The sequence below is a fragment of the Oncorhynchus masou genome, chromosome 3 (assembly GCF_036934945.1).
Source record: "Oncorhynchus masou masou isolate Uvic2021 chromosome 3, UVic_Omas_1.1, whole genome shotgun sequence".
NCBI classification, from domain to species: domain Eukaryota; kingdom Metazoa; phylum Chordata; class Actinopteri; order Salmoniformes; family Salmonidae; genus Oncorhynchus; species Oncorhynchus masou.
Genome location: NC_088214.1, coordinates 18762724 through 19026102, shown reverse-complemented (window position 1 = coordinate 19026102; position 263379 = coordinate 18762724). Strand labels below are relative to the sequence as shown.

The following is a 263379-nucleotide window of genomic DNA, read 5'->3' as shown; positions in this document are numbered from 1 at the left end:
TTTCTGAAAATCCCAAATAAAATGAAAATAATGAGTCTGCTCTCAAGCTTAGCCTTTTCTTAACAACACTGTCATCTCAGATTTTCAAAATATGCTTTTGAACCATAGAAATTGACTAATTTGTGTAAGAGTATGCAAAGCTAGCATAGCATTTTGAGTAGCATTTAGCACGCAACATTTTCAAAAACCAGATAACCAAATAAATAAAATCATTTACCTTTGAAGAGCTTCTGATGTTTTCAATGAGGAGACTCTCAGTTACATACCAAATGCGCAGTTTTTCCTGAAAGCGTCTGTGTGTAGGAGAAATCGTTCCGTTTTCTACATTGCGTCTGGCTACCAAACGAACCGAAAATTCAGTCACCTACAACGTAAAACTTTTTCCGGATTAACTACATAATATCGACCGAAACATGGCAAACGTTGTTTGGAATCAATCCTCAAGGTGTTTTTTCACATATCTCTTCATTGATATGCAGTTCGTGGAAGCTTGCTTTCCTCTCTGTATCGCATGGAAAAATACTGGCAGGTGACTTTTTTGCGCACCAATTTCGGCGCAGGACACCGGGCGGACACCTGGTAAATGTGGTCTCTTATGGTCAATCTTCCAATGATCTGCCCACAAATACGTCACAATGCTGCAGACACCTTGGGGAAACGACAGAAAGGGTTGACTCACTCCTCTCGCATTCACAGCCATATAAAGAGACAATGGAAAACAGAGCCTCAAAAATCCTTGTCATTTCCTGGATGCCATCTCATCTTGGTTTTGCCTGAAGCTCACGTTCTAGGGCACGCACAGAGAATATCTTGGTATTTCTGGACACGTCAGAGTGTTTTCTTTCAAATGGTATCAATTATATGCATAGTCGAGCATCTTTCTGTGACAAAATATCTTGTTTAAAACGGGAACGTTTTTCATCCAAAAATGAAATAGCGCCCCCATAGATGTAAGAGGTTAAGGGAACATTTCGACATTTTCTGTATGGTTAGTGAAAATGTCCATATTGCAAATGTACCGTCCCTTACTAGACGTCCGAAAATATTTTTAAAATTCGGGGACGGCGTTGGGCCGAGCGGCAGGGCCAGACCTACCGGGAAGTCATCAAATGAACTTTGTCGGACATTCGGTTTTCGTTTTTTAAAATAATCAAATTTTGGTCATTTTTCCGCTATCCTGGAAAATCCCACAAGAGGGAATAAGCAATCATACTGCAATTTGACAAAACATCACGAATCACGACGGGCCTTATCTCGAAAACTGAAAATATTTCAAGCCGAAACTTGGTGAGCATAGGTTTGGCATAATGGGCAGTTGGCCCCGAACAAGATGGCATCTAGGCCTCAACGGTTTTTGAGTTATGGCCATTTTTCTGGGATTAAGGGTCCAAAATGAAAATAGAGAAATTATTTTTTCACTTCACGTCAAAGTCAAGGAGCCTCCGGTGTCAACAACAACAAAAAAAATCAGCCATTTATCTATCGTCATTTAAGAGAAATCGTACAATGACAGATTTGTGATGTTCAAATATAGGTGTTTTTTTCAACAGTTACAGATCCAGTTGCAGGGTGTTCATACGAATATACGAAGAGTTCTGTGATTTTCTATGATTTTCTGAAATAACACACACTCACTAAACCCTCCGTAAATAACTCCGTTCTTAACGTAAAGACTTAAAACTCAGGATTCTGTAAAGGCATACCCCAATGAGGATATGAGTTTATTTATAGCTTCCTGTGTCAACAGGAAGGGCCTTAAATGGTGTCATAGTGGCTGTATCCAAGGGTTAAAAAGGTCAGATCTGTTCAAAACTTCATATGTGTGATTAGGCAACCCTCCTGAACTGTAGCATCAGTCATTTCTCCCAACAGATGTCAAAGAAAAGCTCTCTCACACACACACAGCAAGGATGGAGTGACAAAGCGCGGTGTTTAAAGACACAGAGAGCAGGCAATGGCATAAACATAATCCCAAGGCCGTGCCGAGTTCAGCGAGATATCCCGCTTGACCGTAGCTCGCTCGGTCTAAGCGCAGCGACCATGAGAAAACCCCTACAAATCAGCAGGACTAGACAATCTGGACCATCCTCTTCTAAAATTATCCGCCGCAATTGTTGCAACCCCAATTACTAACCTGTTCAAACTCTCTTTCGTATCATCTGAGATCCCTAAAGATTGGAAAGCTGTCGTGGTCATCCCCCTCTTCAAAGGGGGAGACACTCTAGACCCAAAATGTTACAGACCTATATCCATCCTGCCCTGCCATACCTTAAGGGAACATTTCGACAATCACCGTATAGTTAGTGAGAAAGTCCCTATTGGAACTGTACGGTCCCTTACTAGACGTCCGAAAACATTTTAGAAATTCGGGGACGGCGTCGGGCCGAGCGGTAGGGCCAGACCTACCGGGAAGTCATCAAATGAACTTTGTCGGACATTCGGTTTTCGTTTAATAAAATAAACAAATTTTAGCCCATTTTTGCGCAATGCCGAAATATCCCACAAGAGGGCATAAGCAATCATATTGCTATTGGACAAAACATCACGAATCACGACGTGCCATATCTCGGAAACCGAAAATATTTCGAAGCCGAAACTTGGTGAGCGTAGGTTTGGCATTATGGGAAGATGGCCCCGAACAAGATGGCGTCTAGGCCTCAACGGTTTTTGAGTTATGGCCATATTTCTGGGATTAAAGGTCCAAAATGAAAATAGAGAAAAGATTTTTTCACTTCACGTCAAAGTCAAGGAGCCTCCGGTGTCAATAAAAAAAAAAAAAATCGGCCATTTATCTATCGTCATTTACGAGAAATCGTACGTTGACCAGATCGTGATGTTCAGATATAGGTGTTTTTTTTTTCAACGGTTACAGATCCAGTTGCAGGGTGTTCATACGAGTATTTTTAAAATGTGCTGCGGAGCTCTGCGACATTTCTGTGATTTTCTATGATTTTCTGAAATAACACACACTCACTAAACCCTCCGTAAATAACTCAGTTCTTAACGTAAAGACTTAAAACTCAGGATTCTGTAAAGGCATACCCCAATGAGGATATGAGTTTATTTATAGCTTCCTGTGCCAACCGGAAGTGCCATAATTGGTGTCTCAGGGGCTGTTTGGAAGGGTTAAAAAAATCAGATCTGTCCAAAACTTCATATGTGTGATTAGACAACCCCCATTTTTCCCAACAGATGTCAAAGAAAAGCTCTCACACACACACACACAGCAAGGATGGATTGACAAAGCGTGGTGTTTAAAGACACAGAGAGCAGGCAATGGCATAAACATAATCCCAAGGCAGGGCCGAGTCCAACGAGGTGCCCCGCTTGACCGTAGCTCACTCGGTCTGAGCGCAGCGACCATGAGAAAAATAGGCCCACAATGAAGCCTGCACCACAATGTCATTTGATTTTGGGTGACAGCGGCGGAACCGTTAGGTTTAGAAGGACAATTCAAACACAGGACTGTTCCTAAGGTCCTCCCGATCTGTGCAAGCCTAACCTTGACTGTGTGGCATTAACCTTTCACAGTTAAAAGAAGGTGTTTACAAAAAAACAGTGTGCATTGACTTCTCTCCCCATAGGAATACATTGCCTGCTCCCCTAAATACAACCTGGGGTCTTTATGGGTTATGAATGCTGTATGAACCTGTCTTCTATGACATTCCATCAGACCACTATGAGGTCTACCTGTGTCGATTCTAAGCTTCCTGGAGCAACCGGAAGTGGTTAAATTGACCCAAAAGGTATTTGGATGTACATCACCTCGAAAGGTGCCGAGGCCTCTGCATTATTCAACCCTGTGTAGATCAGTCAATTCTCAACTTAAAGACTTAAAACTCAGGATTCCCTAGGTTTCTATGTCAGTCAAGACATGTGTGTATTTATAGCTTCCTGTGCCAACCGGAAGTGCCATAATTGGTGACTCAGGGGCTGTTTGGAAGGGTTAAAAAATCAGATCTGTCCAAAACTTCATATGTGTGATTAGACAACCCCCATGAACTGTAAATCAGTCATTTTTCCCAACAGATGTCAAAGAAAAGCTCTCACACACACACACAGCAAGGATGGAGTGACAAAGCGTGGTGTTTAAAGACACAGAGAGCAGGCAATGGCATAAACATAATCCCAAGGCCGTGCCGAGTCCAACGAGGTGCCCCTCTTGACCGTAGCTCGCTCGGTCTGAGCGCAGCGACCATGAGAAAAATAGGCCCACAATGATGCCTGCACCACAATGTCATTGGATTTTGGGTGACAGCGGCGGAACCGTTAGGTTTAGAAGGACAATTCAAACACAGGACTGTTCCTAAGGTCCTCCCGATCTGTGCAAGCCTAACCTTGACTGTGTGGCATTAACCTTTCACAGTTAAAAGAAGGTGTTTACAAAAAAACAGTGTGCATTGACTTCTCTCCCCATAGGAATACATTGCCTGCTCCCCTAAATACAACCTGGGGTCTTTATGGGTTATGAATGCTGTATGAACCTGTCTTCTATGACATTCCATCAGACCACTATGAGGTCTACCTGTGTCGATTCTAAGCTTCCTGGAGCAACCGGAAGTGGTTAAATTGACCCAAAAGGTATTTGGATGTACATCACCTCGAAAGGTGCCGAGGCCTCTGCATTATTCAACCCTGTGTAGATCAGTCAATTCTCAACTTAAAGACTTAAAACTCAGGATTCCCTAGGTTTCTATGTCAGTCAAGACATGTGTGTATTTATAGCTTCCTGTGCCAACCGGAAGTGCCATAATTGGTGACTCAGGGGCTGTTTGGAAGGGTTAAAAAAATCAGATCTGTCCAAAACTTCATATGTGTGATTAGACAACCCCCATGAACTGTAAATCAGTCATTTTTCCCAACAGATGTCAAAGAAAAGCTCTCACACACACACACAGCAAGGATGGAGTGACAAAGCGTGGTGTTTAAAGACACAGAGAGCAGGCAATGGCATAAACATAATCCCAAGGCCGTGCCGAGTCCAACGAGGTGCCCCTCTTGACCGTAGCTCGCTCGGTCTGAGCGCAGCGACCATGAGAAAAATAGGCCCACAATGATGCCTGCACCACAATGTCATTGGATTTTGGGTGACAGCGGCGGAACCGTTAGGTTTAGAAGGACAATTCAAACACAGGACTGTTCCTAAGGTCCTCCCGATCTGTGCAAGCCTAACCTTGACTGTGTGGCATTAACCTTTCACAGTTAAAAGAAGGTGTTTACAAAAAAACAGTGTGCATTGACTTCTCTCCCCATAGGAATACATTGCCTGCTCCCCTAAATACAACCTGGGGTCTTTATGGGTTATGAATGCTGTATGAACCTGTCTTCTATGACATTCCATCAGACCACTATGAGGTCTACCTGTGTCGATTCTAAGCTTCCTGGAGCAACCGGAAGTGGTTAAATTGACCCAAAGGTATTTGGATGTACATCACCTCGAAAGGTGCCGAGGCCTCTGCATTATTCAACCCTGTGTAGATCAGTCAATTCTCAACTTAAAGACTTAAAACTCAGGATTCCCTAGGTTTCTATGTCAGTCAAGACATGTGTGTATTTATAGCTTCCTGTGCCAACCGGAAGTGCCATAATTGGTGACTCAGGGGCTGTTTGGAAGGGTTAAAAAATCAGATCTGTCCAAAACTTCATATGTGTGATTAGACAACCCCCATGAACTGTAAATCAGTCATTTTTCCCATAAAAATTCAAAGGAAAAATAAATCACACAGATACACAACTTGGATGGAGGGACGTATTGGGGTGTGTAGAGACTGACAGTGCCTCCAATAGTTAGCTTTGTTCGAGCTAAAAAAGAACCGTCAGACCTAGAGTTCCGAAACTTTAGAATCCTGTTCTAGACCTCAGGTAGATAGTGCGTGGTGAGTTACGGCGCTCTAGGAGGTTCTCGGACCGAGAAACAGCTTCGAACATTTGCAATGACTTCAATTCATTTTGACCATTACGAAAATGGCGACATTTAGAAATGTCCCAGAGACACAAGACTAGGTGCATTGTGACCGTCTCGGCCCATAGAGACAGAACCCAACATCTCGGTCCGATAGCTCATTCAAGGACCCCGTAGCAAGGCATTGAAAAAGTGGATTTTCAGCACCAATTAGGCTTTTACTCGGACACCAAATGACCTATCGGGCCGAAACTCGGGATTCGGGGTCGCCTCACATAGGACTACACATAATGTCCGAACTGGCCCCGCAGCTAGAAAGTAACTATGTGTTTTATGGTTTTTTAATGTTTTGTACCGAAGGCCTTGTGAATTTTGGGCCAGCTCTGAAGTATGTTATACTTGGCTCCTAAATGAGTTGGGAAAAGTGGGTTTGGTGTCAGTTTGTATCAGTTTGGTGTCAGAATGATATCAAATTGACTGATGGACGGTGACTTGCAGGTGACTCTTATCCATTAGCAATATGTTTAAGCGGTGAGGTACCATCACCAAAAGCGACATTCTGAAATCAACCCAAACGAGCCATGGAGAGGTACCAGTATCACTGCCCAGCCATCCCGAGGTCATCGAGCCAGTCAATTTGGCATTCCTGCAAGAATTTTTAGTGACTTTGCAAAAGTAAGGGACATTTGCAATATGTTTAAGCGGTGAGGTACCATCACCAAAAGCGACATTCTGAAATCAACCCAAACGAGCGATGGAGAGGTACCAGAATAACTGCCCAGCCATCCCTATGTCATCGGGCCAGTCAATTTGGCATTCCTACATGATTTTTATGGCATGACAAATTGGTGATGGTGACTGCCCAGTTAACCATATGGCAAATGCACAGTGACTTTGAAAGAGTGAGAAAAATCACCAAATGGACATTCTGGAATCAACCCTAACGAGCGATGGAGAGGTACCATAATCACTGCCCAGACATCCCGAGGTCATCGGGCCAGTCAATTTGGCATTCCTGCACAAATTTTCAGTGACTTTGCAAAAGTAAGGAACATTTGCAATATGTTTTAACAGTGAGGTACCATCACCAAAAGCGACATTCTGAAATCAACCCAAACGAGCGATGGAGAGGTACCAGTATCACTGCCCAGCCATCCCGAGGTCATCGGGCCAGTCAATTTGGCATTCCTGCAAAATTTTTTAGTGACTTTGCAAAAGTAAGGAACATTTGCAATATGTTTTAACAGTGAGGTACCATCACCAAAAGCGACATTCTGAAATCAACCCAAACGAGCGATGGAGAGGTACCAGAATAACTGCCCAGCCATCCCTATGTCATCGGGCCAGTCAATTTGGCATTCCTACATGATTTTTATGGCATGACAAATTGGTGATGGTGACTGCCCAGTTAACCATATGGCAAATGCACAGTGACTTTGCAAAAGTGAGAAAACATGACCAAATGGACATTCTGAAATCAACACAAACAATGGCATGACCATAGTGTCCAGACTGTGCCGAGTCCAACGAGGTGCCCCGCTTGACCGTAGCTCGCTAGGTCTGAGCGCAGGCGACCATGAGAAAAATAGGCCCAATATGAAGCCTTCACCAGTACTTCATTTGATTTTGGGTGACAGCGGCGGAACCGTTAGGTTTAGAAAGACAATTCAACCACAGGACTGTTCCTAAGGTCCTCCTGATCTGTCCAAGCCTATCCTTGACCGTGTGACATTAACCCTTCACAGTCAAAAGAAGGTGTTTACATAAAAACAGTGTTCATTGACTTCTCTCCCCATAGGAATATATTGGCTGCTCCACTAAATACAACCTGGAGTCTATATGGGTTATGAATGTTGTATGAACCTGTCTTTGGTACCAGTCCATCAGACCACTATAAGGTCTACCTGTGTCGATTCTAAGCTTCCTGGACCAACCGGAAGTGGTTCAAATCGCCCTAAAAGTGTATACCCATACACTGCCTGCAATTTGATGGACATATTGCATTGAACCCTGTGTAAATCAGTCAGTTTTCATGGTAAAGACTTAAAACTCAGGATTCTCTAATGGAATAGCCCAATGAGGATGTATGTTGAGTTACAGCTTCCTGTGCCAACCGGAAGTGCCATAATTGGTGACTCAGGGGCTGTTTGGAAGGGTTAAAAAAATCAGATCTGTCCAAAACTTCATATGTGTGATTAGACAACCCCCATGAACTGTAAATCAGTCATTTTTCCCAACAGATGTCAAAGAAAAGCTCTCACACACACACACAGCAAGGATGGAGTGACAAAGCGTGGTGTTTAAAGACACAGAGAGCAGGCAATGGCATAAACATAATCCCAAGGCCGTGCCGAGTCCAACGAGTGCCCCTCTTGACCGTAGCTCGCTCGGTCTGAGCGCAGCGACCATGAGAAAAATAGGCCCACAATGATGCCTGCACCACAATGTCATTGGATTTTGGGTGACAGCGGCGGAACCGTTAGGTTTAGAAGGACAATTCAAACACAGGACTGTTCCTAAGGTCCTCCCGATCTGTGCAAGCCTAACCTTGACTGTGTGGCATTAACCTTTCACAGTTAAAAGAAGGTGTTTACAAAAAAACAGTGTGCATTGACTTCTCTCCCCATAGGAATACATTGCCTGCTCCCCTAAATACAACCTGGAGTCTATATGGGTTATGAATGCTGTATGAACCTGTCTTCTATGACATTCCATCAGACCACTATGAGGTCTACCTGTGTCGATTCTAAGCTTCCTGGAGCAACCGGAAGTGGTTAGATTGACCCAAAAGGTATTTGGATGTACATCACCTCGAAAGGTGCCGAGGCCTCTGCATTATTCAACCCTGTGTAGATCAGTCAATTCTCAACTTAAAGACTTAAAACTCAGGATTCCCTAGGTTTCTATGTCAGTCAAGACATGTGTGTATTTATAGCTTCCTGTGCCAACCGGAAGTGCCATAATTGGTGACTCAGGGGCTGTTTGGAAGGGTTAAAAAAATCAGATCTGTCCAAAACTTCATATGTGTGATTAGACAACCCCCATGAACTGTAAATCAGTCATTTATCCCAACAGATGTCAAAGAAAAGCTCTCTCACACACACAGCAAGGATGGAGTGACAAAGCGTGGTGTTTAAAGACACAGAGAGCAGGCAATGGCATAAACATAATCCCAAGGCCGTGCCGAGTCCAACGAGGTGCCCCGCTTGACCGTAGCTCGCTCGGTCTGAGCGCAGCGACCATGAGAAAAATAGGCCCACAATGAAGCCTGCACCACAATGTTATTTGATTTTGGGTGACAGCGGCGGAACCGTTAGGTTTAGAAGGACAATTCAAACACAGGACTGTTCCTAAGGTCCTCCCGATCTGTGCAAGCCTAACCTTGACTGTGTGGCATTAACCTTTCACAGTTAAAAGAAGGTGTTTACAAAAAAACAGTGTGCATTGACTTCTCTCCCCATAGGAATACATTGCCTGCTCCCCTAAATACAACCTGGGGTCTTTATGGGTTATGAATGCTGTATGAACCTGTCTTCTATGACATTCCATCAGACCACTATGAGGTCTACCTGTGTCGATTCTAAGCTTCCTGGAGCAACCGGAAGTGGTTAAATTGACCCAAAAGGTATTTGGATGTACATCACCTCGAAAGGTGCCAAGGCCTCTGCATTATTCAACCCTGTGTAGATCAGTCAATTCTCAACTTAAAGACTTAAAACTCAGGATTCCCTAGGTTTCTATGTCAGTCAAGACATGTGTGTATTTATAGCTTCCTGTGCCAACCGGAAGTGCCATAATTGGTGACTCAGGGGCTGTTTGGAAGGGTTAAAAAAATCAGATCTGTCCAAAACTTCATATGTGTGATTAGACAACCCCCATGAACTGTAAATCAGTCATTTTTCCCATAAAAATTCAAAGGAAAAATAAATCACACAGATACACAACTTGGATGGAGGGACGTATTGGGGTGTGTAGAGACTGACAGTGCCTCCAATAGTTAGCTTTGTTCGAGCTAAAAAAGAACCGTCAGACCTAGAGTTCCGAAACTTTAGAATCCTGTTCTAGACCTCAGGTAGATAGTGCGTGGTGAGTTACGGCGCTCTAGAATGTTCTCGGACCGAGAAACAGCGTCGAACATTTGCAATGACTTCAATTCATTTTGACCATTACGAAAATGGCGACATTTAGAAATGTCCCAGAGACACAAGACTAGGTGCATTGTGACCGTCTCGGCCCATAGAGACAGAACCCAACATCTCGGTCCGATAGCTCATTCAAGGACCCCGTAGCAAGGCATTGAAAAAGTGGATTTTCAGCACCAATTAGGCTTTTACTCGGACACCAAATGACCTATCGGGCCGAAACTCGGGATTCGGGGTCGCCTCACATAGGACTACACATAATGTCCGAACTGGCCCCGCAGCTAGAAAGTAACTATGTGTTTTATGGTTTTTTAATGTTTTGTACCGAAGGCCTTGTGAATTTTGGGCCAGCTCTGAAGTATGTTATACTTGGCTCCTAAATGAGTTGGGAAAAGTGGGTTTGGTGTCAGTTTGTATCAGTTTGGTGTCAGAATGATATCAAATTGACTGATGGACGGTGACTTGCAGGTGACTCTTGTCCATTAGCAATATGTTTAAGCGGTGAGGTACCATCACCAAAAGCGACATTTTGAAATCAACCCAAACGAGCGATGGAGAGGTACCAGTATCACTGCCCAGACATCCCTATGTCATCGGGCCAGTCAATTTGGCATTCCTGCATGATTTTTATGGCATGACAAATTGGTGATGGTGACTGCCCAGTTAACCATATGGCAAATGCACAGTGACTTTGCAAAAGTGAGAAAACATGACCAAATGGACATTCTGAAATCAACCCTAACGAGTGATGGAGAGGTACCAGAATCACTGCCCAGCCATCCCGACTTCATCGGGCCAGTCAATTTGGCATTCCTGCAAAAATTTTCAGTGACTTTGCAAAAGTAAGGAACATTTGCAATATGTTTTAACAGTGAGGTACCATCACCAAAAGCGACATTCTGAAATCAACCCAAACGAGCCATGGAGAGGTACCAGTATCACTGCCCAGCCATCCCGAGGTCATCGGGCCAGTCAATTTGGCATTCCTGCATGATTTTTATGGCATGACAAATTGGTGATGGTGACTGCCCAGTTAACCATATGGCAAATGCACAGTGACTTTGCAAAAGTGAGAAAACATGACCAAATGGACATTCTGAAATCAACCCTAACGAGTGATGGAGAGGTACCAGAATCACTGCCAAGCCATCCCGACTTCATCGGGCCAGTCAATTTGGCATTCCTGCAAAAATTTTCAGTGACTTTGCAAAAGTAAGGAACATTTGCAATATGTTTTAACAGTGAGGTACCATCACCAAAAGCGACATTCTGAAATCAACCCAAACGAGCCATGGAGAGGTACCAGTATCACTGCCCAGCCATCCCGAGGTCATCGGGCCAGTCAATTTGGCATTCCTGCGTGATTTTTATAGCATGACAAATTGGTAATGGTGACTGCCCAGTTAACCATATGGCAAATGCACAGTGACTTTGAAAGAGTGAGAAAAATCACCAAATGGACATTCTGGAATCGACCCTAACGAGTGATGGAGAGGTACCAGAATCACTGCCAAGCCATCCCGAGTTCATCGGGCCAGTCAATTTGGCATTCCTGCAAAAATTTTCAGTGACTTTGCAAAAGTAAGGAACATTTGCAATATGTTTTAACAGTGAGGTACCATCACCAAGCGACATTCTGAAATCAACCCAAACAAGCGATGGAGAGGTACCAAAATCACTGCCCAGCCATCCTGAGGTCATCGGGCCAGTCAATTTGGCATTCCTGCATGATTTTTATGGCATGACAAATTGGTGATGGTGACTGCCCAGTTAACCATATGGCAAATGCACAGTGACTTTGCAAAAGTGAGAAAACATGACCAAATGGACATTCTGAAATCAACCCAAACGAGTGATGGAGAGGTACCAGAATCACTGCCAAGCCATCCCGAGGTCATCGGGCCAGTCAATTTGGCATTCCTGCAAAAATTTTCAGTGACTTTGCAAAAGTAAGGAACATTTGCAATATGTTTTAACAGTGAGGTACCATCACCAAAAGCGACATTCTGAAATCAACCCAAACGAGCCATGGAGAGGTACCAGTATCACTGCCCAGCCATCCCGAGGTCATCGGGCCAGTCAATTTGGCATTCCTGCAAAAATTTTCAGTGACTTTGCAAAAGTAAGGAACATTTGCAATATGTTTTAACAGTGAGGTACCATCACCAAAAGCGACATTCTGAAATCAACCCAAACGAGCGATGGAGAGGTACCAAAATCACTGCCCAGCCATCCTGAGGTCATCGGGCCAGTCAATTTGGCATTCCTGCAAAAATTTTCAGTGACTTTGCAAAAGTAAGGAACATTTGCAATATGTTTTAACAGTGAGGTACCATCACCAAAAGCGACATTCTGAAATCAACCCAAACGAGCCATGGAGAGGTACCAGTATCACTGCCCAGCCATCCCGAGGTCATCGGGCCAGTCAATTTGGCATTCCTGCATGATTTTTATAGCATGACATATTGGTGATGGTGACTGCCCAGTTAACCATATGGCAACTGCACAGTGACTTTGAAAGAGTGAGAAAAATCACCAAATGGACATTCTGGAATCAACCCTAACGAGCGATGGAGAGGTACCAGAATCACTGCCAAGCCATCCCGACTTCATCGGGCCAGTCAATTTGGCATTCCTGCAAAAATTTTCAGTGACTTTGCAAAAGTAAGGAACATTTGCAATATGTTTTAACAGTGAGGTACCATCACCAAAAGCGACATTCTGAAATCAACCCAAACGAGCGATGGAGAGGTACCAGAATCACTGCCCAGCCATCCCGAGTTCATCGGGCCAGTCAATTTGGCATTCCTGCATGATTTTTATGGCATGACAAATTGGTGATGGTGAATGCCCAGTTAACCATATGGCAAATGCACAGTGACTTTGCAAAAGTGAGAAAACATAAACAAATGGACATGATGAAATCAACACCACGAGTGATTGAAAGGAACAACAATCACTGCCCGGCCATCCCGAGTTCATCAGGCCAGTCAATTTTGCATTTCTGAAGGATTTTTGAGCATGTCAAATTTCTTATGACATTTGGCCCCCACAAAACATATGCCTTATGCACAAGCAAAAAAAAAAAAACATTATAATAATAAAATATGACTAAAGTATGTTGATACAGTTCTTATACGTGTGTAACTGACACAAAATTCGAAAAAATTTCGAAAAACGGTCCAGAAAGCACTTTTTTAGGGGTGTGTGAAGTTTTTTATGAAATTTAATAATTTTTGACTTTTGACTTCTGACTTCCTATGAAATCATATTGCAGATGGACAAAACACATGCAATATGCGCAAGTAAAAAAAAAAAAAAAAAATTATGATAATAAAATATGACTAAAGTATGTTGATACAGTTCTTATACGTGTGTAACTGACACAAAATGCGAAAAAATTTCGAAAAACGGTCCAGAAAGCACTTTTTTAGGGGTGTGTGAAGTTTTTTATGAAATTTAAGAATTTTTGACTTTTGACTTCTGACTTCCTATGAAATCATATTGCAAATGGACAAAACATATGCAATATGCGCAAGTAAAAAAATTAAAAAAATTATGTTAATAAAATTGGACAAAAGTATTTTCATACAGTTCTTATACATGTGTAATTGTCAAAAAAAGCGAAAGAATTTCGAAAAACGGTCCAGAAAGCACTTTTTTAAGGGGTGATACGTTTTTTCAAAAAATTCGTTTTTTCAAAATTTGGCTTTTGGATGTTGACTTGGAGTCCAATACCAATATGAAAAACCATGGTGGAGTGCAATCGCCACCTGTTGGATTTTGAAGTGTTACAACTGGCAATACCCATATGGCAATAGCAGTAAACTTTGCATGAATCAACGCCGCTTTGGGTGGTATTGGCCAATGTGTGCATGGTTTGGCCTATGCCAATAACTTGCCATTCATTTTTGTCCACTACGGGGGTGAAATCCCTTACTTTCTAAAGACTTCGAAAGCCAAGTTAACAAACAGATCACCGACCATTTTGAATGCCACCGTACCTTCTCGGCTATGCAATCTGGCTTTGGAGCTGGACATGGGTGCCCCTCAGCCACGCTCAAGGTCCTAAACATTTACATACATTTAAGTCATTTAGCAGACGCTCTTATCCAGAGCGACTTACAAATTGGTGAATTCACCTTCTGACATCAGTGGAACAGCCACTTTACAATAGTGCATCTAAATCATTTAAGGGGGTGAGAAGGATTGCTTTATCCTATCCTAGGTATTCCTTGAAGAGGTGGGGTTTCAGGTGTCTCCGGAAGGTGGTGATTGACTCCGCTGTCCTGGCGTCGTGAGGGAGTTTGTTCCACCATTGGGGGGCCAGAGCAGCGAACAGTTTTGACTGGGCTGAGCGGGAACTGTACTTCCTCAGTGGTAGGGAGCGAGCAGGCCAGAGGTGGATGAACGCAGTGCCCTTGTTTGGGTGTAGGGCCTGATCAGAGCCTGGAGGTACTCGGTGCCGTTCCCCTCACAGCTCCGTAGGCAAGCACCATGGTCTTGTAGCGGATGCGAGCTTCAACTGGAAGCCAGTGGAGAGAGCGGAGGAGCGGGGTGACGTGAGAGAACTTGGGAAGGTTGAACACCAGACGGGCTGCGGCGTTCTGGATGAGTTGTAGGGTTTAATGGCACAGGCAGGGAGCCCAGCCAACAGCGAGTTGCAGTAATCCAGACGGGAGATGACAAGTGCCTGGATTAGGACCTGCGCCGCTTCCTGTGTGAGGCAGGGGCGTACTCTGCGGATGTTGTAGAGCATGAACCTACAGGAACGGGCCACCGCCTTGATGTACTAAACAATATCATAATCGTCATCGATAAGAGACAGTACTGTGCAGCTGTCTTCATCGACCTGGCCAAGTCATTCGACTCTGTCAATCACCATATTCTTATCGGCAGACTCAACAGCCTTGGTTTTTCAAATTACTGCCTCGCCTGGTTCACCAACTACTTCTCAGATAGAGTTCAGTGTGTCAAATCGGAGGGACTGTTGTCCAGACCTCTGGCAGTCTCTATGGGGGTGCCACAGGGTTCAATTCTCAGGCCGACTCTTTTCTCTGTATATATGAATGATGTCGCTCTTGCTGCTGGTGATTCTCTGATCCACCTCTACGCAGACGACACCGTTCTATATAACGTTCTGGCCCTTCTTAGGACACTGTGTTGACAGACCTCCAAACAAGCTTCAATGCCATACCACACTTCTTCCATGGCCTCCAACTGCTCTTAAATGCTAGTAAAACTAAATGCATGCCATTCAACCGATCTCTGCCCGCACCCGCCCGCGTCACTACTCTGGACGGTTCTGACTTAGAATATGTGGACAACTACAGATACCTAGGTGTCTGTTAGACTGTAAACTCTCCTTCCAGACTCACATTAAGCATCTCAAATCCAAAATTAAATCTAAAATCAGCTTCCTATGTCGCAACAAAGCCTCCTTCACTCATGCTGCCAAACATACCCTCGTAAAACTGACTATCCTACCGATCCTTGACTTCGGTGATGTGATTTACAAAATAGCGCCCAACACTCTACTCAGCAAATTGGATGTAGTCTATTACTGTGCCATCCGTTTTGCCTCCAAAGGCCCATATATTACCCACCACTGCGACCTGTATCAAATTCGTCGCCAAACCCACTGGCTCCAGGTCATCTATAAGTATTTGCCAGGTAAAGCTCCGCCCTATCTCAGGTCACTGGTCACCATAGCAACACCCACCAGTAGCACGCATTCCAGCAGGTATATTTCACTGGTCATCCACAAAGCCAACACCTCCTTTTGGCTGCCTTTCCTTCCAGTTCTCTGCTGCCAATGACTGGAACGAATTGCTAAAATTACTGAAGCTGGAGTCTTATCTTCCTCACTAACTTTAAGCATCAGCTGTCAGTGCAGCTTACCGATCATTGCACCTGTACACAGCCCATTATTTGTCAATAGCCCACCCAACTACCTCATCCCATATTGTTATTTTTTTTGCTCTTTGGCACCCCAGTATCTCTCCTTGCACATCATCATCTGCACATCTATCACTCCAGTGTTAATGCTAAATTGTAATTATTTTGCCACTATGGCCTATTTATTGCCTTTACCTCCCTAATCTTACTACATTTGCACACACTGTATATTTCTACTGTATTATTGACTGTACGTTTGTTTATTCCATGTGTAACTCTGTTGTTGTTTTTGTCGCACTACTTTGTTGTAAATGAGAACTTGTTCTCAATTGCCCTACCTGGTTAAATAAAGGTGAAATAAGAAAATGTAATTGTTGAACGCACTAAGCTGTCTGTTTAAAAGACTAGCACACAGCTCAGACACCGATGCATACCCCACAAGACATACCACCAAAGGTCTCTTCACAGTCTCCAAGCCCAGAACAGACTATGGGAAATGTACAGTACTACATAGAGCCATGACTACATATAACTTAATTCCACATCAAGTAACTCATGCAAGCAGTCAAATCAGATAAAAAAAAAACAGATAAAACTACACCTTATGGAACAGTGTGGATTGTGAAGAGGCGCACATACACACACACATATGCTAACACACAAGTACGTATGGATTTTGTATTGTAGATATGTTGTAGTAGTATGTAATGATGTGTTGTGAAGTGTAATGTTTTAACTGTATGTAAATTGTCTTAATATTGCTGGATCCCTGGAGGAGTAGCTGCTGCCTTGGCAGGAACTGATGGGGATCCATAACAAAAACAATACCAAATAAAATACTCCTGACGATGAGATGGCCAATCAGCAGTCTAGAGGATAAGCTGGACAATCAGCAGTTTAGAGGAGGATGAGCTGGGCAATCAGCGGTTTAGAGGAGGATGAGCTGGGCAATCAGCGGTTTAGAGGAGGATGAGCTGGCCAATCAGCGGTCTAGAGGAGGATGAGCTGGCCAATCAGTAGTCTAGAGGAGGATGAGCTGGCCAATCAGCGGTCTAGAGGAGGATGAGCTGGCCAATCAGCGGTCTAGAGGAGGATGAGCTGGCCAATCAGCAGTCTAGAGGATGATGAGCTGGCCAATCAGCAGTCTAGAGGATGATGAGCTGGCCAATCAGCGGTCTAGAGGATGAGCTGGCCAATAGGAGGATGAGCTGGCCAATTAGTGGTCTAGAGGATGATGACCTGGACAATCAGCAGTCTAGAGGAGGATGAGCTGGACAATAGGAGGATGAGCTGGCCAATCAGCGATCTAGAGGAGGATGAGCTGGCCAATCAGTGGTCCAGAGGAGGATGAGCTGGCCAATCAGCTACCTGCGTGAATATTTTTTATGACCAGTATATAGGGGGAGAGGTACTTTGGGTTACGCCCATAGCATTCCAACACATAAAAGCTGCTTACCATTTTTGAAGGAAAACTATTTAACTCATATTGTAAATTATAGGTCGTATTTCATAGAAATCTGGACACTGGACATTTACTTTAAGAGAGGTATTGTTATGGATTTGGGTTGGTATGAGCGTTACAAGAAGATGGCAGTTCTTGTTCCTACCTCTAGGTTTTATTATTCCGACCTTTAGGTTTTGTTGTTCCAGCCTTGGGCCCTTTTCTTTTCAGAACTGTAGGATCACACTAAAATGTAGTATGCAAACACAGCAGACTTGAAGTGCTGAAAGTGTTAACTGAATCCTGTTGCCAGTGGTAGCCTGGTGAAGCCAGACTAAATACTCAAATGGTTCATTCACAAATGCTGAGCGCATCATTCAGTCTGGTTTAACCAGGCTATGGCAACAATACAGTGACATAAGATGGCTCCAGGCACAGTGAACAAACAGCCTAATGCCAATGAATGAAGAGGTAATTAGCAGAGCTGCAGAGATTACAGTGCACCACCTGATATCTCTAAAGCATCTGCTTTCCTCAAGGCGTTCCCATTGTGTTCACACAGCTAAGACAGCTAATATTTGAATGTGCAATGGAGACTTATTTCACAAGATGAGCAATATTTTACTGGTAGATTCCGCTACTGTTAATGGCAATAACACTGTTTTGTGGTGGATAGTTAATGGGATAGAATATGCAGGTACTCTGGCGTGTGCACACTTTTGTGCTGACACGGTGAAACTAGACTTGCACAGTACTGTACATGATCCATTGTATGGTGGTGGTTTTACCCTTTCCCAACGATCTCCCCAGGCCAATGCAGCTCTTGTTAGAGCATGTGGTCTCCATAGCAGCCCATCGGGTTATACAATAAATGTTCAGAGTAAATGAATGAACTTGCTAACTATAATCCAATAGGAATCCCTTTCAAAATGTTACGCTAGTCATGTCCTGTTTCAATCCTTAAAATGAAAATACTGCACAGTACAGAATCATATAGTATTATGAGTAATCAATCGCATTTCATCATGAAAAGGTGTAAAAGATTTGGGGAGATGTTCCATGGAGTGTGTTGGTTTAAAATAGACTCGTATTGGAGTATCGAAACATTCACCTGACCACCATCAGCAAGGTTTAATAAACACTAGGAAGCATCTAAACAGAGTCTGTTTGTCTTTTTCTATGGCTTCATTTACCTTTTAATATATACGGAACCTACGAAGTGTTTGTGTGTAGGCCAGAGAGAGAGACAGCGAGAGAGAAATACAGTTGAAGTCGGAAGTTTACATACACCTTAGCCAAACACATTTAAACTGAGTTTTTCACAATTCCTGACATTTAATCCTAGGAAAAATGTCCTGGCTAGGTCAGTCAGGATCACCACTTTATTTTAAGAATGTGAAATGTCAGAATAATAGTAGAGATAATTATTTATTTCAGCTTTTATTTATTTCATCACATTCCCAGTGGTTCAGAAGTTTACATACACTCAATTAGTATTTGGTAGCATTGCCTTTAAATTGTATAACTTGGGTCAAATGTTTCGGGTAGCCTTCCACAAGCTTCCCACAATAAGTTGGGTGAATTTTGTCCCATTCCTCCTGACAGAGCTGGTGTAACTGAGTCAGGTTTGTAGGCCTCCTTGTTCGCACACGCTTTTTCAGTCCTGCCCACAAATGTTCCATAGGATTGAGGTCAGAGCTTTGTGATGGCCATTCCAATACCTTGACTTTGTTGTCCTTAAGCAATTTTGTCACAACTTTGGAAATATGCTTGGGGTCATTTTCCATTTGGAAGACCCATTTGTGACCAAGCTTTAAACTTCCTGACTGATGTTTTGAGATGTTGCTTCAATATATCCACATAATTTTCCTACCTCATGATGCCATCTATTTTGTGAAGTGCACCAGTCCCTCCTGCAGCAAGGCACCCCCACAACATGATGCTGCCACCCCCGTGCTTCACGGTTGGGATGGTGTTCTTTGGCTTGCAAGCCTCCCCTTTTCCTCCAAACATATTGAGGGTCATTATGGCCAAACAGTTCTATTTTTGTTTCATCAGACCAGAGGATATTTCTTCAAAAAGTACAATCTTTGTCCCCATGTGCAGTTGCAAACCGTAGTGTCTTTTTTATGGCGGTTTTGGAGCAGTAACTTCTTCCTTGCTGAGCGGCCTTTCAGGTTATGTCGATATATGACTCGTTTTACTATGGATATAGATACTTCTGTACCTGTTTCCTCCAGCATCTTCACAATGTCCTTTGCTGTTTTTCTTGGATTGATTTGCACTTTTCGCACCAAAGTATGTTCATCTCTAGGAGACAGAACGCGTCTCCTTCCTGAGCGGTATGACAGCTGCGTGGTCCCATGGTGTTTATACCTGTGTACTATTGTTTGTACAGATGAATGTGGTACCTTCAGGCATTTGGAAATTGTTCCCAAGGATGAACTAGACTTGTGGAGGTCTACAACATTTACATTTAAGTCATTTAGCAGACGCTCTTATCCAGAGCGACTTACAAATTGGTGAATTCACCTTCTGACATCCAGTGGAACAGCCACTTTACAATAGTGCAACTAAATCATTAAGGGGGGGGGGGGGGTGGTGAGAAGGATTACTTATCCTATCCTAGGTATTCCTTGAAGAGGTGGGGTTTCAGGTGTCTCCGGAAGGTGGTGATTGACTCCGCTGTCCTGGCGTCGTGAGGGAGTTTGTTCCACCATTGGGGGGCCAGAGCAGCGAACAGTTTTGACTGGGCTGAGCGGGAACTGTACTTCCTCAATGGTAGGGAGGCGAGCAGGCCAGAGGTGGATGAGGTTGCAATTCTGAGGTTGCAACGATTTTCTTCTTCCTCTGACAAGGAGTATGACATATCGGACCAATGCGCAGCGTGTGTCCATAATGTATTTATTAAACTGAACACAGAATACAAAAAAACAAGAGAAATAAATGAAAACCAAAACAGTTCTGTATGGAAAACACAGACACAGAAAACAACTACCCACAAATCATAGTGGGAAAACAGGCTGCCTAAGTATGGTTCTCAATCAGAGACAACGAACGACAGCTGCCTCTGATTGGGAACCATAACAGGCCAAAACCAGAAATACAAAACCTAGAATACAAAACATAGAATGCCCACCCCAACTCACACCCTGACCAAACTAAAACAGAGACATAAAAAAGGAACTAAGTTCAGAACGTGACAGAGGTCTTGGCTGGTTTCTTTTGATTTTCCCATGATATTAAGCAAAGAGGCACCGAGTTTGAAGGAAGGCCTTGAGATACATCCACAGGTACACCTTCAATTGACTCAAATGATGTCAATTAGCCTTTGAGAAGCTTCTAAAGCCATGACATCATTTTCTGGACTTTTCCAAGCTGTTTAAAGGCACAGTCAACTTAGTGTATGTAAACTTCTGACCCACTGGAATTGTGACATAGTGAATTATAAGTGAAACAATCTGTCTGTAAACAATTGTTGGAAAAATTACTTGTGTCATGCACAAAGTAGATGTCCTAACCGACATGCCAAAACTATAGTTTGTTAACAAGAAATTTGTGGAGTGGTTGAAAAACGAGTTTAAATGACTCCAACCTAAGTATATGTAAACTTACGACTTTAACTGTATGTACTATATAATGGGCATCTTGTACTGTGCAGTATTTTCCTTTTAATGGTTGAAACAGGACATGACTAACGTACCACTTTTGAAAGGGATTCCTATTGGATTAAAGGCCTCTTTAATCGTTAATATCTAATGAGTAGGGTGGGGATATTGTACACCATATCATGATTTAATTAAGATATGTTTGGCTTGTCTCAGTGTATTTGTCTTGACCCCATTTGAGTAGTAGTTGGGAACCTGTTTCTCAATAGAACACTGCCACCTTGTGGTTAAAGTACAGTCTCTGTCTCGTGCAGAATCCTGACCTTGGTACTCAGCTGAGGTTTATTGTCTCCATGTATTAATTCACCAATCACCATGAACCTGCAAATAGAGTATTTCCTAGAGTGGTGTAGTCTTCTTTAGTCAACAGCAGGGTTAGGGTAGGCCTGTAACGAACATTGACTAGCTAGGCCTGTTACGACTTACGATCCCCCCCAAATGGGTTAACCCTTAAGGTCTACGGGCTAGGAGACCCGTGTTTGAGACTTGCAATGGGCGTTATACTGTCGCCGTTCGCAACGATCGCTACGTTGGTGGCAGGTGTGGGATGGTGCCTTGGGGGCCATCGGAGAGGAGTGCACACGCGAGGTACTTGGTATAGTGAATCGTGAAGTACTTGGTATAGTGCAACGTGGGGACACGCTCTCCCAACTGGAGGGGATACTGTAATGAGCCTTGCCTAAGTAGGCATGTTATGACCCACGTCTTTCGCTGGGAGACAAGGGTTCGACACCCGCAAGGGACATTCTTCTCATATAATATCATATGTTTATCTTCATGAATAGGACATATGATTAATAATGTTAATATGCCCGTTATTACATGACATAACCGTTTAATAGTCTTTACTTGAATGATATCGGGGATATTGAAGGATGATTGCTCCATCTGTCTCGGGCTATTTCTATTCTCACAGTACATAAAGAATCTTGTACCAGGGTACATTACATGACGTTGGTCTTTACGCCGTCAAGTGGAGTGTTGCGCTGCTGGAGACATCATAGCGCAGGCGTAGACTCGGGGGGTATGCTTACTGTACATGGCCATTGATGCCGCTGGATAAACTAAATCAGCTATGTAAATAATAGTGACTGGGGCGGTGGAGCTAACATGCCGAATTCTATCACAGCCTAACATGATAAAATAATACATGTCATCTGGGTTTACTTTATCCGGTTGACAAAACCACCGCGGCCGTCCTTTTATGCACGTCTCGGAATTTGGCTTTGACAGCTCGCCCGATGGTTTTCTTCATTTGACGCACGAATAAAAATCAGACGACGGGCGGTTTTTCCTAATAACCCATTTGGGAAAAACGGGTCATTATGACCTTAGTATCCCCCTCTAAAAGAAAACCATTGGATTGCCTTTACGCAACAGCGTTCTGCTTGCATTTCTTGCTGTGGATTTTATGCGCCGCGTCCGGAGAAGAGATTCGTCAATTCAGCGTTGAGGTAAGTAAGATGCATGGCCTGCTATTGCTTCGCGGTGGCTCATAATAAATGACAATGCACTCTCCTGTGCTCGAGTGGCAGAACATTGCGTGTGGACGAGGGTTGCTGTTATTTATCTGGCTACATTATCACATAAACATGACCAGATGACATAGCAACATTGTATTTTATGCATGTTTCCATATGCATGGAACGTCGAAATGATCATCCGTTCAATATTTTTTTACAAGTCAGAACAACATCCTATGCTATTGCTTTGGACAGCGGGTGAGAGGGAGGATGGGCGACCATGAACGAGATGGTCCAGCGCCCATCCTCTCATTCGATCTCACTGCAATATTTGTTATCATAATACAGTGCCTTGCGTGTGCAGACCCCTTGGATTTCTTCACATTTTATACTGGGATTAAAATGCATTCATTTGTCATATTTTGTCAACATTCTACACAAAATACTCTGTAGTGTCAAAGTGGGATATATATATATATATATTTTTTTTACCATAAATAAAACATTCTGAACCAAAATACAGTCGTTATATATTCATCCCCTTTGTTTAGGTAAGCCGACATTATTTCAAGAGTAAAATGTGGTTTAACAAATCACATAAGTTAAGTGGACTAACCCTTCCTCTGTCCCCCATACACACAACAACTGTAAATTTCAAGCACAGATTGAAATTTTCAAGCAAGGTGGTGGCTGCATCATGGTACAAGTATATGGTTAATATCTGCAAATACTGGTGAGTTTAAGGATAAAAAGTAATGGGTTGGAGCTAAACACAGGCAAAATCCAAGAGGAAGACCTGCATCAGTCTGCTTTACACCAGAGACTGGGAAAGGAATTCACCTTTCCGTAGGACAATAGCCTACAACACAAGGCCAAATCTACACTGAAGTTGCTTACCAAGAAGACAGTGAATGTTCCCGAGTGACCAAGTTACAGTTAGATTTTCAAGCAGATTTAAATACAATGACAAGACTTGAAAATTGCTGTGTAGCCATGATCCCCAACCTCTTGACAGAGCTTGAATATTTTTTTAAAGCATAATGGGCAAATATGGTACAATCCATGTGTGCAAACCTCTTATAGACTTACCAGTGTTTTAGTGGTTCTTGGAGAAGTAGGTACACTCTAATTGTGGAAGTGGGCATACTCTAATTTTGACAAACATTTCCTAAACGGCCCCTGTGGCGAGGGAAAGGCGCCCTGTTTTAAAAATTCTATGACAAACAGTGACATAGGCTATGCTCCTAAAATATGAATCCCATATTGGTCTTTCACAGTCAGTCCAACCCAAGCTGTACAAGTAGGCTAATAGTAGGCCAAATATCAGGATAAGGTAAGAACCAGATGAAGACCGTGTCGAAGTAACAATGTTATTTACAGCAACAGAAGCAAAGGTACAGGACGGCAGGCAGGGTCAAGTCAGGCAGAGGTCAGAAATCCAGATAGGGGCAAAGGTACAGGACGGCAGACAGGCTCAGGGGCAGGCAGAGTGGTCAGACGGGCGGGTTCAATATCAAGACAGGCAAGGCTCAAAAACCAGGAGGGCGAGAAAAAGAGAGGCTGGGAAAAGACAGGAGCTGGAGCTGACAGGACAAATAATGGTAAGCTTGACAAACAAGATGAACTGGCAACAAACAGAGAACACAGGTATAAATACACAGGGGCTAATAGGGAAGATGGGCAACACCTGGAGGGGGAGGAGACAATCACAGAGACAGGCGAAACAGATCAGGGCGTGACAGTCTCCCCCCCCCCCCTCTAGGGGTGCCACCTGATGTCCTACCTGGTTGACCGGGGCGCCGGAGGTGGTAGTCGGCGATGAGGGCTGGGTCCAGGATGCCTTTTAGCGGGGACTCAGCACCTCTCCTCTGGGCCATAACCCTCCCAGTCAACCAGGTACTGGAAACCCCTGCCCCATGGTCAAAACCTCAGGAGGTGTCTCACCGTGTATGCCGGATGGCCATCGGTGACACGGGGAGGAGGGGTGGGCCTGGAAATGGAAGACAAGTGACTGAGACACAGGCTTGATACGGGACACATGAAAGGTGGGGTGTATATGAAGGGCAGCAGCTGGGGACCACATGAACAGAACCTTGGGCGAGGTGAGTGCTGACAGGGGGGAAGCCAGGGTGCTGTAACCCCGGATAAAGCGGCGATAGAAATTGGCTAATCCCAGAAAACGTTGCAGCTGCACCCTGGTCGTAGACTGAGGCCAATCCATCACTGCTCTCACCTTCCCGCGATCCATCTGGACACTCCCAGCAGAGATGATGTAACCCAGAAAGGGGGTGGTGGAGCGATGGAACTCGCACTTCTGCCTTCACAAACAGCTGATTCTCCAGAAGATGTTGAAGGTCCTGCCGGACGTGGCGCACGTGTTCTTGAGGAGAGAGGGAGAAGACGAGGATGTCATCAATGTAGACGAAGATGAACTGGTTCAACATGTCGCGGAGTACATCATTCACCAGAGCCTGGTACACAGCAGGAGCATGGTGAGGCCGAAGGGCATGACCAGATACTCGTAGTGGCCACTGGCTGTGTTGAAGGCGGTCTTCCACTCATCCCCCTCTCATATCCGCACCAGGTGGTAGGCGTTCCGTAGATCCAGCTTGGAAAACACAATGGCCCCCGAGAGCGGCTCGAAGGCCGAGGAGATGAGTGGTAGCAGGTAACGGTTCTTAACCGTAATGTCGTTGAGTCCCCGGTAGTCAATGCACAGGCGCAAGGTCTTGTCCTTTTTCTCCACAAAGAAGAAGCCTGCGCTAGAGGGAGAGGAAGAGGGATGGATAAATCCAGCAGCTAGGGAGTCCCCATTGTAGGTATCCATAGCCTTGGTCTCCGGTCCCGACAGAGTACAGACGTCCTCGGGGGAAGCGTGGTGCTTGGGAGAATGTCAATCCCGCAGTCATAGGGTCGATGCGGTGGAAGCGACGTCGCCAGGGCCTTCCTGAACACATCCTGGAGGTCCTGGTACTCTGCGGGACTGGCGGAGAGGTCCGAGGCACGTTCAGAGCCCCCAGGAAGACATACCGGGGTAGGTTGTGCTGACTTCAGGCAATAAGTGTGTCAGAACGGGCTCCAGTCCACGAAGGCACCAGTCGACCAGTTAAGGAGGGGATTGTGTGGTTGGAGCCAGGAGAATTCCCAATACCACGGGAATCAGAGGGGACTTGATGAGCAGGAAACTGGATAACCTCACTGTGGTTCCCTGACACCCGTAGGTGGATGGGAGTGGTGTTGTGGGTGACTCGGCCTATAGAGTGCCCGTCCAGCTCTCTAACATCCATGGGAATGGCAGGGTACTGTCCAAAAAACTCTCGTCGGCCTCAGAGTCAATGAGAGCCCAGAGAGATTTGGATTGGTCTCCCCACAGTAGAATGGCATGAAAAGGGGTGTGAGCAGGGGAAGCAGGAATGTTCTCCATATGGCCCACCAGATTCCTTGCTCCTACCAGTAAGCCTGGCTTCTTTAGAGAACAAGAGGACAAAAAAATGACCAAGAGTCCCGCAATACAGACAACTCTTCGTGTTGATCCTGTATTTCAATTCCGCTGGCGATAGCCCAGCTCTGCCTAGTGACATAGGCTCAGGAAGCAGTGAGTCAGCTGTCTTCGGGCAGCCCCCGGGGCAGGTCGGGAATCTTTGGTCCTCTTGGCAACGAGACCGTCGGGAGCTTCCAAGTTGACTCGGAGGCAAGGTGGGGTCCTTGGGCGTGCGATCAAAATCTAATCTCTCCCTCCATCGTTCCCGTAGTCGTCCATCGATTCGGATGGTCAAAGCGATAAGGGAATTGAGATCCGTAGGTAACTCCCGATCAGCAAGCTCGTCCTTGACCTCCTCCGAGACACGTGCAGGAACATATCAAACATGCTTCCTGGTTCCAAACACTCTCCGCTGCCAACGTGCTGAAATCCAACGTATAGTAAACTACACTGTAGAAGCCTTGCCGAAGCTGGATTAGCCTCTGGGCAGCTTCTCTCCCGGAGAATGGTTAGTCTGAATCCCTCCAGACTAACACATATGGCCGGCTGCTGTTCCCATACAGCAGTAGCCCAGGTGAGAACCCTCCCAGATATCAACGTGATGAGATAGGCTATCTTGGAGCGATCCAAGGGGAAGGAGGAGGGCTAAAGCTCAAAAATGAGGGAATACTGAGCTAGAAATGCCCGACAGGTGCTCGACTCTCCACCGAGAAGGTGGAGTCACCGATGAAACGGCACTGTTAGCAGTGGGGTTACTGAGGGGCTGTGGGGTTACCACCGTGCTAAGCTGCCTCCCAGACAACCCGCGGAATTGCTCTGGGCAACCCGTCCAATGCCCGGTCATGGCGATCAACCAAAGTTTGGACCCCCTCCATAAGGCCACGAAGCAGTTCCTCGTGCCTCCCGATAGTGGCTCCTTGGGAGGAGATGACGTCGCGCAGCTGGCCCGGGTCTGCTGGGTCAGTCATGGCCAGTTCTTGCTATCAGGATACGGTAAGACCCAGATGAAGACCGTGTCGAAGTAACAATATTTATTACAGCAACAGAGGCGAAGGTACAGGATGGCAGGCAGGCTCAGGGTCAAGGGCAGGCAGAGTGGTCAGGCGGGCGGGTTCAAGGTCAAGACAGGCAAGGGTCAAAAACCAGGAGGGTGAGAAAAAGAGAGGCTGGGAAAAGACAGGAGCTGACAGGACAAATACTGGTAAGCTTGACAAACAAAACGAACTGGCAACAGACAAATAGAGAACACAGGTATAACAACACAGGGGATAATAGTGAAGATGGGCAACACCTGGAGGGGGGTGGAGACAATCACAAAGACAGGTGAAACAGATCAGGGCGTGCCAGCCTACTATTGAAATAGATAAATTAGGATGTCAACTGTTTCATAAATTCACAGGTTTCAGATTTTTTTACACTCAAAGTATATTTTTTTTATATAGAACATCCAATTTTGTTGTATTTTTAAGTCCACAACAATGCTTAAACCACATCAGAAGAGCACTTTTTAGGTCTGGGAAAAATAAGATCTAAAGAGTCTCCCTTTAAATTCAACTGTTCAGGCACCAAGCACTGTTGTTTGGTTCTTTCTTTACTCACATGAGATGGAGTTTGAAAAAAAAAATGGCCACTGGATTGATGCAAATAATCACAATATATTTCTGCCAGGTAGGCATAGGCTACTTTGTAGCTAGTTAACATTTAATTGAGAAGGTTTTAGGGAAAGACTTTCCATTTACCAGAAGACGGTTAGGCCGATCATTAGTATCGCTATATTTTTCCTTCATGTCTTACCCTGCTTTAAAGTCGCCTATAGACAAAATTCCACCATAGAAAGGTGGAAGCAATTATTTAGTAAATACTCAAATCAACTTTTCATTGTCTAGCAGCAAAAGCCATTTTCCTAGTCATATTAGCAACCCAGGATCCTTATAGCATCAATAGATGTCCTGTCTTTCTAACGGATATTTCAATCTCTGTCCATGAAACCTCTAGCATGTGTGTTGCGCATTTTAGAAAGTTTCTCCACCCGCAAATAGTATTATGGAACGTTTGCGCACAGGCCTACTGCCGTGTGCAGATTGCTGCACTTAAAATGTGAAGAAATAATAGTTTAACATTTTTAAGCTAAACATTCTGATCTGTTCCATCAGCCTTATTAATTGATGTGTTATATCTCCACCATACTACTTTGATACGCATTGTGGGGATTAATAAGTGAGTAAAGGCAATGCCCACAAAAAAAGTGGGTATATGGCTTATACCTGCTTATACCCTCTGCTACACCACTGGACTTACCCAAGAAGACTCTAAGCTGTAATTGATGCCAAAAGGTGTTTCTAACACATATTGACTCAACTTTTGCAACGACTATATTTTAGTTATTACATTTTTGTAATGCTATTTTGTGTAGATTGTTGAGAACAAAATGACAACTAAATCAATTTGAATCCCACTATGTAACACAATAAAATGTGAAGAAATCCAAGGGGTCTGAATACTTTTGCAAGGGACTACTATGCTATCAACTATTATTCTTTGTTGAGGGAAATTTGGTGGGTTTATGGCTGTGCAGATTAAGATGTGATCCAAGTTGCGTAATGGGATAGGGTTGAATATCTTGTACCATATTAATTGCTGCTGTCATATTCTCTGCATAGGCCTATCCTACCATAGACTATTCTCTCTCATCCCATCCCAAGTCAAATAGCACAATCAAATTCCTTATTCAGTCCTGGGAACCAGAACCTGGGCCTTAGCTATACAGACTTAGCAACAAACAACTAACCAACCAACCATTGGCTACATATGATTAAGGGATGGTGGAAAGATGGACAAACAACAACAAGGCGTTTGGCTCAATGAGGAGCGGAGAGGGAGAGATAGAGATACAGGGATTGAGGGAGGGAGGGAGAGATATATGGAGGATTAGCGGGAGCATCTCATAGGATGGGTAATGATGGTGATAGCGAGGCAACAGCAGCTGGTTGGCGTGTGGACAGCTGTGGTGGAGCGTGGCCGCCTGCCTCGCTGCCTCGTGGCTCTCGAATCCCATCAACGGGGATAGGATCTAACAATGACCCCTGGTCTACACTCAATCTCTACTGAATGAAGGAGTGTCAGTGTCACTCTGTGTGGGCGGCTGCTTTGAGCTGTGTTGGTTATAGGCAAAAACACTGAGTGAATGTTACTGGAAAGGATGTGGGTAACTGGGCATAGCCATATGGGTTACAATGTTCATCCTTGAAAAATATGAACCTGAACTAGGCCTTTTCTCTGTCAGTGTCACTGTGTGTGTGTGGTGGTTATAGAAAACAAGTGTTCCTGTAACTCTGGATACTGTTGGATGTGGCTAACAATGTTCTGGTTGGAACAGAGGTACTTCTATCCAAAGAGTTCTCCATCAATTATGAACCTGAACTGTATGATGCAGAGATTCTCTGTATGATAGGCTACTGAACAACTTCTACCCCCAAGCCATAAGACTGTTGAACAGTTAATCAAATAGACAGCCGGACTATTTGCATTGACCCCAGTTAAAAAAAACTTCTCTTGCACTGGGTCTATGCACACTCACTAGACTCTACCCCCACACACATACCACACTGACACCAGCACACACACAAACTACATACCCTCACACACACAAAACACACACATGCATATTAAACGCCACACACGCACGAGACATAGTTTCACAGACGCTGCAACATGTACATATACTACCTCAATTACCTCCACTGTTTTGCACCCCTGCACATTGACTCGCTACCGCTCTTCCGTTATTAAATATTTTGTGTTACCATTTCCTTATTATGTTTTTAAAAAAACTTTTAACTCTGCATTGTTGGGAAAGGACTCGTAAGTAAGCATTTCACAGTAAAGTCTACACCTGTTGTATTCGGCACATGTGACAAATAAAAATGTATTTGATGCAGAGATCAGTTTGACTCATACTAGAGACTTTATGAACAAGGACAGACCTTTCTCCCTATCATTTCTCTCGGTTACGATTACCAAAATGTAGCTTTGTTATAACTCATGTAATAGTGATGTAATTTCATCATTTGTCAGCTTTCTTTCAGACATGAATAAGGACAGTAATGCATGAATCTCTCCCTCTCTCCTCCCTTCCTTTCTCCTGTAGGGATGGCTACAGAAGTATGGCTACCTTCCCCACACAGACCCCAGAATGGCTGTCCTGCGTTCAGCCCAGACCATGCAACAAGCCATCGCAGCCATGCAGCGCATCTACGGCCTCAATGTTACAGGGACACTGGATGAGAGGACCACAGAGTGAGTAGACACACACACCAAATCAAATTTTACTGGTCACATACACATGGTTAGCAGATGTTAATGTGAGTGTAGTGAAATACTTGTGCTTATAGTTCCGACAGTGCAGTAATATCTAACAAGTAATCTAACAATTCCCCAACAACTACCTAATACACACAAATCTAAAGGGGTGAATGAGAATATGTACATAAGTATATGGATGAGCGATGGCCGAGAGGCATAGGCAAGGTGCAGTAGATGGTATAAAACCCAGTATATACATGTGATATGAGTAATGTAAGATATGTAAACATTATTAAAGTGGCATTGTTTAAAATGACTAATGATCAATTTATTAAAGTGCCCAGGGATTGGGTCTCAATGTAGGTAGCAGCCTCTGAGTTAGTGATTGCTGTTTAACAGTCTGATGGCCTTGAGATGAAAGTTGTTTTTCAGTCTCTCGGTCCCAGCTTTGATGCACCTGTACTGATCTCGCCTTCTGGATGATAGCGGTGTGAACAGGCACAGGCAATGGCTTGGATGGTTATTGTCCTTAATTATATTTTTGGTCTTCCTGTGACAGTGGTGCTGTAGGTGTCATGGAGGGCAGGTAGTTTGCTCCCAGGGATGCGTTGTGCAGACAGCACCACCCTTTGGAGAGCCTTGCGGTTGAGGGCGTTGCAGTTGCCGTACCAGGCTGTGATACTCGACAGAATGCTCTCGATTGTGCATCTGTAAATGTTTGTCAGGGTTTTGGTTTACAAGCCAAATTTCTTCAGCCTCCTGAGGTTGAAGAAGCGCTGTTGCGCCTTCTTCACCACACTGTCTGTGTGAGTGGACCCTTTCAGTTTGTCTGTGATGAGTATGCCCAGGAACGTAAAACCTCCCACCTTCTCCACTGCTGTCCCTTCAATGTGGATCGGAGGGTGCTCTCTCTGCTGTTTCCTGAAGTCCACGATCATCTCCTTTGTTTTGTTGACGTTAAGTGAGAGGTTGGTTTCCTGACATCACACTCCAAGTGCCCTCACCTCCTCCCTATAGGCTGTCTCGTCGTTGTTGGTGATCAGGCCCATCTGAAAACTTGATGATCGAGTTGGAGGCGTGCATGGCCACGCAGTCGTGGGTGAACAGGGAGTACAGGAGAGGACTGAGCACACACTCTTGTGGGGCCCCAGTGTTGAGGGTCAGTGAAGTGGAGATGTTGTTTCCTACCTTCACCACCTGGGGGCGGCCCATCAGAAAGTCCATGACCCAGTTGCACAGGGCGGGGTTGAGACCCAGGGGCTCCAGCTTGATGAGCTTGGAGGGTACTATGGGTTTGAATGCTGAGCTGTAGACAATGAGCAGCATTCTTACATAGGTATTATTTTTGTCCAGATGGGATAGGGCAGTTTGTAGTTTGATGGTGAGTGCATCATCTTTGGACCTGTTGGGGCGGTATGCAAACTGAAGGTGGCGGTGATATGATCCTTGACTAGCCTCTCAAAGCACTTCATGATGGCAGAAGTAAGTGCTACCGGTAGGTAGTCATTTAGTTCAGTTATCTTTGCCTTCTTGGGTACAGGAACAATGGTAACCATCTTGAAGCATGTGGGGACAGACTGGGATAGATTTGATAGGGAGCGATTGAATATGTCCGTAAAACACACCAGCCAGCTGGTCTGCGCATGCTCTGAGGATGCACCTAGGGATGCCATCCGGGCCACCAGCCTTGGGAGGGTTAACAATTTTAAATGTTTTACTCACGTCAGCCATGGTGAAGGAGAGGGGGGACACAGTCTTTGTTAGTGAGTCGCGACGGTGGCACTGTATTAGCCTCAAAGTGGGAAAAGAAGGTGTTTTAGATTGTCTGGAAGCCTGATGTCGAAGTCCGTGACGTGGCTGTGTTTGTTTTTGTAGTCTGATTTCCTGTAGACCATGCCACATACGTCTCGATATTGAGCCTTTGAATTGCGACTCCACCTTGTCCCTGTTCTGGCGTTTCATTGTTTGATTGACTTGTGGAGGGAATAACTACACTGTATAAATGCAGCCATATTTCCAGACCTCTTTCCATGGTTAAATGCGGTGGATCGCGCTTTCAGTTTTGCGCAAATGCCGCCATACATACACGGTTTCTGGTTAAGGAAGGTTTTAATAGTCACAGTGGGTACAACATCTCCTATGGACTACTTAATAAACGCACTTATCGAGTCAGCATATAGGTCAATGTTGTTCTCTGAGGCTGACCAGAACATATTCCAGTCTGCGTGATCAAAACAATCTTAAAGTGTGGCTTCGATTGGTCAGACTAGCGTTGAATGGTTCTCGTCACTGGTACATCCCCTTTGAGTTTCTGCCAATAAGACGGATCGAGCAAGATGGCATCGTGGTCTTTGCCAAAGGGAGGGCGGGGGAGGGCTTTGTATGCATTGCGGAAGTTAGAGTAGCAGTGATCAAGAGTATTATCCCTGCAAGTCGTGCAATCAATATGCTGATAGCATTTAGGTAGCCTTGTTCTAAAATTTGCTTTGTTAAAATCCCTCCAGATATATGGTTTCCAGTTTACATAAGAGTCCAATGAAGTTCCTTGAGGGCTGTCTTGGTGTTCATTCGAGGGGGAATGTACACAGCTGTGACTGTAACTGATGAGAATTCTCTTGGTAGGTTAAATGGCCAGCATTTGATTGTAAGGAATTTGGTCAGGTGAGCAGAAGGACTTGAGTTCCTGTATGTTGTTATGATTACACCATGAGTCATTAAACATAAAGCATACACACCCGCCCTTCCTCTTCATAGAGAGGTGTTTATCTCTGTCGGCGCGATGCATGGAGAAGCCCGGTGGCTGAACCGATTCCGACAACATATCCCGAGACAGCCATGTTTCCGTGAAACAGAGAATGTTGCAATCTCTGATGTCTCTGTGGAAGGCAACCCTTTGCTCGAATTCCGTCTACCTTGTTGTCAAGAGACTGGACATTGGTGAGTAGTATACTCGGGAGTGGTGAGCGATGTGCCCGTCTACGGAGCCTGACCAGAAGGCCGCTCAGTCTGCCCCTTCTGCGGCGCCGTTGTTTTGAGTTGCCTACTGGGATCAGATCCATTGTCCTGGGTGTTGGTCCGAACAGAGGATCCACTTCGGGAAAGTCGTATTCCTGGTCGTAATGTTGGTAAGTTGACATTGCTCTTATATCCAATAGTTCTTCCCGGCTGTATGTAATAAGACTTAAGATTTCGTGGGGTACAATGTAAGAAATAATTAATAAAAAATAAAATACTGCATAATTTCCTAAGAACGCAAAGAGAGGCATCTCTGTCGGCGCCATTGGGTTACTGAGTTACACGGACACATTGACATATTAACACATCTACAGTACACTCACATTGAGGACCATTGAGTCATCTAAATCACAATAAACAATTTTTCATTACTTAAAACAGAATGGGACTGAGTATATCAGTGAAAATAGCAGTGGTGTAAATGACTTCTGTAAAAATACTATACTTTACTATTTATCTTTTTGACAACTTTTACTTCAGCTCAGTCCCCTCCTGTACTCCCTGTTCACCCACGACTGCATGGCCAGGCATGACTCCAACACCATCATTATGTTTGCTGACGACACAACAGTGGTATGCCTGATCACCGACAACGACGAGACAGCCTATAGGTAAGTGGTCAGAGACCTGGCCGGGTGGTGCCAGAATAACAACCTATCCCTCAACGTAACCAAGACTAAGGAGATGATTGTGGACTACAGGAAAAGGAGCACCGAGCACGTCCCCATTCTCATCGACGGGACTGTAGTGGAGCAGGTTGAGAGCTTCAAATTCCTTGGTGTCCACATCAACAACAAACTAGAATGTTCCAAACACACCAAGACAATCGTGAAGAGGGCACAACAAAGCCTATTCCCCCTCAGGAAACTAAAAAGATTTGGCATGGGTCCTGAGATCCTCAAAAGGTTCTACAGCTGCAACATCGAGAGCATCCTGACCGGTTGCGTCACTGCCTGGTACGGCAATTGCTCGGCCTCCAACCACAAGGCACTTCAGAGGGTAGTGCGTACGGCCCAGTAAATCACTGGGGCAACGGTGCCTGCCATCCAGGACCTCTACACCAGGCGGTGTCAGAGGAAGACCCTGAAAATTGTCAAAGACCCCAGCCACCCCAGTCATAGACTGTTCTCTCTACTACCGCATAGCAAGCGGTACTGGAGTGCCAAGTCTAGGACAAAATGGCTTCTCAACAGTTTTTACCCCCAAGCCATAAGACTCCTGAATAGGTAACCAAATGGTTACCCAGACTATTTGAATTGTGTGCCTCCCCCCAACCACTCTTACTGTTGTTTTATTTCTTTACTTACCCACACACCTTTTTCGGCACACGTGACAAATACACTTTGATTTGATTTGATCCTAAAGAAAATATTGTACTTTTTACTCCACACATTTCCCTGACACTCAAAAGTACTCATTACATTTTACATTCACACACTTTCATCAAGAGAACATCCCTGGTCATATCTACTGCCTCTGATCTGGCGGACTCACTAAACACAAATGCTTCGTGTGTAAATGATGTCTGAATGTTGGAGTGTGCCCTGGCTATCCGTAAATAAAATAAAAACATGAAAATTGTGCCATCCGGTTTGCTTAATATAAGGAATTTTAAATGATTTATACTTTTAAAGTATCAAACTTTCTTGTTAAATAAAGGTTAAATAAAAAAGTAAACTTGTTTTACTATATTTACTAATTACATTTACCTTTGTTACTTAAGTATATTTAAAACCCAAATATTTTTCTTAAGAAGTATTTTATTGGGTGACTTCCACTTTTACTTGAGTCATTTTATATTAAGGTATCTTTACTTTTACTCAAGTATAACAATTGGGTACTTTTTACACCACTGGAAAATAGGAAACAAAAAAGTAATTATCACCAATGATAAATATCTGTAGCCTGCACTGATTAACCCGAATTAGCTCCAACACCACTGTCGGAACTAGAAGCACAAGCATTTCACTCCACCTACATTAACATCTGCTAACCATGTGTATGTGACAAATAACATTTGTTTTGATTTGACCTCTAACCAGCAGCCCAGTGCCAAGTGAGATTTGAACTCTTTTCATTCTTCCCCTTCTTGCTTAATTGATGAAGTGATATCACTCTAAGGTGAGGCTCTATATCTGACATATGTGTGAGCACAGTATTCCATGTGTTGCATGGGTTTGAATGGAAATAGATCAGTCATTGAAGCTCTAGCCTGGCCAACACTCAGTCTCACCACTTTTTTCTCAGAATGGAAAGAACCATTTAATTCAGCTAGATGTCACATTTTTATGGTAATACATTCACTTTTGTGGCGTACTATAATATGAAAAGGGTTTATTTTCAAAATGTGATAAATGAAAAAAATGTACATTTGCATTTTTTCATCTGAATTCAATGTTTCATACCAGAGCCATGTGTTTAGAGAGATGGGACATTCAGTAGGATACATTGACATAACACTACAACATTATATGGCAGCTATGTTAGCTCCCTTGAACAGAATTAGCATTATGATGCATTTACATGATACTTCAAAATTATATGGCAGCCATGTTAGAAACCATTAACATTACATGGGGGATATAAAAAAAGGCTTTGTAACTGATCATCTACAAATAGAACAATATTTAAAAAATGCTTCTCTTTATCCGCTGTCCTGGGTTATGTCGCTGGCACAAAAGTCAGTCATTTAGCAAATCATGTCCATTATATTGTATTTGTCTGTTGAGTTACCCTCTTAAGGATTGGACCCTTAAAAAAATGGGGCTAAAATGACATACCCAAATCTAACTGCCTCTAGATCAGGACCTAAAGCAATGATATGCATATTCTGGATACCAATTGAAAGGAACTACTTTGAAGTTTGTGGTAATGTGAAATGAATGTAAGAGAATATAACACATAAGATCTGGTAAAAAAAATATAATACAAAGAAAAAAACATGTCCCCCCCATCATCTTTGAAATGCAATGAGAAAGGCCATAATGTACTATTCCATGTTAGGGGCAATTTAGATCTTGGCCACTAGATGGTAGCATTGTACGTGCAACATTTTATACTGGTTCAATGAACCATTGCATTTCTGTTCAAAATGTTGTCTCAAGACTGCCCAAATGTGCCTAATTGGTTTATTAATACATTTTCAAGTTCAAACCTGTGCACTCTCCTCAAACAATAGCATGGTATTCTTTCACTGTAATAGCTACTGTAAATTGGACAGTGCAGTTAGATTAATAACAATTTAAGCTTTCTGCCTATATCAGATATGTCTGTCCTGGGAAATGTTCTTGTTGCTTACAATCTCATGCTAATCACATTATCCTACGTTAGCTCAACCGTCCCATGGGGGACACACCGATCCCATAGGTTTAGGTTTCCCTAAATATTTTTGCCACACTTAGGAATATAATCAGAAACGTATCTTATTAATTTAGGCTAATCCGTGGCTTAGTCAGCCAGATGCGTAGACCGCTGTCACTCTCAGCTGTTCCCGTTGCTACCTAGTGTTACGTAAGCTTTGAGCTCTTGAGTGTCGTGGACTTTTTTGTTATGGATCCCTTTGACAGTTTGAAGCCTGTGATATCTATTCCCGTTGGCCCATAGAAACTTTCTAAACAAAAGGAGAGAGCCAAGATCCACTAATGGGGAACAATAGGCTACTGTCTGCAAACATACAGAGGCTGCAAACAGCGCGCTGTGTCACTCCGACAATAAGAATCAATCCATCTTTCACCGGCAAATTAATTGCAAGAGACTTTCAATGTCTATATTATTCCTTAAATCCTTCCCTAAAGTGTATATAATCAAACTGAAAAAGGTTCCCTTTATTTATCTTAAACGAAAAGAAAGAAAACTCACATTGTATAGACTGTTCACCCTCTGGATACAATAAACTGGCTATGTGATACTTGCACAGTATAGTTGCAACAAATGTAGTATTTTAATATTTATTTATGTATCGATACTGTCTAAAACACAATCATGATCATTTTTATATTGGAGTTCTGTTGTTTGGGGTGGGTTTATAGCGTTCACCACAAAACATGATTATTTGTCTCTCTAAAATAAAATTACCTTGCATATATTTCAAATAAAATAATGTGTCTTTTCACTAGCCCAGGTTATGGTAAGATGAAACATGATCTCTATCTCAAAATATGTCTGAAAATGCATATATTGCGTTTTGGAATGAAACTCTTCATATGTTTTTGTTTGGCACTAAAAATGTAATATATATACCAGTTCCCCAAATAGCGGCCCACAGGGGATTTTATTTGCCCCCAAAGTTGTGATAGGTACATTTTTTTATTTGTTTTATAACAATATATATAACAATTTATATATATATATATATATATATGTGTGTGTGTTTGTGTTTTAAACTGCATTGTTGTTTAGGGACTCATAAGTAAGCATTTCACTGTAAGGTCTACTACACCTGTTGTATTTGGCACATGTGACTAATAAAATTTGGTTTATATGTGATCTTTGACAAATATTATATCTGTTTTGGCTTCTTGCGGTCATTTTGCAGTCTACTGTATGTTCCGGCCCCCTGACCATCGTCTCCAGACAAAAAAAGAGAGAAAAAAATAAAAAATAAATCAGCCCACGGCTGAATCTTGTTGATGATTCTGAAATATACATTTGAAAAAGGTACATACTGTACAGTATGTAGTTATTAGGGGTAGTAGGAAGCAGCTCTATTTTACAGTGGGAACCACTTGTCCCATTGCCCACTGAACCGCAGTATGTAAGGCAATATGTAGGATATTCTAGTTCAGAGTAGTGCTTGTTGTGGCATCAAATATAACCAGTTAAACATCCTGTAGGTACATCTGTCACCAGATTCTTGTACTTATCTAACCAACTTTTGTCATCCCCATCCATTCTTTTTCCTTCTCTTCAACCTCCACTTCCTCCCTCCTTAGTTGGATGAAAAGGCCGAGGTGTGGGAATCCAGACAAACTAAAAGGCAACTCGAGGTCACGGAAGCGGAGGTATGCACTGACGGGGCAGAAGTGGCAACGAACACATATCACTTACAGGTGAGAGACGTAGGCCGGCACATGCATGTACACACATCACCTAAAGGTGAGCGACGTTAGTCAACTATTATTATAGGGTTCCATGTTTGTCAGTGTAGCTATTCATTTGTGTTCTCACTCACTCTTCCACTCTCTTTCTCCTTGGTCTCATATGCTCTCTGCATTTCCTTGGATACAGCACATATGGGCCCACGCAGAAATTGATTTACACAGAATAACATTTTGTGTGTAAATAGAAGTCAAGTCAGAGAACAGAATAAAGTTATGAAATGTTTTTCAACCTCTTCTTTGCATTCCTTTGCAGTTAACTTTTGTTTGCATTTTAAGAATACCAGCAGACAAACTACTTCATTTTAATAGCAAGGATGATCGAGGACAACTTTTCTCTTGTCCAATTCTCTAAGATTCTCTATGTAAATCATCCAATAATCTGACCAAAATATTCAAATTCCCCATCTTATCACGTGTGATTGCTAACGGGGTCTGAGAGAGCAGGATAACGGGTCCTCCTCAGTGGGAAATTGACAGGTTACAGCCGGCATAGACGATAACTCTGTAAATTTATTCAAATCCTTCCTTCCTTCTTGCATGTGGATTGATGAGGCACCTCTTCTAATGGAATGTCAGTCTGCTTGGCTGTGCTGTCTGGCTGCACTCGCTCTGTAAAAATGAGTTGGGGAGGGAAAACGAGGGGAAGAAGATTTCTCTCGCTCTCACCGTCTGCAAACGACTGATAACGACAGCTATGTTAAAAGTGCAGTGAAAGCTGCTGGGCTTGTTGGAATAGTTTAAAAGTTAAACTTTTAGAGTGCCTCATCATCCATTTTAGAGAATATTCTCCCCAGGCAATAGTGGGAGATGTGGTTTGAATTTGGGCAGATATGTGCTTCTGCCTGTTTTTCTATATTTAAAATGCTGTTTTTGTTGGGGCCTGCTTTGTGCTAAAGCTTCATCTTAATGACGTGAAATGTAGCAAGGTGTTAAATATTCTCTTCCAATTATTGTCAATGTCTTATATTGTCTTACCAGTGTACAATGGCTCTTGTCTAACTGGTGGTACCATCCAACTCTACAACCCCCAGATTCACAAAACCTAGGAAGACACTTCTTTACTGCTATTTTTTTCCTCAAGTTTAGACTTATCAAGTTAAGCAGTTGCTATTTCTCAAAAATGTTATTGGAAATGTTCTTGCGCTATTTCTTATGTTTTCCCTAAAGCGAAAAGTTAAGCAAAAATTTGATTCTTTACATTTTTCTTTTTTTGGGGGGGGGGGGAATTTGTTTGATAAGTATCACTATTACTGCGGATTTATTATGGACATTTTCTGAAATTGCAATCCCAAAAAATCTAACATATATCATATGTTTCTTCTTAGGCAAAATGTGAAGAAGATTATTGTAAATCTTTTTAAGTCAAGAATGGCTAAATCATTTTCTTAAATTCATGGCAGTGAGAGAATAAGCTCATGAAAGCAATTGAACATGTTTAATTCACTCACAAACTCTGAAAGTTTCAGTATTGATTATTTTAAACCCAGATTGTTTTAGAACAGTAATCTCAGTAGGAAATATGCTAACATGATTGCCATTTCTAGCTTCATAGCTAGCTAAATCGGTTGCCTAGCAACAAACATCTTAAGAAGCAGGGGCGCAACTTTTAGAAGTGGTGGGGACATCATTTTTTATCGAGATGGATAAACACTCCAAACAGCCTACCCGACCACTCGGAGGCATCCGCATGGTCCTAAAGCACACCATTTCCTTGTTTTGTATCACAGTCCAATGATAAAACTGTGGGGGAAATGCAATTTCAGAATATGGGGGGACTTGTAAGTCAATATTTGAGAAGTTCATAAGAAAATCATTAAATCTTAAGATATTGTTGAGGAATTGCACTTACAAATTATCCTATGAACTTTTTTTTTTCTTAAGAAGTTTCTTAATTGTTGCATAAAGAAGTGTTTTGTGAATCGGGGCCGAGGCCTTTACTGTAAAAACATGCTGTCAATGTAAATACAAATATGTTCTTAATTGACTCACCCCGTCTTCCTCCCTCAGCATAAAGAACGTCACTCCCAAAGTGGGCGCCAGGGAGACCCACGATGCCATTCGGCGTGCGTTTGATGTGTGGCAAGGGGTGACGCCGCTCCGCTTCGAGGCTGTCCCTTACAGCGCCCTGGAGAGCGGCCGGCGGGATGTGGACATCACCATCATATTCGCCTCAGGTGAGAATTGTATTGAATGGTTCTGGGGAGAGGAAACTGTATCTGAAACACAACACTGTGTGTACAAAACATTAGGAACACGTTCCTAATATTGAGTTGCACCCCCTTTTGCCCTCCGAACAGCCTCAATTCATCGGGATGCGGACTTTACAAGGTGTCGAAAGTGTTCCACAGGGATGTTGGCCCATGTTGATTCCAATTCTTCCTACAATGCTTCCCATTCTTGATACACACAGAAAACTGTTGAGCGTTAAAATTCCAACAGCGTTGCGGTTCTTGACACACTCAAACTGGTGCGCCTGGAACCTACCACCACACCCCGTTCAAATGCACTTAAATCTTTTGTCTTGCCCATTCACCCTCTGAATGGCACACATACACAATGTCTCAAATGTCTCAAGGCTTAAAAATCCTTATTTAACCTGTCTCCTTTCCTTCATCAAGAATGATTGATGTGGATTTAGCAAGTGACATTAATATGGGAACATAGCTTTCACCTGGATTCACCTGATCAGTCTATGTCTTGGAAAGAGCAAGTGTTCCTAATGTTTTGGGTACTCAGTGTGTCTGTTGCCCTAATTCTGTTTTCCTAGTGTAAACTTTGAAGTTAAAATAAATTGATCTCACCTCAGGTTTCCACGGTGACAGCTCACCCTTCGACGGCGAGGGGGGGTTCCTAGCCCACGCCTACTTCCCGGGCCCTGGGATTGGAGGGGACACCCACTTCGACTCAGACGAACCCTGGACCTTAGGGAACCCCAACCATGATGGTGAGAGATGGAGGTGTGGGGGTTAGAGAGAGAAAGAATGAGAGAGAGAGAGAGAGAGAGAGAAGAGAGAAACAGGAACAGAGGAGCAGATAGAAAAAGGAATATGGTTGTGAGAGAATCATCTCAAAGACTAATGCCATAGAAGAAAACAAATATATACAGTCTGCATATTTGATCATGTTTTATTACACAGCACAAGGGCCCAGATTCACAAAACGTTAAGAAATGTCTTCTTAAAAGGTGCTACACATTTTTTGCATTGTAATTTCAGAAAATGTCAATAATATACAGTACCAGCCAAAAGTTTGGACACACCTACTCATTCAAGGGTTTTTCTTTATTTTTTCTATTTTCTATATTGTAGAATAATAGTGAAGCCATCAAGACTATGAAATAACACATATGGAATCATGTAGTAACCAAAAAAAAAGTGTTCAACAAATAAAAATATATTTTAGATAATTCAAAGTACCCACCTTTTGCCTTGATGATAACTTTGCACACTCTTGGTATTCTCAAAACCAGCTTCAACTGGAATGCTTTTACAACAGTTGAAGGAGTTCTCACATATGCGGAGCACTTGTTAGCTGCTTTTCCATCACTCTGCAATCCAACTCATCCCAAACCATCTCAATTGGGTTGAGGTCAGGTGATTGTATAGGCCAAGTCATCTGTTGCAGCACTCCATCACTCTCCATCTCGGTCAAATAACCCTTACACAGCCTGGAAGTGTGTTAGGTCATTTTCCTGCGGAAAATCAAATGTAGTCCCAGTAAGCCCAAACCAGATGGGATGGCGTGTCGCTGCAGAATGCTGTGGTAGCCAAGCTGGTTAAGTGTGCCTTGAAGTCTAAATAAATCATAGACAGTGTCACCAAAGCACCCCCACATCATCACACCTCCTCCATGCTTCACGGTGGGAACCACACAAGCAGAGATCATCCGTTAACCTACTCTGTGTCTCATGAAGACACAGTGGTTGGATCTAAAAATCTCAAATTTGAACTCAGACCATAAGACAGATTTGCACCAGTCTAATGTCCATTGCTCATGTTTCTTGACCCAAGCAAGTCTCTTCTTATTATTGGTGTCCTTTAGTAGTGGTATCTTTGCAGCAATTTGACCATGAAGGGCACAAGGGCACAAGGCGAAACCCAAATGCAGACACAGGAGGCAGATGGTTGAGCTCCGTTATTTATTATAGCAAAAGGGGTAGGCAAAAGGCAGGTTGGGTACAAGCGAGAGTTTCTAAACCAGGTTAGAGTCCAAACGGTACAAGACGATAGGCAAGCTCGAGGTCAGGGCCAGCAGGGGTTCAGTAACCAGGTCAAAGTCCAAAAGGCACAAGACGATAGGCAGGCTCGTGGTCAGGAAGGCGGGCTCAGAGTCAGGACAGGCAAGGGTCAAAACCAGGAGGGCGAGAAAAGAGAGACTGGAAAAAGCAGGCGCTGAGACACAAAAACGCTGGCTGATTTGACAAACAAGACAAACTGGCACAGAGAGAAAGGAAACACAGGGATAAATACACCGGGGATAATAAGCAACACCTGGAGGGGGTGGAGACAAGCACAAGGACAGGTGAAACAGATCAGGGTGTGACAGAAGGCCTGATTTACGCAGTCTCCTCTGAACAGTTAATGTTGAGATGTGTCTGTTACTTGAACTCTGTGAAGCATTTATTTGGGTTGCAATTTCTGAGGCTGGTAACTCTGATGAATTTATCCTCTGCAGCAGAGGTAACTCTGGGTCTTCTTTTCCTGTGGCGGTCATCATGAGAGCCAGTTTCATCATAGTGCTTGATGGTTTATGCTAACGCACTTGAAGAAACATTAATATTCTTGAAATGTTCCGAATTGACTGACCTTCATGTCTTAAAGTAATGATGGACTGTCATTTCTCTTTGCTTTTTTGAGATGTTCTTGCCATAATATGGACTTTTCACAAATAGGGCTATCTTCTGTATACCACCCCTACCTTGTCACAACACAACTGATTGGCTCAAACTCATTAAGAAGGAAAGGAATTCCACAAATGAACTGTTAACAAGACACATCTGTTAATTGAAATGTATTACAGGTGACTACCTCATGAAGCTGGTTGAGAGAATGCCAAGAATGTGCAAAGCTGTTATCAAGGCAAAAGGTGGCTACTTTGAAGAATCTCAAATATAAAATATACACTGCTCAAAAAATAAAGGGAACACTAAAATAACACATCCTAGATCTGAATGAATGAAATATTGTTATTAAATACGTTTTTCTTTACATAGTTGAATGTGCCGACAACAAAATCACACAAAAATTATCAATGGAAATCAAATTTATCAACCCATGGAGGTCTGGATTTGGAGTCACACTCAAAATTAAAGTGGAAAACCACACTACAGGCTGATCCAACTTTGATGTAATGTCCTTAAAACAAGTCAAAATGAGGCTCAGTAGTGTGTGTGGCCTCCACGTGCCTGTATGACCTCCCTACAACGCCTGGGCATGCTCCTGATGAGGTGGCGGATGGTCTCCTAAGGGATATCCTCCCAGACCTGGACTAAAGCATCCGCCAACTCCTGGACAGTCTGTGGTGCAACGTGGCGTTGGTGGATGGAGCGGGCGGGCCAGTCCATAGCATCAATGCCTTCCTCTTGCAGGAACTGCTGACACACTCCAGCCATATGAGGTCTAACATTGTCTTGCATTAGGAGGAAAGGAGGATCCCAGGGCCAACCGCACCAGCATATGGTCTCACAAGGGGTCTGAGGATCTCATCTCGGTACCTAATGGCAGTCAGGCTACCTCTGGCGAGCACATGGAAGGCTGTGCGGCCCCCCAAAGAAATGCCACCCCACACCATGACTGACCCACCGCCAAACCGGTCATGCTGGAGGATGTTGCAGGCAGCAGAACGTTCTCCACGGTGTCTCCAGACTGTCACGTCTGTCACATGTGCTCAGTGTGAACCTGCTTTCATCTGTGAAGAGCACATGCCAATCTTGGTGTTCTCTGGCAAATGAAAAATGTCCTGCACGGTGTTGGGCTGTATGCACAACCCCCACCTGTGGACATGGGCCCTCATACCACCCTCATGGTGTCTGTTTCTGACCGTTTGAGCAGACACATGCACATTTGTGGCCTGCTGGAGGTCATTTTGCAGGGCTCTGGTAGTGCTCCTGCTCCTCCTTGCACAAAGGCGGAGGTAGCGGTCCTGCTGCTGGGTTGTTGCCATCATACGGCCTCCTCCACATCTCCTGATGTACTGGCCTGTCTCCTGGTAGTGCCTCCATGCTCTGGACACTACGCTGACAGACACAGCAAACCTTCTTGCCACAGCTCGCATTGATGTGCCATCCTGGATGAGCTGCACTACCTGAGCCACTTGTGTTGGTTGTAGACTCCGTTTCATGCTACCACCAGAGTGAAAGCACCGCCAGCATTCAAAAGTGACCAAAACATGGAAGCATAGGAACTGAGAAGAGGTCTGTGGTCCCCACCTGCAGAACCACTCCTTTATTGGGGGTGTCTTGCTAATTGCCTATAATTTCCACCTGTTGTCTATTCCATTTGCACAACAGCATGTGAAATGTATTGTCAATCAGTGTTGCTTCCTAAGTGGACAGTTTGATTTCACAGTGTGATTGACTTGGAGTTACATTGTGTTGTTTAAGTGTTCCCTTTTTTGAGCAGTGTATTTTGATTTGTTTAAAAAATAAAAACAAATGTTTACCTTTAGGCAAGTCAGTATACGAAGAAATTCATATATACAATGACAGCCTACACCGGCCAAACCTGGACGACGCTGGGCCAATTGTGTGCCACCCTATGGGACTCCCAATCACGGCCGGTTGTGATACAGCCTGGATTCCAACTAGGTTGTCTGTAGTGACGCATCTAGCAATGAGATGCAGTGCCTAAGACTGCTGCACAACTCGGGAGTTAAACATGTTTTTGGTTACTAGATGGTTCCATATGTGTTATTTCATAGTTTTGATAGAAAATAGTAAAAAGAAGAACCCTTGAGTCGGTGTGTCCAAACCTTTGACTGGTACTGTACCTGTATCTGACGCTAATAGTGGAATGATAGTATTTCACAGTATTACTTAGCAGCCAGTGTTGTGATACGCTGCGATATTCACCTACTGATTTCTCCCGCCATAGTGGCATCTGTTGTCAAAATGGGAAAGCGGATTTGACTTTGTGGCTGAGTTAACTAGTGTAAATCGCTTTGTAATTTCCTGGTTGCTAAAATTCTACGCTCTTTGCTCAATTTCAGTTTAGGATGGACAAAGTTGATTTACTGTTTAACAGAATTTGTTTCTAGAAAAGTGAGTCAAGCAAACCCCCCCCCAAAAAAACAAAATTTGACACCAAGGTTTTTTATAAATAGTGGAGAATTAATAAATGAGTACTTACCACATTGTCCAACACAACTGTGCAAGCGCTAGGTCAAATGTGGGCTTCCAAGAGTTATATTATTCCCAATGAAAACCTATGCTAGGAAATCCTACCTGTGTTATTTTGAAAAAGAATGCAGATGTTACAATGTTCGTTATAATCATGAGAAATTAAACGCAATGGGCCGCATATCTTGTGACAGTTTCTTTATTCGGAACATCTCTGATTAACATCAATAACAGCATTATTAGCATGTGTATAATATTTTACAATATCCTATGTGTTTTTTCTAATAAAAAAGGTTTGACAAAATGTATAATAATTTAATTACTTAAATTCAGCCTTACTAGGCTTTAACAAAAATAAAATACACATTAAAAGGCCTATCATAAACACACTTTATAGGAGAATAGGCTGCTGTTTATAAAGAGGGACAATCTGTAATGTAGATGCAGGGAGTCAGGAAGCAGGTGCAGTTGGAGAGTTTAATATTAATGAACATGTAACAATAAAAAAACAAGGAATGCGTCTGAACTTGTAGCAGACAATAATGCCTGATGGGAAATAACAACTAAGTGCTATATATAGGGGGAGTAATCAGGGAAGTGATAAGGTCCATGTGTGCCTGATGATGAGGCGCAGGTGTACGTAATGAAGAGTTGCCAGGACCGGTGGTTAGTAAACCGGCGACGTCGAACACCAGAGGGGAGGAGCAGGAGTAAACGTGACAGCCGTTGATGAGGAAGGAAAGGCTTTCCTGATGCATATGTCCCACAGTGAGGGTGAGTGGTGCTGTGATGTGTGACATTCCCGTATCCCAGAGGTCGTCCAGCCAACGCTTGAACCAGAAATGAAGAGGAAAGAGGGCATGAGGAGATGTTACAAAGGGAGACCCAGACGCGAGCTGCCCAGTGACGCGAGCCTACCAGACGAGCTAAATGCCTTTTATTTTCGATTCGAGGCAAGCAACACTGAAGCATGCATGAGAGCACCAGCTGTTATGGATGACTGTGTGATAACTCTCTTGGTAGCCGATGTGAACAAAACCTTCAAACAGGTCAACATTCACAAAGCCCCTGGGCCAGACGGATTACCAGGACGTGTACTCAAAGTGTAAAGTGTCTTCACTAACATTTTCAACATCTCTCTGACCGAGGCTGAAATACCTACACATGTTTCAAGCAGACCACCATAGTCCCTGTGCCCAAAGAAGCGAAGGAAATCTGCCTAAATGATTACCGCCACGTGGCACTCATGTCGGTAGCCATGAAGTGTTTTGAAAGACTGGTCATGGCTTACATCAACAGCATCCTCCTGGACACCCTAAACGCACTCCAATTTGCAGATCCACAGATGACACAATCTCAATCGCACTCCACACTGCCCTTTCTCACCTGGACAAAAGGAACACCTATGTGAGAATGCTGTTCATTGACTACAGCTCAGCGTTCAACACCATAGCGCCCACGAAGCTCATCACTAAGCTAAGGACTCTGGGACTAAACACCTCCCTCTGCAACTGGATCCTGGACTTCCTGACGGGCCGCTCCCAGATGGGAAGAGTAGGCAACAACCCGTCTGCCATGCTGATCCTTAATACTGGGGCCCCACAGTTAGTCCCCACTTTTATTCCCTGTTCACCCCCAACTGCTTGGCCAAACATGACTCCAACACCATTATTACGTTTGCTGACGACACAACAGTGTTAGGCCTGATCACCAACAATGATGAGATGGCCTATAGGGAGGAGGTCAGAGAACTGGCAGTGTGGTGCTAGGACAAAAAACTCTCCCTTAATGTGAGCATGACAAAAGAGCTGATCGTGGACTACAGGAAAAGGCGGGCCGAACAGGCCCCCATTACCATCGATGGGGCTATGGGGCCATCGATTGGTCAAGAGTTTCAAGTTCCTTGGTGTCCACATCATCAACAAACAATCATGGTCCAAACATACCAAGACAGTCGTGAAGAGGGCACGATAAAACCTTTTCCCCTCAAGAGACTGAAAAGATTTGGTATGGGTCCCCAGATCCTCAAAAGGTTCTACAGCTGCACCATCGAGAGCATCCTGACCAGTTGCATCTCCGCCTGGTATGGCAACTGCTCGGCATCTGACCATAAGGCGCTACAGAGGGTAGTGCGAACGGCCCAGCACATCACTGGGGCCAAGCTTCCTGCCGTTCAGGACCTATTTAATAGGCGGTGTCAGAGGAAAGCCCATAAAATTGCCAGAGACTCCAGTCAGCCAAGTTTTGGACTATTTTCTCTGCTACCGCACAGCAAGAGGTACCGGAACGCCAAGTCTAGGACCAAAAGGCTCCTCAACAGCTTCTACCCCCAAGCCATTAGACTGCTGAACAATTCATAAAATTCGCCACCGGACAATTTACATTGACCCCTCCCTCCCATCCAACCCCACCCCTCTTGCACATTGCTGCTACTCGCTGTTTGTTTGTTACCTTTGCATAGTCACTTCACCCCCACCTACATGTACAGATCACCTCAACTAGCCTGTACCCCTGCACACTGTCTCGGTACCGGTGCCCCCTGTATATAGCCTCGTTATTGTTATTCTTATTGTGTTACTTTTTATTATTACTTTTTATTTTAGCCAACTTGGTAAATATTTTCTTCTTCTTGAACTGCACTGTTGGTTAAGGACTAGTAAGTAAACATTTCATGGTAAAGTCTACTCTTGATGTATTCGGCGCATGTGGAAAATAAAGTTTGATTTGATTTTTGATTCGATTTGATGTTCAGTGAGGCGGCAAGGGATTCGTCATTGAAATTCCCTGCGGCACAGGAGTCCACGAGAGCAGTGGATACAGCATATGAGGGACAGCCAGCTAGTGATAGACACTAGAAAGGGTTTGGTGGAAAGTGAGGATGGTGGAATAGTTGCGCCAAACCTAGGAGACGGATGATCATGGGACCTCCCGTCCCTCTGCTCTTATGGACACTGGGTTGGGACATATCGGACACTGCTGAAGCTGGTGCCCCTCCTGTCCACAATAGGGACAGAGCCCCAGCTGTCTATGATGGTGGCGCTCAGCCGCAGAGAGGCGCCTGGCCCCTATCTCCATGAGTTCAGGCTCTGACTCAGATTGGTCAACAAAGGAGGGAGAGAGGTGATGGTGGTTCCGACGCTCCCGCAGAAGGTTATCCAGACAGATGGCCATCACGATAAGTGCGTCCAAGGAGAGGGTGTCATCTCGGCACGCCAACTCCGTCTGGATCTCCTCGCGCAATCCTCTTCAGAATAGGGTGCATTCCATCCGTTGGATGCTGCCACTGTCCTGAAGGTGAGGACGTACTCTGCAGCTGTCTAGCCTTCCTGCCGTAGGTGGAGTAAGTGCTCATCTCAATCTCTGCTCATATCAATCTCTAGTGGATGGTCGAAGACCCCCCTGAACAGAGCCAAGAACCCCTCATATGAAACCAGCTCCTCTTCTCCTCTCTCCCAGATGGCCGTAGCCCACTCCAATGCCCATCCAGTCAGCAGGGAAATAACCATGGCAACCTTGCACCTCTCAGTGGTGGGGGCTCCCATCTGATGAGTGAAATTATTATGGTGGAAAATAAGTATTTGGTCAATAACAAAAGTGTATCTCAATACTTTGTTATATACCCTTTGTTGGCAATGACAGAGGTCAAACGTTTTCTGTAAGTCTTCACAAGGTTTTCACACACTGTTGCTGTTATTTCGGCCCATTCCTCCATGCAGATCTCCTCTGGAGCAGTGATGTTTTGGGGCTGTTGCTGGGCAACACGGACTTTCAACTCCCTCCAAAGATTTTCTATGGGTTGAGATCTGGAGACTGGCTAGGCCACTCCAGGACATTGAAATGCTTCTTACGAAGCCACTCCTTCTTTGCCTGGGCGGTGTGTTTGGGATCATTGTCATGCTGAAAGACCCAGCCACGTTTCATCTTCAATGCCCTTGCTGATGGAAGGAGGTTTTCACTCAAAATCTCACGATACATTCTTTCCTTTACACGGATCAGTCGTCCTGGTCCCTTTGTCGAAAAACAGCCCCAAAGCATGATGTTTCCACCCCCATGCTTCACAGTAGGTATGGTGTTCTTTGGATGCAACTCAGCATTCTTTGTCCTCCAAACACGACGAGTTGAGTTTTTACCAAAAAGTTATATTTTGGTTTCATCTGACCATATGACATTCTCCCAATCTTCTTCTGGATCATCCAAATGCTCTCTAGCAAACTTCAGACGGGCCTGGACATGTACTGGCTTAAGCAGGGGGACACGTCTGGCACTGCTGGATTTGAGTCCCTGGCGGCGTAGTGTGTTACTGATGGTAGGCTTTGTTACTTTGGTCCCAGCTCTCTGCAGGTCATTCACTAGGTCCCCCTGTGTGGTTCTGGGATTTTTGCTCACCGTTCTTATGATCATTTTGACCCCACGGGGTGAGATCTTGCGTGGAGCCCCAGATCGAGGGAGATTATCAGTGGTCTTGTATGTCTTCCATTTCCCAATAATTGCTCTCACAGTTGATTTCTTCAAACCAAGCTGCTTACCTATTGCATATTCAGTTTTCCCAGCCTGGTGCAATTTTGTTTCTGGTGTCCTTTGACAGCTCTTTGGTCTTGGCCATAGTGGAGTTTGGAGTGTGACTGTATGAGGTTGTGGACAGGTGTCTTTTATACTGATAACAAGTTCAAACAGGTGCCATTAATACAGGTAACGAGTGGAGGACAGAGGAGCCTCTTAAAGAAGAAGTTACAGGTCTGTGAGAGCCAGAAATCTTGCTTGTTTGTAGGTGACCAAATACTCATTTTCCACCATCATTTGCAAATACATTCATTAAAAATCCTACAACGTGATTTTCTGGATTTTTTTCTCATTTTGTCTGTCATAGTTGAAGTGTACCTAGGATGAAAATTACAGGCCTCTCTCATCTTTTTAAGTGGGAGAACTTGCACAATTGGTGGCTGACTAAATACTTTTTTGCCCCACTGTATATGGTTCAACCCTTTGACTCAGCTTGTGTTTGTACATCAATTACTTTAAAGGGTGTAAAATCATAGCTGGATCTCTTTACTCCTGAATCGCTATGCTCCTGGATCTCTGTGCTCCTGGCTCTCTGTGCCCCTAGATCTCCGTGCTCCTGGATTTCTGTGATCCTGGCTGGATTAGATATCATGTTGTTAAGGGCAGCCACCTCCCGGGGATACCTTCAGTCACATGCTATAGAGAGAAACTGTATGTTGTAGAATTTTCCAAAGCTAACACAAAATGTGTGTGTGTGTGTGTGTGTGTGCATGTGCGTGCGTGCGTGTGTGTTGTATAGCAGGACATGAGTGTTCCAATGCCCTGGGCATGGTGTAAACTGTGGCTCCTAAAGACATCTCCCAGCCTCAATAACCTCTTCCTAACCTTGTGTTTGATGTATTTGATACCATTCCACCTGTTCCACTCCAGTCATTACCACATGCCTGTCCTCCACCAAGTAAGGTCCCACCAGCCTCCTGTGGTGTGTACATGCGTGTGTGTTTCTAATCCATAGTCTCTATCGCCCTTCCCAGGTAATGACCTATTCCTGGTGGCAGTCCATGAGCTGGGTCATGCCCTTGGCCTAGAGCACTCCAACGACCCCACAGCCATCATGGCTCCCTTCTATCAGTACATGGACACAGAGAACTTTAAACTACCTCACGATGACCTTCAGGGCATCCAGAAAATCTATGGTACTGTGTCTATCTATGGTACTGAATTTCCTACATTTTATTTTATTATAAGCATGCCCTCAATATCTGTTCATTACACTAAACCAAGTAGTATGTTAATATTTGTCTAGTCTACATGTTTTTTTAAATGAGTTTCATTGTTTTCATTGAAGGAACAAATGTTAAATGATAATGTTAAATGAAAATGTTCTATGACAAAATAATTACAATGATAATGTTATTTTGTGATGCCCTTAGCTAGTTAGCTGGCTAGGCTAATGTGTCCCATTCATCTCCAGGTCCGCCAGACAGGTCCTCCCAGCCCACCAGAGCCCCACCCACGGCCCCTCCCCCACGCTTCCACCCCCCCTCGGAACCCCGTAAGCACGACCGCCAGGTCCGGCCCCACCGCCCTCCTCAGGGCGCAAAACCCTCCAACCCCAACGCCAATCCCAACATCTGTGACGGAGGCTTCAACACCCTGGCCATCCTCAGACAGGAGCTGTTCGTATTCAAGGTAGGTTGGCATGTACAGATACTGTATGATGTACCCTTGTCTAACCTATATAATCTCATGAACACAGTGTTAAAAAGGTATGTTTGCATGAGGAGGTAGAGATGGGCGCTGAAGGGTTTTAGTGGAATCAATCACTCCTGGTGTTAGACAGCAAAGCAGGTTTCAGAGTTCAGGTAATACTACAGTAGAGAGAAGGGGATGAAAATGATGAAACAGATCATGCATTTTTGTCTACATGTGTGTAGGACCAGTGGTTCTGGAGAGTGAGGGACAACTCGGTGGTCCCTGGCTACCCTATGGAGATCAACTTCTTCTGGAGAGGCCTGCCCGCCAAGATCGATGCTGTCTACGAAAACAGCGAGGGGAAGTTTGTCTTCTTCAAAGGTGAGAGAAGAGAATGAGAGAGGGGGGAGAGAAAGAGAGATGGAGGAGATGAAATGGAGCTTATTTTACTCTTGTATCAACAGAAAGTAGCATTAGGTTTGAAGGTTCGTTAGAGGAGAGAAATTTCGAAAGAAAGACAGAGCAAGTATTTTATTTGTGGTAATCACAGTGTCATAACTGTAAAATAAATAAAAATGGTTTTCTTGTTTACTCAGCTTTTTGGTCAAAGTTTTACCAGAATTTAACATTTTTAGTTCCAACATGAGATAACGTGACAAAATTTAAGTCAACTTAGTTTTTGTGTCATCCAACTAGAAATTATTATTTTGGCAGAAATGCCAGAAAATGCTTTGGAAATAGTTACACACACAGTGCTTTTAACTTAACACACGTTGACAAACATGATTACATTGTGCATGTTAATTTATACAGTAATTCGTATTCAACATGTCATTGTTGAACATGTCATGTCAAGTACTGTGTAAATGAACATCCAAAATGTCATCATGTATGTCAACGTGTGTCAAATATGTCAATTGAAAACATTCTATGTTAAAAGCGCTGTGTAACTAGTTCCACATATTGTTTTTGTAAAAATTTACATTTTTCTAGTTGAATGAACATATGAGACAATTTAAAGTGGACCGAATTTTTATGTATGTTTTCTCATGTTGGGCAACCTAACATTCAGGTTAAACTTTATGTTGGGTAAACAAAAACCAGTTACTTGAAACAACTAGATTTGTGTGCGTTTTTATTCATTTATTTATAGTATATTAATAAGTATACAAGAGAATGCCACTTCAATTAGTAGAAATATTGTTTGTATGTTCTAAATAGCATCCATTTTTGTTCTTTATGATACTGTACTGTATAATAACGGGTGAGAGTTCAGCCCCTCCTCCATCCCTGCAACCCTCCATCAGGCAGATTAACATGACATCTGTCCTCCAACAGATCACAAAGAGTGTCATGCTTTATTTATTCCCTGATGGACGAACTACTTGCTGGACTTGACTTACTCACAATGCTATAGTTGCCCCTTTCCGTATCCACTATAATAAAACTACTGTAGAGTAGCTCTTTAATACACGCATAAGACTATTATTAGCTCTTTAAAATACTTTAAAATACTCCAACACTATCTTAGCTGTAATATGCTCCAACACTATCTTAGCTGTAAAATACTCCAACACTATCTTAGCTGTAATATACTCCAACACTATCTTAGCTGTAATATACTCCAACACTATCTTAGCTGTAATATACTCCAACACTATCTTAGCTGTAGTATACTCTAACACTATCTTAGCTGTAATATACTCCAACACTATCTTAGCTGTAATATACTCCAACACTATCTTAGCTGTAATATACTCCAACACTACCTTAGCTGTAATATACTCCAACACTACCTTAGCTGTAATATACTCCAACACTACCTTAGCTGTAATATACTCCAACACTATCTTAGCTGTAAAATACTCCAACACTATCTTAGCTGTAAAATACTCCAACACTATCTTAGTTGAAAGTGGTGCTGTGGTCTAAGACGCTGCATCTCAGTGTAAGAGGCGTCACTGCAGTACCTGGTTTGAATCCAGGCTGCATCACATCTGGCTGTGATTGGGAGTCCCATAGGGTGGTGCACAATTGGCCCAATGTCTTCCAGGTTTGGCCGGGGTATAGGCCGTCATTCTAAATAAGAATTCATTCTTAACTGGCTTGCCTAGTTAAATAAAGGTTCAATTAAAATACTCACAATGCTATAGTAGCTTTAATATACTCACAACACTATCTTAGCTCTAATATACTCACAACACTATCTTAGCTCTAATATACTCACAACACTATCTTAGCTCTAATATACTCACAACACTATCTTAGCTCTAATACACTCACAACACTATCCTAGCTTTAATATACTCACAACACTATCTTAGCTTTAATATACTCACAACACTATCCTAGCTTTAATATACTCACAACACTATCTTAGCTCTAATATACTAACAATGCTATCTTCGCTCTAATATACTCACAACACTATAGTAGCTTTAATATACTTACAACACTATAGTAGCTCTTTACATCTGTCTGAACGATGCTAATAAGGCCTTATTATTAGACTGAATTAAGCAGCTATACGGCAATAATGCTCATCATGTTACTGCAAAAAGCAAAGGGCTATTTCCTAGCAAAAATGTAAAACATAATGTTTGGACCCAGGCTCTGTTTGTGATTAATGGACAGTTATAACCACTGATCCATTTGTGACTGTGTTTGTTTTAGGAAACCGGTTCTGGGTGTTCAAGGACACTACTTTGCAGCCCACCTACCCTCAGGACATCTCTCTGTTTGGAAGTGGGATGCCCACCCAGAGTATAGAGACTGCTGTATGGTGGGAGGACGTAGCCAAGACATATTTCTTCAAGGGAGACAGGTCTGTTTGACCTTTTCATTTATCCATTACAATACATTGATTTTATCCATAGTGAAGGTAAAGTGTAGCTGATTCTAGAATTTTCCATCTATCTGTAGCATTAAATTGGTTAGATTGTGAATTATAGGTTATACATGATACTGTATTAGTTTTGTCAATGACAATGATCACTGGCGTATGTCTCACCCCCACAGCCCCGGCAATGTGGGGGGCCCACAAGCTCTGGGGTCCCCATGGAGGTTGGGCCCCCTCCCCAGAAAGCATAGGAACACGTCATAAGCATAGCAAAAAAAATTGAATTACAGGAAATTAGCTTTAAAACTGAAAGAAAATATAATCTCAGCCTCATGGCAAAATGTTATCTATGAGATTAGCTATGAATGTCACGCCCTGACCTTAGAGAGACGTTTTATTTCTCTATTTGGTTAGGTCAGGGTGTGATGTGGGGTGGGCATTCTATGTTTTGTTTTCTATGTTTCTTTATTTCTATGTTTTGGCCGGGTATGGTTCTCAATCAGGGACAGCTGTCTATCGTTGTCTCTGATTGGGAATCAGTGTGGGTAGTGGACTTTTGTTCGTGGCACTATAGCCCTGTAAGCTTCACAGTTGTTTGTTGTTTTTTTGGTGACATTTGAAATAAAAGGAAAATGTACGCTCACCACGCTGTACTGTGGTCCACTTCTTTCGACGGCCGTGACAATGAAACTTCAATTTTTCTCTAAACTGTGGTACACCACTGACTGTGAAAAAAGGCTAGCTGATATAAAGCTCACTGTGAGATGCTATAATTAGTACATGATTTACTGTATACTAACGTGACTCAAACATTTGGTGGATCTGTCATGATAGATGAAATCATATGAGGTCCTAACCCTGTTGTGAGAGAAGATAAAATGCTTTATCATCATTCTGTAGCAAACTGTTGCATATCACTGATATGATGTTTATGTAAAACATGACTTCATCCCCCTGGGTTTGACAGAATTCCAGTATCTTGATCCTAAACAGTTGTATGTATGTGTAGTAGATCATGAGATTATAATGTTGGTGCATGTGACTGTGTGTTTGTGTGTGTGTGTTGTCTTTCTGGATATTGACCGCAGTGTTTCTTTCCTATCTGGCATTAGATATTGGAGGTACAATGAAGACATGAGAAACATGGACCCTGGTTACCCCAAACCCATCACAGTGTGGAAGGGCATCCCTGACTCTCCTCAGGGAGCGTTTGTGGACAAGGCCAACGGTAGGCCATCCGTTCCTCCCTCTATACCCCTCAAACTCAACTCCAGACTTCAAAGCCAGTTCCATAGCGTTTTTTTCATTGTTCCTCTCTAATCAGGGTCTAATTTAGACCTGGGAGACCAGGTGGGTGAAATTAATTATCAGGTAGAACAGAAAACCAGCAGACTCTGGACCTCGTAGGGTACAAGCTGAATACCCCTGCTCTATATCATCATCCATTTCTGCATCACATCTCTTCATAATGACTAAAATAGGCCTCTTTTCTCTTTATGTAGTCTACTTATGCCTTGCTTCTCAGTACAGAAAGTAAAGATTGGGTTATAAAACTAGCAAACCAAAGTTAAGGAGAAACTATTAGCCTGTATGAATGTTTAAATGTGGAGTGTTTTTCCTCCTGTGAACAGGATTCACCTACTTCTACAAGGGGAAGGAGTACTGGAAGTTCAACAACCAGCGGTTGCGTGTGGAGCCGGGCTACCCCCGCTCCATCCTGAGGGACTTCATGGGCTGCGACGGCCTACCAGCCGACCCCGACTGGGACTGGAGCCCTCCGGAGGTGGAGGAGCGCCACTACGACAGCAGCAGTGGTGACGTGGACATCATCATCAAGCTGGACAGCACGGGGGGCACGGAGAAGGCCGTGGCTATCGCCATCCCCTGTATCCTGGCACTGTGCATGATGGTCCTGCTCTACACCGTGTTCCAGTTCAGGAGGAAGAGCACGCAGAGACACATACTGTACTGCAAGCGCTCCATGCAGGAGTGGGTCTGATCTAAACCAGAGAGGGGACTGGAACTGTAGAAGTGTATGGAACTCCCACTAGGCACTGTAGGGAAGAGTTATCAAACTCCTATTGTTCTGTAGTTGTTGAACTAAGCCCTTCTGTGGATGGACAGTATATACAGTACAGTAGAGGAGTCCTCCTAACATGGTCAAAACAGTGCTTTGCCCTCTTTGTGACATGCAAGGTGGAGTGAAGCTCGCCCTCTCATTCAACACTATGAGGGACTGTGGCTGCCAATTCCAACTGAGAGGCATTTGCTTTAACTCTAGACTACTCAGTAGTTATTGGAGAAAGAGGAAAGTTGTGTGGGACCTATGTCTATCTCTGTCTCTGCACGCCCCTAACAAGCCCTTACTAACTACAGTACAGTGGACCATTTAGTAATAGGCTACTACTTTTTATTTTCGTGTCCTAGTACAGTTCAATTTGCCCAGACTCTGTGCTTTTTGATTGAATTATCTTTAAAAGATTAGTACTTGTGAGGTGGACTGTCTGATACCCAAACCAAATATGACCTTTGACCTATCTTCCTTTCGCAGAAAGGATTATGACTCTGGATTCTTTGTTGGGATGTTTAATTCTAATCCATGGATCTAACATCATTGTGACATTCCATCACACTCACGTTTTCTTTGACCATGTCTTTTCCATATATGCCTGTGACCATCTGTCTGGTGTGCTCTGGTCTGGTCTGGTGTGCTCTGCTCTGGTGTGCTCTACTCTGGTCTGGTGTGCTCTGCTCTGGTCTGGTGTGCTCTGCTCTGGTCTGGTGTGCTCTGGTCTGGTCTGGTGTGCTCTGCTCTGGTGTGCTCTACTCTGGTCTGGTGTGCTCTGGGCTGGTCTGGTGTGCTCTGCTCTGGTCTGGTGTGCTCTGCTCTGGTCTGGTGTGCTCTGCTCTGGTCTGGTGTGCTCTGGTCTGGTCTGGTGTGCTCTGCTCTGGTGTGCTCTACTCTGGTCTGGTGTGCTCTGGTCTGGTCTGGTGTGCTCTGGTCTGGTCTGGTGTGCTCTGCTCTGGTCTGGTGTGCTCTGCTCTGGTGTGCTCTGCTCTGGTCTGGTGTGCTCTGGTCTGGTCTGGTGTGCTCTGCTCTGGTGTGCTCTGCTCTGGTCTGGTGTGCTCTGGTCTGGTCTGGTGTGCTCTGGTCTGGTCTGGTATGCTCTGCTCTGCTCTCTGTCAAGTTTCACGTTTTATTTGTCACATGCACAAGTACAGTGAAATGCATAAATTGCAAACCCTACCCAACAGTGCAGTATTTAATATCAAAATAGTATAACTAATAAAAAATACAATAAATAAAAACATGTGAGAAATAAGAGAGGAAGCTATATACAGGGTAAGTGCCAGTATCAAATTGACAATGTCTGTGGTCTAAGGGAAGCAGCAGCAGTTAACAATTTAGGGGCGCACAAATACATTTAAGAGCACACAAAGACATTTAGGAGCACACAAAGACATTTAGGAGCACACAAAGACATTTAGGAGCACAATAAAAAATATTTTCGGTAACAAGCCGTTTTCTTTTTAGTAATGGTGCAAGCATGATGGTCATGAATCTGTTCTCAGTGTGTTCTCCATGGCACTCAAGGCCTGTGGTACAGTGAAGTAATCATTGCAACAATCATCATCTGGGTGATTTGTTTCTAGGTGCACTGGTGCTCCTCAATTAAAATTCCAGGTCGCACAGCCAAATATTTAGGCGTATATGCCAGTAAAATGGTCGCACTGTAGAGCTCTGTTATGTCACGTTCCTCTCAACGTGTGTGAAATGACTCAGTATGTGAGATTCCCGGTGAATGTGAAAACATGTATTAGCATCTTTAGGGATTGAGTTTGCCACGTTTGTGGTAAAACAATTTTTTTTAACTTAAAAAGGATATGGTCACTTATGAAATCAGGATGTTGAACTCTATATCAACAGCTATATCAGTAATATATCTTAACCCTTCAAAATCATTATCAAACCATAAGACTAATGTGTAATAACATGTTATAACTATCTTATAACAACCTCAGTTAATTTCTCATTGTTGTTCTCCATGGATTGTTTAAAAGGGTCATAAGGAATTGCTATTCATGAGCTAAAGTACTGATGGTAATTGTAGTTTTGTATTTGATTTACATGGCAGAGACATCATTTTTTTCTAAACCATGTTAAATGTTCTGCTCCCCAGTCCTCTCCTCATTTGCAGGCCATTAAATATTATGTTCACATTGGCAGAGACGTTCTAAAGAGATATCTTTACTTTCTTCAAACATGCAGTTTCTGTTGTTATTGCATTCTCATATGATTTCAGCTGGAAGAAGAAAGCTTGCCTGCCTTCCATGTTGTCCTACATGTCTTAATGGTAAGTGTGCTTGTGGTGAGGGTCTGAAAGACAGGTCTGAAAGCATGGCAGGGTTGGGGTCAAGTCCATGTCAATTCCTGAAGTATGCTGAAATTTAAATTCCAATTTTCATCAATGAGAATTTGGAAGTCAGTGTACTTCCTGAATGGACTGAATTAAATTGAAATAGAACCCAACTCTGAAGCAGAGCCAGGCTAGTTCAGTCAATACTGTATTTATTGGTGTATTTATTCCTCTGTGCTCATCAGCACCTTAATCTCGTTGCATTGTTCTGAGGGCAAGATAAAGTCTGTCAATAAAATGGATTTTAAAAAGCAGTGCCGTGTTTGGTCATCCTCGCTTCTTGTTTTTTTGTTGGTTGTTTTTGGCATTGTACAGTAGAGTCACATCATTATTGTAAATGTTATTTTCATTTTAAGTGATTAAATCGAAGAAAATTATATTTCTAAGTTATCATACAATAAAATACAGTATTAGTAGTATCAACAGAAATTATGATGAAATAAAATACAATGTTTGAAAGCAGAGAGCTCAAAAGAGAACATTTGAAAAGGGCAAAACCAACAGGATTAATACGATGTTTAATAAAATACTTTGCCATTGAAGCCTGCACAGAGCATTCCATTAGTGTGAACAAAGGATCAGCATCAATGCCAAAACAAGCCAAACACTATCATTTATAGTCAAATAACCTGAGATCTTCTTCACGAAGGACAAAAGGAAACATTATAAAAATCAGGAGCATTAAATGTTAAAACTGCCTGGCATGGTTGCCAGCTTTGGCTGTCGGTCTGGAAGTTGATAAGTGGTATCTTCACCAGCCTCTTGAGTGCCTCTCTCTCTTCTGCTTTGACACATGCTGTTAAGCCATTAGGGATCATTTGGAGTGCCATTAATGGAAGTGGGTAGAGGCCATTACACAGCATTCGAAACAAGAAACGTGACTTTTGAGAGTTTTCACTAAATGAGCTAATTGTACAGTTGCATAGAAAACAACACTGGAAAGGTACATCACCCTTGTCTCATGTACCCTTAATATATACAACAATCAATCCCTAATATATAAAAGACAATCACAATATAACACAAAATAGGCACCAAAAGTCAGCGCATATGCTAAACTGTGCATGTTCTTCTCATCCACATACTGTAGTCTTACAGCTCAGTGTTGAGACATGCTACTGTTTAGTCATTCTTTCAGTGAGAACTTGAAACCGACCATGAACTTCTTTGGAAGACTATTCAAAATAATGCCAGCTGAGTACAAAAAGGTTTCTTTGCCTGTACCACTCTTATAAACAATGCCAGCTGAGTACAAAAAGGTTTCTTTCCCTGTACCACTCTTATAAATAATGCCAGCTGAGTACAAAAAGGTTTCTTTCCCTGTACCACTCTTATAAATAATGCCAGCTGAGTACAAAAAGGTTTCTTTCCCTGTACCACTCTTATAAATAATGCCAGCTGAGTACAAACAGGTTTCTTTCCCTGTACCACTCTTATAAATAATGCCAGCTGAGTTCAAAAAGGTTTCTTTCCCTGTACCACTCTTATAAATAATGACAGCTGAGTACAAAAAGGTTTCTTTCCCTGTACCACTCTTATAAACAATGCCAGCTGAGTACAAAAAGGTTTCTTTCCCTGTACCACTCTTATAAACAATGCCAGCTGAGTACAAAAAGGTTTCTTTCCCTGTACCACTCTTATAAACAATGGCAGCTGAGTACAAAAAGGTTGCTTTATAAATAAACAATGCCAGCTGAGTACAAAAAGGTTTCTTTCCCTGTACCACTCTTATAAAAAATGCCAGCTGAGTACAAAAAGGTTTCTTTCCCTGTACCACTCTTATAAAAAATGCCAGCTGAGTACAAAAAGGTTTCTTTACCTGTACCACTCTTATAAAAAATGCCAGCTGAGTGCAAAAAGGTTTCTTTACCTGTACCACTCTTATAAAAAATGCCAGCTGAGTGCAAAAAGGTTTCTTTACCTGTACCACTCTTATAAACAATGCCAGCTGAGTACAAAAAGGTTTCTTTACCTGTACCACTCTTATAAACAATGCCAGCTGAGTACAAAAAGGTTTCTTTCCCTGTACCACTCTTAAAAATAATGGTAGTTGAGTACAAAAAGGTTAGTTTCCCTGTACCACTCTTAAATCTGAAAGGAACAATGTCTGTTTCACTCCTTCTATTGGAATAGTTACAGTTAGTCCTGACCAAGGTGAAGTAGTTACATTTGTAGCCTACTTGGGGACCATGAAATACAAGACACAATATAATCTGAGAGACTCTCCTTTGAGATTTCATAGTGGGGATGGTCAAGTTGAGTAAATAATTATATATTTTTAAAATCATTGATAAGTAGAAATACAGTGGGGAAAAAAGTATTTAGTCTGCCACCAATTGTGCAGGTTCTCCCACTTCAAAAGATGAGAGAGGCCTGTAATTTTCATCATAGGTACACTTCAACTATGACAGACAGAATGAGAAAAGAAAATCCAGAAAATCACATTGTAGGATTTTTAATGAATTTATTTTCAAATTATGGTGGAAAATAAGTATTTGGTCAACAACAAAAGTTTATCTCAATACTTTGTTATATACCCTTTGTTGGGAATGACAGAGGTCAAAACGTTTTCTGTAAGTCTTCACAAGGTTTTCACACACTGTTGCTGGTATTTTGGGCCATTCCTCCATGCAGATCTCCTCTAGAGCAGTGATGTTTTGTTGCTGTTGCTGGGCAACACGGACTTTCAACTCCCTCCAAAGATTTTCTATGGGGTTGAGATCTGGAGACTGGCTAGGCCACTCCGGGACCTTGAAATGCTTCTTACGAAGCCACTCCTTCGTTGCCCGGGCGGTGTGTTTGGGATCATTGTCATGCTGAAAGACCCAGCCACGTTTCATCTTCAATGCCCTTGCTGAAGGAGGTTTTCACTCAAAATCTCACGTCGTCCTGGTCCCTTTGCAGAAAAACAGCCCCAAAGCATGATGTTTCCACCCCCATGCTTCACAGTAGGTATGGCGTTCTTTGGATGCAACTCAGCATTCTTTGTCCTCCAAACACGACGAGTTGAGTTTTTACCAAAAAGTTATATTTTGGTTTCATCTGACCATATGATATTATCCCAATCTTCTTCTGGATCATCCAAATGCTCTCTAGCAAACTTCAGATGGGCCTGGACATGTACTGACTTAAGCAGGGGGACACGTCTGGCACTGCAGGATTTGAGTCCCTGGCGGCGTAGTGTGTTACTGATGACAGGCTTTGTTACTTTTGTCCCAGCTCTCTGCAGGTCATTCACTAGGTTCCCCCGTGTGGTTCTGGGATTTTTGCTCACCGTTCTTGTGATCATTTTGACACCACGGGGTGAGCTCTTGCGTGGAGCCCCAGATCGAGGGAGATTATCAATGGTCTTGTATGTCTTCCATTTCCTAATAATTGCTCCCACAGTTGATTTCTTCAAACCAAGCTGCTAACCTATTGCAGATTCAGTCTTCCCAGCCTGGTACAGGTCTACAATTTTGTTTCTGGTGTCCTTTGACAGCTCTTTGGTCTTGGCCATAGTGGAGTTTGGAGTGTGACTGTTTGAGGTTGTGGACAGGTGTCTTTTATACTGATAACAAGTTCAAACAGGTGCCATTAATACAGGTAACGAGTGAGGGACAGAGGAGCCTCTTAAAGAAGAAGTTACAGGTCTGTGAGAGCCAGAAATCTTGCTTGTTTGTAGGTGACCAAATACTTATTTTCCACCATAATTTGCAAATAAATTCATTAAAAATCCTACAATGTGATTTTCTGGATTTTTGTCCCTCATTTTGTCTGTCATAGTTGAAGTGTATCTATGATGAAAAGTACAGGCCTCTCTCATCTTTTTAAGTGGGAGAACTTGCACAATTGGTGGCTGACTAAATACTTTTTTGCCCCACTGTATACAGTACATTGTATTCACGTGGTTTGTAATATATATATATATGTATTTAGTCTTTCACAGCATGGCTCTGCGATACTATCGTATGAAAATACTGGGCTAGGAAATTTCTGGGATGATGCACCATTTTTTGATACACATTGGAAATGTCTGATTTACCGACAACCGGCAGCCCATCGTCATCTGGATAGAGGACATGGAGGTAAGTTGGAGACGTGGTTGACTGTTATCTTTACTGGGGAGGCTGATGTCAGAAAGACTAGTGTTGATTCAATTACTTGTAATACTACACTGTTTTAAATTGTTTCAATTTAAGTTGTGGAATTGTGAGCGATAATTCTGGATGATATATTAAAGGTCCTGTGCAGTCAAAAACGTGCTTTCCCTGTGAGTGTACTAACTGCTATTTTCATGATATACACTGATCGAGTGAATCCAGGTGAAATCTATGATCCCTTATTGATGTCACCTGTTAAATCCACTTAAATCAGTGTAGATGAAGCCTTGAGACAATTGAGACATGGATTGTGTATGTGTGCCATTCAGAGGGTGGACAAAAGATTGAAGTGCCTTTGAACAGGGTATGGTAGTAGGTGCCAGACGCACCATTTTATGTCAAGAATTGCAATGGTGCTGGATTTTTCTCACTCAACAATTTCCCATGTGTATTAAGAATGGTCCACCACCCAAAGGACATCCAGCCAACTTGACACAACTGTGGGAAGCATTGGAGTCAACATGGGCCATCATCCCTGTGGATCGCTTTCAATGCCTTGTATTCCATGCCCCGATGAATTGAGGCTGTTTTGTGTGCAAAAGGGGGTGCAACTCAATATTAGGAAGGTGTTCCTAAGTTCCTAATGTTTTGTACACTCAGTGTATACTGCAGATAGACATACAATTGCTGCAGTAATGTGACTATATTTATTAGGCATGTTATGTGTTAAATCTACTTACTGTACTGTTAGTTTTTTATTAATTTCCCAAAAGTATCATCATCCTCATGTTAATTAACATCATTCCAAATTACTCAAGATGCGACTATGACAGAGATAGACTAACATACAATGAATGAACTGTTAGTTGAAAGGAATCAGAGATAACAAGTTACATACTTGTGTTGGAACTGCAGCCTGACTCCATCCTTGAGCCTATGTTGTTGCTGTGTAAATGCTGACTCCATCCTTGAGCCTATGTTGCTGCTATGTAAATGCTGACTCCATCCTTGAGCCTATGTTGCTGCTATGTAAATGCTGACTCCATCCTTGAGCCTATGTTGCTGCTATGTAAATGCTGACTCCATCCTTGAGCCTATGTTGCTGCTATGTAAATGCTGACTCCATACTTGAGCCTATGTTGCTGCTATGTAAATGCTGACTCCATCCTTGAGCCTATGTTGCTGCTATGTAAATACTGACTCCATCCTTGAGCCTATGTTGCTGCTATGTAAATGCTGATTCCATCCTTGAGCCTATGTTGCTGCTATGTAAATACTGACTCCATCCTTGAGCCTATGTTGCTGCTATGTAAATGCTGATTCCATCCTTGAGCCTATGTTGATGCTGTGTAAATGCTGACCCCATCCATGAGGCTGTTGCTGCTATGTAAATACTGACTCCATCCTTGAGCCTATGTTGCTGCTGTGTAAATGCTGACTCCATCCTTGAGCCTATGTTGATGCTGTGTAAATGCTGACCCCATTCATGAGGCTATGTTGCTGCTATGTAAATACTGACTCCATCCTTGAGCCTATGTTGCTGCTATGTAAATACTGACCCCATCAATGAGGCTATGTTGTTGCTGTGTAAATGCTGACCCCATCTGTGAGGATATGTTGCTGCTGTGTAAATGCTGACCCCATCCTTGAGCCCATGTTGCTGCTGCTTAAATGCTGACCCCATCTGTGAGGCTAAGTTGCTGCTGTATAAATTCTGCCCCCATCTGTGAACCCATGTTGCTGCTGTGTAAATGCTGACCCCATCTGTGAGGCTATGTTGCTGCTCTGTAAATGCTGACCCCATCCTTGAGCCTATGTTGCTGCTGTGTAAATGCTGACCCCATCTGTGAGGCTTTGTTGCTGCTGTGTAAATGCTCACACCATCTGTGAGCCTATGTTGCTGATGTGTAAATGCTGACCCCATCCTTGAGCCTATGTTGCTGTGTAAATGCTGACCCCATCCATGAGCCCATGTTGCTGCTATGTAAATGCTGACTCCATCCTTGAGCCTATGTTGCTGCTATGTAAATTCTGACTCCATCCTTGAGCCTATGTTGCTGCTGTGTAAATGCTGACCCTATCCATGAGGCTATGTTGCTGCCATGTAAATGCTGACCCCATCCATGAGGCTATGTTGCTGCTGTAAAAATGCTGACTCCATCCTTGAGCCTATGTTGCTGCTGTGTAAATGCTGACCCCATCCATGAGGCTATGTTGCTGCTATTTAAATGCTGACTCCATCCTTGAGCCTATGTTGCTGCTATGTAAATGCTGACTCCATCCTTGAGCCTATGTTGCTGCTATGTAAATGCTGACTCCATCCTTGAGCCTATGTCGCTGCCGTGTAAATGCTGACTCCATCCTTGAGCCTATGTTGCTGCTGTGTAAATGCTGACCCCATCCATGAGCCTATGTTGCTGCTATGTAAATACTGACTCCATCCTTGAGCCTATGTTGCTGCTATGTAAATGCTGACTCCATCCTTGAGCCTATGTTGCTGCTGTGTAAATGCTGACTCCATCCTTGAGCCTATGTTGCTGCTGTGTAAATGCTGACTCCATCCTTGAGCCTGTGTTGCAGCTGTGTAAATGCTGACCCCGTCCATGAGGCTATGTTGCTGCTGTGTAAATGCTGACCCCATCTGTGAGGCTAAGTTGCTGCTGTATAAATTCTGCCCCCATCTGTGAGCCCATGTTGCTGCTCTGTAAATGCTGACCCCATCCTTGAGCCTATGTTGCTGCTGTGTAAATGCTGACCCCATCTGTGAGGCTATGTTGCTGCTGTGTAAATGCTCACACCATCTGTGAGCCTATGTTGCTGCTGTGTAAATGCTGACCCCATCTTTGAGCCTATGTTGCTGTGTAAATTCTGACCCCATCCATGAGCCTATGTAGCTGCTATGTAAATGCTGACTCCATCCTTGAGCCTATGTTGCTGCTATGTAAATGCTGACTCCATCCTTGAGCCTATGTTGCTGCTGTGTAAATGCTGACCCCATCTTTGAGGCTATGTTGCTGCTGTATAAATGCTGACCCCATCCTTGAGCCTATGTTGCTGCTGTGTAAATGCTGACCCCATCTGTGAGCCTATGTTGCAGCTGTGTAAATGCTGACCCCATCCATGAGGCTATGTTGCTGATGTATAAATGCTGACCCCATCCTTGAGCCCATGTTGCTGCTGTGTAAATGCTGACCCCGTCTGTGAGGCTATGTTGCTGCTGTATAAATGCTGACCCCATCCGTGAGGCTATGTTGCTGCTGTGTCAATGTTGACCCCATCCATGAGGCTATGTTGCTGCTGCTTAAATGCTGACCCCATCTGTGAGGCTAAGTTGCTGCTGTATAAATTCTGACCCCATCTGTGAGCCCATGTTGCTGCTGTTTAAATTCTGACCCCATCTGTGAGCCCATGTTGCTGCTCTGTAAAGGCTGACCCCATCTGTGAGCCTATGTTGCTGCTGTGTAAATGCTGACCCCATCTGTGAGGCTATGTTGCTGCTGTGTAAATGCTGACCCCATCCTTGAGCCCATGTTGCTGCTGTGTAAATACTGACCCCATCCGTGTGTTTATGTTGCTGCTGTATAAAGGCTGACCCCATCTGTGAGGCTATGTTGCTGCTGTGTAAATGCTGACCCCATCCATGAGGCTATGTTGCTGCTGTGTAAATGCTGACCCCATCCATGAGGCTATGTTGCTGCTGCTTAAATGCTGAACCCATCTGTGAGGCTATGTTGCTTCTGTATAAATGCTGACTCCATCCGTGAGGCTATGTTGCTGCTGTGTAAATGCTGACCCCATCCATGAGGCTATGTTGCTGCTGCTTAAATGCTGACCCCATCTGTGAGGCTAAGTTGCTGCTGTATAAATTCTGACCCCATCTGTGAGCCCATGTTGCTGCTGTTTAAATGCTGACCCCATCTGTGAGCCCATGTTGCTGCTCTGTAAAGGCTGACCCCATCTGTGAGCCTATGTTGCTGCTGTGTAAATGCTGACCCCATCTGTGAGGCTATGTTGCTGCTGTGTAAATACTGACCCCATCCGTGTGGCTATGTTGCTGCTGTATAAAGGCTGACCCCATCTGTGAGGCTATGTTGCTGCTGTGTAAATGCTGACCCCATCCATGAGGCTCTGTTGCTGCTGTTTAAATGCTGACCCCATCTGTGAGGCTATGTTGCTGCTGTATAAATGCTGACCCCATCTGTGAGGCTATGTTGCTGCTTTATAAATGCTGACCCCATCTGTGAGGCTTTGTTGCTGCTGTATAAATGATGACCCCATCTGTGAGGCTATGTTGCTGCTTTATAAATGCTGACCCCATCTGTGAGGCTTTGTTGCTGCTGTATAAATGCTGACCCCATCTGTGAGGCTTTGTTGCTGCTGTATAAATGCTGACCCCATCTGTGAGGCTATGTTGCTGCTGTATAAATGCTGACCCCATCTGTGAGGCTATGTTGCTGCTGTGTAAACTCCCCTATACTGGATGGAACAAGCGCTATAGTAAGATATAGCTAGTCAGTTGTACAACTAGTTGTTCAACTGAATGCCTTCAACTGAAATGTGTCTACTGCATTTAACCCAATCCCTTTGAATCAGAGAGGTGCTGGGGGCTGCCATAATCGACCAATAAAGTTATCTAGTAGACTATAATAGGTTGGACCTTGTGTGCAATTGACCAGTAAAGTTAACTTAATCTTTGTCAACTGGGTGGGGTTCCTATGGGTCTGGAGGGATCAGCCAATGATCACAGAATTGGCTTCTTCAAATTTAGTTACCTGATTTAAAGGGCTTGAAGCTGTATCATTTCCATCTAGTGGCCACAATAAATGAATGACACACCGGATTTGGTTCAGGACTCCTGGCGGTAAATCACCAATATAAGAAATGTATGCATTTTTCAAAAAAAAAAAAAAAGATATGTGACTACTTTAAAATGGAGACGGCTTTGCCCGTGCTCTCAGACGCCATAATGGTTCAGATACAAAGATGAGTCATCTATGATCGTACCATGAAAAGAGTAACCCTTGAGTAGTGTAATTCTGTCATGAATAACTACTTATGTCACCTAAATGTTATATTCAGTCATACAGAGCATGTGTCCACTTCATAAAAATAATTTTCCTCAAGAGGTTAAATTAAGTAAAGTGCCAATTAAAGTAACAGGGTTGACCATAACAGGGTTGACGATGTCTTAAATCAGCCATACCTCCTTGTGACAGGGGAAATGGAAGCTTGTTGTGTGCAACAGGGAGGGGAAATTGAATGCAAGCTTCACAAAACATTTCAACTTGGTAAAACATTTCTATCCCATCTATCTACATGTATGTAACAGTGTTGACATGTTGTGCTTGACACTCAGTTTTCTACCACATCGGAAAATGGCTAAAAAGCGTAGAGCCACCTCATCTGCTCTCACACTATGACTACATTTAAAAAGGAATAGTTTCACCATGTTAAAATGAGAGTTCAGTTCGCATAAACCGGGTTGACTTTAAAATGAATTAAATGATCATCTTCTGTCATGACTTTGACAAAGCAACAAAATAACTGGGCTATACAATGAAACCTTTGGGAAATGTGAGGGGTAAGTGGGTTATGAATCCTCCTAGAAGTCAGAAACACACCATGTGTGACGTGCCAAAATGTGGATTTTCAGAGAAAACAACTCATTTATTTGAATGAAATCTCACTACTACTACTGGATTTTAAAAAACATGGTTTAGTGTAGTTCGAGCATACCTGTGATGTGATGCAACTGTTAAAGCTACTACTTACTTATAATCTGACATTAGACAAATGTATGGATTTCATGGATCTGCATTTCAAAAAGTAAATTAATATATGCTAAAATCAAGTGGGCCAAAAAAGACAGATTCTTGCAATTAGTGTAATTGGGCCATAGATAATCTCTATTTGAAAGAGTGGTTTAGTCCAGATTCTGGCTCTGGGAAATTGGCCCCAATGTCTATATAGAGTCTGGATTTTGGTTTAATATCAAATCTAAAGCCATGTTTATACCTGGTGCTGACATGCACCTTTGTCCTGATCTTTTTTTCTTCCACATTCTGATTGTACCCACATTTTTAGGTGTATAAAAATGGAGATAGTCAAGCACAGATGGGTGTCTGGATATCAATCGAGTGTAAACAGATCTGGATGGTCAATACATTAAATCATCATTATACTGGCCTCTAAAATCATTGACAGGTAGCATCATAGACTTATGGCATCAGTAGTTATGTTAAAACAAATTAATTCATATTATATTGAAAGAATATGTCAAATAATTTGCATACAGGGAGGCACCAGTCTGATTACAATGTGGACACAGTGGACGGATAAGAGACACTTTTTAAAACAAGCTGTGTACGTGACAAACCTTGATCAGATAGTGATTGGATCATGTTAATCAGATTATGAAAACTCAGATGTTCGTGCACATGTTAAGAATCGCACTATTAGCAGCACACAGTGTCCCAGATCACTCCTCAGTAATATCTATAACTCTATATAATAGACAAAGTCTACCAGATGGGAAATTCAAATGATATACAAATGATAGCCTTTAGTTCTTTGTCGCACCTGGACTACTGTTCAGTTGTGTGGTCAGATGCGACAAAGAGAAAATTGCAATTGGTTCAGAGCAGGGCAGCGTGGCTGGCCCTTAAATGTACATGGAGATCTAACATTAATTATATGCATGTCAATCTCGCATGGCTCAAAGTGGAGGAGAGATTGACTTCATCATTACATGCTTTTGTAAGAGGTGTCGTGTACTACTAGCACACAGCTCAGACACCCATGCATACCCCACAAGACACGCCACCAGAGGTCTCTTCACAGTCCCCAAGTTCAGAACAGACTATGGGAGGCGCACATTACTACATAGAGCCATGACTACATGGAACTCTATTCCACATCAGGTAAAGGATGCAGCAGTAGAATCAGATTTGTTTTTAAACAGATAAAAATACACCTTATAGAACAGCGGGGACTGTGAAGAGACACACACGTACAGACACAAGCGTACGCACACAAACGCTAGCATACGCACTCTACATATGCATATAGTACCTGTAACGGCGTTCTTCGTTTGTCGAAAGAGAGTCGGACCGAAATGCAGCGTGTTGGTTGCTCATGTTATTTAATGAAACAAATGACGATACATGAAATAACTTATAAATACAAAAAACAACAAATGGAACGTGAAAAAACCTATACAGCCTGTCTGGTGAACACTAACACAGAGACAGGAACAATCACCCACGAAATACACAGTGAAACCCAGGCTACCTAAATACGGTTCCCCATCAGAGACAACAAGAATCACCTGACTCTGATTGAGAACCGCCTCAGGATGCCAAACCTAAACTAAACACACCCCTAATCAACCACAATCCCAATGCCTACAAAAACCCAATACGACAACTCAATAACATAAACCCATGTCACACCCTGGCCTGACCAACTAATTAACTAACACAAAATACTAAGACCAAGGTGTGACAGAACCCCCCCCCCCCCCCCTAAGGTGCGGACTCCCGGACGCACCTCAAAACCATAGGGAGGGTCCGGGTGAGCGTCTGTCCATGGTGGCGGTTCCGGCTCGGGACGTGGACCCCACTCCATTAATGTCATAGTTCCTCCCCTACGCGTCCTGGGATAATCCACCCTCGCCGCCGACCATGGCCTAGTAGTCCTCACCCAGAACCCCACTGGACTGAGGGGCAGCTCGAGACAGAGGGGCAGCTCGGGACAGAGGGGCAGCTCGGGACAGAGGGGCAGCTCGGGACAGAGGAAGCCCAGCACTGACAGAGGAAGCCCAGCACTGAAAGCACTGAAAGGAAGCCCAGCACTGAGAGGAAGCCCAACCAGGCAGTTGAATCCGGCAGGTCCTGGCTGGCTGGCAGTTCTGGCAGATCCTGGCTGACTGGCGGATCTGGAAGAGTCTGGTTGACTGGCAGATCTGGAAGGGTCTGGTTGACTGGCAGATCTGGAAGGGTCTGGTTGACTGGCAGATCAGGAAGGGTTTGGTTGACTGGCAGATCAGGAAGAGTCTGGCTGACTGGCAGATCTGGAAGAGTCTGGCTGACTGGCAGATCTGGAAGAGTCTGGCTGACTGGCAGATCTGGAAGAGTCTGGCTGACTGGCAGATCTGGAAGAGTCTGGCTGACTGGCAGATCTGGAAGAGTCTGGCTGACTGGCAGATCTGGCTGACTGGCAGACTGGCAGATCTGGAAGAGCCTGGCTGACCGGCAGATCTGGAAGAGCCTGGCTGACCGGCGGATCTGGAAGAGTCTGGCTGACTGGCGGATCTGGAAGAGTCTGGCCGACTGGCAGATCTGGAAGAGTCTGGCTGACTGGCAGATCTGGAAGAGTCTGGCTGACTGGCGGATCCTGGCAGACCGACGGCTCTGGCTGCTTCATGCTGACTGACGGCTCTGGCTGCTCCATGCTGACTGGTGGCTCCGGCTGCTCCATGCAGATTGACAACTCTGGCGGCTTCTTGCAGACTGGCAGCTCCTTGCAGACTGGCAGTTCCTTGCAGACTGGCAGCTCCTTGCAGACTGGCAGACTGGCAGCTCCTTGCAGACTGGCAGCTCCATGCAGACTGGCAGCTCCATGCAGACTGGCAGCTCAGGCTGCTCCGAACAGGCAGGAGGCTCCGGCAGTGCTGTAGAGGAGGAAGGCTCTAGAAGTGCTGAACAGGCGGGAGACTCCGACAGCGCAGGAGAGGAGAAAGGCTCTGATAGCGCTGAACAGACAGGAGACTCCAGCAGCGCTGTAGAGGAGGAAGGCTCTGACAGTGCAGGAGAGGCGAGGCGCACTGTAGGCCTGATGCGTGGTGCTGGCACTGGTGGTATTGGGCCGAGGACACGCACAGGAAGCCTGGTGCGGGGAGCTGCTACCGGAGGGCTGGGGTGTGGAGGTGGTACTGGATAGACCGGACCGTGCAGCCGCACTGGAGCTCTTGAGCACCGAGCCTGCCCAACCTTACCTGGTTGAATACTCTCGGTTGCCCTGCCAGTGCGGCGAGGTGGAATAGCCCGCACTGGGCTATGTAGGCGAACCGGAGACACCGAGCGCAAGGCTGGTGCCATGTAAGCCGGCCCAAGGAGACGCACTGGGGACCAGATGCGTAGAGCCGGCTTCATGGCATTTGGCTCGACGCTCAATCTAGCCCGGCCGATACGCGGAGCTGAAATATACCGCCGGGCTATGCACCCGCATTGGGGACACCGTGCGCACCACTGCATAACACGGTGCCTGCCCGGTCTCTCTTGCCCCCCGGTAAGCACAGGGAGTTTGCGCAGGTCTCCTACCTGGCGTAGCCATACTCCCTGTAAGCCCCCCCCCCCCAAGAAATTTTTGGGGCTGATTCCCGGGCTTCCCTCTGCGTCGTCGTGATTGCCTCTCCAACTCCATTCTCCTATAGCCCTCTTCGCACTGCTCCAGCGAATCCCAGGCGGGCTCCAGGCACTCTCTGGGTCGACCGCCCACCTGTCTATTTCCTCCCACGTCGTATACTCCATACTTCTGCTGTCCATAACGTCCAGTTCTTCCTCCCATGTCCAATTCTCCAAGTGGTGCAGTCTCTCCCACTGAAGCTGCTTCTGTTGCCTCTCCTGTGGCTCCTGCCTGTTAACACGCTGCTCGGTCCGTGTGTGGTGGGTGATTCTGTAACGGCGTTCTTCGTTTGTCGAAAGAGAGTCGGACCGAAATGCAGAGTGTTGGTTACTCATGTTATTTAATGAAACAAATGACGATACATGAAATAACTTATAAATACAAAAAACAACAAACGGAACGTGAAAAAACCTATACAGCCTGTCTGGTGAACACTAACACAGAGACAGGAACAATCACCCACGAAATACACAGTGAAACCCAGGCTACCTAAATACGGTTCCCCATCAGAGACAACAAGAATCACCTGACTCTGATTGAGAACCGCCTCGGGCAGCCAAACCTAAACTAAACACACCCCTAATCAACCACAATCCCAATGCCTACAAAAACCCCAATACGACAACACAATAACATAAACCCATGTCACACCCTGGCCTGACCAACTAATTAACTAAAACACAAAATACTAAGACCAAGGCGTGACAGTACCAGCCAAAAGTTTGGACAAACCTACTCATTTAAGGGTTTTCATTCATTTTTACTCTTTTTTACATTGTATGAAATAACACATATGGAATCATGTAGTAACCAAAAAGTGATAAACAAATAAAAACGTATTTTATATTTGAGATTCTTCAAAGTAGCCACCCTCTGCCTTGATGACAGCTTTGCACACTCTTGGCATTCTCTCAATCAGCTTCACCTGGAATGCTTTTCCAACAGTCTTGAAGGAGTTCATACATATGCTAAGCACTTGTTAGCTGCTTTTCCTTCACTCTTTTCCTTCACTAGCTGCTTTTACTTCACTTTTCCTTCACTTTTGCTTTGTCCAACTCATCCGAAACCATCTCAATTGGGATGAGTCCTGTGTGGCTCAGTCGGTAGAGCATGGCGCTTGCAACGCATCCGAAACCCATATGTAAAAGTAGTGGCCCCAGCCGACTTGTAAGTCGCTTTGGACAAAAGCGTCTGCTAAATGGGATATATTATTATATTATTATGAGGTCGGGTGATTATGGAGGCCAAGTCATCTGGCATATCGCTGCAGAATGCTGTGGTAGCCATGCTGGTTAAGTGTGCCTTTAAATCTAAATAAATCACTGACAGTGTCACCAGCAAAACATCCCCACACCATCACACCTCCTCCTCCATGCTTCATGCTTTCCACCAGTCTAAGGTTCATTGCTCATGTTTCTTGGCCCAAGCAAGTATCTTCTTATTGGTGTCTTTAGTAGTGGTTTCTTTGCAGCAATTTGACCTTGAAAGCCTGATTCACACAATCTCCTCTGAACTGTTCATGTTGAGATGTTACTGTTACTTGAACTCTGTGAAGCATTCATTTGGGCTGGAATTTCTGAGGTGCGGTTAACTCTAATGAACTTATCCTCTGCAGCAGAGGTAACTCTGGGTCTTCATTTCCTCTGGCGGTCCCCATGAGAGCCAGTTTCCTCATAGCGCTTCCTCATAATAACTTTCAAAGTTATTGAAATTTCCGGATTGACTGACCTTCATGTCTTAAAGTAATGACGGACTGTCATTTCTCTTTGCTTATTTGAGCTGTTCTTGCCATAATATGGACTTGGTATTTTACCAAATAGGGCTATCTTCTGAATACTACCCCTACCTTGTCACAACACAACTGCTTGGCTCAAACACATTAAGAAGGAAAGAAATTCCACAAATGAACTTTTAACAAGGCCTATCTGTTAATTGAAATGCATTCCAGGTGACTTCCTCATGAAGCTGGTTGAGAAAATGCCAAGAGTGTGCAAAACTGTCATCAAGGCAAAGGGTGGCTACTTTGAAGAATCTCAAATATAAAATATTACTGAGTCCATATGTGTATTTCATAGTTTTGATGTCTTCGTTATTATTCTACAATGTAGAAAATAGTACAAATAAAGAAAAACCCTCAAATGAGTAGGTGTCCAAACTTTTGACCGGTACTGTACATTGTAATATTGTGGTATTATACATTTTGAATGGTAGATATGTGGTGGTGTGACAGTGTTATATGATATACTGTTTTATCTTTTGTTTTATGTGTTATATAAGTGTCTTAATGTGGTTAGGACCCCAGGAAGAGTAGCTTATGCCTTGGCAGGAACTAATGGGGATCTTTAACAAATGCATACTTAACAGGATGACCACCTGTTCCAGTGGACCTATAATACATAAATATGTTAAGAGACGTATTTTGTGGTTTGCAGTGATAATGTTTATCCACTGATCAGCAACTGCAGCACTATTCATTGACCAGAGCATGATGGTCCTGGGAAAAATATGCTTAAACCTCTTAGATGGGTCACGGGAATGGTCCCCTATCACATGGGAATGGTCCCCTATCACGTGGGAATGGTCCCCTATCACGTGGGAATGGTCCCCTATCACGTGGGAATGGTAATTAACTAGTTAAATAAAGGTTCAATTAAAATAAACTAACAGCTGATGTACCAATCTGGGAAAAGGATATGGAGAAGAGGGGGGGAACGATGGATGGGGTAATCATAGTGATATTCACATTTAGCCGTTTTTTAAAACTCATTTTGTACATTTTTCTCTCCTGTCTGTGATCATCCTTGCAGTCTATTCATTGACTTTTGGATCATTGAATAGTCAGTTTACATGCAGCTCTCCCTTTCCACCCCCAGAGGGCCCTAGAATCTAATCGTTAACCCAGAGGGCATTCAGCAGGGCATTTTGTTACATACTGTATGTACAACAAACATGCCTCTGACATGTAGAATAAAGAATAACGCCGGCTCTAGTCATTTCTATCTGCTACATTCCAAAATGTTTTCGTACTGAAAATGGCCCAATATCCTCATTTCTAGCATGACGATAGCTTTTTAAACGTAATAAATAATAGTAAGTAGTAAATTTACTCATCTATAAATGCAGGATATCATCTAAATGCTAAGGTTTTGACATCTTTGATACATATTTTTTTACCTCTTTTTGTCTGAAAACCAAGAACTCATGGGTTGCAACACCAGCCTACGCCAACTCGCAATAATTAAAAAATGGCAATGAACAATGACTAGTATCAAAGCACAACAAAACTATGAATCAAATCACCTCCAACCCTCGACTCTCTGTCCCACTGAGATTCATCCTAAATAAATGGGTTGTCTCTACAGAGGTCTCTGTGGATATCAGGCCTTGCTTCAGTCATCTCTCTTTGTCATAATCCCACATGCCTCGGTATGAGTGTGTGTGTGTGTGTGTGTGTGTGTGTGTGTGTGTGTGTGTGTGTGTGTGTGTGTGTGTGTGTGTGTGTGTGTGTGTGTGTGTGTGTGTGTGTGTGTGTGTGTGTGTGTGTGTGTGTGTGTGTGTGTGTGTGTGTGTGTGTGTGTGCAGCAGAGTTAGGGTGACTGATGACAGTGACAGGACAGAGATTCACTAACGAGGGACCCTGGAGCGAGGAGCACGTTGGGTCATGTGTAAAGCCTCTGTAACACTGTGCATAGGGCAGGGGACCTCTAGTTTTAGTTTTCACTAATCTTTAGGGCCTTAAGTTTGTTCTGATCATGCGATCTGAGCTGAAAAATCTCAGAGGCCCAGTTATAGACAATAACCAAGGTAAAACTTTTATTCTTATTGTACATCAGAAGAATGACTCATCATATCCTCTCTCTCTCTCACTGTCCCTTCTGCCACGTGACACTGTTGATAGGTCATGATCTTGCAAAGCCTACAGATGGAGAACAGCCGTAGTCGGTCATTTGGTCAACCATTGGCATTTCTCAAAACCAAACGCTGGAGAACATAATTGTAACAGATATGGCAAAAGCGTGTTCAGAGAGAGCACAGAAGTTGGCCCTAACTCCAATTGTTGCCTATGTCAGACTCTCTGCAATGATCTCACATGCTGTATGAGTGCACATCCACTGGGCTGGTCACTGAGTGACAGTTGGAGAATGATAAACTGTGGTTACCTAATCCATCTGTCTTTCAAGCTGTTCAAGAAATGGGCTATGTAAAAAATAAAAGGGGGGATAGAGAGGATATGTTGGCAGTCTGAGAAAAATAGAGACCAACCAGGAATGTGAAAACAACATGCTCAATTTGCAATCAATCCTTTAGAGATAGATACGGGCGTTTCTTTCTCTAATCCCGTACATACAGCTGTTAAAGGCAAGGAGGTAAATTAGAATCCTGGCACAATTTGCAGTGAGTTAATAACTTATCTATTGCTACTCCTGAGGGTTTAATGAACATAATGGAGAAGAACTCTTGTCACATATGATCAAATCAAAGTGGCCTACTCTCAGGATGGGGTCGAGGTGGACTCTGGAAAGAGAAGCGTGCTAAGCAACTCAATTTATAACTGAGACCAGATCTTTTCTGAGGCTCATATCAAGATTTCACCTTTAAAAAATTTTTTTTTTAAATTTGTTGGTATTAATACTCTGTTCTTTAAACCCATGGTACAATAGGCTATTATTGTCGTGTGCAGTGTTATGTTAATGACTTCATAAGTAATGTCATTATGATGATAAATTGCATCAAATGATATGCTCATAATATATTCTGGTAGTAACCTACTATACTTTGTATCAGTCATATTCTCACTATGGTACAGTGCATTCGGAAAGTATTCATGCCCCTTCACTTTTTCCACATTTTGTTATGTTACAGCCTTATTCTAAAATTGATTATATTGTTTTTTTCCCCTCATCAATCTACACACTACCTCATAATGACAAAGCAAAAACAGTATTTGGGTTTTTCAGCAGCAGGGTCTGGGAGACTAGTCAGGATCGAGGCAAAGATGAACGGAGCAAAATACAGAGAGATCCTTGATGAAAACCTGCTCCAGAGCGCTCAGGACCTCAGACTGGGGCAAAGATTCACCTTCCAACAGGACAATGATCCTATGTAAACAGCCAAGTCAAAGCAGGCGTGGCTTCGGGACAAGTCTCTGAATGAAATATCTGAATGAAATCTTGATAAAACAGTATTTGTTTTTGCTTATTTATAAAAATGTAAAAACTGAAATATCACATTTGCAAAAGTATTCAGACCCTTTACTCAGTACCTTGTTGAAGCACCTTTGGCAGCGATTACTGTGCCAAATCTTATTGGCTATCACGCTACAAGCTTGGCACAGCTGTATTTGGGGTGTTTCTCCCATTCCTTTCTGCAGATCCTCTCAAGCTCTGTCAGATTCGATGAGGAGTGTCGCTGCACAGCTATTTTCAGGTCTCTCCAGAGATGTTCGATCTGGTTCAAGTCCGGGCTCTGGCTAGGCCACTCAAGGAAATTCAGAGACTTGTCCCGAAGCCACGCCTGCTTTGACTTGGCTGTTTACATAGGATCGTTGTCCTGTTGGAAGGTGAATCTTTGCCCCAGTCTGGGGTCCTGAGCGCTCTGGAGCAGATTTTCATCAAGGATCTCTCTGTATTTTGCTCCGTTCATCTTTGCCTCGATCCTGACTAGTCTCCCAGACCCTGCTGCTGAAAAACCCATACAGCAGTTAGTCGAGAAACTTTACCGCAGATAATCTAGAACCTGTACTGCAGGTAGTCTAGAACCCTACAGCAGGTAGTCTAGAACCTGAACAGTAGGTAATCTAAAACCAATATAGCAGGCAGTTTTCAAGAACCCATACAGCAGATAGTCTAGAACCAATACAAAGGGCACTTTTCTAGAACCCATATAGCAGGTAGTCTAGAACCAATACAAAAGGCACTTTTCTAGAACCCATACAGCAGTTGGTCTAGAACCCATAGAGCAGGTAGTCTAGAACCAATACAAAAGGCACTTTTTCAGAACCAATATAGCAGGTAGTCTAGAAACCTTTACAGCAGGTAGTCTAAAAGCCTTACAGCGGGTAGTCTAAAACCTGTTATAGCAGGTAGTCTAAAACCCTTACAGCAGGTAGTCTAAAACCCTTACAGCAGGTAGTCTAAAATCTGTTATAGCAGGTAGTCTAGAATCTTTACAGCAGCTAGACTAGAATCTTTACAGCAGGTAGTCTAGAATATTTACAGCAGGTAGTCTAGAATCTTTACAGCAGGTAGTCTAAAACCCTTACAGCAGGTAGTATAAAACTCTTACAGCAGGTAGTCTAAAACCCTTACAGCAGGTAGTCTAAAACCCTTACAGCAGGTAGTCTAAAACCCTTACAGCAGGTAGTCTAAAACCCTTACAGCAGGTAGTCTAAAACCCTTACAGCAGGTAGTCTAAAACCCTTACAGCAGGATGTCTTAAACCCTTACAGCAGGTAGTCTAAAACCCTTACAGCAGATAGTCTAAAACCCTTACAGCAGGATGTCTAGAACCTGTTAAATCTCTGTGACAATGGACAATAAAGTATTCTTCTTCTTCATCATCTTCTTCTTTAGCCATGAGAACCTGCTTCTGTTGCAGGAGACCAGTGCTGTACGGGAAGTGTTTCGTGAGTACCAAAAGGCAGGAACAGGAACCATCTGAGAAAACACTACCCAGAGTATTGCCAGGGACCTGCTCTTCCTCAAACAGCTGTCCAAGGTACAGGTGTACACATCATAGAAGGGGCAGGGTACTATGTGGATGGCACCCACTCTGAGGACACCAGGAAGATGACGGTTGGGAAGGTTTATGGTGTAGTATATATAGTTCGTGTCTGATGTGTACTGGCCTATTTGTACGGTGTCTCAGTAAGACACTTCCAATTGGCTTTGGTCAGCTGTCTCCTAACTGAAGGAGTTATGGCCAGTTTGTGTCCATTGTCTAACAGTTAGATAAACTGCTGTGAGGATGTCAATCCCCCCAGGAGATAATAGATAGAAGGGGATGCAAAACTTGATGAGGCTAGTAGTGCACAGTGTCGTGCAACTCAGCGTGCACTGCAGAAGACAGAGGAGGACTGTTAGTTGGGTCAGGTTTAAGTAGGGTGGTGATTAAGAAGAGTGAGGACAGGTGTGAAGGCAGATCTGCAATGTGTTGCAACAAATGCTGTTGAGGAGCTGTGTTCATTGCAACTAGTTAAAGTGTAGCAAAAGGCTTGTAAACTGATTGGCAGTTAGTAACATCTGGTGCTTGTTAAGTTAGTAGGGAGCTGCGTTCAAGGAAACTACAGTAGTTCAAATGTTGCATTCAAGTCTGGTCCTCTCTCCTGAATGTGTTAATTCTTATCACCATCAATCACAATAAATCTAAATGGGAGGCTTAACAGCCAATGTGTATTTTTTTAAATATTTTTTTAATAAACCTTTATTTAACCAGGTAGGCAAGTTGATAACAATTTCTCATTTACAACTGCAACCTTGTCACAAGGGACTGGATGTGTGCGGTAAGAATCAGGCGCAGAGAGCAGAAAATTCCACAGGGAAAAGTGCACTTTAATATGGCACCAAAATACAATGCCCAAAACACAGGTGGTGAAAATACTGACCAACCCAAAACACAGGGTACCCGGTCCGGAGCACTAACAACCCCAACACGTAACACAAAATTATAACGAAGAGAAAACAAAACAGTTCAGCCAGGTGAACAGACACTAAACAGAAATTAAACACCCACAACCAAAATGGGGAAAACAGGCTACCTAAGTATGATTCTCAATCAGAGACAATGAACGACACCTGCCTCTGATTGAGAACCATACTAGGCCAAACACATAGAAATATAACAACATAGAAAAAGGACATAGACTACCCACCCCAACTCACGCCCTGACCAACCTAACACAAAGACATAAAAAAGGAACTAAGGTCAGAACGTGACAGACCTGGCCAAGATAAAGCAAAGCAGTTCGATGCATACAACAACACAGTTACACGTGGAGTAAAACAAACATACAGTCAATAGTACAGTAGAAAAATAAATAAGTCTATATACAATGTGAGCAAGTGAGGTGAGATAAGGGAGGCTATGGTGGCAAAGTAAATACAATAGAGCAAGTAAAACATTGGAATGGTAGATTTGCAGTGGAAGAATGTGCAATGTAGAGAGAGAAAATGGGGTGCAAATGAGCTAAATAAATAAATACAATAGGGGAGAGGTAGTTGTTTGGGCTAAATTATAGATGGACTATGTACAGGTGCAGTAATCTGTGAGCTGCTCTGACAGCTGGTGCTTAAAGCTAGTGAGGGAGATAAGTGTTTCCAGTTTCAGAGATTTTTGTAGTTCGTTCCAGTCATTGACAGCAGAGAACTGGAAGGAGAGGCGGCCAAAGGAAGAATTGGTTTTGGGGGTGACCAGAGAGATATACCTGCTGGAGCACGTGCTACAGGTGGGTGCTGCTATGGTGACCAGCGAGATGAGATAAGGGGGGACTTTACCTAGCAGGGTCTTGTAGATGACCTGGAGCCAGTGGATTTGGCGACGAGTATGAAGCGAGGGCCAGCCAACGAGACAGTACAGGTCGCAGTGGTGGGTAGTATATGGGGCTTTGGTGACAAAACGGATGGCACTGTGATAGACTGCATCCAAAATTATTGAGTAGGGTATTGGAGGCTATTTTGTAAATGAATTCGCTGAAGTCGAGGATCGGTAGGATGGTCAGTTTTACAAGGGTATGTTTGGCAGCATGAGTGAAGGATGCTTTGTTGCGAAATAGGAAGCCAATTCTAAATTTTACTTTGGATTGGAGATGTTTGATGTGAGTCTGGAAGGAGAATTTACAGTCTAACCAGACACCTAGGTACTTGTAGTTGTACACATATTCTAAGTCAGAACCATCCAGAGTAGTGATGATGGACGGGCGGGCGGGCAGGTGCAGGCAGCGATCGGTTGAAGAGCATGCATTTAGTTTTACTTGTATTTCAGAGCAATTGGAGGCCACTTAAAGGGGAGTTGTATGGCATTGAAGCTTGTCTGGAGGGTTGTTAACACAGTGTCCAAAGAAGGGCCAGAAGTATACAGAATGGTGTCGTCTGCGTAGAGGTGGATCAGAGACTCACCAGCAGAAAGAGCGACATCATTGATGTATACAGAGAAGAGAGTCGGTCCAAGAATTGAACCCTGTAGCACCCCCATAGACTGCCAGAGGCCCAGAAAACAGGCCCTCTGATTTGACACACTGAACTCTATCAGAGAAGTAGTTGGTGAACCAGGCGAGGCAATCATTTGAGAAACCAAGGCTATCGAGTCTCCTGATGAGGATGTGGTGATTGACAGAGTTGAAAGCCTTGCCCAGGTCAATGAGTACGGCTGCACAGTATTGTTTCTTATCGATGGTGGTTAAGATATCGTTTAGGACCTTGAGTGTGGCTGAGGTGCACCCATGACCAGCTCTGAACCAGATTGCATAGCGGAGAAGTTATGGTGGGATTCGAAATGGTCGGTAATCTGTTTGTTGCCTTGGCTTTCGAAGACCTTAGAAAGGCAGGGTTCAGATAGATATAGGTCTGTAGCAGTTTGGGTCAAGAGTGTCCCCCTTTGAAGAGGGGGATGACCGCAGCTGCTTTCCAATCTTTGGGAATCTCAGATGACACGAAAGCTGTTGAACAGGCTAGTAATAGGGGTTGCAACAATTTCGGCAGATAATTTTAGAAAGAAAGGGTCCAGATTGTCTAGCTTTGCTGATTTGTAGGGGTCCAGATTTTGCAGCTCTTTCAGAACATCAGCTGACTGGATTTGGGAGAAGGAGAAGTGGAGAAGCCTTGGGCGAGTTACTGTGGGGGTGCAGTGCTGTTGACCGGGGTAGGGGTAGCCAGGTGGAAAGCATGGCCAGCCGTAGAAAAATGCTTATTGAAATTCTCAGTTAAAGTGGATTTATCAGTGGTGACATTGTTTCCTATCCTCAGTGCAGTGGGCAGCTGGGAGGAGGTGTTCTTATTCTCCATGGACTTTACAGTGTCCCAAAACTTTTTTGAGTTTGTGTTGCAGGAAGCAAATTTCTGCTTGAAAAAGCTATCCTTGGCTTTTCCAACTTTCTGTGTATATTGGTTTCAAGCTTCCCTGAAAAGTTGCATATCACGGGGGCTTTTCGATGCTAATGCAGAACGCCATAGGATGTTTTTGTGTTGGTTAAGGGCAGTCAGGTCTGGAGAGAACTAAGGGCTATATCTGTTCCTGGTTCTAAATTTCTTGAATGGGGCATGCTTATTTAAGATGGTGAGGAAGGCATTTATTTTTAAATAACCAGGCATCCTCTGCTGACGGGATGAGATCAATATCCTTCCAGGATACCCCGGCCAGGTCGATTAGAAAGGCCTGTTCGCTGAAGTGTTTCAGGGAGCGTTTGACAGTGATGAGGGGAGGTCGTTTGACCGCTGACCCATTACGGATGCAGGCAATGAGGCAGTGATTGCTGAGATCTTGGTTGAAAACAGCAGAGGTGTATTTAGAGGGCAGGTTGGTTAGGATGATATCTATGATGGTGCCCGTGTTTACGGCTTTGGGGTGGTAGCATTACTATTTTAATAGTAAACTTACTATTAACATTACTATCAAAATAGTACTCACTGGGTCATTGTTTACCAGTTGCTAGCTACTGTATCCTATAAAGCCATCACTGAAAACCACATATTTAATCTAACTTCTGTGGTTTGGTCACTTCCTGTTCTTCAACAAACTCTAGCTGGACTGAAGATGACGAAGTTTTGAAAAATTACAACTTTGCACAAGGGGGTGTTACGCATTGAAATGAATTACATCCGGTGCAATGTAATGGAGTGCCTATGGTTAATGTGAATGAGGCATAACACCTGATGTCTCTGTCCAGCTCACAGACATCATCGTCAGCGAGGTGCTCCAAGGGGTGGACGGGACAGAGATTGGCTGCAGCTGACCAATCATGGACAGTGAGAAGAAGTTGATGCAGGCCACTGCACACGCTCATATCGAGCTGGGCTGCCCAGTCATCCTCCACTTGGGCTGGAACCCTGGCACCCCACTGAGATAGTCTGCCTCCTGCAGGAGGCTGGAGAAGACATCAGCAAGACCGTCATGCCACACGTGGCCAGGTGAGGGTTCTCAGGACCCAGACTGGACTGGATATGGAGGGGGTGACAGGACTTATGATATGGCTATGGCTAAGAGTTTTCCCTGGTCTGGAAAAACTATGGGCCCTACATGGGTTTATAATATAGTATAAACTATTCTACTTATAAATCAAGCTTCTATTTACCTGTTATGTTCAGCAAGGTAATAATGCTTATTGTGGAGTATTTTCATCTGCTGAAGACAACGGTACAGTAGCATCTGTGATGCGGGACTGTAAATTATTTATAGTGGGGGTTTTCTAACACAGAAACATATTTGACAATGGAGAGCTGTTGGAGTTTGCTAGAATTAGGAATAACCTGGAGTACAACCTGTTTGGAACAGAGATGCTGAACTATGCCTATAACCTGGAGTACAACCTGTTAAGAACAGAGATGCTGAACTATGCCTATAACCTGGAGTACCACCTGTTTGGAACAGAGATGCTGAACTATGCCTATAACCTGGAGTACAACCTGTTAAGAACAGAGATGCTGAACTATGCCTATAACCTGGAGTACAACCTGTTTGGAACAGAGATGCTGAACTATGCCTATAACCTGGAGTACAACCTGTTAAGAACAGAGATGCTGAACTATGCCTATAACCTGGAGTACAACCTGTTAAGAACAGAGATGCTGAACTATGCCTATAACCTGGAGTACCACCTGTTTGGAACAGAGATGCTGAACTATGCCTATAAGCTGGAGTACCACCTGTTTGGAACAGAGATGCTGAACTATGCCTATAACCTGGAGTACCACCTGTTTGGAACAGAGATGCTGAACTAAGCCTATAACCTGGAGTACCACCTGTTAAGAACCTGAACTATGCCTATAACCTGGAGTACAACCTGTTAAGAACAGAGATGCTGAACTATGCCTATAACCTGGAGTACCACCTGTTTGGAACAGAGATGCTGAACTATGCCTATAACCTGGAGTACCACCTGTTTGGAACAGAGATGCTGAACTAAGCCTATAACCTGGAGTACAACCTGTTTGGAACAGAGATGCTGAACTATCCCTATAACCTGGAGTACCACCTGTTAAGAACAGAGATGCTGAACTATGCCTATAACCTGGAGTACCACCTGTTAAGAACAGAGATGCTGAACTATGCCTATAACCTGGAGTACAACCTGTTAAGAACAGAGATGCTGAACTATGCCTATAACCTGGAGTACCACCTGTTTGGAACAGAGATGCTGAACTAAGCCTATAACCTGGAGTACCACCTGTTTGGAACAGAGATGCTGAACTATGCCTATAACCTGGAGTACCACCTGTTTGGAACAGAGATGCTGAACTATGCCTATAACCTGGAGTACCACCTGTTTGGAACAGAGATGCTGAACTATGCCTATAACCTGGAGTACCACCTGTTAAGAACAGAGATGCTGAACTATGCCTATAACCTGGAGTACCACCTGTTTGGAACAGAGATGCTGAACTATGCCTATAACCTGGAGTACAACCTGTTTGGAACAGAGATGCTGAACTATGCCTATAACCTGGAGTACAACCTGTTTGGAACAGAGATGCTGAACTATGCCTATAACCTGGAGTACCACCTGTTTGGAACAGAGATGCTGAACTATGCCTATAACCTGGAGGTGGACATGCCCAGTGACAGCCAGAGAGTCAAACTGTGAGAACTCTTTATGTTGCTACCAAACTAGCTATAGATTTGGGATCTTAATTTAACCCTGTTTCCCACAGCATGAACATAATCCTGCAGGAACAGAAAATGTGAATTATTGTGTGGATTATAATTTATGGACATTTTTGTAGAGGTTGATTCATGTTTAGTTAGGACAAATCAAGTCTGAAATGTTTAAGTTGAAATTACTAACTTTAGAAGCATTTTAAAATCTCAAATACACTACAGGTTTGTATTTCCTGCAACTAAAGGGTGTTCAAATGAAGACCATACATCCTGCACTAGACAACCAACAGCCTAACAAGGTCTATGTGGTTGTCTCTATCTACTTCACGATACTTTACAAAATGTAAACAGCGAAATAACACCCATGTATCTGTTTCGTTGTGTGTTCATGTGCGGGTGTGGACCTCAATCTCTCCAGTGTGGCGTTCCTGGTCCAGGAAGGTTATGAGGACAACATTGTCATCGCCCATGACATCCACACCAAGAACCGTCTCACCAAGTACGTAGGCCAGGACTACTCACACATCCTGAAGAACATTGTGGCCAAGATGCTGAGCAGGGTGATCAACCAGACCCAGGTGGACAAGGCCCTCATAGAAAACTCTAAGCGCTGGCTCACATTCAAATGAAGGATCAGAATCAGATCACCCAGACAGAGGAAGCCTGCGCCGTAGGCCTTTGTCTTTTGTATCAGCTATTGAACACAGTAAAAAATGCTTTTATACGTTTGTTATTACTTGCAAATCACCAAACAAAATTGACGTCAGAAGTTGACACTTTTTATTCTTGCTACTTCGCTGTGATGTACTGAATTGAAATGTATTATGGAGAAGTAAACATGGGGGAAAAATTTTTATTGTTGAACCTTCTGAAAGCTGAGTGAGGAAATTATTCAATTTATTTCACATAAGAGCTATGACTGAATCAAAGCTTCAAGTAATGTTTGTAATTAATCATTAATACTGTAATCAAAAAAACAAAACCATCTGCTTTGTAGAGTGATCCTTAATACTATAGCCTTAGTCGAACAAAAGGCCTAATTTCCATCCAAATTTCTCAGTTTGAAAACAAATGGAAGACTAAATGTAAATGCGGCAGGAACACAGAAGCCCAATGTAATTTAACAAGACAATTTCTGTCCAATCAAATTCAAGGACATGGTCTGCACATGGTGCTTTACTTGTAAATATTGTGCTGATTAGTTTGATTGAAAGCAGTAACAGCTTTGTCAGTAGTAATGACATTTCACAAACAGTCTTTGATAAGTAGTAGCACTAATAAATATGTATTCCCCATTTGATATTTTTGTATTGCTAATAGAGACTAGGGTACCAAAAGGGCACTGACAGAGCTAACTCTTTCAAAGTTTTCTTAATCAATATACTGGGCATTCAAAGCTTGTTAGATGAGTTGTTGTGATGTCACATGGTGGGGTGGCTATGGGAGGGAGCTGGTTGGATGGTAGGTCATCCTGAAGGACATGGTCTCTCCTTCTGGGAACAGGTGGCATCACAGAGTGACTTCACCACATGATCAATGACATCACAGCAGACAATACATAACCATTATGTCACTTCAGGACAGTGTGTGATAGGATAATAAAAGTTAGGAAGTGCAGGTACAGTAGGAAAGTCTCCTGTGTTCTGATACATCACCAAATGGAACATTCAGAGGAAAAATGTGACCACGGAATATTTTTCTATTTTCAATGCTCTGTTTAAATTATAATTTATATTTTTTTTGGGATTTGTTGCTGTTTGTAGAACAGGAATACTGTGCAGAAATCATTAAAATAGTTAGATTTATTTTCTCTGGTGGCATGTTTTTCTTCCAGATAATGTAGCTGTTTCCATATCAAAAACTGGCTGTAGGCCTAATCAATCTTAGTCGAGCACTTAATTCATTCTTCAGGAAAATGCTGAATTGGACAGAAGGCATATATATACATTATGATCATGATAGCTATTTTACACTCATAGTCTGATAAAACACTAGTAAAGGTCAGAACTACACTGCAGTAAGTAACCCAACTAAAGTAAGGAGATGCAGACAGAAACACACCAATCATTACTTCCTGCAGTACACTTTTAATCACCTTGTCTATGTTTTCCTATTCCATAGACTCTAACATGAACTGAGATGCATTACAAGACCATTTGAAACATTAATTAATTGACCCAATGGCAAAAGCAATGAAGCATTAACACCATTCCTGTTTAACCTGTTGTACATAATATGGGCTTATACACATGCAATTTTGACTCATCTCCTTCCATGTTTCCACGTTTGCAAGTTCATCACTGGGCATTGCATAATTTGGGGTTTTACGCACGAAAGGAAAGGTCTATTTAAGCGTGTTAATGTTCACTTCTGCGTCAAGATCCCCCTGTCTCTCTGTAACCACATGTCTTCTAAACGACAGCGGTGTAGCCAATCCAAAGGAGAGAATAATAGCAGATGAAGGTGCAGTGAACAGCCTAATGTAGAATATATGGTGTTCTGTTAATCGGCGTAGACAATGAATCCGGAAAAGGTGCTGTACTTGTTGTTGTTGCCCCCGTGCGCCTTGCCCCCGTCCAGCTTGATGTAGATCTCATCGCCGGGCTCGAGATGCAGGACAACACTGTTGCTGGCATAATCGTAGTTCTGATCGGCGTCTTGGGCGATAGCGCTCGCTCGCACCTGGAGAGCATTGTTATTAGTCACCAATCTTTCTGATACCATGTTTTTATTTATGTTCCGTTAACACAACAATCAATGCAGTATCATTTGGTCATGTTAGTGAACTGGAGTTTCAGTAATAAAAGGGGCGTTGAGCTGGAACTTCAACACCACTGACAGCGACGCTTTGATGAAAGCGGGTTACGTGCGTAAAACGCAGTTTGTGTGCGTAAAATTGTAGTCTAAGCTGTTTTATGTTTTGAATCCTAATCAACAGTTACATATTATAGATGAGAAGTGTTATGTTTCAGTTCCATTTGATTGAACAAGTCAGTATATGTCTTACCTGGTTGTTCTTACAAAGATCAGCCCACATACTGGTGCCATCCCCGCCTCGCATCAGCACATGGTAAACGAAGAAGTAGATGCCCGGTATCGAGCAGGTGAATTTCCCCGTCGTAGGGTCGTAGTGGTTGCCAAGGTTGGTGACTACGTCGTCAAATTTCAGCACTTCGTAGCCCTCATGCTGTTTTTTCAGCCCGGCGTAGAAAGCTATCTTTGGAAACGTGTTGTATGTGGCTGCGTTTATGGCACCTGTGGCTCCGGGCGTTCCGGGTAGTCCTGGCGGACCGGGCCCTCCTCTCTCCCCAGGCGGGCCGGCAGGTCCGGGTGGTCCTGGCTCGCCAAGAGGACCCCTAGGGCCAATTCTTCCTGTGCGTCCGGGCTCCCCTTTTGGACCTTGGATTAAGGTTGGTAGAGACTGGACCAAGCGGCTGTCTCTGATGGTATTGGCTTTGTCCGTGGCCGTGGCCGTGGACTTGGTCCCGTGGGGATCACACACCATCTGACAGGATCCGAGCATTTCGTAGCGCGCGGATATGCCGGCGGAGTTGACCAGCACCGGAATCAGGATAACCAACACTAGCACCATGACTACTCCACAAACACCTGTGGCGATCATCCGCGTCCTACCGGCCAACCTCCGAAGTGGACGGTCTTCCAGTCTGCTTCTGGACGAAATCTTGCCGGATGAGAGGGATTCTTGTTGCCGGTGCACTTTAACGATCAGAAAATAACGAATAAATGTGTGTGCGTAATCTATACAAGGCAGGCTATTGAAATGTTATCCCGCGTCCTTGTCTTGAAATGATATTGATAAATTCAACTTTTACGCCCCACAAAGTCCATTATTGTTTATCCTTTCCGCACTGGTATGGCTCAATAACATCACATTGGAGCCTTTCATTTGTATTAAACTAACCCTCGCAATAGTTTATGGATGTAGCATCCACTTTCTGCCTACGCTTTTGCGCCAATTGGGATAAAGCATACACATACAAGTTCACCTGCCACCATGCTACGATGTCTTCGAGATGGTCACAGTGATTACCTTTTCGTGAATGTTTGGAGAGGGGAGGAGGCTAGCTCTGATATCAGATGGATGTTAAGGGAAAGGTACTCAGAGGGAGGGGGGGGGGGGGGGGTTGCAGTCTCATATTTGAATGTCCACTAACGGAGTCATGTTGTTTGTAGAATGGCCTTTCTGGTTGGCCACAGAGGACATCGGCTGTACAATTGGTACCTGGTCACACCTCGGCTCCCCCTGTGTCCAATTAATCATTCTGGAGGAAATCAATAAAGTCATAGGGACAGAGGGCATTGGGTGGGGGGTGGGTGTATGACCCCATATACATTGAAAGATGAAATGACGGGATACCACGGAATGATGACGCAATCAACTGAGAGACATTTATTTTTTTGAGGTTCAGATGTCAGATTCAGTCTTAGGGCGAGAGGTTAAACCGATGTCCTATCTCACCGTGGTAATTAAAGATCCCATGGCATGGATGTGAGGTAACTTTAGAACCACAGAAGGTGTGTCGGAGTGTTGTTTGACTGATGAAGAGCTAATTGGTGCAGTCGGGGAGGGATGACGTTAGGATGTTGCCATGGGTTACCATGGGTGGTGTGGCTGCGGAGAGGCAGAGGAAAGACATATTTTGGGAACAACGGTATTGCAACAACAATGCAGTAGGGTAATATTGATAAGGTAAAACTGTACTGATAGAAGTTGTTCGTTTCTTCACTGTAGTTGTTTACATTACTGCAGACTTGGGCAGAAAATAGTTGTATTTTGTAGTTTATTTGAAAATACCAACTTTTCGAATACTCAAGGTAGTCGAATTTATATAGCATTTTAACTAAAATGCAACTATTTTCTTTGATATTCAAATACAGATCTCTTAAAATTGTCACGATTTTGGATACCTCTCAGAAAACCAAATAATCAAAAAATATTTACTTGATGGCTGCCAAATATTTAATGAAGAACCAAAAACGTCAACAGTTAGTTGAATTCGTCTAAATACTGTATATTAGCATAAGCACATGGGTTGGAAGGCTCTTAGATATTAATCTTAACATAGCCTTTAGCCTAGAATTAAATACATGAGGGACATGGAATCACCTCGACATTAGAGTAGACTAACAAAATGACTAATATGTTCATAATGAGTGAGATATCCAGTAACACTTGATATCCAGTTCTTGTACATGTGTAGTAACTTAGTGAATATTACAATAGCAACATTGTGGTTACATAGGACTTTGGAAAATGTTTTATGACTGCATAATAATGGAGTTAATACATAAGTGGAATAAGGAACAGTCACTATTCCTCTGGTGTACAGTAGTTACAGAAACTCACAGCTCATTTCTATGCAATTACCAAACTATTATGTAACAACATGCTAAGAAAATCTTGCTCCAAAAGTAATTACAGTTTGATTACACAGGCACAAGAACAATTTAATGTTAAGTGTTAAGGAGAATGCTAACGGTAACAAAATATGGTTGTTAAGTGTTGGAAGGAAAATAAATATCTCAAAACTGCTTTCTTGAGTCAACTACAGCTAAGGTAGGTTCAAAATCATGTTAGTTTGTATTCTGAGTAAACTATCCCCTCAAAGATGGTGTGTGTTTGAAACAAGAATGCTTACCCTCAGATACCTCCTCCCTCTGCAGTATTTTCAGATATCATACAATTTATTTCAGCTTTCAACCTTTTCAGTGGCATGTTGAAAGACTCTTACGGTAGTTATGTGTCACAACTTATTTATGCTTATCTGTACAAAATATAATTGGTTAATTGGTTTGACTTGATTAAATACACATTCAGGAGAATGGACATTTAGAGATTTTCAGATATAAATGTATTGTGTAGATGAAATATAACTGTCAGAGAGATTGGAATAGTATAGGAGATTGTATCTTATCTGATGTAGTTCCAGATTCAGCCCTGCCATTAGTTAAAAGCTGCCAATCCAATAGTTTCAGGAAAGTAATCACTTCCTGAGATCTGTATTCAAATAGTTTTTTTAAAGTAGTTGATTTCTCATATCTGTATTCAAATAGTTTTGAAAAGTAGTCCGTTTTTTGGGATCTGTATTTGAATAGTTGTGGTCACCTCCAAAGTAACTATTTGTTACCCTGGAAAAATAGTTTCTTTCCAAAAAGAATACTTGAAACTACAGTTATCCCAGGTCTGCATTACAGTACATCACAGTGACATTATAGTGATATGGTAGCCTACTGTGGTCTAATTTAAACTCATGATCTTTTAGTCACACTGAATCACAGAATGCCCATGCCAGCACGGGGGGGAAGAGGCCAGCCTGCAACAAGTGTTCACTGACTCAGCCTCCATATGTGGGTGTGTGGACACGTGCTCACGTGTGTGTGTGTTATGTATGTACATGCACATCTATACATATACAGTATGTCATGTGAATATGCTATGTGTGTCTGAAGATATCCAACCCAGAATGTTGTTCAGTTCATAAGAACCCCTTTGCTGTAGAATATAAAAGATCCAGTGGGTAAGATATTAAAACTAAGGTTAATGTTAAGCTTTGACAGGTTGCTTGGAGACTTCAGATTTTGCAATATGCAGTTCATTTACAATCAGCCTGGGACAGTGATGGGGAAGGGCTCCTTCGAAGAATGAATGAATAAAACATCAAGCCATTTGATCAAAATGAAGACTTTTTCAGTATTCTAACGAGATATGAGGTGCGCTGTCAGTTCACCTAAACTTCTCCTTGTCAGTTAGTGAGAGAGTTCCATGAAATATGAATGACAGGTGGATAACATGACTAGAGTGGCAAAATAATATTAATTGCTGCCTGAGTAAATACAACTCTATATGCCTATAAGAAGTATCATTAACATTGTAGTCTAAAGAATCTTGTCATTACTATTCCACATGTTTGGATAGCAAAATATACAATATATTCATCACGTAAGGGGCCATTAGGAATCTCATGCCAATGACACAAATGCCTGTGTCAAAGTTAAGATATTGATTCAATTAGTCATTTTATCAATTAATAATCTGTCCTGTTTGTTGGATGGCTGCATGTTTCAAATGATGCTTGTCACACATTCTGCTCTTTCTGCAGAATCTCTTTGTAAACCTTTTTCTCTCCATACAACAGTGAATGGCACAGATAGATAACAGTTCAACTCAGCAGGAAGGAGACGCAAGCGTGACCACACCACCACCCCCTCAAAGCGTGTCCTATACCAAAGTGTGTCCTGTAGCTTACCAGGCTAGCTGATCAATGGTGGTTACATCATCTCTAGAACCTATCAAGTTTTATCACTGACTGAAATAGAAGCATCTCAAAAGCAAAATTACTACTATTGGTCATATATTTAGATAATGCATTTTGGGGTCTTAGCTGATTATGCATTCTGGCATTGAATATGAGGTGCTACACAGACTTTAAAGTAGGCCTTCTGAAACAGACAGTAATATGGACCTGGCACACCCTAACTGCAAAGGCATGTGACAGGTAGACACTAGACAAAAACAAATCCCCCAAATGAAAAAGAGAGGATGGATTCTTAGAGGGGCACCGATCCATGCTTCACTTGCTGGTGACATCAGTGGGGCGGGGTGTCACACTCTCTGCCAATGAGATTGAGCGGTGGCGAGGAGCTTAGTGGCAAATGAGATGGAGGATTGTAAACACGCCAGGAGAACACAGAGACACCAATCGATCAGGCCAGTCTGAGATTGATTAATTACTCTGGCTGCGAGAGGTTCTGAGGTGCTGCTGGAGTGACAGAGAAACCTGATCAGAAAAAGATAGATCACCTCCCACCAATCTCCACTAGCTCTCTCACACTTTATATTTATATACCCCTTTTATTAGGTAGAATGATAGGAATTATAGAATGACAGGTAGAATAATACATGTGTTATTCAAAAATGCAGAGTCATTGGGCTATCATGTTAACGTGTGATGGTAGATGTTTATGAATGAGTGTGAAAGGAGAGGAGGAAAACAGCAAGTGGTTACATAAGACAATAAGGTTACTTAAGAAAAAAAAGTGTGGTTGGTCGTGGTGGATGTGTAAAGGTATAAGGCGAACGTCTAGCAACTAATTGGAAACCTTTCAACTACTTTTTAGCTACTTGCATATTAGCTAACCCTTCCGTTAACTCCTAACCTTAACCCTTAACCTTAACATTAGTCACCTAGCTAATGTTAGCATTAGCCACCTAGTGTAACGGTTTTCATGCGGTGAAGGAGAGTCGGACCAAAATGCCGCGTGTAGATTGCGATCCAGGTTTAATGAATAAACGTAAACACGAATCAATACAAATACTACAAAACAAAGAACGTAAAAGAACGCAACGAAAACCGAAACAGCCTATACTAGTGTAAACTAACACAGATACAGGAACAAGGACACTAAGGACAATCACCCACGAAACACACAAAGAATATGGCTGCCTAAATATGGTACCCAATCAGAGACAACGATAATCACCTGACTCTGATTGAGAACCGCCTCAGGCAGCCATAGACTAACGCTAGACATCCCACAAAACCCCAAGACAAAAACACACCACAATAACCCATGTCACACCCTGGCCTGACCGAATAAATGAAGAATAAACATAATATATTTCGACCAGGGCGTGACACCTAGCTAATGTTAGCCACAACAAATTGAAATTCTTATCTAATCATTCGTATAGCAAATTTGCAACATAACGTAGGAATTGCAATTCGTAAAATATCATTCAAATTGTTATTCGTAACATCATGGACGTCCACAAATGAATACATGCCATACCAAACGTAACATATCATACTAATTTGACAGTCCCAGATTTTTGTTTACTATGTTTTGAGAGAGAGAGAGAGAGAGAGAGAGAGAGAGAGAGAGGCAAATAATACATACAGTACACAACAATTACAGGAAAATCACAATCAGAAGTTAATTGCTTTCCCCTCTCATTCACTCTTCAAGTCATTACACTTCAGTTCAGTTCAGTAATCGCTCCACCACACCCTCTCTGATTGCAACATGAGTGGTGTCTGCATTTGGTTTGCTCCCAGCTCTAACAGTAGTCACGCTTAGCAAACTACACTATCATCTGTCGCACATGACCTTGAATAAGCATGTACGAAAACAATGGAGTCCCTGATTGAAGATGAGAGTGTTCGGTCCAACAGTTGATCTGAGTTCCCACAATGCAACAGGAAGCACATATCTTAGCGCCGCTTTAATTGCACTAAAATGACAACATGCAGTGAAAGGAGAGGAAATCATAGATTGGGCCAGGTCTGTAGTAGTAGAGGCAGAGACACCGATACAGTGTCATCATGAGACAATTGCTAGTTAAGCTTGTGTTTTCTTGTGTTCATGAGCCTGCAATATAGAGATTTCTGTAATTTTGTATTGCTGTATAAAATAGTTTGGTAGTGGTTGTGAAAATGTTTTGAAGTTCATCTGTAAATTAACATTATTACATGGTTATTACATGTTAATATTCAAAATTATACATGTAGATAGTATGGCAAAGTAGGTTATGGTCAGATATAAGGGTCAGATAATCCACTGGGAGTCAATCCTTATCTGAATTTGTCATATTTGAACAATAGTACTAGTATGTTGTTGACACCCCATTTCTCCACTTGTGAGTTAATACCATGTAGCTAAATACCATCCAATATCAGGACATCTGCTGGACACTGAGAAAAGGCTTTCTGGACAGATGGTCCCCCTCAGTCTCTCTCTCTCAAATGATTTGTTTCAATCTTGTTGGCTTGATTGTTTCAATCACTTATTCACCCACTTGAATATCATTCATATCTGAATTATTATCCAAAAGAGGAGTTACCACTAACATGACAAAGAGATAACATTTTTGCTGTCTCTCAGGGAACAAAGATGTAGAACGGTGACTGTGTAAAACAAGCGCACCCAATTAAATTAGTGAGAACTGTGAGGGGCTGTCAGGGGAGATGTAAGGGCTGTGAGGGTAGATTGTAAGGGCTGTGAGGGGAGATGTAAGGGCTGTGAGGGGAGATTGTAAGGGCTGTCAGGGGAGATGTAAGGGCTGTGAGGGGAGATTGTAAGGGCTGTGAGGGTAGATTGTAAGGGCTGTGAGGGGAGATTGTAAGGGCTGTCAGGGGAGATGTAAGGGCTGTGAGGGGAGATTGTAAGGGCTGTGAGGGGAGATTGTAAGGGCTGTGAGGGGAGATGTAAGGGCTGTGAGGGGAGATTGTAAGGCTGTGAGGGGAGATGTAAGGGCTGTGAGGGGAGATTGTAAGGGCTGTGAGGGGAGATTGTAAGGGCTGTGAGGGGAGATTGTAAGGCTGTGAGGGGAGATGTAAGGGCTGTGCGGTGGGATGTAAGGGCTGTGAGGGGAGATTGTGAGGGGAGATGTAAGGGCTGTGAGGGGAGATGTAAGGGCTGTGAGGGGAGATTGTAAGGACTGTGAGGGGAGATTGTAGGGGCTGTGAGGGGAGATGTTAGGGCTGTGAGGGGACATTGTAAGGGCTGTGAGGGGAGATGTTAGAGCTGTGAGGGGACATTGTAAGGGCTGTGAGAGGAGATGTAAGGGGAGATTGTAAGGGCTGTGAGGAAAGATTGTAAGGGCTGTGAGGCGAGATTGTACTGGCTGTGAGGGGACATTGTAAGGGCTTTGAGAGGAGATGTAAGGGGAGATTGTAAGGGCTGTGAGGGGAGATGTTAGGGCTGTGAGGGAGATGTTAGGGCTGTGAGAGGAGATGTAAGGGCTGTGAGGTGAGATTGTAAGGGCTGTGAGGGGAGATGTAAGGGGAGATTGTAAGGGCTGTGAGGTGAGATTGTAAGGGCTGTGAGGGGAGATTGTAAGGGCAGATGTAAGGGCTGTGAGGGAAGATTGTAAGGGCTGTGAGGGGAGATTGTAAGGGCTGTGAGAGGAGATGTAAGGGCTGTGAGGTGAGATTGTAAGGGCTGTGAGGGGAGATTATAAGGGCAGATGTGAGGGCTGAGGGAAGATTGTAAGGGCTGTGAGAGGAGATGTAAGGGCTGTGAGGTGAGATTGTAAGGGCTGTGAGGGGAGATTATAAGGGCAGATGTGAGGGCTGAGGGAAGATTGTAAGGGCTGTGAGAGGAGATGTAAGGGCTGTGAGGGGGATTGTAAGGGATATAGAAATACTAAAATGTGGTTAATTAAGAAAGGGGCTGTGCTTTGTCATGGATAATGAAGGCTGGCAGCCCCTGTAGAGAGAAGGAGGGAGAAAAATCTTTACAGACTAAAAGCTTGAGTTTTAATGGACTCAACCCAACTCCCTTTCCCACTCTGTAGGTATGGGGGCTCAGGAGGGCTGTCTGTACGGCTGGAGAGGAGGGATTGGATGTATGGTTGTAAGGTGGTGCTGGTTGGTGTATTGTAGGGTGGTTGTTATGTACTATGTAATGTAGGTAGTTGTGGAACATGATGTGCTTTTATCCTCTAGATCTGACAGACTCTGCAGGGGACAGACAAGTGGACTTACAGCCTCTCCCAAGGGAGTGTGTGTGTGTTTGTTCAGGAACCTCCTCACTCACTTCCATGATAATTGTCATGCGCGGCTGTTGTCTTCATAATTCAGAAAATCCCTGACTGCATTTAAAAAAAAATCTCACTTTAATAACCTTGAATTTCATACTCCTGCTATTCAAAATTCTTCTCCCTGCTGTCTTTTCTTTGTCCAGGTTTTTCCATTAGTTTGCTATATAGAATGTACAATGGTGAAAATGTACACACAAAAAAGGGCCAAACTGAAACTATGATTATAAAAGACTATATGATGGAGATTTTCAATACAATAAAATCATCTTTCAATTTAAAATCATTGTGAAAGCTTCTCTAATATACAATACTTCCCTGTGCCTTTGTCTACAATACTGACAAAAATCATTTCTACAGAGTTTGGAAATAATGTACTAGTGCTTTCAGTTTCTTCATTTCATACAGCACTACTGTACCATCATACTGGCCTTGACTTGTAATCATGAAACACACAAAAGGACACATATCCTCTTTCCCACACACACGCACGCACACACACAAAAACACAACTGAGATGACAATTAATATACATTTTATCAAGTATGCCAGATTGAACTGAATTTGATATGTCCCAAAAAACTACAGCTCTTGTCCTGATTTCTAAAAACTACATCTCCCAATATCCCAGGTGTTCATAATCACTACAGTTTTACATGTACAGTCGGAGTCCACCATTTATTTGAATCTTGTAGGCTAAGGGGCTAAAGTGCATGATCAAGGTGACTGGCGACAGAGTCACTAACACAGTAGGCACTTAGTGACAGAAATTCTGTTAGGTTGGCTGCGCATAGTGTTCAGTGTGCTATTCTCTTCTGATTGGGTGAAAGCTAGGAAGTTAAGGAAGATAGTTAAGAGTACTGCTGAGTGAATTTCTGGTGGAACTCTTTTACTTTAGCCAGTAAGATCTTCAGCTTGTCTGTGGGCGGCAGAATGGTCATCCTGGAACGAGGGAAAGAGGAAGAGAGAGAGAGAAAGGGAACTTTGAACGAAATGCAGGGCATTGGAAACTAAAGGCCATATACACTATTTTTCTGTTGCATACATTTCTACCTTGTTAGGTATATCAAAAAGGGAAATTATACCCATCTAAGGATGTAAAAGGCTGTGATAAAATGTTTGAGTAAACTGGGTTGTCCAGACCTGAAGTGGTAGGTGCCGTCCTTCTGTCCGAAGCCACTTCCTGGGACCAGACAGATGCCAGTCTCCTCCAACAGCTTCATACAGTAGAACATGTCTGGAGCCTGGCCAAGCACCTGGGTGGAGAGAGAGAGAGACAAAGAGGAAAAGAGGTATTACAGTGGGATGACACATACAGTACTGTTCAAAAGTTTGGACACACCTACTCATTCAAGGGTTTTTCTTTATTTTTACTATTTTATACATTGTAGAATAATAGTGAAGACATCAAAACTATGAAAACACACATGGAATCATGTAGTAAACAAAAAAGTGTTAAACAATTCAAAATACAGTATATTTGAGATTTGAGATTCTTCAAAGTAGCCACCATTTGCCTTGAAGACAGCTTTGCACACTCTTAGCATTCTCTCAACCAGCTTCATGAGGTAGTCACCTGGAATGCATTTCAATTAACAGGTGTGCCTTGTTAAAAGTTAATTTGTGGAATTTCTTTCCTTCTTAATGGATATGACCCATCAGTTGTGTTGTGACAAGGTAGGGGTGGTATACAAAAGATAGCCCTATTTGGTAAAATACCAAGTCCATATTATGGCAAGAACAGCTCAAATAAGCAAAGAGAAACAACAGTCTATCATTACTTTAAGACATGAAGGTCAGTCAATCCGGAACATTTCAAGAACTTTGAAAGTTTCTTCAAGTGCAATCGCAAAAGCCATCAAGCGCCATGATGAAACTGGTTCTCATGAGGACTGCCACAGGAAAGAAAGACCCAGAGTTACCTCTGCTGCAGAGGATAAGTTCATTAGAGTTACCAGCCCCAGAAATTGCAGCTCAAATAAATGCTGCCCAGAGTTCAAGTAACAGACACAACATCAACATCAACAGAGGAGACTGCAGGAATCAGGACTTCATAGTCGAATTTCTGCAAAGAACCCTCTACTAAAGGACACCAATAAGAAGAAGAGACTTGCTTGAGCCAAGAAACACCAGCAATGGACATTAGACCGGTGGAAATCTGTCCTTTGGTCTGACGAGTCCAAATTAGAAATGTTTGGTTCCAACCGTTGTCTCTTTGTGAGACGCAAAGTAGGTGAACGGATGATCTCCGCATGTGTGGTTCCCACCGTGAAGCATGGAGTAGTGATGGTGTGGGGGTGATTTGCTGGTTACACTGTCTATGATTTATTTAGAATTCACAGCATTCTGCAGTGATACACCATCCCATCTGGTTTGCGCTTAGTGGGGCTATCATTTGTTTTTCAACAGGACAATGACCCAACACACCTCTAGGTTGTTTAAGGGCTATTTGACCAAGGAGAGTGATGGAGTGCTGCATCAGATGACCTGGCCTCCACAATCACCTGACCTCACCCCAATTAAGATGGCTTGAGATGAGTTTGACTGCAGAGTGAATGAAAAGCAGCCAACAAGTGCTCAGCATATGTGAGAACTCCTTCAAGATGGTTGGAAAAGCATTCCACGTGTAGCTGGTTGAGAGAATGCCAAGAGTGTGCAAAGCTGTCCTCAAGGCAAAGGATGACTACTTTGAAGAATCTAAAATATTACATATATGCTGATTTGTTTAACACTTGTTTGGTTGCTACATGATTCCATATGTGTTATTTCATAGTTTTGATGTCTTCACTATTATTCTACAATGTAGAAAAGAGTAAAAATAAAGAAAAACCCTTGAATGAGTAAGTAGGGGTGTCCAAACTTTTGACTGGTACTGTACATACTGTATACAGGAAACGCATCTCACAATCAAATATATCAACTTAATTGGTGTATTTATTTCAACAGGTGATGGGACCATAAACTCCATAATTATCATTTACTAATTTCCTGGATTAGTATTTCAGTCCTCAACACCAGAGCTGCTGTGTTGTACATCTACTGAATAATGTGTTTGTTTCATATGATTGTGTTTTGCAACCATATGAATAATTGGGTAATTGATGTGTATATAATATATATAGTGTAATTGTTGTTTATTCATGTGTATACAGGGCTAACCCCACAAAGGGGGCCCTGGTAAATTATAGTGGTATTAACTGACCTTAGCTTCCTTGATGGATTTCTCTGGTAGACTGATGTTAGGGAATGAGTACATGGCTCCCTGAACAGGGTTACAGGTGATCCCAGGTACTGTGTTCAGAATCTGCTCTGTCAGTTTAGCCTTCTCAGCCAGGAGACTGAGGGTGGCTGTGCGCTCCTGGACATGGAGAAGAGTATGTGTGTGTGTGTGTGTGTGTGTGTGTGTGTGTGTGTGTGTGTGTGTGTGTGTGTGTGTGTGTGTGTGTGTGTGTGTGTGTGTGTGTGTGTGTGTGTGTGTGTGTGTGTGTGTGTGTGTGTGTGTGTGTGTGTGTGTGTGTGTGTGTGTGTGTGTGTGGTGTGGTGTGGTGTGCGTGCGTGTGTGGCACACATACACAATCCATGTATCAATTGTCTCATGGCTTAAACATCCTTCTTTAACATATCTCCTCCCCTTCATCAACACTGATTGAAGTGGATTTAACAAGTGACATCAATAATCCTAGCTTTCACCTGGATTCACCTGGTCAGTCTATGTCAGGGAAAGAGCCAGTGTTCTCAATGTTTTGTATGCTCAGTATATATTGAATGTGTGTCCCTGTCAATGTTGACAGTCTGGTATGTCATTTAAGTCAATGTCTGCTTAATGACCATATATCATTACCTTCATGAAGGTGATGTGGGAAGGTTCTCCAGGCTGGGGAGAGTTGACCACCAGGTCCATCAGAGCCTGACCAGGGACGGGGGGACACAGTCTGACCGACACCAGCTTAGAGAGCTGGGCCTGCACCTCTGCGTCCATATTAATCACCTCCATGTAACCCCCACGGAAACCACACCTAGCAGGCAGGAGAAGAGAGAGAGAAACCAGAGACTCAGAAGGCAAGACACAACTGCACCATATCTACAGGTCTCCCTATTTCTATATTGGTTGAAGTAGTAAGGTCATATAATGGTTGATATTTCAGGTCATCTTAAAGTAATGAGAATGATCTTACTCGCCCATGTAGCACTTGGAGGTGGAGTGGAAGGACGCCAGTTCTACATTGTCAGAGTACTCTGGTCCCAACTCAAAAAGCACCTTCTTAAAGGAATGGAACTGGCAACCCTCCGCATACACATTATCCTGGTACACCTGGAGGAGAGGGACAGAGAGAGAGGGATGTCAGGGGGTAAGAGATGAATGTAGAGGTGAAATTATGTTTATGAGGAGGATGACAAAAAGGTCTGATTGGTTTACCTCATCAGCCATCAGGAAGAGTCGCTCTTTAGCAGCGAATCGGATTACGTCCTCAATACACTGTCTGCTCTGGACCTGACCTATCACAGAGTTGGAGAGGGAAAGGTTCCGAATCATATTAGTAGAACTGGGTATTTTGGTTTCTGGCCAAGTGAGATCTTTGTCCTCTGGCGCCATCTAGTGTCATGACTGGGAGGAAAACTGATATTTTGCAAGATAATTAGGAATTACGCAAGAACAGACACAAGAACTGTTTAGAAAGTTGCAAGTTATCTAGAAGGGTGAGTGTAACTGTTTTGGCAGAGCAAAAATACATACACTTCTAATGTTTGAACACACAAGAGAGACACCAACATCAAAGCACGTCTTCAAGACTCAAATCTCGTTCTCAGTCACATTTCTTAATGAGGAGAATTGAAACCAAGGCTAAATCAGGAAGTTCAACTCCCCGTTAAGCTTGGCTACTTACCAGTGGGGTTACCAGGGTTGATGATGCAGAGGGCTTTGGGGTTGCAGTGCTTCCTGGCCTCCGCTAGGGAGCTCTCCAGCTCACTAAGGTCCATGCTCCAGCACTTCTCCTCGTTCAGGTAGTAGTTGACCTGTACAGCGCCCAGCTCAGCCAGGGCAGCTGAGTACAGAGGGTACTGAGGGATGGAGATCATCACCCCTGTCCTCGATGCACCCTCACCACACACCAATAGTTTCAGCATGGTCTAGGAAAGACAGGGGAGAGGAGAAGGGAGTGAGTTGGCAAGCAAATGGTAGGTAATTCATGCAATCAATCAATCAATCAAGAATAATAGGTGATAAAGTTGCTGGAGATAGACCGGCTGATGGGTGCACCTCAAGCCTATCATCCTCAAAGCTCTCCTTACGCCTTCCCCTTTATCTGCCATGAGAATGTTACTTTAAAACACATTTATTTGATTTTGTATTGAGTTCTTACTACGATGCCGTCGCTGGCGCCGGTGGTGAGGTAGACGTTGTCTGGGTCACAGGGTACACCCCCGTCCCGACGCTCGATGTAGCGAGCCACATCCTGCCGCACACAGTCTATACCCTGGCTGGCACTGTATGCACCTGAGAGAGAGAGAGAGAGAGAGAGAGAGAGAGAGAGAGAGAGAGAGAGAGAGAGAGAGAGAGAGAGAGAGAGAGAGAGAGAGAGAGAGAGAGAGAGAGAGAGAGAGAGAGAGAGAGAGAGAGAGAGAGAGAGAACTCAATACACTACAGTGCTCCAGGACCGGAGTTGGAGGTCATTTCATTGTTTATGTGGTCACCAAAATGCTAACACAGGCCTATTGGCCAAAACATAATTATATTTTAACTTACATCCTTACAATACACATTCCATCCAGTGCATGAACAACATACCCACACTACCGCCTCCACAAGCCTGCAGAATGCGTCGTGCTCTGTTTTTGGCATCCTCTGGAAACATGTTTTCATTCAATAGTTCCGGGTAGGAGCAGAGTGCCAAGACCTTGAGGAGGAAGGGAGGACAGGGAGTAAGGTGAGGAACAGGCAGAAGTTGATGCTGAATAATGTACACAAATCTGCATGAAACACCACATGAATCTGCATGAAAAGGTCACAATGTGTTTTTGCCTTAGACAGAACGGTTTCAAATGATAAAGGAGAATGAAAGACATCCTGTAATCAAAAAGAGAACTGAGGTATTAAATAAATGGTTTGGAACTTAGGGAATAAAAGCAGACCTGTCGGAAGAAGGTGATTGGCTGCTGGCCCATGGCATGGGCGTCACCGATGTTGGCCTTGATGACCTCAGTGAAAGGCTTCTTCACTCCCTTCAGGACACAGAAACAAGACACAAAACGATGAAAAGACTAGGGCAAGGGAGAAAGAGATGGAGGAAGGATTTGCTGGATCCCAGGGTGTGTGCAGTGCAGAAATGCAGACCAATACGTTACCTTATTCTTTATAAACCTATAAACTCATACTTAACCATTTCTAACTACTTATTCTGAGTGTGTCCCTCTATAACTAAGACATGAGTATGAGGTCACGTCCTCCTAGACTCCAGCCACGGCTCTAATCTCAGATGTCTCCACTACCTCAGGTAAAGCTAACGGTGCCCATCTACTGTAGTCATGGTATCAGGAGAACAAACAAGAGCTCTGGAAAAGGCTTGGCATTGGCGTCAGCTATATTTCTCTTTCTGTCTCCCTCTTTCTCCTTCCCTCACACACTGTCTCGTTCTTTCTCTCCCTCCCTCCCCCCTCTCCTCTCCCAACCTCTCTCTCTCCAACAATGTTAGTCGATAGCAAATGCACTAAAATAGACAACCCTTAGTAACAGCCAAACAGCTCTTTATAGTTTTCTTTACCAAGTGTTTTTACTTATTCAACTCTCAAGCACAAACACAAACATCAGGTATAGTCTTATGCAAACATCAGGTATAGTCTTATGCAAACATGCATTGGTTCAATACATGCTCTCCACTCCCCTTGCCTTTTGTCCTAAAATGTAGGCGCTGTAAAAAACATAAAACGGGAGTAATATAATCCAATGTTAGCGGTCTCTGTGAAGGTGTAATGATTAAAGGGAGGCGGGGTTTGCAAATGATAAGATAAGACAAACCTACCTACAAATACATACCACATAATGTGCGTCTACGTGTGTTTGGAAGCAGAGTGGAGCGAGTCAAAACAAGACTCACCTTGAGTGTACAAAACATTAGGAACACTGTCCTAATATTGATTTGCACCACCTTTTGCCCTCAGAACAGCCTCAATGTGTCGGGGCATGGACTCTACAAGGTGTTGAAAGCGTTCCCCAGGGATGCTGGCCCATGTTGACTCCAATGCTTCCCACAGTTGTGTCAAGTTGGCTGGATGTCCTTTGGGTAGTGGACCATTCATGATACACACAGGAACTGTTGAGCGTGAAAAACCCAGCAGTGTTCACTCAAACTGGAGCACCTGGCACCTACTACCATACCCCGTTTATAGGCACTTAAATCTTTTGTCTTGACTATTCACCCTCTGAATGGTAAACATACATAATCAATGTCTCCGTTGTCTAAAGGCTTGAAAATCCTTCTTTAACCTGTCTCCTTACCTTCATCTACACTGATTTAAGTTAATTTAATTAGTGACATCAATAAGGGTTCATAGCTTTCACCTGGATTCACCTGGTCAGTCTATATCACAGACAGAACAGGTGTTCATAATGTTTTGTACACACAGTGTATATTAAAGCAGAGAAAATGCTATCTGGAAAACAAAAAGAGACACACATTCCCAGGCTGCCTGAAAGCCTTGTCAAGTGTTGCATCAGCTAGACTCCAGCTGTAGAAACATAGAGACGTTATGTAGTAAAGCAGGTAGACAGGAGACATGGATAATGGTAAAAACTGAATTTGGGGAGGTTTTTAGGGAGTGTGGTGACATAATGTCCTTATAAGCCAATAGAAACAGGGGGTAGCTGTCTGTACCATTTTCTCTGTCCTTATAGGTCAATAAAATGCCACTACTTAGCTACTTCTCTCAGAATACAGTAACAGAGAACAATATGTCAAGCAGTTGAATGTATCAAACTGGCCTTGATGGATGATGGAACTGAACTGGCCAAGAACACAGACTCCTCAGTGAGTGTCCAGATGTTTGGTATTTGACACCCTATACAGTGACTTGCGAAAGTATTTGGCCCCCTTGAACTTTGCGACCATTTGCCACCTTTCAGGCTTCAAACATAAAGATATAAAACTGTATTTTTTGTGAAGAATCAACAATAAGTGGGACACAATCATGAAGTGGAACGACATTTATTGGATATTTCAAACTTTTTTAACAAATCAAAAACTGAAAAATTGGACGTGCAAAATTATTCAGCCCCCTTAAGTTAATACGTTGTAGCGCCAACTTTTGCTGCGATTACAGCTGTAAGTCGCTTGAGGTATGTCTCTATCAGTTTTGCACATCGAGAGACTGAAATTTTTCCCCATTCCTCCTTGCAAAACAGCTCGAGCTCAGTGAGGTTGGATGGAGAGCATTTGTGAACAGCAGTTTTCAGTTCTTTCCACAGATTCTCGATAGGATTCAGGTCTGGACTTTGACTTGGCCATTCTAACACCTGGATATGTTTATTTTTGAACCATTCCATTGTAGATTTTGCTTTATGTTTTGGATCATTGTCTTGTTGGAAGACAAATCTCCGTCCCAGTCTCAGGTCTTTTGCAGACTCCATCAGGTTTTCTTCCAGAATGGTCTTGTATTTGGCTCCATCCATCTTCCCATCAATTTTAACCATCTTCCCTGTCCCTGCTGAAGAAAAGCAGGCCCAAACCATGATGCTGCCACCACCATTTTTGACAGTGGGGATGGTGTGTTCAGTGTGATGAGCTGTGTTGCTTTTACGCCAAACATAACGTTTTGCATTGTTGCCAAAAAGTTCAATTTTGGTTTCATCTGACCAGAGCACATTCTTCCACATGTTTGGTGTGTCTCCCAGGTGGCTTGTGGCAAACTTTAAACGACACTTTTTATGGATATCTTTAAGAAATGGCTTTCTTCTTGTCACTCTTCCATAAAGGCCAGATGTGTGCAATATACGACTGATTGTTGTCCTATGGACAGAGTCTCCCACCTCAGCTGTAGATCTCTGCAGTTCATCCAGAGTGATCATGGGCCTCTTGGCTGCATCTCTGATCAGTCTTCTCCTTGTATGAGCTGAAGGTTTAGAGGGACGGCCAGGTCTTGGTAGATTTGCAGTGGTCTGATACTCCTTCCATTTCAATATTATCGCTTGCACAGTGCTCCTTGGGATGTTTAAAGCTTGGGAAATCTTTTTGTATCCAAATCCGGCTTTAAACTTCTTCACAACAGTATCTCGGACCTGCCTGGTGTGTTCCTTGTTCTTCATGATGCTCTCTGCGCTTTTAACGGACCTCTGAGACTATCACAGTGCAGGTGCATTTATACGGAGACTTGGTTACACACAGGTGGATTGTATTTATCATCATTAGTCATTTAGGTCAACATTGGATCATTCAGAGATCCTCACTGAACTTCTGGAGAGAGTTTGCTGCACTGAAAGTAAAGGGGCTGAATAATTTTGCACGCCCAATTTTTCAGTTTTTGATTTGTTAAAAAAGTTTGAAATATCCAATAAATGTCGTTCCACTTCATGATTGTGTCCCACTTGTTGTTGATTCTTCACAAAAAAATACAGTTTTATATATTTATGTTTGAAGCCTGAAATGTGGCAAAAGGTCGCAAAGTTCAAGGGGGCCGAATACTTTCGCAAGGCACTGTATGTGCAAAAAAACTGGGAACTTTCTAAAATGTCCTAAGAAGCTTCCTAAGAGTTCCTAAGAAGGAATTTTATCTCAGCAGGGCTTTTTAAATTGTCACAGATTAAGAACACATAATAGACCCCTTGTTGACACATACACTGATTAAGTCCTATGGCTTGTCAGAGTGCTGTCTATTGCATGTTCTTTGTAAGATGATTGAGACTAGCCTACGGTTGATGTTGTCCTCTCTCTAATGCCTAACTCTGTTCTCTAATGTTTTTTGCTCTTTCTGCACGTGTACGTTTATTTGACTCTCCTTTTCTATCTCTGACAAGTAGCATTGTAATTGGTCTGGCAAAACAAATTTGAAGTCTGGCCAAAGAAAGTGACATTATTATGGATTCTAGTTTACTCTTCAAGGCAGGAGATGTAACATGATGCCTTTCAGTCATTAAAGAAAGTGACAGCGTGCTGTGCTATTGCACAATCTTCCCGCAGTCTCCACGGTTACCCCTGAGGATGTAGAAGGCATCTCCGTGGGCCTCTAGCCTGGTCCTAGATCTGTTGTGACTAGGAGTTGGTAAGACAGCAAAAACAGATCTGTGAACAAACTAGTGGCCCTTCTGTTCACCGTTCATCAGCCAACCGATGAGCAAGGAACAAAAGCTCTGACTGACATGATTTGGGCTGGATTTGTTGATGTGACGTTGTTTTGCTCACACTGTTTTTTCTCTTTCTGTTTGGCTAAGAGGGGAATTAACTAATGATGACTATTTAAGTCGTCTCAGGTATCAGAACATTTTCCTGAACTTTATCTGCACCTGAAACACTGCAGTTCCTCTGAGCCCTCAAAAAAGGTTTGTGTGTTAGTAAGACAACATAGAGGCAGGGTGAAAAGAGGATAGAGAGAGAGCAGAGAAAGACAAAATGTATTTTGTTGAAAGTGTGTGTTCTTTCCTTACCTAGTTTAGATAAAGGCAAGCAAGTGAATGTAAGCTTTGTGCCCTGTTTTCACATACAAGCCTAACACTCACCAGAGCTCAGTTTAAAAAGCAGGTATTCTTAGTTACAAAAGACAAGACTGGTTTGGCCCAGCTATACTTGGAAGAGTCTACAGATAGACTACACCTGATACAGCACATGGTTTGTGTGTTAGTTGGATATTTGGATGTCCCCATACATAACAAAACACACATTGTTTCTATTTCTAAGTGCTCAGTATGACATAACGATGTAATAATTTATTGGGAAACCCCTGAGGTAGGCTCCTGAATGACCAACCTGTCCCAAAGCCAGGTAGACTCCTGAATGACCAACCTGCCCCAAAGCCAGGTAGACTCCTGAATGACCAACCTGCCCCAAAGCCAGGTAGACTCCTGAATGACCAACCTGCCCCAAAGCCAGGTAGGCTCCTGAATGACCAACCTGCCCCAAAGCCAGGTAGACTCCTGAATGACCAACCTGCCCCAAAGCCAGGTAGGCTCCTGAATGACCAACCTGCCCCAACGCCAGGTAAGCTCCTGAATGACCAACCTGCCCCAAAGCCAGGTAGGCTCCTGAATGACCAACCTGCCCCAAAGCCAGGTAGACTCCTGAATGACCAACCTGCCCCAAAGCCAGGTAGACTCCTGAATGACCAACCTGCCCCAAAGCCAGGTAGGCTCCTGAATGACCAACCTGCTCCAAAGCCAGGTAGACTCCTGAATGACCAACCTGCCCCAAAGCCAGGTAGGCTCCTGAATGACAAACCTGCCCCAAAGCCAGGTAGGCTCCTGAATGACCAACCTGCCCCAAAGCCAGGTAGGCTCCTGAATGACCAACCTGCCCCAAAGCCAGGTAGACTCCTGAATGACCAACCTGCCCCAAAGCCAGGTAGGCTCCTGAATGACAAACCGGCCCCAAAGCCAGGTAGGTTCCTGAATGACCAACCTGCCCCAAAGCCAGGTAGACTCCTGAATGACCAACCTGCCCCAAAGCCAGGTAGGGTCCTGAATGACCAACCAAAGCCAGGTAGGCTCCTGGTTGCCTGGGGTGTTTGAGGATGAGTCAGAACAAATAAAAGAGAAAATCCATGAAGATTACGTTTTGCATTTTGGTAAAGCCATAGGGCCGTCTGGCAAAGGTCACCATAGACCATATGGCAGTCCCTCCACCCCCCTACCCAGCTAGAGAGTGTACCTCTCTCTCTCTCAAACACAGAGACACTTCAATCTTTTTCCTAGAAATAGCACTCAGATTGGGCCACTTTGCACACTACACTGGAATCAGTAAACTATCTCTGGGTTTCCATGTCAACCCCTGAAAGCAAGAGGGGATGGGGCAGCTAGTTAGCGGGGTGCGCGCTAATAGCGTTTCAATCGGTGACATCACTCGCTCTGAGATCTTGAAGTAGTTGTTCCCCTTGTTCTGCAAGGGCTGCGGCTTTTGTGGAGCGATGGGTACCGATGCTTCGGAGGGTGGCTGTTGTCGATGTGTGCAGAGGGTCCCTGGTTCGAGGCGAGGAGAGGGACGGAAGCTATACTGTTTCACTTGCTCCATAAAGATCCATAAAGATCCAATAATACCCCATAAGGATGACACTTTCTTTATCTTTATGGAGCAAGTGAAACAGTATAGCTTCCGTCCCTCTCCTCACCCCTACCTGGGCTCGAACCAGGGACCCTCTGCACACATTGACAACAGCCACCCTCCGAAGCATCATTACCCATCGATCCACAAAAGCCACAAAAGCCCCGCGGCTTTTTTTGAGAGACACGGAGAGCAATGGGGACAACTACTTCAAGATCTCAGCGAGTGATGTCACCGATTGAAACGCTATTAGCGCGCACCCCGCTAACTAGCTCGCCATTTCACATCGGTTACAGAAGTAGATTACTTACCGAGGGGCCCCCATTGATTTTGTGTGTCATTCTCAATCAGATATCATATTAAAACCATTTCTCATATTAAAAATACTATAGGAGTGATGAGTTATTGCTTTTAAGAGAGTTAAAGGAGACAGTAGTATTGGTCTGGGGTAAAGTGAGGATTTGACCTCCGACCTCTGATGATAGATGACATACTGTACGACATTGTGAGGTCAGACGTTTAAATAGAGCTGATGTAAAAACAGACCACAGACTGAACTCAATCTCTCAGTTTTCTGTTTGACTTGTGGACTTTGACCTGAATCTTTCTCAGCTCAGCAAACAACTCTGATACTGTATAAGGGTGAGGGAGAGAGAGAGAGACACAGAGACAGAGGGTGAGAGAGACACAGAGACAGAGGGAGAGAGAGACAGAGTTTGAAGGAGAGAGAGAGAGGCAAAGGGTGAGGGAGAGAGAGAGACAGAGACAGAGGTGAGGGTCAATCTGCCTGCCTTCAAAATCAACAGATGACCAACAGAAGGCTCAACAAACCTGAAAAAATGTCAACTAACCTTCAAGGTAGTAGACTTTGGCAGGAGGGTGACACACTGGGTGTATGAGCAAATGCACCCAAAAAGTCTAGATTTTGGTGAACATTTAGGCTGGAGGGCAAAGGGAAGTGCAAGCACATGACAAGAGTTGCTAAAGTCACTGTAAACCAGTTATTGCACAACTAGTACAAGGCTACACACAAATGGGATTCACAAGATCAAAATGTGATTTATCCAAGTAAAATGGAAAAAGAAAGGGAAAGGGGGATACCTAGTCAGTTGTACAACTGAATGCATTCAACTGAAATGTGTTTACTGCACTTAATCTAACCCCTCTGAATCAGAGAGGTGCAGGGTAGTGGTTGACCGATTAATCGGATTAATAAGGCCCGATTTCAAGTTTTCATAACAATCGGAAATCGGTATTTTTGGACAGTGATTTGGCCGATTTTTTAATTTTTAATTTTTTTAATTACACCTTTAGTTAATCTTTATTTAACTAGGCAAGTCAGTTAAGAACACATTCTTATTTTCAATGACGGCCTAGGAAAGGTGGGTTAACTGCCTCAATTCAAGGGCAGACCGATAGACTTTCTTAAAATCAATACACAGAAGTATATATTTTTAAACCTGCATATTTAGCTAAAAGAAATCCAGGTTAGCAGGCAATATTAACCAGGTGATATTGTGTCACTTCTCTTACGTTCATTGCACGCAGTCAGTGTATATGCAACAGTTTGGGGCACCTAATTTGCCAGAATTTTACGTAATTATGACATAACATTGAAGGTTGTGCAATGTAACAGGAATATTTAGACTTATGGATGCCACCCGTTAGATAAAATACGGAACGGTTCCGTTTTTCACTGAAAGAATAAACGTCTTGTTTTCGAGATGATAGTTTCCGGATTCGACCATATTAATGACCTAAAGCTCGTATTTCTGTGTGTTATGTTATAATTAAGTCTATGATTTGATAGAGCAGTCTGACTGAGCGATGGTAGGCAGCAGCAGGCTCATAAGCATTCATTCAAACAGCACTTTGCCAGCAGCTGTTTATGACTTCAAGCCTATCAACTCCCGAGATTAGGCTGGTGTAACCGATGTGAAATGGCTAGCTAGTTAGCGGTGCGCGCTAATAACATTTCAAACGTCACTCGCTCTGTGACTTGGAGTGGTTGTTTTCCTTGCTCTGCATGGGTAAAGCTGCTTCAAGGGTAGCTGTTGTCGTTGTGTTCCTGGTTCGAGCCCAGGTAGGAGCGAGGAGAGGGACGGAAGCTATACTGTTACACTGGCAATGCTAAAGTGCCTATAAGAAAATCCAATGGTCAAAGGTTAATGAAATACAAATGGTATAGAGAGAAATAGTCCTATAATTCCTATAATAACTACAACCTAAAACTTCTTACCTGGGAATATTGAAGACTCATGTTAAAAGGAACCAGCAGCTTTCATATGTTTTCATGTTCTGAGCAAGGAACTTAAACGTTAGCTTCTTACATGGCACATATTGCACTTTTACTTTCTTCTCCAGCACTTTGTTTTTGCATTATTTAAACCAAATTGAACATGTTTCATTATTTATTTGAGGCTAAATTGATTTTATTGATGTATTATATTAAGTTAAAATAAGTGTTCATTCAGTATTGTTGTAATTGTCATTATTACAAATACATTTTTTTTTTAAATCGTCTGATTAATCGGTATCGTTTTTTTTTGGTCCTCCAATAATTGGTATCGGTGTTGAAAAATCATAATCGGTCGACCTCTAGTGCGGGGGGCTGCCATAATCGCCCACCTCTTCGGCACCCAGGGAACAGTGGGTTAACTGCCTTGCTCAGGGCAGAATGACAGATTTTTACCTGTGAGTAATTATTGAGCTTCCGGTCTCAGTGAAAGAAAAGGTACTCAACAGGAATTCTAATCAAATCAAATTTTATTTATCACATGTGCTGAATACAACAGGTGTAAACCTTAGCGTGAAATGTGTACTTACAAACTCTTATTTTCTTAAAACTACATTGTTGGTTCAGAAAATATTTACTAAATAAACTAAAGTTACAAAAATTAACACAATAAAATGACAATAATAAGGCTATATACAGGGGGTACTGGTACCGCGTCAATGTGCCGGGGGCACTGGTTAATCGAGGTAATTGAGGTAACATGTACATGTAGGTAGGGGTAAAAGTGACTAGGCAATCAGGATATATAATAAACAGAGAGGCAGCAGCATATGTGAAGAGTGTGAAAGTGTGTCCACAGTATGTGTGAGTGTGTGTGACTCCAGCCACCCAAGTCATAGACTGTTCTCTCTGTTACCACACGGCAAGCGGTACCGGAGTGCCAAGTCGACAGTTAAATTACATTTCCTGAAATTCTGTACATTTTGACATTGCTTATAACATAAGCAATGTCAAACATAACATGTTCATATGCTATCTGGGGGCCCCCTGACCTCCAGTGGGCACCCAACCAATATATATATATATAGTAACTAACTTTATGTCCTGAATACAAAGCGCAACCTAAAACACAAGGCCAAGTATACACTGGAGTGGCTTACCAAGATGACATTGAATGTTCCTCAGTGACCTAGTTACAGCGTTGACATAAATCGGCTTGGAAATCTATGGCAAGACTTAAAAATGGCTGTCTGGCAATGGCCAATAACCAACTTGACAGAACTTGAAGAATTTTCAAAATAAGAATGTGCAAATATTGTACAATCCAGGTGTGCAAAGCTCTTAGAGACTGTAATCACTGCCAAAGGTGATTCTAACATGTATTGACTCAGGGGGGTTAATACTTATGTAATGAAGATATATTTGTGTTTTATATTTCATAATTTCTTTACAAATGTTAGAATTGTTCTTCCACTTTCAAATTACAGTGTATTTTGTGTAGATCATTGACAAAAAAATAACAATGAAATCCATTTTAATCTCACATTTTAACACAACACAATATGGAAAAACTCTAGGGGTGTGAATACTTTCTGAAGAACTGTATATATTGTGGAAATTTTGCCTATGGATCAAATGTTGTCATAACAGACAGCAGTGATGGCAAACGAGCTTGGTACAGGGATATACAGTATCAGTCAAAAGTTTGGACACACCTGCTCATTCAAGGGTTTTTCTTTATTTGTACTATTTTTTTACATTGTAGAATAATAGTGAGTGAAGACATCAAAACTATGAAATAACAATATCATGTAGTAACCAAAAAAAGTGTAAAACAAATCAAAATATATTTGAGATTTGAGATTCTTCAAATTAGCCACCATTTGCCTTGATGACAGCTTTGCACACTCTTGGCATTCTCTCAACCAGCTATATGAGGAAGGCTTTTCCAACAGTCTTGAAGGAGTTCCCACATATGCTGAGCACTTGTTGGCTGCTTTTTCTTCACTCTGCAGTCCAACTCATCCCAAACCATCTCAATTGGGTTGAGGTCAGGTGATTGTGGAGGCCAGGTCATCTGATGCAGAACCATCACTCTCCTTATTGGTCAAATAGCCCTTACCGTGGCGGAGATCTTTGGGGGCTATACTCGGCCTTGTCTCAGGATGGTAAGTTGGTGGTTGAAGATATCCCTCTAGTGGTGTGGGGGCTGTGCTTTGGCAAAGTGGTGGGGTTATATCCTTCCTGTTTGGCCCTGTCCGGGGGTATCATAGGATGGGGCCACAGTGTCTCCTGACCCCTCCTGTCTCAGCCTCCAGTATTTATGCTGCAGTAGTTTATGTGTCGGGGGCTAGGGTCAGTCTGTTATATCTGGAGTATTTCTCTTGTCTTATCCGGTGTACTGTGTGAATTTAAGTATCTTCTCTCCAACTACTCTCTTTCTCTCTTTCTTTCTTTCTCTCGGAGGAGGACCTGAGCCCTAGGACCATGCCTCAGGACAACCTGGCATGATGACTTCTTGCTGTACCCAGTCCACCTGGCCGTGCTGCTGCTCCAGTTTCAACTGTTCTGCCTGCGGCAAAGCACCCCCACCCTCCAACTCCATGCTTCACGGTGGGAATCATTGGTGGGAATCATACATTTCACGGTGGGAATCATCCGATTACCTACTCTGCGTCTCACAAAGAAACGGTGGTTGGAAACAAAAATCTCTATTTTGGACTCGTTAGACCAAAGGACAGATTTCCACCGGTCTAATGTTCATTGCTCATGTTTCGTGGCCCAAGCAAGTCTCTTCTTATTATTGGTGTCCTTTAGTAGTGGTTTTTTTGCAGCAATTCAACCATGAAAGCCTGATTCACGCAGTCTCCTCTGAAGACTTGATGTTGAGATGTGTCTGTTACTTAAACTTTGTGAAGGATTTATTTGGGCTGCAATTTCCGAGGTGCAGTTAACTCTAATGACTTTATCCTCTACAGCAGAGGTAACTCTGGTCTTCCTTTCCTGTGGCTGTCCTCATGAGAGCCAGTTTCAGTTTCATCATAGCACTTGATGGTTTTCTGACTGCACAGCAGAAATTTTCTAAATTGACTGAGATTCATGTCTTAAAGTAAGAATGGACTGTTGTTTCCCATTGCTTATTTGAGCTGTTCTTTCCATAATATGGACTTGGTCTTTTAACAAATAGGGCTAACTTCTGTATACCACCCCTACCTTGTCACAAAACAAGTGATTGGCTCAAACGCATTAAAAAAGGAAAGAAATTCCACAAATTAACACTTTTTTGGTTACTACATGATTCCATATGTGTATTTTCATAGTTTTGATGTCTTCACTATTATTCTACAGTGTAAACAATCGTATAAATAAAGAAAACCCATGGAATAATTAGGTGTGTCCAAACTTTTGACAGGTACTGTACATAATTTGTACATGCAAATCTGATTGGAATCAGCGTTTGATTATTTAAATAATCAGTCTCAATTTAACTTCAGAGTTGCTTTTTTCTTTCTTATGGCATTTACAGGGACATCTTTAGCCAGTGACAGGCCACCAAAATCGTCTCATCACCTATATTACACAAGTTTAACAAGCGTGTCACTCTGCTACAGTTGCAATTTCAGAAAAGCAGAGCCATTGAGGCCACAGGAGAGTAGTGTCCAGTTAGGTTAAAAGTTAGACTGGTGCAGTGCGTCGAGGTGAAATACTGACAATGCATGGGACAGTGTCAGATTGCTTTCCCACTTTGAAAACTGCAATATATTTCTAACTGAGAGAAACTAATAATTTTCGTGTAGGGTAGTCTAAATCACAATACGATTTAATTAATAACGTTTATTTTAAGCATACCTCTCTCAGCTCTTTCTCGATCTGCATGGCGCGCTGTACAATGGGTCCGCGCACCGCATACTCGACGTTCTTCACCATGGGGTTCATGGTGTCGATGGTCAACACCTTGTCCCGGGAGAACACTCCATTCTCCGTCATTTTCTCTTGGGAAAGTCCACGCCGCCGTTCGCTGACTCCTGAAAGTGCTATACTCTGGGGGGGAAAAGGTGACAGCTGAGAGGGAATCAGCATTGAGCGGACCCCAGAGACGAGGTACCCCGCGGGGTTTTGCGCACCGCCGCCGAAAAACCATACATTTCCTCCGTTCAAAACGCTCACGCTTCTGGATGGTAAAATGTGTCCTATGCGCGAAGCAGACATGTTACAATATTCTATCTCTTTAGCTGTGAAGTGCTGCGACCCCTCTACGCGCAATGAATGCACACACACAGACAACTGTTTGTTATGCAGTTGGCTAAAAAAATGTTTTTTAAAAAGTCAACCAGGGCTTTGAACCTTACAATTACGATAGAATGAGGGGATTTTTTTTTAAATCAGGTGAAGTGATAGTAGATCTGTTTCCCCAACCCGTTATTCACAGATTGGTGCACTCTTTTCTCTTCTGCACACCGCACACATTGTAACATTACTCCCCCATACACCCCTTTTGTGAGTTGAATACAACCTGCATCCCCATTTGCCTACGCACGGATAAATTGTCAGTCAGGGTCGGATCTCCGGTTACCGAGACGACAGACACAATCGATAAGCCAATGCGAGGAGACCGGGCCAGCTTCAAACCTGCTCCCTTTCCATTGAAATGCCCTCTCTTTCGTTTGTTAACACAAACCAGGCAGCGCACTCTCGACTACTGGGAGGAGACTGCTGACCAGGCCATTCTGCAGACATTTTACGCAACTCCTAATTGAACTCAAGCCGTTCTCCCACTGCTTGTAGCAGCAGCATATTTACACGAAATGTGCACTGTGCTCAACTGGTTTGCTCAACTGGTGAAGTTTTAAGGGCCCTCCACAATAGGCTAGTTAAGTTTTAGTGTGAATGACTAAGGTAGATGTTGCTTTATTTATAGCTGACAGTTCTTTAACATAAATGCTAAATTCAAATGATACAACATTCCTAAATAACCTTTCATATAGACTACTTTCAGTAGGCCTTACCCCTAGAGTAATTTTCCGAATTACATCATTGGGTTGATGAGCATGGTGACAGTGGATAGGAGATCTCCATTGTAACAGTGTGGACAGATTTGACTCAAAGAACTGGATCAACTATTGACTTACAAAGTTTCAAGTATCAAAGTGGTCTGATAAGGGACATCATTTAGTCAAAGTGATTTAGTTCTGTATTAAGATAGACCGCTGTGCCACTCAGGAGCCCTAAGTCACTGCATCTCACTGCTAGAGACATCACTATAGATCCTGGTTAGTTTCCAGGCTGTATCACAACTGGCAGTGATTGGGAGTCCCATAGGGCGGCGCACAATTGGCCCAGCGTCATCCGGGTTATGATTTGGCTGGGCTAGGCCATCATTGTAAATAATAATTTGTTTTTAACTGACTTGCCTAGTTAAATAAATACATTTTTAAAAGATTGGGAGCTCAGAAAGGAAGCTAGAGTCCAGTTATTTGAGGCCAGTGGTATTCTGGGAATGTGTAGGAACAAGGTCAGATCTGACAGAGGAATAGGGTCACATATCAGCTGTCAAACAAACCTGTCTATTTGCTGAAGAAACACAGCATCTGTCCTTCTGCAACACGCACCCATACACACACACCTTTATTATTGCACAACGTATTTCACAATTCAAAGACTTTGCTCTCCATACATACTGTAAGTCAATATTTTAGTATACATTTGTTTTGAGTGCTTTCCATTTAGTCGATTTATATCTCTGCCAAATGTGATTCTATTTTATTCTATTGAACTTGAATTTGTATGTAATTGTTTTTTTTTACTTCTATTTTGATTTTTGTCAAATAGTTGAGCGGTGTACCTGCAAGTAAGCATCTCATTGTACTACTGCATTACCATGACACAAATGGAGAGTCCAGCCATTCAACCTTTCATATCTTCAGTGTTTCCTGGAGAAACCTCCACTGATAATTTCTTCCATGGCCAAACAATCATCCATGAAACAGAATTCAACCTAGTACAAAAGGCACACTGAGCACAATGGTTGTAAAAACACAGAGGAGAGCCTAGTAGCAATTGAAAAAGAGGTGTGATTAGATAAGTTGCTTTGCGTGGGCTCTTGAGTGTGTCAACATCATTTTTTCCCATACAATGCCTTTCAATATCACCTCCCTTCCCACCCTGGATATGTATCAGTCAATCAGTTTCAGATACAACCATACAATTTAGTTACCAAGGGCTATGCTCACAATCAATACATGTATCTTCCAATATGCAGCAGTCCCTATCGTAACTAAATCATTCCACTGTTGATTTGCATGCATCTAAATTAGGTCCACCACTATATGTGTTACAAGGACAGTATGAGATGGATCCAAATTGTTTTAGACAGGGGGATTTATTTAAAGACAATTTCCTGCTTTACAGTTGGTCTTTCCCTCAATGGCTTGATCCCTGTCCCCAATGGATGTTATATAACTATGGATAACATGTGATCATTAACTAATGTTATGATAGAGTTGTTAATACCTGCTACCGTCTGCATACAATCTGTTAATGGTTTCTTTTGTCCTAACACCCTGCCCACTATAGTGATAAAGTCCACATTTCTCCACCAAAACATATATTTTTTTTTATCTACGTAGGCCTACCATCTTGGGAAAAAGGAGTTATATTCCTCCCAATCAAAGTCCTCTCAATAATATATTTTCACCTCTACATAACTTTGATCAGGTCAATAAAATCACTCATTTTTCCCCACCAGGTCCTTTACATACTCCAGTTCAAGTCTCTGCACACAAGTCTATTTCATTAGCTTTTTCCTACTAGCACTCGCTTTGGTGATAGCTACATTTTTGAGTAAAAATAACAGAGATTAAGTTGTCTCACCTAGCTATCTTAAGATGAATGCACTATCTAACTGTAAGTCGCTTTGGAGAAATGTAGCATCTGCTAAATGACTCAAATGTAAATATTTAGAGTGTGTGTATGTGTGTGACCACAACTATAGGGTTTCTCTAACAAATGTAACCATGGGTCATATGAAACAAGTAAAGCTTCAGAGATAATGACTCAATATGCTGGTGGCAGATACTGAGCAAACCACTTCCTCAGTTCCTCTGTACAACATACAAAATAAATAACATACCTTCTCAGTTTATGAGAATTTATGACAAACTCATCTGGGTCTTTGACTCTAAGTACATTGAGTGGAAACCAGATAAGGGTTGAGAGCAGTACACAGCAAGACAGATATGAAAGTTCACACCATTGAAGCTTCAGAAAGAAATGGAACGATTTGAGTATATTCACTGTACTCATATGGCATCATGTATTTATCCCCAGCTACTGAAACGTAAAAGCAGTGTGGCTCAAGTGCTTACTCTGATTTGTTACCTTCTTGCGACATGAGATTTTGCCAGCAAGAACCAGAGGTTCAGTCATCATCCCATTCATCCATGCCTGAAGTGAACAGAAAGTGGAATCAGGTAGAGCAGGGGGAAACCATCTTCCTCATGGTTAATCTACTGAACTCTGCGGTCATCATTGTATCAGCGATGCTTGAAAGTGTTGCAGCCAAAGTAAACAGTTATGACATATCATCAACTATTGTGTGAAAGTAGGGCCAGATGTTCCAACTATTTGACCCTGACTTGATTTTGGCACACCTGAGAAACAGATCCAGTTTGATTAAGATTTAGCTGCACATTCATTTTAGATTCCTACACCAGACCGTTTACATGATCGAAAACCTCTTCCACATCGTCTCAGGCTCCCATTGATACTTTCAACATCATCCATAGGAAGTCTAAAAATAGTCAATAACCCAAAATGGCTAAGGTTTTCCATGCAAAAACAGGTACCCATGGTAAAGATGTCTCTTGTGCTGTGTTTTTAGATGTTGATGTTGCAATTCAGGACGCTACAGCATATAAAAGCTATTCAGTTTTTCTTTACTTCCAACATTCAGCAATATTTTCTCTGTGGTCAGGCATCTGGTGACACCACAGTTTAGTCAATATTTCAGTTCCTTTAAAAATGTCCACACAAATCCTGGTCCTGATTTCTCACCATGGTCAACAACAAGTTGTTTTCTTTTACCAGTAGGGGGCAACCTTAGCCATGTTATAAGTATTTATCACTATTACACACAAAGAAATAACACAACAGACAACTCAAAAGTAGATTACATTCATCCACATAGATGTATAAAAACAGTGAAAATAACCCATAATCTCTATCAGCAGTAACTCAATAGAAACAGGAGTTTTTGAAACACAGTATTTTAAACAAACATTGTTTATGTCAAAACTATTTATGATCATAAGAAAATAGACACAGTAACAGCAGTGAAGTTTCAAGCACTTGACATGTTGACATATATATATATATATATATATATATATATATATATATATATGTAAAAAAAAGTATTTAATAAGAATATTTCATTCATTCAGATCTAGGATGTGTTATATATATATATACTGCTCAAAAAAATAAAGGGAACACTAAAATAACACATCCTAGATCTGAATGAATGAAATATTCTTATTAAATACTTTTTTCTTTAGGGAGGTCAAACAGGCATGTGGAGGACACACACACTACTGAGCCTCATTTTGACTTGTTTTAAGGACATTACATTAAAGTTGGATCAGCCTGTAGTGTGGTTTTCCACTTTAATTTTGAGTGTGACTCCAAATCCAGACCTCCATGGGTTGATAAATTTGATTTCCATTGATAATTTTTGTGTGATTTTGTTGTCAGCACATTCAACTATGTAAAGAAAAAGTATTTAATAAGAATATTTCATTCATTCAGATCTAGGATGTGTTATTTTAGTGTTCCCTTTATTTTTTTGAGCAGTGTATATATATATATATACAGTGCCTTGCGAAAGTATTCGGCCCCCTTGAACTTTGCGACCTTTCGCCACATTTCAGGCTTCAAACATAAAGATATAAAACTGTATTTTTTTGTGAAGAATCAACAACAAGTGGGACACAATCATGAAGTGGAACGACATTTATTGGATATTTCAAACTTTTTTAACAAATCAAAAACTGAAAAATTGGGCGTGCAAAATACTTTGTAGCGTCACCTTTTGCTGCGATTACAGCTGTAAGTCGCTTGGGGTATGGTCTTTATCAGTTTTGCACATCGAGAGACTGAAATTTTTTCCCATTCCTCCTTGCAAAACAGCTCGAGCTCAGTGAGGTTGGATGGAGAGCATTTGTGAACAGCAGTTTTCAGTTCTTTCCACAGATTCTCAATTGGATTCAGGTCTGGACTTTGACTTGGCCATTCTAACACCTGGATATGTTTATTTTTGAACCATTCCAATGTAGATTTTGCTTTTCGGATCATTGTCTTGTTGGAAGACAAATCTCCGTCCCAGTCTCAGGTCTTTTGCAGACTCCATCAGGTTTTCTTCCAGAATGGTCCTGTATTTGGCTCCATCCATCTTCCCATCAATTTTAACCATCTTCCCTGTCCTTGCTGAAGAAAATTAAGCCCAAACCATGATGCTGCCACCACCATGTTTGACAGTGGGGATGGTGTGTTCAGCATGATGAGCTGTGTTGCTTTTACGCCAAACATAACGTTTTGCATTGTTGCCAAAAAGTTCAATTTTGGTTTCATCTGACCAGAGCACCTTCTTCCACATGTTTGGTGTGTCTCTCATGTGGCTTGTGGCAAACTTTAAACAACACTTTGTATGGATATCTTTAAGAAATGGCTTTCTTCTTGCCACTCTTCCATAAAGGCCAGATTTGTGCAATATACGACTGATTGTTGTCCTATGGACAGAGTCTCCCACCTCAGCTGTAGATCTCTGCAGTTCATCCAGAGTGATCATGAGCCTCTTGGCTGCATCTCTGATCAGTCTTCTCCTTGTATGAGCTGAAAGTTTAGAGGGACGGCCAGGTCTTGGTAGATTTGCAGTGGTCTGATACTCCTTCCATTTCAATATTATCGCTTGCACAGTGCTCCTTGGGATGTTTAAAGCTTGGGAAATCTTTTTGTATCCAAATCCGGCTTTAAACTTCTTCACAACAGTATCTCGGACCTGCCTGGTGTGTTCCTTGTTCTTCATGATGCTCTCTGCGCTTTTAACGGACCTCTGAGACTATCACAGTGCAGGTGCATTTATACGGTGACTTGATTACACACAGGTAGATTGTATTTATCATCATTATTCATTTAGGTCAACATTGGATCATTCAGAGATCCTCACTGAACTTCTGGAGAGAGTTTGCTGCACTGAAAGTAAAGGGGCTGAATAATTTTGCACGCCCAATTTCTCAGTTTTTGATTTGTTAAAAAAGTTTGAAATATCCAATAAATGTTGTTCCACTTCATGATTGTGTCCCACTTGTTGTTGATTCTTCACAAAAAAATACAGTTTTATATCTTTATGTTTGAAGCCTGAAATGTGGCAAAAGGTCGCAAAGTTCAAGGGGGCCGAATACTTTCGCAAGGCACTGTATATATATATATATATATATATATATATATATACAGTGCCTATATATATATATAGCAATCTCACTAGGATAAAGACCTCCATTCCTGTCATTATTGAAAGAGATCGTGATACCTCACATCTCAAAATAGGGCTACTTAATGTTAGATCCCTTTCTTCAAAGGCAATTGTAGTCAGTGAACTAATCACTGATCATAATCTTGATGTGATTGGCCTGACTGAAACATGGCTTAAGCCTGATGAATTTACTGTGTTAAATGAGGCCTCACCTCCTGGTTACACTAGTGACCATATCCTCCGGGCATCCTGCAAAGGCAACAAAGGTGTTGCTAACATTTATGATATCAAGTTTCAATTCCCCCTCAAAATGATGTTTTCGTCTTTTGAGCTTCTAGTCATGAAATCTGCGCAGCCTACTCAATCACTTTTTATAGCTATTGTTTACGGGCCTCCTGGGCCATATACAGCGTTCCTCATTGAGTTCCCTGAATTCCTATCGGACCTTGTAGTCATAGCAGATAATATTCTAATTTTTGGTGACTTTAATATTCACATGGAAAAGTCCACAGACCCACTCCAAAGGCTTTCGGAGCCATCATCGACTCAGTGGGTGTTGTCCAACATGTCTCTGGACCTACTCACTGTCACAGTCATACTCTGGACCTAGTTTTGTCCCATGGAATAAATGTTGTGGATCTTAATGTTTTTCCTCATAATCCTGGACTATTGGACCACCATTTTATTATGTTTGCAATTGCAACAAATAATCTGCTCAGACCCCAACCAAGGAGCATCAAAAGTCGTGCTATAAATTCACAGACGACACAAAGATTCCTTGATGCCCTTCCAGACTCCCTCTGCCTACCCAAGGACGTCAGAGGACACCTAACTGAGGAACTCAATTTAACCTTGCGCAATACCCTAGATGCAGTTGCACCCCTAAAAACTAAAAACATTTCTCATAAGAAACTAGCTCCCTGGTATACAGAAAATACCCGAGCTCTGAAGCAAGCTTCCAGAAAACTGGAACGGAAATGGCGCCACACCAAACTGGAAGTCTTCCGACAAGCTTGGAAAGACAGTACCTTGCACTATCGAAGAGCCCTTACTGCTGCTCGATCATCCTATTTTTCCAACTTAATTGAGGAAAATAAGAACAATCCGAAATGTATTTTTGATACTGTCGCAAAGCTAACTAAAAAGCAGCATTTGCCAAGTGAGGATGGCTTTCACTTCAGTAGTAATAAATTCTCCCTATTCCAACTAAACTACTGAAAGAGCTGCTTCCTGTGCTTGGCCCTCCTATGTTGAACATAATAAACGGCTCTCTATCCACCGGATGTGTGGCAGTAATAAAGCCTCTCTTGAAAAAGCCAAACCTTGACCCAGAAGATATAAAAAACTATTGGCCTATATCGAGTCTTCCATTCCTCTCAAAACTTTTAGAAAAGGCTGTTGCGCAGCAACTGACTGCCTTCCTGAAGACAAACAATGTATATGAAATGCTTCAGTCTGGTGTTAGACCCATCATAGCACCGAGACGGCACTTGTGAAGGTGGTAAATGACCTTTTAATGGCATCAGACTGAGGCTCTGCATCTGTCCTCATGCTCCTAGACCTTAGTGCTGCTTTTGATACCCTCGATCACCACATTCTTTTGGAGAGATTGGAAACACAAATTGGTCTACACGGACAAGTTCTGGCCTGGCTTAGATCTTATCTGTCGGACAGACAACAAAATCACGCAAAAATTATCAATGGAAATCAAATTTATCAACCCATAGAGGTCTGGATTTGGAGTCACACTCAAAATTAAAGTGGAAAACCACACTACAGGCTGATCCAACTTTGATGTAGCGTCCTTAAAACAAGTCAAAATGAGGCTCAGTAGTGTGTGTGGCCTACACGTGCCTGTATGACCTCCCTACAACGCCTGGGCATGCTCCTGATGAGGTGGTGGATGGTCTCTTGAGGGATCTCCTCCCAGACCTGGACTAAAGCATCCGCCAACTCCATCTGTGGATGGAGCGAGACATGATGTCCCAGATGTGCTCAATTGGATTCAAGTCTGGGGAACGGGCCTGGGAAGTCTGGGAACATTTGTGGCCTGCTGGAGGTAATTTTGCAGGGCTCTGGCAGTGCTCCCCCTGCTCCTCCTTGCACAAAGGCGGAGGTAGCGGTCCTGCTGCTGGGTTGTTGCCCTCCTACGGCCTCCTCCACTTCTCCTGATGTACTGGCCTTTCTCCTGGTAGCGCCTCCATGCTCTGGACACTACGCTGACAGACACAGCAAACCTTCTTGCCACAGCTCGCATTGATGTGCCATCCTGGATGAGCTGCACTACCTGAGGCACTTGTGTGGGTTGTAGACTGTCTCATGCTACCACTAGAGTGAAAGCACCACCAGCATTCAAAAGTGACCAAAAAATCAGCCAGGAAGAATAGGAACTGAGAAGTGGTCTGTGTTCACCACCTGCAGAACCACTCCTTTATTAGAGGTGTCTTGCTAATTGCCTATAATTTCCACCTGTTGTCTATTCCATTTGCACAACAGCATGTGAAATGTATTGTCAATCAGTGTTGCTTCCTAAGTGGACAGTTTGATTTCACAGAAGTGTGATTGACTTGGAGTTATATCATGTTGTTTAAGCGTTCCCTTTATTTTTTGAGCAGTGTATATAGCAATTTTCTTATTTTTTTCTAGAACCTGGGTGTTCAACCAGGGGTCTGCGGATGTAGTGTAGGGGTTCCGCATTTATACTGAAATAAAAATGCAACAATGTATATATATATATATATATATATACACACACACACAGTCAAGTTTGGACACACCTAATCATTCAAGGATTTTTCTTTATTTTTACTATTTTCTACATTGTAGAATAATAGTGAATACATCAAAACTATGAAATAACACAGACTCATGTAGTAACCAAAAAAAGTGTTAAACAGCGGTGGTATACAGAAGATAACCCTATTTGGTAAAATATCTAGTCCATATTACGGCAATAACAGCTCAAATAAGCAAAGAGAAACAACTGTCCATCATTACTTTAAGACATGAAGGTCAGTCAATCCGGAAAATGTCAAGAACTTTGAAAGTTTCTTCAAGTGCAGTCACTAAAACCATCAAGTGTGATATATATATATATATATATAACACAGTATATCATAACACAGTATATCACAAAAGTGAGTACACCCCTCACATTTTTGTAAATATTTGAGTATGAATTTTCATGTGACAACACTGAAGAAATGACACTTTGCTACAATGTACGACCAGTCAGTATGAGGGAGTGTGAGAGCGATGACACCAAATTTAACACACCTGCTCCCCATTCACACCTGAGACCTTGTAACACTAACGAGTCACAAGACACCAGGTAGGGAAAATGGCTAATTGGGCCCAATTTGGACATTTTCACTTAGGGGTGTACTCACTCTTGTTGCCAGTGGTTTAGACATTAATGGCTGTGTGTTGAGTTATTGAGGGGACAACAAATTTACACTGTTATACAAGCAGTACACTCACTACTTTACATTGTAGCAAAGTACCATTTCTTCAGTGTTGTCACATGAAAAGATATACTCAAATATTTACAAAAATGTGAGGGGTGTACTCACTTTTGTGATATACTGTATACACACACGAATATTCTGGAGTATCGAATTGAGGTAAAAGGATCATTCCTTGCTCCATAATGGTTGCCTATGTTGAAAGTGGTACATATAGTGAACAGTGTAATGCTATCCCTTGGTTTCACAGCAATGTGCTCATGCCCATTATAAAAGATGGCCTAAAATCCTGTGGCTAAAGTGATGGCGGAGAGGGTCTGTGTAGCCACGGAGCTTAGGGCGAAGGTAGGCACTGAGAGAGGGGTGAGCAGGTAGAGCTGATGTTGGGCAGTCTGCAGGCCAAAACACTTACACTCCTCAGTCACCAGGTAGCACTGCAGCGGCTGGTGGGAGAAGCCCAGGGCAAAGTCCTCCCGGAGGGAGTCCCCACGTTGGGCCTTCTCCCCTGGGGTCAGGGCCGGGGTCTCCTCCAGAGGAAAGTAGCGAGTGGTGGTGAAAGTGTAGAAGAGCCTGAGCAGCTCCCAGCAGCGTGCCTTGGAGGGCAGAGGATGGTCACTGGGAGGATGGTTGGGGTTAGTAATGATGGCTTTCACACAGGAGACAGAGCGACGGGACTCTCTGTTGATGAGCAGCAGAGCCAGGACATCAGGGCGGAGGGTCACAGAGCCTGGCAGGCAGCGCTCCCCCACGGCCAGGCTGCCTCTCAGGGCCTCCAGTAGAGGAGACCAGAAACAACCCACCAGCTCGCTCTCAGCCCTGTGCAGGGTGGGACTGGGGCCGCACAGCACGCACACATCCACTCCCGGAAGCAGCTGGAAGCGGAGCAGGCGATGTGCCACGGTGGGGCTGCCCTGGGGCAGGAAGACAGGGGTGTCACAGGACGCAGAACCTGAGAGGGAGAGAGAGCGGGTCAGAACGGATAGGAGAACCACTTCCTGCGGCGCCAGACGCCACCATTTTTCCGTGGCAGTGGCTATCCGTCCGTGGACCATCAGGCAGCCAAACTCGCTATCTGCTGCCTGGGTAAAGCCGTCTAGGCCCTCCTGAAGCAGGGTGGCGTTGGGGGGCAGCAGGCAGTCCGCGCAATGCGTCAGGTCCCCCATAATGCCCTCCTGTCCTTGTCCCCCCTCCAGGAGCTGGTCGATGAGGCGGTAGCAGGAGCGCAGGTCCCTCTTCAGCCGCTCCACATTCCTCAAGCTGGCCAGCTCATCCTGCCCCAGCACCAGCACCATGCAGTTCCACACGTTCTCCAGCAGGCGCCGCAGGTGGAGGTCTTCTTCGCCTGCACCACCACCTTCCTGCTGGGCCTGCCCACCACTGCTCACAGCTATGAGCATCACGCTGTCCTGAAATACCCTCCAAACCATCCGGCCTCCGCGATCAGTCTCACAGCCAGCCAGCACCACCCCCTGGCCCGCTCCGAACATGTGCACACCGTTCAGGGAGCCGATGATGGAGAAGGGGAGTTGCTTAGAGGCCCCTCGGGTGAAGAGAGGAACCCCACTGTTGGCAGTGAGGCAGAGAAGCTGCACAGAGCCTGCCTGCTGGAGCATCATGTGGCTGGGGTGGCCAAGCTAGGCGCTGTCCTTCTGAACCATCCACTGACTGGCCCTCTGGTTTAATGATGGCGAAGATTCAGCTCTAGCCCATGGTTATGGGACACTTGCAAGAAAACAGGAGCAGATGCATGCAGCAAGAAGTTATATAATAGATCGTGATTACATAATGCATACAAGCAGATATCACTTGTCATGCAAACATGTCGCAGGTGTGTATTTGCAGACAACTTTTAAGCATTTAGCCAATTACTTTAACTAAGCAAACACGCAAAATACTACCTCTCGTTTTCATTGTTTTCAAGTCAACTAACGCTAGATAGCTAGCTAGCTAACGTAGCGATAACTTTTTCACTGTAAACTGGACAAAATGATCGAAATAAACTTGGTAGCTAGCTATTTCACCAAAAAAGGTTTTGCCGGTAAAATACCTAGCTCACTATCTAATGTTTTTTTCCCCTCACTTTTTCTTTGTTGAATTTCTTCCATCACGAAACGAGTTGACTCTATTCACGTTTCCACAGCAACTGGCCCTGGCCGTTCTCACATGATCCATTCATTCAATCAATCAGATGATGTCTCTAAAGCAGATCTTATATCAGTTTATCATACCACAATCCTAATTTACCACTTGGAGAATAAATCAAATGAACTGACTTTAGATCAGTGTTTACGGTCGCATAATCCCTCTTCCTATTTCCGCCTTTGCTTCTGGTGAACTGGCCAGTCAGGTTCGAGAATGTTGCGGCTGTTCACGAGCGTATTGTCTAGGCGGCGCATGACAACTCGCAGATCCTTTCAACATTAGAACAGAATAATTGAATTAGTTGGAGGAATTTAGGTGGTTTATAGATCGAATAAACTGCGCAGCGCCAGGCATACATTCGTGAATAAACAGGATATTCATTTACGCTGTCAGAAGAACTATCAACGAAGCCAACTAATAAACAATAAAAAGGTAAGTGTCAAATATAGACTGAAGCAGAACACGTTAACGCAGCGTTTCCCGAACTCGGGACCCCAAGGGGTGCACGTTTTGTTTTTTGCCCTAACACTACACAGTTGATTCAAATAATCAAAGCTTGATGATTAGTTGATTATTTTTAATCAGTTGTGCAAAACGTGCACCGAGTTTGGTAAACCCTGCATTAGCAAGACATACTTATTGACAAAACGTATAACATGTTAGATGAGAAATTCATTTAAAAAAAGTCAATAAGAAATGCTCATGGTGTCAATATAATTTAAGGTATTAAGCTATAGTAATAGATAAAGTAGTCTGAATTGCGCTTTCCTTATTCCAAGATCCAAGATTGTAATGAATTTCTCCATATTTCATGCTGCATCTGATTTATGTTACATTGTAATATTGTCCACAATATCATCACGATCCGCGATCTTTCTTTCCACTGATGTGCATAGGTCCTGAATGAAATGCAGTGTCTAAAGTTAGAACTGTGAGAGTGAAGTTTCTGGTGGAAATTGTCCATCCAAAGATAACCTGCTGAAAATCCAAGACTGCCGGTAGCATCTGGTAGATTGGTAGCCAATACTGAACTATATACAATGCTTCACAAATACAGACAAGATTTCCTTTGGGTAAATTCTGGACTATTCGGCTCATGATAAAACCACATGGTCATGTAGAAGATGTTCATTGAATAGGGAAGTTCTAAGAATGCAGATAAGGGGACTTTAAATGTCTCTTCTGTCTTTGAAATGGACCCATCCGAGCACAAGTTCCTTGGCTTTTGATCAGAGCAAAATCCACAACTAATAAACCCACATACCTCTCTTTGTATTCCAGTGTGCCCACTACTGTGATGGGATGATCATATCCTCCACGTTTGTTATGTATACCCTTTATGGCCCATATCCATCATCCAATGAAGACTGTGCTTTTTGGGCATCATTAAATGCACTTTCTGGTCTATGCATTTTTACACTACTATTTCAACAGTATCACATTCTCCACATCGCTTAGCAACTGTGTACTCATGCATGTCAGTATTGCATCATTTTATTTTTTTGTTCCAAATCAACTCTGGCTTCTCTGTTCAACACTCAGTACATCAGATGCTCTGTAGTTGGTTTCAGAAACCCAAATGATCCATTTCCAGATAACCTCAACACATTATATTGAACAAACTTCATGCAAGTAGTGAATGTGTTCAGTTCATGACAGACCTTGGGTTTATTTAGTAAACCTAATCTAGTTTTGGATTAGATTCTTGTTCTCTTTTCTACAAGTCTAACTTTTTTATTTTTTATTTTACTAGCTGGAATGGAGAACAAAACCAATGGATCAGTGGAAGCCAAGCCGTAAGTTTAGAGGGTAGTCTTCCTTCTGAGGCTATAGATGAGGGATAAGATTGATGGCCTTCTGCCTTGTCCCTATACCCATTATGCTGTCCTCTCTGTTCTGTTTTTCTAGTAAGGTGGAGAATGGACAGCTGCCGGATCCTGCTGACTGGGCGGTTACTGATGTTGTTAACTATTTCAAAGCTGCAGGATTTGAAGAGCAGGCTACTGCTTTCCAGGACCAGGTAAATTAACAGAACATAATTTACTAACCTTGCAAGTTGCACATTCTTCTCTCTCTCGCGGGTCAGAGCTTCCCAATCCCTTCTTTTCGTAGGAAATCGATGGAAAGTCTTTGCTTCTGATGACGCGGAACGATGTCCTGACAGGCCTGTCCATCAAACTGGGGCCAGCATTGAAGATCTACGAGTACCATGTGAAGCCACTCCAGACCCAGCATCTGAAGAGTAATGCTAATGCATCATAGCATCACCCCATGCTCTTCCATGTGCAACAGGACAGTCATCTATGGAGGAGGGTTGAGAGGCTGGGCGGACAGACCAGGCTGAAGATGTTTATGGACAGCAGAAGATGGTGCTTAGAAAACTTATTTGCATCCTTATGCAATGTCAATGTACTTTTACTTGAAGTGATGACCGATACCAAATGGTTTACGCCGTGAAATTAATTTACAAAAGACATGGCAGTGATCATACGGTTTTTAGTTAACTGAGTGATATTGGTTTATGAAAGTAAGGACTTGATTCCTTTATTTGAATAAAATTATTTTACAGGTCTTAAAATACACTGTACAGTTTTTTTTTTTTTTAAGTTTGTTTCAAAATATTCTAATCAAGCATGCTACTGAAGCGGATTCAACCGAATTGGTTAATTTAGGAGACAGTCCTTTTCAGATGGACGCAAAGGTGCACTAGATGTCTGACCTGCTGATAAATGTCCTAACCTTGTCTTGATATTTTCATTATATACAAACTTTTGAACACGGTTTTGATTTCAGAAAAAAATGCATGGTAATTAATTGGAGGAAATGTGTTTGAAGCAGTCTTAGAATTACTGTTCCTCCGTCACTGAATTTTTTCCCTGATGAGCCACTATGAATACTAGATGATCAAATCAGTATCTTTAAGCATCATGTACATCAATGATCTATTTAAAGTGATGCTACAAGCCAAAACGGGTCCCCATTTTGTGTACTGTGTTATGAATTTGTGCATAAGATCCCAGCCTGCATATTTAAGCACTTGGGGGTGGGGAATATAGGTTAATAAGTGTTCTTTGATTTCCTTATTTACCATATTCTTTCATCTTAAAATGGTGGATTTTTTTATTGATATGGATGTTTTTATCAAAAGTAGTAGTCTTTCCCTTTTGTATTGTTAAGGTGCTCTGTTTGCATTCTGTTATGAAATAAACTACTTGCATCTTTAATGATTTGAGATACCACTATCAGTTGGACCAAAGAATGATTAGCAAACAATCATGTAGAGAAAGAATAATGTTTTAATTTCTAAATACAAAAAGTCAAGAACAATGATGAATAAAATAGAAAAAGGCACAATAATTTACTTGAAAACCATCCTGTGCCATAAAAAATAAACCTGTAATAATTTCCTCTAAGGTGGTTTGCTGAAAATAGATGGCAAGTCTTCCTTACATGATTTCTGACACGTTATTCTACACTTCATGAGATTCTGTGGCAGTGGAATGCCATGGGAAATGAATAGCAGTGTTGAGGTCAACTTTTTCCCTGTAGCATCAAAACAAAGGCCTGCAAGACAGGAACAGAGTGAGATAAGCACATGCATGTATCTTGAATTTCTCTGCATTGCAACCAAATACTAGTCTGCAATCCACACTGATTCTGTTTGGATTGCAGGCCAATGAAGGACTACATAGACAACCAGAAGAGCACATTTTTGTTTTGACACGAGGGGAGACTCACCAAATAATGCTGTGGTTTGTCTGTCCTATGGGTCTGTCTCACAAGAACGAGCACACCTTCTGTGGTCTGAAGGGGTTGGTGCTGGAGGAGACCCCAGTGAGTAGGGGGTCCTGGAGGGCATTCTGCATGCAGAACTGCTGAAGGTCTGCTGCTGCCTGGGACACCTGGACAGAAACCATAATACAGGAATATAGTTGTGAACAAAATGAACGACCTGTTGCAACGGGTAACATTGCACTCATTGCTAGCTTTAAGACTCCTACAACTATCCCTCTTGAATGGATGTTGCCAATACTAGCTATCAGGTGTGAACACAGATCCTTAAATTAGGCTATGAATGATCCTAGGGCGGTAGGCCACACTCAATAATGACCGACAATTCCATTAGACTATTAAGCAAAATATTGTGTTATCGCAAGATCACCATTTCTGTGCCTAGATTCCACGCCCTTAGCTAGCTATTAGCCACTGTTAGCTAGATACTGATACTAGCTGACTAGTTTCTCTGAACAGGTTTATCAAGTATGTTTGAGTGTGAAATACATTACTTTCACTCTGTTGATGCTCGCTTCAAAACGCAGCTGCTGAACAACTTTCTTCATCGCAACGAGATTTGATGAGCCAGACATCTTTGCTATTTTGTAGAAAAGAAGCGGAGACAAATCGAATAGTTGATCACACATCCGGTTTTGAATCTTCTGCGCAGTCGCAGTGTGGCTCAGTAAGCGACCGGGACTCAACTTTCAAAATATTGTCACGTGCAGAAGTAGTGAAACGCCTTTCTTGCCCGCAGTAATTAATATATTCGTAGTAAAAAATATACTATAAATTACAGTGGAACATAAACACGAGAAAGTATTCACACCAATTGGCTTACTCATTTTATTGTTACAGCCTGCATTCATTAAATATATGTTTTTCTCTCACCCATCTACACACACAATACCCCATAATGAAAATGAAAACATTATTTTAGAAATGTTTGCAAACATATTGAAAATTAAATATAAATATTTAATTTACCAGAATTCACATCATTTGCTATGACACTCCAAATTGAGCTCAGGTGCATCCAATTTCCTTTGATCATCATTGAGATGTCACTACAACTTGATTGGAGTGCACCTATCAGCCAATTCAATTGTTTGGACATGACTTAGAGAGACACGTTCTCGGTTAAACTGTGTAAGGAGGAGTCTAGAAGCAAACGAGACTGATTGTTTGACGACAAGTGAGAGTTGTTTGATTTCGTTGAATCTTGTTACACTATTGCAGAAATGCGTCAAGTTAATGGGAAATGGCGGCGAGTAGCGCGGACGAAATGGAGAAAACGTTTGTGAAGCAACAGGTGTGCTGGCAGTGGTGGAAAAAGTAATACATTGTCATACTTGAGTAAAAGTAAAGATATCTTAATAGAAAATGACTCAAGTAAAAGTGAAATTCAATCAGTAAAATTTTACTTGAGTAAAAGTCTGAAAGTATTTGGTTTGAAATATATTTAAGTATCAAAAGTAAATGTAATTGCTAAAATAATCTTTATCAAAAGTAAAAGTGAATCTTTTCAAACGAGATGGCACAGTTAGTTTTATTGACGGATAGACTGGGGCACACCAACACATAATTTACTGTTTTGTTCAGTAATATGTTGTCGCAGCTCAAGTTGATTATTGAATACTGTTGCCTTAAGAATGTATCAGGCACGGTGCGTGAACGGAGGCGTGACTTTTGTACGAAGTGAAGACGTTCGTTCGTGATGGGCATTCCGGGTCTTTTCAGTGAGCCGGCTCGTTCGGCTCAGCTCACCAAAAAGGACCAGCTCTTCTGGCTCCCAAACGGCTCTTTAAAAAAATATATGTTTTGTATTTTTTCAAGTCAAACAGTTAGTTTGACTATGATTAGTGTTAAAACGATTCTTATTAAATGAAATCATACTCTACCTTAACCACAACGTATTTAAAAAATGCTATTAAACATGTGTATTTAAAGTACAACTTTTTAATGTATATAAACAAAGTGCATATAAATGTAACAATTCAAAACGAATACAATCGGAACAGCATAAGAGAATATTGCACCACATAAAAGAAAAATAAATAACAATGTGCAAAACTGCAGCATCCCACTTAAAACATTAAACTGGTCCCTCTTTTCTCTCTCTTCTTTATTGCCATGTTATAACCAACAGCACACAGCAATGCTGACCATATTTAGCTTTTATGAGAGATTTGCATTCAGAAATGCAAGCTGCCTCCCTTTTGAGGGGCTGATGTGGTTTCTCAGGAATTATTTGTCCCGTCTTCGAGAAGACCCTCTCAAAGGGAACAGACGTGGCCACTATGCAGTCTCTCCCTGTCATGATTTTAGTAAGCCATGGGTAGACAGAGGCCTTGTTCTCCCACCAGCTCAGAAGATCTGCAGATCTTTGGAGGAGGGGCTCCTCTAAATAGGATCGGACCTCCATTATGGCATCTGCTGAGGGATTCCTTCATGCTGCATCCCAGTTGCTCTCTCGTCAAACAGCAGACGTTTGTGGCACTACTGCTGGTGCTTCTGCTCCATCTGCTCTTTCTTCTTCCTGTTGCCCTGGTGCCCGAGACATCTGACTGCTGGGGCTGTCCCTCCCTGCTGCTGAGGTTATTCTTTAAGAGCCTCATCAATCGCTCTGGCATCACTGAAGGCTAACTTTCAAGTGCAGCAGTTTCTGATAGCACGTGATTATATTCCATTCTGTGGAACTTTCTGTCCATTGATGAACCTAGTGTGTCCATCAACTCTGTCACATGTCCTGTAGTTAAACTTGCTTCTCTCTGGCGGCTGGCTGTGATTCGCTGCAGACCCTTACACAGGAGTATCATTTTTGAGGCTGTCACATAGCTGAAAAGACAGTAACTTATTAGTTCAGGTTCATGTTTTGTCTACTGACACTGCATTCTCATCTACTGCTCATATACATATATAATACTGGATTAAATAATGATGTAGTAATAACTACTTACTGTACTTCTCTCCACTGATCTCCACAGTAACCTGCTCAAAGGGTTCCAGGACTCCTCCTCCACCACCTCCCATTCCTCTTGGGTCAGAGCATCAACAGGTGCATTGACAATGGCCAGGGTAGAGATGATGGCATCCTTTGACTCAAGAAACCGCTTCAACATATAAAATGTTGAATTCCACATTGTAGTGCAGTCTTGTTTAGGCCTCAGCTCAGGCATCCCCATCTGGCGTTGTGTAGACTAGGTTTTCAGCACCTAATGTGCTCCTGTGGAAGTATTCCACAGCTGATTTCACTTTGTCCACAGTGGGCTTCATCTCCTTCAGAACATCTCTTACAATCAGGTTGATTGTGTGGGCAAGACATGGATGATGGGTCAATTTAAATATTTTCCTGGCTTTGGTTATGTTAGCTGCATTGTTGCTAACACAACAGACCCCTTTTCCATCTACTTGCCATTCTCTGGCCACTCAACAGTTCCTCTGCCAAGTTATCTGAGGTGTGTCTGTCGCTGAACTCAAAGCAGTCAGCTAGACATCGTACAATCTTCAATGAAGTGACATGTTACTGACATGTAAGAAGCGGTTATTCTTGATGTCCAGCAGTCAGTGGTAAGACAAACTGCCTTAGCTTTTTGGACTCTTTCCCACACCGAAGCCTGTGTGCTCTTGTATAGTTGTGGAATAAGTGATTTTGAAAGGATTTTCCTGCTTGGAATTGTGTACATTGGATTTAGACTATTGCTATAATTTCTAAAACCTCTGTCCTCCACGATCGAAAATGGCTGGAAATCGGTGGCTATCATTTTAGCCTGTGCAATATCAATTTGGCCTTGTTTTGCTACAGACATAGACTTTGGCATAAACTGGCCCATAGAAGACTACGATGCTGTGGGTCACGGAGCAGGCCTGCTTGACGAAGTGGATACATCTCCACATGTGGAGGTGCTGGCTCAACCACTATCACTAGCAGGCCCGCTAGTTCCTCGAAGCTCCACTACAGCTAGCTTCACAGTTGGGTGCACAGTTCACATATGCCGGTGTAGGTTGTGCGTAGAACCGGCTTTATATGAGATTTTGTTTTGACAAATTCTACTGTGCTCTAACATTGTCTACATTATTAAAATGCATCCAAATGCTACTGGGATTCAGACTCATTTTCCAGCTGTTTTCACAGCTGTCCTTCCTCTCGCTCATCGGCTGCTAAGTGTGTGACTGTGTGTTGGCTCGGCCCTCCCTCACGGATCTTTGGTTCATTGGTTGACACTGCGTGTCTGTTTGACAGGAACAACAGGTGAGGCTGTTAGTCTGAGCAGACATAAGATGTGTGTGCGCTTGAGCATTTAGGCCTATATTGTTTAAAGAAAAAAAAAATGTTCTTTGAATAAGTTAATTCTATTCATTCAAATATTTTGATTATTCATATCTAAAAAATACATTTTTATAAATAGATTTGCCTCTCCTGATATGTGAAGTGCCGACTCGTTTGCGAACGACCTATCACTAGTTCAGATTAACTTCACAACAATCGTCCCTGCATTTGTATCATTTGGCGATGAGGATGGGATAGTTTAGCAAATGTTAATCTGAAGTTCAGTTTAATTGCATAACAAGCCTCCGTGCATTTGTGACATTTACAAACAAAGCATTTGTATTGAGTGAGTCCTCCAGATCAGAGGTAGTAGGGATGACCAGGGATGTTCGCTCGATAAGTGTGTGAATTGGACCATTTTCATGTAAAAATGTAACGAGTACTTTTGGGTGTCAGGGAAAAAGTATGGAGTGAACAGTACATTATTTTCTTTAAGAATGTAGTGAAGTAAAAAATGCGAACAATATGGGTGTCAGTTCTGAGGGTATGGAGCGAGAGGATGAGGGACAAGGACTGGAATGGTCGGTAGTGGAAAGACAGGAAGAAGAGACATCATGATACAGAAAGCAGTGGAGTGTCTAGTAAAGAAAGCATAAAGAGGTCCAAGGTAGGAAGCAAGAGTAGTGATGTGTTGGAGTGGAAATAGGAAGCAAAAGTAGTGATGTGTTGGAGTGGAAATAGGAAGCAAGAGTAGTGATGTGTTGGAGTGGAGTGGAAATAGGAAGCAAGAGTAGTGATGTGTTGGAGTGGAAAGTGGTCTTTGATGAGACCACAGGGCCTCGCTTACACCCTATCCGACTAACTAATACCGTAGAGAAAGTAGGTGAAGTGAAATTAGATCAGTTCATTGGAAATGGTAGATTGTTAATATTGTGTGGTAGGAAGGCTCAGCAAGGGAAGATTTTGAAAATGGAAAAACTTAAATGGGATGAAGATGAAAAGCCATGTACCTGGTGCTTATGCTACGTTGAGGGGAGTCGTCACTGGGGTCCCAATATCTATGTAAACAGATAAAGAAAATATGGGAGGAGGCAGAGTGATTGAGGCCAAAAGGCCAGAACAGAGCAGCATGCTTTGCTCTTAGTTGCTGTCAGAGGGCTGATATAAATACTATACATGCCAGTCTCTCTTGGCTTAGAGTTGAAGAGAGACTGACTGCATCAATTATTTTTATAAAGAAACAATGTGTTGAACGTCCAAAATTGTTTGCAAAGTCAACTTACACACCGCTCTGACACACACGTATCCCACCAGGGGTCTCTTCACAGTCCCCAAATCCAGAACAAATTCAAGAAAGCATACAGTATTATATAGAGCCCTTATTGCATGGAACGTCCGTCTCATATTGCTCAAATAAAACAGCAAAACTGTTTTTTTTTTCAAACAGAAAGCAACTCGTCGCGGCACAACGCCTCTTCCCTATTTGACCTAGATAGTTTGAGTGTATGCATTAATATGTAGGCTGTGTGTGCCTTTACATTTTTTTTAAATGTAGTTCTGTCCTTGAGCTGTTCTTGTCTATTGATGTTCTATATTATGTATTCTTTTTCATGTTTGTGCGGACCCCAGGAAGAGTAGCAGCTGTTTTTGCAACAGCTAGTGGGGATCCTAATTAAAAGTTCAATATTGGTTTCATTAGACCAGAGAATCTTGTTTCTCATGGTCAGAGTCCTTTAGGTGCCTTTTGGCAAACTTCAAGCGGGCTGTCATGTGCCTTTAACTGAGGAGTGTCTTCTGTCTGGCCACTCTACCATAAAGGCCTGAGTGACCTCACCTCACTAAAACCCTTCTCCCCTGATTGTTCAGTTTGGCCGGGTGGACAGCTCAAGTAAGAGTCTTGGAGGTTCCAAACTTCTTCCATTTAAGAATGATTGAGGTCACTATGTTCTTGGGACCTTCAATGCTGCAGAAAATGTTGCTACCCTTCCCCAGATCTGTGCGGACACAATCCTGTCTCGGAAATCTACGACCAATTCCTTCGATCTCACAGCTCAGTTTTTGCTCTGACATGCACTGTCAACTATGGGACCTTATATAGACAGGTGTGTGCCTTTCCAAATCATGTCCAATCAATGTAATTTACCACAGGTGGACTCCAATCAAGTTGTAGAAACAGCTGAAGGATGAACAATGGAAACAGAATGCACCAGAGCTCAATTTCAAGTCTCATAGCAAAAGGTTACACACACATTTCACACACACACACTTTTTAAATACATTTGCAAAACGTTTTTTTTTTTAACTGTGTAGACGGATGAAAGAAAATAAATCTCAGCAATTTTAGAATAATGCTGTAACATAACAAAAATGTGGAAAAGTCAAGGGGTCTGAATACGGTCTGAAGGCACTGTAGATCTGTGGAAGTGTATGAAACCGTGTTGAATGTCTCCAAGAGCACCTTGTTCTCATTCATTGGAAAATGGAAAAATATGGAACTACCCCGACTGTCTAAAGCTGGCCGTCCCAAAAAATGAGCAACCGGGCATGAAGGACCTTGGCCAGGAAGGTGACCAGGAACCCAATGACCACTGACATAACTAGAGGTCCGTGGCTGAGATGGGGGAACCTGCCAGAAGGACAACATTGTTTACAACACTTCACCAGTCTGGGCTTTATGGGAAAGGCACGTGGAAGACTCTTGAGATAAGGCAAAAGATTGTGGCATAGAGCAAAAGCAATGTTGGAATAGCATCAGAACAAGAATGTGGAAGCCCTGGAATGTGGAGTGGCCCAGACTTGAATCCCATGGAAAATCTATGGAAAGAGCAGTGGTGAACAGCAGAGCTTGATATTTCAATTTTTGGGTACTTTTAACCTTTCCTCTACAATTGCATGATATCCAATTGGTAGTTAGTCTTGTCCCATCGCTGCAACTCCCCTACGGAATGAGGAAAGGCGAAGGTGGAGAGCCATGCATACTCTGAAACACTACCAAAGACACTGCACGCCTAACCCGTAAGCCAGCCACTCCAATGTCAGAGGAAGTACCATCCAGTTAGCGACCGAAGTCAGCTTGCAGGCGCCCGACCCGCCATATGGAGTCGCCGCTAGATCCGGATGGGACAAGAAAATTCTGGACGGACAAACCCTCCCCTAACTTGAACAACACTGGGAGAATTGTGCGCCGCCTCATGGAAACTTAACAACAAAAAAAATCAAAAAGGAAGAAAATCCCCAAATCCAGATATGCAAAGGTGATAGACATACCCAAGATGACAAGGCTGTCAAAGCTGCTTCTACAAATTAATAACTCAGGGGTGTGAATACTTGTGAATTAGATCTGTATTTAATTTAATGAATTAGCAAAAATGTCAAACATTTTCAAAGGAAATTAGGAGGATTGATTCTGATTTACCAAAGGGGGGCCTTATATGCTTGCGGGTGGAATAACAGTGGTCTAGGACTTTAACGCCATTAGTGACGAAGGAGACGTGTGGATGGAAGTAGGCATCACGTCTTAATGATGCTGTCGATTTTAATTCCGCAGCAACCAGAAAAGCAGCCTCCGCGTGCTTGGTTTCCTGCTTGTTTATAGTCTTGTACAGTTTGTTCAGTGCCAGCTTGTTTTTCTTGTCCTGAGGAATATACAAAACATTAACACCTGCTCTTTCCATGAGAGTGACCAGGTGAAAGCTATGATCCCTTATTGATGTAACTTGTTAAATCCACTTAAAAATCAGTGATGAAGGGTAGGTTAAAAAATGATTTTTAAGCCTCGAGACAGACTAGGAAAGTGTTCCTAATGTTTGGTTAACTCAGTGTATACAGCAGTCACGATAACAGCTAAAAGCTCATGAGGTAGAAAAGTCAGAATTTGACCATCAGGTATTCATTCCACTGCGCTGTAGACAGCAAACCATTTGCTGTTGATGAAGAGGCATACCCCTCTTCGATCTCCCTGAATCCAATGCCCTGTCCGCTCAGTGAATGGCGAATCCATTGAGTTGGATAACCATGCGAGGCATCTGTCCGAAAGCCATGTTTCAGAAAAGCAGAGACTATTGTAGTTACCAGTCCCATTGAAAGCAAATTCGCAAAATTGAGGTCATCCAATTTATTATCAAGATTATCTATTGGCCAAAAGATTGGAGGGAAGAGGTGGCCAGTTTTCCCTTAATCTCGCCAGGGCTCTCTCTCCTGCCTCTTTCGCCGACCATTCCTCGTGTAGCCCGAAAATGTGGTCAGAATTACAGAGCCCAGAGCAGATGAGTCAAAGTTGAAGCCAGAATTGAGGTTAGTAACTGACCATGTGATGTTCAAAAGTTATCAATCATAAGTGATAACGGATACATTTAGTGCAAAAAAAGAATCACAAGACTGCAGCCATACAGTATGGGGCCATCTTCATGACTCCCATCATGAACCGCTAAGGGGTGCTAAACACCAAGCACAAGATGTAGTAGAGATGTCAGTTAAAAATAAATACATTTATTGCAGTTTCAGAGCAGCATATCACTTAACATTAAACATTTAGAATAAAGTTAATTAAAATAATATTAATGATTTGGAGTGAAAACGATGTGTAAACATTCAGGACTAGGCAGTAGCCTATTGATAGCTTTTCGCACATTTTCGGAAAATATCTGGTTCGTTCCACAAAAACAGTGCCTTTTGCATCTCTTGAAAGTCCAATATCTTGAAAACTTGACTGCTGACATGCAAAACATTTTGGGGCCCATATAAAACATGCGACTAATGACAAAATAAAATACAGAAATATCGTTTGAGCAGAATTTCTGTTTAAGTAGAAATTGTGCACCAATATTGTATTTTAGAAGTCTGTTATATTAAATGAAGTTCTCTTTCATGGAGAATAAAATAATTCCTATTTTTAATGAGTAAAGACCTGCTAAAGTGCCAAAATTCAGCATTTTGATATGTCCCTCCATGCACCCTCAGTGACTTCTAGGAACATTTTAACCAACATTTCACAATCATTGTAAAGCCCCAATTATTGTTGCTTTGACAGCCATTTCTGAAGATTATTTATTTCATGGATTAGTGATTCATTTGTCTATCCCTCATTTTAAGGTCAACCCTGTTACATGAACTGAGCTCTTGTTTTAATGAAACGAATCCTTTTTTATTCTAAGGAAACATTGAACATCTAATAGTAAAATCATACTGTAAAAGCAGGTGAGCTGGTTCTATTCTTTTTGGCCATTTTCTGGTGTTTTGTAGTGAAACTGAGCAGGTCGAGCATAACAAGTCAACCCTGCTACCCATAGATAAAGGCTAGAAAAATTTAAAAAAAAAAAAAAAAATGGTGAAGCTTGCATTCAATTGCCACTCCCTGTTGCACACCACAAACTTCCATTCCCCCTGTCACAAGGACATTAATGGCTGATATAGGATGACATCATCAACCCTGTTACTATATTGGGAACTTAATAAGCATTTACTATAATCATTTGTAGATTCAACACCTCTTGATGGGAAAACGTGTTAAAAAAAAGTTGAACATGTGCCATTTATGATAGAATGTTAAAATTGTGACAAATTTGTTGACCAAGTAACTTATCTAAAAAAGGCACCGAATTGGTATTAGCAGAACCCTGATTTACCCAAATCAAGGTTTGGCTGCCACTTCACACTTAGACTTGGAGATGCTTTACTCAGTAAAAATCTAAAATAAAGAAAAAAAAAAACAAATCTACATGTTCATTAAAGTTCTGATTCAATCGAGTTTTGGTGAACAACGATGTACCACTGTTCGTCCTGAGACAGTGGTGGTGTTGAAACATGGGTCATGTTCATTAGGGCACACAACAGAAAACAAAAATGAGTGTGACATATTGGACAAATCCAGGAAGCCCTTCTGTTACATTACATTTTATTCTGTTTGGTGCCTAATGAACACGGCCATGGACTGCCATTGGAGTGGTCTGTTGAGTCCACAGTAATATAAATGTCACTGGAGTGTCTTCAGGTGAGGCTGTTTTCCTCTAACCCTAGCGAGAAGATACTGCAGCAGTCTCCACCTCCATATCTGTCCCTGGACCTGACCCGAGAATCTTCTCTACTATGGATGGTGTTGGACTCCTGCCAGCTCCCTCGTTTTGAACTGCCTCTGGAAGAGCTGAGGAATAAAGCACATACAAGGGTTGATCACAAACCACACAGAAAGAGAGCCTTACAGCGGAGAAGGTGAAAAGCTTCAAGTTCTTCGGAGTACAAATAACTGACAATCTGAAATTGTCCACTCACACAGCGCGGTGAAGGCACAATAGCGCCTCTTCAACCTTAGGAGACTGAAGACATTTGGCTTTGCCCCCAAGACCCGCACACAGTTATACAAATGCACCATTGAGAGCATCCCGTTGGGCTGCATTACTGCAACCAGCCCAACGAGCCTGCGGTCAGCCCAACGCATCACCGAGAGCACACTGCCTGCCTTTCAGGACATCTACAGCACCCAGTGTTACAGGAAGGCCAAAAAGATCATCAAGGACCTCAGTCACCTGAGCATGGCCTGTTCACCCCGCTATCATCTAGAAGGCGAGGTCAGTACAGGTTCATCAAAGCTAAATAGCCATCACTAGCCGGCCTCCACCAAGTACCCTGCCCTTAGTCACCGTCTAGCCAGCTACCACCTGGTTACTCATCCCTGCACCTTAGAGGCTGCTGCCATCTGTACATAAACATGGAACGCTGGTCACTTTAATAATGTTTATATACTGGTTTTACCACAGTCATGCAATCTCCATAGACAAACATTGGCAGTAAAATGGCCTTACTGAAGAGCTCAGCGACTTAACGTGGCATAGTCATTGGATGCCACCTTTCCAACAAGTCAGCTGGTCAATTTCTGCCCTGCTAGAGCTTCCCGGTCAATTAAGTGCTGTTACTGTGAAGTGGAAATGTCTAGGACCAACAATGGCTCAGCCGCAAAGTAGTAGGCCACACAACCTCACAGAACAGGACTACCGAGTGCTGAAGCGCGGTCTGTCGTCGGTTGCAACCCTCACTACAGAGTTGCTGGTACTAATATTTCTATATTTCTTAATTCCATTTTTTACTTTAGATGTGTGTATTGTTAGATAGTACTGCATTATTGGAACTAGGGACACAAGCATTTCGCTACACCCGCAATTACACCTGCAACCAAAAAAAATCTGATTTGTGATGATCAATATTCAATTGATTTACTTCCCAGCACTGGTTTAAGACACTGATTTAAATTTCATGTGATTTATCACAGTTTATTCTGTTGTACTGAGCCATTTACTATATGTTTGTTTTCTTATTTATTGTTGTTGCATTGTCGAGAAGGTACTTGCTAGTAATAATTTTATTGGACGATGTATACCATGCGTATCCCATACATACAACTAATAAAACTTGAAACACGTGTCAAAAACTTCAAATGACTGCCTATGACAATAGCAAGCTGGGATGGAGCACCTGCTGCTGTCTGGTATGAGGCGTAGTGTGTGGTAGAGATCAGCTGTGGAGGGCATGCCAGCGACAGCTTTAGGAGTGGAGAACGCAGCGTACGTCCGGGATTTGGTCAGCCTGGCTGGAGTGGAGGGGATCCTCATATCGGGCTCACTACCTAGAAAGGAAAACACAATTATGACCAACCATGCATAAAACAAACCACACATTAGAATATTAATGTACTTTTTAAAATGATTATTTTTAAATACTGCAGCATAAATATACGACGTACTAGTTGATAAGGCATGTTGAGTTTCTGATGCAGAATGTCTTTTTCGGTCCACAAATGGAGTCATGTTCAAGAACTGATTCTTGAGCCACGAGGCACGGTCTTCCTCGAAAGCCTTTTTCTGTGAAAACAAAATTGACAAAAACAGGGCTAAGATGCAGTTAAAGTTCCAATGCAGACTTTAAAAAATGTTCACTCAATTATTAAAAATGGTCAAAAAGAACAATTTCTCAAGCAAGATTTTTGCTAGGACTGTCTGTGTGGTCTGAGTAAGGAGTGGAAAACTGAAAACTAGCTGTTATTGGCAGAGTTATGAAACTTTTATTTGGTTTATTAAGTAATTTATTACCTGGTGATTACACCATCCTACCAAAACAGGCTGAAATTTCAGGTGGTCTTTTCAAACAGCTCTTACACTAAAAGGGCATCACAATTTTACAGTATTATTCCAACTAGGGCTGTTAAGTGGCCGTATTACTGCCACACCAGCGGTCACGAGTCATGATGGCAGTTCAATTCCACTTGACCATTTTGTCACGGTAATTAGGCTTTTCCAAGCTCCGATGCTGCAGATGGTCATTAGTAACCTACCAAACTTGCCATTTGCCTGGTACTCAGCACTCCATTGTCCCTCTTATCACTCTGACGTCAATGCAAATGTTATCGAAAATCTAATCAAAACACTTGAGCCCATGAGCTCCTGTTGCGTAACATTTCTATAGGCTATGCAATTGTGAGAAAACCAAATGAATCACAACAGCTTCTATAGGCTAGGCCTACTATAATTATTTCTCAACTTTCTTAATATTAAGCACATTGCTTCTCTTTACATTACGGCCACACAAATGGGATGCCGCTGGGGAATTCGATACATTATCAAGTGCTTGTCAAAATGTGAATGAGAGCGTGAATGAAAATCAGAGCTTATGCCTTTCAAGCTACTTTTTTTTTTCAAATCCTCATTAGAGTCACATCATGCAACCTTACAATGTATTAAAAATTAAGATATATAGCCCAACGTTTGTAGAACTACTAAAGTTACATTAACTCAATTCAGCATATAGGAGTACCTATGTCTTTGGTTAACCACTCAACACAATAGCTGCATGTGTGCACTCCCTCAAGTCATTGAGAAAATATTATTTATATTTTATTCAGCCATGTTCAATTGTATTCTTCATACTATAATGCCAAGGAATTCTAAGCAAATCTTGTCGCTAAATTAACTAGTGAAGCCCACAGCCATTTGGCATAGCCAGATCAGGACAATGCTATTCTGTTCTTCTGAAACAGACATTTTCTTCATATCATGCTTCTTTAGACTTGTCTAAAATAAAGTACTTTATTGTGATGGTGTAGGTTATATTACATGGATTTATTAGACTTTAAAAATGTTAACTGTTCCAAAGGTCTGCATAAGTGGCTTGTAAGCTATGTGTGGAAGCCAGGAGATGCTAAATGTGTTTGGTAACTTCTTGGTGACGGGGAAATATTTTCACATCCGGATGAAATGCATGCCCAAATTCAACTGCCTGCTACTCATCCCCAGAAAATATGCATATTATTAGTAGATTTGGATAGAAAACACTGAAGTTTCTAAAATTGTTTGAATCTTGTCTGCGAGCATAACAGAACTTATGTAGCAGGCGAAACCCAGAGGACAAACCATTCAGATTTTTATTTTTAGGTCACTCTTTTCAATTGTTTTTCATTGGGAACCCAGATTTCTAAAGGTACCTTCTTGCACTTCCTACCGCTTCCACTGGATGTCACCAGTCTTTAGAAATTGGTTGAGGTTTTTCCTTTGTGTAATGAAGCAGCCCTGTTCAAAACAAGGGTCACTTCAAGTGTAAATGTTAGATAGAGGTGCGTGACCAGAAATGTAGCGTTAGTTTGCTTTCTTCCTGTATTTAACATAGATCATCTAGTCATCAATTTTATTGATTATTTACTTTAAAAAATACCTAAAGTTGTATTACAATAGTAGTTTGAAATGTCTTGGCAAAGTTTACAGGTAACTTTTGAGATATTTTGTAGTCACATTGCGCAAGTTGGAACCAGTGTTTTTCTGGATCAAACTAGCCAAATAAATTGACATTTTGGATATAGATAGATAGATATATATATTAGAATTAAACAAACAAAAAGGACCACTTGTGATGTTTATGGGACATATTGGAGGGCCAACAAAAGAAGCTTGGCAAAAGGCATGATTTATATTCTTATTTCAGCGATTTGTGTCGAGCCTGCAGGGTTGAAATATGCTTTCTCTTTGTTTACGGAGGTGCTATCCTCAGATAATAGCATCGTTTGCTTTCGCCGAAAAGTCTTTGAAATCTGATATGTTGGCTGGATTCACAACAAGTGCAGCTTTAATTTGGTTTGTGATTTCATGAAAGTTCGATTTTTATAGTAATTTATTTGAATTTGGCGCTCTGCATTTTCACTGGCTTTTGGCCAGGTGGGACACTAGCGTATCCCAGAGAGGTTAACAGTCAGTTATTTGCTTGACAATCACCAGCGGACAACATGTATTGACCGCCACAGCCCTGATTTCAACCTCATCAACTCAGCATAAAAGAAACCTCCTCTCATGGTCAACTGCGTTTATTTTCAGCAAATTTAACATGTGTAAACATTTGTATGAACATAACAAGATTCATGAGACAAACTGAACAAGTTCCACAGATATGTGACTAACAGAAATGGAATAATGTGCCCCAGAACAGGGGGGGGTCAAAATCAAAAGTAACAGTCAGTATCTGGTGTGGCCACCAGCTGCATTAAGTACTGCAGTGCATCTCCTCATGGACTGCACCAGATTTACCAGTTCTTTTTTTTAACCCCTTTTTTCTCCCCAATTTTGTGGTATCCAATTGGTTCTTGACACAACGCACATCCAACCCGGAAGCTAGCCACACCAGTGTCGGAGGAAACACCGTACACCTGGCGACCTGGTCAGCGTGTACTGCGCCCAGCCCGCCACAGGAGTCGCTAGTGCACAATGAAACAAGGATATCCCTGCTGGCCAACCCCTCCCTAACCCGGACGATGCTGGACCAATTGGGATTGAGGGATTGAGATCCGGGCTCGTCGCTGGAAATGTCAGAACACTGACATTCCTGTCTTGCAGGAAGTCGCGCACAGAACGAGCAGTAGGGCTGGTGGCATTGTCATGCTGGAGGGTTATGTCAGGATGAGCCAGCAGGAAGGGTACCACATGAGGGAGGAGGATGTCTTCCCTGTAATGCACAGCATTGAGGTTGCCTGCAACGACAAGCTCAGTCCGATGATGCTGTGACACACCGCCCCAGACCATGACGGATCCTCCACCTTCAAATTGATCCCTCTCCAGAGTACAGGCCTTGGTGTAATGTTCATTCCTTCGACGATAAACGCAAATCCGACCATCACCCCTGGTGAGACAAAACCGCGACTTCAGTGAAGGGCACATTTTGCCAGTCCTGTCTGGTCCAGCGACGTTGGGTTTGTGCCCATAGGCGGCGTTGTTGCCGGTGATATCTGGTGAGGACCTGCCTTACAATAGGCCTACAAGCCCTCAGTCCAGCCTCTCTTAGTCTATTGTGAACAGTCTAGGCACTGATGGAGGGATTGTGCATTCCTGGTGTAACTCGGGCAGTTGTTGTTGCCATCCTGTAACTGTCCCGCAGGTGTCCTGTTCGGATGTACCAAATCCTGTGCAGGTGTTACGTGGTCTGCCACTGCGAGGACGATCAGCTGTCCATCCTGTCTCCTTGTAGCGCTGTCTTAGGCGTCTCACAGTACGGACATTCCAATTTATTTCCCTGGCCACATCTGCAGTTCTCATGCCTCCTTGGCACGTTGACACAGATGAGCAGGAGAACTGCAGATGGCACAGTTGACACAGATGAGGCATGTTGACACAGATGAGTAGGGACCCTGAGCATGTTTCTTTTGGTGTTTTTCCAGAGTCAGTAGAAAGGCCTCTTTAGTGTCCAAAGTTTTCATAACTGTGACCTTAATTGCCTACCGTCTGTAAGCTGTTAGTGTCTTAACGACCATTCCACAGGTGCACACTCTTTAATTGTTTATGGTTCATTGAACAAGCAGTGTATAAACCCTTTACAATGAAGAGCTGTGAAGTTATTTGGATGTTTACTAATTATCTTTGAAAAGACAGGGTCCTGAAAAAGGAATGTTTCTTTTTATGCTGAGTTTAGTATGGATATACATACAACACAGGAAAAATGAATTTGACTGTACTGGGCCTTTAAGTGACACATCTTGGCCAAATATAATTCTTCCATCTCGAGAACTTTCCAAAAACAAAAATGGATACCTCATATCCGAGGCGAATGGCAGCTTCAGTGAAGTTCTCCCTCTCCCTCTCAAAGTTCTTCCTTTGCTCGTCAAAGAGCCTCCACTCCTCTTTGAGACGCTCCTTCTCCTCCAGAGTGTAGCAGTCATTCAGAAGAGCAGCAGTCTCATCATCATAGCAGGGAGAGTTTAACTGCTGCTGCTCACACACGGACAAACACAAGGAAGAGGAAACAGACATAACATTTGACTGAATAACTCCTGTAAGTGTCTATTAGACTAACCTCATCCCCAGGGCATTGCACACAGCACATACGTCTGGGGCGTATTCATTACACCAACTCTGTTGCAAAACCTTTCCTAAACAGAAGCTAATGAAATGGAGGGACCTACCTGAATTTGTCCAATACTAACTCATTTAGTGAAGCCCCAAAATTGCCCTACCTGTAAGCCTGTGTTTCAGACATAAGTGGATTGCAGGCAAATGTTCTACTTTTAAACTCTGACAAAACAGAGATGCTAGTTCTAGGTCCCAAGAAACAATGAGATCTTCTTGTTGACTGACAATTAATCTTGATGGTTGTACAGTCATCTCAAATAAAACTGAAGGACCTTGGCGTTACTCTGGACCTTGATCGCTCTTTTGACGAACATATCAAGACTGTTTCAAGGATAGCTTTTTCAATCGATGTAACATTGCAACAATCAGAAACTTTGTCCAAAAATGATGCAGAAAAATGTATTCATGCTTTGGTCATTTCTAGGTTAGACTACTGCAATGCTCTACTTTCCGGCTACCCGGATAAAGCATTAAATAAACTTCAGTTATTCTAGCAGCCATGTTTAGAACTCTTGACTAGAACCCCAAAATTTGATCATATTACTCCAGTGCTAGCCTCCTTACACTGGCTTCCTGTCAAGGCATTGCTGATTACGGTTTTACTGCTAACCTACAAAGCATTACCTATCTTTCAGATTTGGTCCTGCAGTACATACCTACACGTACGCTACGGTCACAAGACGCAGGCCTCATTGTCCCCAAAATTTCTAAGCAAAAGGCTGGAGGCAGGGCTTTCTCCTATAGAGCTCCATTTTCATGGAATGGTCTGCCTAACCATGTGAGACGCAGACCCTGTCTCAACCTTTAAGTCTTTATTGAAGACTCATCTCTTCAGTAGGTTGAGTGTAGTCTGGCCCAGGAGTGTGAAGGTGAACGGTGAACGGTGAAAGGGCACTGGAGCAACGAACCACCTTTGCTGTCTCTGCCTGGCCAGTTCCCCTCTCTCCACTGGAATTCTCTGCCTCAAACCCTATTACAGGGGCTGAGTCACTAGCTTACTGGTGCTCTTCCATGCCATCCCTAGGAGGGGTGCATCACTTGAGTGGGTTGAGTCACTGACGTGATCTTCCTGTCCGGGTTGGCGCCCACCCTTGGGTTGAACCATGGGGGAGATCTTTGTGGGCTATACTCGGCCTTGTCTCAGGATGGTAAGTTGGTGGTTGAAGATATCCCTCTAGTGGTGTGGGGGCTGTGCTTTGGCAAAGTGGGTGGGGTAATATCCTGCCTGTTTGGCCCTGTCCGGGGGTATCTTCGGACAGGGCCAGTGTCTCCCGACCCCTCCAGTCTTCAGTATTTAGGCTGCAATAGTTTGTGTCGGGGGCGAGGGTCAGTCTTATATCTGGAGTATTTCTCCTGTCTTATCCAGTGTCCTGTGTTAATTTAAGTATGCTCTCTCTAATTTACACTCTGAGGACCTGAGCCCGAGGACCATGCCTCAGGACTATCTAGCCTGATGACTCCTTGCTGTCCCCAGTCCACCTGGTCATGCTGTTGCTTCAGTTTCAAATGCTCTGCCGGCTATGGAACCCTGACCTGTTCACCGGACGTGCTACCTTTCCCAGACCTGCTATTTTAAACTCTGTAGAGACAGCAGGAGCAGTAGAAGGAGAGATACAAAAATATAAAATCGGCAATGAAAAGCCAACTGACATTTACTCCTGAGGTGCTGACCTATTGCACCCTCGACAACCACTGTGATTATTATTATTTGACCCTGCTGGTCATCTATGAACATTTGAACATCTTGGCCATGTTCTGTTATAATCAAAAGAGAAAACAGCCAAAAGAGAACTGGCCACCCCTCAGCCTGGTTCCTCTCTAGGTTTCTTCCTAGGTTCTGGCCTTTTTCCTAGCCACCGTGCATCTACACCTGCATTGCTCGCTGTTTGGGGTTTTAGGCTGGGTTTCTGTACAGCACTTTGTGACATCAGCTGATAAGGGCTTTATAAATAAATTTGATTGAAATTTGATTTTAGTTGCAAAAATGTTAGAACTAATGATTACACCCCTGGTACATCAATGGTTCAAAGTTGGCCTTAGTGGGAGTGACCTTACTGACTAAAGTGTCAATTTAATTTTAGCGAATGACACAACTGCAAGGTATGGCTCTGTGCTTGTGGTGTGCTAGCGTACAGGGGAGGGTTAGGGGGAAGGTGTTGTGGGAGGTGATTGGTTGGTAGATTAAGCCAATGCATATGCACCAGGACGTTCTCCCGCCCTTTCTGTATTCTCTAACGAAGGCCAAGTTCAACGCGTTGGTCCACCAGACCCTTCACGCATTTGGTCATAAGTGTCTGGGAACAAGATTAGTAAGGCTCAAATTCAAGGCAATAAAACCAGATGTACTATAGATATTTGTAGCTCGGTCTGAAAAGAGAGCCTTGGGTTGTGATGTGGGTCTTACTAACATGTAGGAGCTGCTGCTGTGTCTGGATGAAATCTTTACACTGCTGGACCTCCAGTCTCATCCTCTCCATCTCCTTCTCATGGATCTGTCTGGTGACCAGCTCTTTACCAGCACGCTGCTGGCTCTGCTGCACCAGGGAGGCTGATGACACAACACATTCTGATCAACGGTGAAGAAATATAGAATGTTTTGGCAGCAGAATAGTTTCAAATGCAACAGTACTGGTAGTGATTTTAAATTGATTGTCATGTACAGTACCTACATGTAAGAATATTTTGAAGATAAATGCACAATGCAGAGGACTAAAGGTCAAGAGTACTAACAATCAATGGAAACAGTAGTTTTTCCTGTAATAGGGAATTAATGATCAATGGGTCAGAGACACGTGAGGAATTTGTCAAGGCAGTGAGCCTGAAACAGGATACTTGTTATTTGGCCATTGGCCCAGTTTTATTGCAAGGACTTCTAATTGGTCAACCACAGGCTAGGGTTATAAAACTACATCCGGTCCCTTTGTTCTGTGTAGAGAATCACTGAGGACAGATTTGATTTATCCTCTTTGAATAAACCAATTTCTCCCCCCCCCGGATTTGCTTTGGGGTCTGTTATTGAAGAGTAACATCAACTGCTAACATTTGGTGCCTTGACGCTGATGAATTGGTCTTGAACATGGAAAAACTCAACTGTGTGTTTATACAGGGAAAGAGAGGGCTGAGCACAACCCACGGGATTCAACTCTTAATCTCCTGATTGACTGCTAACATTGTCGGGTGAGTCTAGACCGATATAATTTAAAAGAACCAAATCAGGTTAAAATTAGTGCATGCAATGAGTGATACGCATCTGTGATGTACAAGGTTTGGGTCCTTTGCTCTAGGTTTGTTAAATCTGTATTATAGGGAGTCAAGTCCTCTATTAAAAAAATGTGAGTCCTTTTGTGAAACCTTTTTGCATAGAAGTGAGGTGCTAGTTGAGTAGCAATTTTTTTACACGTGTGGGTAATATAAAAGACTTCAATGTTTTGAAGTAAACAAGTTATGGGTAACCAGGCCCTACAGAAACAATGTGTTTGAGAAGGAAGTTTGAGTCCGAAGGGTTAAATAAATACAGTTGAAGTCGGAAGTTTACATACACCTTAGCCAAATACATTTAAAATCAGTTTCACAATTCCTGACATTTAATCCTAGTAAAAATGTCCTATCTTTGGTAAGTTATGATCACCACTTAATTTTAAAGAATATGAAATGTCAGAATAATATTAGAGAGAATGATTTATTTAAGCTTTTATTTATTTCAACACATTTCCAGTGGGTCAGAAGTATACATACAATTAGTATTTGGTTGCCTTGCCTTTAAATTGTTTAACTTGAGTCAAATATTTTGGGAAGCTTTCCATAAGCTTCCCACAATAATTTGGGTGATTTTTGGCCCATTCCTCCTGACAGAGCTTGTGTAACTGAGACAGGTTTGTAGGCCTCCTTGCTCACACACATCAAGTTCTGCCCACAGATTTTCTATAGCATTGAGGTCAGGGCTTGTGATGGCCACTCCATTACCTTGGCTTTGTTGTCCTTAAGCCATTTCGCCACAACTCTGGAAGTATGCTTGAGGTCATTGTCCATTTGGAAGACCCATTTGCGACCAAGCTTTAACTTCCTGACTGATGTCTTGATGTTGCTTCAATATATCCACATAATTTTCCTACCTCATGATGCCATCTATTTTGTGAAGTGCACCAGTCCCTCCTGCAGCAAAGCACCCCATAACATGTTGCTGCCACCCGTGCTTCACGGTTGGGATGGTGTTCTTCGGCTTGCAAGCATCCCCCTTTTTTCTCCAAACATAACAATGGTCATTATGGCCAAACAGTTCTATTTTTGTTTCATCAGACCAGAGGACATTTCTCCAAAAAGTATGATCTTTGTCCCCATGTGCAGTTGAAAACCGTAGTGTGGCTTTTTTAATGGTGGTTTTGGAGCAGTGGCTTCTTCCTTGCTGAGAGGCCTTTCAGGTTATGTCGATATAGGACTCGTTTAACTGTGGATATAGATATTTTTCTACCCGTTTCCTCCATCATCTTCACAAGGTCCTTTGCTGTTGTTCTGGGATTGATTTGCACATTTCCCACCAAAGTACGTTCATCTCTAGGAGACAGAACGCGTCTCCTTCCTGAACGGTATGACAGCTGCGTGATCCCATGGTGTTTATACAGATGAATGTGGTACCTTCAGGCATTTGGAAATTGCTCCTAAGGATGACCCAGACTTGTGGCAATCCACAATGTTTTTGAGGTCTTGGCTGATTTCTTTTGATTTTCCCAAGCTGTCAAGCAAAGAGGCACTGAGTTTGAAGGTAGGCCTTGAAATACATCTACAGGTACACCTCCAATTGACTCAAATTATGTCAATTAGTCTATCAGAAGCATCTAAAGCCATGGCATCGTTTTCTGGAATTTTGCAAGCTGTTTAAAGGCAATTTAGTGTATGTAAACTTCTAAGCCACTAGAATTGTGATACAGTGAAATAATCTGTCTAAACAATAGTTGGAAAAATGACTTGTGTCATGCACAAAGTAGATGTTCTAACCAACTTGCCAAAACTATAGTTGGTTATCAAGACATTTGTGGAGTGGTTGAAAAACTAGTTAATGACTTCAACCTAAGTGTATGTAAACTTCCGACTTCAACTGTATACAACCAGAGATATATATTATACATCTTTTGAAGTTAATGTAATGCCATTTTTAAGTTCGAGAACCACTGGAGAAGCGCAGAACAGCTCCTCCGGATGTGAGCATGAAAAAGACATTAATGTCACGGTCTAGTGATATGAAGAACCATTTCAAAGTGGAGAAGTGTAGGCAAGCAATAAAGACATTCTGTCATTGTTGACAAAGATGGAATCTGTCTGATATACAAAAAGCTTGGGGAAAATACAGAACGTCTAACTCGTTGACAAAAACAAGATGGTCTAACTGTATTAGCCAAAGTAAGGAAGCGGGATGAGAAATGTCTTGATAAGCGTGATCGGACGTTGGAGAGATACAGATAGTTTGAGGGCTCTTTTTGAACAGATAAAAGAAGAAAGTCAACAATTACAGGTGAGGGTCGTAAAAGCAGACGTGTAAGCGCTGTAAGAAACCACATCCTTATCATGGGTTACAGTTAATAGTTGATACCGGCTGGTCACTTTAAGGACTTGAATGATTACCTTGACAATAGGACGATTTAATATTATTGTCTTGCAGACAATTATTTATTTTGTGAGTTCTCTCCTAATACAGGATGTGGTAGGAATCATAAGAGACAACACTTATTTTCTATAACTTTGTTTGAAATCTATTTCTTATTGTAACAAGAAGTAAAATATGCCCTTTGTGTTTAATCAATGGAAACAGTGTTTTTTCTGTAATAGGGAATTAATGATCAATGGGTCAGAGACATGTGAGGAATTTGTCAAGGCAGTTAGCCTGAAACCGGATACTTATTTGGCCATTGGCCCAGTTTTATTGTAAGGGATTATAATTGGTCAACCACAGGCTAGGGTTGGGTTATGAAACTACATCCTGTCACTTTGTTCTGTGAAGAGAATCACTGAGGACAGGGGAGAATTAAAATCTGCCTCAGCATAACATCTATGATTTGTCCTCTTTGAATAAACCCATTTTTCTCCCCCTGATTTGCTGTGCAATGGAAGAGTAACATCAACTGCTAACATACAACACCAGTTAATTCCCAGAGAAAACCATTGATAACCACTGAGTTACAGATTTATTGTTAACTTCTTTGGTAATATGGGTGATGTGATGTCTGTACCCTGGCTGTCCAGTCTCTCCATGTGGCTCTTCAGTCTCCTCCATTGCTGCCGGATGCTATTGGTCAGCTGCTCCCGGGCGTGTTCACATGACTGGTCCAGGGTCTCTCTACTGCAGTCGCCAACCTCCTTATCCCTGTCTGAGCCGGCCTGAAGGCACAACAATGAACAATGTTAACCAGATGTCACTCCCATACGTAATGTAAAGTGCTTAGAGATCTTGTAAGAGTATTATCAAAATGTATTAGGTCTTGCATCTACAGTGAGCTCCAAAAGTATTGGGACAGCGATACATCTTAATGTTTTGGCTCTGTACTCCAACACTTTGGATTTGAAATTATACAACGGCTATAAGGTTCAAGTGCAGTCATTTTTAATTCAAATTTTTTTTTTTCATACATATCAGGTGAACCATTTAGAAATTACAACACTTTTTGTACAAATTCCATCATAGGGGACTAAAAGAATTTGGACAAATCACATATTTATATTAGTAGTCAAAAGTTTAGTATTTGTTCCCAAATTCCTAGCACGCAATGATTAGATATAGATTGTCACTACAAACTTGTTGGATGCATTTGCTGTTTGTTTTGGTTGAGTTTCATATTATTTTGTGCCCAATAGAAATGAATGGTAAATAACACATCATTTTGGAGTCCCTTTTATTGTAAATAAGAATAGAATGATTCTAAACAATTCTACATTCATGTTACCATGATTGCAGATATGATAATTACTTTCTCAATCATTCAAGATGAATTCCGTAATCATGGTAACAGCCACAATAATGTAGAAGTTTAGAAACATTCTATTCTTATTTAAAATGTGTCACTGTCCCAATACTTTTGGAGCTCACTGTACTGTCACGTAGGGGACTTCTGGTACTCAGTTCTAGGCTGTCTTCCACATGGTCTCTGAAGCTGGAGCATGGTTTCCTAGGACTAGGACTCAGAATGGACACCATCTCCCGCTTCATCTGCTGCAGCACCTTCTTCAGCTCAACGTTCTCCAGCATCAGGGCTCTATGACGAACCTCATAGTCACTCAGCAGGGACCTGTACATCTCCCCCTCATGTCTACAATAATGGCAAATAAACACACCCCCATCAAAGTGGCTTCTCCAAAGCCATGTAGGATTTGTTGCATCAAGAGTTGATGAATGCACTTAAAAACAGATATGGTTCAGTTTGAGGAGTATTGCTACCTGGCCTCGACCTTTCCAGTCTTCCATTGGCTTCTCTTCCCATCAGCCCGTCCCAAGTAGTTCAATACGTCAATCGCTAGTAGAGATAAAAAGAAAATGAGGGACTTTTTATAAAGACAGATCGTTTTTCATGGGTGTTTATTTTTTATTTTTAAGATACTTGGTTGCAAAGATCCACATTTCCAACAACCTTTGGAATAAGGAGGAGGAAACTATGTCTTGAGAACATGGTCCAGCACCCCTACCGAGTTTCTTATCCCTCTTTTCCACCAGTAGCTGGTTGAGGCGTTCTTTGAGTTTGGTGCTCTCCCTCTCCTTCCTCTTGGCATCATGGCTGTACTGAGAGGCTCTGCTGGCGATGATGCTCTGGAGCTTCTGCACCTGGGGTGTGTTCAGTAGGGAGAAAATATTTTGAAACGGGGAAGTACTACCTGAACTTGTCCAACATGAACACAATTTACAGTTGCATAATGCTTTGCTACGGTGTGCCCTACTGATCACGACCCTGGTTTGACAGGCTCACACACTGAAACTACATTTCCCATGGATGATTGCAGTTAAATAAGCATATCATTAAATATAGAGTGTAATGATTAACAATTTTATTACGAAGTCTACCTCATCTTTTTCAGTTTTAAGGCAGTTCTGCAGAGTCTTGATTTTGAGTTGCAGCTGCCTCTCTGCCTCGTGCAGTCCTGATGTCTCTCTTTTAGAGAGCTCCAGCTGATCCTGGGAACAAACACAAATGTACATGTAATGTCAACATTATATAGTCTAGTGTATGTGAATGTGCACACCTTGACTAAGACTAAGTTCTCCTATAAGCAGTAAGCAAGCACCTTTCACCCAAGGACAATGAACTGTACATCGGAAACATAGTAAAATGAGTGTCAGTGTTGTTGCGGTAAACCCCCATCTCAGTGTTTTTCCTATCTTTCTATTGACAATATGCACCCTGTTTGGAAAACGATGTATGGGAAAGACAGCCTGACCTTGAGTCTGGAGTTGGTGATCTGCAGGTGTTCCAGGGTGCTGGATCTCTTCAGCTGCTCTGTCTCCTGCTCCTGCAGGCTGTGTTGGCTGCGGCGCTGCATCTGGAGCAGCTCATACATGCTGTTCAGGGCTGGCACAGTGTTCAGCCCCCCGCTTACCTCTGGTGAGCTGGCCTCAATACATGCAGAGGAGAACCCCAGAGAGTCCATCTCCTGTACAAGGTCCCAAAAAGAGGGCAGACAAATAGGTTAGCACTCAGAGGATTCAGTGCATGAGATAAATGAAGCTTCAGATAGACAAAACCTCAAATCAAGTAGTGAAGAGGAAGTGATACCTGGCTATATAAACAAGCAAGTAGCACATTACACAACGCGACCTTCAGAGTATTGGGAAAGTATTGATATTCTAAATGTAACCGAAATAATAGCTATTTCAATGGTGCAGTACCTGATTAATGTAAGAGATACACCGGGGAACATTGTCCTCAGTGCAGAAGGCACTTAACACATTGTAGGAACTCTTGGACAGTGGCATGGTGGAGGAGTGCATTGTAGGAAGGTTGTTATGATGCCACGAGGGGGACATCGTCATTCTTGCTATGCCGGAGAGCTCATGGGTTTCTAAACATAGTAGGGAAATGCAGAGAACAACCAATGGATACATTAAGAGTTGACTCAGACTGGCTGACTAAGAGGTTTAAAACGTTCTAAAATTAGGTCACAAAAATGCATCCCATAAAATCAAACAAACAGAGACGCCATTTGAATTAACTTACCTATTGATGGCTCTATAGTTGGTGAAGTCCAACAGTTTTCCATGCCAACACAGCGTCAAGATAGTAGGGAGATCATCTGTGAGAGACCAACTGGAGGCTTCCCTCACTGGAACAGAATCCTGAAATAGAGCATCAAGCAGCAAGCCAATGACATAAGCGTCTAATGCAGTATAATCTGGGTTGATTCTTCACCACCATGCAGGATTAACCGTCATCTGTGTGACGTGCCAGCATGGGACGGGCTTTCAGGCCTTGGCCGTTACACTGGACTGTAGAGTGATACTTTGAGCTTGAGTAAAGAGGGTTTGCATGTTAACTTCAAATCAAATTTTATTTGTCACTTACACATGGTTAGCAGATGTTAATGCGAGTGCAGCGAAATGCTTGTGCTTCTCGTTCCGACCATGCAGTAATCTAACCTAACAATTTCACAAAAACTACCTTATATCACACACATGTAAAAGAATGAATAAGAATATGTCCATAAAAATATATGAATGAGCAACAGCCGAACGGCATAGGCAAGATGCAGTAGATGGTATAGAGTACAGTATATACATATGAGATTAGTAATGTAGGGTATGTAAACATTATATAAAGTGGCATTGTTTAAAGTGGGTAGTGATAAATTTATTACATACATTTTTCCATTATTAAAGTGGCTAGAGATGAGTCAGGATGTTGGCAGCAGCCACTTAATGTTAGTGATGGCTGTTTAAGTCTGATGACCTTGAGAAAGAAGCTGTTTTTCAGTCTCTCGGTCCCTGCTTTGATGCACCTGTACTGACCTCACCGTCTGGATGATAGTGGGGTGAACAGGCATGGGGTTGGGTGGTTGTTGTCTCTGATGATCTTTTTGGCCTTCCTGTGACATCAGGTGGTGTAAGTGTCTTAGAGGGCAGGTAGTTCGCCCCCGGTGATGCGTTGTGCAGATCTCACTACCCTCTGGAGAGCCTCACGGTTGTGGGCGGAGCAGTTGCCGTACCAGGCGGTGATACAGCCTGACAGGATGCTCTCGATTGTGCATCTGTAAAAGTTTGTGAGTGTTTTTGGTGACAAGCCGAATTTCTTCAGCCTCCTGAGGTTGAAGAGGCGCTGCTGCGCCGCCTTCACCACGCTGTCTGTGTGGGTGGACCATTTCAGTTTGTCTGTGATGTGTACGCCAAGGAACTTAAAACTTTCCACCTTCTCCACTACTGTCCCGTCGATGTGGATGGGGGGCTCCTTTGTTTTGCTGACATTGAGTGTGAGGTTATTTTCCTGACACCACACTCCAAGGACCCTCCCCTCCTCCCTGTAGGCCGTCTCATCGTTGTTGGTAATCAAGCCTACCACTGTAGTGTCATCTGCAAACTTGATGATTGAGTTGGAGGCGTGCATGGCCACGCAATCATGGGTGAACAGGGAGTACAGGAGTGCTCAGAAGGCACCCTTGTGGGGCCCCAGTGATGAGGATCAGCGGGGTGGAGATGTTACCTACCCTCACCACCTGGGGGAGGCCCGTCAGGAAGTCCAGGACCCAGTTTCACAGGGCGTGTTGAAGGTACTATGGTGTTAAATGCTGAGCGGTAGTCGACAAATAGCATTCTTACATAGGTATTCCTCTTGTCCAGATGGGTTAGGGCAGAGTGATTGCGTCGTCTGTGGACCTATTAGGGCAGTAAGCAAATTGGAGTGGGTCTAGGGTGTCAGGTAGGGTGGAGGTGATATGGTCCTTGACTAGTCTCTCAAAGCAATTCATAAAGAAGGAAGTGAGTGCTACGGGGCGATAGTAATTTAGCTGTTACCTTTGCTTTGTTGGGAACAAGAACAATGCTGGCCCTCTTGAAGCATGTGGGAACAGCAGACTGGGATAAGGATTGATTGAATATGTCAGTAAACACACCAGCCAGCTGGTCTGCGCATGCTCTGAGGATGCCGTCTGGGCATGCAGCCTTGCGAGGGTTAACACTTAAGTGTTTTACTCACGTTGGCTGCAGTGAAGGAGAGCCCGCAGGTTTTGGTAGCGGGCCGTGTTAGTGGCACTGTATTGTCCTCAAAGCGAGCAAAGAAGTTTAGTTTGTCTGGGAGCAAGACATCGTGGTCCGCGACAGGGCTGGTTTTCCTTTTGTCGTCCGTGATTGACTGTAGACCCTGATTAACTGTAGACCCTGCCACATACCTCATGTCTGAGCCGTTGAATTGCGACTCTACTTTGTCTCTATACTGACGCATAGCTTGTTTGATTGCCTTGGAGGGAATAGCTACACTGTTTGTATTCGGTCATGTTTCCGGTCACCTTGCCCTGATTAAAAGCAGTGGTTCGTGCTTTCACTTTTGTGCCAATGCTACCATCAATACACAGTCTCTGGTTGGGGAACGTTTTAATAGACGCTGTGGGTACAACATCACAGATGCACTTGCTAATAAACTCGCTCACCAAATCAGCGTATTCATCAATGTTATTGCCCGGCGGTATGCGGTACATATCCCAGTCCACGTGATCGAAACAATCTTGAAGCGTGGAATCTGATTGGTCGGACCAGCGTTGAACAGACCCGAGCGCTTCCTGTTTTAGTTTGTCTATAGGCTGGGCGCAACAAAATAGAGTTGTGGTCAGATTTTCCGAAAGGAGGGGGGGGCTTAATATGCGTCGTGGAAGTTAGAATAACAATGATCCAGGGTTGCGCCAGCCCGGGTTGCGCATTCGATATGCTGACAGTTTAGGGAGCCTTGTTTTCAGATAAGCCTTGTTAAAATCCCCAGCAACAATAAATGCAGCCTCAGGATATGTGGTTTCCAGTTTACATAGAGTCAAATTAAGTTATTTCAGGGCCGTCGATGTGTCTGCCTGGAGGGGGATATACACAACTGATTATAATCTAAGAGAATTCTCTTGGTAGATAATGCAGTCTGTATTTTATTGTGAGGAATTCTAGGTCAGGTGAACAAAAGGACTTGAGTTCCTGTATGTTGTTATGATCACACATCGTCTCGTTAATCATAAGGCATACACCCCCGCCCTTCTTCTTACTAGAGAGGTTTGTTTCTATCGGCGCGATGCGTGAAGAAGCCAGGTGGCTGTACCGACTCCGATGATGTATCCCGAGTGAGCCATGTTTCCGTGAAACAAAGAAAGTTACCATCTCTGATGTCTCTCTGGAAGGCAACTCTTGCTCGGATTTCATCTACCTTGTTGTCAAGAGACTGGACATCGGCGAGTAGTATACTCGGGAGCGGTGAGCGATGTGCCCATCTACGGAGCCTGACCAGAAGACTGCGCCGTCTGCCCCGCTGTCGTTTTGGGTTACCGGCTGGGATCCGATCCATTGTCCTGAGTGGTGGACCAAACAGAGGATCTGCTTCGGGAAAGTCGTATTCCTGGTTGTAATGTTGGGGAGTTGACATTGCTCTTATATCCAATAGTTCCTCCCGACTGTATTTAATAAAACTTAAGATTTCCTGGGGTAACAATGTAAGAAATAACACAATAAAACAAAATACTGCATAGTTTCCTAGGAACGCGAAGCGAGGTGGCCATCTCTGGGCTCTTGTGTGACTGTATGCCAGAGGGAGGCTTTGAGGCACACACACACCTGTGTGATGTGTGCAAGGTTTAACAATGTCACGGAATTCAAAAGGCTAAGATTGTTGAAGCCCTTTTTCTCAAACTATAGACAACTACAGACACATTATTCAAGTGGGCCTCAGTATGATCCTTCCATTTGTCAGATCCCTTTGACGATAATATGATCCTAAGACTTTACTGGTGCAACAAGCTGAACCACATTCTACACTCTCGTAACTACACTTTAAAAAATAGGCCCCGGTGCAGTTATTGTGCTCCGTTTAAACATGGTGTGCATTCCATTGTAGACTGGACTGTTTTGTTAGCCTTGGGCAAAGGAAACGCCATGCTTTCACAAATATTTGACCAATAAGTTTATAATTTTCCATCAATTAGCAAGTGGCTGGATCTCAGAGAGATTAACCGCACGAGGGAAACAGCACTCCTCTGTCTCAGTATGTGTAGTCCATGTATCTAATGCTGTCTGGACAAAAAGAGTGACAAAGTAGCTGTAGAATTTGATTGACTGATGCCAGCAAGCATTTGGCTTCCCTTGATACATTTTTTAAATAAAAGAATCAGCATTGAGCGGAGCTCAACTGTGGGTTGTACGGGAGCAGCACCCCCCCCCCCCCCCCCCCCCAAGGGAGGACAGTTGGTCTGTGGCTTCACACCAATCAAATCCTAAGCAAAAGGTAATTTTAGTTTCTGGTCTGCTTGTGTTGATATCCTAGGCTAGCCAGCATTTAAGCTAGCCTATGATTACAAAAATTAAAGCATACTGTATTACAGAGTAGAGGTCGACCTATTATGATTATTCAACGCCAATACCGATACTGATTATTGGAGGACCAAAAAAGCTGATACCGATTAATCTGCCAATTTTATAAAATGTACTTGTAATAATGACAATTACAACAATACTGAATGAACACTTATTTTAACTTAATATAATACAACTTAATAAAATCAATTTAGCCTCATAAATAATGAAACATGTTCAATTTGGTTTAAATAATGCAAAAACAAAGTGTTGGAGAAGAAAGTAAAAGTGCAATATGTGCCATGTAAGAAAGCCAACATTTCAGTTCCTTGCTCAGAACATGAGAACATATGAAAGCTGGTGGTTCCTTTTAACATGAGTCTTCAATATTCCCAGGTAAGACGTTTAGGTTATAGTTATTATAAGAATTATAGGACTATTTCCCTCTATACCATTTGTATTTCATTAACCTTTGACTATTGGACATTCTTATAGGCACTCTAGTATTGCAAGTGTAACAGTATAGCTTCCGTCCCTCTCCTTGCTCCTCCCTGGGCTCGAACCAGCAACACAACGACAACAGCCACCATCGAAGCAGCATTACCCATGCAGAGCAAGGGGAACAACTACTAGAAGGCTCAGAGCGAGTGACGTTTGAAACACTATTAGCGCGCGGTAACTAGCTAGCCATTTCACTTCGGTTACACCAGCCTCATCTCGGGAGTTGATACACAGCACAATGCTTGACGCACAAAGAAGAGCTGCTGGCAAAATGCATGGCAGTGTTGTTTGAATGAATGTTTACGCGCCTGCTTCTGCCTACCACCGCTCAGTCAGATACTTAGATACTTGTATGCTCAGTCAGATTATATGCAACGCAGGACACGCTAGATAAGATCATCAACCATGTGTAGTTAACTAGTGATTATGATTGATTGTTTTTTATAAGATAAGTTTAATGCTAGCTAGCAACTTACCTTGGCTTACTGCATTCGCGTAACAGGCAGTCTCCTTGTGGAGTGCAATGAGAGAGAGGCAGGTCATTATTCCATTGGACCGGTTTACTGTAAGGTTGCAAGATTGGATGCCCCGAGCTGACAAGGTGAAAATCTGTCCTTCTGTCCCTGAACAAGGCAGTTAACCCACCGTTCCTAGGCAGTCATTGAAAATAATGCGTTCTTCACTGACTTTCCTAGTTAAATAAAGAGATATATATATATATATATATAATTTTTTTTTTTTAAATGTATTGATTTATTTTATTAAATCGGCGCCAAAAATACTGATTTCCGGTTGTTATGAAAACTTAATTAGGGTCTATTTCAATCGGCCCTTCCATTAATCGGTCGACCTCTATTACACAGCCATAAACAGTTTTGCCAACATGAGAGAGGATGGCATTGGCGGTCAACTAGTTTACAAGTAGGCACACACACACACACACACACAGTACCATGGACAGCCACATGATATTTAGCAACATTGGACTGAATAGTTTTTGGTCTCTACATTTGTTTTCAGTGTACTAAACTAAGCATATATAACCTTGATTTGATCATGTTTAAAAGGTTTAAAGTTGAAATGGTACTAAATTATTATTATTTTTAGTACAATTTCATTCAAACCCGGCCGACACAGGGGCGAATTGTCCTCCGCCCTAAGGGACTCCCAGTCACGGCCGGATGTGATACAGCCTGGATTCGAACCAGGGACACTGAGATGCAGTGCCTTAGACCACTGCGCCACTCAGGAGCCCAATAGCAGAGGCTGTGCCAAATTCCTTAAAATGACGTTGAGGCAGCTTATGGTAGAGAACATTAAATTCTCTAGTAACAGCGCTGGTGGGCATTCCTGCAGTCAGAATGCCAATTGCACACTCCCTCAAAACTTGAGACATCTGTGGCATTGTGTTGTATGACAAAACTGCACATGTAATGATGCCACACCTGTCCGGTGGATGGGTTATCTTGGCAAAGTAGAAATTCTCACTAACAGGGTTGTAAACAAATTTCAGCAATTTATTTGAGAAATAAGCTTTTTATGCATATGGAACATTTCTGGGATCTTTTATTTCAGCTCATGAGGATCAACACTACATGTGTTTATATTTTTGTTCATTGTATAATATTTGCTTTGTGGACTTCACAGAACAGATGTTGCTCACCTGTTTTGTGATGAAACCAACGTATATGTACTTAAATTTATTCAACCACTGACTTATTTACATGCCTTATTGTTTATCACGGTGAAATTCGAATGGAAGCAAACAGTTATCACAACATAGGTTGTAATATTGTTTTTATACTGGCTTGGCTTCCTCAGTGATTTTACCCACACACCGCTGCTGCTGCATGTGATAGCACCGGAGTAGAATGTAAATCGAGCCACAGTGGCAGAAGCTATGTGGTGTCCTTATCCATTTAACCAGGCTGCATTGGTCTCTTATCTGCACTCAACTTAAAATGGGAGTTAGTGTTTCCCTATGTCACGCTTAACCAAAACAGGGGAGTTATAGAGCCACATCCACCCAATGTGCCTCCATCTGAATTTAGCTTTGGGACACAACAATGATTTTGGACACAACATTGAGAGTCTGTATTAGTTAGTCCAACCAATACAGACTCCCGCCGTTACGTCCCAAAATAAATCTGATTCCAATAAGAGCAGGCAACTGACAAGAAGCAAACATTTTAGTGTTGACAATAGCAGACATTGTGAGTATACAGTTATTGCCTAACGTTAGTATCAACACACCAAACTATATTTTCTTATCATTTTTTTGAGATGCTGCAAGTGAGATCAATAAACAGAAGGCTCAGTTGAAAACGTAGTCACACTCGCATGTAAACACTTAGCGAGATAACGTTAACTAGCTTGCAAATTAAGTTGGCGTCATCTAAAGTTTGATTAACGTTAGCTAAAAGTTAACTCTGTAAACTATTATTAACGTTCGCGTTGTTGACCTGGCTGGTTTACCTAGCTAGCCAGGTAGAAAGCTACTACAGTATATATAGTTAGCTGCTGGAGTACTAGCAGCTAGCTAGGTTTTGATGAAACGTTGCAAAATATTTTTGTAGCTAACTAGCTAGGACTCTCTGTAACTCCCCATGGCTGGGTGCCGGCGTTTATTTAGTGTGGATACTCACTTGATTTTGGGTCCGACGTGGAGTGAGGGATTATATTGCTAAGCCTGCCTGCCAATTCCTGAAGGCTACAATAGTTATTTTTTTATTAAATAAGTGAAATCCGTCTCTATCGAGCTATTGTTAGCTAACTAAGTAGTTCATAACCATGAATGCCATATTAGCCCACATTGGCAAGATAGATTTTTTTTAAAGTCCTCCTCTTCTTGGCCTCAAAACCAACACCACCGTCATTGGCGGGCGCGTTGTCAAGCAACCAGTATCAGTCCAATGTATTGGATCATGTGCACAACCGTCGTTCCTCTGATGGACTATTTATCCAAAGGTTAGGGCTATCTGTGATCCTTGGGAAGTCCCTACCCTAAACCCTGACTTTAACCCCTACACTAACCATATAACCATAACCTTTATCTTAACCCGTCATTGTAAATAAGATTGTCATTGTAAATAAGAATGTGTTCTTAACTGACTTGCCAAGTTAAATAAAGGTTAAATAAAAAAATTAAATCCCTTACCTTTAACGTTTTAAATGTCAACTTCAATGGGGTGACTTCAGAGTTGGACGTTCTACGGACATTTTTGCAAATTAGGAATGCTGTCTGGTGCATTTATCCTCCCTATGAGTGATTATACATTATATATACGGCTATTTCAGCTGTTGCTGACAGGCATATAAAATGTAGTACACAGCCATGCAATCTCCAAACATTGGCAGTAGAATGGCCTTACTGAAGAGCTCTGTGACTTTCAACTTGGCACAGTCATAGGATGGCATCTTTCCAACAAGTCAGTTAATTTCTGCTCTGCTAGAGCTGCCCAGTTAAACTGTAAGTGCTGTTATTGTGAAATGGAAACATCTAGGAGCAGTAGCAGCTCAGCTGCGAAGTGGTAGGTCACACAACGGGACTGCTGAGTGCTGAAGTACATAGCGGTATAAATCGCCTGTCCTCGGTTGCAACACTCACCACAGAGTTCCAAACTGCCTCTGGAAGCAACGTCAGCACAATAACTGTTTGTCGGGAGCTTCAAGAAATGGTTTTCCATGGCCGTGTAGCCGCACACAAGCCTAAGATCACCATACGCAATACCAAGCGTCAGCTGGAGTGGTGTAAAGACTCTGGAGCAGTGGAAACACGTTCTCTGGAGTGATGAATCCCGCTTCACCACCTGGGAGTCCGAGTGATGAATCTGGGTTTGGCGGATGCCAAGAGGACCCTACCTGCCCCAATGCATAGTCCCAACTGTAATATATGCACACAGTCGATGCGCGTGCATATATTAAAACTCCAGATTCTTCTCCCTTTACCATATATATATATATATATATATATATATATATATATATATATATATATATATATTTATTTAAAAGCTATCTAAACCATATTATTATCCTCTCAGTCAGAACACTTGAGGCTATCACCCAAAAAAATACAAATTCATGAAATGGTGTGCTCTTGTAACTTTGTCGACGTATCAGTCTATGTCAAAGATGTAGTTGCCAGGAGAGATGCTGCGTTTCCAGTAGAATTTCTGAGAGGGTCAGAGGGGTGTACTCCACCTCTATCTTCTCATATGCATGGTTCCCTGCTGTCGGGTTCTGCAGGTTTATGAACTGAAAATAGGAAAATAGTGTATAGTGAGACATGATATGATTAACATATCATGCCCCAAGGGTCAAAACTGGGCCCCTCCTGTTCAGCTTGTACATTAATAATCTGCCTTCTGTCTATACTGGGTCTGAATTTCAAATGTATGCAGATGATACAGTGATATATATGCATGCAAAGAGCAAACAACAAGCTGCACAAGAACTCACTACTGTAATGGTCCAGGTTACAAAGTGGCTCAGTGACTCGTGTTTGCATCTCAATGTGCATGTTCTTCACAAAGAGGGCAACCGATGCTACTGAGCCAGATGTCTATGTGTCAGGGGAGAAGCTCCAGGTGGTATCTGATTTTAAGGCACCTTTAGTCAATCTGCTTTCTCTGTGAGAGCTTCCCATGTCTGGAACACACTGCCATCAGACACACGTAACTGCACCATCTATCACACTGTCACAAAAAAACATGAAGACATGGCTAAAGGCCAATCAGATTTGTGAACATAATCCCGAGCTGTGTATTGCCGCTTTCCATGTTGTCTGTTGTCTGTAGCTTGTGAGGTGTGGAAACACTTTGTTGCTTTTATGGATTTTGTCTTGTTGCTTTTTGTGCCAATGTTGTTCTGTCTGTATGCTATGTCTTGCTTGTCCTATGTTGCTCTGTGTGTGCTCACTGCTCATTGATTGTCTGTATTGTAATTGTTTTTAATAATCTTCCCAGGGACTGCAGTTGAAAATTAGCCAGCTGGCTAAAATTGTCATTTTTACATGAAATGTTGTTTAATGTGCACTGTCTCATTAATCTCATTAATAATAAAAAATAAATAAATAATATAAACTCAACTCAACATTTACAAACATGTTCTTGGCCAGATTTGTATAAGTGATGCAAATGAGGAAACATACTATGTTGTGTTCATTTAATTTCTGCTCTGCTTGAGCTGCCCCTGTGAACTGTAAGTGTTGTTATTCTGAAATAGAAACATCTAGGAGCAACAGCAGCTCAGCTGCGAAGTGGTAGGCCACACAAACTCACAGAACGGGACTGCCGAGTGCTGAAATCTGTCCTCGGTTGCAACACTTACCACAGACTTCCAAACTGCCTCTGTGTGCAAATATTACAGTTTCACTATAAACAACACCTTGCTCTACTGTTTGATAGGTCCCACATGACTGTGTAATTGATGTAGATGACACATCGGTGAATAAACTACAGTGTGCTTTAAATACTGCACTGTAATCTGCAGGAGACAATGAATCTACACGGGCAGTCAATGAACAGTGGGAAATACTTCACTGACTTTAGGGAATTTTAAGTCTACATTACGCAATTGATGATGCAATAGAGGTGGTCATATACATCTGTTTTGGTGTACATGGCATATCTGTCCACGGGCTGATCCTTATGTTCTTTCAAGAAGAGGTGTTTAAACACCATCAGGTTTTCCTCTTTGAAGGTCTCCATCATCTCGTTACTCAATCCAAAAGAAGCCGAGGAAAACAAACATGAAATAGATACATAAATTAATTCTGCATAACACAAACCATTTCAGATTTTATTTGAATTAAAAAATATATATATTTACACATGCTCATTCTAGGAACTTCCATAATAGTGAAACCCCACTTTATCTCCTCACAGTTTTATTATTTTGTTTTTCACATGCACAAGTACAGTGAAATGCCTTTCTTGCAAGCTTTAACCCCAACAATGCAGTAATCAATAACAATGTAGTACTAAAAATAACAAGGTAGAACAAAAACACACAAGATATAAAAAATAAGAATAAGAAGAACAGGTTAAAGTAAGTAAGCATACTATATACAAGGTCAGTTCCAGTATCATATTTACAATGAGCAGGGATACTGGATCAATAGAGGTAGATATGTATAAGGGTATGGTGACAAGGCATCAGGATATATGATAAACAGAGTAGCAGCAGCGCATATGAATATTGTATGGGAGTGGGTGTGTGTAAATCAAATCAAATTTATTTATATAGCCCTTCGTACATCAGCTGATATCTCAAAGTGCTGTACAGAAACCCAGCCTAAAACCCCAAACAGCAAGCAATGCAGGTGTAGAAGCACGGTGGCTAGGAAAAACTCCCTAGAAAGGCCAAAACCTAGGAAGAAACTTAGAGAGGAACCAGGCTATGTAGGGTGTCCAGTCCTCTTCTGGCTGTGCCAGGTGGAGATTATAACAGACATGGCCAAGATGTTCAAATGTTCATAAATGACCAGCATGGTCCAATAATAATAAGGCAGAACAGTTGAAACTGGAGCAGCAGCATGTCCAGGTGGACTGGGGACAGCAAGGAATCATCAGGTCAGGTAGTCCTGAGGCATGATCCAAGGGCACAGGTCCTCCGAGAGAGAGAAAGAAAGAAAGAGAAAGAGAGAATTAGAGAGAGCACACTTAAATTCACACAGGACACCGAATAGGACAGGAGAAGTACTCCAGATATAACAAACTGACCCTAGCCCCCCGACACATAGAGTATAGAGTCAGTATAAATGTATGTGGATATTATATGTGTGTGAGCAAATGATTGCGTGACTTTTTGTATGTGTGTTGGAGTATCAGTGTGTGTAGTGTGTAGGGCCCTGTGAGTGTGCATAGAGACAGTGCAAAAAATAAAGAGTGTGTAGGCGGTCTCATCGTCGCCGGTGATCAGGCCTAACACTGTCTTGTTGTCAGCAAACTTGACAATGGAGTTGGAGTCGTGCGTGGCCACGCAGTCATGGGTGAACAGGGAGTACAGGAGGGGAATAAACACACACCCTTGTGTGTTGAGGGTCAGCGTGGCGGAGGGGATGTTGTCTACCCTCACCACCTAGGGTTGGCCTATCAGGAAGTCCAGGATCGTTGCAGAGGGAAGTGTTCAGTCCAGGGTCCTAAGATTTGTGAATAGCTTGGACGGGACAATAGTGTTGAACGCTGAGCTTGAGTCATGAACAGCATTCTCACATAGGTGTTACTTTTGTCCAGGTGGGAAAGGGCAGTGTGGAGTGCAATAGAGATTGCATCATCTGTGGATCTGTTATGGCGGTTGATGTGAGCCATGACCAACCTTTCAAAGCAGTTCATGGCTACAGACTTGAGTGCTATGGGTCGGTAGTCATTTAGGCAGGTTACCTTAGTGTTCTTGGGCACAGGGACTGTGGTGGTCTGCTTAAAACATGTTGGTATTACAGACTCAGACAGGGAGAGTTTGAAAATGTCAGTGAAGACACTTGCCAGCTGGTCAGCGCATGCTCGCAGTACAGGTCCTGGTAATCCGTTTGGCCCTGCGGCCTTCTGAATGTTGACCTGTTAAAAGGTCTTACTCACATCGGCTGCGGATAGCGTCATCACACAGTCGTCCGGAACAGCTGGTACTCTCATGCATGTTTCAGTGTTATTTGCCTCGAAGCGAGCATAGAAGTATTTTAGCTCGTCTGGTAGGCTCGTGTCACTGGGATGCTCTCGGCTGTGCTTCCCGTTCTAGTATGTAATGGTTTGCAAGCCCTGCCACATCCGGCGAGTGTCGGAGCTGGTGTAGTACGATTCGATCTTAGTCCTGTATTGACACTTTGCCTGTTTGATGGTTCGCCGGCGGGAATAGCAGGATTTCTTATAAGGTTCCAGGTTAGAGTCCCTCTCCTTGAAAGCGGCAGCTCTAGCCTTTAGCTCAGTGCGAATGTTACCTGTAATCCTTGGCTTCTGGTTGGGGTATGTACATACGGTCACTGCAGGGATGACGTCCTCGGTGCACTTATTGATGAAGCCATTGACTGATGTGGTGTACTCCTCAATGCCATAGGAAGAATCCCGGAACATATTCCAGTCTGTGCTAGCAAACCATTCCTGTAGCTTAGCATCTGCTTCATCTGACCACATTTTTATTGACAGAGTCACTGGTGCTTCCTGCTTTAATCATGAGGATAGAATTATGTCCGGATTTGCAAAAATGGAGGGCAAGGGACAGCTTAGTATGCGTCTCTGTGTGTAGAGTAAAGGTGGTCTAGAGTTTTTTTCCCCCTGGTTGCACATTTAACATCCTGATAGAAATTTGCTTAAACAGATTTAAGTTTCCCTGCATTAAGTCCCCGGCCAGTAGGAGCGCCGCCTGAGAATTTCCCTGTTTGCTTATGGCGGAATACAGCTCATTGAGTGCGGTATTAGTGCCAGCATCGATCTGTGGTGGTATGTAGACAGCTACAAAAAATACAGATGTGTCACGTTCTGACCTTAGTTCTGTTATTATATCTTTGTTTTAGTATGGTCAGGGTGTGAGTTGGGTGGGTTGTCTATGTTCGTTTTTCTATAATTTGGGATTTCTGTGTTCGGCCTAGTATGGTTCTCAATCAGAGGCAGCTGTCAATCGTTGTCCCTGATTGAGAATCTTAATTAGGTAGCCTGGTTTCACTTTTGAGTTGTGGGTGTTTTTTTTCTGTGTTTGTGTTCGTGCCACACAGGACTGTTTCTTTGTTTCACATTGTTATTTTGTAGTGTTCAGTTTTTCTTATTAAATTATGGACACTTACCACGCTGCAAATTGGTCTGATCTATCTTATGACGAACATTACAAGATGAAAACTCTCTTGGTAGATGGTGTGGTTGACAGCTTATCATGAGATACTTTACCTCAGGTGAGCAAAACCTTGAGACTTCCTTAGATATCGTGCACCAGCTGTTGTTTACATATATGCATTGTCCTCCAGGTATTGTTAGATATTACTACACAGTTGGAGCGAGGAACACAAGATTTCGCAACAGGAAAGAGTCCAAGAGGTACAGAACGGCAGGCAGTGTCGGGTTCAGGGTAGGCAGAGGTCAATAATTCAGGGTGGTGTGACAAGGTACAGAAACGGCAGGCATACTCAGGATCAGTGCAGGCAAAAAGGTCAAAACCAGGTCAACTAGAAACGGACAGGAGCAAGGGGAAAAACGCTGTTAGGCTTGACGAGCAAAACGAACTGGTGACAGAGAACACAGGTATAAAGACACTGGGGATAATGAGTGACACCTGGAGGGGGGTGGAGACAAGCACAAAGACAGGTGAAACAGATCAGGGTGTGACAGAAATAACATCTACTAAATATGTGTATGCGACTAATACAATTTGAGCCTGTGTAATATGATCCCACATTATTCCTATATTGTCCTTTTGCTTATTTGATGACTCTGCAGAGGTCATTGTCGTACTTCTTGTACTTGTTCTTGTCTTGAGCCGTAGCCTCAAGGTTGTCTGCAATAGCCGTGCTTCTACACCTGCATTGCTTGTTGTTAGGGGTTTTAGGCTGGGTTTCTGTACAGCACTTTGAGATATCAGCTGATGTATGAAGGGCTATATAAATAAATTTGATAGCCCTGTTTACGTAGCCCTATCCTTTAGTTTAGCGCCAACCTCCGTGTTAATACAGGGCTTTTGATTGGGGAAGCAGCTGTAATAATAAACATCATCATCGTAACACTTTGATAGGTTAAGCCTACTCAATTTCTTTTTACATAATTGGAATGGCGACGGTTTATTACTTACCTGTATTCCAGAGAAGCACTTGCTTATGCTATACAGAGCAGCTTTTTAACATGTGACAAATCTCATTTCTTCTGTCAACATTGGACAGAACAGGGAAGGAGACACTCAATCACTGTGACTGTCATTCTCAAGCGGCATTCTGAGATTTACCTGTTTTCTAATACAGTAGGCCTATGTTACTGATCAGCTTAAGTTTCATGCATGTAATTGCCTAATCTAATTGTCATAAAATCACAATGAAACTTCAGAAAATAAGGATAGAATGTATTCCTGTGAGCCATCTTTAACAAACATTAATGAATCACACATTTTACAGGAAATGTCTCCTGTGTCTCATATTCATTTGATTTATTTATAGAAGGCCTACATTTTCAAGATTTCAAATATAAAAAGTACTGGTATATCAATTATCAAAATAGCAGGTATTAAAGTTCACTTTCTGAATAATAAGTAACACCGTTGTACTACATTACACATTCATGCCCTTTCACAACAAGAAAATGTATCTACAGTATAACAATACTTTAGTCTAGAGTAAAAACATGAACCATTTCAGCGTAGGTCTACCAAAGTTTGTGGCTACAGTTTGTGTACCATAAAGCATATGCTGAACCATTAATTCCAGTGTTATGTGTCAGTACAGAGAAGTTGTCTTCTGATGCTCTGAGCTCCTTACAAGGAAACAGCTCTACTGTAGCTGCCATGGTGTGGCATGTTGATGCCAGTCTCTCATGAAGAACTCACATCCCCATAATTCATGGTGTGGCATGTTGATGCCAGTCTCTCATGAAGAACTCAGACGCCCATAATTCATAGCAAAATATATGTGCAGTAGTGTTGATGGAGAATGATGACCTACAACTTTAGTCCAAGTTCAGGATAACGTGTAGCTATCTCAATCTGTCTCTCTGTGGGTAGGGGCATCTTATGAAAGATGACTTGATAGGAGCAGAGTAAAATTCATGAAGGTACAGCTTATGATTGAGACATGATTAGTAAGTAGTTACTTGTATGGTTTCTTCATTGAATTCGAAATAAGCGTGTCCAGCTTTCTAATAATCCAGAGTATTATGTAAGGCATAGAATATACTTTACGAGTTGCTATTTGTTTGATGTATCACTGAACTAAAACCCTTGAGAAAACACAAACTGCTACAAACAATAAAATTGAAGTGTGAATGTTTGTGATGAGTAATGATGTGGGAGACATTCCAGGGCAAGGGGCGATCCTCAGTAAGATTTCGGTGGGGGCCGAGGCGAGAGGTCCCTGTATGATGTGGAAGTGGGGGGGATGGAGCGTGACCTCAGGGGCTGGAAGTTGGTGTCCCCTCCGCTGATCGCTGTGCTCCTGTGTGGTCCAGCATCCATGTTAGATAAGGCCTCCTGTGGCAGGTGGGGAGCTCCTGGGTCTCCAGGCCTGGGCAGTTTGGACGAGGCCTGGGATGAAGACGCAACCATGCTATCTCCTCCCATGGTTGATGACACCTCCTTCCCTTGGCTGGAGGCAGCAGGCAGGTTGAACGATCTTAGGGCATCAGAGGTGGACGGGCACCCTTCTCCGTTGTATGGCATGGTGGATGCCAGGTTGGTCTCACATGACAGCGTCCTGGACAGGTCTTTAGCGGCTCTGGATGTGTCCTGGGTTGGCAGGAAGCCCGAGGAGGAACTGGATGCCCCTGCTGTAGAGGACCCAAGGGAGATGGTCATGATAATGATTCTAAGACAGTGTTAGCACACTGAGCTAAAGCCTATTAGCTTAGGGAGCTAACACAAATATTCAGGTCTCATGCAAGATTACTGTGGTTCACTGCAGTACTTTCATTATATGAATTCAAACAAATTATAAAAAAACAACACACAGACACACAACATACCTCTGAAAGCCTCTATCCTCTCATTCTTCACTTTCTGCACCTCATCAGTGATCTTGGTGATGATGAAGTTGAGGGTACGTCCTTGCTGGATGGACTCGACCAGGGCGTCCAGCCCCCGAGGGTTCTCAGCCAGGTAGTCCAGCAGCATGCCTGTCCGTTTACTCTGCGTGCTCCTGCAGCTGATCTCCTCTGTGTCGTCCCGCGTAAGGATCTTGCGCGAGCGCAGGTAGTCAAAATGGCGGTCAACCCGGATCTTGTCACAGAGGTACGGTCGCAGCCTCGTTAGGACCTGGACAGAGATGAGCCAGATGGAAACTGTGGGTGTTTTGTGTTGTGGGTTGGGTTCTGGACAATCTGTATGTTATATAGGGACATAATTTGTTAATATGTGTTTTATCAAGTGTGTGTGACGAGGGGACAGACTGCTGATGGCAATACTGTAACTGTACTGAAGGACAGGTAAACATGTCTGGACAAAGAGTAATTAGAGGAAGGGTATGCCTTTGTTGATCATTATGAGAAAGGGGTTAGTTATATTTACACAATACACACATATAGGCTACTGTAAAAATTGGGTAGCCTATAGAGCATGGGTGCCACAGGCCGGACAAATATACATTGTTTATTTAGAATTATAAAAGGTAAACAATCTCTTTTTTAGGGTCTTGAAATAATACTTTTTTGAAAGTGTAATGGCTTTCTTAAGGTGAAGGAGAGTCGGACCAAAATGCAGCGTGGCTATTTAAATTCATGTTTAATAAAACAAGGAAACACGAATCAATACAAGAACCGTAACACGAAAACCGAAACAGCCTATACTGGTGCAAAGTAACACAGAGACAGAAACAAGGACAATCACCCACAACACACTCAAAGAATATGGCTGCCTAAATATGATTCCCAATCAGAGACAACGATAAACACCTGCCTCTGATTGAGAACCACTTCAAACAGCCATAGACTAAGCTAGAAAACCCCACTAAGCCACAATCCCAATACCTATGAAAAAAACATACCAAAACCCATGTCACACCCTGGCCTGCCCAAATAAATAAAGAAAACACAAAATACTAAGACCAGGGCGTGACAGAAAGTAATTACACTTAAAACATTATCCAATCGTCGCCATATAACTTGACACCTAAGAACACATTCTGATTGCCAGTATTAAAATATGTATTAAGTCATTCACCATTATTGTTTCCACGTAATTTCAACCAAAAAGATATGTGAAGATGTTGAATCATCATGGAAAACTGATTTCATTTGAAATTTCATATTTTCTTCACCCAACTTTTAACCTAAATCCAATGACATGGTGACATTTTTTTGTTGATTTCACATTGAATTCATGTTAGTTGACAACTCAACCAAATGTAAATCAAATCCAGACATTGAACTGTCATCTGTGCCCAGTGGGAAGGCTTTGGGAGCCCTAAAGTAGTGAGAGTGACTAACAAAATCTATGGAGGCCCACTGGAGGTCAGGGCCCGTCAGTAATTTGGCCATGATTACACTAACATGTTAGCTGACATGGGCTAATTGATTTGACTGTATGTGACTGAATTAACAATATGAACATTTCTAATGAACTACCAAATTTCGAAATTGCATGTTGTGTGTTCTGATATGATATCTCTCAACATTAAGTTGAGACCCTGACTTCCTAAAAAATAAAACATTTGGACTCTGGGACCCCCTAGTGCCCTGGTTTGGTCGGCCCTGCTAGGGTGCGGCATAAGTTCGTTACTTTCACTTCTTCATTTTGCGCATTTCTACATTTAAAGTTCTCATCTCTATAAGTGAACAACATTCTGGCAAATCATCATTGTAAAACAGACTCCCTGACAGTTGAATTGTTAGTCAGACAAATAGGCAACTTACCTCCTTTTTAATATCTGCCATTTCATCTTCTGTCAGGTGAGGAACATCCATTCTACTTACCCTACCTAAACCAAGGTGTCAAATTCAAGTCTTCCCGGTACTTTCAGAGAATAAAAAGGCACACTAAAAAGACTTACACCAAAAAATAGGCTCCCGTCCACGAATATTATATTTTCCAGTGTGTAACTCTAATAGCCTATATTTGCGGATACAAAACAAAAGCTTCGACTGCCCCAGTACAGGAAAGTTTCTCACCAGGGGAACAGCTGCAAAATATTACTTCCTGATTCCATGAACGGGTTTACCCAAATCATGTGCGGGCAAGAGAACGACGAGTGAGTGTTTTTCATTCAATAACGCTACTGTACTAGCACACCACCACAGTTAATTCCCCTGGTGATAAACCACATATTCCAGTCTTCAAATAATGTAATGTAATTACCATAAAAAAATGTATGTGCGGCTCAATTTAATTAATTATTTAATTACCATTATATTTTTTACTAAACATTTGCAAAAAATAAATAAATAGAATGTTCTTTCATAAAGAGACCTTGGGATGGGGCTATAACACTAAGCAACAGGCTATCATATCAGTGCCACTGAGGCAAGTACTAGTAGGTTTATTCTACACTGATATAAGGGAATCAATCAATTGAAATAAATTCATTGATCTATGGAATACAGACATGCATCTGTTGGTTACAGAAACCTTCAAAAAGAAAAGTAGGGTTGTGGATCAGAAAAACCGTCAGTATCCGGTGAAGAGCACAATTATCCAGTGTGCTGGTAGCAATCGAAGATGAGAATTTTCCCTCTGATGTCGGTTACGACACCGTACTGCAGTCAGGTCAAGACCCAGGTGAAGATGAAGAGGATGCAGATGAGCTTCCCTGAAACGGTTTCTGGCCGTTTGTGCAGAAATGTTTAGGTTGTGCAAACCCACCGTTTCATCAGCTGGCTAAGTGGCTGGTCTCAGACGATCCCACAGGTGATAAGGCTGGATGTGGAGGTCCTGGGCTGGTGTGGTTGCACGTGGTCTGCGGTTGTGAGGCTGGTTAGACATACTGCCAAATTCTCTAAAACGATGTTGGATGCAGCTTATGGTAGAGAAATGAACATTAAATTCTCTAGCAACAGCTATGGTGGACATTCCTGCAGTCAGAATGTCAATTGTACTTTCCCTCAAAACCTGAGACATCTGTGGCATTGTGTTGAGTGACAAAACTGCACATTTTAGAGTGGACTTTTATTGTCACCAGCACAAAGTGCACCTGTGTAAAGATCATGCTGTTTAATCAGTTTCTTGATATGCCACACCTAACCAGTAGATGGATTATCTTGGCAAAAAAGAAATGCTCACTAACAGGGATGTAAACAAATATGTGCACAAAATTTGAGAGAAATAAGCTTTTTGTGCGTACAGAACATTTCTGGGATCTTTTATTTCAGCTCATGAAACATGGGTCCAACACTTTACATGTTGCGTTTATATTTTAGTTCAGTGTATATATACAGTGGGGCAAAAAAGTATTTAGTCAGCCATCAGTGTTACTGATGGTAGGCTTTGTTACTTTGGTCCCAGCTCTCTTCAGGTCATTCACTAGGTCCCCCCGTGTGGTTCTGGGATTTTTGCTCACCGTTCTTGTGATCATTTTGACCCCACAGGGTGAGATCTTGCGTGGAGCCCCAGATCGAGGGAGATTATCAGTGGTCTTGTATGTCTTCCATTTCCTAATAATTGCTCCCACAGTTGATTTCTTCAAACCAAGCTGCTTACCTATTGCAGATTCAGTCTTCCCAGCCTGGTGCAGGTCTACAATTTTGTTTCTGGTGTCCTATGACAGCTCTTTGGTCTTAGCCATAGTGGAGTTTGGAGTGTGACTGTTTGAGGTTTTGGACAGGTGTCTTTTATACTGATAACAAGTAGATACAGGTGCCATTAATACAGGTAACGAGTGGAGGACAGAGGAGCCTCTTAAAAGAAGAAGTTACAGGTCTGTGAGAGCCAGAAATTTTGCTTGTTTGTAGGTGACCAAATACTTATTTTCCTCCATAATTTGCAAATTAATTCATTAAAAATCCTACAATGTGATTTTCTGGAATTTATTTTCTCATTTTGTCTGTCATTGTTGAAGTGTACCTATGCTGAAAATTACAGGCCTCTCTCGTCTTTTTAAGTGGGAGAACTTGCACAATTGGTGGCTGACTAAATACTTTTTTGCCCAACTGTGTGTGTATGTGTGTATATATATATAGAGAGAGAGAGAGAGAGAGAAGTTTAGCTGCTTCACCTTGATATGACCAGGTGATATATGATATAATATACGTCAACTCATAAAATGCATGTTAATGCTTAATACATGCAGAATTCATTCATTAGCCTACTTAGTAGATGCATATGTATTATTGTTGCTTAGTTGCTGAGAGGGTGTCTGTCTTTATAACTGTTTATGTATTTAGTTATGATGACACAGAATGCCTGTGGTCTAATATCAAAAGGCTGCTTAACACAATATGAGGAGATTATTAATTGTCTGAGGCTGTACTAGGGCAATGATAACGCGTCTAGGCTTGGTATAAAACTAATTTGCCTTGGTAACATGAAAACACATGCCAAATTGACTAAGCAGTCATGTACAAAATATATTTTGTGTTGAAATATATGTATTACAGAACATAACCAAAAACAAATATCATTGTTTACTATAGGGCCCACAAAGAGTGGGAAGGCTACAGCTCTGACCAGGTTGAAGGAAGTCAACAAGAGCAGGTATTGGCAGAGGACAGTGGAGTTTCCTTTATTCTAATTGCCAGGTGAACCGCTTTGTATGAGAAGCCAAACATAACATTCCAGAAGGCAAAAAAATAAATTCTAAAATGGCACAACTTACGCCTTCTCAGCTTTCAGTTGCCAGTTCTCTTTAATCATGATATTACAGGACTCCTTTGAGGACCATTGCTTCCCTGAGGTTATTGTTGTTAGGCTTGTTGTTTCATGCCCTGAAATTAAATGTTTGTCTGTCACTGTTGGGGTAGGTTGATGTTCCTCCAACTCTTCAAATAATAATTTGACTGAGGGAATCTGCCCTCAATCCATTTTTGGTACTTTTATTCATGAAGATAAAACAATAGGTGGGCAGCTTCACTGCATGTAGTACTGTGTTTATGTACTCTCATTCTCATCAACACGCCAGTACAAGACTAGAGACTCGGTTTCTTTTACTTTAACAACAAACTAACCAGTTATCTAAAAATAGTTTACAACAGTTTTCTTATTCATATCTGGATCCTGGGATGCAGTTAGCGTTAACGCTGGGACCACTGATATATGTCCCGGGATCCTAGCTCAAATAAGGTGGTAATACATTGGCAAAGCAGCTAGCCTAGCTGCTAGTTATCAAGCTAGGCAACCTGGGCTACTATTGCAGGATACCAAGCACCGCTAAGCAGTTGGCCCTTGTGGCTAGGACCGTACTTCTCGGTTTTCTACTGCTGGCTTCTCTAATTTCACGGAGTGAATAGCGGGCTCATCCTACTATCATTACTATCATGCCTCTGAAAAAAGAAGAGGATCACATCTCTGCTGGGCAGGTATGTGAACTCTTGGAGAAGCAGAACGTTTTTGACCAACAAACCGGACGACCAAACTAAATGTTACGCACTTCTAGGAGTAGTGGGTGCGCACTTCTAGGAGTAGAGCGCAGAGGGTCAAGCAGCAGAGAGCAGAGGGTAAAGGACAATGGTGTTTATTCCGGCACAAAAAACGGTCACGCCAAAACACCGGACGCATACAAATGACCGGCCCAGAAACAGGACCCAAACAGTCTGGAGAAAACAAGAAAATAGCATACCCACAAAAATGAACAGAGGAACAAGCCCGCACAAAAGCAGGCAGGCATAACCGGCTTAAATAGCCCTAACCAAAACCTAAACAAGAAACAGGTGTACCCAATAAGACAAAACTAACCATAAAGGAAAAGGGGATCGGTGGCAGCTAGTAGACCGGTGACGACGACCGCCGAGGGCCGCCCGAACAGGAAGAGGAGCCACCTTCGGTGGGAGTCGTGACAGTACCTTCCGCAGCGCGCCAACACCGGCCTCGAGGGCGACCCAGAGGGCGAGGCGCAGGGCAATCCAGATTGAGGCGATGGAAATCCCTCAGTAGTGACAGATCCAAGATGTTCCCCACCGGTACCCAGCATCTCTCCTCCGGCCCGTACCCCTCCCAGTCTACGAGGTACTGCAGGCCCCTCACCCAGCGTCCAGAGTCCAGAACAGCACGTACTGTGTACGCCGGGGACCCCTCGATGTCCAGAGGGGGCGGAGAGACCTCCGGCACCTCACCTTCCTGCAGGGGACCAGCTACCACCAGACTGAGGAGAGACACATGAAACGAGGGTTTAATACGATAGTACACCTCGTTTATCCTCCTCAGGACTTTAAATGGCCCCACACACTGCAGTCCCAGCTTCCGGAAGGGCAGGCGGAGGGGCAGGTTTCGGGTCGAGAGCCAGAACCTGTCTCCCGGTGCGAACACGGGGGCCTCACTGCGGTGGCGGTCAGCGCTCCTCTTCTGCCGTCCACCAGCTTGCTTAAGGGATTCCTGGATGGCCCTCCACGTCTCCTTAGAGCGCTGCACCCATTCCTCCACTGCAGGAGCCTCGGTCTGACTCTGATGCCACAGTGCCAGGACCGGCTGGTAGCCCAAAACGCATTGAAAAGGTGACATGTACATGGAGGAGTGGCGGAGTGAGTTCTGAGCCACCTCCGCCCATGGGACGTACCTCGCCCATTTTCCTGGCCGGTCCTGGCAATACGACTGCAGAAACCTACCCACCTCCTGGTTCACTCTCCCACCTCCACCTTATCACTCTCGGGGTGATAAGGGAGAAAGGGCAATGGGAGGAGATGGCAGGACTTCAAAAACCGATCCACAACGAACAGGATCGTAGTGTTCCCCTGAGCCGATCCTCGGTGTCATAGAGACGGGACAGCGCGTCGGCCTTCGTGTTGAGGGAACCTGGTCTATACGAGATAATGAACCTAAATCTGGTGAAAAACATGGCCCACCTTGCCTGACGAGCATTCAGTCTCGATGCCCGGATATACTCCAGATTACGGGTGTCAGTCCAGGTGAGAGGAAAGGGTGCTTGTCCCCCTCAAGCCAGTGTCTCCACACCTTCAGGGCCTTTACCACAGCTAACAACTCCCGGTCCCCCACATCATAGTTTCGCTCCGCCAGACCGAGCTTCTTCGAAAAGGAAGCGCAGGGGCGGAGCTTCGGTGGCATACCCGAGCGCTGTGATAGCACGGATAAAACCCCAGATAAACCTCCGGGAAGTAATTGGCAAACCCTAAAAACCGCTGCACCTCCTTTACCGTGGGCGGAGTCAGCCAATTACACACGGCCTTAACGCGGTCACACTCCATCACCACCCCTGAGGTGGAAATGTGATAACCCAGGAAGGAAACGCCTCGTTTGGAGAACACACATTTCTCAGCCTTAACGTACAGGTCATGCTCCAGCTGTCGCCCAAGTACCTTGCGCACCAGAGACACATGCGCAGCGTGTGTGGGGGAATAGATCAGGATATCATCAATATACACCACCACACCCTGCCCTTGAGACAATCTCGTCTACAAAGGATTGAAAGACGGCTGGAGCATTCTTTAACCCATACGGCATGACGTGGTACTAAACACGGTTTTCCACTCATCTCCCTCCCGAATACGCACCAGATTATACGCGCTCCTGAGGTCCAGTTTCATGAAACGCGCTCCGTGAAATGATTCTACCTTTGTAGAGATGAGAGGTAGCGGGAAACTAAACCCCACTGTGATGGAATTGAGACCTCGATAATCAATGCAAGGACGCAGACCTCCCTCCTTTTTTTTCCACAAAAAAATAAACTTGAGGAGACGGGTGATGTGGAGGGCCGAATGTACCCCTGTCCCAGAGATTCTGTGACATATGTCTCCATAGCCAACATATCCTCCTGTGACAATGTGTACACGTGACTCCTTGGAAGTGCAGCGTTTACCTGGTTTATCGCGCAATCCCCCCGTTGATGACGTGGTAATTTGGTCGCCCTCTTCTTACAGAAGGCGATAGCCAAATTGGCATATTCTGAGGGAATGCGCACAGTGTAAACCTGGTCCGAACTCTCCACCAATGTGGCACCGATGGAAACTCCTATACACCTACCTGAACACTCCTCTGACCACCCCTGGAGAGCCCCCTGTTTCCATGAAATCCTGGGATTGTGACTAGCCAGCCAGGGAACCCCCAGCACCACTGGAAACGCAGGTGAATCGATAAGGAAGAGACTAATCCATTCCCTATGATCCCCCTGCGTTACCATGTCCAGTGGAACCGTGACCTCCCTGACCAGCCCTGACCCTAACGGTCGGCTATCTAGGGAGAGCACGGGGAAGGGTGGATCTATTGGCACCCGCGGAATCCCCAACCTACTGGCGAGTCCGCGATCCATAAAGTTCCCAGCTGCGCCTGAATCAACTAGCGCCTTATGCTGGAGAGAGGGAGAAAACTCAGAAAAATAAATTAATAAAAACATGTGACCAACAGGGAGCTCTGGGTGAGTTTGGTGCTGACTCACCTGGGGTGACCGAGAAGTGTTCTGCCTGCCCTCTCGACTCCCAGACGAGCTCCTCCTGCACCAGCTGTGGTCGGAGAGGACACTTCTGACCGGTGCAGGAGGGACTCGTCTGGGAGTCGAGAGGGCAGGCAGAACACTTCTCGGTCACCCCAGGAGCCTCCTCCTCCTGGTCCCCCTCGATGCAGCCCTCCCAAACTCCATAGGTATGGGAGCGGGAGGGCCAGAAGGTGGAACTGACAGGGCCCTTTCTGAACGCCCGCAGGCAGCTAGCAGATTGTCCAGTCGGATTGACATGTCTATGAGCTCATCGAGGGAGAGCGTGGCGTCCCGACAAGCTAGCACCGTGAGGACGTCCTCCAGGAGGCTGCACTGGTAGTGGTCCATCAGGGCCCTGTCATTCCACCCCGCCCCAGCGGCCAAGGTCCGGAACTCCAGCGCGAAGTCCTGCGCTCTCCTCGTCTCCTGCCTAAGGTGGAACAGCCGTCCACCTTCTGGAGGGTGGTCGAACACAGCCCGGAAACGGCGGGTGAACTCTGGGTAGTGGTCCCTAGCAGAGTCTGGGCTATTCCAAACTGCGTTGGCCCACTCCAGGGCTCTGCCCGTCAGGCAGGAGACGAGGACACTCGTCTCCCTAAAGATGTACAAGACATTAAAACAAGCCTTCAGTTCACACATAATGATGTGGATGTATTGAAGACCACACAGGATACACTCTCCAGAAACTGTTCCTCTATGCGGAATGAAATCACCACAGTCAGGGAGGGCCTCCTGTAACGGTTTCCTATAGGTGAAGGAGAGTCGGACCAAAATGCGGCGTGGCTATGGCGATTCATGTTTAATGAAATAAAGTAAACACGAATCAAATACAAAAAAACAATAAACGTAACATGAAAACCGAAACAGCCTATACTGGTGCAAAGTATCACAGAGACAGGAACAAGGACAATCACCCACGAAACACTCAAAGAATATGGCTGCCTAAATATGGTTCCCAATCAGAGACAACGATAAACACCTGCCTCTGATTGAGAACCACTCTAGGCAACCATAGACTCAGACATCCATAGACTAACCTAGAAAACCCCACTAAGCTACAATCCCAATACCTGTGAAAAAAACCCAAGAGAAAACACACCACATACACAAACCCATGTCACACCCTGGCCTGACCAAATAGATAAAGAAAACACAAAATACTAAGACCAGGGCGTGACACCTCCAGAACATGTCTGAGAAGGCTGATTACCTGGATGGACAATTGAGGAGAAATCATCTTTAATATTGATGGTATCCAGGAGAGCTAAAGAGAAACATGGGCTGAATCAGAGGACAAAGTTTGAAAGTTGTTTTCTGAGGAGCTACAACTGGATCAACAGGTAGAGCTGGAACATGCTCACCGGTCTGGGAAACCAAGGGGCACTGATGGTGCCAATGGAGACAGACCCAGGCCAATTGTAGTGACATTTCTCAGGTTCAAGGATAACTTGCAGTCCTTGAAAAAGCTGTCTTCATCAATGAGGATTTCTCAGATGCAGTCCGTCGAAGAAGAAAGGAACTAATACCAGCTATGAAGGCTGCAAGAGAATGAGGTGACATAGTATATCTGAGGTATGACAAACTGATTGTTCACCCTCCCTCCAATGGAGTTAGGAGGAGAGACAGACAAGTAATTTCAGCCTCACACACACACACTGACTGAGTATCTCTCTCTCAGATTCCAACTGCTGATTCATGTTTGGACAAATTAGTACAGTAAATCTACCAAAGAAAGGTTTGTTTATTGCTCACTTGAATATATGCAGTTTAAGGAACAAAATTAATGAAATATGCTGTCTAGTGCAGTCAAACAATATTCATGTATTGGCAATATCAGAGACTCACTTGGACTCTTCTTTTGAGGATGCTGAGATCTCTATACATGGTACAATTTATTCAGGAGGGACAGATAGATATGGGGGTTCGAGTTGCAGTTAATATCAAGAGTCATATTCCAGCAAAACAACCTAAGGACTTAATGTTGAATGGATTAGAGGTGCATTGACCACATTTGAAAACTGTACTAGTTGGTTGCTGCTATAGGCCACCGAGTGCTGATGTGAAATATCTTGATGTAATTTGCGAAATGTTGGATAAGGTATCTGATGAAAATAGGGAAATATATTTTTGGGGAGATATGAAAATAGATTTTTTTAACACCAACTGTCCAATGAGAAAGAAACATATTTCTGTTGCCAGTGTATGTAACATGACCCAAATTATGACATTACCAACCAGAATGTTCACTAATAGGTCCGGTATCACATCATCAACTTGTATCGATCACATTTTTACTAACATTGCTGAACATTGTATCAGTGGCACTAGGTTGCAGTGATCATAATTTGGTTGCACTCACTAGGAAAACTAAAATACTGGCCCTAAAATAATCAACCGCAGGTCTTACACAGGGTTCAATCAGGACTCATTTGCGGATGAGATTAAGAATGTGCAATGGTTAGAAGTGAGGATTATCCTGAAATATCACTAGGTTTGGGTTCCCCATGGACTGATGATGAGCTGAGAAATGTAATGATTCAACGTTATGATGCCAAAAAGCGTAACAGATAAATCTGGCACTCTGCTTGATAAGCAAAGTTATTGTAAATTAAGAAATCTTGTGACCAAGCTAAACAAAGGAAAGAAGGTATTCTATCAGAACAACATTTATGAAGTAAAGAGTGATGGGAAAAAGCTGTAGAGAACGTTGAACACTATTATGTGTTGGATTCGAACATGTCCGCCTCTTTTATTGAATCCGAGGGTATATTTATTACAAAACCACATGACATCGCATGCTACTTTAATGAATATTTTACAGGCAAAGTGGACAAGTTGAGGAATGCTATGATTCCAACTAATGGCTCCATGTCATATACCCTTATAAAAGATTATATCATGAAGGAGAGGCAATGCATGTTTGAATGTCATCAAGTAGAAAGGGAAGGTAGAAAGGATGCGGTTGTCTCTTTTGGATGTCAAGTCGCCTGGTACAGATAATCTTGACGCCAAATTGCTTAGAGTTACAGCTAACCAAATATCTACCCCAATCGCTCATATTTGCAATAAGTGCTTGATGAATGGAGTGTGCCCAGAAGTCTGGAAAGAGTCAAAAGGTTATTCCACTACCTAAGGATAAAACATTTGCATTTACTGGTCCTAATAGTCGTGCCAAAAGCTTGCTGCCTGTGTTAAGTAAATTTTATATCTGTACAAATCAAGGATTTGATAACGGGTTTCCAGCATGCATACAAAGAAGGGCATTCTACGAGTATGGCCTCGGCACAAATGACAGATGATTGGTTAAAGAGTATGGATTACAGGAAGTTAGTTATTAATATTATGCAAATGCATCAGAATCCCTCATGGCTTCATGTCAAATACAAATTACTATCTAGTCTTCTGATTTTCTTTAAGAATGTTATATTTAAAAAAAAAAAAAGTATTTTCAAGTCAAGTTAGTACATTCTTGCAACACCAAACCACCAAACCAGACAGGCAAATTCAGGGCAGCTACAACAACCCAGGCCAAGGACAAATCTCCTTAAATCTACAGTTTTATATGGAGCCGATAGACCATATGCGATAGACCATATGACTGGACTGCGAATAGAAAGCATCAACTGAATGTTAAATATGTTTCCTGTCAGGTATTTCAATTATCCGTATTGTCTAATTATTGAATGTTTGAAGTCTTGATTGTGGTTGTTTGTTATGTCTTGTTAACTGGTGAAAGATTAGCTAGCGTTACGGCGTTAGCTTATGGGGATCCTAATAAAAAAATACAAGTACAGTACAGGCTTGGTGTGAAAATGTGTTCCTCCGTGACATGAGAGCAGTACAATGTACAGTCCTCACAGGAACAAGCCAGGCAAGGGTTATAAAATAGTGAACAAAATAAACTCCCTCAAAACACAACTAGCTCTCTTCTCTGTGTTGGGAAACAGCCTAGAGACCAGACTGTATTGTGATTAGCAGCATGTGTTCAGCGGCAGACCATGTTTACTGACGAGTCAGCAATCGGGAATGTCAGACCAGACGAACACTCTGTTCCTGTTCTGAGTGCCCATTGCATGCAGCGAAAGGAAAGGGACCCAAAACAAGAAACTCATTTATAGAAAAGATGTACTAAAACTGGATTTGCAATCACATCATGAAAACGGACGCCACATACAAACACCATAATCACTTTAATTGCTGGATAAGTCCTTCTCACATCAATGCACTCTCCTCCTCTCACCTTTTCCCTTCGCTTGTGGACTTCAGTGCACAACACGTCAGCTGACTGTGACCTGGCGGGAAAACCTTTCCAAGCCAAACCTTCATATCATAACCACTACACACAGCCTACATCGTTGTCACTACATTAAGTCACGTTATGTCAGCATCGCTATTAGAACTAGCACGTTAGTAAACCTGCTAAAATCATGCAGTACAGTGTACAGTTGGCAAGCAGTTTAGCAGCTACACTGGCGGGCCCCGGTGCCAATAAATTAATAAAACCAAAATGTTGGATAGTCATAACCAGCTAGGTAACATAACATCCCTCTCTGTTTGAGCAAGCTAAACTAGTTAGCTGCATTTGCAAGCTAAGTAAGTGAAAGTGAAAGCAAATATACAGTACCAGTCAAAAGTTTGGACACCTACTCATTACAGGGTTTTTCTTTATTTTTACTATAACATATATGGAATCATGTAGTAACCAAAAAAATGTTAAACAAATCAAAATATATTTTATATTTGAGGTTCTTCAAAATAGCCACACTTGCTTTGATGACAGCTTTGCACACTCTTGGCATTATTCTACAATGTAGAAAATAGTACAACTATAGAAAAACCCTTGAATGAGTAGATGTGTCCAAACTTTTGACTGGTACTGTATATATACAGTTGAAGTTGGAAGTTCACATACACTTAGGTTGGAGTCATTAAAACTCATTTTTCAACCACTCCACAAATTTCTTGTTAAAACCTGTTAGGGATAGGGGGCAGCATTTTCACTTTGGATGAATTGCGTGCCCATAGTGAACTGCATCCTACTCTGTTCTAGATTGCTAATATATGCATATTATTATTACTATTGGATAGAAAACACTCTGAAGTTTCTAAAAATGTTTGAATTATGTCTGTGAGTATAACAGAACTGATAGGGCAAGCAATCTTCCAAACAGGAAGTGGAAATTCTGAAGGTGGGTCTAATTTTAAGTCATCGCCTATTCACTTCCAAACAAGATATGGATCTGTCAGCACTTCCTATGCCTTCCACTAGTTGTCAGCATTCAGTAGAAAGTGGAATTAATATCCTTGTGTGAATTTCGACCGAATGGGAGGGGAATGAGTCACTGTCCTGGCAGAATGCCATTTCCTGGTTGCGCAATTGTCTGTTGATATCACCTGCATTCCATTTGACTGCAGATGAAAACGAATGCTCCGGTTGGAACGTTATTGGATATATATGAAAATAACATCCTGAAGATTGATTATCTACTTAGTTTGACCAGTTTATTCGACCTGGAATATATTTTTTTGAAGTTTTCGTCTGAGTTCGCCTGGACCAGTGTCAGCTTTTGGGCACGTGAGCTGAAAGTGGTAGCAAATGCAGCTAATTGGACACTAGTAATGGACGTTATGGCACAAAACAACGATTTATTGTGGAACTAGGACTCCTTGCACTGCATTCTGATGAAAGATCATCAAAGGTCAGGGAATATTTATGATGTAATTTCGTATTTCTGTTGACTCCAACATGGCAGAGAAATATATTTACGTCTTAGCGCCGTTTTAGATTATTGCATGGTAATGGCTGTGTGTGTTTTTGGATTTGGTGGTGATCTAACATAAATATATGTTGTGTTTTTGCTGTAAAACATTTAAAAAAATCGGACATTATGGGTAGATTAACAAGATGTTTATCTTTCATTTGCTGTATTGGACTTGTTAATGTGTGAAAGTTAAATATTTCAAACATTTTTTTTAAATTTCTGAATGCTGAATGGGGGGGGGTTCAGTTAGCGGAACCATAAGAAGTTTTAACAAACTATAGTTTTGGAAAGTAGGTTAGGACATCTACTTTGTGCATGACACTAGTAATTTTTCCAACAATTGTTTACAGATTATTTCACTTAAAATTCACTGTGTAATGTAATAATGTTCTTCTATCATACGAGTCCAACCTTAATTCATAACTGACCACCTGTTGAATCCACAGTTTAGAACCCAGAGTATATGTACTTTTAGTAAAATTGCTCAACAATGTGAGAACCTTGGGGCTATGAAGGAAAAAGTAAAAAAATGAAATAAAACTAAGTCAGCAATTTTCCAGGACAGAGCATTGTGACGCAAGCTCCTCAAATATGAGGTCTGCTGTTCAGCTGTGTAAATTTGCCTGGATTTAACTCAACTGTCTGGGCTATGTGCACACTCAAGTTAGACAAGGACTAAATGAAAAGATATGCCAATCTGGTTGGCTAGGTTTCCTATTCACACAAGTCATCCTGAAGGAAAGAACAGGGATGAAGGGTGGAAAGTCTTTTTGTTATTTCATAATTGTTGTTCTTTGATGTGGTTATAAAATTATATTTTCCAAAAGCACCCTCCTGTTTCATTTTGAATGGATGTTCCTTCTGGCATTCCTCATGCACATTCTGGAATCTCTTTGTCTTCTCTCAATCCTAACTCACTTATTCTGGCTGAACAAAGAATTCCAGGAGGGGTCAAACATTCCAAGCTCTCTCTACTTGTCTTTTTAAAGATATTTGGGTTAGACAAACACTAATCCACTCACATCCAGATGGGTGACTGACAGGCATTTCAAATATGACAAAAGATGGAATTGAAGAAACTACAGAGCACAGGAAAAAAAATGTTCAATACAAACACTGGCCATAGATTATGGGTTACTCTAAACACTTGGGCTGGCCTGCATCCGAAGGAGACACATTTATTCATATAAATATGTAGCTCGTCTTTTAACATTTCGGCTATAATACATTTGTGCTGAGTAAGTGTCGCGCCCTAACCTTAGATATCTCTGTTTTCTATATATTTTGGTTAGGTCAGGGTGTGACTAGGGTGGGTACTCTAGGTTTTAGTATGTCTAGTATTTTTGTATGTCTGGGGTTTTTGTATGTCTATGTTGGCCTGATATGGTTCCCAATAAGAGACAGCTGTTTATCGTTGTCTCTGATTGGGGATCATATTTAGGCAGGCCTTTTTTCCCCACTTTCTGGTGTGGGATCTTGACTATGTGTAGTTGCCTGTCGGCACTCTATTGTATAGCTTCACGTTTCATTTGTTATTTTGTTAGATTGTTTGGTGTTCATTCTTTTAATGAAGAGAATGTACGCATACCATGCTGCGCCTTGGTCTCCTTCATAAGACGAATGTGACAGAAGATCCCACCACAAAGGGACCAAGCAGCGTATCCAGGAGGAATGGACCTGGGAGGAGATTCTGGATGGAAAAGGACCCTGGACGCAGGCCAGGGAGTATCGCCGACCTAAGGAGGAGATAGAGGCAACGAAAGCGGAACAGTGACGATACAAGGAGATAGCTCAACGAAGCAAGCACGAGAGGCAACCCCAATAACAAATATTTGGGGGGCACATGGAGCAGTCAGAGGAGCCGACAAGCGAACAAGAGCCAGTCAGGGAGTCGGATGAGGAGCTTGACGCAAGATTACGGAGAGAGGTGCTAGCATTGAGAGTGCTGCAGAGTGGGTGTGCTGAGGTGCGTGTCATCAGCCCGGTGCCACCTGTACCGGTCCCACGGATCAGGTCTCCAGTGCGCCTCCACAGTCCAGTACGACCTGTGCTTCCTCTCTGCACTCGCCCTGAGGTGCGTGTCATCAGCCAGGTGCCACCTATACCGGTCCCACGCATCAGGCCTCCAGTGCGCCTTCACAGTTCAGAGCATCCGGCGACAGTTCCCAGTCCAGAGCTTCCGGCGACAGTTCCCAGTCCAGAGCTTCCGGCGACAGTTCCCAGTCCAGAACCTCCAACCGCGGGCCACAGTCCGGAGCCTCCAGCGACGGTCCCCAGTCAGGAGCCTCCAGCGACGGTCCCCAGTCTGGGGCCTCCAGCGACGGTCCCCGGTCAGGAGCCTCCAGCGACGGTCCCCGGTCAGGAGCCTCCAGCGATGGTCCGGAGCCTCCAGCGACGGTCCCCAGTCCGGGGCCTCCAGCGACGAGCTGCAGTCCAGATCCTCCAGTGGTGGTTCCCAGTTCTGAACCTCCGGTGATGATCCACGGTCCGGTACCGTCACGCCCTGACCTTAGATATCTCTGTTTTCTATATATTTTGGTTAGGTCAGGGTGTGACTAGGGTGTTTTTTTCTGTCTATGTTGGCCTGATATGGTTCCCAATCAGAGACAGCTGTTTATCGTTATCTCTGATTGGGGATCATATATAGGCAGGCCTTTTTCCCCCACTTTCTGGTGTGGGATCTTGACTATGTGTAGTTGCCTGTCAGCATTGTATAGTTTCACATTTTGTTTGTTATTTTGTTCTGTGTTCATTCTTTTAATAAAGAGAATGTACGCATACCACGCTGCACTTTGGTCTCCTTCATACGACGAATGTAACAGTAAGGTTGTGATTTTGGGGAATATTCAGAGGTGGAAACTTTCCATGGGAATTAACGGCAATATATGGGAATTAAAAGGAATATGAGAATTAACGGTAATATGTGCAAGTTAATATTAATACCATTTAAATGTAGATGTTTTTTTTACATTGGATATATTTACCATATCATATGGAGACAAAGATAAACATTTTACCTTATCATAAGTGTCAGGATTTGGCCAGGATTGTTCAGGCTTTGGTCACTAGATGCCCCCATTGTGCTTTTTTGACCCTTTTGTTTTTCCCTTGTTCTAGTTATTAGTTGCACCTGTGCCTCATTTCCCTTGAATGTATTTAAACCCTTAGTGTTCCTCAGTTCTTTGCTCTGTGTTTGTATGTTAGCACCCAGCCCCAGCCATGCTGTGAACTTTCTCTAGTTGGATTTTCTTGAGGTACTCTGGTTTTGTTGTTGTTTATTTTTGATTATTCTTTTGAGGTTTGTTTTTTTCCGTGCTGTTCTTACCACTTTGTGGATTTTCCCCATCTTCTGGGTTCTGCCGACTTGTCACGTTCTGACCATCGTTCGTGTGTGTTTTCCTTGTTTTAGTGTTGGTCAGGACGTGAGCTGGGTGGGCATTCTATGTTGTGTGTCTGGTTTGTCCATTTCTATGTTAGGCCTGATATGGTTCTCAATCAGAGGCAGATGTTAGTCATTGTCTCTGATTGGGAACCATATTTAGGTAGCCTGTTTTGTGTTGGGTTTTGTGGGTGATTGTTCCTGTCTTTGTGTTTGTGGCACCAGATAGGACTGTTTTCATTTTTGCACGTTTCTTGTTTTGTCGATTGTCGTACTTTCATCTTTATTAAAGATGCACAAAACTAACCACGCAGCATTTTGGTCCGCCTCTCTTTCCCCACAAGAAAACCATTACAGAATCACCCACCAACCAAGGACCAAGCGGCGTGGTAAACAGAGGCAGCAGGAGAAGCGACAGGTGCAGCAGGAGCAACAGCAGCAGCAGCAGAAGCAGCAGCAGGAGAAGCAACAGAGGCAGCAGCAGCAGGAGCAACAGCAGCAGCAGCAGTGGGAGAGGCTGCACTATTTGGAAGAATGGACTTGGGAGGAGATCCTTGACGGGAAAGGACCCTGGGCAGAGCCAGGGGAATATTGCCACCCCAAAGCCGAGCTGGAGGCAGCGAAGGCAGAGGGGCGGCATTATGAGGAGCTAGCACGGCAGAGCGGCTGGAAGCCCGAGAGGCAGCCCCAAAAATTTCTGGGGGGGGGCACAGAGAGAGTGTGGCAGAGTCAGGAGTCAGACCTGATCCAGCTCCCCCTGTTTACCGTAAGGAGCCATGGATGGAATTGGAGCTGTCGGCGAAGCTGAGGGCTGAGTCTGAGAGTGTTGAGGATGTATTGGACAGAGTAGAGAGAAAGCTGTTGGTTTGGCATAGTGTGCACGGCATTCGCCCTGAGGCGCGTGTTAGCTGTCCGATGCCACCTGTGTCAGTTCCTCGTACTCAGCCTGAAACGTGTGTTGGAGTTCCGGGGGATTTGATGCCGGCTATACACACCAGGTCTCCAGTACACCTTCACAACCCGGTGTGTCCTATTCCTTGCACTCACCCGGAGGTGGGTGTCCCCGGGCCGGTACCACCAGTGCCGGCTCCCCGCACCAGGCTGTCTCTCCGTCCCATCAACACAGGTGCTCCCGCCTGTCCGGCGCTACCAGAGTTTCCGCCCCTCAGTCCAGAGGTGCCAGAGCCCCTTAGTCCAGAGGCGCCAGAGCTCCTCAGTCCAGCACTGCCAGAGCCTTCCTGTCCAGCGCCGCCTGAGCCACCAGTCTGCCCAGCGCCGCCAGTCTGCCCAGCGCCGCCGGTGCCGCCAGTCTGTCCAGCGCCGCCAGTGCCGCCAGTCTGCCCAGTGCCGCCATTCAGCCAGGATCCGCCAGAACTGCCAGTCAGCCAGGATCCGCCATTCAGCCAGGATCCGGCATTCAACCAGGATCCGCCAGTCAGCCAGGATCCGCCATTCAGCCAGGATCCGCCATTCAGCCAGGATCCACCATTCGGCCAGGATCTGCCAGAACTGCCTGTCAGCCAGGATCCGCCATTCAGCCAGGATCTGCCAGAACTGCCAGTCAGCCAGGATCTGCCATTCAGCCAGGATCTGCCAGAACTGCCAGTCAGCCAGGATCCGCCAGTCAGCCAGGAGGGGGACTAAGACAATTATGGAGTGGGGTCCACGTCCAGCGCCAGAGCCGCCACCGCGGACAGATGCCAACCCAGACCCTCCCCTATAGGTTTAGGTTGTGCGTTCGGAGTCCGCACCTTGGGGGGGGGGGGTACTGTCATGTTCTGACCATCGTTCGTGTGTGTTTTCCTTGTTTTAGTGTTGGTCAGGACGTGAGCTGGGTGGGCATTCTATGTTGTGTGTCTGGTTTGTCCATTTCTATGTTAGGCCTGATATGGTTCTCAATCAGAGGCAGGTGTTAGTCATTGTCTCTGATTGGGAACCATATTTAGGTAGCCTGTTTTGCGTTGGGTTTTGTGGGTGATTGTTCCTGTCTTTGTGTTTGTGGCACCAGATAGGACTGTTTTCATTTTTGCACATTTCTTGTTTTGTCGATTGTCGTACTTTCATCTTTATTAAAGATGCACATGACTATTAGTGGCTCAGTTTACTAAGTGACTGTTTCTCACACCGGAGACCTGAGTTCGTAACTGGGTCCTGACAATAAGTAGACATAATTGCAAATGATAAAATCAATCCAATAGAAATAAAAACAATTTAGTTACGAATTGAACTTTAAGTAAATGAGTTGACTCTTCACATGGGATATTTTCACTGAACAACAAAAGGGAATATTGAATGATCCCCAAGGAGCCAGCTCCCAAAAATGTTTTCCACATACATCTGTAAAACGATAGTCTAGAAACTAAAGCTTGGGTTGTCTTCCTCTCAGGCTTCCTTTTCTTCTCCCTGGACCTCCTCAATGTCCACCTCTTGAACATCAGACTGAGGCCTCATCTTCACTGTCACTTTCCTACCTTGTTGAGGATGGCTCGTTGTCAGTCTCAAAAAGCCAAAAATTTGCCCGGATGGCCATCAATTTTTCAACCCTTGTATTGGATACACTCGACAAGAGAGCCAAGGAAATGGTTAGATATGTGATGCGTGCTTTGGTGTGTGTTCCCAAACAAGGACCAGTTGCGCTCTGATGTTGGTGGGATTTGGAGGATGGAGGCAACAGGAGAAACAGACTCAGATCCACAAAGTCCCTTCTACCAGGTGGCTGATGAGATATGTTGGCACGACTGCCCTATTGCATCGACATCCCAAAGCCCTTGCTTGGAAGTGTACTTTGCCAGACTGTCAAGAACCTTGCCCTCATCCAGGCCAAGGTGGCAAGACACGGTAGTGATGACACCATAGGCCTTGTTGATCTCTGCACCAGACAGGATGCTCTTTCCAGTGTACTTGGGGTCCAACATGTATGCTGCGGTGGGTATGGGCTTCAAGCAGAAATCTTCACACTTTTTGATGTATTTCAGAACTGCAGTTTCCTCTGCTTGGAGGAACAGTGAAGTGGGCAGGGCATTACAGATTTCTCTTACATCTGCAAGCAGAGTCTGAACATCAGACAGGATGGTATTGTCTCCCTCAATCCGTACAATGGCTACTGCTATAGGTTTCAGGAGTTTCAGGCTGCTTACAACGCTCTCCCAAAATACATAATTCAGGAGGATACTCTTGATGGTGCTGCCCATTTTGGCAGACTGTGATATGACCATTTCTTGGAGAGACTCCTTCATCTGCAGGAGACATTCAAACATAACAACACCACCTCAACAGTTGTTGCTGGGCAGCTTCAATGTGGTGCTCTTATTCTTCACACTTTGCTTGGTGAGGTAGATTGCTGCTATAACTTGAGGACCCTTCAAATATCTAACCATTTCCTTGGCTCAATTGTTGAGTGTATTCATTGTTTTCAGTGACATGATGTCCTTGAGCAGCAGATTCAATGCATGAACAACACAGCCAATGGGTGTGATGTGAGGGTAGGACTCCTCCACTTTAGACCAAGCAGCCTTCATGTTCGCAGCATTGTCTGTCACCAGTGCAAATACCTTCTGTGGTCCAAGGTCATTGATGACTTCCTTCAGCTCATCTGCAATATAGAGACCAGTGTGTCTGTTGTCCCTTGTGTCTGTGCTCTTGTAGAATACTAGTTGAGGGGTGAAAATTATGTAGTTAATTATTCCTTTGCCCACAAACATTTGACCACCCATCAGAGATGATTGCAATTCAGTCTGCTTTCTCTATGATTTGTTTGACCTTCACTTGAACTCTGTTGAACTCTACATCCAGCAAATGAGTAGATAAAGCATGTCTAGTTGGAGGGTTGTATGTTGGGCAAAGAACATTCAGAAATCTCTTCAAATACACATTGCCTGTTAGCATCAGATGTGAACCAGTTGCATACACAGCTCGAGCAAGACATTCATCAGCATTTCTCTGACTACGTTACTCCATTGAGTAAAAAAACTGCTGATTCCAGGAGGACCATGAGCTGTTGCTATCGATAAGGTGTCAGATTCATAATTTTAACCTTGAATAGAAGTAGAGTGACTTTTGTCAGAGGTTGCTTGTTGTGAGCACTGAGGGAATTTTATGCACTTGGCCATATGACTCTGCATCTTTGTTGCATTGTTCACATATGATTTCGCACTGCATTTGCAAATGTACACAGTTTTTCCTTCTACAATGAAATGTCTCCACACATCAGGTAGTGCCCGTTGCATTTTCCTGTAATGATTAGGAAAAAAATATATGAAAGAAAATAAATACAATTCCATTTACAGATAGTTAAGCAGTTAGTGTTATGTACTTGAGTGAAGACCCAAAAGCGGTTTTAACAGAAAACAGAGTTCTTTAATGAAAAAACAGGAATGGCATAAATCCTCTTCCAACGTAGTCAATGGAACAAAAAGAACGTTAGTATAATGCAGGATGCACCTGCCAGGCAGACTCCGACAGGATAGGACAAGGTGGAAGCAAACGCGACGACAGCTTGCTTCTGGCATCAAAAACACAAACAAGAATCAGACACCGAAAGTAGCAGGAACAGAGAGAAAATAGAGACCTAATCAGAGGGGGAAGAGAGAACAGGTGTGAAAGAGTGAATGAGCTAGTTAGGGGAGATGTAGAACAGCTGAAGAATGAGAGACAGAGAAGGTAACCTAAAAAGACCAGCAGAGAGAGACAGAGTGAAGAGAAGACAGGAACAGACATAACAAGACATGACAGTACCCCCCCACTCACCGAGCGCCTCCTGGCGCACTCGAGGAGGAAACCTGGCGGCAACGGAGGAAATCATCGATCAGCGAACGGTCCAGCACGTCCCGAGAGGGAACCCAACTCCTCTCCTCAGGACCGTACCCCTCCCAATCCACTAGGTACTGATGACCACGGCCCCGAGGGCGCATGTCCAAAATCTTACGAACCCTGTAGATGGGTGCGCCCTCGACAAGGATGGGGGGGGAGGGACGAGCGGGGGCGCGAAGAACGGGCTTAACACAGGAGACATGGAAGACCGGGTGAACGCGACGAAGATAGCGCGGGAGAAGAAGTCGCATTGCGACAGGATTAATGACCTGAGAAATACGGAACGGACCAATGAACCGCGGGGCCAACTTGCGAGAAGCTGTCTTAAGGGAAGGTTCTGAGTGGAGAGCCATACTCTCTGACCGCAACAATATCTAGGACTCTTGGTCCTACGCTATTAGCGGCCCTCACAGTCTGCGCCCTATTACGGCAAAGTGCCGACCTGACCCCTTCCAGGTGCGCTCGCAACGCTGGACAAAAGCCTGAGCGGAGGGGACGCAGGACTCGGCGAGCTGAGATGAGAACAGCGGAGGCTGGTACCCGAGGCTACACTGAAAAGGGGATAGACCGGTAGCAGACGAGGGAAGCGAGTTGTGGGCGTACTCTGCCCAGGGGAGCTGTTCTGACCAAGACGCAGGGTTACGAAAAGAAAGACTGCGTAAAATGCGACCAACAGTCTGATTGGCCCGTTCGGCTTGACCGTTAGACTGGGGATGAAAGCCGGACGAGAGACTGACGGAAGCCCCAATCAAACGGCAAAACTCCCTCCAAAATTGAGACGTGAACTGCGGGCCTCTGTCGGAAACGACGTCAGACGGAAGGCCATGAATTCGGAAAACATTCTCGATAATGATCTGAGCCGTCTCCTTAGCAGAAGGGAGCTTATCGAGAGGAATGAAATGAGCCGCCTTAGAGAATCTATCGACAACCGTAAGAATAACTGTCTTCCCCGCTGATGAAGGCAGTCCGGTAATAAAATCTAAAGCGATGTGAGACCACGGTCGAGAGGGAATGGGAAGCGGTCTGAGACGGCCGGCAGGAGGAGAGTTCCCAGATTTAGTCTGCGCGCAGACCGAACAAGCGGCGACAAATCGACGCGCGTCACGTTCCCGAGTGGGCCACCAGAAACGCTGGCGAATGGAAGCGAGCGTACCCCGAACGCCGGGGTGGCCGGCTAACTTGGCAGAGTGGGCCCACTGAAGAACGGCCGGACGAGTAGGAACGGGAACGAACAGAAGGTTCCTAGGACAAGCTCGCGGCGACGGAGTGTGAGCGAGTGCTTGCTTTACCTGCCTCTCAATTCCCCAGACAGTCAACCCGACAACACGCCCGTCAGGGAGAATCCCCTCGGGGTCGGTGGAGACCTCAGAAGAACTGAAGAGACGAGATAAAGCATCAGGCTTGGTGTTTTTTGAGCCCGGACGATAAGAAATAACAAACTCGAAACGAGCGAAAAACAGAGCCCAACGAGCCTGACGCGCATTAAGTCGTTTGGCTGAACGGATGTACTCAAGGTTCCTATGGTCAGTCCAAACGACAAAAGGAACGGTCGCCCCCTCCAACCACTGTCGCCATTCGCCTAGGGCTAAGCGGATGGCGAGCAGTTCGCGATTACCAACATCATAGTTACGTTCTGACGGCGATAAGCGATGAGAGAAAACGCGCAAGGATGGACCTTGCCGTCAGAGAGAGCGCTGAGAAAGAATGGCTCCCACGCCCACCTCTGACGCGTCAACCTCAACAACAAACTGTCTAGAGATGTCAGGTGTAACAAGAATAGGAGCGGATGTAAAACGATTCTTAAGAAGATCAAAAGCTCCCTGGGCGGAAACGGACCACTTAAAGCACGTCTTAACAGAAGTAAGGGCTGTGAGGGGAGCTGCCACCTGACCGAAATTACGGATGAAACGACGATAGAAATTAGCGAAGCCCAGAAAGCGCTGCAGCTCGACGCGTGACTTAGGAACGGGCCAATCAATGACAGCCTGGACCTTAGCGGGATCCATCTTAATGCCCTCAGCGGAAATAACGGAACCGAGAAAAGGGACAGAGGCGGCATGAAAAATGCACTTCTCAGCCTTCACATAAAGACAGTTCTCCAAAAGGCACTGGAGGATGCGTCGCACGTGCTGAACATGAATCGAGAGAGACGGTGAAAAAATCAGGATATCGTCCATGTAAACGAAAACAAAAATGTTCAGCATGTCTCTCAGGACGTCGTTAACTAGTGCCTGAAAGACAGCTGGAGCGTTAACGAGGCCGAAAGGAAGAACCCGGTATTCAAAGTGCCCTAACGGAGTGTTAAACGCCGTCTTCCACTCGTCCCCCTCCCTGATGCGCACGAGATGGTAGGCGTTACGAAGGTCCAATTTGGTGAAAAACCTGGCTCCCTGCAGGATCTCGAAGGCTGAAGACATAAGAGGAAGCGGATAACGATTCTTAACTGTTATGTCATTCAGCCCTCGATAATCCACGCATGGGCGCAGGGACCCGTCCTTCTTCTGAACAAAAAAAAACCCCGCTCCGGCGGGAGAGGAGGAGGAGACTATGGTACCGGCGTCGAGCGAAACCGACAAATAATCCTCGAGAGCCTTACGTTCGGGAGCCGACAGAGAGTATAATCTACCCCGGGGGGAGTAGTTCCCGGAAGGAGATCAATACTACAGTCATACGACCGGTGTGGAGGGAGAGAAGTGGCCTTGGAACGACTGAACACCGTGCGCAGATCGTGATACTCCTCCGGCACCCCTGTCAAATCGCCAGGCTCCTCCTGTGAAGAAGAGACAGAGGAAACAGGAGGGATAGCAGACATTAAACAGGTCCCATGACAAGAAACATTCCAGGATAGGATAGTATTACTAGACCAATTAATAGAAGGGTTATGGCGCACTAGCCAGGGATGACCCAAAACAACAGGTGTAAAAGGTGAACGAAAAATTAAAAAAGAAATGGTTTCGCTATGATTACCAGAGACAGTGAGGGTTAAAGGCAGCGTGAGTGCGAAACTCAATAGAATAATCCGTTATGGATCGATTCCCCTGACATAGGGAAGACAGGGCCCTGGAAGCCTCCTCCCCAAAAACAGAACGGTCAAAAACCCGTATCATCTCCTCCTTAAAGTCTTGATACTGGTTAATACACTCAGCCCTCGCCTCCCAGACTGCCGTGCCCCACTCACGCGCCCGTCCGGTAAGGAGAGAAATGACGTAGGCGATGCGGGCTGCGCTCCTGGAGTAAGTGTTGGGCTGGAGAGAGAACACCACATCACACTGAGTGAGGAATGAGCGGCACTCAGTGGGCTCCCCAGAGTAACACGGCGGGTTGTTGATCCTGGGCTCCGGAGACTCGGAAACCCTGGAAGTGGGCGGTGGATCGAGGTGGAGTTGGTGAACCTGTCTTGTGAGGTCGGAGACTTGGACGGCCAGGGTCTCAACGGCATGTCGAGCAGCAGACAATTCCTCCTCGTGTCTGCCTAGCATCGCTCCCTGGATCTCGACGGCGGAGTGAAAAGGGTCCGGAGCCGCTGGGTCCATTCTTGGTCTGATTCTTCTGTTATGTACTTGAGTGAAGACCCAAAAGCGGTTTTAACAGAAAACAGAGTTCTTTAATGAAAAAACAGGAATGGCATAAATCCTCTTCCAACGTAGTCAATGGAACAAAAAGAACGTTAGTATAATGCAGGATGCACCTGCCAGGCAGACTCCGACAGGATAGGACAAGGTGGAAGCAAACGCGACGACAGCTTGCTTCTGGCATCAAAAACACAAACAAGAATCAGACACCGAAAGTAGCAGGAACAGAGAGAGAAATAGAGACCTAATCAGAGGGGGAAGAGAGAACAGGTGTGAAAGAGTGAATGAGCTAGTTAGGGGAGATGTAGAACAGCTGAAGAATGAGAGACAGAGAAGGTAACCTAAAAAGACCAGCAGAGAGAGACAGAGTGAAGAGAAGACAGGAACAGACATAACAAGACATGACAGTTAGATTAAACAAATCCTTTGTAAGATTTTTTTTAAATGAAACATGGAAACAGGTGAATTAACACTTCTCAGTTAGCAGGCTCAAACAAGCTAAAACCCACATGGTAGCAAAAACTAACTTGCAGAAATCGTTTACAAGTTAGAAATGATTTAAACACAATTTTCTGTAGGCTACTACTTACTAGTTAACAACAAAAAACGTGTCATATAAAAGATTCACCTCACCCAGTATTTTAATAAAAACTTACCAGATAGCATGTAGTCCTTGGCTCAGACCATGTAGTTGTGTGGGCTCAATAGCATCTCATTAGTGTGCAAGATCTTGACAATCAACTGTATATGGATGGAAGAGTGCACTGCACATGTGATGGAAGAATGCACTGTGCATGCAGAGGATTGCAATTCCATTGAATTGGGGATAGTTCAACCAAAATATGCCACAAGACCTATAACTGCCTTGTGTATCACACAAAAAAGGCTCACTGTTGTAAGCTAACTTTTTTGGTGAATTTAAGCATAATTCCCTAAATTCCTGGGCTTAACTTCCTATGGAAAATTTCCGGAAAGTTTCCGACCCTTTGCAACCCTAGTGCTGAGCCATCACATTTAGACCAGTCCATCACATGGCTGGGCAAAATGGTCACATAGTGTCATTGTGAAATAGTAACAAAAGTATTTTTTAAAACCTTTATTTAACTAGGCAAATCAGTTAAGAACAAATTCTTATTTACAATGACAGTCTACCTGGGAACAGTGGGTTAACTGCCTTGTTCAGGGTCAGAACAACAGCTTTTTACCTTGTCAGCTCTGGGATTCGATCCAGATACCTTTCAGATTACTGGCCCAATGCTCTAACCCAGGCCGGGGCAACTCCAGTCTTTGGGTCCTGATTGGTGTCCCACTTTTGCCTCAGCCCCTAATAACACACCTGTCTCCAATAATCAACTAATCATAATCTTCAGTTAAAAATGCAATTAGTTTAAATCCGGTGTGTTTGCTAGGGATGGGGGATATGCGTGATACCAATCAGGCCCTGAGGACTGGAATTGTCCAGGCCTGCCTAACCACTAGGCTGCCTGCCACCCCAAAGTAGCACATAATAGAACAATTATCATACAGGTATAGATATTAAAAAGGGTAACTACAATAGAAGAGAATATAACTTAATATAATATAATAAACTTCTTCCAGATTTTCTCAGCTGCACTCTAGGACAGAACATAACAGCCAACATATAAAAATATCTTAAAATACATACTTTAAATACGTGTTTGACTTCAGTTTCTAACATTAAATATCCTAAAAAAGAAAGGAATATAAAATAAAATAATCCCTGTAAAAAATAATGTAGACAGGGTGGTACTTGGCTTGAATGGAACATTGGGAGACATTCCTCGCATAGTTTTGGAACAATTCACCCCATAGGCTACGTCAGATCTCTTTCGGATATAAAAAATGGGAGGCTACCCCAGCAAAACAGAAGACTATATATACCTTGTAATTCACGCTGTAGTTAAGCCTACATTGTGTGCTCCGTGTCTGGAATAATCTATCTAAAGGAGGCTTTTTCTTTACTAAGATAAGAAGACTATTTCAATAGACATGAATATGTTGATGCTTTCCTTAGTTTTTTTCCTTTATGGGAGTTTTACTTCGGTAAGAAAAGATATATTAATTAATTAATCGTAACCTACAATTAAAATCCGTGCTTGATTGTCAATGCCGAGGGTGGGTGATGGTGATTAATTTAGATAGTCCTCACTCCATTTTACAGTACAGTATTTGTAGAATAAATAACATAAATGAAGTGAATATTTGTAGAAGTAATAACATGAATATTAATTTATCTTATAACATGTTTTTGTTATTTTAGGTATCTGCATCTTGTCCCTCCGAATGTTCATGTCCTCCTGAGTTAGCCAGGTGCGCTCCAGGAATCAGCCTCGTGCCAGATGGCTGTGGATGCTGCAAAGCTTGCAAGAGGCAGCTCAATGAGGACTGCAGCAAGACAGAGCCATGCGACCACATCAAGGGACTGGAGTGCAACTTTGGGGCTGGTTATGGCACAGCTAAAGGCATCTGTCGAGGTATGATTGGGGCGGCAGGTAGCCTAGTGGTTAGAGCGTTGGGCCAGTAATGGAAAGTGTTGCTAGATCGAATCCCAGAGTTGACAAAGTAAAAATCCGTCATTCTGAACAAGGCACTTAACCCACTGTTCCAGGGTAGGCCTTCATTGTAAATAAGAATTTGTTCTTAACTAACTTGCCTGGTTAAATTAAAAAAAAATGATACAAGTGTATTGGAAATACTGATACCCTGCTGTGGTCACTAACTTCTACAAATTAGTACAGACTCCAATGGGTTTGCCTGTAGGAATTTACGGTTATGAACGTGTTAATTACAAATGAGGAATTATGCTTTTGGTTTATTTACAGTTCATTCTATATAATTAGATTATTACACTTGACTCACATTGTAACAGTCTCCCTGTCTGCTTCTCCAAACAGCTAAATCAGATGGAAGACCCTGTGAGTACAACAGCAAGATCTACCAGAATGGAGAGAGCTTCACTGCCAACTGCAAGCACCAGTGTACATGTATGGATGGTGCCTTGGGGTGTGTGTCCCTGTGCCCCCAGCAGCTCTCCCTGCCCAAACTGGGCTGTGCCATATCCAAGCTGGTCAAAGTGCCCGGTCACTGCTTTGAGGAGCTGGAATGCCTTGAGGAGAGGGGGAAAGCCTCAGTGGACAAGAAGGTCAGCAAAGATGGCCGCAAGGATAAGCATTCTGATGATGACTTCACAAAGAGAAACGAGCTGGTGTCTTTCATCAGAGGAGGACTCAAGTCTTTAGCTGGTGAGTCAGTGGAACTCTGTTTATTCCAATGGTTCAGTTTGTGTAATTATTGAGCTCATATTGATACATTTTTTTGGTATACATCCAGACAGAGAGTTTAAATGGAAAAGTGATTTATTATCCCCATCTGTATGTAGATTTCAACTCATGTCCAAGTTTTGTGAGACCCATCCAATGCACATTGACTAATCGTCTTGCCATCTTTCCCCACAGCTTTCAGGAGTAAAACTGAGAGTCGCTTGATGTCCAAGGGGAACAGGAGGTGTGTGGCTCAGACCACAGCCTGGTCCCCCTGCTCTAAGTCCTGTGGTACAGGAGTTTCCTCCAGGGTCTCCAACAACAACAGCCAGTGCAAGCTGGTGAAGGTGACTCGTCTCTGTGAGGTCCGCCCATGCTCCCAGTCATCCTACTCATTCCTGAAGGTATGCGTCTATACATTATACGATCATTTTTCAGATGCTTTTATCCGAAATTACTTCTACAGATATATTGAGTATATGTGGGAATCGAACCGTCAGGAGCAATGCTGATATCACTTGATGAAACGCATGCATGTCCAGTACATCAATATTTTGTTTCATATTGTTCTTGTTCTGCTCTCACCAACAGAAGGGTAAGAAGTGTAGTGGCATTGCGAAGGCCAGCCGTCCAGTGACGCTGACCTATGCAGGCTGCAGCAGCGTGAAGAAGTTCCACTCCAGGTACTGTGGTTCTTGCCTGGACGGGCGCTGCTGCACCCCTCAGCAGACCCAGACTGTGGCCGTTCGCTTCCGCTGTGAGGACGGAGACACTTTCAGCAAAGACGTCATGGTCATAGAGTCCTGTTCATGTGACTTTAGCTGTTCCCATAACAACGAGAAGCTCTCTGGGCTCTCCAATGATATCCGCGAATCCAGAGTCTGAGGGGAAAGTTTAGGGTTCCACACGCTGTATGTAAACTAGGATAACAAAGGGGTGAGATGACGGGGAGTAAGGATAACTCCATATGTGCACTGCTTTGCTGGAGACATTTATTTTGAGGATTTTTGCTTCGTGATATTGGAGTTATTGGTTGCTTCGATATGGAGCGTTTTATGTTGTAATATTTCTGTTCAATGACAACTTGTTTTGTATGCATGGCTATCTTTTTGTGTTTATTTGTAAATATGAAAACATCTGCTTCGTGGCAGCTACTAGAATGATTTAATCAAACAAGTGCCATTGCTTTTAATACCACAACATTATTTGTATTTATTTCTAAAATCTTGACGTTTTCTTAAGATATGATAGGCCATATTGGAAAATCATGTTTTCGACCATTCGTTTTTTAATCTTATTTATAAAATGTATATATTTATGGAACCTGATGTTCTGTTATGAATGACTAGATATCACAGTATGGACAGTTGATATTTAACCTCTGTCCTCCACTCGTTACCTGTATTAATGGCACCTGTTTGAACTTGTTATTAGTATAAAAGACACCTGTCCACAACCTCAAACAGTCACACTCCAAACTCCACTATGGCCAAGACCAAAGAGCTGTCAAGGACACCAGAAACAAAATTGTAGACCTGCACCAGGCTGGGAAGACTGAATCTGCAATAGGTAAGCAGCTTGGTTTGAAGAAATCAACTGTGGGAGCAATTATTAGGAAATGGAAAACATACAAGACCACTGATAATCTCCCTTGATCTGGGGCTCCACACAAGATCTTACCCGTGGGGTCAAAATGATCACAAGAACGGTGAGCAAAAATCCCAGAACCACACGGGGGGACCTAGTGAATGACCTGCAGAGAGTTGGGACCAAAGTAACAGAGCCTACCATCAGTAACACACTACGCCGCCAGGTACTCAAATCCTGCAGTGCCAGACGTGTCCCCCTGCTTAAGCCAGTATATGTCCAGGCCTGTCTGAAGTTTGCTAGAGAGCATTTGGATGATCCAGAAGAAGATTGGGAGAATGTCATATGGTCAGATGACACCAAAATATAACTTTTTGGTAAAAACTCAACTCGTCGTGTTTGGAGAACAAGGAATGCTGAGTTGCATCCAAAGAACACCATACCTACTGTGAAGCATGGGGGTGGAAACATCATGCTTTGGGGCTGTTTTTATGCAAAGGCACCAGGACGACTGATCCGTGTAAAGGAAAGAATGAATGAGGCCATGTATCGTGAGATTTTGAGTGAAAACCTCCTTCCACCAGCAAGGGCATTGAAGATGAAACACGGCTGGGACTTTCAGCATGACAATGATCCCAAACACACCGCCCGGGCAATGAAGGAGTGGCTTCCTAAGAAGCATTTCAAGGTCCTGGAGTGGCCTAGCCAGTCTCCAGATCTCAACCCCAAAGAACATTTTTGGAGGGAGTCGAAAGTCCGTGTTGCCCAGCAACAGCCCCAAAACATCACTGCTCTAGAGGAGATCTGCATAGAGGATTGGGCCAAAATACCAGCAACAGTGTGTGAAAACCTTGTGAAGACTTACAGATAACATTTGACCTCTGTCATTGCCAACAAAGGGTATATAACAAAGTATTGAGATAAACTTTTGTTATTGACCAAATACTTATTTTCCACCATAATTTGCAAATAAATTCAGTAAAAATCCTACAATGTGATTTTCAGTATTTTTTTTTCTTCTCATTTTGTCTGTCATAGTGTAAATGTACCTATGATGAAAATTACAGGCCTCTCTCATCTTTTTAAGTGGGAGAGCTTGCACAATTGGTGGCTGACTAAATACTTTCTAGCCCCACTGTATATATATATATATATAATCTAGTAGTTCATTGTGTTTGTGGGTCATCTAATCCAGCTCCTACATTTCATTCAGTCTGCACAAACATCAACTCATCATAAAACCTCTAAATACATCCAAGTCTATTTTCATACAGTAAGTGTCTTTAACCTGATCTGTGGGCCATGATCTGCAACGGTAGTGGAGATCTCTGTTAATGTTGTACATATATTAGAGGTTTTTATGTGTTTTTTGATAAGTCATTGAGTTGTTGATTGGATAAGCCTGGTTGTTTTTACCCACTTAGTTGCAGGACAGTTGGTGGGTTGGCTTGTCTGTTTTGGCTAGCTAATGTTTGCATTTAAAAGATGCATCTCCGCATCTGTCACCTGATATAGAGGTCCTGGATGGCAGAGAGCTCAGCCCCAGTGACGTATTTGGCTGTCCACACTACTCTCTGTTGTGCCATGCGATTGAGGGCGGTGCATTTGCCGTACAAAGCATGTTGCCTACCCTCACCACCTGGGGTCGGTCCATCAGGAAGTCCAGGATCCAGTTGCAAAGGGAGGTGTTCAGTCCCAGGGTCCTTAGCTTGGTGACGAGCTTGGAGTGGCCTATGGTGTTGAACGCTGAGCTGTAGTCAATGAACAGCCTTCTCACATAGATACTCTTACCTACAGTACCATTCAAAAGTTTAAGAACACCTACTCATTCAAGGGTTTTTCTTTATTTGTTCTATTTTTTACATTGTAGAATAATAGTGGAGATGTCAAAACTAACATGTATAGAATCATGTAACCAAAAAAGTGTTAAACAAATCAACATATATTTTATATTTGAGATTCTTCAAAGTAGCCACCCTTTGCCTTGACAGCTTTGCACACTCTTGGCATTCCCTCAACTAGCTTCATAACAGGTTTGTCTTGTTAAAAGTTCATTTGTGGAATTTGTTTCCTTCTTAATACATTTGAAACAATCAGTTGTGTTGTGACAATGTAGGGGTGGTATACAGAAGATAGCCCCATTTGGTAAAAGACCAAGTCCATATTTAACTAGGCAAGTCAGTAAAGAACAAATTCTTATTTACAATGACGGCCTACCCTGGCCAAACCCTTCCCTAACCCTGACGACGCTGGGCCAATTGTGCGCCGCCATTTGTGCGCCGCCCTATGGGACTCCCGATCAAGGGCAGTTGTGATACAGCCCGGTATCAAACCATGGTCTGTAGTGATGCCTCTAGCACTGCAATGCAATGCCTTAGACCGCTGCTCGGGAGCCAATAAGCAAAGAGAATAAGCAAAGAGAAATGACAGTCTATCATTACTTGAAGACATGAAGGTCAGTCAATTCGGAAATATCAAGAACTATGAAAGTTTATTCAAGTGCAGTTGCAAAAACCATCAAGTGCTATGATGAAACTGGATCTCATGAGGACCGCCACAGGAAAGGAAGACCCAGAGTTACCTCTGCTGTAGAGGATAAAGTCATTAGAGTTAACTGCACCTCAGATTGCAGCCCAAATAAATGCTTCACAGAGTTCAAGTAACAGACACATCTCATCATCAACTGTTCAGAGGAGACTGCGTGAATCAAGCCTTTATGGTTGAATTGCTGAAAATAAACCACTACTAAAGGACAACAATAAGAAGAAGAGACTTGCTTGGGCCAAAACACACGAGCAATAGACATTAGCCCGGTGGAAATCTGTCCTTTGATCTAATTTTTGTTTCCAACCGCCGTGTCTTTGTGAGATTATCTCTGCATGTGTGGTTCCCACCGTGAAGCATGGAGGAGGTGGTGTGATGGTGTGGGGGTACTTTGCTAGTGACACTATCAGTGATTTATTTAGAATTCAAGGCACATTTAACCAGCATGGCTACCACAGTATTCTGCAGCGATACGCCATTCCATCTTGTTTGCGATTAGTGGGACTATCCATTGTTTTTCAACAGGACAATGACCCAACACACCTCCAGGCTGTGTAAGGGCTATTTGACCAAGAAGGATTGTGATGGAGTGCTGCATCAGATGACCTGGCCTCCACAATCACCCGACCTCAACCCAATTGAGATGGTTTAGGATGAGTTGGACCACAGAGTGAAGGAAAAGCAGCCAACAAGTGCTCAGCATATGTGGGAACTCCCTCAAGACTGTTGGAAAAGCATTCCAGGTGATGCTGGTTGAGAGAATGCCAAGTGTGCAAAGCTGTCATTAAGGCGAAGGTGGCTACTTTGAAGAATCTATTTTGAAATGTTTGACACGTTTTTGGTTACTACATGATTCCATCTGTGTAATTACATAGTTTTGATGTCTTCACTATTATTCTACAATGTAGAAAATAGTTAAAGTAAAGAAAAACCCTTGAATGAGTAGGTGTGTCCAAACTTTTGACTGGTATTGTAGGTGGGTGAGCGCAGTATGGAGTGAAATTGCATCGTCTATGAATCTGTTGGGACGGTATGCAAATTGGAGTGGGACTCTAGGGCATCTGGAATGATAGAGTTGATGTGTGCCATAACCAGACTACAGAAGTGAGTGCTATAGGTTGCTAGTCATTGTTGCAGGTAGCCTTAGAGGTCTTGGGAACTGGAATGATGGAGAGATGTGGGGATTACAGACTGATACAAGGTTGAAAATGAATATGCCTGCCAGCTGTTGCTCTGAGAACACGCCCTGGAATACCGTCCCCGCGGCCTTACGAGTGTCAACCTGATTAAAAACATTACTCACGTCGGCCTTGGAGAGTGAGATTACCCAGTCCCCTGGGTCAGCAGTGGCCCTCATGCACGTGTGTGTATTTGTGTCTGTAATAAAAAAAAGTGTGTTATACCTTCTCATTTGCTTAACATGTCAGGCATCAGCATGAAAGAAGAATGAAAGAGAAAGAGAGAGAGACAGAGATGCATCACTGACAGTATTACGTAAGCAGACTTGGACAGGGGGAGAAATGAGGGTATTGACGCTGGTTTTCATTCCCCAATCAATCTACATGTATTTATTCCTCTGTTCCCCATCATGTCTTTGTGTAAGATTGTTTGTGTTACGTGTGTATTGTTGACGCTCCAGACTGGCTTGTTTTTTCCGTGTTATTTTTCACGAAGATGTTTATTGTTAAACATAATTCTTGTGACTGTTTTGCACTTTTGCCTAAATAAAGTGTGTGGCTGTTCACAAATCTCTGCTCTCCTGCACCTGACTTCGCTACCAGTACACACACATCCGACAACCAAGGAGTTTTGTCTTTGAACACTTGAGCGGAGTGTATGAGCTTTAAAATATATATATATGAGCTTTAAAAATCCTAGATTCCTCCTTCAGTTTACTTCCTGAATTGAAATGGAACTGACCCTGTCGCTAACCATGTGAGGCAGAGAACTTGACTGACATTATTAGGCTATGGCCTATACCCCAGGGCAGGGGTATTCAACCCTTACTCTACGAGGCCGGAGCCTGCTGGTTTTCTGTCCTACCTAATAATTCATTGCACACAGCTGGTGTCTCAGGTCTAAGTCAGTCCCTGATGAGAGGGGAACAATTTAAAAAATGCAGTGGAACTCGCTTCGAGGTCCAGAGTTGAGTTTGAGGGCCCTAGGGTTTGATGAGTTTACATAATAGCAGCTCACCACCAGACAAATGCAGGCAGGAATTGACTCAACCAATAGCCCATAATCATACCATAATCAATGGTGGTCCAGTACACTGGGTATTCTGAACGCTGTAACAGAGGTTTGAAATGTCCAAATTACAGCCTTTTCAGTCTTTGGCTGTAATTAGAGGCAAAGAAAACAGAATGAAGTCATCATCACATTGTCACACTCTTTGGTCCAACTCATGGCAGCCAGCTAATATACCCTCACATAGAATGTATGGTTGTATGGTTATCTTATGGTCAGTGAAGGGGAAACACAGTACAACAGTCATTTGTGTTTATTAGGTCCAATGGAAACAACATTGTCCATCTCTGGCTGTCACAGGGAGTAACAACTGTTCCTGGATGTCATCAGATTTGTCAAGTCAAGCTTATGTAACAAAGCATTGTGAGAGATGCCAAGGTTCCTGTTGGTAGGACAGGCTATGGAGTGTACCTTAGTTCGACTGGAGGCCTGTATACCCAAACAACCTCTAAAACTCAATATCCCAGTTCACATAAACACATCAACAGCGAAACACAAAGAGGCCAAGAGGGGAAGTAAGGAAGTATCAGTGGACATGTGGTTCACGTTGCTGCTCGTTTGTTGTGTTCCAACTTGAAATATACTTACTCCTGTCACTATATTTGACCTTATGTTACCTGATTAATAAATGTATATGGTATGTCAATGAATGGAGAAGATTAACCTTTTATATGGAAAGTTACTGTGGAGAAAAGGGGAACAGCAAGTATGTGCAAAGTATGTTGAGTAAGTTGAACAGAAGGTCCCTTGTAAACATCACGGAGAAGTGACCTGATGAAGGGGAACCGCTACCAGACCGCTTAACATCTAGGCAGTTTGGAAAACAGATGGACAGTTCTGAGAAGTCACACACATCTCATCTTGACATACAGTATATATGCCTGTTTGATCACTGTACAAGTGTGTTTGCAGCTGAAGCATCCAGTGGGTTGAATAAACTTGGTTTGAGTTTTTTCTAGTTGTCCTTCTGAGTTCATCCTGTTTGTTCACAACCTATCAGTTGAATTGTTTGTTTTTATCTTTTACATAACTGAGACTGTGTTAGCTCTGCGTTGGATATCTGGAGATCCTGTGATGAAACCAGGCCTGACAGCTCAAGCAACTGTACCTTGTTTTCAGATGTTGGCATTCAATCAGATTGTTTCCCTCCAAATGTTATGCAAAGTGTTGACTGACTACCCCTGAACAACACCCTGGAGAGAGTGAGATCCCAAACAGGTCATGAAACTGGCTCTCCGAGGTTTGCATATCCTGCACAGCACCGCTGAGTGATTTACAGGCTTAAGACTTACCTTCCTTAAATAAAGGGATAGTTCGAGATTTTGTCAATTAAGCAATTTTTTTCTACTTACCAAGAGTCAGATGAATTCAAGGATACCATTTTTGTCTCCGCATGCAGTTTGAAGGAAGTTAAAGGTTGTTTGTGATGCGATTGCTAACTAGCGGAAGTCTATGGCAAAATCTCGACCTATCCCTTTAAGACTTAAGAAAAACAATTTGGATCAGTACCCTGAGTAAAAACTCTGTCTGTGTACAATATCCATCATCAACTTTCTTGAAATTCTATTTATAATGGAAAAAAGTAGTTACTGATCGATATATAAAACAAACATGGACTTCTTCCTCGAACATGAATCAACGTGCAAACTCATTCGTTTTCCAAAACACGTACATTATTAAAAACATTCGTAAGTAAGGTTCATACATTGTAAGTAAGGCTCATATGACTTCAACAACAACACAAGTTACACATAGCACACCACAAACACACATATCTGAGTAATTATCATTTTAAAAAGTAGGATGATCCAAAGCTAGACGTTGCCGGTGGTAGTCCTTCATCAAACATTGTGGAGTAAGAGTTCTTGAGGAAGTCTACGTCGTTCTGAATGCTCTGCTTGTGGCTCTCTGATTGGTTCAGGCTGAGCTGCAGATCCTGACGCACCTCAAACTTCTTCTCAGCCTACACAAAGGATTCAATCCATTGAATGGAAAAATGTATGTATTTTTATTCTTTAAAATAAAAAATGGTCTGATTGGCTATGGCATCAAAAAGTACTGTACTGTATTATCATTAGCTTTAAGGGATATGAGAAACATCCTATGGTATGTAGTAGGTGATCGTGTCTGATACTCACCAACTGATTGCTTTGTTTAATCTGTTTCAGCTCATTCTCTCTCCTGCTCTTCTCACCCTCCAGTTCCAGGATTTTAGTCTGAAAGGAAGTTTCTCTGGAAACAGCTCTGTCTTTCACTTTGGACACCTTGGCATTAAAGAAATAGAGATGATGAGATGTATCAAAAAGTCAACCTCAACCTCTTGATACAAACTCAACTCCTAAAAAACACTATCTTCAAATGGTTTCCGTGCCTTTCCTTCTGGGAACCAGTTAAAAGTTTGGACACACCTACTCATTCAAGGGTTTTTCTTTGTTTTTATAGAATAATAGTGAAGACATCAAAACTATGAAATAACACATATGGAATCATGTAGTAACCCCCCAAAAAATATTGTATATTTAAGATTCTTCAAAGTAGCCACCATTTGCCTTGACGACACTGTTGGCATTCTCTCAACCAGCTTCATGAGCTAGTCACCTGGAATGCATTTCAATTAACAGGTGTGCTTTGTTCATTTGTGGAATTTCTTTCCTTCTTAATGCGTTTGAGCCAATCAGTTGGGTTGTGACAAGGTAGGGTTGGTATACAAAAGATAGCCCTATTTGGCAAAAGACCAAGTCCACATAATGGCAAGAAAAGCTCAAATAAGCAAAAAGAAATGACAGTCCATCATTACTTTAAGACATGAAGGTCAGTCAATCCGGAACATTTCAAGAACTATGAAAGTTTATTCAAGTGCAGTCGCAAAAACCATCAAATGCTATGATTAAATTGGCACTCATGAGGACAGCCACAGAAAAGGAAGACCCAGAGTTACCTCTGCTGCAGAGGATAAGTTCATTAGTTACCAGCCTCAAAAATTGCAGCCCAAATAAATGCTTCACAGAGTTCAAGTAACAGACACATCTCAAAATCAACTGTTCAGAGGAGACTGTGTGGATCAGGCCTTCATGGTCGAATTGCTGCAAAGAAACCACTATGTCATGACGTTGGCCTGGGGGGGATTGTTTATGACAGACATAAATACCTCTTCCCCCCTTTTTTCCCCTCTCTACCCTACTGAGGTTACATTTGCAAAACCCTTGGTTAACATAGAGATTCTGGGAAAATCAGTAGGTGGGGGAAAAGTAACTATATTCTGGTAATCCGAACAATTGAACATATGCGGTGGTACTTAATGAATATGATGTCAGTTCGGTTGTCATCTGAGACATTCTCATCAATGATAAGATTACATAAACTCTACAGTGGAAAGTCTACACATCAGAGTTATCGGATTCACATGGAATTGTTCAATTTAAATGTTTGAATATGAAATTATTTGTGATGGGATGAAATGTGATTTTAGCTTCTAAAATGTGAGATTTGGGTCTTCATAAGATACGGCTCTGCTCAATCAGTGGCCCTCCCCTGTGAAGGGACATGGGCTATAAAACTTTTCAAACACCCCCTCCGCTCCATTCCTATATAAGCCCTTGACAACAATATAACTTCCTGTTCCGATGATGTGAGGACGACGGTCCTATGTCAGAATGGTTCAGATAATAACTACAGAACAAAGCCAACATCAGTGTCAGCTTTGGTTGCAAATGGTATGAACTTTGAACTCTTATTCACTACAGAAGTGATACCTCCTAGCCGTTGAGTTAGCAACAGCAGATGCAAACGAGGGTTAGGAAGGAACAGACAAAGTATTCCATCTACCACACAACGACGTTACAACAACGTATCCAATTGACCACCAGAGACATTCTTCAAGGGACAAAGGACTCAGTTGGGCGACACGGCCTTCCATCTACCACCAACCTACCGAAGCGCAGCTCAGAGTAAATATTTATTGCATTTTCCTTTTCCAAATGGGCGGTAATTTAGAATGCATAAGATACTGTATTTACGATAGCACAGCTTTTATCCTTTGTTTCTCAGTCTTCCCACTCCTTCACTCAAACCCAGCCCCTTTTCCTTTGTGTAACAAGCTGTCATATCTGTTCCACGCGCTAGGGACGTTTTCCTTTATGACGTCATTTGTAATCAAGTTATTATTTAATTATGTGTATGTGTAATTCTGTGTGATTAGTTAGGTATTTAGTAAATAAATAATTAAACCCAATTTTGTATTGCTGATTCAAATTGTTAGCCAGGGTTCGTGCAGATAACCAATCATTTATGTCACGTTCTGACCATCGTTCGTGTGTGTTTTCCTTGTTTTAGTGTTGGTCAGGACGTGAGCTGGGTGGGCATTCTATGTAGTGTGTCTGGTTTGTCCATTTCTATGTTTGGCCTGATATGGTTCTCAATCAGAGGCAGGTGTTAGTCATTGTCTCTGATTGGGAACCATATTTAGGTAGCCTGGGTTTCACTGTGTGTTTGTGGGTGATTGTTCCTGTCTCTGTGTTTTGCACCAGATAGGGCTGTTTTTGGTTTTCCACGTTTGTTGTTTTGTAGTGTTCATGCTTATCTGTTTTAATTAAACATGAATCAATATAACCACGCCGCGTTTTGGTCCTCCTCTACTTCACCACAGGAAAACCCTTACAGAATCACCCACCAACCAAGGACCAAGCGACGTGGTAAACGGAGGCAGCAGGAGAAGCGACAGGTGCAGCAGGAGCAACAGCAGCAGCAGAAGCAGCAGCAGGAGAAGCAACAGAAGCAGCAGCAGGAGAAGCAGCAGCAGCAGCAGTGGGAGAGTCTGCACTATTTGGAGGAATGGACTTGGGAGGAGATCCTTGACGGGAAAGTACCCTGGGCAGAGCCAGGGGAATATTGCCGCCCCAAAGCCGAGCTGGAGGCAGCGAAAGCAGAGAGGCAGCATTATGAGGAGCTAGCACGGCAGAGCGGCTGGAAGCCCGAGAGGTACCCCCAAAAATTTCTTGGGGGGGAGGCACAGGGAGGGTGTGGCAGAGGCAGGAGCCAGACCTGAGCCAACTCCCCTGTTAACCGTAAGGAGCCATGGATGTATTCGGAGCTATCGGCGAAGCTGAGGGCTGAGTCTGAGAGGGTCGAGGAGTTATTGGACAGAATGGAGGAGAGTGAACGGATGGGAGATGAGGAGACACTCGAAGAGGTGTTAATAGAATTGGGGGAGTGTGAAGAGAGAGAGGAGTTGCTTTGGTGTAGTATGCAAGGCATTTGCCCTCAGGTGTGTGTCCCCAGCCCGGTACCACCAGTGCTGGCACCCCGCACCAGGCTGTCTCTCCGTTCCATCTTCAAGGAATACCTAGGATAGGATAAGTAATCCTTCTCACCCCCCCCCTTAAATGATTTAGATGCACTATTGTAAGTGGCTGTTCCACTGGATGTCAGAAGGTGAATTCACCAATTTGTAAGTCGCTCTGGATAAGAGCGTCTGCTAAATGACTTAAATGTAAATGTAATCAACACAGGTGCTTCCGCCTGTCCGGCGCTACCAGAGTTTCCGCTCCTCAGTCCAGAGGCGCCAGAGCTTCTCTGTTCAGCACTGCCTGAGCTACCCGTCTGCCCAGTGCCGCCTGAGCTACCCGTCTGCCCAGCGCCGCCAGCGCCGTCAGTCTGCCCAGTGCCACCAGTCTGCCCAGCGCCGCCAGTCTGCCCAGCGCCGTCAGTGCCGCCAGTCTGCCCAGCGCCGCCAGTCTGCCCAGCACCGCCAGTCTGCCCAGCGCCGTCAGTGCCGCCAGTCTGCCCAGCGCCGCCAGTCTGCCCAGGGCCGTCAGCGCCGCCAGTCTGCCCAGCGCCGCCAGTCTGCCCAGGGCCGTCAGCGCCGCCAGTCTGCCCAGCACCGCCAGTCGGCCCAGCGCCGCCAGTCTGCCCAGCGCCGCCAGTCTGCCCAGCGCCGGCAGTGCTGCCAGTCTGCCCAGCGCCGCCAGTCTGCCCAGCGCCGTCAGTCTGCCCAGCACCGTCAGTGCCGCCAGTCTGCCCAGCGCCGCCAGTCTGCCCAGCGCCGCCAGTCTGCCCAGCGCCGTCAGTGCCGCCCAGCGCCGTCAGTGCCGCCAGTCTGCCCAGCTCCGCCGGTCTGCCCAGCGCCGCCAGTCTGCCCAGCGCCGCCAGTCTGCCCAGCGCCGTCAGTCTGCCCAGCGCCGTCAGTGCCGCCAGTCTGCCCAGCGCCGCCAGTCTGCCCAGCGCCGCCAGTCTGCCCAGCGCCGCCAGTGCCGCCCAGCGCCGTCAGTGCCGCCAGTATGCCCAGCGCTGCTAGTCTGCATGGAGCAGCCAGAGCTGTCAGTCTGCAAGAAGCCGCCAGAGCTGTCAATCTGCATGGAGCAGCCAGAGCCGCCAGTCAGCATGGAGCAGCCAGAGCCGCCAGTCAGCATGAAGCAGCCAGAGCTGCCAGTCAGCGTGGAGCAGTCAGAGCTGTCAGTCTGCCAGGATCCGCCAGTCAGCCAGACTCTTCCAGATCTGCCAGTCAGCCAGACTCTTCCAGATCTGCCAGTCAGCCAGACTCTTCCAGATCTGCCAGTCAGCCAGACTCTTCCAGATCTGCCAGTCAGCCAGACTCTTCCAGATCTGCCAGTCAGCCAGACTCTTCCAGATCTGCCATTCAGCCAGGATCCGCCAGAACTGCCAGTCAGCCAGGATCCGCCATTCAGCCAGGATCCGCCATTCAGCCAGGATCTGCCAGAACTGCCAGTCAGCCAGGATCCGCCATTCAGCCAGGATCTGCCAGTCAGCCAGGATCCGCCAGTCAGCCAGGATCTTCCAGATCCGCCAGTCAGCCAGGATCCGCCATTCAGCCAGGATCCGCCAGAACTGCCAGTCAGCCAGGATCCGCCATTCAGCCAGGATCTGCCAGAACTGCCAGTCAGCCAGGATCCGCCAGTCAGCCAGGATCTTCCAGATCCGCCAGTCTGCCAGTCACCAGGATCCGCCATTCCGCCAGGATCTGCCGGAACCGCCAGTCAGCCAGGATCTGCCGGAACCGCCAGCCAGCCAGGATCTGCCGGAACCGCCAGCCAGCCAGGATCTGCCAGAACCACCAGCCAGCCAGAATCTGCTTGATTCATCGACCTGCCTGAGCTTCCTCTCAGTCCTGAGCTTCCACTCAGTCCTGAGCTTCTTCTCAGTCCTGCGCTTCCTCTGTCCAGACCTGCCCCTATGTCCCGAGCTGCCCCTATGTCCCGAGCTGCCCCTCTGTCCCGAGCTGCCCCTCTGTCCCGAGCTGCCCCTCTGTCCCGAGCTGCACATCTGTCCCGAGCTGCACATCTGTCCCGTGTTATTTAGTAGGGTTGCCGTGGCTAGGAGGTCACAGAAGCGGACAAGGTGGGGAGGTCTACGGTGAAGTGGGGGCCACGTCCAGCACCAGAGCCGCCACCGCGGACAGATGCCCACCCAGACCCTCCCCTATAGGTTTAGGTTGTGCGTTCGGAGTCCGCACCTTGAGGGGGGGGTACTGTCACGTTCTGACCATCGTTCGTGTGTGTTTTCCTTGTTTTAGTGTTGGTCAGGACGTGAGCTGGGTGGGCATTCTATGTTGTGTGTCTGGTTTGTCCATTTCTATGTTAGGCCTGATATGGTTCTCAATCAGAGGCAGGTGTTAGTCATTGTCTCTGATTGGGAACCATATTTAGGTAGCCTGGGTTTCACTGTGTGTTTGTGGGTGATTGTTCCTGTGTCTGTGTTTTGCACCAGATAGGGCTGTTTTTGGTTTTCCACGTTTGTTGTTTTGTAGTGTTCATGTTTATCTGTTTTAATTAAACATGAATCAATATAACCATGCCGCGTTTTGGTCCTCCTCTACTTCACCACAGGAAAACCCTTACAATTTACAACTTTCAGATGAGACTGAATTAAGATGACGATTGATATTGACTGCTATTGATATTACTAGGTCTTTAAGAGTTTATTCGGAAGATAACAGCTCTATAAATATTATTTTGTGGTGCCCGACTCTCTAGTTAATTACATTTACATGATTAGCTCAATCAGGTGATATTAATTACGGAGAAATTATTTTATAGAATAGCATAGCCAAAGACACGACAACTACTAAAGGACACCAATAAGAAGAAGAGACTTGCTTGGGCCAAGAAACACGAGCAATGGACATTAGATATGAGTCCAAATTTGACGTTTCTGGTTCCAACCGCCATGTCTTTGTGAGACGCAGAGCAGGAGAAGAGATGATCTCCCCATGTGTGGTTCCTACCATGAAGCATGGAGGAGGTGGTGTGATATTGCTTTGCTGGTGACACGGTCTGTGATTTATTTAGAATTCAAGGCACACTTAACCAGCATGGCTACCATCCCATCTGGTTTGCGCTTAGTGGGACAATCATTTGTTTTCAACAGGACAATGACCCAACACACCTCCAGGGCTATTTGACCAAGAAGGATTGTGATGGAGTGCTGCATCAGATGACCTGGCCCCAAAATCACCTGACCTCAACCCAATTGAGATGGTTGGGATGATTTGGACCAAAGAGTGAAGGAAAAGCAGCCAACAAGTGCTTAGCATATGTGGGAACTAGGTGTGTCCAAACTATTGACTGGTACTATATACATATATATTTATTCTGAGCATTTACATTTGCTACTATACACATGATAGGTTTGAGTAAAACCATATGCTGAGCATATGAGCATGAAATACTGTCCACACTCTATATAATCCAGCAGCTGCTAACATACAGTACCTGTTGCCTGACGTCGGCCAGAGCGACCTCCAGTTCTCTGTTGAGAGCATGGCAGTCTGCTGAGCGCTGTTCTAGGTGCCTGCTGCTATAGTGTAAAGCGTCCTCCTGACCTGCCAGCCTACGGACCAGCCCCTGGTTCTCCCCTTGCAGCTCTTCCATCTGCCTTGAGGAATACACAACGATACTTGAAGGGCACCTATTTAGCTACATAAGGACTTCGTAACACATTCATAACCTACACATAAAACAGTCATCAGCATTGTATACACATTTCAGAATTCACCCTGGTCAGGCTTGAAACTTTTTTTTAAATGAAAAACAATACAATATATCTTCAATGTCACTAATGTACTTTGATATGAGAAATATAGAAGAATCTCATTTGAAAATACCACTCGTAATAAAATGGGAGCATGTATGAATTATGTCTAATGAGAGAAAGATAAACTTACATTTAAAGAGCATCCACTTTCTGCTGTAGCTGTGAGTTAGCCTCGTGGATAGACTCGTTCATGTCCAATGACGATCTCATCTTCTCCCCTTGGCTCTCCACCTGGATGGAGAATAATCATATTTTCAGAATTGAGGTTGGTCAAAAAATGTACTCTTTGACTGAATATCTTACATGCTGCATGCATTTTCAATTAGTATTGAACATGGGGACATGAATCGGGCTTCAAGCACATACAGTACAACAACACAAAGAGTTGTACAGATGCACTTAATTTGACACTGCTTCTCACAGCAGGAAAATAATCCTGCAGCAACAGGAAATGTGAATTATTATGGGGATTATAATGAATGGACATCCTGCTGCTCAGGAATATTCTCTGCGACAACAGAGTGAACAAATTAAGATAGTAGATCTGTACCATGCAATGACTGGAATTACATTGGTTTATCAACACAGCACCCTCAACACTGCACAAAGGTAACATGAGCAACATTCAAAGGCAAGGATTGATTGAACAGTGCTGAAACATGAGTAGAAACACATCTTAAATCAGTTTAAGGTGACCATCAAGGCTCTATATACAACTAACAGGGGCACACAGGGTTGCGACCTTACTTTCTTCCCACTGCAATCCGAGCACATTCAGTCACAAACCTTAACACCAAGTCAAAGCAGGACCGGGTTGGTATACACCATTATAACCATTGTGATTTCACACTATAAAAGGAAACCACATATAGGGTTTGACTGCCATCTGGTGGTTGGCAGTGGTAAACGGCCACATTCTACATACTGTACTGTACTCCAACAGCACTTACTAGCCCATCTACAGGTTACCATAGTCTTACTGCTAAAATGCACACCTTGACCTGCAGTTGTCTAATGGCCTCTGCCTTGTCTGCACATGTCTTCTTGGAGCACTTCAGGTTGTCCTGGCACTCCGCAAGACTCTGCTCTGTGGCACTCAGTAACCCTGGGTACTCTTCCTGCTCCCTTACACACCCCTCCAGTTCCAGTCTCACCTGGGGTCCATGGGGGAGGGGCGTGCCGGCCAGCAGGGCAGGGGTGCAGAGAAATGTTAATTACTGATTGGCCACACCTCTCTAAGTAGCTCTCACTGACTGGACCACAACTGACAATACACGCATAGGAAGCTGGACACTCCCATTCACCACTGATGTGTATTTCCACAGAGATAATATTTTAAAGGCTTTCAGCAAACAAGTATCAAAAACACAGGATGTCACATTCATTTTGATTTCATTGAATCAAATATGGTTTGTGTCAAACTATTTAAACCAATTTTATTTTATTCTTACACATGTTGAATAGGCTATCTTTTTGCTTCAATTTCGAAAGATGAAAACCAATTTAAGACAAAGCTCTTTACATTGAATGTAGCCAACAGAAGACTATACCTTCTCCACTTCTGCCTCTCTTCCTTCTCTAATGTTCTCTGTTTCCCTCAGAACACTCTCCAACTTTATTCTCAGATCATCCACCTCCATTTGAAGCTCTGCTACCTGAGAGGTGTGCAATAACAGGTCAATAAAAACCGACAACTTCTACCTTATCTATGAATCTCTCAATGCATTTTTATAGGATTAGTAAGTATTGAAACTTGGATAAGGGGGGGGGGATCCCTGCCTGACTCTGATCCTGTTCTGCTTGGTCTTTCCTCTCCTGTAAGATAGTGGTCTCCTCTTTCAGTGCTGCTTCAGAATGGACCAGCTGCAGTTGCAGCCCAGCGATGGACGCCTGGAACATACATAAACCAATATAATCTCGAACACAACGGGAACAAATCACGTAATAATAATATACAGTACCAGTTCAAAGTTAAGACACACCTACTCATTCAATGGTTTTTCTTTATTTTTTACTATTTTCTAAATTGGAGAATAATAGCGAAGACATAAAAGCTATGAAATAACACATATGGAATCATGTAGTAACAAAAAAAGTGTTCAAAACTTCTTAGGGATCAAATCCCTTTAGCGGGATCGATTTGACAACATCCGGTGAAATGTTAGAGAACCAAATTCAAATGAATTTACTATAAATATTTAACTTTCATGAAATCACAAGAGTAATTCATAAAAATAAAGCTTAACTTCTTGTTAATCCAGCCACCATCTCAGATTTCAAAAAGGCTTTGCGGCGAAAGCAATATAATTCATGCCTTACCTTTGAAGATCTTCTTCTGTTGGCATTCCAATATGTCCCAGAAACATCACAAATGGTCCTCTTGCTCGATAAAGTCCTTTAAATCCCCAAAATGTCCATTTATTTGGCACGTTTGATTCAGAAAAACACTGGTTCCAACTCGCCCAACATGATTATAAATTATCTAATACGTTACCTGTAAACTTGGTCCAAACATTTCAAACAACTTTCCTAATCCATCCTTAGGTATCCTAAAATGTAAATAATCAATACAATTTAAGACGGAATATACTGTGTTCAATAGCAGATAAAATCAATGTGGAGCGAGCTACAGGTCGCGTGCCCCAAACAAAAGAGTCCACTTGGCTTGACACTCATTCTGAATAGCCGTACTTCTTCATTTCTCAAAGGAAAAACATCAACCAATTTCTCAAGACTGTTGACATCTAGTGGAAGCCATAGGATACTCACAGACATTATTTTAACAGTTTTAGAAACTTTAGAGTGTTTTCTATCCAAATCCACCAATTATATGCATATCCTAGCTTCTGGACCTGAGTAGCAGGCAGTTTACTTTTCATCCGGACGTGAAAATACTGCTCCCTATCCCAAAACGTTTTTAAACAAATCAAATTCTTCAAAGTAGTCACCCTTTGGGGCGGCAGGTAGCCTAGTGGTTAGAGCGTTGGGCCAGTAACTGAAATGTGGCTGGATCAAATCCCAGAGCTGACAAGGTACAAATCTGTTGTTCCACCCCTGAACAAGGCAGTTAACCCACTGTTCCCCCGTAGGTCATCATTGTAAATAAGAATTTGTTTTTAACCTTGTTAAATAAAGGTTGTATTTAACAACATTTTTTTTAAATTGCCTTGATGACAGCTTTGCACACTCTTGGCATTCTCTCAACCAGCTTAATGAGGAATGCGTTTCCAACCGTCTTGAAGGAGTTCCCACATATGCTGAGCACTTGTTGGCTGCTTTTCCTTTCCTGCAGTCCAACTCATCTCAAACCATTTCAACTGGGTTGAGGTCGGGTGATTGTAGAGGCCAAGTTATCTGATACAGCACTCCATCAATCTCCTTGGTCAAATAGCCCTTACACAGCCTAGAAGTATGTTATGGGTCATCCTGTTGAAAATTATAGTCCCAAGCGCAAACCAAAATGGGAAGGCATATCGCTGCAGAATGCTGTGGTATCCATGCTGGATAAGTTTGCCTTGAATTCTAAATAAATCACAGACAGTGTCACCAGTAAAGCACCTCCACACTATCACACCTCCTCCTCCGTGCTTCATGGTGGGAACCACAAATGCGGAGATAATCTGTTCACCTATTCCGCGTCTCACAAAGACTAGGCGGTTGGAACCAAAAATCTCAAATTTGGACTCATCAAACCAAAGGACAGATTTCCACCGGTCTAATGTATATTGCTCCTGTTTTCCTTGCCCGAGCAAATCTCTTCTTCTTATTGGTGTCCTTTAGTAGTGGTTTCCTTGCAGAAATTTGACCACGAAGGCCGGATTCACGCAGTCTCCTCTGAACAGTCGATGTTGAGATGTGTCTGTTACTTGAACTCTGTGAAGCATTTATTCGGGCAGCAATCTGAGGTGTAGTTATTTCTAATGAACTTATCCTCTGCAGCAGAGGTAACTCTGGGTCTTCCTTTCCTGTGGCTGTCCTCATGAGAGCCAGTTTCATTGACTGACCTTCATGTCTTCAAGTAATGATGGACTGTTGTTTATCTTTGCTTATTTGAGCTTTTCTTGCTATAATATAGGCTTGGTCTTTTACCAAATAGGGATTTCTTCTGTATACCATCCCTACCTTGTCACACTGGTTGGCTCAAACGCATTAAGAAGGAAAGAAATTACAGAAATAAACTTTTAAAAAGGCACACCTGTTAATTGAAATGCATTCCAGGTGACTACCTCGTTGAGAGAATGCCAAGCGTGTGCAAAGCTGTCATCAAGGCAAAGGGTGGCAACTTTGAAGTATCTCAAATATAAACATTTATTTGTTTAACACTTTTTTGGTTAATACATGATTCCATATATGTTATTTCATCGTTTGGATGCCTTCACTATTATTCTGCAATGCAGAAAATAGTAAAAATGATCTGGAATGAGGTGTGTCCAGACTTTTGACTGGTACTGTATATATATAATTATATCATCCTGAATTATGGTGGGAATAATGACATGCTAGAATATACAGAGAAGGTATTCGAATTAGAAAGCAGTAGAGCTACAGTAAGTTTGTTATCTTAGATAGTTAGTTTACTTTAGATTATATAGGGCCTACTCTATGGCTCAAGGTAACATTTTGGTCAAACTAAATTAAAAAAATCAATAATTGTTGGGTGGTACACACACAACTTCAAGGTATATATTGCCGTTTTATTTTCCTACCTTGAGGGTTGCGTTCTCAAGGCCAATGTTGTTGTTTTCAGCGTTGAGTTTTTCCACTTTTAACAATAAGACCTCATTTGCAGCAGCAAATTCATCCCTCTCTTTCTGCAGCGTACACAGTAATGTCTGCTATTTGGCTGTAATGAAACAACAATAAAAATCTAAATAAAATACAATTGTATTGGTCATGTACACATATTTTGCAGATGTTATCGCAGGGGTAGTGAAATGCTGATGTTTCTAGTTCCAACAGTGCAGTAATACCTAACAATGTTTTATTTATTTAACTTGGAAAGTCAGTTAAGAAGCTTTATCTTGGCCAGGTTGCAGTTGTAAATGAGAAATTGTTCTCAACTAGCCTACCTGATTGAATAAAGGTGAAATAAAAATAAATAAAAAAATAACAAATTATTATTTTCAATGACGGCCTTCTTCAGGGGCAGAATGACAGATTTTTACCTCGTCAGATCGGGGAATCGATCTTGCAACCTTTCGGTTACAAGTCCAATGCTCTAACCCACTAGGCTACCTGCTGCCCCACAATACACACAAATCCCCCAAATAAAAATAAAGGAATTAAGAAATAAGCAATTGCCGCTTGCCAAATACTTTCTTTGAGGAGAAGATCTGCAAAGCTAAAACAATTCAAGAACATTATTTATTGCCTCAAGGACCTGGATTGACAATATGCCAGACTTTGTGTCCATGACCAAAAATGAATACTAAGGCTTGAAATGACATACCCTTTTAGCAGTCCTATCTGTGCATCAAGCTGTATTCTCTCATCAGTCTTCTGCTCCTGTTGTCTCCTCCATGTGTCCCTCTCTGAATGAACCTCAGCCAGCTGAACATCCTACATGTCATAGAACATAACATAACGCACCTTACTGGCAGTGGCAATGAACACACCAAGAACAGGATACCCAAGTCGTGTAAAGTAGGGGACACCGTAGCTAAAGTAAAAACTGTGTTCTTATTGGTTCCCAACATTACCCATGCATACTTTTTCCCTCAGCTTCGTGTAGCATTTATCCACAGCAGCTTCCAACCTCTGGGCCCTCTGTTTCTGGGCGCGGGTGGCCTTCTTCAGGACTTCTTTCTCCTGCGCTGCCTTCTCCGAAACACCAGAGATCTCCCCCTCAGACCATCTATCTGCAGCTTCTGTGCCGTCAACTGCGTCTCCAAACCCTGGAAAAAAGTGAGGGAACACGCACAGTGTTTAAGCTATAAACATATCTACACACTAATTCCTCGCCTTTAAAAAAAAAAAGATTTCACTTACAGACGACGTCCATCTTGGATGGGTCGTAAATTAATATTGTCCACCATTCTTTGTGAAACAGAAAAGCATTTATTTTTTGGAAGCTTCATATACACTGGAAATGGTGTATTTTGCTCTATCTTATTCTTTTTTTTTTAAACCTTTATTTAACCAGGCAAGTCAGTTAAGAACACATTCTTATTTTCAATGACGGCCTGGGAACAGTGGGTTAACTGCCTGTTCAGGGGCAGAATGACAGATTTGTACCTTGTCAGCTTGGGGATTTGAACTCGCAACCTTCCAGTTACTAGTCCAACAGCTCTAACCACTAGGCTAGAACTCTCTTGGTAGATAGTTTGGTCTACAGCTTATCATGAGGTAACTTAAAATTTAAACTTAAATCCGTTTTACCTAATTTCCACCAGCATGTCACGTGTGCAATTAGAGGAAAAATAACTCTAGATCATCTTTACTCCACACAGAGACGCATACAAAGCTCTCCACCGCCCTCCATTTGGCAAATCTGACCATAATTCTATCTTCCTGATTCCTGCTTACAAGCAAAAACTAAAGCAGGAAGCACCAGTGTCTCGGTCAATAAAAAAAGTGTTCAGATGACGCGGATGCTACGCTACAGGACTGTTTTGCGAGCACAGACTGAAATATGTTCCGGGATTCATCCAATGGCATTGAGGAGCATACCACCTCCGTCATCGGCTTCATCAATAAGTATATCAACGATGCCGTCCCAACAGTGACCATATGTACATATCCCAACAAGAACCCATGTATTACATGCAACATCCGCATCGAGCTAAAGGCTAGAACTACTGCTTTCAAGGAGCGGGACACGAATCCGGACGCTTAAAAGAAATCCCGCTAGGCCCTCAGATGAACCATCAAACGAGCAAAGCGTCAATTTACGATTACGCATGTGACAAATACAGTTTGATTTGAAGTTCAGATAAGGCAGCGGTAGGCGAAGATAATGGCTGAGAACTGTAGGGAGAAGGCAGAATGCCGCCTAGAGATTTTGAGAGCTAACTATCCCCAAAACTGTGGCCCATAGATCTCACTAGTTGCTCTCCATCTCAGGGGTTTTAGTGTAGACGCTGCTGCGTATCCTGCTCCCTCTCCCAGGCTCTGAGGAGCCTTCTACATCCTCGTCTAAAGAGTCCTGGAAGGGTTCCTCAGGAGACATGGCTCTCATTTCTGCAGGGGATGAAAGAGGACTATAGGTGTTAGTCTTACAGTTTTCCCATAATCACATTTCCATTTTCTAATAAAAGACACTAGACAACTGTAATGACAAGGAAATTATGAAAATGATGGATGCACTGACACAATATGATATGAGAAGATATACACAGACAATACCAGACATGTGTACAATGTGTTGCAAGTATAGCTAGAATTGTAGCTAACTTGCAGGTGTCATACATGGACATTGTCCAAGGCAACATTTACCTGTTCTACTTCTCAATCAATTACTATCTCCTCTACAAACGACCCTGTACTGTCACTGATTATTAGGCTACAACCATTGCTTGTTCTTTCCACCATTAGCTATTAGCTGAGATGATCCATGTTGACCTTCAGAGCCAAGGAACAGTAGTTAGCTAGCTACACAAGCTTTGGTATCTGGATACAGTATGCTAGATGAGTAAGCTAGCAAAGGCCAGTTAGTTAGAATTACTAAGATGAAACGCAAAATCAAACCGAGTTTGCATTAGGTAAGAAACATCTATGACCAAGACGTATCTAGCAAAATTGGCAAGGTGAGATTTCAAATTAAATGTATTTTTACCTTCATTCACTTTCGTGCCTCTTGTCTTGTGCTACTGTACTGTGAGATGCTTGACGTTCGTTGCATCCATTGGTTGATTTGAGTCCCGCCTTTTTACTCGCGATAAGTGATTGGCTGAGGCATTGGGCGTAAAGACGTAACGTAAACAAACCCAACGAGAGCGTGGTTATTAGCTAAATTAACCAAACAATGGTTGTTCGGGGTTTAACCCATCCACTTGCAATTTCTATATGAAATAAGTATTATGTCATAAACAAAAATATTTTGAGAAAACCGAAGTGAAAAAAATAAACAGCAAAGTAATTCAACTGGAACAACAAAGTAATGAACATGTGTAAATTAAACTGCACCGGATTCAAAAGCTGTACAGTAAAGTCACGTGACATTCAAATTTGGAACGGACCGTTTTGATTGGACGAAGGATTTATAAGTTTCTCTTCTCAATTTTCGATTTCATCACAATCAACTTACCTAGTTATTGAAGAGAGCACACTCATTTTGGTTATATTCTGAACCGTACATTTGTTTGGCATGGAGGTCATATCTCTTGACGAGGAGCTTATTTGCGCCGTCTGCCGTGACATATTTGTCGAGCCTGTGACTTTGCCCTGCGGTCATAATTATTGCGAAGGCTGTGTGAAGCAGTTGAAAAGATCTGCGGTGAAAGTCAAAAACATCAATGCCGGGGTGGATTCGAGAGACTGTGTATATGTTACACCTGTCCTCTTTGCCTTGCACCGTTCGATTCAACGTTAAACTTGAAAAATAACGTGGTACTTAACAACATAATTGAAAAGTACCACAGTAAACGTGCAAGCGGTGTCGACTGCACTGTTTGCAAAGGTGATCAGAGGATGTTCGCAGAAAAGAGTTGTGTCACCTGCGAAGAGTCATATTGCACCGTCCACATCATACCACACTTGGAGAACGCTGTACTGCGCCAACACGTTCTGGTGAGCCCGATGGGCGACACTGGCAGACTCTGCAAAGAGCACGGGAAGGAACAGGAACTTTACTGCGAGACAGACCAGACCCCCCTGTGTGCCTACTGCATGCTACCTGCCGAGACCAAGCACAGGGATGGGCACAATGTCGTGAAACTGGCAGATGCGCTGGATTCTTTAAGGGTGAGGTGGTGTCTCATTTTCATTTTGGCCACTTGTGCATGCATGGAAGATACTTTGAGTTTGCGCTATTTTCAGAAAATCTATTAGAATGCGTCTTGTTAATTGGTAAATCACTAATTGTACAATTAATCAATGGTATGTCTTTATTTGTTTTGATAGGGGAACTGTCACGTCAAACTTCAAGGTATTAAAGAGAGGCTGACTGAAGTAAAGAATGGCCTGTCAAAAATTGATGAAGCTGCTTTGCGTTCCAAGGTAACACCGAGCATCATGTTGACTATGTCAGCAAGAAAATGAACCCAAACCCCACATGAAATGTCGAGGCTCCTCTCACCACTTCTGTTAAACTAGTCTGAATAGTGAGTGCATGTAGTGGCAGACTTACATGCTGACCAGACCGGACACGTCGCGTGCGCAAGCGTTGCAAAATAAATTTAGAAATCCATGTTAAATTTTTGCACCCACACTCCTCGCCTGCGTTGCCAATGGCTAAAATAGAACTCTTTCTATTTCTGAAGCAGATCGGCTGCAAGTCCTGCCTCTCCCATCTCCTCATTGGTTTATAGAAGCAGGTACCCACACCATCTCCTCATTGGTTATATCCACGTAGGTGATTGAAATACGTTTTTTTTTTTACCGGATGTCGTGGTAAAACTGTAGATGCCAATCACCATATAAGTTCAAAGATGAAAAAGCCTGGAAGGAGGAGAGATGACTAGAAATGATTCGGTTGGCCGTTTTATGTGTGGATTAATTGTCGGAGTAGAAGACCTTGTGCATTTCAGGTAAAATAACAACTCAATGTCTATATCCCAGGACAAATTAGCTAGCAAGAGCAAGCTAGCTAAATTGCCATAATTGTTTGCTTTTTGACCTGTCCTCAAATTAATTTAGTTGGTTCTGATTTTTCAACCTGCGTGTCTTGATCGTGTCTGGTGTGTGGACAAAATCAACGCGTGCGGTCTGGTCAGCATGTTACTGTGCATTATTTTCAATTGTGGTTTTGACAACTTTTTTTCTACACGCATCTCCTTTGCATACAATTTAACTATGCTCTTCCCTGATGCATTTCACTCATGTTGTGGTTAAATATTTGTTTTTCTCCTTTCCCATCTTCAAGTTATTTGCCATATTTTCCTTTTTAGCCTCATGAACATAACTTGGCTGCAGTTTGTATCTGTGCTAGAATTGTTGAAGTCTATAAAATATATCAGTATTGTCAATATTGCACAGGAAAATAACAGATATAGGTATTGGCCCAGAAGTTATGAATCCCTAGCTTGAAAGTATAAAACAGACAATATGTACACTGAACAAAAATATAAATGCAAAAAATGTAAGTTTTCTGAGTTACAGTTCATATGAGAATCTCAATTGACCTGTTTTAGGCCCTAATCTATGGATTTCACGTGAAGGAATAGATATGCATCTGGTCACAGATACCTTAAATAAAAGGTCATGCCGTAGATCAGAAAACCAGTCCGTATCAGGTGTGACACCATTTACCTCGTGCAGCGCGACATCTCTTGTGCGTAGAGTTGACCAGGCTGTTGATTGTGGCATGTTGTCCCACTCATTTTCCATGGGTTACATGACAGGGAGTATGTCGGCCATGGAAGAACATGGACACTTTCAGCATCCAGGAATTCTGTACAGATCCTTTCGACATGGAGCTGTGCATTATCATGCTGAAACATGAAATGATGGCGGCAAATGACTGGCACGACAATGGGCCTCAGGATCTCATCACGCAATCTCTGCATTCAAATTGCCATCGATAAAATGCAATTGTGTTCATTGGCCATAGCTTATGCTTGCCCATAATAACCCTACCACCATGGGGCACTTTGTTCACAACGCTGACATCAGCACAACGCCATACATGCTGTCTGCCATCTGCCTGGTACAGTTGAAATCGAGATTCATATGTGAAGAGCACACTTCTCCAGCATGCCAGTGGCCATCGAAGGTGAGCGTCTACCCACTGAATTTGGGTACGACGCCGAACTGCAGTTAGGTCAAGACCCTGGTGAGTACAACAAGCATGCAGATGCGCTTCCCTGAGACGGTTTCTGACAGTTTGTGCAGAAATGCTTCAGTTCAGTTTCATCAACTGTCCGGGTGGCTGGCCTCGGATGATCCCGCCGGTTAAGAAGCTGGATGTGGGTGGCTGGTGTGGTTACACCTGGTTGAGGCCATTTGTATGTACTGACGTTCTCTAAAACATGTTGGATGTGGTTGTTGGTAGAGAAACAAACATTAAATTCTCTGCCAACTGATCTGGTGGACATTCCTGCAGTCAGCAAGACAATTGCATGCTCCCTCAACTTGAAACATCTGTGGCATTGTGTTATGACAGACCTGCACATTTGATTGTCCTCGGTGCACCTGTAACGTTGAATCAGCTTCATATTCCACACCTGTAAGTTGTATGGATTACCTTGGCAAAGGAGAAATACTTACTAACAGGGATGTAAACCATTTGTTTACCATCTTTGAGAAATAAGCTTTTTGTGTATATGGAACGTTTCTGGGATCTTTTATTTCCTCATGAAACATGGGAGCGGCAAATTTTTTTTAATACTGCCTTTTTTTCTTGCAGTGTTTGTCTGGCCCCAGCGTGAATGCAGTGTTTGTCTGGTTTAATCAGGCTACACTTCTGACGGTCACCCATTATTTATTAACAGGCCAGTCTGCAGAGGCAGCAAAGTGAGTGCACAGCCTTCCTGCACAGAATCAAGCTGTTCCTGGAGTTTGAGGAGCAGGCGTGGCAGAAGAGGTTCTCTGTGGACATGGTGCAGGAGAGCAGGAACGGGAAGCAGTGGACAGAGGGGCTGAGGAGGCTGCAGGACAGGCTGACACAGGCACAGGACACCCTGCTGAAGACTCAGACCATCAGTGACCCCCTGGTGCTGCTCCAGGTAGAGCAAAAGCATGATTTGGGCATAATGCATGTTTTTTTTTTTTAAGAAAGACTGAATGCTGATTTGAAACAATGGTGAGCACAGCATTGTCTGGTTTGTCCAGGCTAGGAGTGTACTGGGACGTAAGTCTAAATGAGAGTTGAAATTCGGCACCACAAAAACAGTAGGCAGCGCACCCAGTGCCACTTAGGCTAATTATCAATTCATTAAGAGTATGGCTACTTTTCATAAGGATTTATTTTAACTGTTCAATTTCATTTCATTAAACAGCTCTTGAAGAATGAGGAGTGGTAAGTTGAAATTATTTTTATGACTGAATTATAGCTGAAGACACCACCCACAAACAAATCCCTCAAAGTAGAATAAATAAATGTCATTCCTTTTTTTAATTTTTAAATGACCAGCACCACAGTATTTAATTGACAAATTTCTTTTCAAGTATGTAAATATTTGGTGCAACACTGTACATATGCTACACATTATGTTAATCTCGCTAAATTCTGAACTTTAGTGATCTTAAATTTCCCTGTTGCAGGGCAGACCTGCTTCAAAGGGACATTTGCTCCCGTCAGATGCAAAAGCTTAGTAATTGGAGTGGAACCAAGCTTGTGGCTTCATCTAGGATCACCCCCCTATTCCAGACTCTCCAGAAAACATTTCAAGGTACTCAGTCTCCATGAAGCGCAGTTAACACAAGTTAAAAAATATATAATTATTAGACTGATTAGTTCAATATTCGGCTATCTAAGCGTTCACACAACTATAGTACATTAGAAGCCTATTGTGTTTTTGGCCAGCTAATTGTTCCTGTCAGCCATTTTAAAGTAATGTTTTGGCTCGTATCTCTCTCTGTAGGAGATGTCATTTTCTTTTCTGAATTAAGTGCCCACCCTAAACTGAAGTTGGACCCTGACTCTGGCTCTGTGTGGGTGACTGAGGAGGACCAGCGACATGAGGAACCATGTTACCCTGATCGGCCTTACTGTGTGCTGGGAGTCATTATCTCCTCCAAGGGTGTGCACAATTGGGAGGTGGAAGTAGAGGGGCTCTCCTCTTGGGCCGTCGGTGTAGCTTTCCTTGGCCCATCCCAGATAGCGGTGACCTGCAAGCTCGGCACTGATGACCAGTCATGGAGTCTGAGTTACAGCAAGAGCAAGCAGCAGTTCTCTGCCCAGCATGACTGGCTGGCATTTGCATTCCATGCACCGGACTCCAACCCACCCAGACGGATCGGGGTCTTTCTGGATGTGGACAGTGGAATCCTGAGCTTCTATGATGCAGTGAGGATGGCGTGTCTCTACACTTTCTACTGTACCCTGGATCAGGATTCAGCCAGCCAAACTTACCTCAGACCAGCCTTCTGCCCTCGGCTGAAGGAGGATGACCAGCCACTGTCGACTAAGCCAATGAGGGTGCTGCGCCCAGTCTCAAACTTTTAGGCACTACAACCAACACGGTATCCTTCACACTAATACTTGCACTAGCAGCTAGCTAGCATACTTTTATTTTTGTTCCAAATGCTTAGTTTGACACACTGACCATTGAATTGTTTGAAATTCAAGAAAATATGGAGAACCTGTTTTTGTTAATCCACTCAAACTGTTACACAGCTTAAAGACCCTACAGTTTGGCAAAATCCCAAAATCTAGTAAATTGTCTGAGCCTTTGGATGTCTTGTAAGTGAACTAATTAGATAAATATATGCAGTGTGCATAGTAGAGGTTGACCGATTTTTAATCGAAATGGCTGATTTAATTAGGGCCAATTTGTCAAGTTTTCATAACAATCGGTATTTTTGGATGCAGATTTTTTAATTTATTTTAATTTTGCCGATTTTAATGTTAATTTTTTTACAACTTTATGAAACGAGGCAAGTCAGTTAAGAACACATTCTTATTTTCAATGACGGCCTAGGAACGGTGGGTTAACTGCCTTGTTCAGGGGCAGAACGACAGATTTTTACCTTGTCAGCTCAGGGATTCGATCTTGCGACCTTACAGTTAACTAGTCCAACGCTCTAACCACCTGCCTCACGGGAGCCTGCCTGTTAAACAAATGCAGTGAGAAGCCAAGGTAAGTTGCTAGCCAGCATTAAACTTAATCAATCATAATCACTAGTTATAACTACACATGGTTGATGATATTACTAGTTTATCTAGCGTGTCCTCCGTTGCATATAATAGATGCAGTGCGCATTTGCGAAAAAGGACTGTCGTTGCTCCGTGTACCTAACCATAAACACCAATGCCTTTCTTAAAATCAATACACAAATCTATATTTTTAAACCTGCATATTAACTAAAAGAAATCCAGGTTAGCAGGCAATATTAACCAGGTGAAATTGTCACTCCTCTTGTGTTCATTGCACACAGAGTCAGGGTATGTGCAACAGTTTAGGCCGCCTGGCTCATTGCGAACTAATTTGCAAGAATTTTACGTAATTATGACATAACATTGACGTTTGTGCAATGTAACAGGAATATTTAGACTGATGGATGCCACCTGTTAGATAAAATACGGAATGGTTCCGTATTTCACTGAATGAATGTCTTGTTTTCGAGATGATAGTTTCCGGATTCGACCATATTAATGACCTAAGGCTCGCATTTCTGTGTTATGTTATATTTAAGTCTGATTTGATAGAGCAGTGTGACTGAGCGATGGTAGGCAGCAGCAGGCTCATAAGCATTCATTCAAACAGCACTTTTGTGCGTTTTGCCAGCAGCTCGCTGTTTATGACTTCAAGCCTATCAACTCCCGAGATCGGGCTGGTGTAATGATGTGATGTGAAATGGCTAGCTAGTTAGCGGGGTGCGCGCTAATTGCGTTTCAAACGTCACTCGCTCTGAGACATGGAGTAGTTGTTCCCCTTTAACGCTGCTAAATTGATTTTATTGATGTGTTATATTAAGTTAAAATAAGTGTTAATTCAGTATTGTTATTGGCAGATTTTTATTTATTTATAATAAATGACAATCAGTTTTTTTGGTCCTCCAATAATCCGGTATCGGTTGAGAAGTCATAATCGGTTGACCTCTAGTGCATAGCATTTGAGCATAAGCAATGTATTGTCTTTTTCTACATGTTTCCTGCCAGACTAGACTACCAAATCTACAAATGCTTATTGACAGGTGTTTAGTTTCTATTTCTTGTGGTCCTCTGTTGGATTGTTCTTCTTAACACTGCATTAAAATAACTTTGTCCTATTACGATTGTATTGTTGTGATAATTGTTTTTAAAATAATGTGTGAATCTGGGACTTAAGTCCTGGTTCTGGTCACAGTCCTATAAATGTTAAACAGCAGTAGGTTACTGTTATCTCTCGACATAGCTGGCATTCTCACACGTCATCAGCCCATCAAGCTGCTGGACAATGTCGGGCTCACCAACTTCCAACGGACAGGAACAGGGCACACAAAGGTCTGCGCTGTCTTGAAGTCACCCAATGATATGCATTCTTAGGCCTATTATATGAAAATGTGCAGCTGGAGACTGTATGGTTGGGCAAAAAATTGTCTTTTTATTTTATTCAACAGAATAATATTCTGAGTAACACATTTGCATCCAACAGATAAGGAAGGGTTCATTATAGTGTCACACTGGAGTTGTGATGGGCTTATAATGACCTTTTAGATGTCAAATGTCTGCGTCCATTTATGATATGTCGTAACGTCAATGCATTTTCTGCTGAGCCCTCTACATAAGCTTTCTCTAGCAAAACATGTGATAGTGAGAACATGATTGACATCGATCTGATTTACATCTAGTTGAAAGTGGCAACGGTGATTCATTGAAAAGCGAAAGGGCAACAACTGACAAACCAAAGTAGCTAAATCAAAATATGAGTACGCCTTGATTTTGCTCCTCGAGAGAACAATGCTACTAGCATTCATCCAGTCCACCATGGATACTTTAATGTCAATTTAAATGTCGCTCCTAGTCCAGGACGGCACTTCATGTCCAACTGGCACCATTGCATCTAATTTTGGTAGGCGAGGAGGGAAGGTTTCATGTCATAAAGCATCTTTTGAATTGCACTTCTAACATCAGAGAAACGTCACATCGTCTTGAGACTCCACCCAGCACCACTGATTGTCATACCCCAATAGAACCTCACAACTGGGAATGGTCTGTTCCTCCACCCCCACGATTTCACCGTCCGAGGCCCCTTGTCTCTCCTCTGGGAGACCACAGTGCGGTGTCCCAGTTTCTCCTGTTCTCTCAGGAGGGCTAACGCCCTCTAGTGTCAACCCTGTGTCATTACAAGAAACTGCATTGGTGAGCATATGGAAGTAGCTGTCCCCAGAGATGCTATCTGGTACTTTCAACTCTTCTGGTTCTTCATTGGCATCATTTAGAGGACTCTGCCAGCTAGTTAGGGCCAGACTCAGGCCCTCTCTGCAAGGGGACAAGCCAGACCCAGGCCCATCAGCCAGGCTACACTGGCTGCTTGTCAGGCTGCTGGCCAGGGTGCCACGCTCCTCAAGCAGCCAGCGCACAGCCTCCATGGCCTCATGCACCGTCACGAGCTGGTGCAGGATCCGCACGTCTGTAGCACGCAGACAGCCCTGTGGAAGGAGGGAATGCGAGATGACAGTAGTGAGCAGAGGAATTTAGACTTAAAATGTTTTGAATGGAATGAGAGCCTCAGTTTGGTGGGGGGGGGGTGTGACAGAACTGTCATTAATAAAGGTGAAGTGGTTGTCACTAATGCCAGCCAAACATGGTCTGGTGGGAGAGTTCTTTTCAGCATTTGTATAGCTTTGAAAAATAAACTCAATCATAGAACAACTGAACATAATAAATTAATGCACACACACAGTTTGTATAATCAAATTATACAGAACTATTCAAAATGGCATTCTGCAAAGGAATCCTTACCATCTCCAGTTTCAAGTTTCTGATCTTGTCGGTCAGATTGTCGCTGGTGCGGTTGTCTCTCCCCTCCGGACGATTAGAACTCCACTCAGCACCGAGCGAAGCATCCCCCTGCATCCACCTCAACAGGCTCTCCGGAGTTTTCATCACAATTTTATTTTCCAGCTCTTTCAAATCTGGAAATGAGTCGTACACACTCCCTTCTTCCATAATAAAATATTATGAAATCCTACTTGAATATAGAATTGTTAGATGACTTTAGGGCTCGCTTACGCGCAACGATCCAAGCAAACAGTGTATTGGAAATCAGCCCCGACAAGTTACCTGTGACACAAAACATGTTAGCTTGCCCGCAGGCATAGTCAACTTGAAAAAAAGACCTCACGTGTACATTGTGTTCCTGAACGCTCCATAATGAACTAGGATTCCATTGAGAGATTGGAGCAAACTTTTCCACTGACGGGTTTCAAATGCAGCGTGAGCCATTGCAAAAACGGGAGAAATAACTGGATGCGTCGATAGCTTAATTAATTATTCTCAAAGGCCGTCGATATTGTTACGCAATCACTGTCAGAGACGGACAGATGTGGACAGCCAACAACATAACCTAATATGTGCCGAGGCAAAGCCACTCGTCGACACAAAAACACCAGGAATGTAATTTAGGTGAATATGAACCTGAATATGAACTGCAGTCGGCAAGTAGCCTACCCGTGCTCAATTGAGATATAGTGGGCGCCTGCAGAATATGCAAGCATGTGTAAAATACGTTTTGATACTTAAAAATAGCCATTTCATACGAATACATTTTTTTTTCGATTGTTAGATTTATTTATTTAATTGACTTATGAACACATGTCTAGTATAGCCAACTATAATAAAACAATTGACAAGCTTATGCTGGCTTACATTATGGATCCAGATAACGACTTAATTACATGTCACATGACGTCAGAGTTGGCACTGACGTCACTTCTGGGACAGGTAAACAATAGCCATCTGACATTTGCTGTAATTGATTGGAAATGCTGGGAATAGGTTATGATCAAAGATGAGCAACAAAAAGTTCACAGGGGCTCCATTTGGAACACAGTCTGCAAGGTTCTTTGTTTCTAATATTTCCATGATATGACCCCTATGAAACATGACAATAATGATTGTAAACACCTCATGTAAATATCTATTATAGCATTGTAGGTCTATAGCACCAAATAAATAACAATCATAAACTCTTTCAATCTTCTTTTTCTCAATAAGGTTTGATGTTTCAGGAGTCTACCCATCCAAAAAGAAGATTGGCACGTTCACAGAAATCAACCACTGCAAGAGACTCATAAGTGATTTGGTAAATAAAAGTACATTACAGTATCTCATTCGATTCGATGTGATTTTCAAAACAATTTACTTGGAAGATACAGTATGTGTCAAGGCTTTGCATGACTCTCCTCCTAAATGTGTGTGTGTGCAATGCATGTGTTGAGCTGAACTAATAAACTACAGCTGAAATAATAAAGTGATATTTTATTTTCTATTCAATTCTATTTTATTCTACTCCTGTTTGTGTATCTCTCTGTCTGTGTCAGGAGCGTAACCTGGGTCCAGGTCGGTATGAGGTGGACACAGGGGACTTCAGCCCCCAGGTAGTCCAGAGCAGGGCCATGGGACCAGGGTGGAAGAGGGAGCAGGAGATGGCCCAGCAGGCCCAGATGCCCCACCTGCTGTATAGAGACACATGGTTGACCAACCGCTTCCTGGTGAGGGAGCAGCATCCATCATAATGATGATGACTTGTATCTGTTGGGAAATTATTTCTGTTTCATACAGCATCTATCACTTCACGACATCACAGAACCGACACTGAAATAGACCCTGTTATTTTTGTTTGGTCTGTCATGTCCTATATAGATGCATTGATGCTTCTGTAATGAGAGCAACAGTTTAGGGACTTTTCAGCTCCAGTCGAAGCTAGTATGAAGGCTAATTATATTTTGATTATGTAGCTGTGTGAAATTAATATTACCACCAAACAATCATTGGAATGTGTTATAAAATGTGATCTAAACTGATGAAACATAATAATTATATTGGTGGAAGGTTCCAGTGTAACTAATGCTAAGCTGTTCCACAACCTAGAGAAGCAGGGTAGGTCCAGGGAGGTATGACATCCAGGACTTCACAGAGCTCTGTAAGAAGCCGTACAGTGTGAGAGGAGTGTGTGACAGCAGGGAGGAGAGGTTTAAAGACTTCATGAAGGTAATGCAGTAACCCGTCACTAGAGGGAGACAAATACTCACATACCGATACTCACATACAAGTATGTCACTGGTACTAGAACATTGGTCAAGTGCTTTACAGTAACTCTGCCTAGACTACTCAGGAGCGAGCAGCAGAACAGTGGCATATGGAAAAAATCCCTAGAAGGAAGAAATCTTTAGAGGAACTGGTTTCCTTTTTCTCCACTGGGTAGAAGATAATTGATTAATGGTATTATTGTAATTTCTCCTTGTCATGTGACGGAAGCAAACTACTCCAGGCCCAGGGACTTATGGGAAGGGGGGCATCCCATCTGGGCTGCTGGATGAGAGGAGGAGGAAGCCGATTGGCTCCTGTCCCATGATGGACTTCAGTGCTGGAGTGGAACGCTTCCCAGACCTCATAGTGGTTAGTTAGTAGTCCTTAAATGTGAATGTGATTTTTTTTTGCTGTGTATATATTGGAGAAAAGATCAGATGTATCAGATATGCCAATACAGTTGAAGTCAGAAGTTTACATACACCTTAGCCAAATACATTTAAACTCAGTTTTTCACAATTCTTGATATTTAATCCTAGTAAAAAAGTCCCTGTCTTAGGTCAGTTAGGATCACCACTTTATTTTAAGAATGTGAAATGTTAGAATAATAGTAGAGAGAATGATTTCTTTCAGATTTGATTTCTTTCATCACATTCCCAGTTGGTCAGAAGTGTACATACACTCAATTATTATTTGGTAGCATTGCCTTTAAATGATTTAACTTGGGTCAAACATTTCGGATAGCCTTCCACAAGCTTCCCACAATAAGTTGGGTGAATTTTGTCCCATTCCTCCTGACAGAGCCGGTGTAACTGAGTCAGCTTTGTAGACCTCCTTGCTCGCACACGCCTTTTCAGTTCTGCCCACACATTTTCTATAAGGTTGAGGTCAGGGCTTTGTGATGGCCACTCCAATACCTTGACTTTGCCACAACTTTGGAAGTATGCTTGGGGTCATTGTCCATTTGGAAGACCAATTTGCAACCAAGCTTTAACTTCCTGACTGATGTCTTGAGATGTTGCTTCAATATATCCACATCATTTTCCTCCTTCATGATGCCATCTATCCCACAACATGTTGCTGCCACCCCCGTGCTTCACGGTTGGGATGGTGTTCTTCGGCTTGCAAGCCTCCCCCTTTTTCCTCCAATATAATGATGGTCATTATGGCCAAACAGTTCTATTTTTGTTTCATCAGACCAGAGGACATTTCTCCAAAAAGTACAATCTTTGTCCCCTTGTGCAGTTGCAAACCGCAGTCTGGCTTTTTTATGGCAGTTTTGGAGCAGTGCCTTCTTCCTTGCTGAGCGGCCTTTCAAGTTCTGTCGATATAGGACTCGTTTTACTGTGGATATAGATACTTTTGTACCTGTTTCCTCCAGCATCTTCACAATGTCCTTTGCTGTTTTTCTTGGATTGATTTGCACTTTTCCCACCAAAGTACGTTCATCTCTAGGAGACACAACGCATCTCCATCCTAAGCGGTATGACGTCTGCGTGGTTCCATGGTGTTTATACTTGCAAACTATTGTTTGTACAGATGAACGTGGTACATTCTGGTGTTTGGAAATTGCTCCCAAGGATGAACCAGACTTGTGGTGGTCTACAATTTTTTTTCTGAGGTCTTGGCTGATTCATTTAGATTTTCCCATGATGTTAAGCAAAGAGGCACTGAGTTTGAAGGTAGGCCTTGAGATACATCCACAGGTACACCTTCAATTGACTCAAATTATGTCAGTTAGCCTTTGAGAAGCTTCTAAAGCCATGACATAATTTCATGGAATTTTCCAAGCTGTTTGAAGGCACAGTCAACTTAGTGTATGTAAACTTCTGACCCACTGGAATTGTGATACAGTGAAATAATCTGTCTGTAAACAATTGTTGGAAAAATGACTTGTGTCATGCACAAAGTAGATGTCCTAACCGACTTGATAAAACTAGTTTGTTAACAAGAAATTTGTGGAGTGGTTGAAAAACGAGTTTTAATGACTCCAACCTAAGTGTATGTAAACTTCCGACTTCAACTGTATAGGGGAAACAGAATATATTAATGAATGAACAAGGTTTATTGGGAGATTAAGGGGGAGATGTAGTTTTTCACCAACAGCAACACAGACAACACAGACAGATGCTTATGGGTGTTTGATGTTTCCTTCTCTCTGTGTTCAGGACTCTGGTCTGTGTCCTGGTACCTACAACTTACCGACCTTCACTGAGGTGCTCCTTAGTCGCCACATCAGCAAACGAGGTCCCTATGACCTCTTCACTGGCCGACGAGACAAGCCAATCACCTGTGGATATTTTGCTGCCCCGGTAACTAGGCCCTTCAATTAGATTTGATCTCAATTAGAATAACCTGTATAAAAGGTTAAATAAAAAATATATATTTAAGAACAATTATAAGAATTACATATTCAAAAGGGTGAAGGGAGCATCATTGAGTGTTAAGAGAGCTGTTAAAGTGCATGTAGAGGAATTGCCAGACAAAATGGAGAATTGATATCTCATGGTATGTCACCATGATCCTCTGTGAAGATTGATAATTGATCCATTCCATCGTGACCTGATTAAATTATAATTTTTTGTACTACATTATGTTTCATAATTTTCTTTCCATTGTGATAAGCAGTTGAAAAGGAAACCTCATGTTTGATGTGTATTTCAACCTAAAACCCTGCTAGAATGTTGCTTGTCTTGAGGACATACCTTCACATGCTATTTCTGAATAATTGGGTTATTTTGCCTCCTTCCTGCCCTAGAAAAAAGCCAATCTGAATCTGGCTACGGTCGCCAAGCCAGCAAAGGTCTTATGTAAGGACGTTCTGCGACCAGAGAAAAGACACCACGGCAAGTTTGGCACCCTAGAGCAATACCCTTCCCTCCCTACAGAACGCATCTACCTGGGTTCCCTGCCCCAGTATCCACGGCCAGCGGTCAGTACAGCCCTGTCATAGTCGACTCATGTAAATGAGTATTCTACAATGTAAACACATTGTATTGTAGACTAACATAGTTAAAATATCAAGTAGTTTACAAGTGATCATATCCATGCAATTAGAGTGATATTCAGAATATGCTCCTGCTCTTTTAGCAGCATAGATGTAGTAATCAGATGTAGTTAGCTGGCTCACCTCCAGTCTTATACCTCAAACTCACATCAAACAATAACAGCAGAGACACTCTGGTCATGGATTCTATGAAGATGTTTGTCTGCCCAAAGTGGAGAACCGCAACCCTCCTCCCTTCCTCTCCTCCTCTCCTCGTATCACCCTGAGGGCCGAGAGGCTGATGCAGGGGAACTATGTGAGTGATGTTGACATCATCAATCTTCATCTTGTTGTTACTTTTCTTTTTTTATACAGACCAAATAGACCTGTTTTAAGTTGAGCAAAGACCTTAAATCTTATATTGACACCCACTTCTCTTCACCTCAACCAGACCACAGTGGGAGTGGGCCGTTACAACCTGGCTAAGAAGCGAACGAGGAAAACTCTAAAGAAAAACGTTAACGCTGGCTATCGCTATGTCTTCAAGTCCCGCATGCCCAGATATCTACATGACCTGCACAAGGACAACTTCAACCAGTAAGGTCAACCTTTCTTCTGAGGGCTTAGTTTTACGTTGTGGCTGGCAAGAGGTTAGTTAATACTGATGTATATTATTTATGAAACTCAGATACATTCACAGGATCATTAATAGCTTAAGTTCACATCAGCTTAGTCACAATGTGATGGGAAAGCTACAGTAATACAGTGCCTTCAGAAAGTATTCACACCCCTTGACTTTTTCCACATTTTAAATTAAGATTTGTGTGTCACTGGCCTACACACAATACCCCATAATGTCAAAGTGCAATGAAAAGCTGAAATGTCTTGAGTCAATAAATATTTAAGCCCTTTTTTACGGCAAGCTTAAATTCAAGAGTAAAACATTGCTTAACAAGTCACATAAGTTGCATGGACTCACTCTGTGTGCAATAATAGTGTTTAATATGATTTTTGATGACTACCTCATCTCGGTACCCCACACATACAATTATCTGTACGGTTCCTCAGTCGAGCAGTGAATTTCAAACACAGGTTGAACCACAAAGACCAGGTAGGTTTTCCAAAGCCTTGCAAAGAAGGGCACCTATTGGTAGATGGGTAAAAATATATATATATATCCCTTTGAGTATAGTGAAGTTATTAATTACACGTTGGATGGTGTATAAATACAACCAGTCACTACAAAGATACAGGCGTCCTTCCTAACTCAGGAGTCGGAGAGGAAGGAAACCACTCAGGGATTTTACCATGAGGCCAATGGTGACTTTAAAACAGTTAGAGTTTAATGGCTGTGATAGGAGAAAACTGAGGATGGATCAACAACATTGTAGTTACTCCACAATACTAACCTACATGACAGAATAAAAATATTCCAAAACATGCATCCTTTTTGCAAATGTGGCAAATAAATGAATTGTATGTCCTGAATATAAAGTGTTATGTTTGGGGAAAATCCAACACAACACAGAGTACCACTCTTCATATTTTCAAGCATGGTGGTGGCTGCATCATGTTATGGGTATGCAAAATCCTAGAGTCTGCTTTCAAACATACAGTGGGAGACAAATGCACCTTTCAACAGGACAATAACCTAAAAAACAAGGCCAAATATACATTGGAGATTTTTATTAAGACGACACTGTTCCTGAATGGCCTAGTTACAGTTTTGACTTAAATCAGCTTGAAAATCTATGGCAAGACCTGAAAATGGCTGTCTAGCAATGACCAACAACTCGATTGACTAAATAATGTGCAAATATTGTACAATCCAGGTGTGCAAAAGCTCTTAGAGACTTACGCAGAAAGACTCACAGCTGTAATCACTGCCAAATGTGATTTTAACATGTATTGACTCAGCGGTGTGAATACTTACATAAATTATATATTTCTGTATTTCATTTTCAATACTTTGCTAAAAAATCTAAAAACATGTTTTCACTTTGTCATGATGAGGTATTGTGTGTAGATTGGTGAGAAAAAAATTATTTAATACACTTTGAATTCAGGCTGTAACACAACAAAATGTGGAATAAGGGGGTATGAATACTTTCTGTGAACAGTCTTCTGTTATTGGAGTTATACACACCAAAATAGGCAATGTTATGTCTCGTCAAAGTATTAAAACTTTTTATACTTATTTGTTGACCTTTGGCTCACGGATCATACCACACTCGACATCATCTGTGACCAGTAGACCCATGCTGAAACATGTTAAATCCCAGTTTGATTTTCCAGGGAGAGGCTGAAACCCATCAACATTCCCCCACATAGGATGTCCTATTATCGGCCGCCAGATGAGGTTTCGGCCGTTGCAGCTCTACACTCCTCAGGTTGAGAAAAGACTTAAGCACCAGCTCAATCTTGAATACAACACCAACACACACACACACACTTTTGAGAAAATAAAATGAAAGATCCTGTAACCTGATTCACAGTTACTTGTTATGTGTGAAGAAGGTCTATAGAGGGCACTATAACTTCATGACCTTCACTGCTAGGGAAACCAAGGAAATCACAGTCCAATTAGAGATAGAAGTGTTTGTACGTTTGTATTCCATGTCAAGCCTGAAATATGAAACATGTTTTGCCCTTCACTGTCAAAGTTGGCTTATAGCAGTCTCTCTGATTTGATATGAGGAAAACACAAGTTAGATCACTATTTGCAGTTGCACAGCAACTTGTTGACACAACATTTCCTCAAAGATTGAGAGGTTAGTCAATAGTAAAGTTAGTGAATATAAAAATGAGATTACTAATGCCACAGGGGATAGTGAAATATTAGTCTCCAGGTGAATGTTTTCAGTCTGATGACCGGAGGGTTCAGCGTTACATGAGGTAGTCTGTCCATTCAAATTTGGCTTTGAAAGTGTTATGTTGATTTTTTACAACTCCGGCTTCTGTCTTCCAGTTTCAGGGAAATCGTTAAATGAAACAAACAGCAGAAATGGGGTCTAGATGTGGATGTCATTGAAGGCCACCATTATAAGCAGATTAGGTTTTACTACAGCTGTCAGTGAAATTAGCTGTGATTTATTATTTATGAATCATAAAATGGGTTTGTGGGTTATTTGTGGAGTAACAGTGGTTTTTTGCCAAACCAGTTGAGGCTTGAAGTATTGAAGGGCGCTGAGAAGTGAATATAAAACCACAACTAGAGAGACTCACACCAGTAGGGAGAGGATCTGTTTGTCCTCGACCTGACTGGACCACACCAGGACACACACACACACCTATGTTTGTTTAAATAGATAGAGGAACATATATTTCAGTCCTTGTCCTGTTGAGTCCATGATGATGATGATATCAAAGCGTGGGGTTTGCATGCGGCGAGTCGGGGGTCAGAAAAACACAGTGTTACAAACGAGGCCACTGGGCCAGGAAGGAAATCCTCCTGGGTCACATGATTTTTGGAAGGGCCTCGACTCGCAGAAAAAACCAGTTGGGTTGGGTGGGGAGCTTTATGGACTTTTATTGTGCAATTACGCAAGAAAATACTCAATGAACTCAACAGGCAGTTTACTTTTCTTGAAGAAAATATAAACACTCAAGTGTTGAGGTCTCAACATATCCATGTCAGAAAATACACTATCCACAAGGAATTTGACAATTGCTCAAATTCTCCTCTGGGGAAGTTTGGTCCACAGCTTTAACTGACGGGGAAAAGAGGGGGACATCGGCAAAAGGAAAAGCTTTGTTAATAGATAGATCTGCCTCATGCATATTTATTTACATGGCCCAGGCCAGGACCATACAGCTGGTTTCAGTTAGGAGCCTACAGAGAGACGAAGTGATAGTAAAACGTAATGGATCGTACGTGTAGAGAGAACCTCTCTCAGATTTGTAATTGTGTTGCATTTTGGGTATTTATGCTTTATAATACCATAAAGAGCAGTGGAGCCAGTTGATAGACTAACAAGATCATTGAGAGGAGAATGGAGACTGAAGAAGAAGACATTGTGATACACTGAATTATAAGTGAAATAATCTGTCTGTAAACAATTGTTGGAAAAATGACTTGTGTCGTGCACAAAGTAGATGTCCTAACCGACTTGCCAAAACTATAGTTTGTTAACAAGAAACTGTGGAGTGGTTGAAAAACGTGTTTTAATGACTCCAACCAAACATTGCAGACTTCAACTGTATAGGGGAAACGGAATATATGAATGAATGAACAAAGTTTATTTGGGGAATAAGGGGGACATTTAGTTTTTCACCAGCAGCAACACAGACAACACAGACAGATGCTTATGGGTGTTTGATGTTTCCTTCTTTCTGTGTTCAGGACTCTGGTCTGTGTCCTGGTACCTACAATTTACCGACCTTCACTGAGGTGCTCCTCAGTCGCCACATCAGCAAACGAGGACCCTACAACCTCTTCACTGGAGACTGAATAAGAAGAAGACATACACATGTAAATATTTACAGTGGATCAAAACCAGGATGTACTCAAGTCCTCCTGAATCTCTAACAAGACATGAGAGCAAGTGCAACAGGGAAAACATTAAGCCAAGAATTACCCCAAAATGGTCATACCGTCAGCTATTTCCTACAACTATAATGTTTGCCTTCCAACTATTCTAGAGCTTCTGACACGATCTGATGGACATAAATACATCTACAATGGCCATGCTCCTCTAAAGCACCCATCATTCAGATAGATGACACCGTCAACGGATTCCTTTTGCATCAGTGTTGTTGGTTAACTAGAAGGACCGCAACCAGAGAGACGGTACGTCTGATCGGCTGCCTGATAGGGGCCACATTAAGGGCCATACATGCAGATTCTAAGCACATTAACATTCCTGAATAAATAACCCCAGGGAATGTTACTCTGGAGACATTCAGCAGGATTTTCCTTTTAATGCCCAGAAGAGAATAATGAGTAGGATGGGATACCTCCACTCCAGTCCTCAGCCCCAGATTAGGAGCTAGGACCAGGGGTGAATTCCATGAGGCAAAATGTTCGCAACACTGCAGATAGAAATGTAACAAATAGAGTCAACTCATGATATCCTATTGTTCTTCACAGACAACCATATACAGTGCATTCGGAAAGTATCCACATTTTGTTACATTACAGCCTTATTCTAAAATGTCTAAAAATAATAATAATTCTAATCAATCTACACACAATAACCCATAATGACAAGGGAAAACGGGTTTTTGAAATTTTGGTAAATGTATTAAAAACAAAAAACAGAAATACCTTATTTACATAAGTATTCAGACCCTTTGCTATGAGACTCGATATTGAGCACAGTTGAATCATGCTTCCATTGATCATCCTTGAGATGTTTTTACAACTTGACTGGAGTCCATCTGTGGTCAATTCAATTGTGGACATGATTTGGAAAGGTACACACCTGTCTATATAAGGACTCACAGTTGACAGTGCATGTCAGAGCAAAAACCAAGCCTTGAGATCGAAGGAAATGTACGTAGAGGTCCGAGACAGCATTGAAGGTCCCCAAGACAACAGTGGCCTCCATCAATCATAAATGGAAGAAGTTTGGAACCCCCAAGACTCCTCCTAGAGCTGGCCCGCCCGGCCAAACTGGGGGAGAAGGGCCAAGGTCAGGGAGGTGACCAAGAACCCAATGGTCACTCTGACAGAGGTCCAGACTTCGTCTGTGGAGATGGGAGAACCTTCCAGAAGGACAACCATTGCTGCAGTACTCCACCAAACAGGCTTTTATGGTAGAGCGGCCAGATGGAAGGTTCTCCTCAGTAAAAGGCACATGACAACCCACTTGGAGTTTGCCAAAAGGTACTTAAACAAGATACTCTGGTCTGATGAAACCAAGATTGAACTCTTTGGCCTGAATGCCAAGCGTCACGTCTGGAGGAAACCTGGCACCATCCTTACGGTGAAGCATGGTGGTGGCAGCATCATGTTTTGTGGATATTTTTCAGAGGCGGGGACTGGGACACTAGTCAGGATCGAGGGAAAGTTGAACTGAGCAAAGTACAGAGAGATCCTTGATGAAAACCTGCTCCAGAGCCCTTGGGACCTCAGAATGGGCCAAAGGTTCACCTTCCAACAGGACAACAACCCTAAGCACACAGCCAAGACACCACAGGAGTGGCTTCGAGATAAGTCTCTGAATGTCCTTGAATGGTCGAGCCAGAGCCCGGACTTGAACCCGATCCAACATCTCTAGAGAGACCTGAAAATAGCTGTGCAGCAATAATCTCCATCCAACCTGACAGAGCTTGAGTGGATCTGCAGAGAAGAATGGGAGAAACTTCCCAAATACATTTACATTTAAGTCATTTAGCAGACGCTCTTATCCAGAGCGACTTACAAATTAGTGAATTCACCTTCTGACATCAGATCAGAATACAGGTGTTCCATGCTTGTAGCGTCATACCCAAGAAGACTCGAGGCTGTCATCGCTCCCAAAGGTGCTTCAACAAAGTATTGAGTAAAGGGTTTGAATACTTATGTAAATGTGATATTTCAGTTTTTTTTATACATTTGTAAACATTTCTAAAAACCTGTTTTTGCTTTGTCATTATGGGGTATTATGTGTAGATTGATGAGGAAACGTAACAAAATGTGGAAGAAGTCGAGGGGTCTGAATACTTTCTGAATGCACTCTATGTTCTACATAACACATCTGAATGTTCTGTAACATTGCACTCTCCTGAACAGGCCCCAGGTCTCTCAGCGCTGCATGCCACAGCCAGGACCAGCCAGATGGTTCTCTCTCTCTTGCATTTTGTACTCTGTGTCCCTGGATGAACATTGTTAGCTAATCACCGTGATATAGCAGGACACAGAGGGTAAGAAGATCCCTATTTTCTCTGGACCGTTAGATAATATCATTAGCAAACCCCTGCAATTCGAGATATTTGTTTCTGCATTTTCTGAAGGAGATATGTTGTTATTGCCAAAAGTTCTCAAAACTCTGCCATGTTCCATTTGACATGCATAGGAGAGTGTTGGCAGAATTCTTCTAGATCTGCTAGTACAGATTGGTTTTCCAGCTTGGTTCTCCAGCTTGGTCCAATCTAGATAGGGCGACATCTCTCTTCTTCCAGCAGCCAAATCCACCCAACTTCCTGTGAATCACACATTCCTGGTGGTGCAGGTCAGTGTCATGGGACCACTCGTGTTTCATAGAAGAGCTGAATGATGATCAGATGAAATATGGCTGTAAATTATTGTTTTTTCCCCTTACGCCTTGGTTGGTGTGTTGGAGTTTTTCAATAATTTATAATACTCCCAGGGTTCATCGCCTAGGGAGCGGGGTTACCGCTCACTGAATGATCCTGCAGTGAAAAGTGAATGAGGTCAAATACCTCTGGCCGTTCGCCAAGAGAAACCAATATTTCAGTTGAGAATGAGAGTGGTACCTGAAACTAAAAGTAAACCGAACACTGGGTATTTTTTTCTTTGCTATTTTTTCCTTTTCCAATTTGTCTGTCTCTTGTCTCTTGTCTCTTGTCTCTTGCTTCACCCCTCCCTCTGCTCTGGTTTTGGGTTGAAAACACGAGGGGACAAACCAAGGCTTATGGTCTCCAAATGTTTAGCGTCTACCAGTCATCATTATTCAGTCGAGGATGTTGTTTCGAATTTTCTCAACCTACGGCTCAGACTTTTCTAACATTCAAACTGTGTTGTGTATGGAATTACGGCAGTGTAGCCTAGTGGTTAGAGCATTGGACTAGTAACTGAAAGGTTGCAAGTTCAAATCCCCGAGCTGACAAGGTACAAAATCTGTCGTTCTGCCACTGAACAGGCAGTTAACCCACTGTTCCTAGTCCGTCATTGAAAATAAGAATTTGTTCTTAACTGACTTGCCTAGTAGAATAAAATAAAATTAAAAAATACAGGGCTGACATACACCTGTTATTGTTTTACTGTCCTTCAGTTTTCTCCTTCGTTAAAGAAGCTCCCCGGTTGTAACCGGTGTCAGTGACAACACACTCCAGTCTTTCTATGTCAGATGCTGTATGTAGGCTACATATGTGGGATGGGTGACTGGGATGGTTAGTTAAACCCACCAGCGAAGCGACATACGTATGTAGCAGTCCCTGCTGTTAGTGGCAGTGAATGGCGGGCCAGTACCAGGTGACCATATGGAGAACATCAGAGTTTGCTTTTTGATGAAGTCAATGTTTGTGTTCAGTCAGCAATATATTCTTCTTGGCTCCTTCCCATGGGGCTCCTTCACACACACACATGGAGGTAATTTGTTCAAATTCTTTGGCAAGAAAAATAAATGGGGGGTGGGGGGGGCCTTGGGATTTGGGGTTGGAAGTCGACTAAAGGGGCTGGGAGAGGATTTCTGTCTCTGGAAGAGGGAGGGGGTGGGGTAAGTGGGTTGGGACAGGGGGTACTGTGTGAAACAGTGTCAAAGATCGAAATTTCACAATGTAATTAGCTGTTACTCTACAGCACCAGTAAAAAGTTTGGACACACCTACTAATTCAAGGGTTTTTCTTTGTTTTTAATATTTTCTACATTGTAGAATAATAGTGAAGACATCAAAACTATGAAATAACACATGGAATCATGTACTAACCAAAAAATGTGTTAAACAAATAAAAAATATATTTTATATTTGAGATTCTTCAAAGTACCCACTGTTACGTTCCCCAGTTTCTGTTTTGTGGTTTTGTATGTGTGTGTTTCAGGGTGGCTTCCTGAAATTCCCCCCAAGCAGCTGATTGTTCGGCCACATCGATGATTGGCGAGCTGACCCCGCCCCCTCGTCAGGATACAGCTGTATCCCATTAGACTCCTTCTTCCAGCTATATAAGCCAGTGTTCTGTTGCTTAGAAGAGAGCTGAGGGTTATATCATGTGTTGGTTGTTAAGAGAGAATTGGTATGTCCTATGTTGGTTGTTGCTGCGAGAGCTTTGATTAGTGTGTCCTGTGTTGGTTGTTAAGAGAGAATTGGGATGTACTATGTTGGTTGTTGCTGAGAGTGTTAATGGTTATGTTCTGTGTTTGTTTGTTGCTCAGTCAGAGCCTATTTTATGTCCTGTGTTTCTCAGTTGTTGTTTTGTAAAGTTGTTTGTAATATTCTGTTTAATTTGTTCCAGGGGGGGGGGAAGGCACCTAGGGAGTGTATTTACTGTCTACACACTAGGTAAGACCTGGGCGGACCACACCCTGTATTTTGGTTAGAGCACCAGGTGGTGCTAAGTTAGGTAAGTAGTGGGTAGGCAGGTAAGTTAGGAGAGGAGTTTTTGACATTTACCTTCTTTGCTTTGGTTCCATCCAGCCCCTTTTCCCCAAATTACCTTTGTGAAGGAAGCAAATTCCTAGTAAATGGTAAATTCTCTGCATTTTATCATCCTTACTCGCACCTACAGTCCCATACCTCTTTCACTCCACGGGGAGTTGAGTTGTAGCAGGGTGTTGCGTTCCCTCTTCTTGGAGACGTATGTAACATGTACCCTTTTCCTTGATGACAGTTTTGCACACTCTTGGCATTCTCTCAACCAACTTGAGGTAGTCACCTGGAATGCATTTCAATTAACAGGTGTGCCTTGTTATAGGTTCATTTGTGGAATATCTTCCCTTAATGCATTTGTGCCAATCAGTTGTGTTGTAGCCCTGTTTGGTAAAAGACCAAGTCCATATTATGGCAAGAACATGTCAAATAAGGCAAGAGTATGACAGTCCATTACTTTAAGACATGAAGGTCAGTCAATCTGGAAAATATCAAGAACTTTGTGCAGTTGCAATAACCATTAAGCGCTATGATGAAACTGGCTATCATGTAGACCACCACAGTAATGGAAGACCAAGAGTTCCCTCTGCTGCAGAGGATAAGTTCATAAGAGTTACCAGACACATCTCAACATCAATTGTTCAGAGACATTCCCTGAACACAACAGGTAGACCTTACAGTGAAATGCTTACTTACAAGCTGTTAACCAACAATGCAGTTTTACGAAAAATACAAAAACAGTAACAAATAAAAGTAACAAATAATTAAAGCGCAGCAGTAAAACAACTATTGAGGCTATATACAGGGGGTACCGGTACAGAGTCAATGTACGGCGGCACCGGTTCTTCGGGGTAATTGAGGTAATACGTACATGTAGGTATAGTTACTAAAGTGACTATGCACTGATAATAATAGAGAAGCAGAAGCGTAGAAGGGGGGATGTTCAGGAGTCTTATGGTCCGGGGGTAGAAGCTGTTTAGAAGGCTCTTGGACCTAGACTTGACACTCCGATACCGCTTGCCGTGCGGTACCAGAGAGAACAGTCTATGATTAGGGTGGCTGGAGTCTTCCTCTGACACCACCTGGTAGAGAGGTCCTGGATGGCAGGAAGCTTGGCCCCAGTGATATACTGGGCTGTACACACTACCCTCTGTAGTGCCTTGCGGTTGGAGGCTGACCAGTTGCCATACCAGGCAGCAATGCAACCCGTCAGGATGCTCTCAATGGTGCAGCTGTATAAATCCTTTTGAGGATCTGAGGACCCATGCCAGGTCTTTTCAGTCTCCTGAGGGGGAATAGGTCTTGTCGTGCCCTATTCACGACTGTCTTGGTGTGCTTGGACAATGTTAGTTTGTTGGTGATGTGAACACCAAGGAACTTGAAGCTCTCAACCTGCTCCACTACAGCCCCGTCAATGAGAATGGGGGCGTGCTCAGCCCTCCTTTTACTGTGGTCCACAATCATCTCCTTTGTCTTGATCATGTTGAGGAAGAGGTTGTTGTCCTTGCACCACACTGTCAGGTCTCTGACCTACTCCCTGTAGGCTGTCTCGTCGTTGTCGGTGATCAGGCCTACCACTGTTGTGTCATCGATAAACCTAATGATGGTGTTGGAGTCGTGCCTGGCTGTGCAAACATGAGTGAACAGGGAGTACAGGAGGGGACTGAGCACGCACCACATGTTGAGGATCAGTGTGGCGGATGTGTTGTTACCTACCCTTACCATCTGGGGTTGGCCCGTCAGGAAGTCCAGGATCCAGTTGCAGATGGAGGTGTTTAGTCCCAGGGTCCTTAGCTTAGTGATGAGCTTTGAGGGCACTATGGTGTTGAAAACTGAGCTGTAGTCAATGAATAGCATTCTCACATGTGTTCCTTTTGTCCAGGTGTGAAAGGTTAGTGTGGAGTGCAATAGAGATTGCATCGTCTGTGGATCTGTTGGGGCGGTATGCAAATTGGAGTGGGTCTAGGGTTTCTGGGAGAATGGTGCTGATGTGAGACATGACCAGCCTTTCAAAGCACTACATGGTTACAGGTGTGCGTGCTACGGGTTGTTAGTCATTTAAACAAGTTACCTTGGTGTTCTTGGGCACAGGGACTATGGTGGTCTGCTTGAAACATGTTGGTATTACTGATTCCGACAGGGAGAGGTTGAAAATGTCAGTGAAGACACTTGCCAGTTGGTCAGCGCATGCTCTGAGTACAGGTCCTTGTAATCTGTCTGGCCCTGTGGCCTTGTGAATGTTGACCTGTTTAAAGGTCTTACTCACATCGGCTGCGGAGAGCGTGATCACACAGTCGTCTGGAACAGCTGGTGCTCTAATGTATGTTTCAGTGTTACTTGCCTCGAAACGAGCATAGAAGTAATATAGCTTGTCTGTTAAGCTCGTGTCACTGGACAGCTCTCAGCTGTGCTTCCCTTTGTAGTCTGTAATAGTCTGTTTGCAAGCCCTGCCACATCCGACCAGCGTGAGAAACGGTGTAATATGATTCAATCTTAGTCCTGTATTGACGCTTTGCCTGTTTGATGGTTTGTCGAAGGGCATAGTTGGATTTTTTATACACTTCCGGGTTAGAGTCCCGTTCCGTGAAAGCGGCAGCTCTACCCTTTAGCTCAGTGCAGATGTTGCCTGTAATCCATAGCTTTTGGTTTGGGTATGTACAGTCACTGTGGGGACAAAGTAATTGATGCACTTTGTACGCGTCTCTGTGTGTGGAGTAAGGTGGTCAAGAATTTTTTCCCCCTCTGTTTGCACATTTAACATGCTGATATAAATTAGGTAAAACTGATTTAAGTTTCCTTGCATTAAAGTCCATGACCACTAGGAGCTGGATGAGCGTTTTCCTGTTTGCTTTTGGCTGTATACAGCTCATTGAGTGCGGTCTTAGTGCCAGCATCGGTCTGTGATGGTATGTAGACAGCTACGAAAAATACAGATAAAATCTTTAGGTAGATAGTGTGGTCTACAGCTTATCGTGAGATACTCTACCTCAGGCGAGAAAAACCTTGAGACTTCATTAAATATCGTTCACCAGCTCTTGTTTACAAATTTACATAGACCGCCATACCTTTTCTTACAGAGGCTGCTGTTCTATCCTGCCGATACAATGTATAACCCGCCAGCTGTATGTTATTCATGTCGTCGTTCAGCCACATCTCTGTGAAACATAAGATATTTCAGATTTTAATGTCCTGTTGGTATGATACACATGCTTTTAGTTACTCAATTTTATTATCCAGCAATTCTACGTTTGCCAATAGTACGGATGGCAAAGGCAGATTAGCCACTCGTCGCCTGATCCCCCACAAGGCACCCGATCTCCTTCCGCAAAACCTCTGTCTCTTTCTCCAGCTAATGACGGGGATGAGGGCCTGTTTGGGTGTCTGGAGTAAATCCCACTCGTCAGACTCATTAAAGAAAAATTCTTTGTCCAATTCAAGGTGAGTAATCGCTGTTCTGATGTCCAGAAGTTCTTTTTGGTTATAAGAGATGGTAGCAGCAACATTATGTACCAAATAAATTACAAACAATGCGAAAAACAAACAAAATAGCACGGTTGGTTAAGAGCCAATAAAACGTAAGCCATCCTCTCCTGCGTCAGGCTTTCATGGTCGAATTGCTGCAAAAAAACTACTACGAAAGGACACCAATAAGAAGAAGAGACTTTCTTGGGCCAAGAAACACGAACAATGGACATTAGACCGGTGGAAATCTGTCCTTTGGTCTGATGAGTCCAAATGTGAGATTTTTGGTTCCAACCGCTGTGTCTTTGTGAGACGCGGACTAGGTGAACTTCGCATGTGTGGTTCCCACAGTGAAGCATGGAGAAGGAGGTGTGGGTGTGGGGGTGCATTGCTGGTGACACTCGTGATTTATTTAGAATTCAAGGCACACTTAAGCAGTATGGCTAGCACAGCATTCTGCAGCGATAAGCCATCCCATCTGGTTTGGGCTTAGGGGGACTGCCTTTTTGAAAAACAAATGATAATTTTACATTTACATTTAAGTCATTTAGCAGACGCTCTTAATGACCCAACACATCTCCAGACTGTGTAAGGGCTATTTGACCAAGAAGGAGAGTGATGGAGTGCTGCATTAGATGACCTGGCCTCCGCAATCACTTGAACTAAACCCAATTGAGATGGTTTGGGATGAGTTGGAACGTGGCGTGAAGGAAACGTATTCAAGAAGTGCTCAGCATATGTGGGAACCCCTTCAAGACTGTTGTAAAAGCATTCCAGGTGAAGCTGGTTGAGAGAATGCCAAGAGTGTGCAAAACTGTCATCAAGGCAAAGGGTGACAACTTGTTTAAACTATTTGTTAAACACTTTTTTGCTTACTAGTTTTGATGTCTTCACTATTATTCTACAATGTAGAAAACAGTAAAAACAATAAAAACACTTGAATGAGTAGGACTGTCCAAACTTTTGACTGGTACTGTATCTATACTGACATGTATACAGTCATGAAGACATTCATTAAATAGTACCCGCAAAACACCAGTCTCAACGTCAACAGTGAAGTGTTGACTCCAGGATGCTGGCCTTTGAGGCAGAGTTCTTCTGTCCAGGTTCTGTGTCCAGGTTCTGCTCTGCCTAGAATGCTAGCATCCCGAAGTCGCCTCTTCACTGTTGACGTTGAGACTGGTGTTTTGCGGGTACTATTTAATGAAGCTGCCATTTGAGGACTTGTGAGGCCTCTGTTTCTCAAACTAGACACTCTAATGTATTTGTCCTCTTACACAGTTGTGCACCGCAGCCTCCCACTCTTTCTATTCTGGTTAGAGCCCGTTTGCTCTGTTCTGTGAAGGGAGTAGTACGTAGCGTTGTACGAAATCTTTAGTTTCTTGGCAATTTCTCGCATGGAATAGCCTTCATTTCTCAGAACAAGAATAGACTGACAAGTTTTAGAAGGAAGTCCTTTGTTTCTGGACATTTTGAGCCTGTAATTTAACCCACAAATGCTGATGCTCCAGATACTCAACTAGTCTAAAGAAGGCCAGATTTATTGCTTCTTTAATCAGAGTTTTCAGCTGTGCTAACATAATTGCAAAAGGGTTTTCTAATGATCAAATAGCCCTTTAAAATGATAAACTTGGATTAGCTAACACAACATTGGAACACAGGAATGATGGTTGCTGATAATGTGCCGCTGTACGCCTATGTAGATATTCCATTCAAAATCAGCCGTTTCCAACTACAATAGTCATTTACAACATTAACAATGTCTACACTGTATTTCTGCTCAATTTAATGTTAATGTTAATGGACAAAAAAATAAGCTTTTCTTTCAAAAACAAGGACATTTCTTATTGACCCCAACTTTTTGAGCGGTTGTGTATGGTGTAGAACAGATGTGATTGTCTGTCAAGCAGAATAGGGAATTGTGTCAACTCTATTTATTACATCTCTATCTGCACATTCAGAATATTTCACTTCATTGCCCATGTATTTGTATTAGTTTTTACATCCCCATTACTTCCTGCCAAGGGAGCAGCTACTCCTCCTGGGGTCCAAATAAGATTAAGACAATTACATCCCCATTACTTCCTGCCAAGGGAGCAGCTACTCCTCCTGGGGTCCAAATAAGATTAAGACAATTACATCACCATTTTTTTAATGAAACAGTACATCATACAACACATTATTACGCCACTACTCTTCCAATAGATATCTGTAATACAAAATGTTTAATATCCCAATACAATCCCAATCACAACATTACAATATACTGTATAGAGCGTGTGTGTGTGTGTGTGTGTGTGTGTGTGTGTGTGTGTGTGTGTGTGTGTGAGAGAGAGCATGTGTGTTCGTATGCGTGTGTGTGTGTGTGCCTGTTTATGTCTCTTCACAGTCTGTGTTGTTCAGTAAGGTGTCGTTTTATATTTTTTTTAATGTTTTAATCTGATTGCTTGAGTTACTTCATGTGGAATAGAGTTTCATGTAGTCATGGCTCTATGTAGTACTGTGCGTTTCCCATAGTCTTTTCTGGTGTCGGGGGCTGTGAAAAGACATCATGACTTGTAGGGTATACATGGGTGTTCGAGCTGTGTGCTAGTTGTTTGAACAGACAGTTTGGTGCTTTCAACATGTCAATTCCTCTCTCAAAGACAAGGAGTGGTGCAGTCAATCTCTCCTCTACTTTGAGCCAGGATAGATTGACATGCATGCTATTGATGTTAACTCTCCTTGTACACAAGTCTTTGATACTTAACTCTTTTTTTCTCACCCAAGTGCCCAGCGTTTATTCCAGACCTTTCACATAAAACATTAATGGGCAACAAATACTCTAGTTAAAAAGGAAGGTTATGTAGGGAGATGGAAAGAGGTATAAAGTGTGTGTGTGTGTGTGTGCGCATGCTCGTGGATGTGTTTATGTGTGCGATGTGTGCGATACACTGACTACCCTCTCGTAGTCTGGTGCTGGTTGGTGTCTCATGGGTGAAGGCCTGTGATTCGTGCAGAACATGTTGAGTAGAGACCCACGTTGTAATGAGGTCACCTATCAGCTGTGTGCATACGTGTGTGTGTGGGTGTGTGTGTGAGGCCAGTTATCAGCCGAGGCAATGGGCGCCAACCCCCAATCTGTCAGAGGGAGGGATGGAGGGAGGGAGGATTTCAGCAACATCAACAACATACAGACCATATGAGAGATCTCGAATGGAGAAAATGATCATCCTCACTTAGGTCTGCACTCTTCAAACAATGTACACTGGCTGCTGTTGTTCTTCTTCTCTTATCCCTTTAGCTCATTTGTTATGCTCGCTATCAGTGGAGTTTAATATCACATGTAACTTCTAATGGTTGGTGTATGTTGTTCCACTTTCCACATTTATAAGACCTCACATCAAAATAACAGCTCACACATTGTAAAATGCAGCTCAGAGTATGTAGCAGAGCCCCCTCAGCAAATCTCCTCATTTGTTTGTGTGATAAATAAACCGCTTCAGTCGTTTTAATTGATAACATTTGTGCTTTGCTTCAAGTTTCACATTTCAAGAGCAGAAGGGGGGGCCCTTTTGAATAACCAAACAAGAAAGATATAATCTTGAAATGTGACTTCAGAGGTGACCACAACAGTTCCACAGAGCTAACTGCATGTGAAGAATGCTGTCAGGGCAAGACTCAACACAAAAATGCGGCCGCACACATAATAGGCGTTAAACGACTGTGGGAAAACACAAACAACAAATGAGCCTCTTTGTCATAAGACCACATCTAAGAGATTCCATTATTAGTATTCTTAGGACTGTTGATGAAGAAATAGTTCTTTCTCTCAGTGAAAAAAAACCATGAGGAGAATTCCCAGAAATGGCATGTCTGTTGTGGCCATATGTTTAAAAAGTACTGTGTATACAACCTCAAGCCAAAGATTTCATTCCCAATAATTGCAACACATAAATGTTTATAAGAAGAAAAAGCCTTTTAGTGACCCTAACTGAAACAATAAAACACGTTTGGTCAAAACAAAGAGAAAAACTTTAAGTCAAACATTTCACTTCAAATCATTGCAACACATATAGGTCGAACTGGCACACAGAGGGATTTCTGAAGCATCTATAAAGGCCTTATGAAGGGTTTATGAAGCCCTTGAACCTGTAGTTCCCATCATAGTTGGACTAGTAATAAACCTTTACCATCTGAGAAGGCTTCACATCACATTTCTGAATATCTATTCATCAGACAACGACATTTATTTCATTGAGATATAGAGTTCAGACACTGTAAATGCTTTCTTAATCTTCCTTTAACTATTATGACTTCTATGGCAGTAGTTAAAAAAATAGATTAAAAAGACAACCATGTTTGGTAGTAATAAAAAGTTGTGCGTCAATAGCGTTTCATCACTCAGAAAAAAGCTCCATGTTTGGTTTGTGTAACTTTCACTAGTGTTGTTTATAGAAACAGAGAGAGACAAAACTGACTGAGGTTTTAAGGCACTGTTACTGCTCAGGCCTCTCAGTCCTCAATTGTGCCAAGTATCTACTCAGGAAGACGATGGTGGGCAAATACCATAACTGGCAAGAGAATAGATAGCAATAACTATGTAGAACACACTTCTTTAGGGACATCAGGAAATGGTTGTGAGTCACAACTAGAGTAAGGGAACACCCCCCTGAAATGTACAAAAATGAATGGGAAGTCGTTGGCACTGGACAAACCATATACACGGTGTCCAATACCACTCAATTCGGCATTGTTTTGTTCAAAGTTGATTGCAAATGCCATATGGCAAATGCCAGGTGTAACACTTTAAAAATCCAACAGGTGGCGAATGCGCTCCACCGTGGTTTTTCATATTGCAAATGCAACACAAGTCAACATCCAAAAGTAAAATTTTGAAAAAGTGAGAAAAAAAATCTAAAACCTAGCACCCCCTAAAAAAAGTGCTTTCTGGACCATTTTTCGAAATTCTTTCGATTTTTTTGGTCAATTGGTCAATTACACATGTGTAAGAACTGTATGAATATACTTTTGTCCAATTTTATTATCATAATTTTTGTATTTAAAAAAAACTTGTGCATAAGGCATATATTTTGTCCATTTGCAATATGATTTCATAGGAAGTCAAAAAATAGCAGAAATTTTGAAAAAACTTCCCACACCCTTAAAAAAGTGTTTTCTGGACCGTTTTTCGAAATTCTTTCATTTTTTTGTCAATTAATCATGTGTAAAAACTGTATGAATATACTTTTGTAAAACTTTATTATCATTATATTTTTTATTTGATTTCATAGGAAGTCAAAAGTCACTTTTTTTGGCCAAATGCCATAAGAAATGTCCAAATGCAATATGAAAGATTTGAAAATGCCAAATCAGGATGTTATGTCCATTTGCTATTTACCATCACGAATTTGACATGCTCAAAAATACTGCAGAAATGCAAAATTGACTGGCCTGATGATCTTATTTTCAATGACGGCCTGGGAACAGTGGGTTAACTGCCTGTTCAGGGGCAGAGCGACAGATTTGTACCTTGTCAGCTCAGGGGTTTGAACTCGCAACCTTCCGGTTACTAGTCCAACGCTCTAACCACTAGGCTACCCTGCCGCCCCTGCAAATATTGCAAATGGACAATAGTCACCAGCAAGTCACTGTCCATCAGTCAATTAATATCATTCTGACACCAAACTGATACAAACTGACACCAAACCCACTTTTTCCAACTCTTTTAGTAGCCAACTATCACATACTACAGAGCTGGCCCAAAATTCACAACTCCTTCTATTCAAACCATAATAAAATTGTAAAACACGTAGTTACGTTCCAGCTGCGGGTCCAGTTCTGATGTTATGTGTAGGCCGAGCTGAGGCGACCCCGAATCCCAAGTTCCGGCTTGATAGGTCATTTGGTGCCCGAGCAAGACCCTAAATGGTGCTGAAAATCCACTTTTTTTCCCCATGACTTGCTACGGGGTCCTTGAATGAGCTATTGGACAGAAACGTTGGGGTCCATCTATATGGGCCGAGATGGTCGCAATGCACCTAGTCTTGCGACTCTGGGACATTTCTAAATGTTGTGATTTTCATGATGCAAAAATGAATTGAAGTTATTGCAAATGTATGAGGCTGTTTCTCGGCCCGAGAACCTTCTAGAGCCACGTAACTCACCATGCACTATCGACCTGAGGTCTAGAACAGGTTTCTAAAGTTTCAGAACTCTAGGTCTGACGGTTCTTTAATAGTTAACTAACGCAGGCACTGTCTGTCTCTACGCACCCCAATGTGTCCCTCCTTCCAAGCTGTGTGTGTGTGTGATTTAGTTTTTCTTTTAAATTTTATGGGAGAAATGACTGATTTACAGTTCATGGGGGTTGCCTAATCACACATATGAAGTTTTGGAAAGATCTGACTTTTTTAACCCTTCGAAACAGCCCCTGTGACACCAATTATGGCACTTCCGGTTGGCACAGGAAGCTATAAGTGAACACATATCCTCATTAGGGTATGCCTTTACAGAATCCAGAGTTTTAAGTGTTTACGTTAAGAACTGACCGATTTACACAGGGGATGAATGCACTATTTATCACAAACTGCTGGTTTGGTATGGAAAAACACGTTTCGGGTGATTTTAACCACTTCCGGTTGCTTCAGGAAGCTTAGAATCGACACAGGTAGACCTCATAGTGTCCTGATGGACTGTCATTGAAGACAGTTTCATAAGGCATTCATAACCCACATAGGCTTCAGGTTGACTTGAGAGGAGCAGGCAATGTATTCCTATGGGGAGAGATGTCATTGTAATCTGTGAGATCAAAAAACCCTGTTTTACTGTTAAGGGTTAATTCCACACGGTCAATGTTAGTTTTGCACAGATCGGGAGGACCTCAGGATCGTACCTGAGGTCGAATTGTGCTTCTCACCCTAATGGTTCTTTCACTGTCACCCAAAAGCAAATTACATTTAGGGCCAGGCTTCATTTTGGGCCTACTTTTTTTCACGGTCGCTGCACTCAGAGCGAGCTACGGTCAAGCAGGGCATCTCGTTGAACTCTGCATGGCCTAGAGAATATGGAAATGCCATTGCAGGCTCTGTGTGTCTTTAAGCACCGCACTTTGTCACTCCATCCTTGCTGTGTGTGTGTGTGTGTGTGTGTGTGAGAGAGCTTTTCTTTGATATCTGGTGGGAGAAATGACTGACTTACAGTTCATGGGGGTTGCCTAATCACACATATGAAGTTTTGAAAAGATCTGACCTTTTTAACCCTTGGAAACAGCACCTATGACACCATTTTAAGGCACTTCCGGTTTACACAGAAAGCTGAAAGTGAACACATATCCTCCTTGGTGTAGGCAATTATAGAATTTTGAGTTTTAAGTCTTTATGTTAAGAACTGACTTATTTACGGAGGGTTTAGTGAGTGTTTTATTTTAGAAAATCACAGAAATCTCGCAGAGCTCCGAAGCACACTTTAAAAAGATTTGTATGAACACGCTGCAACTGGATCTGTAACTGTTTTTTTTAAACTATTTTTGAACATCACCAGTTTGACATTGTACGATTTCTCTTAAATGACGAAAAGGCTGTTTTTTTTATTGACACCGGAGGTTCCTTGACTTTGACGTGAAGCGGAAGAATTATTGCTCTATCTTCATTTTGGACCTTTAATCCCAGACATGGCCATAACTCAAAAACCGTTGAGGCCTAGACGCCATCTTTTTCGGGGCGAACTGCCCATTATAACAATCCTATGCTCACCAAGTTTCGGCTTTGAAATATTTTCCGTTTAGGAGATAAGGCCACGTCGTGATTCGTGATGTTTTGTACATTTGCAATATGATTGCTTATGCCCTCTTGTGGGATTTACCGGGACAGCGGAAAAATGACCAAAATTTGATTATTTTATTAAACGAAAACCGAATGTCCGAGAGAGTTCGTTTGATGACTTCCCGGAAGATCCGGGCCTGCCGCACGGCCCGATGCTGTCTGCGAATTTTACAAACGTTTTCGGACGTCTAGTAAGGACCGTACATTTGCAATGTGGTCGGTCTCACTAACCATATGGCAAGTGTCAAAATGTTCCCTTAAGGTATGTAAGCAAGCATTCCAGGTTATAGCCATCACATATAAGCTCCTTGCTGGCACTGCCAGATCTACAGTATAGTTATGTTGCTCATACATTTGAGAATGGATTCTTCAGAGATTGAATAGTAGCCTATGGAACGACAATAGGGATTGAAGTTGTAACAATACTATTATTGCACGCTTTTAGGATCTCTTTCAGCTCTCGTCTTCCAAGATTCACATTCTCTTATGGGAATGTACACATTTTCCAATGTGACATACTCACAATCATTGTCTATATTATTAAAGTGTATCAATGTGACAAACTCACCATCATGGTCTATATTATTACAGTGTATCACTGTACCATACTCACAATCATTGTCTATATTATTACAGTGTATCAATGTGACAAACTCACCATCATGGTCTATATTATTACAGTGTATTACTGTAACATACTCACAATCATTGTATATATTATTACAGTGTATAAATGTGACAAACTCACCATCATGGTCTATATTATTACAGTGTATCACTGTGGCATACTCACAATCATTGTCTATATTATTACAGTGTATCAATGTGACAAACTCACCATCATGGTCTATATTATTACTGTGTATCACTGTAACATACTCACCATCATGGTCTATATTATTACAGTGTATCACTGTAACATACTCACCATCATGGTCTATATTATTACTGTGTATCACTGTAACATACTCACCATCATGGTCTATATTATTACAGTGTATCACTGTGGCATACTCAACAGCATGGTCTATATTATTGCAGTGTACCACTGTGACATACTCAACAGCATGGTCTATATTATTACAGTTGACCACTGTGACATACTCAACATCATGGTCTATATTATTACAGTGTATCACTGTGGTATACTCCCCATCATGGTCTATATTATTAGAGTGTATCACTGTAACATACTCAACAGCATGGTCTATATTATTACAGTTGACCACTGTGGCATACTCACCATCATGGTCTATATTATTACAGTGTACCACTGTGACATACTCAACAGCATGGTCTATATTATTACAGTTGACCACTGTGACATACTCAACAGCATGGTCTATATTATTACAGTTGACCACTGTGACATACTCACCATCATGGTCTATATTATTAGAGTGTATCACTGTAACATACTCAACAGCATGGTCTATATTATTACAGTTGACCACTGTGGCATACTCACCATCATGGTCTACATTATTAGAGTGTATCACTGTAACATACTCAACAGCATGGTCTATATTATTACAGTTGACCACTGTGGCATGTTCACCATCATGGTCTATATTATTGCTGTGTACCACTGTAACATACTCAACAGCATGGTCTATATTATTACAGTTGACCACTGTGGCATACTCACCATCATGGTCTATATTATTATAGTGTATCACTGTAACATACTCAACAGCATGGTCTATATTATTATAGTGTATCACTGTAACATACTCAACAGCATGGTCTATATTATTACAGTTGACCACTGTGGCATGTTCACCATCATGGTCTATATTATTGCAGTGTACCACTGTGGCATACTCAACAGCATGGTCTATATTATTACAGTTGACCACTGTGGCATGTTCACCATCATGGTCTATATTATTGCAGTGTACCACTGTGGCATACTCAACAGCATGGTCTATATTATTAGAGTGTATCACTGTGGTATACTCACCATCATGGTCTATATTATTAGAGTGTATCACTGTAACATACTCAACAGCATGGTCTATATTATTACAGTGTATCACTGTGGTATACTCACCATCATGGTCTATATTATTAGAGTGTATCACTGTAACATACTCAACAGCATGGTCTATATTATTACAGTTGACCACTGTGGCATACTCACCATCATGGTCTATATTATTAGAGTGTATCACTGTAACATACTCAACAGCATGGTCTATATTATTACAGTTGACCACTGTGGCATACTCACCATCATGGTCTATATTATTGCAGTGTACCACTGTAACATACTCAACAGCATGGTCTATATTATTACAGTGTACCACTGTGACATACTCAACAGCATGGTCTATATTATTGCAGTGTACCACTGTAACATACTCAACAGCATGGTCTATATTATTACAGTGTACC

General features: G+C 43.0%; 12 protein-coding genes and 2 pseudogenes across 21 annotated transcripts; 6 read left to right on the top strand and 8 right to left on the bottom strand.

Annotated features, from left to right (window-relative positions):
• The first annotated feature begins 22076 nt into the window (after positions 1-22076).
• On the top strand, positions 22077-59458 carry mmp16b (matrix metallopeptidase 16b (membrane-inserted)). 2 transcript variants are annotated; one of them, XM_064933947.1, is made up of 12 exons: positions 22077-22505; positions 30143-30291; positions 35419-35433; positions 38244-38360; positions 40419-40585; positions 41218-41355; positions 51282-51443; positions 51722-51939; positions 52185-52323; positions 54616-54766; positions 55894-56009; positions 56413-59458. In XM_064933947.1, exons 1-12 carry the CDS (start codon positions 22377-22379, stop codon positions 56778-56780), a joined length of 1869 nt encoding a protein of 622 aa, XP_064790019.1. In that variant the 5' UTR covers positions 22077-22376; the 3' UTR covers positions 56781-59458. The 2 variants fall into 2 exon arrangements, with proteins under 2 accessions (XP_064790019.1, XP_064790010.1); XM_064933938.1 differs by having other exon boundaries at positions 51282-51461.
• A 19756-nt stretch (positions 59459-79214) lies between these two features.
• Positions 79215-86489, top strand: LOC135506922 (phosphotriesterase-related protein-like; annotated as a pseudogene).
• A 1075-nt stretch (positions 86490-87564) lies between these two features.
• LOC135512189 (complement C1q-like protein 3) lies at positions 87565-89554 on the bottom strand. Its single transcript, XM_064933925.1, has 2 exons — positions 88501-89554; positions 87565-88175 (listed from the first exon to the last, which is right to left on the bottom strand). Exons 1-2 carry the CDS (start codon positions 89113-89115, stop codon positions 87996-87998), a joined length of 795 nt encoding a protein of 264 aa, XP_064789997.1. The 5' UTR covers positions 89116-89554; the 3' UTR covers positions 87565-87995.
• Positions 89555-97571: 8017 nt separating this feature from the next.
• Positions 97572-116171, bottom strand: gpt (glutamic--pyruvic transaminase). 4 transcript variants are annotated; one of them, XM_064933907.1, is made up of 12 exons: positions 116066-116096; positions 115378-115569; positions 103186-103275; positions 102842-102950; positions 102417-102550; positions 101940-102183; positions 101471-101550; positions 101229-101365; positions 100895-101069; positions 100256-100411; positions 98197-98309; positions 97572-97995 (listed from the first exon to the last, which is right to left on the bottom strand). In XM_064933907.1, exons 2-12 carry the CDS (start codon positions 115513-115515, stop codon positions 97905-97907), a joined length of 1467 nt encoding a protein of 488 aa, XP_064789979.1. In that variant the 5' UTR covers positions 115516-115569; positions 116066-116096; the 3' UTR covers positions 97572-97904. The 4 variants fall into 4 exon arrangements, with proteins under 4 accessions (XP_064789979.1, XP_064789962.1, XP_064789988.1 ...); XM_064933890.1 differs by having other exon boundaries at positions 115378-116171; XM_064933916.1 differs by lacking the exons at positions 115378-115569; positions 116066-116096 and adding an exon at positions 110144-110230.
• A 9037-nt stretch (positions 116172-125208) lies between these two features.
• Positions 125209-127821, bottom strand: fuz (fuzzy planar cell polarity protein). Its single transcript, XM_064927562.1, has 2 exons — positions 127601-127821; positions 125209-127242 (listed from the first exon to the last, which is right to left on the bottom strand). The coding sequence occupies exon 2, from the start codon at positions 127134-127136 to the stop codon at positions 125802-125804; it is 1335 nt and encodes a 444-aa protein (XP_064783634.1). The 5' UTR covers positions 127137-127242; positions 127601-127821; the 3' UTR covers positions 125209-125801.
• A 96-nt stretch (positions 127822-127917) lies between these two features.
• On the top strand, positions 127918-130884 carry LOC135512151 (sterile alpha motif domain-containing protein 13-like). The gene is made up of 4 exons (XM_064933865.1): positions 127918-128094; positions 129416-129458; positions 129571-129682; positions 129775-130884. The coding sequence occupies exons 2-4, from the start codon at positions 129421-129423 to the stop codon at positions 129922-129924; spliced, it is 300 nt and encodes a 99-aa protein (XP_064789937.1). The 5' UTR covers positions 127918-128094; positions 129416-129420; the 3' UTR covers positions 129925-130884.
• A 56-nt stretch (positions 130885-130940) lies between these two features.
• LOC135512158 (guanine nucleotide-binding protein G(I)/G(S)/G(O) subunit gamma-5-like) lies at positions 130941-132117 on the bottom strand. The gene is made up of 3 exons (XM_064933878.1): positions 131949-132117; positions 131401-131564; positions 130941-131226 (listed from the first exon to the last, which is right to left on the bottom strand). Exons 1-2 carry the CDS (start codon positions 132081-132083, stop codon positions 131439-131441), a joined length of 261 nt encoding a protein of 86 aa, XP_064789950.1. The 5' UTR covers positions 132084-132117; the 3' UTR covers positions 130941-131226; positions 131401-131438.
• Positions 132118-140174: 8057 nt separating this feature from the next.
• On the bottom strand, positions 140175-165360 carry LOC135512121 (afadin- and alpha-actinin-binding protein-like). 6 transcript variants are annotated; one of them, XM_064933835.1, is made up of 14 exons: positions 165234-165360; positions 157266-157384; positions 156938-157110; positions 156490-156702; positions 156116-156226; positions 155743-155878; positions 155498-155573; positions 155150-155369; positions 154296-154443; positions 150483-150640; positions 147757-147933; positions 143439-143556; positions 143171-143321; positions 140175-141845 (listed from the first exon to the last, which is right to left on the bottom strand). In XM_064933835.1, exons 2-14 carry the CDS (start codon positions 157306-157308, stop codon positions 141692-141694), a joined length of 1878 nt encoding a protein of 625 aa, XP_064789907.1. In that variant the 5' UTR covers positions 157309-157384; positions 165234-165360; the 3' UTR covers positions 140175-141691. The 6 variants fall into 6 exon arrangements, with proteins under 6 accessions (XP_064789907.1, XP_064789891.1, XP_064789899.1 ...); XM_064933819.1 differs by lacking the exon at positions 165234-165360 and adding an exon at positions 164722-164976; XM_064933827.1 differs by lacking the exon at positions 165234-165360 and adding an exon at positions 158054-161419.
• Positions 165361-172171: 6811 nt separating this feature from the next.
• bcl10 (BCL10 immune signaling adaptor) lies at positions 172172-175917 on the bottom strand. Its single transcript, XM_064933798.1, has 3 exons — positions 175606-175917; positions 173722-174010; positions 172172-173526 (listed from the first exon to the last, which is right to left on the bottom strand). The coding sequence occupies exons 1-3, from the start codon at positions 175654-175656 to the stop codon at positions 173078-173080; spliced, it is 789 nt and encodes a 262-aa protein (XP_064789870.1). The 5' UTR covers positions 175657-175917; the 3' UTR covers positions 172172-173077.
• A 25745-nt stretch (positions 175918-201662) lies between these two features.
• On the top strand, positions 201663-205614 carry LOC135507848 (CCN family member 1-like). The gene is made up of 5 exons (XM_064927549.1): positions 201663-201847; positions 202065-202278; positions 202699-203046; positions 203260-203468; positions 203656-205614. The coding sequence occupies exons 1-5, from the start codon at positions 201794-201796 to the stop codon at positions 203947-203949; spliced, it is 1119 nt and encodes a 372-aa protein (XP_064783621.1). The 5' UTR covers positions 201663-201793; the 3' UTR covers positions 203950-205614.
• A 4101-nt stretch (positions 205615-209715) lies between these two features.
• On the bottom strand, positions 209716-226324 carry LOC135512111 (outer dense fiber protein 2-like; annotated as a pseudogene).
• A 376-nt stretch (positions 226325-226700) lies between these two features.
• Positions 226701-233517, top strand: LOC135512103 (E3 ubiquitin-protein ligase TRIM11-like). Its single transcript, XM_064933772.1, has 6 exons — positions 226701-227391; positions 227551-227646; positions 230079-230312; positions 230586-230605; positions 230851-230978; positions 231171-233517. The coding sequence occupies exons 1-6, from the start codon at positions 227119-227121 to the stop codon at positions 231752-231754; spliced, it is 1335 nt and encodes a 444-aa protein (XP_064789844.1). The 5' UTR covers positions 226701-227118; the 3' UTR covers positions 231755-233517.
• Positions 233518-233865: 348 nt separating this feature from the next.
• LOC135506912 (leucine rich adaptor protein 1-like) lies at positions 233866-235402 on the bottom strand. The gene is made up of 3 exons (XM_064926345.1): positions 235196-235402; positions 234552-234882; positions 233866-234482 (listed from the first exon to the last, which is right to left on the bottom strand). Exons 1-3 carry the CDS (start codon positions 235400-235402, stop codon positions 234361-234363), a joined length of 660 nt encoding a protein of 219 aa, XP_064782417.1. The 3' UTR covers positions 233866-234360.
• An 841-nt stretch (positions 235403-236243) lies between these two features.
• Positions 236244-241071, top strand: LOC135506902 (ciliary microtubule-associated protein 2-like). The gene is made up of 9 exons (XM_064926334.1): positions 236244-236293; positions 236450-236537; positions 236776-236946; positions 237326-237445; positions 237713-237853; positions 239653-239796; positions 240243-240416; positions 240655-240786; positions 240922-241071. The coding sequence occupies exons 1-9, from the start codon at positions 236244-236246 to the stop codon at positions 241069-241071; spliced, it is 1170 nt and encodes a 389-aa protein (XP_064782406.1).
• The last annotated feature ends 22308 nt before the right edge of the window (positions 241072-263379 follow it).

What these genes read in the sequence shown, in the direction of transcription:
- mmp16b (XM_064933938.1), top strand. Translation starts at nt 22,377, where the DNA reads ATGACCTTAGTATCCCCCTCTAAAAGAAAACCATTGGATTGCCTTTAC. An exon ending in TATTTCTTCAAGGGAGACAG is followed by an intron (nt 54,767 to 55,893) that starts GTCTGTTTGACC and finishes ATCTGGCATTAG; the next exon opens with ATATTGGAGGTACAATGAAG. An exon ending in GTTTGTGGACAAGGCCAACG is followed by an intron (nt 56,010 to 56,412) that starts GTAGGCCATCCG and finishes TCCTGTGAACAG; the next exon opens with GATTCACCTACTTCTACAAG.
- LOC135512189 (XM_064933925.1), bottom strand. Translation starts at nt 89,115, where the DNA reads ATGATCGCCACAGGTGTTTGTGGAGTAGTCATGGTGCTAGTGTTGGTT. An exon ending in ATCTTTGTAAGAACAACCAG is followed by an intron (nt 88,176 to 88,500) that starts GTAAGACATATA and finishes AATGCTCTCCAG; the next exon opens with GTGCGAGCGAGCGCTATCGC.
- gpt (XM_064933890.1), bottom strand. Translation starts at nt 115,737, where the DNA reads ATGTCTGCTTCGCGCATAGGACACATTTTACCATCCAGAAGCGTGAGC. An exon ending in TCCAAGTGCTACATGGGCGA is followed by an intron (nt 101,070 to 101,228) that starts GTAAGATCATTC and finishes CCTGCCTGCTAG; the next exon opens with GTGTGGTTTCCGTGGGGGTT. An exon ending in GACGGCACCTACCACTTCAG is followed by an intron (nt 97,996 to 98,196) that starts GTCTGGACAACC and finishes CCCTCGTTCCAG; the next exon opens with GATGACCATTCTGCCGCCCA.
- fuz (XM_064927562.1), bottom strand. Translation starts at nt 127,136, where the DNA reads ATGATGCTCCAGCAGGCAGGCTCTGTGCAGCTTCTCTGCCTCACTGCC.
- LOC135512151 (XM_064933865.1), top strand. Translation starts at nt 129,421, where the DNA reads ATGGAGAACAAAACCAATGGATCAGTGGAAGCCAAGCC. An exon ending in GGATCAGTGGAAGCCAAGCC is followed by an intron (nt 129,459 to 129,570) that starts GTAAGTTTAGAG and finishes CTGTTTTTCTAG; the next exon opens with TAAGGTGGAGAATGGACAGC. An exon ending in CTACTGCTTTCCAGGACCAG is followed by an intron (nt 129,683 to 129,774) that starts GTAAATTAACAG and finishes TTCTTTTCGTAG; the next exon opens with GAAATCGATGGAAAGTCTTT.
- LOC135512158 (XM_064933878.1), bottom strand. Translation starts at nt 132,083, where the DNA reads ATGTGTGATCAACTATTCGATTTGTCTCCGCTTCTTTTCTACAAAATA. An exon ending in CGAGCATCAACAGAGTGAAA is followed by an intron (nt 131,565 to 131,948) that starts GTAATGTATTTC and finishes GTTTCTGTCCAG; the next exon opens with GTGTCCCAGGCAGCAGCAGA.
- LOC135512121 (XM_064933835.1), bottom strand. Translation starts at nt 157,308, where the DNA reads ATGGAAAACTGTTGGACTTCACCAACTATAGAGCCATCAATAG. An exon ending in ACTGGAAAGGTCGAGGCCAG is followed by an intron (nt 155,370 to 155,497) that starts GTAGCAATACTC and finishes CCATTATTGTAG; the next exon opens with ACATGAGGGGGAGATGTACA. An exon ending in CTCATACCAGACAGCAGCAG is followed by an intron (nt 141,846 to 143,170) that starts GTGCTCCATCCC and finishes TTTATTCCTCAG; the next exon opens with CTCTTCCAGAGGCAGTTCAA.
- bcl10 (XM_064933798.1), bottom strand. Translation starts at nt 175,656, where the DNA reads ATGGATGTTCCTCACCTGACAGAAGATGAAATGGCAGATATTAAAAAG. An exon ending in TGGCAGATATTAAAAAGGAG is followed by an intron (nt 174,011 to 175,605) that starts GTAAGTTGCCTA and finishes ATCTCTGTCCAG; the next exon opens with GTCCTAACGAGGCTGCGACC. An exon ending in GAGGATAGAGGCTTTCAGAG is followed by an intron (nt 173,527 to 173,721) that starts GTATGTTGTGTG and finishes GGTCCTCTACAG; the next exon opens with CAGGGGCATCCAGTTCCTCC.
- LOC135507848 (XM_064927549.1), top strand. Translation starts at nt 201,794, where the DNA reads ATGAATATGTTGATGCTTTCCTTAGTTTTTTTCCTTTATGGGAGTTTT. An exon ending in TTTATGGGAGTTTTACTTCG is followed by an intron (nt 201,848 to 202,064) that starts GTAAGAAAAGAT and finishes TTGTTATTTTAG; the next exon opens with GTATCTGCATCTTGTCCCTC. An exon ending in CATCCTACTCATTCCTGAAG is followed by an intron (nt 203,469 to 203,655) that starts GTATGCGTCTAT and finishes TCTCACCAACAG; the next exon opens with AAGGGTAAGAAGTGTAGTGG.
- LOC135512103 (XM_064933772.1), top strand. Translation starts at nt 227,119, where the DNA reads ATGTTCGCAGAAAAGAGTTGTGTCACCTGCGAAGAGTCATATTGCACC. An exon ending in AAGCTGCTTTGCGTTCCAAG is followed by an intron (nt 227,647 to 230,078) that starts GTAACACCGAGC and finishes ATTTATTAACAG; the next exon opens with GCCAGTCTGCAGAGGCAGCA. An exon ending in CTCTTGAAGAATGAGGAGTG is followed by an intron (nt 230,606 to 230,850) that starts GTAAGTTGAAAT and finishes TCCCTGTTGCAG; the next exon opens with GGCAGACCTGCTTCAAAGGG.
- LOC135506912 (XM_064926345.1), bottom strand. Translation starts at nt 235,402, where the DNA reads ATGGAAGAAGGGAGTGTGTACGACTCATTTCCAGATTTGAAAGAGCTG. An exon ending in GAAACTTGAAACTGGAGATG is followed by an intron (nt 234,883 to 235,195) that starts GTAAGGATTCCT and finishes CTCCTTCCACAG; the next exon opens with GGCTGTCTGCGTGCTACAGA. An exon ending in CACAGGGTTGACACTAGAGG is followed by an intron (nt 234,483 to 234,551) that starts GCGTTAGCCCTC and finishes AGGAGAGACAAG; the next exon opens with GGGCCTCGGACGGTGAAATC.
- LOC135506902 (XM_064926334.1), top strand. Translation starts at nt 236,244, where the DNA reads ATGAGCAACAAAAAGTTCACAGGGGCTCCATTTGGAACACAGTCTGCA. An exon ending in TTTGGAACACAGTCTGCAAG is followed by an intron (nt 236,294 to 236,449) that starts GTTCTTTGTTTC and finishes TTTCTCAATAAG; the next exon opens with GTTTGATGTTTCAGGAGTCT. An exon ending in GTGGATATTTTGCTGCCCCG is followed by an intron (nt 239,797 to 240,242) that starts GTAACTAGGCCC and finishes TTCCTGCCCTAG; the next exon opens with AAAAAAGCCAATCTGAATCT.